We start from the raw sequence: 226934 nt of genomic DNA on the forward strand, positions 1-226934 counted from the left end.
TTACCTCTATTAAAAAATCTGAAGCCTTCCAGTACTTATCAGCTGCTGTATAATACAGAGACATTTGTGAAGTTTTTTCCAGCCTGACAACAGTGCTCTCTGCTGACACCTCTGTCCATGTCAGGCACTGTCCAGATTAGAAGCAAATCCCCATTGAATACCTCTCCAGCTCTGGAGTTCCTGACACGGACAGAGGGGTCAGCAGAGAGCACTTCCTGTGAACACAACAGTTTAGTGTGAGCAGCGTGCGGGTGTGTCCCTTGTTGAGCTCCACAAACTTCCAGCAGATCAGACCAGAGCAGGTGATCCATCCGCCTTCCCAGGAGTGTGTCAGGCTCCTGGGGAGAGCCTCCCTGCATGGAGCCCAGGGCCTCCACCTCCCATTCTTCAAGGCTGGCGGGGGGGGGGGGGGGGGGAAAGCAAACAGCAACAGCCATTCCGGTCCGGGGGAGAAGATCTGGCAGAGTCTGCAGTAATGCAGGCTCTGCTCCCCCGGCAACGGGTGCAAGCCAGAAATCTGGTGGAAGGAAGGCACGGAGGAAAAGCTTGGAAATGTGGGCTGAGAGAGGGCCCAAGGAATCGAGCGCAATATACTGCTCCCGCATGGCCGCACGGTTTGCGGAATATGACCAGTGTGGCAAGGAGATGAGGATGGCCAGAGAGGAACTTCGTGTTGCTCAGAACCTGGCGAACACAGCATCCAAAAAGAATAGGCCAGAGCTGAAAAAAAGGATTACGGCTCTGAAGAGTGAGATTGCAAAGCTGGACGAGAGGAGAGCAGAGATACTTGAGGGGAGCGGTCTCTTAAAGGAGAAGCTGGTGAATGGAGACCGGTTTGCCGCCATGAAATCCCCAGGTAAGGAGGAGGTGGATGATGGGGAGAGTAGTGGCGGTGAAGAAAGTGAGGATGGTGGTGAAGGTGTAAAGGAGGTGGAAGAAAATTCACAAGTGGTGGAGATGGATGCTGTTCCTGTAGCTACTCCCTGTGACACCCAAGACAGCTACATCGAGCCAGCACAGGTGGCACTACCATCAAGTGATAGTGAGGAGGATGATGTGGAGAGTGAGGCTGGGGGTGTATTAAGGGCGATTGTTATGCAGGAGTCCCCAGCCCACCTCCAGAACTTTACCTTTGGAGACGACCAGTGTGAGGATGTGGTGGTGAAACGTAAGGCAAAGAAACAAAAGACCCAGGAAACAGTGCAGTACGTGTTTGTTCCTTTCCAGCAGTCTAGGCCAGCTGCAAAGCTGGTTCAGGCTGCTGGGTCCCCCAGACTGCCAGACTCTGTTTCTGTGGTGGAACGGAGCCAGCATAGGGGATACAGCATGGCGTCAGAAAAGGCTGCGGACGCAATAGATATGAAGCCCACCCATCTTGCCGTAGGGAGGGGCATGATGGGCTCATGGTGGGCAGTGGCGGGGTAAGCTATGCTGCCGTGTGCTCGGGGGGCGGTTCCCCGAGTGCTGTGGGCATTACCGGCACTGCGGGGCACTTCACTGTGAGGGGGGGGGAGTGTCCGGGTGCCGGTGGAGGAGAGTGGTAGGTCTGTGTGCTTGGGGGGCGGTCCTCCAAGTACTGTGTATTCTGTGGGCGCTGTGGGGCACTCCTCTGTGAGGGGGGGGGAGTGTCCGTGCGCCGGCAACATCCACAGAGCCCGTGCAGTCGGGCAAAGCAGGTGCTGGCACTGTGGGAGGAGCTGGGGTGTGCCCGGAGATGCAGCCCCAGACTCCGGAAGTGACTTCAGCCAAGGAGAAGGAACTATCAGCATCGACCCCGGCAGCTAAGCAAGAAAAGAAAAGTGTAATAAAACCTGCAACACTACAAGTCCCAGCCAGCCCAGAATCTGTTAGTCAGCATAAGAGTGCAGGATGTGAGAATGAGCGTGGAAGTGTTGTGGATAAGAGTAGTGTCAGTGGAGTGAAGGATGGTGGGAGTAGTTGTGGTATGAATGGGAGGTCTGGTATGGATGGAAATAAAGATGGGAGTAGTGGTGTGAGTGGTTATGCTGATGGTTCTGGTTCTGGTCCGGCTGCCCCCCCGGTAGTGACTGCTCCTAGGAGCTATGCTAATGTCACTGCCGGGGGTTCAGGGGGGTCCTCATCTCCGTCCGGCCCTGGGGGCCATTTGCAACAGCGCCTCCTGGAGGCTCTACGCAGGGGTGACAGGTCGATCCAGGTAGAGGGAAGGGGTGAGGTCGACCTGTCTTTCTGGATAGAGAGGCATGGTTTGGGGGCTTTCCGAGAGAGGAATGGGGAGGTGGTCTGGTCCCTCCCGACATCCGGGCAGGACAATAACCGTAGGAATGTGGTCCGTCTGATTTGGAGGGGCGAGGATGCGTGCCCACCTCGCGCAAAAGTGGTTGAGCTCCTCCTGCAGATGGAATTCAGGGCGAATAACATCTTTGCTCTGATTCACCCCTATGGTTCGTCTGAGTTTGACGTCAGTTTCGTTCGGCCGGAGGGTCTTGAACTCTTCTGGTCGAACTACGAAGTGGCGAAGAACGAGCCCGGCTGGCGGGATTTCGCCGTAAAGGCGATTTCCCATCAGAACTCTGTCAAGAAAGTGACCGTTTTGACCCGTAACGAGTCGCTTTCTTGTTATGACATCATGACCTGGCTCGGACGGTATGGGGATGTGACGGACATGCCCAAGAAAAACTTTGATGAGCACGGGATCTGGTCCGGGGCCTGGACGTTTTCCGTCAAACTCAAGCGTTCAGGGAGTACAGCTGCCCACATTCCGTCAGCCGCCTTCCTTGGACGTGACAGGATCCAGGTCTTCTACCAGGGGCAGCCTAAGGTCTGTCACAGGTGTGGCAGCCCCACCCACTTTAGCGCAGCCTGTACTGTGCAGGTCTGCGCTTTGTGTGGTGGGGTGGGTCATCTGGCCGCATCCTGTCGGCAGATCCGGTGCCACCTGTGTGGTGTCCTCGGACACCCTTTCAGCCGTTGTCCTAGCGCCTTCGCCCGTGCAGCGGCCGCTCCGGCTGAGGAGAGCTGTGAAGTTGCCTCGGCTGGGGAGGGCACGGGCAGGGATGGGGGCGCAACAGGGCTAGTGAGGAGGAAAAAGGGCCCCGCCAAACTAAGGCGGGAGGAAAATCGGAGGAGGAGTAGGGAGCTGGAGAGTGCCCAGGTGGTGGGGGTAGCTCCAGCCCCTGCTCCAGAAGCTGGCCCTGTAACCACTGAAGCCCTGGAGGAGGACGTGCTGGATGAGGAGGTCAGGAGGCTGCGCAAAGAGGAGGGCAATATGGCCGACACTTCCGATACCTCCCACTTTGAAAGTGTGGATGAGGAGAGTGGAGAGAGGCCTAAAAAGAAAGACAAGGGCAAAAGGAAAGGGAGAAAGAAGAGGTCAGAGCCCTCTGTTCCCTGTACTACAGGCCAGATCCAAAACGGAAGCCTGATTGCCTCCCCTCTGATTGACCTGTCAAACCGGTACCTCGTCCTCGATACCATCTCCTCCCCCTCCTTGGAGGGTGAAGGTGAGGGCGGGGTGCCTAGGGAGAAGGAGCCTCTGGGGGGAACTGGGCCCTGTCCTATTGAGGCTCCTTCCTTGGAGGGCAGGGCTAGACCGGGGCCGGACGTAGACGGGGATCAAATGGACCAAACTGAATAAAAAAAAAGAACTAAGAGTGGTCCTGCCCTCTCATCTTCTTCGGGGGATGAGGGGGCTAAAAAGAAGGGAAAGAAAAAGTAAAGGGTGTGGCCGTCTAATTTAATCACCCTGTATGGCGGCACTCACCCCCTTGACGCTGGCATCTATTAACTGTGCCAGCATAAAGTCAGATACAGCTAGATTCGCAGCCTTTGATTTTCTCGGCCGCGTTGAAGCCGACATTTTCTTTTTACAGGAGACCAGGTTGTCAGATCTAGCCTCCCTGGTAAAAGCCAGGAGAGAGTTGAGGTGCGGTTCCTCCCACTGGTCTCTTGCGGCTGAGCCGTATAGTGGGGTGGCGGTCCTTTTTACCGCTCCTGTTGAATGCCGACGGGTTATTGAATTAGAAATGGGGAGGTGCCTGATCTTAGATGTCTTCATGAAGGGACAAGAGCTTCGGCTCATTAACATCTACGCCCCGCAAACTAAGCGGGCCGTAAAGATCTCTTTATGAGGATTAAGCCCTTTCTTTTTACGAGTCGGCAAGTGATCTTTGGAGGGGACTTCAATAATGTCACGAGGTCCCAAGATCGGAGAGGCTCCAATGGTCTGCTGAATTGTGATAGTGTGGCACTGATTAGCATAACAAGAGAAGCTCGCCTAGAGGACGCCCACATCCGGAGCCCCTCGGGCCACGCGGGTTTCACCTATCATCAAGGTAGTCGCAGGTCTAGGATAGATAGGTTTTATTTAAAGGAGGAAGCCGTCTCTTCTGCAGTGTCCGTGGTTGAGGTGGAGTTCTCCGATCACTGTATGATTTTGTTTTCCCTGAATGTTTCAGAGACCCCCCGGATGGGAAAAGGTTATTGGAAGCTGAATTCGTCCCTCCTGGAGGAAGCGGAGATAAGACAGTCCTTTGAGGATTTTCTTCAGAGTCAGGTACCTTTACTGGACCTATGTAGTAGTATGTCAGAGTGGTGGGAGATATTCAAGAAGCGGGTTGCGGGGTTCTTCCGCCAGCTCTCGAGCCTCAGGTCCCTGAACAGGTATCGCTTGTATCAGGGTCTGAGGAGGAAACTCGAGCTTCTCGTCTTGACTGGAGGTAGTCGAGAGGATATCTCCAGAGTGAAATCCTTGCTGATGAGGTGTCAGTACGATAGACACGCATCTTTGGTTTCTGAGAGGGATTACGGGAAGTACCGCTCGCCCGACCCTTACAGAAACTGTAAGATGTCAGTGAGTAGTAAAGTCATTTCAGGACTGATTGATAGTACAGGATCTCTGAATCGGTCCAGATCAGGGATCTTGGAGGTCGTCAGATCCTTCTACTCGCACCTCTTGGAGAGGAAGGATCTAGATCGAGACAGGATGTCGGTTTTCCTGACTGAAACCATTCCTGAGCCAGGGGTAGACCCCTCTCTTGATGTTTTGGCAGAAGAAATCAGGGAAGAGGAAGTGAGACTGGCGATCGAGGGGCTCGCCCCCAAGAAGTCGCCAGGTCCGGATGGCTTAACATCCGAGTGGTACAGGACCTTTAAGGAGTCTTTAGCTCCCCTCTTGACTGAGGTATTCAATGAGTGTCTCTCCTCGGGTACTCTGCCGAAGTCAATGAGGAGGTCAGCCCTGATTCTTCTGTCAAAGGGTAAAGATCCTAGCCAGATTGAGAATTGGAGGCCCATAGCTCTTCTCAATACGGACAGGAAGCTTCTGGCCAAGATACTGTTTAATCGGCTGGTGAAGTTTGCACCCCGGCTCCTTTCGGGGGCTCAGCACTGCTCTGTTCCAGGCCGAAGCACCTTAAGTGCTGTCCTTAGTGTCAGGGAGGCAGTGGAGCGGAGTAGTGCAGGTCTTTGGAAGGGGTACTTGCTGTCCTTGGATCAGGCCAAAGCATTTGATCGGGTAAACCACGAGTACCTATGGTCCGTCCTCCTGAGATATGGCTTACCAACTACTTTTGTTAATTGGCTTAAGATCTTGTATGCAGGGGCAGAGAGTTTCCCGCTGGTGAACGGGTGGTCTGGCCGCTCTTTTGAGGTGGGGTCCGGAGTCCGTCAGGGTTGTCCTGTGAGCCCGCTTTTATACGTGTTCGCAATCGATCCCTTCATCCGGAGGGTAGATTGTGGGCCGTTGGCAGGAGTCGGGATGAGTCTGGCGGAGCCGGCTGTCACCCAGAGAGTGGTGGCGTACGCTGACGATGTCACTATTTTCGTCTCCACGAGAGAGGAGGTCGATGTGGTGATGTCGGAGGTGGACCGCTACTCGGAGGCATCCGGGTCTAAGATCAACCGGGATAAGTGTGAAAGTCTCTGGCTGGGAGGGGGGGATCCCATGTTTGATCTCCCGGACACCCTTCCAGGGCCCCAAGAATCAGCAAAAGTCTTAGGCATCACATTCGGCCAGGATGATTATCCCACCAAAAACTGGGATGGTAAGCTCCAGGATGCCGCTCAGAAGGTGAACCAGTGGAAGGGTTAGTCTATGACCCTCAGGGAAAGGGTACACCTGATCAAATCGTACCTGCTCCCCTTGTTTATCTATCTGGGCAGTGTATGTATCTTGCCAGAGGCTTACTACACTAGGATCTACAGCCTGTTTTTCCAACTGTTATGGGGGAACAGGATGAACCTAGTCAAGAGGGAGGTTACGTACCGCACGAGGAGACTAGGGGGTTTATCTATGGTAAACCCTGTGGTGTTCTTTACGAACACCTTCTTGAAAGCCAACATCGCAAACCTCTGGTCAGAGAGGGCTTCTCCATGGGTACTCTCCTGCAGGGAATGGTTTCGGCCTTTCTTCCAGGAATGGGAGACAGGAGGGCAAGTGAAGGACCTCCGTACGCCCCATGGATATCTTCCGGCTTACGCTACCCCGACTCTGAAGGCGATACGTCGGTGGGGTCTGGGAGTGTGGGAGATCAGGACCCAGTCAAGGCAGTTCCTTGACAAACTGGTTCTGTTGACCCACTTCCAGAAGCCTCTGGCGCTCAGGGACTGCCCAGGTCGGGATCTGAGGGTGGGGTTGTATCTTTTGAACATGAAAAGGATCCCCCAGAAGTTTTGGGACTTGGCCTGGCGCTGCTTTCAGGGGAAGCTATATGTAAGGGACAACCTGAAGTGTAGGAACTCTGATGACCGGGGATGTCCCCGAGAAGAGTGTGGGGACACGCTGGAAAGCATGGACCACTTCCTGCTTCATTGTCCCTTTAATATAGGGGTTTACAACCGGGTGGGCGCTTCCATCGGTTGGAGTCAACTTGCCGGCCTTACCTATCCGGAGTGGGCTTATGGGGCATTCAGGTCCCTGGGTGGCCGAGACCGGGGCACTTTATTCTTAGTTAGTTTAGTGGTTAGGTACTACACGTGGAACGCACGGTGTTTAGTGTCGACCCAACAGAAAATCCTCTCTGAGGTGGAGGTCTGTAGGAATATCACCGGTGACCTTGGGAAGATCAGGTCTTTGGAGTATGGCAGTCTTGGTACCAGTAGGGCTTCTCTCCTATGGAGAGGGTTTTCTTTTGATGTGCCCTAGGTACTAGGCCCTTAAGGTGAAGTACCTTATTTTGGCCAGGGATAGTGTATAAATCTTAGGGTGAGTATAGGGTCAGTTTCATGAAGGGATAGTGATAGGGTTAGAGGTTGAAAGGTAGAGGAATTTAAATTTAATTTTATCAGGATTGCCATCCTTCTTCCTGGTGGGGGGCTATGCATGTCACCTTAGCCTTTTGTTTTGTTTTCTATGGATGGATTGTAAAGGGCTTGCAGGCAACCAAACTTGGGCCTTGTGGTTTTTGTGTATTGTATTGTTAATATTCCTTTGTTGTAGAATATGTATATATTGTTTTGTATATATTGTTCTGTTTACATTAGGTGGGTAGGGGTGTATTTTAGGTTGGGTGGGTTTTTTTTTGGGGGGTGGTGGTGGTGTGTACCGAGGACTGGACTGTTGCAGTATGTACTATTTTGGGGGTCTAGTATGGGTCAGTTGTGGACAAAAACTGTGACCTATGGACTCTGACCCATGTCCAGAGGGAGTGGTGGGTGATGGGATAGTTTAGTATAGGTTGTTTTTCTGTGTTATTAAGTTGTTTGTTATGTATATTCTGTATGATTTTATGTATAAATATATATATATATATATATATATATTTTTTTTTTTGTCATAATTATTTTGTGAGAAAGGCAGTCGGACCAGTTTTCAGTTATTATAGCATAGTGTTAAGAGTACACTATATTTATGTCTGTGTTTATGTTTATGTTTGTGTCCCAGTGTGGATTAGTTTTTGTTTGTGGGTATATGTATGTGTGTTTGGTGGGGGGAAGTTAAATAACAAAAACGAGATATGTGTGTGTGTATATGTATATATGTGTGTATGTGTGTGTATATATATATATATATATATATATATATATATATGTATATATGTGTGTATATATATGTATGTGTGTGTGTGTATGTGTATGTATATATATATATATATATATATATATATATAGTATATAAAAAAGGAAAAAAAATATATAGATGTATAAAAAAAATATATATATTTTGTTATCTAAGTTGGATTATTTTTGTTACGGCAGCTGGCCATATTTTTTGTTTTGTTATTAGGGGGGGGCAGTGTGGTTATGTTTCCTAGTTTGGATATTTTTAGTTTTTGATCCAAGCGAGGAAAGCTTTATTTATGTTCATTAGGTATGTGTGTGTGTGTGTGTGTGTGTTGGACTATAGTAGGTAATGATTTATTGATTTTTGGTTTATCTGGGCTGGCCGGTAAGGAAGGTTTAAGTTGTTATTTTGAGATGAATAGTTTGTTTTTATGTTCAGTTTTGTTAATTTTGTTACAGTGAAATGAACTTGTTTTGTGTTTTGTACTTTTATAATAAAAAAAGAGTGTCAGCAGAGAACACTTGTCAGACTGGAAAAAAATTCACAAATTTCTCTGTAGTATATCTGTAGTTTAGGCAGCTGATAAGTACTGGAAGGGTGATATTTTTAAATAGAAGTAATTTACAAATCTGTTTAATTTTCTGGAGCCAGTTGATTTGAAATTTTTTCCCCCCCACCGGAGTTCCCCTTTAATGACACAGGTCAGTATGTTTAGCTAGTATGCTAGCTTGGTCTTGAGTCAGTGCTAGCTTATTCTTCAGAGTAGGCCCAGTGGCCACAGCTATTCATTACCAGGTAACGCCTTCATTCATAACCAGTTTGTAGATTCTACTGTCATAGTTAGTAGATTCTACTGTCATAGGGTTGTGAGGGTCAGTGTAGTTAGGGTGTGGTATTGTTTATGAGGTTTATGCATTCTATTAACCTACCGGGTTATGTGTTTTGCCCTCTAAAGGCCTGCCCTTGGTTGCGGTTATGGGCACAGTTCAACCGCTGTTTTTAGGTTTAATGTTTTCTATGCAGATACGTAAAACATTTGTGACACAAACACGAGTGGAAGCCCTGTGCACAAATGAAGATAATACAGAGGGGATACACAGTAGGCAGATCATACAGAGACAGGGATATATGAAGGATACAGGGAGTCATATACAGTATGGAGGAGACACCGAGATGGGCAGGATGGATATGGGGAGGATACAGTAGGTAGGATATACAGAGAGAGACAAAGAGTATATGGATGGGTTATAGTAGGGAGGATCTACAGAAAGGGGAAGGGGGTATATGGAGGGGTTACAGTAGGAAGGATATACAGTGAGGGGCAGGGGGGAGGATATTCAGTGAGAGGCAGGGGGTATATGAGGAGGTTACAGTAGGGAGGATATTAAGGGGGAGGGGGTATATGGAGAGGTTATAGTAGGGAGGATATTGAGGGTCCGGGGGCATATGGAGAGGTTACAGTAGGGAGGATATACAGTGAAGGGTAGGGGGTATATAGAGAGGTTATAGTAGGCAGGATATTGAGTGGCAGGGGGTAAATAGAGAGGTTACAGTAGGGAGAATATTGTGGGGTAGGGGGTATATGGAGGGGTTATAGTAGGGAGGATATACAGTGAGGGGCAGGGGTATATATTGAGAGGTAACAGGAGGGTGGATATACAGTGAGGGGCAAGGGGTATATGGAGAGGTTATAGTAGGGAGGATATACAGTGAGGGGAGGGGGGTATATGGAGAGGTTACAGTAGGGAAGATATTGAGGGGCAGAGGGTATATGAAGGGGTTATAGTAGGGAGGATACACAGTGAGGGGCATATGGAGAGGTTATAGTAGGGAGGATATTGAGGGGCGGGGGTATATGGAGGGGTTACAGTAGGGGGATATACAGTGAGGGGCAGGGGATATACAGTAGAGAGGATATACAGTGAGGGGCAGGGGGTATATGGAGAGGTTACAGTAGAGAGGATATACGGTGAGCGGCAGGGGGTAAATGGAGAGGTTACAGCAGAGAGGATATTGAGGGGCAGGGAGGGGTTATAGTAGGGAGGATATACAGTGGGGGGAAGGGGGTATATGGAGGGGTTATAGTAGGGAGGATATACAGTGAGGGGCAGGGGATATATGGAGGGGTTATAGTAGGGAGGATATACAGTGGGGGGAAGGGGGTATATGGAGAGGTTACAGTAAAGAGGATATTGAGGGGCAGGGGGTATATGGGGGGGGGCTATAGTAGGGAGGATATACAGTGAGGGGCAGGGGGTATATGGAGGGGTTATAGTAGGGAGGATATACAGTGAGGGGCAGGGGGTATATGGAGGGGTTATAGTAGGCAGGGTATACAGTAGGGAGGATATACAGTGAGGGGCAGGGGGTATCGTAGGGAGGATATACAGCGAGGGGCAGGGGTATATGGAGGGGTTATAGTAGGGAGGATATACAGTGAGGGGCAGGGGGTATATGGAGGGGTTATAGTAGGGAGGATATACAGTCAGGTGCAGGGGGTATACAGTAGGGATGACATACAGTAAGGGGCAGGGGGTATACAGTAGGGAGGACCCATTTGGAGACGATGCGGTGAGGGGAGACAGGACGCAGCGGGAGGGGACACACGGAGAGCCGCAGCAGGCGCGGGCACTCAGGAGGCGGCGGGCACGTATGCGCGCTCCCACGTCCTATCCGGTGAACCCGCTTTCAGTGGACGCGCCTCCTCCCTGCCCATCTGCCGGGATCCCCCTCTCCTCCTCACACAGCAGGGCCAACACGGCAGCAGTATCCGGGAAGGGAGACGTGCACTCGGAGAGGACGCCGCTGCTCAACCTCCCCGGTCATGGAGACAGGCGGCCGGTGGCCAAACACCTGAGCAGGAGCGGCTGTCAGAAAAAAGACGCAGCTGAGGCCGGGAACAGAGCGGGGCCTCTGCGTTACATGGAGGGAGAGCACCGGAGCGGCGGAGCGCACGTCCATCACTGAAGTCTCAGCTCTCCATATAACGCCATGCATCTGCACCAGGTGCTCACCGGAGCCGTCAACCCAGGGGACAACTGCTACTCGGTGGGCAGTGTCAATGACGTCCCCTTCACGGTAAGGGATTCCCGGGGATGACAGCTTGTTGTTATTCCGAGTGCCAACTAGAGCTCATCCCCTCCCCCGCCTGGGATTCCCCCACTGCCGCCCTGCTCACCTTCTAGTCAGCGCTATAGGGAATGAATGGGGCGGCTGCAGGCCGGGTCTGGATGTGCTCCGTCATGGGGATTGCTGGGGAGGGGGTAGGGCGCTGATCGGATCTGCATTGAGCAGGCGGTGGGCTGTCGGAGCAGGTACAGCAGGACATCTCTCTGCCGATCATCTGCCCTGTAACATGTGTACTGGGATGGCGAGAGGTGTACCAAGGGTGTGCCCACATACAGAGTCATGTCTAATGTGTGCCAGCTATGATCTGCTCCATCATTTGTACACTGGGATGGCTAGAGGTGTACCAAGGCTGTGCCCACATACAGGGTTCTGTTTATAATGTGTGCCAGCTATGATCTGCCCCATCACTTGTAGATTGGGATGGTGGGAAGTGTACCAAGGCTGTGCCCACATACAGGGTTCTGTTTATAATGTGTGCCAGCTATGATCTGCCCCATCACTTGTAGATTGGGATGGTGGGAAGTGTACCAAGGCTGTGCCCACATACTGGGTTCTGTTTATAATGTGTACCAGCTTTGATCTGCCCCATCACTTGTAGATTGGGATGGTGGGAAGTGTACCAAGGCTGTGCCCACATACTGGGTTCTGTTTATAATGTGTGCCAGCTTTGATCTGCCCCATCACTTGTAGATTGGGATGGTGGGAAGTGTACCAAGGCTGTGCCCACATACTGGGTTCTGTTTATAATGTGTGCCAGCTTTGATCTGCCCCATCACTTGTAGATTGGGATGGTGGGAAGTGTACCAAGGCTGTGCCCACATACTGGGTTCTGTTTATAATGTGTGCCAGCTTTGATCTGCCCCATCACTTGTAGATTGGGATGGTGGGAAGTGTACCAAGGCTGTGCCCAGATACAGGGTCCTGTCTATAATGTGTTCCAACTCTGATCTGTTCCATTATTTGTACACTAGGATGGTGTGAAGCAGTAATCTCCAAACTGGACCTCCAGCTGTTTCAAAACTACAACCCGCAGCATGCTTGGAAAGTTGTAGTTTTGCAACACCTGGAGGTGTACAGTTTGGAGACCACTGGTTTGAGTTGTAGCAAGGCTGTGTCCAGATACAGAGTCCTGTCTGTAATGTTTTCTTCAAATATTTGTTTTCTTAAAAATAATAAAAAATCTAAGTGAAATATATATTTGGGTTATGGGGGTGATCTTTCAGATGACACCCAAATACTGAAAGTTCCAGACATGAAAAAGCATGCAATAACCGGTGGGCAGAAGTTTGGCAGATGAGTCTGTTTGAGGCTACCATATAGTGCTGCACAGATACTTTGGCCACTACACAGATCAAGCAGCCAAAGATCGCTGTGTCACCCTCCAGGGACTGGGCTGCATCGCAGATAATGTAAGCACATTGCAACCTGTAAGTGGTCACAACAGCCCTAATCTGGCAGTCATCAAAAAATCTGACGTGTGCTGCCCCCATTTGTATGTATCGCGGTGCCCGCATTCAGTGTCCCCCCCCGCTGTCACGTGATCTCAGCACAGTCTGCAGATAGCAGTGACGCATTTAATGCTGGCATGGCGGGGGGTACAAATGGGCCACACACGTCAGGGAAACCGATAAGAAGCCAAGCTCCCTGTGATCAGCTGTGGTCTCAAACCACACAGAAAAATGGGAAAGGCTTGAGATGAATTATCCATACGGCACAAGAATGCTCAACTTCCATAGGTATAACAATCCAAAAAAAGCATAATCCACTATACAGGTAATTCAAGCACCTCAAAGCCATACATAACTTGATATAATGGGTACATAGGTTCCAAAATCCTGAAATATCCCTTTTAAGGAGTACTCCAGCGCAAAATAACTTATCCCCTATCCAAAGGATAGGGTATAAGTTATAGATCGCGGGGGAGTCCGAGCGCTGGGGCCCCCCGGGATCTCCTGGACAGGGCCGCAGCAGTCTGCAGGAAGGGAAGTTTCATCCCCAGCAGAAAGCCGTGGCAGACACTTATCTCTATGGGGTACATGGAGGCCCCATACCGGAGATCGCGGGGGTCCCAGCGCTCGGACCCCTGCGATCTAGAAGTTATCCCCTATCCTTCGGATAGGGGATAAGTTATTATGCTCTATAGATGTCCTTTAAACATGTACAATTAAAAGTGTTATCCATTTGCTTTTTATTTAACGTAGTTTTAATAGTGCCCAAATGCATTAAAAAGACAAAATGACATTTACTCACCTTTCCAATTCCACGCTGATGTTGGTTTCTTGTTTTAATGTGTTTGGGGCCTAACTCTTTTAAAACATGAATCAACCCTTTAACTTTTTTGGCATGCTGTTGCTCCCTATGTGCTCATCCTTAGTGTTTAGTGGGTGAGGCTTTAGCAGCTTTATCCAAGTTGGTAAGACACTACAGTTCCCATCATGCATTGCTGACATCTGCTCCAGGCAGTTCTCCATCTCCAGCCCCTGTATTCCCCTGGCTGAAGAGTGGGTCTTGGTTAAACTGGCCAAACATTTGACATGTTTCAGCCTAACTTCACAGCAGGACCAGAAAAACCATCTAATGTGTATAGGAGAATTATCAAAACCTGTCCAGAGGAAAGTTGCTGAGTTGCCCATAGCGACCAATCAGATCGCTTCTTCCATTTTTCAGCGGCCTTTTCAAAAATAAATGGAGTGATCTGATTGGTTGCTATGGGCAACTCAGCAACTTTCCTCTGGACAGGTTTTGATAAATCTCCCCCAAAGTGTTTTGTTCAAAGTTGCAGCTTTATAAAAAAAAAAAAAAAAAAATGGCACCAAGTTTAGCATCACTAAGAATTTGGAGTGACAGAATGTCCATACATTAATGACAAACGGTCAGCCTGTTCACCCACACTAAATACACGGTTATAGTGTGGGTGGACAGGAGTCACTTACTGTAATATGTCCAGTAGGTCCTGAGATATGTCCCCCAGAATATCCTCTGCTGAATTCAGTGAATTACGCGCTGGAATAACATCTTTGTGAATCACATCTCTGGAATAACAGAGTAGGGGGTTGAGTGCACATGGATTTTTGTTTATACTCCAGCCGGCCACATTTATTGCAATAGGTATTCCCTGGAGAACCCTTGTACAACATGCATCATTGTTGCATTGGAGATAAGTCCATAAATAGCATCCCCGTAGATGCAGTCAATTACAGGTAAAGCCAATAACGTTGGTTATATTGTGACACTGGTGTTTGTGTAGGGGTGGGGGGGGGGGGTATATTAGGCAGTGACTGAAAGTCAGGTCTTAAATGTGATGTGTTTGAAGCAGGAAAAAGTGTAAGGTGGGTTTCACATGTCCGAAAATGTGCAGTATGCCCAGAAAACACGGGCGGACATTCCGCACATTTGGATGATCTGGCAGGTGCTAGGACCTCTTGGAAATGCGCCGTCTCATAGGAGTCAATGCATTTCTGAGCAGAATCTGCAGAAACAATGGACAAGTCTATTCTTTTTGAAGATGCCGGAATTGGGGTTTCCATGGCAGATGTTTCTGAAATTCTGCCGTGTGCACAGTGCAGCAGAATCCCTTTGAAATCAATGGGACTCTGCTGCAGTGGAATATTCCCTTTTGGAATTCAGCACAGACATAGAAACCAATCAGATCGCTTCTTTAATTTTTCAGAGGCCCTTTTCAAAATGGAAGAAGCAATCTGATTGGTTGCTATGGGCACCTGGGCAACTTTTCCTCTACACAGGTTTTGATAAATTCCCCCCCCATTTGGCCTTGTAAACATACCCTTAGGACCTGAGCGACATTGAATTGTAATGCCTAGATGACTGAGTCAGGACATCTCCAAAACAGTAGGGGAAGATTTATCAAAACCTGTCCAGAGGAAAAGTTTTTGAGTTGCCCATAGCAACCAATCAGATCGATTCTATTCTTTAATTTTTCAGAGGCTTTTACAGAAATGAAAGAAGCGATCTGAAATCTCCCCCAAAGTCTTGTAGGGTATTCCTGGGATGCAGTGGTTATTAATCGCCAAAATTATTCTAAGGACAATCAGGGCAATGGTGCCCCAGTCTCACTGATGCATGTTAGTAGAGGAGACTAGTAGATCTGATCCAGTCCTACAGAACGGCTAACTGTTGTGATAGAGAGGAGCCAGAACATACAGGACATTGCAGCCTGCTAAGTACAGGAATGCCCATGCTGGGCCCTGTTTAGTGCTGAAAGTGCCTTCTTATGACCATCAGAGCTGGACCATGAAGCATTGAGAGTGTCATTCTCTTGGCAATGTTCTGTGTGAAAACCTTGGGTCCTAGAATTCATGAGGATGTTACTGTGACACGCTACAGATCAAGTACACTGCTTTATGGCAGCGCTGTTCCCATAGCATTGGCCTCTAAGGGCAGTATGTTTGTGGAAATGTGAAGCAGACAACAGAGGTTGCACCTGTAAGATGTGTGCTCAACTTACTGGGTTGTGTGCCAGACACAACCACCATTAGGGCTGGGCAGTATGACCAAATGTGTGCGTCACAGTATTTTTTTTTACTTTTGGCGATTCCACGGTATATAACGGAATTTCCTTAAACACCCCACCCACCCCCAATTAATTATCAGCACAGCACTGCCCCCATCGGGATAAATACTCACATATCACCCACAAGTGCTGCCCTCCTCGTCCTGATTGTTGTGGCCGCCGGCGCTGACACTCTATATTGTGCGGTATCCCTATACCCAGGCTGCATAAGGTAAACAAAATAAACTTTAACGCACCTACGTCAGCCTTACGCTGGGGAAGGGAACTGTTATGTAAGAAGCCAGCTTCTTACATGACAGTGGGCTCAGCCTATCACTGGCCGAGGCGGAACATCGCTGCGGCCGGTGATAGGCTGACGGCTCCCGTCCCCAGGAAGCAAGTGAGGCCGGTACCGGACCAACCAAAGTTTATTTTGTTTTTTTGCAGCCCGGGCATAGGGGTGCCACACAGTATAGAGCAGTAGTCTTCAACCTGCGGACCTCCAGATGTTTCAAAACTACAACTCCCATTCCGATGGCTGTCCGGGCATGCAGGAAGTTGTAGTTTTGCAACATCTGGAGGTCCGCAGGTTGGAGACCACTGGTATAGAGTGTCAGTGCCGGCGGCCGCAACAAACAGGACAAGGAGGGCAGCGCTTGCGGGTGACATGTGAGTAGTACCCTGATGGCACAGTGCTGGGCTGATAATTAATTGGGGGGGGGGGGGGGGCAGAACAGATCTCGCAGGTCACATAGGATTAGTTCCCTGATGTGGGGACAGCGCAGCGCTGGGCTGATTCATTCATTCCCGAGGGGGAGGGGCCAAACCGGTATTGCGGTATGGGTTAAAATTCATATCGTACAAAAATTTCAGTATTCGGTATGAATCGGTATACTGCCCAGCCCTAACCACCATGAAGCGCTTGTATGTTATAGATTGCGAAGCTGCCTCCCGGGGATCAGACTTGGGTTCCCACATCTGGTCTTAGACATCAGGCAGAAGACAGGAAAAAAATCTGGGTATTCAGGTGCATGCCGCAGAATTGAATAGGCATCCAGTGGTAGGATATATGTTCTTTATTTAGCCAATTCAGACGCATTTCAAGGCTGCTGCCTCTTTTTCAATGAACAGTGGCTTATACATTACATGCACAGACAGGTACTATTTAAAACAGTAAAAGCCTGCGAACGGGTCAGGTGCAGGACCGCCCCATGTGAACTGCGCACACTGGTACAAATCGCACCTGTCAAGATGATGTCTGATAAAAGAAGAACGTTCCAACATATGTCTCTATGTATGGGCAATGCTTGTCGGCAACAATTCATTAAAAAGTATGTATAACTTCATATAAAATACATGTTTGCTGACATGTATTCTGAATTAAAAATTCAATTTTGTGATGTGAAGGTAAAACTGTAACAGGGGCATGAATTTGCTACATTGGTTGGGACCGGGACGTGGCTGTATCAGTGAATATTTCAGAGCATAGAATGTATACTGTAGATATGAGAACGGTGTTTAGTTGCGCTCAGGATATGCGCAGCAAGAGTGGTGGGTGAGAGAGTAACATTGCAGACGGGAAGCCAAGATTTCTGCGGTTAGATTGTGCGTGGCAGGGACTATAACAACTCCTATGGGCACATGTGCTGGATAAAGTAAGTGTGTATCCACATCAAATTGAAATTTTAAAGGGGTAGTGAATGTGGGGAGAGAATGATGATTTCGTGGAGCCGGTCTTCATGTTACAATGGTGTATAGCAGGGTATATTATGGTAGTGCACAGCAGAGTCTCTATATTTCGGTGGGGCATAGTAGGGGTTATGACAGATATTATAGGCTGTGCGAAGGAGAATATTACAGGGTATTTAGATTCCTGTATAAAGATTAGTGTATTGGATGATCGCTGCTGGAAATCGGGGATGATGAATGTGATATTATATATACAGTTTGGGAGTAGGTGATTTGATCGGGACTAATGTTGATAACTAGCCCGCTGCTCTGGACTGACTCAGAGCGAGCAGTTGTATGGGGATGCTTGTATTTTATATATAAAGGGTGATACCACAATATATATGGGGAAGTGTACGGATATAGGACCGGTGTTTATATGATGTTATATTGGGGGTAATCACTAGTATAGGGTGCTTGTTGTGCAGGCCTGATGTCTTTAGGCATGATGTCATTGCCTACACTTGGCTCATCATAGCAGGGCCTATGACAACTCCTAATGGCTAATACATACATTTGGAGTATACAGATAATATCGGTATATAAGTGGGTGTAGTGAGAGTGAGCACTACTGAAATGTTTTGCTGTGCAGGCGTGGTGTTAGTGCCTGCTCTTTGATGTATATAATGGGAGTTATGACAATTCCTAGGTCTATGAGTGTGGGTGTATTAATGGATATTATCAATAATAATACGGAAATTTGGAAAGTGGAGCGGAGTGACACAATATGCAATGGATGGATGGGGTTAATCTAGACATTTTCTAGACATTCATTGAGACCTGAGGGGTAAAGTGTATTCATCTTATAAATCCAGTAGGATTCATGTTTACACAGTTGTCCAAAACGGTCCTCCGCATCTTCTGGAATCTGCTCCAATGCTGTCACAGTGAATTCTTTGAAGCTGCTGTTATGGGCCTCCATTGTGTCTCGACACGCTATGTTTTTGGTATTGGTGAGTGACATTATATCTGTGCCCATTGAATCTGGTTCTAAGTTGCTGAGACGTGTGACCAATGTATTGTAGATGGCATGTGCACACTATTAAATAAATGACGTGGGTAGAGCTGCAGTCCATGCGAGTTTTTATTTGGAATGTTTCCCCTGTCTGATTGCTGTTAAATGTAGTCACTCGGTCTCTGATGCTGTCATATAACTTGCAGTTTTTTTTATGGCACTTCAAACACCCCCTAATGGATCCAAGTGTTTTGCTGCGTTTCCCCTGGTTTATTTTCTTCAAACTACTTGGTGCAATATTGTTTTTAACAGTTCTGGCCCTTCTGTATGTGAAACCAGGTTTGTCTGGTAGGATTTTTTTTCAAGATGGGATTGTGTTGTTGGATCTTCCAATGTGTCTTTATTACATTCCCGATGGTTTTGAAGCCTGTTGTATAGTCAGTAATGAAATTAAACTTAAAGGCTGTTTGGTCAGTTTTCCCAGTACTTGGAGGGTGATCCTTGTGCGGGATTTTACAGTTTTTTTATATGCGTTTTTAATTATGTTTTTGGGGTACCTTTTTTCCTTTAATCTTTTTTCTATGGTCTTGCTCTGTAGTTTAAAGTCAGATTCTTTGGTGCAGTTCCGGCTTACTCTATAGAACTGCCCATAGGGTACTACTCTTTTCTTCCATTTGTGGAAGTGGCAGCTTCTATGGTCAAGGAGACTGTTGCAATCCACCATTTTGAAGTATGTTTTATTGGTAATTTTTGTTTTCTTCTGATGTTAGTATAAGATCAAGGTATTCAATTTCTTCTTTTTTGCATTTACCCGTTAGTGATAAATTCCGTTTGTTGCTGTTTAAGTACTGAATTCATTGAATTATTTCTGTCCCATCCCAGATAAACAGCAGGTCGTCTATGTAACGTTTGTAAAATATAATATGTCTACTCCAAGGGTGTGGTTGGTAAATAACCTTATCTTCAAAGTCTCCCATGTAAAGATTGGCAAATGATGGCGCAAAATGCGTGCCCATCGCTGTCCCGGTAGTCTGCAGGAATATTCTTTGTTCGAACCCAAAGTAGTTGTGTGAGAGAATGAAGGCAATACTGTCCGTTATGAAGGTTTTTATTTCTGGTGGCATGGACTGATCGGTGAATAGTACAGATGTAATTACTTTGAGTGCGAGATGGTGGGGGGATATTTGAGTACAGGGCAGACACATCCAATGTGGCCCACATGATGCATGGTTTCCATGACAATGGTTCCAGTAGTCTTTGCTTCCCGTCTGCAATGTTACTCTCTCACCCACCACTCTTGCTGCGCATATCCTGAGCGCAACTAAATACTGTTCTCATATCTACAGCATACTTTCTATGCTCTACAATATTCACTGATACAGCCACGTCCAGGTCCCAACCAATGTGGTAAATATGTGCAGTCCAGTATTGCTGCGCACACCCCTGTTACAGTTTTACCTTCACATCACAAAATTTAATTTTTAACACACACAGAATACATGTCAGCAAACATTTATTTTATATGAAGTTATATGTACTTTTTAATGAGTTGTTGCCGACAAGTAGGGCTAGACGGTATGGCCAAATATGTGTATCACAGTATTTTTTTAACTTACGGCGGTTCCACGGTATATCACAGTATTTTCACCCCCCCCCTCAATCATGTGACCTGCACTATTTTGGTTGAAATTATTTCATCTACCAGGACAAGTGGATTTTCTTGAGGGACAAGTAGATTGTGTTCCGCTTTAGTCCCTTGGACAAGTAGCTTTTTTTCAAATTTCTGCACCCCTGCAACTGGCGTACAGTGGCGTACTGGCGTACAGTGCAACTGGCGTACAGTGAGTTCCAGCGCCCGGCGGCCCCCAACAAAGAGGAGGAGGGCAGTGCTTGAACGTGACATCTGTGAGTAGTGCCCCGCTGGGCTGATCATTAATTGGGGGGGGGGGGGGCAGAACTGCGCTGGCGGGTCACATAGGATTCCAAAAAAACTGCCAGAAAAAAAAACTAGTGGAAACTTAGCCTTTGACTGTCTATTGGAAGATACATGTGATACCAGCTTTGTGACCTGCACCTTTCAGACATTCATGGTATATACTAGGGATATGCCATAAATGTCCAAATGGGAATACCCCTTTAGGGTTGGGTCAAACGTGCTGTTTTTCGCTGTGTATTTGCTGCTGGTTATTTTTCTGCCCATTGAAGTCAATGGGTAGCAAAATCAGCTGCGTATTTTGCTACCCATTGACTTCAGTGGGTAGAAAAATATGCAGCAGCATGTGTGAATCTACCCTTAATTTAAGGATGGGTTCACTTCTGCTTCAGAGCTCCGTCATAGACTCCATTTGTGAATGAAAAAACTAAGCTGGACAGATCCCATTGACTTTAATGGGGTCCATTAGGATTCTGTCTGAGCGGAGACTGCCTGCAGTATTGTTTTTTTTTTTTTTCCTCCGCTCATGTCCTGCTATTTCAATGGATTCTGTGAATGGAGCTCTGACGGAGATGTCAACATAGCCTAACATCTATGCAAAACTCTGCTGCAACCTTCTTTTTTGTATACTTTGTATTTGCCACAGCAGCATGCACCCGTGTATTAGGTAGTTGTGCTGGCTATTTTTCTTTTTTGTGTTTTTGCAATGCAAGTTAGGGGGAGTGGCACCCTCTCTAGCCGTGCACCGCTCTTCTCTGTTCACAGAAGGTTTTTAAATTCATAGTGGATCCTGCATGTCACCCAGTCAGAGACCATATGCCCAGCAGAGGTGAGTGGATTAAGCATGTTAGGGTCCCATCCAACAAGAGGGTGCATGGGGGGACACCCTTTGATTAAAAAGTACTCTAAGAGCCTCCGTTTTTTGACCAAGAGTGCTGCTGCAACCTTCTTTTTTGTATAATTTGTACTTGCCCCAGCAGCGTGCACCCGTGTATTAGGTAGCTGTGCTGGCTATTTTTCTTTTTTGTGTTTTTGCTAGCCTAACATCTAGATGCACAGACATAAAAAGGCCATAAAAGTGCCACGAAAAATGTGACAATTCTTTGATAAGGCTGTGTATGGTGCCGGATTTATGGTTTGACATATCTATAGGATAGCTTTAAAAAATCAAGGTTTGGTGTCCAAATGTGGAGGAGAGTTTTACACAAGTGTATTCCAGGCATCTATGATGCTATGATTTCAGGTCCCTAAACCTGCAGTCCGATGGGGTTACTCAGCCATAATATGGGTGCAAAAATGTTCCCATAATGCATTTGTATAAAACTTGCCTAAATATCTGCCAGTTTTAGCCCTGTTTGCAGCGGTGGACAAGCCATGTATGGGAGGTCTTCTCTCCACTAACATAAATGGGAATTAAGGATACTGCCAAGTGGAAGCTTTTTCCCTAAATTTGCACGATTCTATTCATCTGTATGCTTGGAGCTGACAGTTCAGGTTTCCTGCCAGAATGATATTTTTAGCTTGGAAACCTCAAAGTGCTTAGCAGTCTTACACGGATTTGCTACCCCGCTTATATCCATCATTACAGCTTTAGTGAGAAATACCTCCTTAGAAAATAGGTTGGGGCTTTCTACAGACCTGATTCTGTTTGATGATGATTATAGTTGCAATATGGAATCATATACATTAAAATCTCCCAATAGCGAGCACTCGTGGGGAATAAAAAAGTGTCCACTATAGAGAGATGTCCCCTATTGGGAAAAAAGGCTTAAAAACATTCCTAAATGTCTGAATACTGTACTGTACTCACTACACAGTGTAATTACCTATAAAACATGATAAATAGCAATATTACAGTACAATCTCTCAATTTTGTTTAATCGCCCCATATCCCCCCCCCATCATTTTATCCACCCTTTATACCCTGTGCCACCTTATGCCTTGTGCCAAATTATACCCCCCCCCCCACCCCCGTGCCATTTCATTCCCCCTTCATTACATGCTGTGTAAATTCATCACCCTCCTCTTTGTGAAGTGGCAAAGGGGGATAAAAAGGGGCTGGGGGGATGATTTGACATGGGGAATAAAGTGGTACGGGGGATCAGGGAAGGAGGGGGTGAATGATGTGGCCGGCGGATGTACAGAAGCATGAGACTTCTGCTTCTGTGCTGGGGCTGCAGTGGGGGCCTTGGGCTCCCTGGGGTATGGCTGTACCCCCTGATGGTGACCCTGTGTACAAGGTAGGGTCGGCAAATAAGCCTTGTTGTCCCCTATTGGGAGTGTTTTGTCCCCTATTGGGAGTGTTTTGTCCCCTATTGGGAGTGTTTTGTCCCCTATTGGGAGTGTTTTGTCCCCTATTGGGAGTGTTTTGTCCCCTATTGGGAGTATTTTGTCCCCTATTGGGTGTGTCCGCATCCACTATTGGGAATGTCCCCTATTCGGAGTACTGCCATGGAAAACTTTTTTTTTAAATTTTTTTAAATCAACTGGTGCCAGAAAGTTAAACAGATTTGTAAATCACTTCTATAAAAAAATCTTAAAGGGGTACTCCGGTGCTTACACATCTTATCCCCTATCCAAAGGATAGGGGATAAGATGCCTGATCGCGGGAGTCCCGCAGCTGGAGGCACCCCGTTTGTAATCAGTCCCCGAAGCGAACACGCAGAGCCGGCGGAGTGTGACGTCACGCCCCCGTGTGACGTCATGCTCCGCCCCTCAATGCAAGCCTACGGGAGGGGGCGTGATACCTATACCTATGTGGTCGAGCGTAATCAGACCCGGAGCGAACACGCTCCGGGGACTGATTACAAACTGGGTGCCGCGTGCATGATCGCGGGCGTCCCCAGCTGCGGGACTCCCACGATCAGGCATCTTATCCCCTATCCTTTGGATAGGGGATAAGATGTGTAAGTACCAGAGTACCCCTTTAATCCTTCCAGTACTTTTTAGGGGCTTTATACTAAAGAGAAATCCAAAAAATAAATGCATTTCCTCTGGTGTCATGACCACAGTGCTCTCTGCTGACCTCTGCTGTCTATTTTAGGAACTGTCCAGAGCAGGAGAAAATCCCCATAGCAAACATATGCTTCTCTGGACAGTTCCTAAAATGGACAGAAGAGGTCAGCAGAGAGCACTGTGGTCATGACATCAGAGGAAATACATTTCATTTTTGGATTTCTCTTAAGCATACAGCCCCTAAAAAGTACTGGAAGGATTAAGATTTTTTAATTGAAGTGATTTACAAATCTGTTTAACTTTCTGGCACCAGTTGATTTAAAAATAAATAAATAAATAAATAAATAAAAAATAAAAAAGGTTTCCACAGGAGTACCCCTTTAACCCCCTCCTTATTAAAAGTATAAATAACCCCCTTTTCCAAAATTCCATCTAAAAAATATATAAGCATAATAAAAATAAACCTGTGGTATCACCGCATGCATAATTGTCCGTACTATAAAAATATTTTGGTAATTAAACTGCATGGTCAATGGCGTACGCCCAAGTTTTTGGTCACTTTTTATACCATAAAAAAAGAATAAAAAGCGATCAAAACAAAATGCAAAATATGAGCCTTCATACAACCCCGTACATGAAAAATAAATTATAGAGGTCATAAGAAGACAATTTTAAATGTATTAATATTCGTGCATGTAGTTATTTTTCCCTTAGACAAAATCAAACCTATATAAGTAGGGTATCATTTCTATCGTATGGACCTACAGAATAAAGATAAGGTGTAATTTTTACAGAAAAATGTACTGTGTAGAAACGGAAGCCCCCAAAATATACAAAATAGCATTTTTTCTTCACTTTTGTCGATAAGGGGTTAAGTCCTATGGGACTCTGCCGGGAAATTAAAAACTGTCCACTATTGGGAGGTGTCCCTTATTGGGTGCTGTCCGGTAAGGGAGATTTCACTGAATAGAGAATTAGAATGCATTTTAATGTTACCTATTGTATCATCTTTAGAATTTGCCATGCTATTGGATCCCTCTGACTTACCTATTCTGTTTATGATGTTTTTGCCCTCTAGGAAATATAACCAAACACTGTACAGTAGTCTGTTGAGTTAAGGCATTGTCTGTCTGCATGATGGATTCTCAGACAAGCTCTTAGGGATTTGTCTGTCGGCAGACTCGTTGACGGTTTCCCATAGCAGCCTGCAGAATAGTGCATCCATCTCTGAACTATAATAAATGCTGTCACTCATGATCAATACAAGATGTTTATTGTATTTGTGGTGTCCCGGTACCGTATTGTATACCGTACCTTGTGTGGTGGTCCCCAAACTCAGTTACTTCTTTCCAGTAGCATCCTCCTAGTAGGATATCCCCTAGTCGCCTCTTTCATATGCAATTCTATCATGTTTACATGTATAAATAGTTGTATATTTAATTAGCAACAGAAGAATGCAGCAGCACACTGCCAGCACAAGGATATAGGTGCAACATGAATATGCAGTTAAAACATGGAGAGCTATACAGCTATGGTGTAATAGATGCAAATGTGAAACTATGAAATAGTGAGGCACTTAGCTCGCAAATTTGTCTCCGCCGGCGGTATATTTAATTAGCTATATAGTGTTGCAGGACCTTAGGTCCCATGACTCATGTTAATTCTAGTAGAGGGTGTTGAAGGACCTTTGGAGGTCTCATGTGTGGTCACATGGTTAGACCATAATGCCTTGTAAAGTGAATGACAGATGGTATGGACCAGTGAGCTTAAGGCCAGCCCCTGCCTATATAAGGGAGCTGCAACCAATTATCGCTCTCTTGGGTTCCGGACTAGTGGAGAGAGAAGTGATCCGTGCATCTTACAAAGACAAGCTTAGGCCTGAAGCCTGCCAGCCTCAGCCTGAATCTAATCGAGAGTTATGATATCAATCCCCTCTAAAGCTAGTGTGACTGCTGGACCTAAACTCAATCCCCTAAATCCAGCGGAACAGCACTTATTCCTTTTCTAAGCTCTAGAAACTCACGAGGTCCCAACCAACTGTCAAACTCCAAATAGACTCTTGGACAAAGACTGTTTCCTGTCTAATGTTGCACAAAAGCTGCAGTAAAAGTTCCGACAGTTTTCTGAAAACCTCCGGTTGTGGACAATCATTTATTATACCTCCCTATCGTTCTTGGGACGGGTGGCGATAGGACAAGCATATACAGAGGAGCCCCCACCCTGGCCTCATGAGTGATAAGGGTTAAACAAGCACCCTTTAGTTATTGCACAGCTACACCCCATATACCCTGCAACCCCAGGCTACCACATAGCCACAAAGCTTCTCATACAAAATAACATGGGGGTTAATGCACTTTATTGTCTAGGACAGTGTTTTCCCAACCTTGGTGCCTCCAGCTGTTGCAAAACTACAACTCCCAGCATGCTGGGAGTTGTAGTTTTGCAATAGCTGTAGACACCCTGGTTGGGAAACACTGGTCTAGATAGAGCAAACTGACCTTTTGCCTAATATCAGGCTGTGATACTACATATCTGCTTGCTTTGATGAAGAATAAGCTGCTGCTGCTAATAGTTTTCTTGGTGAAAGGAAGCGTACCAGGAAGTGAGCAGCTGATAAATCTATTATGACAAACTTACCCATAATCCAAGTATTAATAATGAATATGTTGATGTAAGCGGGTTGTTTATCAGGTTTAAATCAGAAAAGAGTCAGAATTTAAAGGGGTATTCCGGGCCAAAACATTTTATCCCCTATCCAAAGGATAGGGGATAAGATGTTTGATAGCGGGGGGCCCGCTGCTGAGACCCCCCCCCCCCCCCCCCCGCGATCTCCCTGCAGCACCCGCATCTGGGTTTCCGGGACTGGGGACATCACGCCACGCCCCCTCAATTCATGTCTATGGGAGGGGGCGTGGCGTGACGTCCCCAGTCCCGGAAACCCGGAGGTTTCCGAAACTTGAGAGTCAGCACCTGCATATAATGCGGGTGCTGCAGGGAGATCGCAGGGGATCTCAGCAGCGGGCCCCCCGCTATCAGACATCTTATCCCCAATCCTTTGGATAGGGGATGAAATGTTTTGGCCCAGAATACCCCTTCAAAGGGTACTCCAGGGAAGTCAACTTATCCCCTATCTCGGAGATGAGTGAGAGTGACAGCCCCCGTCTCTGGTGGGGGCCAGAGCACTCTGAGGATGGTTACTGTGCTTCATACAGAAGGTCTCGTTCGGGGGGTGGTGTGGGGGCAGATTGTTGTATAGTTTAGAAAAGTTTCAGGATAACTTGTCATTTCTGGTCTAAGTAGTCAAGCGGGTGTTCCTACTCTATCCTGGAACTATATATCAATATGACAGCACGATGCCTGCAGGACTGCATTATCATTTTAACAGGTTCCATTTAAAGTTACTGCAGGATGAGATCCGTATGGCACAGAACTGCATAGGTTTATGCTTTTCCCTGGTCTCAGCAGTAATCGAGCGCATTGTGGTTTATAGGCATTTTCATGGTGACAGAAAGCTGGTGACTGGATGTGGGGGTGTAGCATAAGGGCTCATTCACACTGTGTATTTTCCGAGCGGAATTCCACTGCGAAAAACACAGTGCAGCAGCCTCCAATTTTCAGTTTTCCAAAAATGGCGGTGCCGTAAATTTTATGTTTTACATAATATTTTCAAAGGGTAAAAGTCCCGTTTACATCAAAATTTTAAGTGTTATTTACTTATTAGTCAAATGAGAAAAAAATATTTTTGGCAAATGATGATTAAAAAAAACTTTTTAAGCTCCGACTATATTATTTTTCTTGATTGAGTTGCAACAACACATCCCTTTGTCATTATGGTTGTTCCTATTAAAATTGCAGGCCAGGTTGTCTTACCTGACTACACAGTCGCTGCACTTACATTTAACCCCTAGAGGACACACAACATACATGTAAGTCACTGTCGTTTGTAATTAGCCCACAGCGATGTACATGACGGCAGGTTTACAGTCTATGAAGCGAGCGTTGGAGCTCTCGATTCATAAACTGTGTATCCCAGCTGCTATCAACAGCCGACAACCCACCACTAATGGTGGACATCAGCGACCACCATTAACCCTTTAGACACTGATATCTATCTATATCTATTTTCCTCATGCCTTTGGCTTCAGACATGTTTCATCCACATAGTTAACGCTTGTCTGGGCTTTAATAGTGTAGTCATGGAATAGTATTGGAGAGTTTACAATTTGGCTACTAAGGCTATGTTCCCATTGTGGAATGTTTGTCTGTGGATATTCCACAGACAGCGGAGGGCCAGCACAACATGTCAGCGCTAGGACTGCTCAGAAATGCGCCATCTCATAGACTGCAATGAATTACCAAGTGGAATCCACAAAAATATTGAAATGGTTTAATGTTTTTGCGGACACTGGAATCAGGATTTCCGCTGCAGATGTTGCTGCCGCAGAAATTCTGCCACGTGAACAGAGCAGTAGAATCCCATTGAAATGCTGCTTCAGAATGTCTGTGTGGAATATTCATGCAGAATTCCGCACAGGGATTCTTCCGTGTGAACATACCCTAACTCTGATAATTTTTGCATGAAAATAAACTCTAAAATATTTCTAAAGCAGCACAAGGGACCTTTGAAAATGTCAGGATAAAAAAAATGTGATTGATATTGCAGTAACAGAAATGACAGTAGTTTTTGAATGTGTTCCCCATAAAGTATAAAAACAGGGTTCTTTCTGAAGTATATATTACCTAGAGTCTTACAGGATTTGCTGTGAGGACACTGTTCTTCTAAATGGCCTTTTTTAATACATCGTAAATGTACTGCCAAAGCTTGTAAATGGATTACACAACTAAGCTTAGTGTAATCCACATAGTGAAAAATGGTGCTATTAACAGTCATATAAATGCACCCAACAACCATCTCAGATTTGTAATTGGACTATATCTGATCAGTGTGCGTCTGCCAATCAGCTGTTTGCTAGAGCCGTGGGGTCCGCATGCAGTCAATGACCACTGAAGCAGACTGCACCATGCATCGTGTAGCACAACCTGCTTATAACTTTTCCGAGATCTTAGATTTTTTTTTTAACAGCCAAATTGCATGTCTAATGAAGTTACACAACAAGTCACTGTTATGGTCCATTCACACGTACAGTATTCTGCGCAGATTTGATGCACAGGATTTTCTGCTGCAGATTTCAATGTAAACTGAATGATTGAACACAGCTTGAAATCCTGCGCATCAATTTTTTGCATCAAATCTGCGCAGAATACTGTACGTGTGAATAGGCCCTAAAGGTGTAAAAAAAAAGATACATATATATAGCCCTAGCCCTAGCCCTAGAGTTCACAACAGCAAGGCCGGGTAACATTGTGTTAACTGAAAATGTTGGTTATATTGACTATAATGCTGGCACTACTAGCAACATTAAGTGGTCGAAAGAGTTGCCATTGTGTTCATCACTTAAGCTTAAAGGGTTACTCCGCTGCTCAGCGTTTGGAACAAACTGTTCCGAACGCTGGCGCCGGCAGCTCGTGATGTCATAGTCCTGCCCCCTCATGCCGTCACGCCCCGCCCCGCCCCCCGGGCTATGACGTCATGAGCTCAATTTTTTGCATCAAATCTGCGCAGAATACTGTACGTGTGAATAGGCCCTAAAGGTGTAAAAAAAAAGATACATATATATAGCCCTAGCCAACCCCAGCTGGCCATTACACAATGTGCCATGTGTCAGACTTTACAGGTCGGATCTAAGAATAGACCCATACTGTTATCTTAAAAGTGGGCGCAGATCCATTTATATCCGACTAAGAATTTGCTGGCTATAATTATGTGATATAATGACTAATATCAAGTGATCTAATATGAAACATTGCAGTTTTATTTCATTGGCTTTGGAGTATTCCTCTTACTTTCATGTAGTCATGTAGATTATCCTTATTTGTGCTGAGAATCCTTTTTTCTTCTCTTTGCAGGCCTATGGATCCGGCTGTGATATTGTTATACTAGCACATGACTTTGAGTGCGTCCAGATCATTCCTGGTGCTAAACATGGAAATATCCAAGTCAGCTGTGTGGAGAGTTCACAACAGCAAGGCCGGGTAACATTGTGTTAACTGAAAATGTTGGTTATATTGACTATAATGCTGGCACTACTAGCAACATTAAGTGGTCGAAAGAGTTGCCATTGTGTTCATCACTTAAGCTTAAAGGGTTACTCCGCTGCTCAGCGTTTGGAACAAACTGTTCCGAACGCTGGCGCCGGCAGCTCGTGATGTCATAGTCCTGCCCCCTCATGCCGTCACGCCCCGCCCCGCCCCCCGGGCTATGACGTCATGAGCTGCCAGCTCTAGCGTTCGGAACAATTTGTTCCAAACGCTGAGCAGTGGAGTACCCTTTTAAAGTATATGAATGCTTCTATATGTTTCCTACTATGTCATGCAGATGCTTTACATGTCTTTGTGTTTAGTTTATTTATTTGGCTCACAAAGCCCTCTGTTCTGCTGCTCACTTATTCTGACATCCTCTGCTCAGGAAGGGGCATGTCCGAGGCAAGCACTGAGCCTGCCCTTATGTACATGCATTCACTGAGTCTGAGTCTGCTGTGCTGGGTCTTTTTATCCAATCAATACAGGCTGCAGACAGGGCAGGAGTGAGCACAGTGGTGCTAGTCACGCCCTCACTTACTGGACTTTGTCCCTGCCTGTGCTTTAGCTGGTTACCCTAGTGGTCTTTTAAAAAAAAAAAATTTTTATAAGACCATTTAGTTTTTTTTGTTTAACAAATATGTTTGTATTAAACAAAAATTCAATCTCTGATATACAGAGACAAACTAGTGTGTTTGTGCATATGCAATACAAGATACATGATTGTATAACCAGCAGTCCATTCAGGAGGTAAGCAGTACAATAAAAGGATTAGCCATGTAACTTCGATAGATAGAAGGGTTCAAGGAAGTCGCCATATCAAAAATAAAAAGTTTTTGAGGGTTACAGTGGCCATTAAATTAGAAGTACTCTTTTATATTCTCAGAAACAATGTTCAAAACCTTGGATCTACATTGGAGGGTTTTCCTTTTGTTTATAAGGGCATCTGTCACTAGTCTCATACTGCCCGAGCCACATATAACATCAAACACTGACATGAAATCACAATAATCTATGATTTGCTCTGAACGGCTGTTTAGTAATCATAAGTGTAACATCGGCCAGGAACAGGGCTCCGAATCATTGGGGCAGTCTCTTTTCTCTAAGGTTAATGCCAACAAAAGTTTAACTAAATTGAAATATGTGTGTGTGCAAAAATCATAACTTTGTTACATCTCTTTTTTTACTTTTCCAGATTGCTGCTTCTTATGGAAACACTGTTTGCATTTTTGAACCTATTGCTACAATGAACTCATACAAAAGAAACAGTGTAAGTAGTGAATATCTTGTGTTCATTTAACAGTTCCAACATAGTAAGCATTTACAACTTTACACCTTTTAAAAAGACAGCTAAACATAAAAAATAAGATATGTAAAAAATAGTGGACATGAATTCATACTCTATGCTTTGGATAACGGTTTACTGACCTGATAACCCCTATGATAAGGTTACAATACTTTAATGTATAATTTTTATTTTCCTTTTATATGTTGTGTGGCAGTACAGGGCTCTCTGCTGTCACCAATGATTGTGTCGGGAATTGCAGGGCTGCCCGCGCCAGGATTAATAATAAACAGTCCAAAATACATTGAGTTAGGTTCACTTAGTGTTAATATAGAGACACTGAATTAATCATTAAAGGGGTTCTCCGCTGCTCAGCGTTTGGAACAAACTGTTCCAAATGCTGGAGCCGGCGCCGGGAGCTTGTGACGTCATAGCCCCGCCCCTCATTACATCATGCCCCACCCCCTCAATGCAAGTCTATGGGAGGGGGCGTGGCGGCTGTCATGCCCCTCCCATAGACTTGCATTGAGGGGGCGGGCCGTGACATCTTGAGGGTGCAGGGCTATGACGTCACAAGCTGCTGGCACCGGCTCCAACTTCGGAACAGTTTGATCCAAACGCTGAGCAGCGGAGAACCCCTTTAATGATGAATTCATTGTTAATGTAGAGACATTAAGTGAACCTAACTCAATGTATTTTGGACTGTTTCTTATTAATCCTATGTTAGACCACTTGACTGGCTGACAAATATGCTCAAGAGACAGAGGATTATCATCATTTACATAAAACAATTAAACACACCTAAAGAATGTTTAAAGTAATTGTCCACGTGTTTACACTATTTCATGTTTAGTTTTAAAGTTCTTTGTTGATTTAGTTAATCATACAGCATATGATGAGCCTAGTCCCCTACAGCGGACAATACCTTTATATTGGTTCCACAATACATTTTATGGTAAAATAAAAGATGTCATTCAAAATTGCAACTATTCCAGCAGAAAACAAGCCCCTCATATGGCGCTGTTGACTAAAAAAAAAAAAAAAAAAAAATTCATGGACTAAAGACTTAAAAAATAATGACAGACTCCCTTTAAGCTTTTTGAGGAAATGTGTAGATTTATTAAAACCTGTGCAGAGGAACAGTGATGCAGTTGCCCATAGCAACCAATCAGATTGTGTCTCATTTTTTCAGAGGCCTTTTTAAGAATGAAAGGAACAATCTGACTGGTTTCTATGGGTAACTGCACCCCTCTTCCTCTACACAGTTTTTGATTTAATATATCCCCAATTGTCTGCAGAAAAATGCCTAATAAATATCTATTCTGCCCTTATATTATTTCCTATTGTGGCTATTTACTTACTGTGGATTTACCAACCACATCCCCTGAAGCCCGTTCCAAGCAAAATTAAACAAATTGTCATAGCTGTTATATTAGCCCATTTCCACTAGAAATAAATAAAAAATAAATAAAAAAAACAAAACCACTAAACTAGGAATTTTAACATGAAATATATTTTTTTTATCCTATAGCAACTTAAATATCAATGGATTAGGATGGGACAGTTTTTCCTCAGTTCAGTGACCTACAATTTGTCTTGGGATCCTCACGGTAAGTAAGTCACCATTAATTTTGGTTTAGTGGCTTATTGTCAGCATTGCTGTTTCTTTCAGTTTTCATTCGTGAAGAACTTAATTTAGAGAGGAAACATTGCACCTTTAGGAGTAAAGTCCATATTTGAAGTGTGTATACATAGTGCTGCTTCTCTCTTCTTTGGAATTTGCTGTGTAATGCTTATGTTGCATTGACCTGTAAACATGCACCAGAATCTACTGGAGGGTTTTGGGGAAGCTTCGGTTTTGGCTAAAGGGGTACTCCGGCCCGAATACATCTTATCCCCCATCCAAAGTATAGGGGATAAGATGTCTGATCGCGGGGGTCCTGCCACTTGGGACCCCCGCAATCTGTCATTCAGCACCCGCCTTTGCAAGCTCTCCGCAGCGCTGGAGGCTCCAAGTGTGCAGCGTGATGACTACGTGGCCAGAGTATCGTGATGATCGACTCCGCCCCTGTGTGACATCATGCCCCGCACCCTTAATGCAAGTCTATGGAAGGAAGAATCTATGGAGGGGGCTGAGTCATGACGTCACGATACTCTGGCCCCGTGGTCATCGCGCTGCACACTCGGAGCCTCCAGCGCTGCAGAGAGCTCACAAAGGTGGGTGCTGAATGACAGATTGCGGGGGTCCACAGCGTCGAGACAACCGCGATCAGACATCTTATACCCTATCCTTTGGATAGGGGATAAGATGTATTAGGGTCGGTGTACCCCTTTAACAAGTTTTCTGGCATTTGTCACCCCGCTGATTTTGGCAACACTTGACTGACTTTAGGGCAGTGTTTCCCAACCAGGGTGCCTCCAGCTGTTGTAAAACTACTTGCTGGGAGTTGTAGTTTTACAGCAGCCGGAGGCACCCTGGAAGGGAAACACTGCTCTGATTAGTCTACAGATGATGTCTGAGCAGGAGACAAGTCGCTGCCAGAGCTGTCTGGCAGTGGATTACCCTTCCTTTATTATTTATTTATTTTTTACACTTTGTACTAAATAGAACCCACTTTTTATGGAAGGTTATTGATTTATTTTACTGTGTACTTGTATTTTTTATGTATTACTTAATTTTACTTTATTTGTTTCAGTCTCTAGGAGACTATCATAATGCTTTAAAAACTACTCATTAGCATTATTGAATGTTAGTGTTATACAAGCATGAGACAGTGTACTGCCCTACACATACTGTTCTTCTTGGGTCACAGAGGACAACAATTCGGGAAATCATATCTAAAGAAAGACTGACATATCTGACAAGTCAGTCTTATTTTTACTCACCTGGTTCCTGGTGGTAAACAAACATCCCTATTTTTCAGGGGAAGGTAAGGGGCTGTGTTACAGGTGACGCATAGCTGATGGTTAAGCAGCTATGGCCAATGGCCTGAACCTAACCACTCATACAGATTAGCTCTGCTTGCCTAAACCTGTATGTGAGAGATTTATTTACCGGTATATCTTGTGCCACAGGACCAATTGCCCATAGCAACCAATCTGATTCCAACGTTTATTTTTTACAGAAGCCTTTTTAAAATAAAAAACATCCGCAGTTTCATCATGTTTTTACTTTAAACATATTTTTGAAAGAATTTTAAGGGATGTTTTTACTCGAGGGAATATATATATATATATATATAATTGTTTGATTTATTTGTTTATTTCATTTTTTTATGACCACAAAGTCTCAAGAAAAGATGTCTCTTCCTATTCTGTAGGAATTACTTTTTAGCAGTCTCCTCACTATCAGCATAGGCAGAACATAGATCGGATAACTGTGGATAAGATGGGATCAGGCCATTTACAATAGGTTCATAAGGGGGAGATTTATCAAAACCTGCCCAGAGGAAAAGTTTTGGAGTTGCCCATAGCAACCAATCAGATTGCTTCTTTCATTTTTGAAAAGGCCTGTGAAAAATGAAACAAACTTTTCCTCTGGACAGGCTTTGATAAATCTCCCCCATTGTCACTACTTCTCTTCTCCTCCTCATTGCACAATGACCTCTGCACAGGTCACAAAGATTAATTAAAAACGTTTTTCATAAGAGTCAGGGACATAACTAGGGGGTGCAAAGTGTGCAGTTGCATGTGGAGTCTGGAAGGGTCCATTAGGTATCTTTTTATTTTATGTGGAGACCAGTGCAATATATGAAGCATTATAGTTAAGTCTGTTAAAGGGGTTATCCTGGAAAACCTTTTTTTATATATATATCAACTGGCTCCAGAGAGTCAAACAGATTTGTAAATTAAGAAACATGAGAACAATCGGCACAGCTTACTTCTGATCCTTGGGACTACTGTAGCTCTGTAGCGGTTAAATTGTGGGAAGCTGGTGGTGCTCAGACTGACAAAGGGAAAGTCCATCAAGCATGCAGGTAGAGAAAAGAAATAGTCGGCGACTCACCACTCTCTGTTCAGCAAAGTTCTTTATTGCACATATTCACAACAGTGTTGCCCAGGGAGAAGACGGAGATGGACACACAGGGGGATACCACAGAGAGGCGACAACGCTGTTTCGCACTACATAGTGCTTCAACTCTTCTCCCTGGGCAACACTGTTGTGAATATGTGCAATAAAGAACTTTGCTGAACAGAAGAGTGGCGAGTCACCGACTATTTCTTTTCTCTACCTGCAGATTTGTAAATTACTTCTATAAAAAAATCGTAATCCTTTCAGTACTTATGAGCAGCTGAATTTGAGTTGTTCTTTTCTGTCTAAGTGCTCTCTGATGACACCTGTCTCAGGAACTGTCCAGAGAAGAAGCAAATCCCCATAGCAAACCTCTTCTTCTCTGTGCAGTTCCCGAGACAAGCAGAGATGTCAGCAGAGAGCACTGTTGCCAGACAGAAAAGAACAACTCAACTTCAGCAGTTGATAATTATTGGAAAGATTGAGATTTTTTAAATATTTTAAATTATTTTTTTTAATTTTTTTCCTGGAATACCCCATTAATGATTTTGCTTTGGGGCCCCACATCTAAAAGTTATCAAACAGTCAAAAAAGAAAGACTGTCTTTGTTTCCAATAGCAACAGTCATAGTTCCGCTTTCATTACATATTCTGCTATTGAAAATTGAAAACTGTGCTGTGATTGGTTGCTATGTGTAATAAAGACCAGTTTTTTTAAGGCAGTTTCATACATCTGCTGCAATGAGTGCGCTCTAGACTAGTTTTTCATATGGTCCATGTGGCTGCTGTAAAGCATCTCTTTAAATGCTGTTAACAAGCTAGATAAGATATATGGATATGGATGCCCCCCAACAATATACAAAAAAAATAAAAAATACAATGAGAAAACAGATTAGAAATTTAGAACATGGTTTATTATCTGGCAGTAATTGTTATAGAACAAATCTAAGTGACACAATAGTGACAGCTACATAATTGTGAATGAGATCATAAAAGAAACATTATAAATTCATTGTATATATTTTATGTAACCACAATGCAGTATTATCTTATTTAATTCTATAGCTTTTAAATTTTTTTTATAATAAGCATTTGTCATTTTACAAATCCAGGAGCTCTAAAGATTCATTTTGTCTATGATCATGAATAATCTGCAGGTAACAGACTGCTGACAGCCACTGATTACCTACAATTATGGGCACCACCTTCCAGTGATATTCTAGAAGAGGATGAGGATGATCTTGACAGCGACGTCATAGAGGATAAAGTTCAACCTGCCCTGAATGACTGGAACTGTATCTGGCAATGCAAGTAAGTTGAGAAGAGGCTTTGGTCATGCTGCTGCAGTTCTGAACATGTTCTAAAATTACAAATGTCATTTGTTATGTGACATAATGTGTTCATATTCTAATGTCCTTCAGGAATGAGGTGTTGATTAGTGTGTATAGTTATATAATAGAATCCTTATAGGTCTCCATTGTGCATGGGGTTGTGTGTGCATTGTGTGTGTTAGCTTCCACGCTATTACATCCTCAAATGAAAAAGGATCTAAGTGGAATTTTTAATTGGAAATCTAAGGTTTAGCTGCTGCTCCACAGATTTGTGTGCGTGCATATTTTTTCCAGCCCTCCCCGTTTCCCAATTATCGGTGGTATGTTGCAGGGCATAGCGTGTCAACAGGGTGGTCATTATTGTTCAGTTCTCAGGGAGGTTCACTTCCCATTGAAAGCTGAAAAGTGAGAAGAACCACCCTTAAGTCCACAAAAGGGTACATAGACTATCCATGGGGGTGACCCAGGGGATGAACAGTCTATCCCAACCACCTATTTTACGGTCTATACCCTCATTAACATATTGTGCACAGAAACTAAAAACATAGTTGGTGAATCGGGCTAGGGAATCAAAAGGCACAAATTAGTGGAGGAGCAGATAGACATGGAGAGTGAGAGCTGAAAGGGAATCTGTCAGCTACAGTTCATGTTCCAAACTGCTGACACTGTTAGGGCAAGGAGACATATATGGTACCTGTCAAATATCTATGCTTCCATAATGCTTCCCCCCCCCCAAAAAAAATGTTTTTCCTTTGATGCCAAGCGTCAGAGGTGTTCTTCCATTGCTTTCCCTGCTTAACTAACAGTCAGGGCAAATTTTTTTTAAATTCCAACTTTTGTTATGTTTTTAAATAGTTTATGGCTTGTATAAATGGTTCATGGGCCGTCGCGCCCTCTCCCATAGACTTACATTGAGGGGCATGGCCGTTACGTTACGAACTGGGCATGACCGTGACGTCACAAGCCTCCGCCCCGCATCGCCAATCATCAGGCACGGAGCGAAGTTTGCTCCATGCACCGGATGTCTGGGGTGCCGCAGCCGAGATAGCGGAAGTCCCCAGCGGCAGGACCCCCACGATGAGACATCTTATCCCCTATCCTTTGGATAGGGGATAAGATGTCTAGGGGCGGAGTACCCCTTTAAAAAAAAAAAGCCCCAAAACTATACTTGCCCCACTTGGTCCCAACATAATATCTAGTATCATTGCTCCCTGTCTCAGCCACATTCAACTACCTGGTGTGGGTCCCAGGACATGGCAGTGCTGCTCAGCCAGTAACACCTCTGTGGCCATTGATTGAGCAGCAATATCTTGTGGTTAAACCGATGTCCGGTGCCTTCACTTCCTGGTGCTTTCTTTATCTTGATAAACTGTCCACAAAATATGGTGCCAGTTATTCCAGTTATTAGACTGGGAATATATGGTTCCTAAAGTTTGTCTCTGTGGGCCTTGCATTGTTGCAGCTTCCTTGGCCAGTAGTGCAGTCACCCTAAAAAAGCTGGCGCTATAAATAAACCTGTTTCTAAAATTAGCTCTCTGTCCCCAGTCTCCCTGTGATTTTTTTTCCTAAAATGTTTGTAGAATTCTTCTGGTAAGAAAATAACCATTTGTTAGTGTAGAGGAAAGAGTACTACAATATACATACAGTAAGGGATACAGTCTGCATACCTCCAAATGTCTCAGGTATACAGTAGCAGCTAATGGTAGGTTATTTTTAAATAAGACTTTTGTTTATAATGTCTCCTTATTGTGTATTCAGAAAGCAAATTAATGATAATAAAAAGAAAAAAAAATGTAAACAATGTTGTCTATAGAATTAGGGCTGGACGGTATGACCAAATGTGTGTATCACGGTATTTTTTAAACTTTTGGCGGTTCCACGGTATATAACGGTATTTCCTAGACACCCCCCCCCCCATATTAATTATCAGCCCACATCCCCATCGGGGTAAATACTCGCATATCACCAGCAAGCGCTGCCCTCCTTATCCTGTTTGTTGCGGCCTCCGGCGCTGGCACTCTATACTGTGCGGTATCCCTATGCCCGTGCTGCACAAGGTAAACAAAATAAACTTTAACGCACCTACATCGGCCTTACGCTGGGGACGGGAACGTCGGAGAGCTGTAAGCCTATCTCAAGGTCGCAGCGATGTTCCGCCTCGGCCAGTGATAGGCTGAGCCCACTGTCATGTAAGAAGCCGACAGTGGGCTCAGCCTATCACCGGCCGAGGCAGAACATCGCTGCAGCCGGTGATAGGCTGACAGCTCTCCGACGTTCCCGTCCCCAGGAAACAAGGGAGGCCGGTACCGGACCAACGGGAGGTGAGTTAAAGTTTATTTTGTTTATTTTTTGCAGCCCGGGCATAGGGATACCGCACAGTATAGAGCAGTGGTCTCCAACCTGCGGACCTCCAGATCTGTCCGGGCATGCTGGGAGTTGCAGTTTTGCAACATCTGGAGGTCCGCAGGTTGGAGACCACTGGTATAGAGTGTCAGCGCCGGCAGCCGCAACAAACAAGACGAGGAGGTCACATAGGATTAGTTCCCCCATGTGGGGACAGCGCATCGCTGGGCTGATTCATTCATTCCCGAGGGGGAGGGGCCAAACCGGTATGGGTTAAAATTCATATCGTGCAGCACAAAAATTTCGGTATTTGGTATGAACCGGTATACCGCCCAGCCCTATATAGAATTTGGGAAGGAGGAGGAAATCGGAAGCTGAGATCGCGCTGTTGCAGAAAAGGTTCAAGGATACTGGTAGAAGTCTTAATTTCTTTTATTCTATTCACACAACGCGTTTCTGGATATTAATAATCCTTTCTTCACGCCTGAAGAAAGGATTATTAATATCCAGAAACGCGTTGTGTGAATAGAATAAAAGTAATTAAGACTTCTACCAGTATCCTTGAACCTTTTCTGCAACAGCGCGATCTCAGCTTCCGATTTCCTCCTCCTTCACTGTCTCTCACACGCCGGTTTATCCAGCGTGGGAAGCCGCAGCAGTTGTTACATTAAGCCCACATCAGCGTTGTGCCTGGAATATGCACAACCCTTACTCACCCACATAATCCTACCTGGTCTGGAAGATCGCACACAGAAGCGCTCTGTTGTCTTTTGTGCTATATGGAATTTGGCTTATTGATCCTTGACTATTTATCTCACAAGAAGATATTTATGTCATGAGTATAAGTGGAGTAACTGTAGCACATATATGTGTGTGTGGGAAACTGCTGCTTGCTTGATGTTATTCCCTATTTCTCTTTCCATTGCACTAGTGGAATTCAGGAAAACCTACCCAAACTGTAATGCTTTGGTTAAATATTGTGCATTTGTGAAAAATTGGGCCAATTTGTTAGAGCTGTTTTTACTGGGGTAAATAACTATAAGCCTTTTCTGTTTATAACCTGCTATATGTTTTACGTTACACTGCACCAGGCTAAAATCATTTGCCATCTATCATTTAGGTTGTAGCATAAATGATTAATAACCTACTATTACAGGCAGGTTCTCTTTATTTATTGATCTAATTTACATATGTTGCAAAACGGCAGACCATGGCAATGAATATTTAATGTCTCTTTGCTCACAGAACTGCAGTGCCTGTGCTTTTAATGAAATGGTCCCCAGATGGTGAATACTTTGCAACTGCAGGGAAGGTAAGAGATCTTTACTATGTTGTTTAGTAAAGGTCACTGTTCAAAAAGTTGGTGACTACAGGTCAAGTATATGTTTTTAATGATTATATAAGAGTTAAAATTAAGAACAAAAGAAAAACAAGACATTTTATAACAGAAACCCTACACTATTCATCTGTTTTTTCAGTGCTTTAACTACAGTGGTCCCTCAACATACAATGGTAATCCGTTCCAAATGAACCATCGTTTGTTGAAACCATCGTATGTTGAGGGATCCGTGCAATGTAAAGTATAGGACAGTGGTCTACAACCTGCGGACCTCCAGATGTTGCAAAACTACAACACCCAGCATGCCCGGACAGCCACCGGCTGTCCGGGCATGCTGGGAGTTGTAGTTTTGCAACATCTGGAGGTCCGGAGGTTGAAGACCACTGGTATTGGTGATTATACTCACGTGTCCCCACCGCTCTGGACCGTCACCGCTGCCCTGGATGTCGCCTTCCATCGCTGTCGCCGCGTCCCTGGGGTGTCCCCAACGCTCCAGCAAGGCCTCTGCTTCCCCGGCATCCTCGCTCTCACGTCGCCGCCATCACGTCGCTACGCACGCCGCTCCTATTGGATGACGGGACGGCGTGCGCAGCAACGTGATGACGATGATGGAGAGCGCGGCGATGCAGGGGATCCCGAAGAGGACGCGCCGGAGCCCCGAGGACAGGTAAGTGATCGTCAGTGGACCACACTGGGCACCATAAACGGCTATCCGGTGGCAGCTGAAGCAGTCTGTGCTGCCATATAGCCGTTTATGCGATGGCCCCGACATACAAAAGCATCGCATGTTGATGCTGCCTTCAACATGCGATGGCCTCTGAGAGACCATCGTATGTTGAAATGATCGTATGTCGGGGCCATCGTAGGTCGGGGGGGGGGGGGGGTGTCACTGTACTGATATATACTAATCTTCGCAGCTTTAGTAGGGAACCCTGTGCAAGTATAGTTGCTCAGCTCTACCTTTTTAAGCGCTATTGAACTGACCATATCATTGTTTTTTTTCTTTGTGGGGCTGGAAAAACTGAGAAAATGAAAATAAATAAAACAACATAATGATAAGGATTTAGATTTTCTATCATACTGTATGTATCGTAGCAGCTTAGTGATGCCAGATTTGGTTGTTTTCCCTCTATCCTCTAAAGTCATGTTGCAGTATCCATGATTATCCAGGCATATGATTCTGTGACAGATGGCAACGTTACACTTCCAGCTAGAAGGCGTTTACTGCCTCCGCTTCAGATGGCAGATTGTTCCCAGTTCCATCATGGGTGTGACTCATATTTGCTTGCCTTGCTCCCTTAAACATCCTGACCTAGGGGATCACCCTTGTGCTTTTATACTCCCGATGAATCTTGTGCAAAGGAAATTTAGCACTTTGGTTTATAGGATCTTTGGTTTTAGCAAAAACTTGTGATTTTTTTTCTTCTCAAGATGTGTTAAGTGAATATGAGAGAACATGCAGAAAGATGGCCTCTAAATACCGGTAAACATTTGCTACTTAGGTATAATTCCTACAAAATATTTAGTAATGGTGAGTTCACACATGGCAGATTTGTTGCCGAAATTTCTGCAGCTGTTCATTTTCATTTAACCCCTTAACGACAATGGACGTAAATGTACTTCATGGTACTGTGGTACTTAACGCACCATGACGTACATTTACGCGCCGTCATGACCGCGAGCACCGGACCTGTGCTTGTGTCATGCACGGCATGTCCCGTCTGCTATCAGCAGCCAGGGACCCGACGGTAATGGCGGACATCCGCGATCAAGACAGATCACGGCATCTGCAACAATGCGGTACTTTGAATGGATGATCGGATCGCCCGCAGCGCTGATCAGTGCTATGCTCCATGCTATAAATAGTCCCCTATGGGGTCTATTAAAGTGTGTAAAAAAAAAAAAATGTAAAAATGTTTTAAAAATAAAGAAGAAAGTAAAAAAATTTGAAAAATCCCCTCCCCCAATAAAGCATAAAAAAATTAATTAATACACATATTTGGTATCGCTGCGTGCGTAAAAGTCTGAACTATTAAAATGCATTGTTAATTATCCCGTACGGTGAAAAGCGTAAACCTAAAAAGTCCAAAATTGCTGCTTTTTTTTTTGTCACATTTTATTAAAAAAAAAAAACTTATGAAAAATTTATAAAAAGTAAAACCTAAGCAAAAGTGGTACTGATAAAAACAACAGATCATGGCGCAAAAAATGAGCCCTCATAACGCCCCATATACGGAAAAATGTAAAAGTTATAGGTGGCCAAAATAGGGCAATTTCAAACATACTAATTTTGTTAAAATGGTTTGTGATTTTTTTTAAGTGGTACAATTATAGAAAAGCATATAACATGGGTAGCATTTTAATCGTATTGACCCATAGAATAAAGAAAACATGTCATTTTTACCATAAAGTGTACAGCGTGAAAACAAAACCTTCCAAAATTTGCTAAATTGCGGTTTTCTTTTCAATTTTCCCACATAAATAATATTTGTTTGGTTGCATCGTACATTTTATGGTAAAATAAGTCCAAGCCCTCATGTCGGTCTGTGGATGGAAATATTAAGAGTTATGATTTTTAGAAGGCGAGGAGGAAAAAACGAAAATGCAAAAATAAAATTGGTCTGGTCCTCACGGCCAAAATAGGCCTGGTCCTTAAGGGGTTAAAATATCCCCATTCAGATGTTCCCCCACATTTTTTAGATAGTACTACTACTCCCAGCATGGATTACACTGTTCCATGATGGGATTAGTAGTACCTGTACTTCTGACACCTGTTACGATCCTCCTGTATAATGTATAGATGGGGCCCGCTTTTTTTCTATGGTCCCCTACACTGCCGTATATATACACCTATTCATATTTCCTGCGGAGAGCTGTGATTGGCCGGATGGTTCCAGCCAATCACAACTCTCTGTGGGAAATATGAATAGGTGTATATATAGGTCAGTGCAGGGGACCATAGAAGAGCGGCCGGCCGCATCTATACGTTACACAGGAGGATCGCAACGGGTGTCAGGAGTGACATCCGCTGTGATCTGTCCTTAACTGCAGGTACTACTACTCCCAACATGGAGCACACTCTGTAGTAAAGGACAGATCACAGCTTCGATGATCCTTCATCCCTGAGATGCAGAGCGGCTTTCTCGTTCGCTCACATCTCTGCTCTGGACTTCAGCCACCACTCACTCATTCATATTTCCCGTTGAGAGTGGAGCTTGGCTTCAACCATATTGCCAATCCCCCACTCTGGACAGAAAATATGAATGAGTGATGTGAATTTCTATTCACTTCACTGGCCGGCCCAAACTATAGCCGCTCCACATCTCCGCTATATTATGGATTATCGCATCGGGTGTCAGGAGTGACACCGGGGCGATTTGTCTATTAGTACAGGAACTACTACTCCCATCATGGAACAGTGTGTTCCATGCTGGGAGTAGTAGTACTACCTAAAACCAAAAAAATATTTAAAAAGAAGGAAAAGAAGTGAAACACACACACACACACTACATTTTTATTATTGTCTGCTACATTTTTAGGGCCCTGCCCACCCACATAAATTGATCCCTGTTTAAAAATTTATAAAAATGTCATTCTAAAAAAAAATAGGAATTTAGTTAAATACATTTTTTCACCACTACTGCACCCTTTTTTTTTTTTTTTTTTTTTTTTTTTTTTTTTTGGGTACCCAACAAATTTAGAAAAAACGCTAAAGGGGAAAAATGCAATTTCCACACAATTGAAAAACCACCAGACGCAGGAAGTTGCACTGGCGTTTCAGGACAAAAAAACAAGTAGAAACTTATCCTCAGACTGACAATAAAGCTGCAGGGAATGTAGATTTTCCTTCTTTATCAGTTATAAAATGTGTAACTGATAACTCTGTTAAGAAATGGATGACAGCTGAGATCTCTCTCTTGATGTTTTCTGTAACTGTACGGATGCATTGTACCAGTGCCAGTTAAGGCTCCTTTAACACTATACTATTGCTCCGTTACAAACTGATGTTAAAGGGGTACTACCGTGGAAAACTTTTTTTTTTTTTAATCAACTGGTGCCAGAAAGTTTAACAGATTTGTAAATTAATTCTATAAAAAAATCTTAATCCTTCCAGTACTTTTTAGGGGCTGTATACTACAGAGGAAATGTTTCTCTTTGGATTTCTCTGATGTCACGACCACAGTGCTCTCTGCTGACATTTGCTTTCCATTTTAGGAACTGTCCAGCGCAGAATATGTTTACTATGGGGATTTTTTCCTGCTCTGGACAGTCCCTAAAATGAACAGCAGAGGTCAGCAGAGAGCACTGTGGTCGTGACATCAGAGAAATCCAAAAAGATAAACATTTCCTCTGTAGTATACAGCCCCTAAAAAGTACTGGAAGGATTAAGATTTTTTAATAGAAGTAATTTACAAATCTGTAAAGTTTTCCATGGTAGTACCTTTTAACTCCTTAACCCCTTCATGACCCAGCCCATTTTCACCTTCATGACCTGGGCATTTTTTGAAAATCTGACCACTGTCACTTTAAACATTAATAACTCTGGAATGCTTTTACTTATCATTCTGGTTCCGAGATTGTTTTTTCGTGACATATTCTACTTTATGTTATTGGTAAAATGTCACTGATATTTGTATCCTTTCTTGGTAAAAAATCTAAAAATTTCATGAAAATTTTGAAAATTTAGCATTTTTCTAACTTTGAAAGTCTCTGCTTGAAAGGAAAATGGATATTCCAAATAAATTACATATTGATTCACATATACAATATGTCTACTTTGTGTTTGCATAAAAAAATTGACAAGTTTTTACTTTTGGAAGACACCAGAGGCTTCAAAGTTCCGCAGCAATTTTCCAATTTTTCTCAAGATTTTCAAAATCTTAATTTTTCAGTGCCCAGTTCAGGTTGGAAGTGGATTTTAAGGGTCTTCATATTAGAAATACCCCATAAATGACCCCATTATAAAAACTGCACCCCCCAAAGTATTCAAAATGACATTCAGTAAGTGTTTTAACCCTTTAGGTGTTTCACAGGAATAGCAGCAAAGTGAAGGAGAAAATTCTAAATCTTCATTTTTTACACTCGCATTTTCTTGTAGACCCAATTTTTGGATTTTTACAAGGGGTAAAAGGAGAGAAATCACCCTAAAATTTGTAACCCAATTTCTCTCGAGTAAGGAAATACCTCATATGTCTATGTAAAGTGTTCGGCGGGCGCAGTAGAGGGCTCAGAAGGGAAGGAGCGACAATGGGATTTTGGAGAGTGAGTTTTTCTGAAAGGGTTTTTGGGGGGCATGTCCCATTTAGGAAGCCCCTATGGTGCCAGAACAGTGGACCCCCCCCCCACATGTGACCCCATTTTGGAAACTATACCCCTCATGGAATTTAATAAGGGGTGCAGTGAGCATTTACACCCCACTGGCGTTTGACAGATATTTGAAACAGTGGACTGTGCAAATCAAAAATTTTATTTTTCATTTTCACAGACCACTGTTCCAAAAATCTGTCATACACCAGTGGGGTGTAAATGTTCACTGTACCCCTTATTACATTCCGTGAGGGTGTAGTTTCCAAAATGGGGTCACATATGGATATTTATTGTTTTGCGTTTGTCAGAACTGCTGTAACAATCAGCCACCCCTGTGCAAATCGCCTCAAATGTACATGGCGCACTCTCCCTTCTGGGCCTTGTTGTGCGCCCCCAGAGCACTTTGCGCCCACATATGGGGTATCTCCGTAGTCGGGAGAAATTGCGTTACAAATTTTGGGGGTCTTTTTTCCCTTTTACCTCTTGTGAAAATGAAAAGTATAGGGCAATTTATTTTTTTACACTAACATGCTGGTGTAGACCCCAACTTCACCTTTTCATAAGGGGTTAAAGAAGAAAAAGCCCCCCAAAATTTGTAAGGCAATTTCTCCCGAGTACGGCGATACCCCATATGTGTCCCAAAACTGTTGCCCTGAAATACGACAGGGCTCCAAAGTGAAAGAGCGCCATGCGCATTTGAGGCCTGAATTAGGGATTTGCATAGGGGTATTCTATGCCAATGATTCCCAAACAGGGTGCCTCCAGCTGTTGCAAAACTCCCAGCATGCCTGGACAGTCAATGGCTGTCTGGCAATACTGGGAGTTATTATTTTACAACAGCTGGAGGCTCCGTTTTGGAAACAGTAGCGTACCAGACGTTTTTCATTTTTTGGGGGAGGGGGGCTGTGTTTTTTACTTTTTATTTTAGGTTAGTGTCAGTGTAGTGTAGTGTTTTTAGGGTACAGTCACATGGGCAGAGGTTCACAGCAAGTTTGCCGCTGGAAGTTTGAGCTGCAGCGCAAAATTTGCGCCATCTCAAACTTGCAGCACTCACTGTAAACCTCCGCCCATGTGAGTGTACCCTGTACATTCACATTGGGGGGGGGGGGCAAACATCCAGCTGTTGCAAACTCCGAGCATGCCCTTTGGCTGTCCGTGCATGCTGGGAGTTGTAGTTTTGCAACAGCTGGAGGAACGCTGGTTTGGAAACACTAAGTTAAGTAATAAACTTTCAAGTGTTTTGCAACCAAACTTAGTGTTTCCAAACCAGTGTGCCTCCAGCTGTTGCAAAACTACAACTCCCAGCATGCATGGTCTGCCAGTGCATGCTGGGAGTTATAGTTTTGCAACAATTGCAACAGCTGGAGGCACTGAGGTAGGAAACAGACAATGTTTCCCAACTAGTTTGCCTCCAGTTGTTGCAAAACTACAACTCCCAGCATGCCCAGACTGCCCAGGCATGCTGGAAGTTGTAGTTCGGCAATATCTGAAGGATCAGATGTTGCCAAACTACAACTTCCAGCATGCTTGGGCAGTCTGGGCATGCTGGGAGTTGTAGTTTTGCAACATCTGGAGGTCCACAGTTTGGAGACCACTGTATAATGGTCTCCAATCTGTGCTCTTCCAGATGTTAGAGAACTACAACTCCCAGCATGCCTGGACAGACTGAGCATGCTGAGATTTGTAGTTTTGCAACATCTGGAAGAGCACAGATTGGAGACCATTATACAGTGGTCTCCAAACTGAGGACCTCCAGATGTTGCAAAACTACAACTCCCAGCATGCCCAGAAAGCCAAAGGCCCGGGGGACGGGTCAGGGACACTTAGCAGAGCGGTGTGTGTCCCGATCCCCGTGATCGGAACTCACACACCGCGCTGCTAAGTATTCTGATAGCGAAACGCTGCCATCAGCTAGTCAGATTTGACCAGCTGATAGCAGCGATCGCTGGGGGTGGGTGGGGGATGAAACCCCCCGTGGTTGCACGGTAAGATGGCTGGCTATCAGTGATAGCCACCATCTTTCCGGGCACTGCGGGGTGCCGTGAGTAGCGGCAGTAATGTTCATGACGTACCTGTATGTCATGGGTCGGGAACACCTTGCCACCCATGACGTACAGGTATGTCATAGGTCGGGAAGGGGTTAAGGACCTAGGGCGTATGGATAAACCCTGGCTTTCTGGTACTTAAGGACCCAGGACGTATCCATTCACCCGTGGCAATTTCGGTCCCCGCCGCACACCGGGCGGGGACCGGACCGGGGTGACTGCGGATATCTATCAGCAGGCACCCCGCGCAAATGCCCAGGGGGGTAATCAGACCCCCCCCCCATGTCTGCGATCAGCGCAAATCGCAAGTGAATTCACATTTGCAATTTGTGCCTATTCCGGGTCATACGGGTCTATGTTGACCTGTTGACCCGGAATATAAGGGGGATCGCGTTTGTCTAAGACACCTACGATCCCCCTGAAGGGATAGGAGTGAGGTGGCAGGGGTCAGCTTTATGATGCAAATATAAAGTAGACATATTGGGGGACATGTATCATTATTTGTGTATGGTAGAAGCAGTTTACCCCTTTTCCCGAATTCTAAATTATGTGCAGAAGCACTAAATTTATCAATCAAGTGCAATGAGCTTCAGAAATTGCGGGTAAATGTAGTAATCTCCTCAATCCACTCTTTGGAAAATAGAATCAATGATTTAGAGCATCTTGCTACGTTAAGTCCAAGACGGCTTATATTTGCGCAAAAAAAACAGCTCTTGCGGCAAAATTTTGGGTGTAAAAAAAAGTACGCAGTTAATAAATCCATGCGTACTATAGATGTCACTCCAAGGTACCCCGATTAGGCCACATCTGGAGGACATGCTCAACCAAAACGTGCGCAAAAAAATGCGCAAAAAAAGGGCTTGCGCAAAATTTTGTGCAAAAAATACACACAAAACAGGGGTAAAATCTTTGATACATGTCCCCCATTGTGTATGTGAATCAATGTATAATTTATTTGGAATATCCATTTTCCTTATAAGCAGAGAGCTTAAAAAGTTAAAAAAAATTAAAAATTTTAAATTTTTTCATCAAATTGTGGAATTTTTCACCAATAAGTGAAACCAGTATCGACAAAATTTTACCACTAACATTAAAGTAGAATATGTCACGAAAAAAATATCTCTGAATCAGAATGAAAGGTAAAAGCATCCCAGAGTTATTAATGCTTGAAGTGACAGTGGTAAGATGTTCAAAAAATGGCAGGGTCCTTAAGGGGTTAATGGTTCTTTTTTTTTTCCTGCCATTAAAGTCCATTATTGTAACGGAGCAAGATGGGAGTCGTAACGGGCAAAGAGGATCCCATTCACTTGAGTGGGATTCCTCTAACGTCCGTTATAAGTCCATTATGATAGTGGGAGAAAAAGATGTGACTGACGTGCAATGGCTGGTACACTGATGGCACAAACGTCAGTGTGAAAGGAGCCTTTCAGCTTACTTCAAGATCAGTAAATGTTCTGAAACGTATCACTTCCTTTTGAAGTACAGACAGGCAAAGGGGGAAGTAATGAATTTACTTATAACTGATCTAAATATTCTGCATGATTAACCCAATTCTCCCAACAGGACGACTGTCTTCTCAAGGTCTGGTACCCTTTGACTGGATGGAAGTCATCTTTTTTACCTCATGAAGTTCAAGAGAAAAAGGGAAGCTCTGTTGATGTCAACTTCTCATTTGTGTATCTAGCCCACCCTCGAGCAGTGAACGGTTTTTCATGGAGGAACACAAGCAGATTTATGCCAAGGTAAACTCTTGTGTACCATACTGTAGCTGAAGAGAGCATATGGTGGTAAAATGTGGTTGACTATTAGAGTTGAGCAAACTTAAACTAAATTTTCTTGTGGCAAACCTCGTGGCTCATCCTTTGATAACTTTAGTCTTCATAAATTAGTTCAGCTTTCCAAGTGCTCTGGTTGCCTGGGAAAGGTGGATACAGCCCTAGGAGACCTAAGACTGTCATCCAAGACTTTCCAGGCAAACAGAGCCCTTGGAAAGCTGAACTCATTTATGCAGACTAAAGTAATCAACCGCCGAGCCACGATGTTCACTACGAGCCAATTTACTGTAAGTTCGCTCAACGACTATATATATTACATTTTTCTGTCTGACAGGTAAAAGGTAAGTACCTCTAAGGTCTTTGTGTGTATTAGCTGAAAGTCTTAAAAGTATAATATTGTTATAGTAGCAACCAAGACAATGATGGTTGTAATGAAAGAATACTTGAATTACAAAAAATCATTACCTTGGTTGCTGCAGCTACTATATTACTCGATATAAAGGTAAAAATGAACTAAGAACAACAAATGACAGTATTCATAAGTGCACTAAAATACTACTAATAAATATTAGAGACACATGCTAGTTTTATTAAATAAACATTTAGGGTAGGGTCACACGTGCCATATTTTGCTGCATATTTTCTACAGCTGATTTTGCTAACCATTAAATTAAATAGGTAGGAAAATTTGCAGCAGCAAAATGCAGCACATTTGGCCCTAACTTAAAAGTAAACAAATTACCATGTAAAAAATAAAATGGAGTAAAATACAATCAGACCAATTGCAATCTCAGTTATGGTCAATGATTAAGATTGCAATTGGTCTGTTTGTATTTTACTTCATGTTATTTTATTGTTCACGCGCTAATCTGTTTACTTTTAATGATTATTTAATAAATGTGTTTTAACTTTTTTTGGTGCGCTTGGGGGTACGCTCATGACTTGTAGTACTTAGACATTATCCAGTTTGAGTGCACCATCCTTTTCTATTCTACATTGTAAGGCTGCGATCACATCACAATTTGAGCCTCCGATGCACGGATACGATTTCGGAAGCTCAAATCTGCTGAAATCATATCTGTGCATGGACAAGTACGACCCATTAACTTCAATAGGGCAGCGGACCCAATCGTAGTCAGCTAGTGACTACGATTGAGTAATTTTCTCAGCGCGTCCGATTTTTGACACAGACTAAAAACAGTGGTCATATAACCTCCAACACATTCACTAGAATTCCTTAATTTAGCATTTAATTCTCTTCCAGGGGATCTGTGTGCAATGTGCTACTTACATCCTGTCAGGATGGCATTTGTCGCCTCTGGGCTGAGACCCTTCTGCCAGAGGATAGTCTTCTTGGAGGGCAGATAGTTGATTATAGCAGCTCCAGCAGCAGTTTGTCAAGTGCAGGGAAGCAGAAGGACAAGATTGAACATGCTCTTGAGGTAAGTTTTTTTTATTAATGTGGACAAAGATGTATGACTTTTAAATAGTAAACTTGGATCGCATTCCATTGGCTGTAGAGTCAAAAAATTTAACATCTGTATTGTTGGATGTATGGTACAATACTATCATGTTTATTAGTTAAGTTTTATGTTGTCATTTAGAAAACATAAGCAAGCTACAGGTGACTGATGTGTTATTTACAGGATATATTTATAAGATTTTCATAGCATGATGACTGCACAGTCGTGAGGCCTCGATGATCTAAAATCATCCGCCCCAGTGAGTGCATGAAGGACCAACCAAAAAATGTCTCCTCCCAATAAATACTGCTGTCCTGTATTTATTGTGGCATTTAATAGGTGAAACCGGAGAAAGTGAATTAAATATTCTCAGCAGGTTACCCTTCAGCAATCAATAATAAGATGGACATGAAATCACGTGTGACAGATCCCTGGAGAGAATGACACAAATGTTATAATTTACAGGGTTCAGTATGAAGGAGCTATCCTATCCTTGCTGGAGTGAAAGCCCAGCAATTTATAGTCGGTTGCATTTTTTCTTCTATGCAGAGCTTGTAGTCTATGGCTCTTGATAGTTCACCATAGCAATTCTTGCTGTGCCATCTACAGTTGTTTTTACAAATCTTAGCACACCTTAAATGATTGACTATAAATTGTTCTTCTATATATTTTCTAATCCAGATAACTTTACCACTTATGAAATGTTAAAATGTTAAATTGTTTTCGCTCATATTCAGACAATTCATCACTTGAAACACTTGAGAAGGGGCAGAAGACGGTCTTCTGTTCTGGCTGCTCACATGGAATTGCTACCAAGTCAGCCAAGCCAGCAGGAAGCCCACAGGCACATCTCGCATCACGCTAATTCTTTGTGTCATTTTCACATAGCAGCAAGCATAAATCCAAACACTGGTAAAGTAGAAGCTTATCCATGTTATTTACCTTTTTTGTAATTTTATGTTGTATGTGCCTTTTTGTGCGTGTTCTATCCATTTCAAGTCTGGGCTATTTTCCCCTCTTTACAATCATCTACCTTTTTATTTTTATTTTTTTAAAGTTTTTTTTAACATTCAACATGTTTGTTTTTCCCATTTTTTTTTTTTTTTTTTTTTTTATGATAGGGAAAGTAAATGTCAGGAACACAATAGCACAAAGTTATACCAAGATACTAAAATTGTGTGACCCAAAGTAAACCCCAGATGGGGTGAAGTATCCCAGCACTCAAGACAACAGTTCCATTAAAACATCCAGCTTTATTTCTGACATTAAAATATCGCATAGATGTAACTTGTAGAGACGTTACTAATCTAAGGTAAGGGGAAATATGTTAGGGAAAAAAAGCTTAGAAATGAAGAACAACATATTTCATATGCAATATATTTATTAGAAAACAACACTATAATAGTGAAAAAAGTAGTTCAAACTAGGGATCGACCGATATCGTTTTTTTAGGGCCGATACCGATAATCGGTGCAGGTTAGGGCCGATAGCCGATAACTTATACCGATATTTCGGTATAAGTTATCGGCTATTTAACCCCCTGTGACACCGCTGCAGATCATTGATTTAAAGCGGGCGCCACCACCCGCTTCTCTCCCCTACCTGCCAGGGTGCTCCGGGCCATCCATCCATCGTTCCTGTAGTGTCCGGGGGCGTTCCGGGTGGAGGGTGGTCCAGTCCGGGCTGTCCTTCTTCTCCGGCGGGCCTCTTCTCCACTCCGGGCAGGCTCCGGCCTAGTACACTGCATAGACGTCGCTGCGCAGTGACGCCCGTGCGCAGCGACGCACCTGACGTCACGGCGTAGCGGCGTCTATGCAGCGTACTAGGCCGGAGCCTGCCCGGAGTGGAGAAGAAGACCGTGGGAGAAGGACAGCCCGGACCGGACCACCCTCCACCCAGAACGCCCCCGGACACTACATGAAGGAAGGATGGCCTGGACCACCCCCATTACGGGTAAGTTTAATTTTTTTTTATTCACTCGTAGGGTGGGGGAGGGGCCCGACTGGTATAGCGGTATGGGTAAAAATCCATACCGGTATACCGCCTAGCATCACGGTGGGGGGTGCGACGCGGTGCGGTGGGTCGAGGGGGTGGCGGTCGCGGTGCGGTGGGGGCGGTGCGGGGGGCGGGGCATTATCGGCTTATCGGCAAGATAATTGCCGATACCGATAATGCCCAAAATCGTGATTATCGGCCGATAATCGGTCGATCCCTAGTTCAAACCAGTAGTATGTACATAGTATGGACAAATCAGATCAATGCTTATAGAAACAGATCAGAAGGGGATAACTGGTCTAATCCCAGTTATCCCCTTCACAGACAACTGCTCATGTCTGATATCTGAATACTGTATTACACCCCTGGTTATTCTCCACGGGTTCTTTCTATATTATATCTACCACATGTTTGTTCATTTTGCAAATTATCAGTTCGATACATGATGGACCCCTTACCGTAAGGGACACTTTCCTGCTTATTTTAAGTGAAGCATGATCAAATGTAAGTCCCCTCTCTTGCCTAGGGTATACCAGGAGGTTCCGGTGTAGGCCCCAGGTCACTAGGACAGGGGACCTACAGTATCGATAGGGATTAGACCAGTTATCCCTTTCTGATCTGTTTTCTATAAGCATTGATCTGATTTGTCCATACTATGTAAATACTACTGGTTTGAACCACTTTTTTCATTTAACTTTTGTATTATAGTGTTGTTTTCTAATAAATATATTGCATATGAAATACGTTGTTCTTGATTTCTAAGACATTAAAATATACAACGGGGGGGATACTTAACCCCATCTGGGGTTTACTTCGTGTCATTCAATTCCTGCAAGCAGCTGCAATGCCCCATGCACCTGGCTGAACATTTCCTGTGAATCTACAGGCTTGGAGGGGTGAGCGGATTACTTTTCCTTGCTTTTTTGTATACTAAAATCTTGTGCCAGGTTGAACTAAAAGCTGTTGTTTGGGCTGTTGGTGGCTTTGTTTTGTTTTTATTATGTTCTGTTTATTTTTTTTATTTACTATTCTATTTAATTTTATTTTTTTACATATTTGCTGACAAAATGTCAGCCCCAGTGCTCATGAACAAACTAATTATTGTTTTTGCATGTGAACATATCTGTAGTCTCCTCAATGTAAATATATTACTGTATTCTCTGTTTGACCCTTGCAACTGGGTTCACACTGCCACTGTGCTTTGACTTAGAGCACAATTAAATAAACCAAAAAATTGTAACAGTCCTACTAGGTTGCAGGATAGTAAAGGAGAATGTGTCCAATAATAATTCTAAAAATATTTTTTAAACAATAAATGATGCTCACTATGGTGTCTTCTGCAGCGCCCTTGCATCAGACATACCACAGATTGAATAGAGAAGATAAAATATAATATTGATATACAAATACTTGTGTTTTACATATACTTGTGTTTTACCTATACCTTAATTTTCTTTTAGCAATTTGAAATTAAAAAACAGAGAGACCAATGCGCATCTAAGCACAATTATCCTTTTTAGGAAAAAAATGCAGTGAAAAATAAGTAAAGGTTTGCTCACCTTTTGGTGTTGTACTATGAGCACAACACCACAGATAGCTTGTTTGCACAGTAAGTGGTATGTTGAGGAGGGCAGCCTGCACTAGTCCCGTATCCAGCTGGTGGGGGACGACTGATAGAATCCAAAGTATGGAAGAGAAAATCTCCTGGAAATGTAGTTCAGTCAGCGGCACTCTCCTCTTACTATGGACAGGCTATTAGAAAATAACCGTAAGGGAACGGACTTGTTAAAAATAACAAACCATTTATTTTACAAAAGCATGTGGAGGAACCAATGCGTTCCGAGGGACGGGACCCCCTCTTCGTCGGGTCAGGGTCCCACCCCTCAAAACGTGTTGTTCCTCCGCATGCTTTTGTAAATTAAATGGTTTGTTAATTTTCTTTTTAGCCTTTTGATACTTTTCTTCTCTTTTGTCCAATAATTTTATATATTCCCAGTGTGAATTATACCCCTAGGTAATCCAGTACTGTGTTTACTTGATACCTATCTAATGCACTGATGCAGGGGTTATATAATTCCACAACTTTCCTGGGCATTTCACTTATACAACTGTTACTACCAGCTATTGAAAAAGGGGACCTGGCACCCCAAAACGCGTATAGCCAATACCCATAGCTTTGCTCATACCCCAACATTGGCAAACCTGAAGACCTACACTACTGTAAATCTTACCACAAGTACAGAAGTTGAGCGCGCACTCCCTGAATTCCACTTACTCTGCTGGCCAGCAAACATCTGATCCGTCTGAGGAACCGAGTTCCAGGTGAATTCCTCAGCAGCCTACGTTGGTACTACCGGTAAGAAGCACTTGGTGCCAACCTCCACCCCACTTGGGACTTTCATTCATTATCCCTGTGCCGTCAGGGTAAAGTGGGCAGCTAACAGGGGGACTCCAGCGCAGCAGAGCGCACCTGCCCGACATATACTAGACACTACGGACAATAGAGTGCCACTCAGGACTTCTAACATATCAGCCCTGTGCCGTCCGGGTAGAGTAGGTAACCAACCTACAGCGCTGCAGAGCGCACCTGTCTGGTTCATACCAGCCTTGCTTAGGGTCTACAATACGGCACGGCGCCGTCCAAGCCATTACTAAAAGAGACAGTCTGTCTCTACGGCACTGCTAATGAGACATCATTAGCTAGTCTTTTCAGTCCTAATGTTTTACTAAGTCTGCCAATTGGGGTACATTGTTTTACTTATTGTTTTACTATATTTTATGATCATTTGTATATTTATATTATATATTTTATCTTATCTATTCAATCTGATGTAAGAGCCCTGCAGAAGGCACCATAGTGAGCATCATTTATTGTTTAATACATTTTTTTTTAGAATTATTATTGGACACATTCTTCTTTACTATCCTGTAACCTAGTAGGACTGTTTAAAATTTTTTGGTTTATTTCATTGAGTATTTTGACACATTGGGTAATGTCTATCACAGTATCCTCGGTTTAGGATTCTTGATTTATGTAGAGCTCCCACAACTATTTTTCTTTGTATAAGTCAGAGCACATTTTACACCACTGGGTTTGAACAGATGGCATTGACTTGATACATAGGGCTTTATTTTTATGCAATTTTTTTGTGAAAGGGAAAGTGAATGTCAGAAAAAAAGATAGCACAAAGTTCAACTAAAATAGTAAAATGGGGTCCGTTGGGTGTCCAGTTTTATTTCAAGAGTTGAGTTTTTTTTCTCCTCTCAAATGTACTGTCTTTTCGACAGACTCAGCGACAGAGCTCCTTTTAGTGGAAATGGCAGCAATGTGAACGAGCCCATACATGGTTTTCTAGTGTACCGTATATACTCGAGTATAAGCCGACCCGAGTATAAGCCGAGACCCCTAATTTCAACCCAAAATCCCAGGAAAAGTTATTGACTCGAGTATAAGCCTAGGGTGGGAAATACCTCATCCCCCCCTGTCATCATCCAGACCCGTCATTAACATCCTCATCATCCCCTTGTCATCATCCCACACATCCCCCCTTCATCATCCCCTTGTCATCATCCCACACATCCCCTTATCATCCCACACATCCCCCCTTCATCATCCCCTTGTCATCATCCCACACATCCCCTTATCATCCCACACATCCCCCCTTCATCATTCCCTTGTCATCATCCCACACATCCCCCCTTCATCATCCCCTTGTCATCATCCCACACATCCCCTTATCCCACACATCCCCCCTTCATCATCCCCTTGTCATCATCCCACACATCCCCTTATCCCACACATCCCCCCTTCATCATCCCCTTGTCATCATCCCACACATCCCCCCTTCATCATCCCCTTGTCATCATCCCACACATCCCCTTATCATCCCACACATCCCCCCTTCATCATCCCCTTGTAATCATCCCACACCCCCCCCCCTTCATCATCCCCACCCCCCTTCATCATCCCCACACCCCCCCCCCTTCATCATCCTCTTCTCATCATTCGCCCTCAGTGGTCTTCAACCTGCGGACCTCCAGAGGTTTCAAAACTACAACTCCCAGCAAGCCCGGGCAGCCATCGGCTGTCCGGGCTTGCTGGGAGTTGTAGTTTTGAAACCTCCGGAGGTCCGCAGGTTGAAGACCACTGCGGCCTTCAACATGCGGACCTCCAGAGGTTTCAAAACTACAACTCCCAGCAAGCCCGGGCAGCCATCGGCTGTCCGGGCTTGCTGGGAGTTGTAGTTTTGAAACCTCCGGAGGTCCGCAGGTTGAAGACCACTGCGGCCTTCAACATGCGGACCTCCAGAGGTTTCAAAACTACAACTCCCAGCAAGCCCGGGCAGCCATCGGCTGTCCGGGCTTGCTGGGAGTTGTAGTTTTGAAACCTCCGGAGGTCCGCAGGTTGAAGACCACTGCGGCCTTCAACATGCGGACCTCCAGAGGTTTCAAAACTACAACTCCCAGCAAGCCCGGGCAGCCATCGGCTGTCCGGGCTTGCTGGGAGTTGTAGTTTTGAAACCTCCGGAGGTCCGCAGGTTGAAGACCACTGCGGCCTTCAACATGCGGACCTCCAGAGGTTTCAAAACTACAACTCCCAGCAAGCCCGGGCAGCCATCGGCTGTCCGGGCTTGCTGGGAGTTGTAGTTTTGAAACCTCCGGAGGTCCGCAGGTTGAAGACCACTGCGGCCTTCAACATCATCCAGCCCCCTCTCACCCCCTTTAGTTCTGAGTACTCACCTCCGCTCGGCGCTGGTCCGGTCCTGCAGGGCTGTCCGGTAAGGAGGTGGTCCGGTGAGGAGGTGGTCCGGGCTGCTATCTTCACCGGGGGCGCCTCTTCTCCGCGCTTCCGGCCCGGAATAGAGCCGTTGCCTTGACAACGACGCATCTGCGTCGTTGTCAAGGCAACGTGACTATTCTGAGGCCGGGCCCGAAGCGCTTAGAAGAGGCCTCCCCGGTGAAGATAGCAGCCCGGACCACCTCCTCACCGGACCACCTCCTTACCGGACAGCCCTGCAGGACCGGACCAGCGCCGAGCGGAGGTGAGTACTCAGAACTAAAGGGGGTGAGAGGGGGCTGGATGATGTTGAAGGCCGCAGTGGTCTTCAACCTGCGGACCTCCGGAGGTTTCAAAACTACAACTCCCAGCAAGCCCGGACAGCCGATGGCTGCCCTGGCTTGCTGGGAGTTGTAGTTTTGAAACCTCTGGAAGTCCGCAGGTTGAAGACCACTGCGGGTGGGGGAGTTCACTCGAGTATAAGCCGAGGGGGTGTTTTCAGCACGAAAAATCGTGCTGAAAAACTCGGCTTATACTCGAGTATATACGGTATGTCTTTTCTACATGATAGAGTGATATGTCTGCTGTATTGAACTATTTACCTCATATAGCTATGAAAACAATGTTTTGTACTGTGTAAAAATAAGAAATAGTACTTACTGGTAGAAATAATGATCTTTTCTTCCCTTGGGGCTTAAAGTCATTAATAATTGTAATGTTTACAGATATTCCTTCTGTCTTGGCTGGAGCGGCTTTTAATCTGGAGGAAGGTTATGGAGGTTTTGTTGTCCATTGGCTTAACAACAAAGAATTGCACTTTACATCTTCCATTGAAATATTTATACAGCATTTAAAAACCATTGTGGAACAGCAGTCAGAGACTGTTGAAGATGAAGAGGATGAAGATGGGTTATTAATGAAACTAGATAATGGTTAGTATAACTTGATCTTAGGATATAACATGGCACTGTTTTTTGTTCTCCCCATTTACGCTTTTCATCACCTTCCAGTCTTTCATAGCTTTTTTTTTCTTTAACTTTATTGCTAATATTCTTCATGCCATTTGCACACATTTTAGTGGATGTTTTTTAAAGGGTGACTATAATTTGAAAACCCCATGCAGTTCCTAGTGCTGTCTCTTTCAAAGGAGTATTTCAGGCAAAAAATTTTTTTTATATATCAACTGGCTCCGGAAAGTTAAACAGATTTGTAATTTGCTTCTATTAAAAAATCTTAATCCTTCCAATAGTTATTAGCTTCTGAAGTTGAGTTGTTGTTTTCTGTCTAACTGCTCAATGATGACTCATGTCCCGGGAGCTGTACAGTTCCTATGGGGAAATTTTCCCATCATGCACAGCTCCCGGGACGTGACATCATCATAGAGCAGTTAGACAGAAAACTTCAGAAGCTAATAACTATTGGAAGGATTAAGATTTTTTAATAGAAGTAATTTACAAATCTATTTAACTTTCGGGAGCCAGTTGATATATATATAAAAAAGTTTTTGCCTGGAATACCCCTTTAACTTCTGCTCCATTCAGCTAAAACTGCCAGGGTTCCCTAAACTTACATTGCAATGCATCAATTTCGTATCACACTTGCTTTAGCCGAGTGGAGCAGAAATAATAGGACATAGGAAGATTTATCCAAACCTGTGTAGAGAAAGAGTGGTGCAGTTGCTCAGATTGCTGCTTTTAAAAAGCCCTGGGAAAAATTAAAGAAGCAATCTGGTTGCTATGGGCAACTGGTCAGCTTTTACTCTGCACATGTTTTGATAATTCTCCCCCATGGTGCTTGAAGCTGCATGCCGTTTCCAAATTAGAGTAATAATTTATCGAATCATATATACAAATATTTTTTTTTTTTTCTTGGTCGCTCTTCATTGGGGGACACCTTACCGATGGATATATGCTCTTGCCACTAGGAGGCGCTGACACTAGGAAGAAAAAAAGTCTGCTTCTTCCTGCAGGATATACCCACCCACAGAAAGTGAGGTAATCAGTTTTAGCTAGTGTCAGTAGGAGGCAAGACACAAGTCTGGGAGCTCCCCAGACCAGGTCTTTTTATTATTATTTTCTAGTAAGGGCTGTTTGGTTAGGTTCTTTACTCTCTTTTGTTTCCCTTTTTTTTTTTTTTCAGGTGGGGGTTCCGGAGCATGGTGCTACCTGTTCCCCCATATGCGGCTAAAGGGCATGGGACATAAAAGTATGCACCGTTAACCCATTCCCGCCAATGGCCAGCGCCTGGGCTTGCACCTAGGGTCTGGGTCCCCCTATCTTCCCTGCTCGTCCTGTCTGTCTCAGCATGACGTGATGCAGATGATTTGAAAGCTGGCTGAAGACATCTTGAGGTGAGTATATGAAGACAGGTAAGTATATTCTCCCCCCCCCCCCCCCCTCTCCTCCCTTTCTCTTACAGAGGGACTCTGGCCTTTATTGGGAGATTATGTTGGGGCTCCCTCTGGTCCCCTGGGGGGGCTGTGTTTCTGCATACTAGGTCCTGCGGAGGACAGCCGCCGGCCTTTTTGCTACGGCTCCCTCCACAGAAGTTCATTTACGGCTCATCTCTGAACAGCCTTGCTTTTCCTACTTTCCGCCGGCTATGATTTTCCCCACTGGGGGGTCTGCAGTGCGCGGGGGCTCAGCTGGCGGGAGCCCAGGGCCCTGGCAGCTTATGGACGCCCTTCTTTTTGCCCGGTGCCAGTGCACCCCAGGAGGCCAGACTGCGCCTCATCTCCATTTTTCTGCGGGCTATGGCGGTACATGACTCTGCCCTTCTCCCCCTGAGAGCGCACGGACCGGGAGGCCAGACAGCACCGCGTTTCCTGGTTCGCGCGTCACAGACATGCCTGTAGCCGGCGGGTGCTTACCCGCAGATCTATGGTGGGTTCATCCACTGGCATTTAGCCCCGCCCCTCCTCCGGCATCTTGCCCCGCCCCTCCACTGGCATTTAGCTCCACCCTCATTCCTTGCATTGGTTGGCGGCGCTCCCTTGTCTGAGCAACTCAGTTACCCTGGGTCCGGCCCGCTCTTGTCCCCTGGCCTCGGAGCTGTGCGACTTCTTAGCAGGCGCTTCTAAGCACGCTGCTCCATACTTCGCCGCTCAAGGGTGTAGCATGAATATTTCTAGTGTCCCTGCAGGAGGGACATTGTGTGGGCTTTCTAGCCCGTTCTACCTTAGGGGAGCATCAGGTCAGTTTTAGCACAAGGCACCTTGTTCCCCCACTTACTTAGTGTGTGCATTTAATAAAAAAATGTATTATAATTTTACTCTCTGCTGCTGGTCTCTCAGGTCATTTAGTGGTGTTTGGGGCCCTCTAGTGGACTATACTTAAATTGTCTTATTTTTCATGCACCCTTTTGAACTCTAGGGACACAAAATTACAGCCTTCGTCTGTATTATGTATCACTTCTCGGCATTTTGGCTAAGATCAAGTGTACTATCTGTTCTTATGAGTTTTCTCCCTGATACGTCCCCTATCTAGGGACCATATCTAGGGACCCCATGCTTTGACCCTATATGGCTCTATTTTTCTGGGACTTTATAAGCATACCTGCTTTCACCAAGAGACAAATGTGACTCGCTGTGGCAGGTCGTGCCGGGGTTTCATGACCACTTGGAAGATACCAGGGTTACAGTCAGGACTGTTTCTCCCCTACCACCAGTTGTCATGACAAGGTTGTCATGTCCGCAGGTGTTTTTTGGACGTGCATACTTAATTTCCTCAACAGGCTGCCACATCCACAGCTGCTGTCCCGGATCCCCTGGTCCAGGGTGAGTTTTCTGTGGACGCGTTCCTGTCTGGCCATGGATTGCACCTGCTCTCATTAGACCAGACAGGAGTCTCACCTATCACTCAGGGTGACGGGGTTTCTATTCATGGTTCTATTCCTAGGCTTCACTGCCCTTCCTCATGCATCAAAGGGGCTCAGTCATTGCCTATTTGACTGTGTCCTCTTTTCAACAGCGCCTGAGGGGGCACTCATTGCGCCAGACCATTGTCTGCTCAGTTTCCGCCGCTGTCGGTCTTCCATCTCTTTGCTGCCGTGTGCATGGCTGTGGCTCCCCATACCTGACTTTTGGTGTACGGACTCTGTCAGAGGGTTCCTGCAGGCACAAAGGACTGCTACCAGTCAGCCAGTTATTAGTCTTCAGGGTCTCCTACTCCTTCAGGTCGCCCATAGGATTGGCCACACTCCTGTGACCCACTGTCTGTGGGAGGGTTCGAACGAGTGTCATGTGCGTTCAGGAATCCTCCAGCTGCCAGCCGCATGGCTGTTCCTGTGGTTTACTGCTATATCTGGTTAACTGCCATACACTTCCCACAGCATGGCGGAAGTTCAGGTAACCCTCTGCCAAGAAGTAGTTCTGAGGGGGTCTCCCCATGTTGTTCCTTGGGCCCCCTGTAATGCGCCACATGCTGGTTCGTGGGGTTCACTATTTTATCAGGTCCCTCTCCACATGCCTGCCGCTCTCGATGCTTGAGGCTGGTAGCCAAATTTTAGTGTGTGGTTCTGAATGCGAGACCGGGGTGGCCATGGTCCCTATGCTAGTTAGCCTGACTGTGTCTGCATGGCTTTCTAATACACCAGGTCTCCTTTCCCATTCCTGCTGCTACCGTGACGGCAGTCCGGTGACTCCCTTCTGTTCGGTGTGGTGTGCCTCTGGCTTTCCTGGAATCTGTTCTGAAGTCCTACGACGGTTGAGCACCTCTGTTCTGGCAGGGGGCGTGTTGGGGCGATGCAGTCAGTTCAGCCCCCCGTTGCCTCCAGGTATTTTCCTGGTTTCCTGTGCTGGGTGTCTCGGGCATCTGCTCTGTTGCCTTGAACACGTCTAGGATGGCTCAGTTGGCACACATATGGTCCAGGGTTTCACTCTGAATGGGTGTTCCTCTTACCACTATTGGTTGCTGTGTGCGTGTGTTTCTTACTCGCATTCGTAGCCATGTCTTGGTTTCTTTACCCAGCACCTGTGTCCGAGATTCCGATCCCTCCATATCTCTATATGTTGTTGTAGGGTTCCCGGGGGGCTCAGTCTGCCCAGTACTTTGTCCTGTTCCCGTACCTGGTGCACTGTCAATCCCCCTTCCAGGGGGTACGGGGATCAGGGTGCTGGTGTGGTTGGTGCCTGGGTTTTCTCTCGACCACCCCTTGTTTTTCCCTCTCCACTGGGGGACTATTTCGCTGAGCGATCTCTTCTGCCAAGATGGAGCCATCTCTTTCTTCCCACTATATAGGTGGGGTATCTGGCTGGGCCCTTTGTTTTTTGCTAAAAGCATTTAGTAGAGCTTTTTCCTTGTCTATGCTTGTGTGCTTACTGCTCACCATTGCAGCCTGGCTCTCTTCCTTTTTTAATCCTCTGCTGCTCATGCAGCCTTGGCGTTTTCCTCTGTTGGAGGAGTTTTTGCACTCATGTATGACTCAGTGACGGCCAGTCTAGCCTCTGTCTGTTGTTTGTGTCCTGCCATTGCTCTTTTCCTCACTTGGCACAATCTCTCTGGAAGGGTGTGTTTATCCTTCCCTTGACAGTGTCTGCTGTGCAGCACTGACACCACAGTCTTTTAGAGTGACCTTCCTGTGCCCTGTACCTGGGAATCTCTGCTGGGTTCCCTTTTTGTTTTTTCCCTCCATTCCCGTCCTGACGGGACATTACTTAGGAGTGCTGAGGTCTTCTCGGATTGCTGGGGTCCAACTCTGGTTTGGTTTGCGATCTTTCTGTACCGCTCTTCTTGGCCATTAATCCTTCCGTGTATGTCTTCCAGGTGACTCAGGAGCCTCCAGTTCCCATGTCTGTCACTCCAGAGTTCCGGGATGCCCCTTTGTCAGGGCGTTTCTTTCCATTTTTGACTGTTATTGCTGCGTTCGGGTCATCCGGTTACACCAGTCAAGCTAATTTAGCCTTCTGGGTGCCCGCAACTGACCCCTGCGACAGGGGTTTTTGGTCTCCAGATGTTCGGGTCATCGATCTTATGCACCAGACCACTCTGGAGCTGGTTTGTGTCTTTCTTTTTGCCAGTGGTTTTCTGGTCTCCACCCTTGGTGCTCGCCTTCTGCTCAGACGTACGCCGTTCTCTCTGGCGTCGCTCTACTCTGGTTGGGGTTCTCTTGTTGTGCCCTTTTCCATTTTTGTTCCCAGCCTAGCTCTCTGTCTGGTTCTGTGTTTCTTGTGGTTCACTTCCTACCACCATCTGGGATTGTTCCGGCCCATCTGGCTTCCTAGTCGACTTTTTCTTGTCTCCCTATATGGGACCGTAGGTTAGCGTATCGACGAAGGACGGTCTCTTCCTTGGCATCCTGGTCCGTCTCCATGGACGGGGGATCTTTCAGTTGCTCAGTTTCTGGGCCTCGGTTGTCTCTGGCCTGGGGTCTTGTCCGCAGGCCTTACGGACGAGTGGGTTTGGTAGGGGACTGCTTTGGTATGTCCTATCAGTAAGGTGTCCCAAAATGAAGAGCAACCAAGAAAAGGAGATTTTTTGGTACTCACCGTAAAATCTTTCTTGTAGCCTTCATTGGGGGATACCGCAATTTTTCCGGTTTTTGGGTTACTTAACCGGGATTTTTTCCAGGGTCCTTCGGACATATTTCTTTGACTTCTCCTACTGTTTTGTGACACAACTGATTACCTCACTTCCTGTGGGCGGGTATATCCTGCCAGGGTGGAGACGACTTTTTTCTTCCTAGTGTCAGCGCCTCCTAGTGGCAAGAGCCTATACCCATCAGTAAGGTGTCCCCCCAATGAAGGCTACGAGAGAGAGATTTTACGGTGAGCACAAAAAAAAATCTCATTATTTTTATTCATGAATCAAGTTATTTGATTTTTGTTATCAATTTATATATTTTCCCTGACATCATCAAGGGTAAAACAGTTAGCAGTATGTTGAGTGTAACACAATCAGGTGATGTTCCAGAAGTCTCAGACTTGTGTGGGACTTAGGACAAAAATAACCACCCTTGAGTTTTATATATATATATATATATATATATATATATATATATATATATGAATATATATATATATATATATATGAATATATAGATTGTCCATCACTTCATAGCTACAGACTTTTTCAATATCTGTATATCTTTTCTAGGTGAGCCGGAGGGTGAAAGGTCTTTGACCGGATCTCCTGAGCATGAAGAAGCAGAAAAAGATACGAGTACGAAAGCCTCTTCACCTGGTGCTACTCTTCCTCTACCAACAGTGTTATTAGACCGGAAAATTGAATCTCTCCTCACAGAGTGGAACAAAAATGCAGACATGCTCTTCACTATTCACCCTGTGGATGGTACTTTTTTATTGTGGCATGTTAACTATTTGGATGAATATAATCCTGGAATCTTCAGACAAGTTCAGGTATTATTCTCTGACATCCAGTGAATAACAATATATGTCGGCGCAGGATTCCACCTCTGGTGTATCCACCATTAAGAAAATAAATCATGGCAAGGTGGACGTGCGTGTGCTACCAGAGATTTTGAAACATATATATGCTATTTTCCCATCTATAATTTGTACGGTCGCTTGTATACCTCAGTATACAAGCAAAATAATTTTTAGTCTTAGAAATATATATTATATCTGCCCATAAAGGCAAATAGACCTTATGTACTTTACTGATGTCTACGTTTGTCCTGCTACTCCACTCTATGTACTGGTCACTGCTGATGGGGTTGTGGTCTAAACACCAGGGCAGAGGGATTTCTGCTTCTGCACTTCAGTCATGAACACTGTTGGCAGTGTTCATCAAGGTAAAGTAGATGATTAAAGACAATGGCACTAACCATTAGGGTATATTCACACGTACGCAGATTTGATGCACAGGATTTTCTGCTGCAGATTTCAATGTAAACTAAATGACTGAGCACCGCTTCTAATTGGCAGTTACAAATCCTGCGCATCAAATCTGCGCAGGATCCTGTATGGGTGAACCTACCCTTAAAGGGGTATTCCGTCCAAATACATCTTATCCCCTATCCAAAATATAGGGGATAAGATGTCTGATTGCTGGGGACCCCCGCGATCTCTCTGCAGCACAGTCTTAAGGACTCTGGGACTGGAGACGTTACGTCACGTCACACCCCCTCCCATAGACATGAATGGAGGGGGCGTGGCATGATGTCACAAGGGGGTGTGGCGTGATGTCACGTCTCCAGTCCCGGAAACAAAGAGGTTTCCGAGACTGAAGATGCAGTCCCGCACAGAATGCGGGTGCTGCAGGGAGATCGCGGGGGTTTCCCGTGATCAGACAATGCTTCCAAGCTTTATTTTCAATATACCGGGTGAAGACACCAGTGCATAGTAAAAGAGCATGACTCACTTTTCAAACAGCTATTGCTATGCTTCTTCCGGAGATGGAAGAAGCATAGCAGTAGCTGTGTAAAATGTGCATTGCTCTCTTTTACTATTCCCCAGTGTATACACCTAGAATATTGAAAGCAAAGCCTGGAAGCATTAATGGTGAGCGTTGTTGTCTTTACCTAGAATTGAGACTGTTTATCTACATAACTAAGAACCTCCACCATATCCAATAACATAGATACTGTTCCTATCAACCTAACTAATGGCAAGGAGTGGATAAGAGTAGGCAATAGTGCCAGCTTATGCCTTTAAATATAGACTATTGAAAGTGTTCATACCCCTCTCTTATGGATGTATGTAAGGAAGCCTAAACCTGACTTTATCACCTTCATTATTTCCATTATGAATTGCCAAGGAATATGGCTTATGGAAGATACTCTGTGGCTTACTGATCTGGACATTCTGATCCTCCCCACTTTCCCTTGGCTGAAAGGACTGTGTGAGAGAAAAAGTAGAGTGGTTTCCCCACAGCAACCAATCACAGCTCAGCTTTCACTTTACCAGAGCTCGCTAGCCGAGCTGTGATTGGTTGCTGTGGGGTAATCACTCTATTTTTTCTTTCCCACAGTTTGATAAATCTCCCCCAGTGAGTCTTTTGAGCTTGTTTCTCTCCCTGAGCCTTTAGCAACATGGCTTCAGGGATTGGGCTTGCATACTGTAGGCATCCGTTTCACCACATCCTGAGGCTGTATCACCTAGTTATATATTGTTAATCATCTGTCTGTGTATGTCTGTGCTTATGTTAATCTGCCTAAGGGTTAATATCAGACCAGTAGGCCTATTTATAGACTGTTATGGCTAGCACTCGATTGTCAATGACTTTAACATTGACTGGAGTACCTAAGGTACCCTTGCTCACCAAAATATGAGGACTTAGATATACAAGGTAATGAGCGCTAACTTGCATAACAATTTTCCCCAATGAATGTTCAGTGTTCCCTTATGAAACTGGCTCTACGTAAAATGTGAAACATGTTTAAACTGGAACTATAGCTTTATGTTTTGGATAATTCCAGTTCACTTTAGCAGTATACAGTGGGGCAACAAAATCATAAGTCATCCACCAATTGTGTAAGTTCTCCCACTTAAAAAGATGAGAGGCCTGTAATTTTCATCATAGGTATACCTCAACTATGACATAATGAGAAAACAAAAATCCATAAAATCACACTGTCTGATTTTTAAAGAATTTATTTGCAAATTATGGTGGAAAATAAGTATTTGGTTATCAACAAACAAGCAAGATTTCTGTCTCTCACAGACATGTAACTTCTTCTTTAAGAGTCTCCTCTGTCCTCCACTCATTACTTGTATTAATGGTACCTGTTTGAACTTATCAGTATAAAAGACACCTGTCCACAACCTCAAACAGTCACACTCCAAACTCCACTATGGCCAAGACCAAAGAGCTGTCGAAGGACACCAAAAACAAAATTGTAGACCTGCACCAGGCTGGGAAGACTGAATCTGCAATGGGCAAGCAGCTTGGTGTGAAGAAATCAACTGTGGGAGCAATTATTAGAAAATGGACATACAAGACCACTGATCATCTCCCTCGATCTGGGGCTCCATGCAAGATCTCATTCTGTGTTGTCAAAATGATCACAAGAACTTTGAGCAAAAATCCTAGAACCACACGGGGGGACCTAGTGAATGACCTGCAGAGAGCTGGGACCAAACTAACAAAGGCTACCATCAGTAACACACCACGCTGCCAGGGATTCAAATCATGCAGTGCCAGACGTGTCCCCTTGATTAAGCCATTACATTTCAGGGCCCATCTGAAGTTTGCTACAGAGCATTTGGATGACCCAGAAGAGTATTGGGAGAATGTCATATGGTCAGAGGAAACCAAACTAGAACTTTTTGGTAAAAACTCAACTTGTTGTGTTTGGAGGAGAAAGAATGCTGAGTTGCATGCAAAGAACACCATACCTACTGTGAAGCATGGGGGTGGAAACATCATGCTTTGGAGCTGTTTTTCAGCAAAGGGACCAGGACGACTGATCCGTGTAAAGGAAAGAATGAATGGGGCAATGTATTGTGAGATTTTGAGTGAAAACATCTTTCCATCAGCAAGGGCATTGAAGATGAAACATGGCGGGGTCTTTCAGCATGACAATGATCCCAAACACTGCCCAGGCAATGAAGAAGTGGATTCGTAAGAAGCATTTCAAGGTCCTGGAGTGGCCTAGCCAGTCTCCAGATCTCAACCCCATAGAAAACCTTTGGAGGGAGTTAAAAGTCCTTGTTGCCCAGCGACAGCTACAAAACATCACTGCTATATAGGACATCTGCAGGGAGGAATAGGCCAAAATACCAGCAACAGTGTGTGAAAACCTTGTGAAGACTTACAGAAAACGTTTGACCTCTGTCATTGCCAACAAAAGGTATTGAGATGAACTATTGTTTTTGACCAAATACTTATTTTCCACTATAATTTACAAATAAATTATTTAAAAATCAGACAATGTGATTTTATAGATTTTTTTTTTCTCATTCTGTCTCTCATAGTTGAGGTATACCTATGAAGAAAATTACAGGCCTCTCATCTTTTTAAGTGGGAGAACTTGCACAATTGGTGGCTGACAATTGCCCCCACTGTGTCATTGTTGGAGGAATCGCCTGCTTATCTATGTCTACATTTGTGATTGCACATGTGTTGGTGATTTAAGTTTCACAGTGCCAGTCTTACATTCATGCAGCAGAATTTCCGCAAAAAATATGTTCAGCAGAGCCGGAATTTCTGTATTCTTAGAAAATATAATTCCGCCTAAATTCAAGCCCCAATGACTTAAATGGGATACTGCCACAAAGTTCCGAAAAATATTATACTGATCTTATATTTTTGTGGAAAGCAGAATTTTGAGAATGGAACAAAGTAATCCTATTGAAATTAATGTACAGTGACCCCCCGACCTACGATGGCCCCGACATATGATGAAATCGACATACGATGGCCTCTCAGAGGCCATCGCATGTCAATGTCAGCATCGACATACGATGCTTTTTTATGTCGGGGCCATCGCATTAAGTGCTATCCGGCAGCGCCAAATGCTTAAGCTGCTGCCGGATAGCAGCTTAATGTTCCCCGTGTGGTGCGGTAAGTATTACTTACCCCTCCACGATGCTCCGGGGTGCCCTACGGGTCCAGCGCTGGTCTTCCGGCGTTTTCTCGGCCCTCTCCGATGACGTCAATACGCTGCTGTGCACGCCATCCAATAGGAATGGCGTACGCAGCGGCGTAATGACGTCGCTACGCAGGCCCAGTAAGGCCTTGCGGAAGACAGAAGAGGACCGGAGAAGACAGAAGAGGACCGGAGAAGACAGAAGAGGACCGGAGAAGACAGCGGAGGACCGGAGAAGACAGCGGAGAGCCCAGCGGAGGCCCGGGATCACCATCGGGAGCGGCGGGGACACCATCTCGAGCGGCGGGGACAGGTGAGTACAGCTTCCTATACTTTACATTGCACGAATCCCTCAACATATGATGGATTCGACAAACGATGGCTCGTTTGGAATGAATTACCATCGTATGTTGAGGGACCACTGTTCAGTAAATTACTTAAAAATTTCCGGCGGAATTCTTCCTCAACATTTTCCAAAGAAATTCCACCGTGTGAACAAACCCTTACATCGACATTGTTTTTGGCAGCTCTATAGACATTGTTTTGGCAGCTTCATAGACAATTAATGGAGCAGCAACTTGCTCCATTTAAAACAAATGAGGTGCCCCAGCAATTGAATCCCCTGCTATATAACACTTATCCCCAATCCTGAGGAATACCCCCTTTAAATTTGCTCTATTACCGTGTTTCTCCGAAAATAAGACCGGGTCTTATATTAATTTTAGTCACAAAAAACACACTAGGGCTTATTTTCAGGGTAGGGCTTATTTATTTACGGTATGGGGGGCTGCAGCAGTGTGGAGGATGGGGGGCTGCAGCAGTGTGGAGGATGGGGGGCTGCAGGAGTGTGGAGGATGGGGGGCTGCAGGAGTGTGGAGGATGGGGGGCTGCAGGAGTGTGGAGGATGGGGGGCTGCAGCAGTGTGGAGGATGGGGGGCTGCAGCAGTGTGGAGGATGGGGGGCTGCAGCAGTGTGGAGGATGGGGGGCTGCAGGAGTGTGGAGGATGGGGGGCTGCAGGAGTGTGGAGGATGGGGGGCTGCAGGAGGATGGGGGGCTGCAGGAGTGTGGAGGATGGGGGGCTGCAGGAGGATGGGGGGCTGCAGCAGTGTGGAGGATGGGGGGCTGCAGGAGTGTGGAGGATGGGGGGCTGCAGGAGTGTGGAGGATGGGGGGCTGCAGGAGTGTGGAGGATGGGGGGCTGCAGGAGTGTGGAGGATGGGGGGGCTGCAGGAGTGTGGAGGATGGGTGGGCTGCAGGAGTGTGGAGGATGGGGGGGCTGCAGGAGTGTGGAGGATGGGGGGGCTGCAGGAGTGTGAAGGATGGGGGGCTGCAGGAGTGTGGAGGATGGGGGGGCTGCAGGAGTGTGAAGGATGGGGGGCTGCAGTAGTGTGGAGGATAGGGGGCATCCTCCACACTCCTGCAGCCCCCCATACTCCTTCAGCCCCCCCATCCTCCCCTTCCCCTGTCGTCCTCCACACTCCTACCATACCCTACAGCAGTGTTTCCCAACCAATGTCCTCCAGCTGTTGCAAAACTACAACTCCCAGCAAGCCCGGACAGCCTTTGGCTGTCCGGGCATGCTGGGAGTTTTGCAACAGCTGGAGGCACACTGGTTGTGAAACACTGCCCCACAAAGCCCCCCCCCCCCCCCCTTTCTGCCATAATAAACTTGGGTACCAGTACTCATTTCACTTTCTTACCGTACCCTGCGGCGAGATCTTCTCCTGTAGCTTACCGTAGCAGCCGGGGGCAGGGACACGTCCGTGACGTCGGCCGTGCATACGCGCCGACGTTTTAGAACGTCAGCGCCCATGCCCCGGCCGAGAGGGGCTGTGGGGTCTGCGGGCATTACGCGGGTGGTCGGGGGGGATGTGGAATCTGCGGGCATTACCGCACTGTGGTGGCCGAGCGTGGTTTCGGGTCTGCGGGCATTACTGTGGCGGTCGGGGGGGCTATGGAGTTTGCGGGCATTACTGTGGGGTCTGCGGGCATTACTGGCGGCCGTGGTCCGGATCTGGACCGCGGTCCGCCAGCAGATTACCCCTGGACTAGGTCTTATTTTCGGGTTAGGGCTTATATTGCAGCCCTACCCCATAATCCTGCTACGGCTTACTTTCTGGGTAGGGTTTATTTTCGGGGAAACACGGTATGTGTATCATCAAGACACTGGGGTAGTGAAGCCGCTCACGTGGTGGCTGTACTTTTAGGTACTAATAAGTCTGTAATTACGTTTTAAAAAATGATATATAATATTTTATATATCTGGTTTCATTGAGAGACTCGCTTAAAGGATAGTTGCTAGAAAAGTTGCTGTGTTTGAACCTTTGAATGCACTGTTCTTTCTATTAACAGTGAACAGTGTAGACATTCTTCTATTGAACCATGAACATTAAAACCTGTATTACTAGCTTGTCTTTTGTTGAGGTTAAATGAAATATGTCCAACTGAGATTGTTGCGTAAAGCAGCTAAGGTATGCTTTCCTTAGAAAATATTACAATTGCTGCAAATGTTCTTTCCATTTTATTTAGAATCTCTTGAGTTTTCTACTGCTCATATACTGGAGGCTTCTGTGCAGCATTACATGCGTCACTAGATGCATGCATATTTCTTAGAACTGTTTACAAATGAGTGTACTGTATTGTTTTATTTATATATAATGATTATTTATTTTCATTACAAACCACTCTGGAGCATGCATACTGCTATATTGTGTCAACTTAAATTTTCACAAATTCCTGGGGTTTTAACAATTATCTGATAGCTATTGCTAAGTTTGCTTGTTTTGTGAACATCACTAAGAAAACAAAGTTTTATAAATAATAAAGCAGAAAACCATAAGAGCTGACATTGCTATATTAAAGAGTTCCTGTCACCAAACTAAACTTTTAATATATTGTTCCTTAGGTGGCTCTGTTCTGTTCCCTGCCACAAGTCAAACAGTTAGCCTGGCAGGAGACCAAACTCAGGAAGTGCGTTCAGGGTCAGTGACATGGCGCTTGCTGGGGAATGCCCACTTTCTCCTGCCGGGAGCTCACACAATGTGAGCAAGGAGAAAGGTATGATACAGAGCTTTTTAAAGCTCAGAAAAAAATGTAAGGGCAGAAAGGGTGTTAGGAGTAATTAGGAAATATAATCTGAGTTAGTTTAGAAAATATCATATGATGACAGGTACTCTTTAACCCCTTGGGGACAGAGGGTTGTCCAGTTTTTGCACTTTCGTTTTTTCCTCCTTACCTTTTAAAAATCATAACAATTTAAATTTTTCACCTAAAAATCCATATGATGGCTTATTTTTTCTGCCACCAATTCTACGTTGTCATGACCTCAGTAATTTTACCCAAAAATCGACGGCGAAACGAAAAAAAAAATCATTGTGCGACAAAGTTGAAGAAAAAATGTCATTTTGTTACTTTTGGGGGCTTCCGTTTCTACGCAGTACATTTTTCGGTCAAAAATGACACCTTATCTTTATTCTGTAGGTCCATACGATTAAAATGATACCCTACTTATATAGGTTTGATTTTGTTGTACTTCAGGAAAAAAAACATTACTACATGCAGGAAAATGTATACGTTTAAAATCTTCTGACCCCTATAACTTTATTTTTCTGCATACAGGGCGTTATGAGGGCTCATTTTTTTTCGCCGTGATCTGAAGTTTTCATGTATTGATCAGACTTTTTGATCACTTTTTATACATTTTTTTATGATCTAAAAAGTGACCAAAAATACGCTATTTTGGAATTTTGATTTTTTTTTTGCGCATACACCATTGACCGTGCGGTTTAATTTACGATATATTTTTATAATTCGGACATTTCGGCACATGGCGATACCACATATGTTTTATTTTTATTGACACAATTCGGACATTTCGGCATTTGGGAAAAGGGGGGGTGATTCAAACTTTTATTAGGGAAGGGGTTAAATTATCTTTATTCACTTATTTTTTACTTTTTTATTTCACTTTTTTTTTTGCAGTGTTATAGCTCCCATAGGGGGCTATAACACTGCACACACTGATCTTTTACATTGATGAATGGTTTCTCATAGGAAACCAGTGATCAATGATTCTGCCGCTTGACTGCTCATGCCTGGATCTCAGGCACTGAGCAGTCATTCGGCGATCGGACAGCATGGAGGAAGGTAGGGACCCTCCTGCTGTCTTTACAGCTGTTCAGGATGCCGCAATTTCAGCACCCTGAGCTAACCGGCACGGCTTTACTTTCAATTTAGACGCGACGTTCAACTTTGAACGCCGCATCTAAAAGGTTAATAGCGCGCGGCACCGCAATCAATACCGCACGCTATTAGCCACGGGTCCCGGCCGTTGTTAGAGGCCAGGCCCGACCCACTATGACCCCGAGTTATAGACAGGGAGCGGGCTGAGGGCGTATAGGTGCACCCTTCGTCCCAAATGAGTTAAACGGGTATTCCGGGCAAAAACATCTTATCTTATCCCCTATCGCTGCTGGGACCCCCGCGATCTCCCTGCAGCAGCCAGGCTCCCTGCACCGTCAGGCTTCCGAGATGGGGACGTGATGTCACGCCCCGCCCCCTCCATTCATTTCTATGGGAGGGGGCGTAACGGCCGCAACGCCCCCTCCCATAGACATGAATGGAGGGGGCGTGGCGTGATGTCACGTCCCAGTCTCTGAAGCCTACGCATAGAATGCGGGCTGCTGCAGGGAGATCGCGGGGGTCCCAGCGTTGGGCCCCCCGCGATCAGACATCTTATCCCCTATCCTTTCGATAGGGGATAAGATATTTTTGCCCAGAATACCCCTTTAAATCTTAGCTGTTTATATTAGAATCATAGCTATTACAACTGTTTTATTGTCAGATCAGTTTTTAGTGTCCTTTCATTTATGTTGGTTGCATTAGTTTTAGTTTTTTTAGTAGCAGATTCATAGAATCAAATACTCAGACTTTAGTCACTTTAGTTATTTTGGACTCTGGAGGTTTCATTATTCGTCCGTGCATGTGAATCTCCCTGTAATAACTGAACACATTGTTTGCCTGCAGTTCTTTTGTTCTTCTACCTTCAGGCTTTTCTGAGAGTATATAATGTGCCTATTTCTGTTTCCATTCCATCTCCAACTACAAAACAAAAAAAATGTTATCCCCAGGACCAAGCATTCATTTCTGAATGTTGGACGCTGTACTAATGTTATAATTTTGCCAGGGTATAGTAATGGCTTTTGAGATGTTCTTTATTTTGGGTAAAATAAAGCAGCACATGATTTCTAGGAGGCCTCCTTGCACTTTCATACTTGAAGGGTAACGTGCTAAAGGCAAATCATTTTTTTTGTAGGCATACTTATTTGTGGCTATTGAATCAGTCTTTTAAAGCTCTCCTTACAGGTCTATATTAATAAATATATTAATGTATAATTAATTGCTATAATATGTAGGGACACACCCCATTGACAAAAGGAATGGTAATACCCAGTTGTAACACGTTGGGTCCTTTCATATGGGCAAGCCCATGCACAATATGAGCACCAACCTAGCAGATCTGAGTTTGTGTAATAAGCCTTTGACATGGCTTAATGATTGTGTATGCAAACTATCATCAGATTGTCTGTGCGGCCCTTCACTTTGATCATTGTCGATCATACATCCTTTTTATGCACAGGGGATATGTAAAATGTGCGTCTGACATTTGATTTTTACGGCCTCCGTGCAATCAGCCATCAGACTAACAATTTGCCCAGTTACTGGTTGATCCTTGGATCTGTTACACAGGGAAATAATCAGTCTATTTGGCTGATAAACATCCCATATAAAAGCCACCCCCCTTTTTTTTTTTTTTTTTTTAAATAAAATGAACCAACACATCAAAACATCTACTTACTGCCTTCCGCTCCCCTCATGTCTCTGTTGTCCCGCTGCATTCCCCAGTGCCCTCCTCTACCTAGTTCCCTGTGGTCAATATGTCACACTACAGGTCAGCAAATCGCTGGCCGCATCAGTGTCCCACCTTGGCCAGTGATTGGCAGATCTTCTTCCTGGTCTCAGGTCTGTCTTCTGGTGCCGGGCTCAACATGTCACATTGCCAGGAGAGAAGTGCACTAGGGACTTCAGCAGGACAACAGAGGCACTGGGGGAGGTAAGTTTATTTTTTTTTTATTTTTTTTTTAATATATGACAGAATGGGAATGTTGGTTAAGGAAAAAAAAAATTATTTCATAGGGAATTGAATTATTGACATAAGCAGATAGGTCAGGAGTAGTTAGTTTTTTTTAGTATTATTATTATTTTTTTAAATAGGTGTGATATTTTCTAAAGCTAAAGCCTATGATTTTAGTTTATTGATAGCTTATCTGTCTTGTGTTTTGTTTTCAGGTTTCCTTCTCTACTCGAATCCCTGTTGCTTTTCCATCAGGAGATGCCAGCTCACTTAGTAAAAACATAATGATGTATGCTTGTACCACCTCTGCCAAGGAAAAGATGATGGCAAGTGATGTCCCTGCAAATACTCTGAATGCGCTTCCAAGTGGAGCCAGTATGGCGTCAGCTGTCATGATGGTTTCCAAGCATATTGATGGGTCCTTGAATCAATGGGCTGTGACCTTTGCAAACAAGTCTGCCTTTTCCTCAGTGCTTACAGTGTCACACAAATTTCGGTATTGTGGCCACAGATTCCACTTGAATGATTTGGCGTGTCATTCTGTACTTCCTTTGCTATTGACTTCTTCTCACCATAATGTGCTGGTGACTCCAGACTCTGATGGCAATCCATGGGAGATAGAACATGGTGGTAAAGTTGTGGATCCTGTTAAGAACTTAAAAGGATTTCCCAACCAACATTTTAGAAATGCAGCTACTCAAACCTTTCACGACCCAAATGCAATTTACAGTGAACTTATACTATGGCGAGTTGATCCAATTGGACCCTTATCATACAGCGGGGGAGTCTCTGAACTAGCTCGCATTAACTCTCTTCGTACTTCTGCCTTTTGTAATGTGGCTTGGCTTCCAACACTTATACCTAGTTACTGTTTAGGTGAGTGTTTGATAACATTTACTGTCATTTCTTCTGTGCTCCTTTCTATGAAATCTTTGATATTTTGTGGCTTTTATTAGCAAGTAACACATTGTGTGCTATCAAGTGGCCCACAGATTTACTTGGCTCTGTCTTCACTTTGACTTCACTCCTTAAAGCAGGGCTCCGTAAAGGGGGCCCGACTCACTCGCAAGCAGCGTCCCAGACGGGGTCGGTTGCCTAGCAACTCTACGGCTGGATGTTACTTACGGCCCTGGGTTGTCAGTGTGGCTGCCTGTGAGAGGCGCTTTGAACTCTGGCGTGGCGCGCTGCTACCTTCAGACGTGAGGTCTAAGCGCAGCAGCCCACCATGTCGGAGTTCACTGTGCCACCGAGCAGTGCGCCCGCCACCCTGCTCTCTCTCGTACAGGCCCTGCTTGTCCTCAGGTACAGATCCCTGCTTGTCCTCCATGTAAAGAACCCCGCTTGTTGTCAGTGTACAGAGCCCCGCTTGTTGTCAGTGTACAGAGCCCCGCTTGTTGTCAGTGTAAAGAGCCCCGCTTGTTGTCAGTGTACAGAGCCCCGCTTGTTGTTAGTGTACAGAGCCCCGCTTGTTGTCAGTGTACAGAGCCTCGCTTGTTATCAGTGTACAGAGCCCCGCTCGTTGTTAGTGTACAGAGCCCCGCTCGTTTTCAGTGTACAGAGCCCCGCTCGTTTTCAGTGTACAGAGCCCCGCTCGTTGTCAGTGTACAGAGCCCCGCTTGTTGTCAGTGTACAGAGCCCCGCTTGTTGTCAGTGTACAGAGCCCCGCTTGTTGTCAGTGTACAGAGCCCCGCTTGTTGTCAGTGTACAGAGCCCCGCTTGTTGTCAGTGTCCAGAGCCCCGCTTGTTGTCAGTGTCCAGAGCCCCGCTTGGTGTCAGTGTCCAGAGCCCCGCTTGGTGTCAGTGTCCAGAGCCCCGCTTGGTGTCAGTGTCCAGAGCCCTGCATACGTTAATAAGGATACAGTGTTATGCAGAGGTGTACTTAAATAACAATTTTATAGACAAATTATACTATTTACAGTCGTGCGGGGGGGGGGGGGGGGGTCTGTTTGCAGCATGGTATATAGCACATGGAGTTGAGCAGCTAGATATACATATGTGTGGGAAAATAATCAGTATAACTAGTAATGTATTCATTTAAACCTTTGCTTATTCTAAGTATAGGAGTCCTGTGGAAGGGCTTACTCATCCTTATATGTACACTCATACAGGGAAGGCCACTCACTGGGCTCCTAACTCTAGAACAAACAGATCTTTTAATGAATACTGTACTAGTTATATTAAATCTCTTTCAACCCGCTCAGCCCTTACTGTTCTGTAACATACTACCTGCAGATCTGACTGCATTTTCAACATGTTATGTCCCTCCTAAAGATGTTCTGTATAACACACAACAATATAAAACCATTTCAAGAGCAACTATATGGCCTGTCTATTAAGAAACAGGAAAATTTAACCAGCCAAATCATTACTTTTCACTGCGGTATGTTTTGTCATAAATCATAGTGAATTGTGAGATTATAGAAAACTTCCACAGTACTGTATTAGGCAGTAGTCCTTGGACATTCCACCATGAATCTGACAGCAGAAACAGGCACTGTTCATGGTCTCCTGTTGTTAAAAGGGGAAGTTACAAAGTAACAATGGGGAGATAATCAGCTATTATTTCACCAAGGAATACACTCGCTCTTCAGCTAATCAAATGTCTTATACTGTCCCAAAAATTATTCGTGTAAATAGGGGACATTGTGATCAGATGGCGAATGAGCAAACAGATCTTTCATGCACCCATTACAATATTGTTGTTGGCCACACATTGTGGTGTGTAAACTGGAAGAGCGGCTGACAATGATAAATTTACATACATTAGATTCACCAAGTCTTCTAAGGTTCTGTAAACACCAAGGGCCGATCACTGTGCCCTTTATTACTTCTACAGCTTTGTCAAAATTTTCGAAGAGTAGCTGTGAATATGTGATGTTCAGACACAGTATTTTGTGCTAAAAAACAGATGGTTTTATTGGTCAAAAAAACTAACAAAAAAAAACATTTTTGTACGGTTGAATTCAAATACATTTAAATTTTACAGTTGAAAAATTAAGTGCAACTCCCTCTTTTTTTTTTTTCCAAGTTTTTATTCCAAAAAATGGCTTATTTGGAAATTGCCTACTAGCATTTGCTGTAGCAATAAAAGGACCGAATGGCTGAAATTTTGGCCTTATTTTAGACATAAAACAGCCTTAATAAATCTTAAAATATGAACCTAGAAGCTGGGTGCACATAGCCTTCTGTTGTGACCTGCAGACACATAAAATGCTAGATGGGCCTAATACCAACACATTCTATGTTTTTATGACTATTACCTGAACATTATCACGGTCAATGTTTGTATAGAACACAGATGAAACACTAAGACTTCTGTTAGAGCTTTATCTATAAAGGCTAGTTTATTCAACAAGAAATAACCAGTTTTAAATTATATATTATATTGAATGTGAAATAATTCTGGTTATTTTTTTACCATATGGTAATCTGTAAATAGATATATCACAGTAAATGTATACATCTTTAGACTGTCTAATCTAAGTTGGCTCACTTAGTTGTCCAGTTTTACAGCAAATATTCCTTAAAGCCATACCCCTTCAACAGGGCCACTCCAACATTTCAACAAGCTGTTCCATATGTTGAGCAAGCTGAAAAATTGTATTAAACACATTGTGCAACTCATGGAAGCCAGTTGTTTTTGTCTGATAAGTTGCATCTGTATTTTGGCACAAGCCATTTTATCTAAATAGTTATGCTTACATACATTTTTCCCCAAAAAAATGTACACACGAAAACTTACACAGTTGTGTAAGTTTTTGTATGGTAGGTCAATGTATACGTTTTTCTATACGATTGCATATGATTTTCAAGTTGAAAATGTATACTGCAACCATATAGCAAAATCGTGAAGTGAATGCGCTCTTATCTCATAATCAATAAAAGTACTGTAGTAGAAGACAGATACAGTGATGATTTGGCTTACTTATTTTATAAACATTTATAGTACACATTAGGGATCGACCGATTATCGGTATGGCCGATATTATCATAATCACGATTTTGGGCATTATCGGTAACGGCAATTACCTTGCCAATAAGCCGATAATGCCCCGCCCCCCCCCGACCCACCGCACCGCGTCGCACCCCCCACCGTAGCGCTGGGCGGTATACCGGTATGAACCGGTATGGATTTTTGCCCATACCACTATACCGGTCGGGCCCCTCCCCCACCCTCCGAGTCAATAAAAAAAAATTAAACTTACCCGTAATGGGGGTGGTCCGGGCCATCCATCCTTCCTGTAGTGTCCGGCGGCATTCCGGCTGGAGGGTGAACCGGTCCGGGCTGTCCTTCTTCTCCGAGGGTGATCTTCTCCACTCCGGGCAGGCTCCGGCCTAGTACACTGCATAGACGCCGCTACGCCGTGACGTCAGGTGCGTCGCTGCGCACGGGCGTCACTGTGCAGCGGCGTCTATGCTGCGTTACTAGACCGGAGCCTGCCCGGAGTGGAGAAGAGCACCCCCGGAGAAGGACAGCCCGGACCGGTTCACCCTCCACCCGGAATGCCGCCGGACACTACAGGAAGGATGGATGGCCCGGACCCCCCTGACAGGTAGGGGGAGAGAAGCGGGTGGTGGCGGCGGCCTATGGCACCACAAAAGCCACTGCAGTGCATTGATTTAAAGCGCCCGCTTTAAATCAATGATCTGCAGCGGTGTCGCAGGGGGAAAAATAGCCGATAACTTATACCGGAATATCGGTATAAGTTATCGGCTATCGGCCCTAAAAAAAAACCATATCGGTCGATCCCTAATACACATAATAAATCATTTCTAGTCATTTAGGTGTTAAAAACAAAATAAAGCACCAGTAATGAAGTAGTTAAAAATGTGCCAAAATGCTAACCAGTTCTAAACAACAAATCCCAACATTGAGATAGCTGCAGTATGTGGCGGGAAAGCCTCTTTATTTTGCAGTGTTTTTAGGAGTAGAAATATTTGTGCCAAACCTATGTGGTTTATTAATAGCATCAATAGTCTTTCTGCAGCTCATTGTCCTTTTTATTTTTCAGGCACATATTGTAACTCAGCCAGCGCCTGCTTTGTAGCCTCTGATGGGAGTGACTTGAGGCTGTACCAAGCAGTGGTTGACGCAAGGAAGTTACTTGATGAACTATCAGACCCTGAATCCTCTGTAAGTTCTGTGTTTTCTGCTCTGACGCTTGTTTCTAACCGTACCTTTTATCAAAAGTTACTGTGCAATGAATCAGTAGTTGTGTTTTGTGGCATAGCTATTCTTTCCCATCATCCTATGCTGTAGAATAGTTTCTAGTAGCGATATTTCAGAATCAGCGCTGATACTAGACATTTGCACACGTACTTCTACTTGTGCATATGTCCCCAATACCTAATCTTATACCTGGACAGGTACTTATAACGGACCCTTTGTCATCTCCAGGGCAGCGGAAACTGTCTGGCAACTTTAACTGTCCGGCTGACATCAGAGCCTGTGTCCCAGAACAGTGAGCTAATGGGGGGCGATGAGAGAGCAGTGGCCACACTGAGCATGCCATAACTGCTAGGGGCTTCAGAGGTCTGGGAAAGCTGGCCGTACACATTTCTGGATGGATAACAGAGGAATGGCACAGTGCAAATTTCTGAAATGATCATAAAATGTTATTTAATGGGGAATGCATATATTTAGTAAAGCACACTAATCTGGCTTAGAATAGGAAGTTTTGCGGTGCAATAGAACAATTACTCCCCTAAAAAGTTAAGATCCAGAGAATCATAACAAGGAGGTTATTAAAGAAAAAAAACAATGAGTTAAAATTAATCTCAAAGCAGAAAATATATTTGCAGAGTAAAATAAAATTGCTTAATTTGACTGTTTTAGTGGGCACCATTTTAAAGGCTATGGACACTTTTTTTTTTTTTTTTTAATTCTTGCTTTGTACTTGTTACGGTGCAAGAAAACCGCAAAACATTTTCCCTATAGGTCTTTATTAACAATTGTGGTTATTTTTGCTCCTAGAGTTTATGCAGCTGGTTGTGTTGACTCTATAATCCCACCATAATTATACACAGTCCATATGATTCTTCCCGGAAGACTGCCTTTCATAATTTTCCCCCTTTTGCCAGCCTGTGTCAGCTGTCCTCCAAGGTTTCTCTTTCTTATGTCCATACTTTGAGATAACAGCAGGTAGGCAGAGTGGGTTACTCACCAGCTCAAACAGTGAGAGAACAGAAAGTCCATCTGACAGATTTATCTTCTATTTCTCTGAATAGGAGCTAAATGGTATGTTTTTTTTTTTTATGAAGACAACTTAAAAAATTAGTTTTGTTTTGGATTCAGGACACAAGTAAACAATGAAAGAAAAGTACAAAGGTTTAAAAATGCACTGCCATTTTTTCTCCTGTTATCAATTTACCCCCATCCCCACTAATAGACTGTCTTCCTCTCTGAAAAACCTTTTTTCCTGTCTGCTCACAGTTTATCTTTGGCGCTCAGTCAGGGATCACATTACATACATGTCTGCAGGGAGACAGAGACAACCAGTCTGTAAGTAAGAGATCTCACCCCAGGGCTTTATACCCGGTTTAAACTGCTCCTGCTGTGGCTGCTGCTCTTTAAGCGGTGCACAGTGTATGGGAGCAACCATATACTTTAGGCCCCACCCATCAGCTCTAGGTGAATGGAAAATTAGAGGGAGAACCTGCACAACAGAAATCTGCTAGAAAAGGCAATATACAAGTTATATAATGGCCAAAAATTGTTCTGCTCCTCATGTACATACACAGAGCAGCTTATCCTGGAAAGTCACCTGAAATGGCAGGTACATTTTGTGGTAGCCTTGGGGGGGTGTATGGTAGTTGGGATGTTGTAGTAGATAAGGGGTTAATGTTAACCCTATAGTTCGTGACGCCAGGCTGAGGGCTAGTATGCTGAGGTAATTCTCCGGCCTATCGCTGCCCTTCCCAGAAACGACAGGTGCATGTAATGAAATGACTGAAGGTCCACAATGTACTTGAACTTGGGTAACTTTACTTAAGTGCTTGCGGTACATCCAATGAACAATGACTTTAATAAATTAAAGTCTCTGAATTTAGGGTAATTATTGCAGATCCGTCCGGATTTAGGGGATAGATAAGGTCCGATGATCTTGCAGAGTGCGTGAGAATTTAGAAGTTATCGTCCATCGGCGCAAGGTTCAGGCCTAGACTCACAGATCTCAGCAGCGCAGATGCTTCTTGCTTGCTTGCACAGGAACAAGAGAGCGAGAACATGGCCGCCGCTCCTTTATATGGGCAGGGCAAATCTGATTGGTCCGAACATCCGTCATTCAATGTTACAAACACTGTTACAATGAGTGATGGGATTGACTACGTCACAAGGACCTCCAAAGGTCCTCAAGCAGAAATACCATAGAGTTCACCTAACCACGTGACCCGCAGGTCCTGCTACGCTATGGGACAGGTAATTAACTATTTATAGAGCTTTTATATAATATTTACATGCTTCTTAAGTAAGCTATTGGTGCAATAACTATCTGGATGAGAGGTGACTAGGGGTTGATAGGACAATAGGAACCCCGACGTCGTAGGGACTCTGGCTATGGGGACCCACAATAAAAAGGTGCCGGATAGGATACGGTACCGGGATACCACAATTTTATTTATCAAAACCTGTGTAGGGGAAAAGTGGCACAGTTGTCCATATTAACCAGACATCAGATTGCCTATTTAAAAAAGGAAAGTAGCAATCTGATTAGTTGCTATGAGCAACTGCACCACATTTCATCTACACAGGTTTTGATAAATCTCCACCTATAAAGTGTTACTTTAAAGGTGGAGTTGAGTTGTTGATTGCACAGGCTGTCCCTCCCTGGCTGTCCGTGAGATCCTTCCATTTCTTTGAAAAGACTACTCTCTCAGCCGGCCAGGGAGCGGAATGCAATGCCACCCACTACCCAGGCTAATAACTCAATGGCAACGGGTCTTAGGAGTGAGAGCCAGTAGGATGACCGTGACAGTAATGCTTTAAGTGATTTTTTTGCAACAGCGAGGGGAAATGCTGTTCTCCTCTAAGTATAAATAATATTTCAGTCTTTTAATTTTATATTTGTAATTTTAGAAACTAATTGGTGAAGTGTTTAACATTGTCAGCCAGCAGTCTACAGCCCGGCCTGGCTGCATCATTGAGCTTGATGCAATAACTAATAAGGTAAGTCATCCTGTACTTTTAAGCTTTTACTGTAAACTATATAATGTAGTAAGGATGGATGGAGGAGAGCACACTGAATAAATGTCTGTACAGCTATAAAAGGATATCTGGATGGAGGTAGATACAGGTCCAACGGGGTAGGTGACACCTGTGGGGTGCATGCAATATAGAGGCAGTAACTAATACAAGCACAATAAAACAGTTCCGTCCGGAGGCCCGGGATCACAGGGTAACAACTAGCGGGTACCGGAGCGCTCAGAGGCTACGCCGGGCGTTTCACGTGACTAAGCGCGCTTCTTCCGAAGGGCGCTTAGTCACGTAAAACACCTGACGTAGCCTCTGAGCGCTCCGGTACCCGCTAGTTGTTACCCTGTGATCCCGGACCTCCGGACGGAAAGACACATCTCTGCGGTGAGTGCATGCTACTGTTTTCTTGTTATTTTTTACTGTAAACTATTTGCACATGTTCCATGCTAATATAGAAAAAAATATCTGATTATTAATCAAAGGAGAGAAAGAGAACCTTTTAAGTGTTCATGTAATGGATTTTTTGGCTGTAATGGTTGCTAATATAAAATCTTCTAGTGGTGACTAAGCACATGTTTATTTTAATAAAATGTACAGTGTGGATCACGAACTCAGCTGCTTCATGTGTTCCAAGAAGACTTTATTTTGGGTTACAAGCCAAACAAAGAAGTAAAAGTAAAAGAAGAGGTTTTCTTTCAGCCATCCCAAGGTATGGGCTTTCTGAGTACTGTTTTCTTTTTTTTTTTTACATTCCATAATAATTATCTAGAAATAACAAGTCTTTTTGTTTATCCTCAACCTTTATCCTCCCTGGCGGTATGATTCTGTCTGGAAATTTGTACCAAAAGTGGTACAATTTTTTGCATTGAATTTCACATCTCCCCCCCCCCGCCCATTTCACATCTCCCCCGTCACATTCCCCCTCCCTTGTCACATTCCCCCTCCCTTGTCACATTCCCCCTCCCTTGTCACATTCCCCCTCCCTTGTCACATTTTCCCCCCCCCCGTATCACATTCTCCTCCCCCTTGTCACATCCCCCCCTCCCTTGTCACATCCCCCCCTCCCTTGTCACATTTCCCCCCCCCCCGTATCACATTCTCCTCCCCCTTGTCACATCCCCCCCTCCCTTGTCACATCCCCCCCTCCCTTGTCACATCCCCCCCTCCCTTGTCACATCCCTCCCTTGTCACATCCCCCCCTTGTCACATCCCCCCCTTGTCACATCCCCCCCTTGTCACTTCCCCCCTTGTCACTTCCCCCCTTGTCACTCCCCCCCTTGTCACATTCCCCCCCCTTGTCACATTCCCCCCCCTTGTCACATTCTCCCCCTTCATGTTACATTCCCCTCCCTGTCACATTCCCTCCTCTGTCACATTCATCCCCCCTTCTCACCCTGTCCTGCAGCAGCATACACTAGGTTTAAACAGTTTTTAAGCCTCTATTTCTGAAATGTGCATTATGAATGTTAGGTGTCTGTTTTTTTTTTATTTATTTTTTTGAGTTAAGACATCTCTTTTATCCACAAAATAAGTGCCTGTTTGGTTAGGTTTCAACTGCTATGACCCCCACTGATCACAGAATGAGGGACTTGTGCCCCCCGTTTTAATTAGGTGAGGGTCAAGCATGCACACTAGCATTCAAATTTTTTGGACTGCCGAATATAGAAAGGAGTGAAGTGGCAGCACTTGACTACTGCTCCATTTATATGGTGCCACAGCCCCCACATCCTGTGATTAGTGGATTCCTTAGCAATTAAACCTTCGAGTGAAATAAATAAGCTCAGTGAGCATTTCTACCTGTTCATTTTAGCAATTGTTGAAGGTCTTAGCACCCGAATTCCTCACCAATCAAAACTTATGTATGTTATGTGCCCACAATAGAACTTTGAAACATGCTCAGGAGTTGAGCTTAAGCAAGTAAGTAATGGCTGCTATCCTCATAATTGTATTAATCTACAAGATAAAGAGAACATGTTGTAACAGCCCCTTGTATGGCCCTGTAGGTGGAAAATTTGGGATTTTAAAAGGCAAGGAGTAAAATACTAAAATGAAATAATTGTAAACTTTGTGTTCTTGGTGGAGCACAATTCTTAACCTGTATATTCCTTAATATTTTGACTAAGCTAAATATCTAGTACTGTTTGAAGTCAGTTAAAAAAATGTATTATTGCTTTTCTACATTTACATTGTTTTCATGTTTTATTATCTGATTTAAAAAACAAGTGCTGTTTTGTGCATATTTTGGCATAAAATGCCCTGACACGATGATGTTTTCAGCTAGCAAAATAAAGTATTTGTTAATTTGAAGTCTTTTGTTTTATTATTTACAGGTTACCGACCACCTCCCTTTTCTGAAAAATTTTTCCTAGTTGTGATAGAAAAAGATGGCAAAAACCGTTCTGTTCTAAATATGTGGCATCTTCATTTGAAGTCTGTGCAAGCATGTGTTGGTAAGAGATTCTTAGTGGGAATTTACCATAACTGTCTAATTCTCAGAGTGAACTTTGACAGACAGTCTTTAAATGCACCAGATTTATCAATGTGTATTAGGCTAAATGATAAATCTGGCAATAGACAGGCTAAAATTTGCTTACTTTAAATCAGAAATGTTTGACAAAAGATTGGCACGTTTATAAATGTATAGAAAACTCAAAAGATGACCTGTTGCTTGGTACGTCAACCAGACCGAAGTGCAGGCATCAAATCAATTTATTTATTAATAGAAACAACGCGTTTCGACCCTGGACCAGTATATTCATCAGGTTTTGCCAGACAGTAAAAACCTGCTGAAGATAAATAAATTGATTTGACCCCTGCACTTCGGTCTAGTTGGCACACAAGTAATAGGTAATCTTTTGAGTTTTCTATACATTTACCTTACCCAATGTGGTGGTTCTTGTACAGGGTTGCTCCTGTGGCTACTCATCAAATGTCTTTTCCCACATGCTGCTTTAGGTGTTGTGCTCTCAGCGCAACACCATCTGGTAAGGTCAACAATTTGTATTTTATCCTGCTCTGCATATCCCTGACAGTCTTCACTAGGGGCACAACCGGGTCTTTTTGTTTTACTTTTCTCGGTCTGCTCCATTGGGGGACACACAGACTGTGGGTATATCTTGCTGACACTAGGCAACAAAAAGAAAGTCGGCACCTCCTGGCAGGATATACCCCTCCTATACCCCTCTGAGCTAATCCTTCGGAGGCAGACACAGGTCTGGAGTTCTCCAGACCTGGTCTTTTACTTTCTTATTTTTTAGTTAGGGATGTGTATGTAGATTTTTTTTCCTCCCTTTTATTTCTCTCTCTTTAGGTGGGGGTTCAGGAGCATGGCACTACCTGTCCTGCCACCCCCCCACCCATATGTGAAAAAGGGGGACAGGCATAGAGTTATGCACTGTCTGCTCTGCCCACTCCCAGCCGGCCAGGCATTTTGGCGTGGGTCCCAGCCCCTTTCTCACCGCTGTCCTATGGCCTGTCAGTGCATTCACTAACCTCCTACGCTGCTGGGGTCATATCTGGGTGCCTCCTTCCTCTCCTCCAATGAGGACCAGGCTGGATCTGGCTCCGCCCCTCTTAGGCTGGGCCATCCCCTCTCTCTCTCAGGTGAATCCACCTGACCTGCCTGCACCACGGCTCGCCCCTGCCCTCCTGGTACTTCCCAGGATGTCCTGCCGGTGCGTGTAGGTTCCCCCCCCCCCAGATGGGTTTCCTCCCTATCCCAGTCGTTTTCCGACCTGGCACGGGTTTCCCGTTCTGTGGTGACTGCCTTGGAGAGATCTTCCTTGCTCGCTCCCCTTCCCCTGATCCTTGTTTTGGGCGATCTCACAAAACAAGGTGTTATCTTCTGGCTTTTCTCCCGAATTCAGAGCTCGGGACAGGCGCTCCCCTCATGGGTTTCGCTCCTCCTCCCCGGCTCCCCAGCAGCGCCCCTGCTCTAGAGGTCGCTCATCTGCTTGCTGTCCTAGGTCTCCAGGTCTACGTGCCAGGTCTGCCTCGCCTTTATCTGAGGTTGCCTCCACCCGCTCCCATTCTCCTGGGGAGCTGGAAGATGAGGCATCAGGTTCTGCCTCTGATCCAGAGGACCAAACCAGTGTGTCAGACATGGTGGACAGTTTAGTTTCAGCCATCAGGGACACCTTTCACCTAGAGGACCCCAGAACTTCGGACCCAGCTCCAGAAGTTTCCTTCCATCGCTCCCCTCGCTTTCCTAAGGTATTCAGCTCTCATGCTGAATTTGACACCTTGATGGAAGCCGCATAGAAGCATCCAGACAAACGCTTCCAAGGGACTAAGAAGGTTCAGGCACAGTTTCCCTTTTCCCAGGACCTAACTGCAAAATGGACGACACCGCCTGCTGTGGATCCTCCGGTTTCCAGTCTGTCAATATCGACTACTCTACCATTGGCGGATGCAGCCTCCTTTAAGGATCCGGCGGACAAAGGCCAAGTTCCCCTTTGAAGTGGCAAGTTCATCCTTGCTTCTTGCTTTTGCTTCTTCTTGGGTGTCCAAAGACCTTTCTGTTTGGGCTTCCCAGCTCCACCAGGGCATTCTATCTGGGGCCCCTTGGAAGATTTGGCAGATCTTGCACTTCAACACTAAAATGCTGGAGACTACGTGTGCTCTGCTTCCTTACAGTCCGCCCGTTGTGCAGCTTTTGCCACAGGTAACCTGGTAGCGATTAGTCGCTCTATGTGGCTGAAGGCTTTGAATGCCAATGCCGCTTCTAAGAAGTCTCTCACGAAACTTCCTTTCTCTGGGACCCGGCTCTTCAGAAAACACCTGGACGAGGTCATCTCCAAGGCTTCTGGAGGTAAGAGCTCCTTACTACCGCAGAACAAGTCCTGCCAAACCGAGCCCTGCCGGAAGTCGACCTCCTTTCAGCCGTTTTGGTCTTTTGGCTTGGGTCGGACAGCCAGGCCAGCGTCCTCAAGGCATACCCCCCCTAGTAGTCTGATAACCATTCAGGCCAGTTTGCAGCCATATCAGGCACCCGTAAGCCTACCTCCACCTGAAGGGACGCCCCACATGAGAATTATTTTCAGGTGGAAGGTCGTTTGTCCCTGTTCCGGGACATTTGGCTGGCTCAGATGCAGGACTCTTGGGTCTGAGATGTCATTTCCGACGGCTATCAGATAGAGTTTTCTTCCTTTTCCAAGGGACCGCTTTTTTCTTTCTTGACCTCCTCATTCTCTTTCCTTGGTGGCGGCCTTTCGGGTCGCACTTCAGACTCTTCTCGCTCAGGGAGTGATCATCCCAGTTCCTCCCAGGGAGTGTTTTTCAAGGTTCTACTAAAATCTTTTCGTCATCCCCAAAAAAGAGAGCTCCTGGATCTGAAGCTCCTCAACCGCCACATACTACTGTGTCCCTTCTGTATGGAGTCTCTACATTCTGTGGTGGCATCCATGGATCAAGAACAATTTCTTTCATCAATGGATATACGGAACACATATGTTCACATCCCAATTTTTTCAGCTCATAAGCAGTATCTCCGCTTCGCAGTTCCGGAAGGTCATTTTCAGTTTGTGGACCTTCCCTTCCGCCTGGCCACAGCCCCAAGGGTCTTCACTAAGGTCCTGGCGGTGGTGATTGCCATCCTTTGAGCCCCAGGTGTGTCCGTGATCACTTACCTGGACGACCTCCTGATCAATTCACAAACCAGGGACCAGAATCAGGAGATTCTCCTCCTCACTCTACCGACCTTGTCTCGTTTCGGCTGGGTGATCAACCAGGGAAAGTCCAACCTTACACCCACCCAGTTCCTGATCTTCTTGGGACCCCAGTTCGACACGACGGCTGCCCGGGTCCGGCTCCCGCCGGACAAGCACCGCTCTGTCAGCAGGTGTTCGCCTTCACCATCGTCCTGTTCCAGTTTCCATTCGATCCTGAATGGAAGTCCTGGGTCATATGGTGGTGGCCATGGAAGCCGTTGCCTTCGCCCTTGTGGGACAAGTCTCTGGTTCCCCTCGATCACAGGATTCTTCTCCCCCCCCTCCCCCCCCCAGGATTCTCTAGTGTCCTCATCTTTGGCAGGGACGGTCCTTCCTGCCCCTTTACTGGCAGATCATCACAACGTATTACAGTCTGAGCGGTTGGGGGGGTCTTCCGGGATTGGATGGTCCAGGGTCCGTTGGTCCTCTCAGGAAGCTCTTCTTCCCATCAATATTCTGGAACTCTGGGCAATTTACCTTTGCCTCCTCCATTGAGTGCGTCTTCTCCAGAACCGTCCTGTTCGGGTCCAGTCGGACAACGCCACAGCTGTGGCGTATGTCAATCGCCAGGGCAGCACTTGCAGCTGGTTTTCAGTGCCTTACAAGGTGCTCCATTTGAACCCCTCCAGGACATTCCTCTTCCTGTCCTTTCCTGGAAGGTGGCCTTTCTCATTGCGGTCACTTCCATTCGGAGAGTTTCAGAGCTAGCGGCTTTCTCCTGCAGTACCCCCTACTTGGTCCTGCACCAGGACAAAGTTGTTTTCTGTCTGATCCCCACCTTTTTACTAAGGCGGTCTCCTCTTTTCACCTAAATGAGGATATCGTCCTCCCGTTCTTCTGCCCAGCTCTGTCCCATCCCAGGGAGCGTCCGCTTTACTGTCTTAACATGGTTCAGGCTGTATGGACTTACCTTTTGGTCACTTCATCTTTTCATCAGTGTGACTTTCTTTGTGCTTCCGGAGGGTCGTCGTAAATGACTTCGAAGGCGACCATTTCACGGTTGGTCCGTTCTTCCATCTCAGAATCCTACTACCTTTCCGGGTCTCGGCTCATTCCATTCGATCCGTCGGGGCCTCCTGGACTCTACGCAATAGTGCTTCGGCCTTGCAAGTCTGTAAGGCGGCCACTGGGTCATCCTTTCACACACTTACAAAATGTTGCCAGGTGCACACTTTTTGTGTCTGCTGATGCCGGCTTGGGTCGTAAGGTGTTGCAGGTGGCTGTGGCCCAGCCTTCCACCTGAGTTGCTTGGGCTTTCTCCCACCCCTTGGTACATCCCACGATCTCTGTGTCCCCCAATGGAGCCGACTGAGAAAAGTAGATTTTTTTGTATGCTTACTGTAAAATCTCTTTCTCGGAGGATCCATTGGGGGACACAGCACCCAACCATTTGTTTTGGTGTCTTTGCTTCACTTGTCTGTCCGGGCTTAGTTTGGTTGTTTTTGTCTGTGGTTCCCTCGGACAGCTGCTGTTTTTTTCTTTCCCTGTCGGTCCTCTCTTACTGCTTTGCGACTAAACTGATTAGCTCAGAGCATGTAGGAGGGGTATATCCTGCCAGGAGGGGCAGACTTTTTTTTTGTTGCCTAGTGGCAGCCTTCTAGTGGCAGCAAGGTATACCCATGGTCACTGTGTCCCCCAATGGATCCGAGAAAGAGATTTTACGGTAAGCCTAAAAAATCTACTTTTTACAATAAATAATAAATGTGGTGCAAGTCATGCAACACCATTTCTGTTGCATTTGCCATAGTAAATCTGGACCTGTGTGCTTACTGAAAACATTTATTTCGGTTTAAATCAGATATTAAAAAAAATTCTACGTAAATATAAGATACCGAAGCATATACAACAGAAAGAAGTTTGGGTGAGGTTCCCCTAAATTGGCTTATACTTTACCAGGCACTGCCTCTTGTACTGATGCACTGCTGTGACTAAATAAACATATATGGGCCTGCAGCACTTACTGGAGGATATGGCAGGCCGTCAATATGTTGTCTTGGTAAAGGAAAATAAAAAAAAATTAGCAGAAAGATTTTCTAGGAAAGAAATACTATTCATGTGCAGAGATTTATTAAACATTATACTGAATTTAAACGTGAATTACCATTCACTTTATACGATCGTAAAACTTTCTGTGCCCGGATGGCATTTTATTTACTAGCTGGGTACACTAGTATGCTTTTATATTTTCCTGCAAATGTCCACTCCATGGGGGGGGGGGGGGGGGGGGGGGGGCTGGGCATCTTTGGAGTTGAAAGAGATACCTGGAAAGCGTTATGTGTTTCGCCCACATATTTCATAAAATTCTCACGACCTATTAAGGCTTTTTTTTCTCCCTACAACCTGTCTGTGGCTTTCTTTGTAGCTTGTTCTTATTGTCCTGGTGAAAGATTTTAAAACTGTTGAGATTATCCCTGTGTTTAGTATGTTTTATTCTTGTCTTAAAGCAAAGCCTGCAGACCAAACTCCTTCAGAAAACTTTCTCACAATTCCTGGGCAAATCACTGTTGAGTCTTCTCCGGATACATTTCCGAGCACAAGCCCCTTGACTCGCTCTGCATCAATTGCTAATCTTCAGACAGCCAGTAAATTGATTCTGAGCTCTAAGCTAGTATATAGCCATCCACTGGATATCCCCGGTGGTGTAGAAGTAATAAGAGCAACACCTTCAGCAGGTAAGTTTATTTTTAGTAGGATATGCAAGAAAAATGTTTGCGATATATTCTTGTGATATATATTTTAAAGACACACACATTCCTCCATTTTACACTTCAGAGGGTAAACGTACAGAAAGAAATCAAACATTGTAGATTAACAAACTAATTAACGATTCCTACCAGTGGATTGAAGGCCTTGCTCACAAGAGCTTACAATCTTTATGGAAATAGGGATGACAAAAGAGGAAAGAAGTGATTGATCATTTCAATGGTTCAGCCATTTCCTATAAGATGGCTTGCTACACGTAAAAGAGGGTAAGCCAGCATGTATCTGTTTTGTACAGATATGTGTGAGTATTCTTTTGAATGAATAGTAAAATGAAGAATAGCCAATTAGGAAATGGGATGGATCTACCCAAAAAGATATTTTTTTTAGGTCACACTAGAGAATAATTTTTCTTGTTCAGGGTAGTGCATTCTAAAGCAAAAGCCTTTGATATTAGGAGTGGGAGCTTTAGATCATAGAGGATGTTATTCTTAATCTGAACCTAGCGCACAGGTAGTGTGTTAAACTATAAAATGGAGGAGATTTAGGGAGTTGCATCACTATGGAGAGCTTTGCGACTGAGAATGATGGGGGGGGGGGGGGATTTACGAAGATAGTCTGCAATAAAATCCTGCAGCCAATGGATCTGGGTGATTTATTAAGGGATGCATATCTCTTAATAAATCTGCAGATCCTGCACTGCACATAGAAATGTACGCTAGTCCCAAACTTGCATAGATTAATGCTATATTTTACACTGTTTACAAGAGTAAACTATATTTAATCTGCTGGGCTGTAGAGACCCCACCACCTTTTATCTGAAGCGATGATGTTTGACACAGCGGACAGACAACTCCTCATGCGGGGTTGATGTCAATTGACTCAGAGGCTATGTAAAGAGGAAAGCAGAGATGACTTGGACTGATCCTTTAAGAGCCCCAACAGCAGTATCTGAGCAGCAGTCATCTTATATGTTATGTATCATTCCATAATTCCTATGTCCAGTTTTTGTTTTAAGTCATCTGTTTTTCTCCCAACAGGCCATCTTAGTTCCTCATCAATTTACCCAGTGTGCCTTGCACCATACCTAGTGGTTACTACATGCTCAGACTCCAAAGTGCGATTCTGGAGATGCAGTGTGCAGCCACTTCAAGAGTTTGATGGAGGTGAAGAACAGTATAGCTATTGCTGGAAGGAATGGTCTTTAATGAATGAAGGACTTGATGAGAGTAGCAGTTCAGTGACTGTAACAGGAAAACCGGTTGCAGTAAGTTGTTCTTACACTGGAAGACTTGCTGTGGCGTATAAGCAGCCCATTCAACACAATGGATATGTCTCCAAAGAATTTTCTATGCACGTATGTCTCTTTGAATGTGAATCCACTGGCGGCTCAGAATGGGTTTTAGAACAAACTATACATCTTGATGACTTAATAAGAGTTGGCACCATGCTTGATGCACATGTGAGCGTAGATAGTAATTTATTTGTATATTCTAAATCTGATGTGTTTCTAAATAGAGAAAAGCATCTCATGCCGAACATTAAACATTTGGTACACTTGGACTGGGTATCAAAAGAAGATGGCTCGCATGTACTTACTGTTGGAGTTGGATCCAATATTTTCATGTATGGACGATTGTCAGGCATTGTTACTGATCAGACCAATAGCAAGGATGGGATTGCTGTCATCACTTTACCACTAGGTGGTAGTATAAAACAGGGCATAAAATCTAAATGGGTTCTTCTCAGATCCATTGATCTGGTCTCTTCAGTGGATGGTACACCTTCACTACCAGTATCTCTGTCTTGGGTGAGAGATGGCATATTAGTAGTTGGGATGGACTGTGAAATGCATGTTTACGCTCAGTGGAAACACAATGTGAAGTTAGGTGATGCTGACAACTCTGCCTTTGAAACTAATACAGGACAGTCAGAGCAAACTCATGTTATATCAAAGAAAACCAGTGTAATTGATGGAGCTGCTATTGTCGATGATGTCTTTGGCAGCCCAACTGTTATTCAGGATGGAGGTCTTTTTGAAGCTGCCCATGTACTTTCTCCAACTCTTCCTCAGTATCACCCAACTCAGCTGCTTGAACTTATGGACTTGGGAAAAATTAGACGTGCAAAAGCCATCCTTTCACATTTAGTTAAGTGCATTGCTGGGGAGGTTGCCATTGTAAAGGATTTAGACACTGGGGATGAAGCTGCTCCAAAACGTCACCTCTCACGGACTATCAGTGTAAGTGGCAGCACTGCCAAGGACATGATTATCACTGGAAAGGATGGGACTCGAGAATACACAGAGATTGACTCAATTCCTCCTCTACCACTGTATGCACTGCTATCTGCTGATCAAGATGTAGCTTATACTGCTCAAGAAGAGTCAACGAAAATATCCCAAACCCACAAACTTAGTTTTGATAGTAAAACAGATGACCAGTATTCTGATTTATTTCAGGTACAGAATGTGACAACCGATGATTTTATAGGCTTTGAAATTGAAAGAAGAGAAATCAGATCCAAAGTTATCAACCTGTCCCAGTATGGGCCTACTTACTTTGGCCGTGAGCACGCCAGTGTACTTTCAAGCCATCTTATGCATTCCAGTTTACCTGGCTTGACTCGGTTAGAGCAGATGTTTCTAGTGGCTCTAGCAGACACAGTGGCAACGACCAGCACAGAGCTTGGGGAAAGCAGAGATAACTACACAGGTAATTCCTCAACAGCATCATAAGTTAATGTAACCTTTTGGTAGAACTGAAGTAAAAAAAAAAAAAAGTAATTATCAATATCTTTTTAGACTTTTACCATAAGCAACACAGAAAATGGCTTAAACCAATTAGTTCTTTTTTTTTACCTGTGCAAATTCTTTGTATAACCACACTGTCGTTAAGCCATGTTCACACAACATTTGACAGAATTAATTGAAGGAGTGTAAAACAGGATCATACCTATGAAAGATATGCTAGAAAGAATTTTTTACCATTGTACTTCCTAGTATCAAGGCATCAAAAATTTGAGTGTTTTAAGTGTCAAGTGAACGTGTTGTCAATCTGGTGGGACCTTCACCTATTTTATGACTAAGGGCCTCCATCCCCCACTGGCCTGGTTGTGAGTGCATGAGGTCGTTCGAAATTAGAAAACAACCAAGGCCACATGGGGATGGAGATATCAAGATCCCAGAGGTGAGACTTGTATCTATCTGCAATTTGACAGATTGTGTGGAATATGCCAGATAAGTCCAGAATACCCCTTTAACCAAAACAATATATGGCGGGTATTATCACCTGTCTAAAATGGGCACTGTCAGATACAAAAACTTTTGATATGTTGTAAAGCATGCAAAACCAATAGTTTTTGCAATTGCTTTCATTAGAAAAGTTTCAGTATTTCATACTGAAAAAGCCAGACGAACAACTGCCCCCCTGCCTGCTTGGACACATACTAGTCCTGTTGTGTCCATGCATCATCACCTATGTCATGGACACACTTCCTTGATTGACAGGTGTGAGCGCAAGGCTCACAGCTGGAGGAAAAATCCTCCCACTGTCAGCTTGTGTCCCACTACTGTCAGTGAGGACAAGCTGGGAGTTTTAGTTTTGCTAATGCTAGGGGAGATGTGAGCAGACAGCATACTGAGGGAGGGGCGGAGACCTGCACAGTGAGGCCACGCCCCCTCCCTTTGAGAAAAATTCAGACTAGTGAGCTAAATTAAAAGTGTAATAAAAAAATAAAGGTGCTAGACACATAAAAATTAGATGCACATGGTCCGGATTAGGTACTGAGTGATATATTAAAATTTTTTATTTTTTTGTTGGATCTGACGGTTACGCTTTAAACTTTAAATATAAAGGAAGGTCTTGCTTTTGTCCTGTGTACCAAAACATACCAGGGATGATTTAGAAAGCCTCTACACCTGCTTTTTAGGTGTAGAAAGATTGTACATTTTTGCACAAGCCCTTGTATGCAAAAAAAATGTAGTGTAGCTGTTTGCACACTTACACAACTTGTTCCTGTTCCCAAAAAAGTGGGCGTGGCTTAACCCTGCAAGCTAGCATATATTGTGGCAGAAAGCAACTCCAGCTGGTGTAGATTTCAAAGCACGGGGGCAGCTCCCACAACATTTGATTCATTAAGAGGCTGTGGCTACTTAGTCAATCAACCGAAAGTAATAGCCACCGATACTTTACTACGACTGCTGCATGAAACGCACTTTTCCTCCATTCCTATATAAATTTCAGTTCTTCCTTTACTACATTGATGTCACTGCTTGTACTTACATTTTATATATGTGTTTCCAGGGGGAGACAACCTTGATGAATGTGGTTTGAGATACTTGTTGGCTATGAGGTTACACACGTGTCTCTTAACATCCCTTCCTCCATTGTATCGTCTTCAGCTGCTTCACCAAGGTAAAGCGCCTTTTCTTTTTACACACACACACACACATATATAGTGCAGGTGACAATTGATTAAAATGATGCTTACCATGCCTGGACCCGCTTCTCTGTTATCTTCATTTTCCTGAGTATGCAAATGAGAAACGAAACAAGTGGCATGGGCGAGGTTACGATCCTGGCCATGGGTACTGTGACATCAGCGTTGTTTGTTCAGTACTCCGCCTGACTAATATTCACTGCCTCCCCCCTTCTTCCCACTCTGTATTCATATCTACTGCGCATGTGCTCGCAAAATACTTTATATGTATATACATACTGTACATACATTGCCATATATATATTTTGCAGAACTACAACTCCCAGCATGCCCAGACAGCATTTCGCAAGGCACATCAATTAACAGAGGCAGATATATGTAGTATTGGCCTCAGAATTCACAATGTTATATTTAGCAGTTAACCCCTTCCCGACCCATGACATACATGTATGTCATGGGTTGGCTCCCATTCTATAACGTGGGGCCACGGCATGGCCCCTCATCAGAGCGGGTCGGGCCCGACACCTAGTAACGGCTGGGACCCGTGGCTAATAGCGCGCGGCAGTGATCCCGATGCCGCGCACTATTAACCCTTTAGACGCGGCATTCAAAGTTGAATGCCGCATCTAAAGTGAAAGTAAACTAATGCCGGGAGCTGCTCGGGATCGCCGCGGCAAAATCGCGGCATCCCGAATAGCTTACATGACAGCCAGAGGATCCCTACCTGCCTCCATGCTGTCCGATCGCCGAATAACTGCTCAATGCCTGAGATCCAGGCATGAGCAGTCAAGCGGCAGAATCATTGATCACTGGTTTCCTATGAGAAACCAGTGATCAATGTAAAAGATCAGTGTGTGCAGTGTTATAGGTCCCTATGGGAGCTATAACATTGCAAAAAAAAAGTGAATAAAGATCATTTAACCCCTTCCCTAATAAAAGTTTGAATCACCCCCCTTTTCCTATTTAAAAAAAAAAAAAAAAACTGTGTAAATAAAAATAAACATATGTGGTATCTTCGCATGCGGAAATGTCCGAATTATAAAAATATATCATTAATTAAACCGTACGATCAATGGCGTACGCGCAAAAAAATTCCAAAGTCCAAAAAAGCGTATTTTTGGTCACTTTTTATATCATGAAAAAATGAATAAAAAGCGATCAAAAAGTCCGATCATTACAAAAATGGTACTGCTAAAAACTTCAGACCACAACGCAAAAAATGAGCCCTCATACTGCCCCATACACAGAAAAATAAAAAAGTTATAGTGGTCAGAAGATGACAATTTTAAACGTATAAATTTTCCTGCATGTAGTTATGATTTTTTCCAGAAGTACAATAAAATCAAACCTATATAAGTAGGGTATCATTTTAACCGTATGGACCTACAGAATAAAGAGAAAGTGTCATTTTTACTGAAAAATGTACTGCGTAGAAACGGAAGCCCCCAAGGGAAGAAAAATTAATGCGCAAATCAGTGTAGTAGTGCACCCCAAGACCTGTATTTATAATTATATGAATGGTTTTATATGTAACATACCTTTTGATCTATATTTTACTGTTCTCACTCTTCTGGCAGTCCTTCTGGAGACTGGGGGCGTTTCTTCAGAAACATGATTAATTTATTCCTTTCTTCCCCCCTCCCTCTCTGTGGTCATGAGGCTTGCACAAACATTTTTACATTTGTAAAGCTTTGTGCCTAAAGTGCATGATATATATAACTCTAAAGCAGCCATCTGGAACCTATATGATGCAAACTGCCTAAGAAATAAGTTCATAAAGTGACCAAAGATAAATAACTTTCTCTATCGGCTCCATTGGGGGACACAGACCATTGGTTTATGCTGCTGTCTCTAGGAGGCTTGACACTATGGCAACAAGAAAAGTTGGCGCCTCCCAGCAGGGTATACCCGCCCACAGGCACCTGAAGTAATCAGTTTTAGCTTAGTGTCTTAAGGAGGTAGACACTGGTCTGGAGTTCTCTCCAGACCAGGTCTCATATTTTTTGTTTCTTTTTAAGTTTAGGGACGTGTTAGATTTTTTTATTCCCTTTTATTTACTGTTTTCAGGTGGGGACCCAGGAACTGTGGTTCACTGTTTCCCCATTGCGATTGAGGGGGCAGGCATCTTGGATGTACTGTTAACCCCCTCTTGCCAACGGTCATCGCCTGGGGTTGTACCTCATGGGTCCGATTCCCCCTACCTCCCTGCTCGCCTCGCTCGCACATAGTAGCCCCACATGATGCAGGTGACAAAAGCTGGCTGAATACTTCATAGGGAAGCCTTCATGAGGTAAGTTCTTCTGACTGAGGTGACTATTTTCCCCCCTTTATTTCTCACAGGAGTGGACTTTCAACCTCTGGAGACCCCTAGTTTTTTTGCCCACTCTTCTATATGTGGGCTGTTGGGGCTGGCCAGGAGGGATTTCCCTCCTTGCCTTTACGGGGGAATTTTTATTATATCTGGGGCTGAGCAGTGTGTCTGGTGTTTCACTGGACGTGTGTATGGTGTTTTGACTGTAACGCGACTGCTGAAGACAGCCGCGGCGCTTATCTTCATTGCGGGCGCTCGGCACCCATTCTTACTTTCACTTAGGCAGCGCGTCCTGGGCTGTTTTTTACTTGGACTCCGCCCACCCAGAGCCGCTGAAGCCTGCATAAGGGCGCGAACTAAGCCCCAATCAGCGCTGTGCGCGCGCATAGGGGTTTTTGTTGCAGGGCCAGTCACAGAGCCCTTGGGTTTAGCACGGCCCCCTCTGGCTATTGGTTCAGAGGTTTTCTCATCTCAGCCACAGTTCTTATGGGCATTGCAAAATGCTACTCACAGCTGCCTTAGGGAACAAAGGTTGTAACTTAAAAAATGTTCGGTTCTGCTGAACCACTTGTTCGGCCTACACCACTGCTCCCCCAGACCCCCCTGCTATTTCTACCCCGGTTGCTCTTCCAGATCCGGTGGGTTCGGCCGCCCCTCCAGCCTGGGTTCCCTCCCTCTCCCAGTCTATATCCGACTTGGCTCAGGTCTTCCAGTATGTGGTGACTGCCTTGGAGAGGCCCTTCCTTACACCGGCTCTCCGGAGGGTCCCACTTCCCCCTATACTGACGCTCTCGCAGCATCATAGGGGTGTTTCATCTGACTCGTCACCCGAGTCTTTGGGCAGACACCGGCGCTCCCCTTTCAGGCATCGCCCCGTTGCTCCCACTTGTAGCAAGGGCCGTCTCACACGTTCACATTCACCTGGAGAACTTGTGGATGAAGTTTCCCATCGGCCTCTGACTCAGAGGACCGCACGGATATGTCGTACATGGTGCACTCATTGTTTTCAGCCATAAGAGACACCTTCCATCTAGAGGACCCAGGAACTTCGGACGTGGCTCCAACAGTTCCCTTTCATCGGGCCTGACCCCTTCCTTCCAGACCTCATTCCCATTCTCCTGGAGAATTTGTGGATGAGGTTTCTGATTCGGCGGACGGCCTGATATGCCTGATGTGGTGTACTCATTGGTTTCGGCCATACGAGACACCTCCCATCTAAAGGACCCAGGAACTTCGGACGTTGCTCCAGAAGTCTCCTTTTTTTGTGCCTGTCCGGCACCCAAGACTTTCAACTCTGACGCTGAATTTGACACCCTGCTGGAATCCGCCTGGTGGCACCCTGACAAGAAAGTTCAAGCGTGGAATCCCTTCACCAAATACCTCATTGCTCGGTGGTCCTCCTCTCCAACTGTGGATCCACCGGTCTCCCGCCTCTCTAAGGCGACTACCCTGCCGTTGGCTGATGCGGCTGCCTTCAAGGATCCAGCGGACAAGACAGTGGAGACTTTGGCTAAATTTGCTTTTGGTACAGCAGGTTCCTCACTAGCTCTCCAATTCTCCTTAGCTGGAGATTTTCTGTATTCTGTTCTATGCGCGGCCACTGTGCTGCCTTCGCCACAGGTTACCTGGTAGCCCTCCATCGATCCATGTGGCTTAAAGCCTGGAACAGCGGTCACCGCCTTCAATAAGTGAGGCAATGGGCGGAAAGAGCTCCTTATTGCCTCTGGATAAGGCTCGCAGAACCACTTTCTATCAGAAGTCCTCCTCCTTCCGGTCTTTCATACCTTTGGTACCAACAAAGGGTCCAGCCAGGCGCCTTCACGGCAAGAGGGCTCCTTCTTTCCTCACCCGTCTCTCCCGGAGGTCTGCTAACCGTTCCGGCCATTTTGCGGCCCCATCAGGCATCTGTAGGCCTACTTCGGCCTGAAGGGTCACCCCCACCCGCTGACTTTTCTCGGATGGTAGGTCGCCTCTTACCCTTCCAGGATGCCTGGACCACGCACGTTCAGGATTCCTGGGTCAGGGATGTGCTAGTCAATGGATACAGGGTCGAATTTGCCTCCCTTCCATGGGATTGCTTTTTCCTTCCCGTTCCCCCGTCCCCCTCTCTAGCGAAGGCAGTTCGGGGCACGCTCCAGTTCCCTTTCATCCAGGGAGTTATTGTCCTTGTTCCTTCAGGGGAAAGTTTTTCAAGGTTTTTATTCCAACCTCTTTGGGGTCCCCAAGTAAGGCGTTTCTGTTTGCCCAATCTTGGTTCCCGATCATCTCACCCAGCATCTTCTGCTTCCCCATTCTGAATGGAGTCTCTCCGTTCGGCACTGGCGTCCATGGGTCAAGGGGAGTTTTTCTTCCCTGGTGGAAATCAAGGATGCCTGCCTTCACATCCCAATATTTCCCGGTCGTCAGCGGTACCTCCGCTTTGTAGTTCCGGATGGTCTTTTCTATCGTGGCTCTCCACTTCGTTCTGGCCACTTCCCAGCGGGCCTTACCAAGGTCCTGGTGCCTGTGATACCCCTTTTATGGACAAGAGTTGTTTCAGGGATTCCTTACTTGGATGACCTCCTGATCAGAGCTCCAACCAGGGCCCAGAATCTGGAGAGTCTTAGTCGACCTCTGGACCTTGTCTCACTTCGGTTGGATGGTCAATCAGAACAAGTCCAACCTCTCTCCTGGGGCTCCAGTTTGACGCGGCCTCTGCCCGCTTTCGACTCCGCCGATGACTTCGGCACCCTGCTCCAGTTTCCATTCGCTTTTGCATGGATGTCCTGGGTCGGTTGGTGGCAGCTGTGGAGGCCGTGCCATTCGCCCAGTTTCATTTACTACCTCTTCAATCGGTGATTCTCTTCCGGTGGGACAGGTCTCCATGGTCTCTCCACCGCAAGATCCTTCTATCTTGACAGTCTTGTCGGTCCCTTCTATGGTAGTTTCATTTTCCCCTGCTTCTTCAGGGGCGCTCCTTCCTGCCCCTTCCTGCCAGTCAGTCGGGCTGGGGAGGTGTTTTCAAGGACCGGCCGGTCTAGGGCTTTGGTCCCCCGAGAAGCCCTTCTCCCCATCAACATGTTGGGACTAAGGCATTTCTATCTTTGCTTGCTTCTTTGGGAAATTCCCTTTTGGGCGGAACTCAGGTTTCCGGCCATCTCAGCGATTTTCATTACGGGCACACTCAACTGGGAAGTGGTCTTTCTCAGCCGGTCCTCAGCAGTCCAAGGCAAGTGGTCCCTAGATTCGGAGGAGTTTACAGTGACCTGCAACCTCTGGGGCGCTCCAGGCATGAACCTCTGCGCGTCCCGCCACAACCGAAGCGTTGCTCTCTTGGTCGGGCTTTGCTACCTTATCTGTTTCTTGGTTGGGCTTTGCCCTACCTTATATGTTTCCTCCCCTTCCTCTCATTCCCAGGGTCCTGAGGAAACTCTCAGCAGAAGGTGTTCCCACCAGTCTCGTGGCCCAGACTGGCCCCGGCGAGCATGGTACGTTGTCGCGGTCAGGCCCCTGAACGACTTACCACTGCGCCTTCCCTCTCGTCCAGACCTCCTATCTCAGGTCCCCCTGCGCCACCCCAATTTACCATCTCTGCTTTTGACGGCGTGGCAGTTGAGACCGCGGCTTCTCTTCCCAAGTGGTTCGCACCATGCTGAGGGCTCTCAAGCCTTCCTTTGCAGAGATTTACCACCATACCTGGCGGTCTTATTTTCATCGGGTGAGCCTCAGCCTTTTTTTCTCAGGTCGTGGTTTTCCTTTCCCGACCCTTTTCCCTTTTGCAGTCGGGCTGGCCCAAGGGTTGGCTCTCTGCTCCCTTAAGGGTCAAAGTTTGTCCCTTTCCATTCTTTTTCAACATCCTCTGGCTTTCAATTCTCATGCCCAGACCTGCTTCAGGAAGTGGCACACATTGCCCCTCCTTATCGGTCCCCTTCTTCCCCTTGGTACTTACACTTAGTCTTAGGCGCTCCTTTTGAACCTCTCGGGTACATTCCTCTTCGCCTCCTTCCCTGGAAGGTGTCGTTCCTTATTGCTCTTCCTCTGTTAGGAGGAGGGGGTCAGAGCTGGCAGCTCTCTCCTGCCGTTCTCCCTTCCTGGTTGTTTACCAGGAAAAGTTGTTTTCTGTCCAGGTCCGTCCTTCTTACTTGAGATGGTTTCGACTTTTTCATCTCAATGAGGATATCGTCCTGCCGTCCTTTTGTCTGGCCCTTTCTCTTACCAGGGAGCGTTTGCCCCACAAACTTGTTGTGGTGAGGGCTGTTCGGACTTATCTCTCAGTCACCTTTTCCTTTCGGCAGTGTGACTCCTTTTTTCTGGAAGGTTGTCGTACAGGACAACCTGCTTCTACGGCCACCATTTTTCGGTGGATCCGGTCTGCTATTTCAGAAGCTTACCGCTGCAAGGGGAAGATCCCACCCTTCAGTGTTTTGGCTCATTCCACCCGTTTTTCGGGGCATCCTGGGCACTCCGCTACGTGGCTTCTGCCTCACAGTTCTGTAAAGCGTCCACGTGGTCGTCTTTGCACACTTTCACAAGGTCCTGCCAGATTCTTACCTTTGCATCAGCTGATGCTCCTCTGGGCCATAAGGCGTTGCAGGCGGCGGTGGTCCAGCTGTCCACCTGACTGATTTCCTTACCCACCCAAGGGACGGCTTTGGTACGTCCCATGGTCTGTGTCCCCCAATGGAGCCGATAGAGAAAAGGAGATTTTTATACTTACTGTAAAGTCTCTTTCTCGAAGGATCCATTGGGGGACACAGCTCCCACCCTTTTGGGATTTTCCTTGGTTCTCTGTCCGAGGGTGTGTTCAGTTATGTTTTTTCTTCTGGTTCTCGGACAGTTTGGGGTTTTTCTTGACCTGTCTGTCTTCTCCTATTGCTCTAGGACTTAAACTGATTACCTCAGGTGCCTGTGGGCGGGTATACCCTGCTGGGAGTAGCTGACTTTTTTCTTGTTGCCATAGTGTCAAGCCTCCTAGAGACAGCAGCATAAACCCATGGTCTGTGTCCCCCAATGGATCCTTCGAGAAAGAGATTTTATGGTAAGCATAAAAATCTCCTTTTTCATATAAATTAAAAATTTAGCACCTTGAATTGCTCGTCAGTGTGCATGGAAATGCTCCCTCTTTTGAAACGGCTGCAAGCTGTCTGGATCTCACAAGGGTTCAGCTCACACTGGTGAAAGGTGGATTATACACTGAGGCACAGGAGGGAGCAGAGCAAGGAGATAAAATCCCCCCCCCCCCCCTCAGCAAACAGGCCTAAATTTCTAGTTGCTAGGACCAAACAGAATAGGTAACCTGGGTTTATTTACAAAAGAGACAGAGACCCCTAGTGGTCATTGTTGGGTTTTTTGTGTTTAAAACTATTTATTTATTTTTTTTCAAATCTTTAACAATCAAATATTTTATGAATTATATTAAGAAAATGCTTAGTTTTTAAGGGAGTATTATATAAAAAAAAGTTGTTTTTAATGACAGTAACTCTTTAAAGACAATTCAGAATTCTGTCAAGGAGACTATTAATTTTTTACCTGTTTTATGAGCCCATGTTTATGTCTCATAAGAAATCAAGTATATAAAGGTGTTGCCATATACCAGCAAGTATTGAAGAATAGGTCCCCTCAGCAATTTGCAGAATTTTGAGAAATGTTGTTCCAAAGGGAACAGGGGGGCTGTATAAAACTTAGCTTCTAATTATATGCTAGATAAAATATAAATATCAAATGTTCTACCACAAAAAAAAAGAGGAGCCGCCATGCAAAGGTAACACACACATTGGTCACTAAAGAGGACCACACAATTCGATATTGTCAATGATCAAGATATGTATTAAACTGCATCCAGCAGCAATAGATGTTTATATTATCACAGGCAAAAAGTGTCATATGAAAAAGTATAGAGCCATCTTAGTTAGCTAGGGCTGCCTAGAGCAGTACCAGTAATGCCAATATTAAACCAAAAGTTGTCCCGGTCCCAACGCGTTTCTGTATGGGGGATGGGTCAGACATAGAATCCCCCACTCTTCATCAGGGGACATACAGTAACAAAGTGTGCCAATCCTCACACCATTAGGAAAATGGCTAATTGCATATAAGGACTTATGGTATAGCCTATTGCATATGACTTAAGATTAGCAACTAATACTAGACAGGAGAAGACAGACAGAAAATACACTGACATTAGATCAGGTAAACCAACACTTACCCCTCCTGCAGGGTCTCACAGCAATTAGATAGAAAGACTGGCAAATACTCAGTCCTGGCTACTGACTAAGACCAATGAAGGGGATCTGTATAAATAGGATAAAACGTAGTCCACTCAATAACCTTATAGTGAAGAAAACAAGTCTATATTAAGTACGCCCGCTGCCCACCATGTGTGAAACGAACAGCTATATGTACTTACAGACATCCGAAATGATCAAACGTAATTCTGCTGTGGCAGTGTATGCCGGCACGGTGTCCGGATAGACGTGCTGTGTGTGCACGCCGGCGTCTTGCTGCTCAGTGTGGCGCAGCCCACTGCTGTCATAAAGGTCCCGTCCCGCTGATGCAAGAAAGGGGCCTCTCATCCCTTCCATAAGTCGGGTAATTAGAGTAACTGACAGCGGCGTCGCTAGTGCTTACAGATACAGAAAGGGTAAACTGATTATGGCTAATAGGGATCTATGGATAGAAGTAAAGGAAAAAAGCTGATCTGAAATAAAAGGCTCTAGTCCACTGCATTATGTAATATTAGGTCTGTTTATATCTAGTCACCAACAAGGCAACCAGATAGCGACCAGTGCGGAGTCATCACCCCTAACAAGCAGGTAGAAAACTAGATTAGCCAACATCAAAGTAAACAGGTAGCTGCCAACTTATATAGAACTCATAGATGGCCAGGGAGAGGATAGTTAGTGGTATTATATAGGGGACCTCACGAAGATCAGTAGCTGTCCCTAGCAACCAATAAACTGAGATTACATCTATTAACGTACAAAATTATATAGCTAATTCAGAGATCAGGATGAGTAGGTCAATTCTTAATAACAAACAACTTACATTTGCCCACTTTCTGTGATATCTACATGTTTGGCGTTAGCACCAATGGTGGTTACTGGGGCTGAAGATTGTTCATTGGGTGGTGTGGTAGGTAGAGAGTGGAGACATTAGTTGGTCTTGTTTCCTAGGACCAACCCTAAGCAGGGCTTTATAGGATACAATAGGAGGTTCCAGTTATACGGTACAGTTCTTTTAAGGATGTCCATGCCTTCTAGGATCAGGGCCCTCTAGCTTAGGTCCTTGATAGGGCGAATCAGCTTTCCTTAGGTCCCTGTAAGCCATATTCTCTCCCTGATCAGGCTTCCGTCCCCAATCTGCTGCCCAGTATCCGCTATCTATATGCAACGCATAATTCTGCAGTGGTTAAGAATTGACCTCATCCTGATCTCTGAATTAGCTATATAATTTTGTACATTAATAGATGTAATCTCAGTTTATTGGTTGCTAGGGACAACTACTGATCTTCGTGAGGTCCCCTATATAATATAATACCACTAACTATCCTCTCCCTGGCCATCTATGAGTTCTATATAAGTTGGCAGCTACCTGTTTACTTTGATGTTGGCTAATCTAGTTTTCTACCTGGTTGCTAGGGGTGATGACTCCGCACTGGTCGCTATCTGGTTGCCTTTTCTAAATATAAACTAGGCATTTACCTGATTTTTATGTGTCTTGACTTCTTTGCACTGGTTGCTAGGGGCGACAGCAATGGCCCTCTATTCTGTAGTGCAACCTACCAACTATTGACTCTTCCATTACACTATAGGAAGTGTCAGAAAGTTACCCTAACTAACTAGGGGGTTACTGTATTACAGTCCTTTTGATTGCTAAGGACGATGACCATAGTCCCTGGCCCCTTAAGAATACCTTTAGTCATTACCACTACCCGGGGTCTAGGATGACAAACTAAACCCCTCTACCTAACAATGTTGGTGACTAGATATAACAGACCTAATATTACATAGTCCGGTGGACTAGAGCCTTTTATTTCAGATCAGCTTTTTTCCTTTACTTCTATCCATAGATCCCTATTAGCCATAATCAGTTTACCCTTTCTGTATCTGTAAGCACTAGCGACGCCGCTGTCAGTTACTCTAATTACCCGATTTATGGAGGGGATGAGAGGCCCCGCCCCTTGCTTGCATCAGAGGGACGGGACCTTTATGACAGCAGTGGGCTGCGCCACACTGTGCAGCAAGACGCCGGCGTGCACACACAGCACGTCTATCCGGACACTGTGCTGGCATACACTGCCACAGCAGAGTTACGTTTGATAATTTCGGATGTCTGTAAGTACATTTAGCTGTTAGTTTCACACATGGTGGGCAGCGGGCGTACTTAATATAGACACGTTTTCTTTACTATAAGGTTATTGAGTGGACTACGTTTTATCCTATTTATACAGATCCCCTTCATTGGTCTTAGGCAGTAGCCAGGACTGAGTATTTGCCAGTCTTTCTATCTAATTGCTGTGAGACCCTGCAGAAGAGGTAAGTGTTGGTTTACCTGACTCTAATGTCGGTGTATTTTCTGTCTGTCTTCTCTTGCAGGTATCAGCATTTGACTACACAGTGCTATGACATGCTTACTTGGGCATGACAGTTTTCTTGTCTTGATCTTATTGACATGATTTTATTGAGAATGTCTAGTATTAGTTGCTAATCTTAAGTCATATGCAATAGGCTATACCATAAGTCCTTATATGCAATTAGCCATTTTCCTAATGGTGTGAGGATTGGCACACCTTGTTACTGTATGTCTCCTGACGAAGTGTGGGGGATTCTATGTCTGACCCATCCCCCATACAGAAACGCGTTGGGACAGGGACAACCTTTGGTTTAATATTGGCATTACTGGTACTGCTTAATTCGGCCCTAGCTAACTAAGATGGCTCTATACTTTTTCATATGACACTTTTTGCCTGTGATAATATAAACATTTTTTGCTGCTGGATGCAGTTTAATACATATCTTGATCATTGACAATATCGAATTGTGTGGTCCTCTTTAGTGACCAATGTGTGTTACCTTTGCATGGTGTCTCCTCGTTTTGTTTTTTTGTGGTAGAACATTTTATGTTTATGTCTCCCATACATAATTATGTCTATTGCCTTCTTTGTCTGTGGGTTTTATGATGCACTTTCAATGATGTATTTATTTATTGGATATTTTGACATACTTTCACTTGTTTTGTAGGGTTATCCACATGTCATTTTGCATGGGCCTTTCACTCCGAGGCTGAGGAAGAATTATTAAACATGATCCCAGCAATTCAGAGGGGTGATCCACAGTGGTCTGAACTCAGAGCAATGGGAATTGGTTGGTGGGTGAGGAATATAAACACTCTCCGCAGATGCATAGAAAAGGTAGTTACCGAGTATCTAAATGAAATGTGCTTTATTTAAAATTGTGTAAGTGTGTGTGTGTGTGTGTATGTGTGTGTATATTATTTATTTATATAGTGGTCCCTCAAGTTACAATATTAATTGGTTCCTGGACGACCATTGTATGTTGAGACCATAACTCTATGAAAACCTGGTAATTGGTTCTGAAGCCACCAAAATGTCATCCAAAAAAAGGAAAAAGTGAGGATTAGAGAAAAATAAGTAGATAACTAATACAGATAAAACAATTCCTTACTTATAAAAGTAAGAAAGAGCTGCTGGAAGTAAGAAAGAGCTGCTGTAATCACTGTCTATGTAGAGGACAGGAGCTTCTTCATGGTAATGTACAGTTCACGCAATGTCCTAAAAAAGTTAAATGGAGTTGCCCTTGGTGTCTAAAAGAGCAGCTAACTGTGGCACAGGTTAAGAGAAATACAGAACATGTAATACCTCCCTGTACTGTAGGGGGCGCTACCAAACAGCCAGTCAGTGCATATGCTTCAGTAATACAGGGTTTTTACCAGTGAATGCCCATTCTGATTGGTCAGGTCTTCCAGCCATTGATACATTTCGCAGATCTGGACAGTCCGTAGCATTGTTGAGTCTTGTTTCAAGTTACCATGGTCCAGTAAAGACCATTGTATGCTGAAAATATTGTATGTTGAGGCCATTGTAAGTTGAGGGATCACTTTATATTAATATTTTTAAATCAGCCATTGCATTAAACCACAGATAGGTAATGTAAGTAACATTCTCATTTAAGAGGTGGGTGCTTTTGTACCTGAAGGTTCTGCACCTCTATATAAAGTCCAAAAGAGCTTTACCCATGATAACAGTCTTAAAGTAAACCGCTGACAAAAGCTGTCATGATACCTGTGATCAGGCCGGGACTTGCGTTTCTAATATGCATGCATAAATGTGCATGTAACACATTCATGAAGTATCCAAAAAATCATTTCTCGGTCGACTCCATTGGGGGACACAGACCGTGGGTATATCTTGCTGACACTAGGCATACAAAAAGAAAGTCTGCCTACTGACCCTGAGTCAATCAGTTTTAGCCTAGTGTCAGTGGGAGGCAGACACAGGTCTGGAGTTATCCAGACCTGGTCTTCTTTTTCTTATTTTCTAGCTAGGGCCTGTATTTAGGTTCTTTCTCCTTTTCTTTTTTGGTTTTTAGGTGGAGGTTCAGGAGTTTTTAAGTGGGGGATGAGGGGGGCTTAGAAATTATTTTAATACAGTGATCACTCCAACCCAGTTTGCAGGTGCATACAGGAATTATAGACAACAGCATTGAGTGGCCAGACAGGCACCATATTTATATGTGGACTCACAGTTATCCACAATGGAGTGAATAGCACTTGATTTTTAACCCCTTAATGACCTAGGGCGTATGGATACGCCCTGGCTTTCTGGTACTTAAGGACCCAGGAAGTATCCATACACCCATGGGAATTTCTGTCCCTGCCGCGTGCCGGGCGGGGACCGGAACGGGGTGCCTGCTGATATCGATCAGCAGGCACCCTGCGCAAATGCCCAGGGGGTCATCAGACCCCCCCATGTCGGCGATCGGCGCAAATCGCAAGTGAATTTACACTTGCGATTTGCGCCGATTCGGGTCTATGGTGACCCGATGACCCGGAATAGAAGGGGGATCGCGGGTGTCCAAGACACCCACGATCCCCCTGAAGCGATAGGAGTGAGGTGGCAGGGGTGCCACCCCTCCTATCCCTGCTATTGGTCATCAAGATGCGATGACCAATAGCAGATCGGGGCGGGGGGCTTTACTTTCGCTTTCCCCGTCCTTCCCACCCACAAAAGGCGGGGCATAACGGGGAAACGACACAGGACCGGCGCCGAACTCCGGCGCCGAAGATCCTACGGAAGCCGGTGAGTTGCTTAGCAACATCTGGAGGGCTACAGTCTGAGACCATTATAGAGTGGTCTCTAAACTGTAGCCCTCCAGATTTTGCAAAACTACAACTCCCAGCATGCCCAGAGAGCTATTTAGACATGCTGGGATTTGTAGTTTTGCAACAGCTGGAGAGCTACAGTTTGAGACCACTGCACAATGATCTCTATACTGTCGCTCTCCAGATCTTGCAAAACTACAACTCCCAGCATGCCCACATAGCAGTTTGCTGTCTGAGCATGCTGGGATTTGTAGTTTTGCAACATCTGGAGGTCCACAGTTTGGAGATCACTGTGCAGTGGTCTCTAAACTATAGCTCTACAGATGTTGCAAAACTGCAAATTCCAGCATGGCGAAACAGCAAACAGCTGTCTCGGCATGCTGGGAGTTGTAGTTGTGTACCTCCAGCTGTTGCATAACTAAATCTCCCAGAATGCCCTTCGGCGATCAGTACATGCTGGGAGTTGTAGTTTTGCAAAAGCTGGAGGCACACTGGTTGGAAAATACTGAGTTAGGTAACTGAAGGTTTTCCAACCAGTGTGCCTCCAGCTGTTGCAAAAGTACACCTCACAGCATGCACGGTCTGTCAGTACATGCTGGGAGTTGTAGTTTTGAAACAGCTGGAGGTTTGTCCCACTATGTGAATGTACAGGGTACATTCACACAGGCAGGTTTACAGTTAGTTTTCTGCTTCAAGTTTGGGCTGTGGCAAATTTGTCGCCGCAGCACAAAGCCTAGCGGTAAACTCACTGTAAACGCCCGCCAGTGTAAACGTACCCTAAAAACTGTACACTACACTAACACATAATAAAGGGTAAAACCCTACATATACACCCCCTTACACTGCCCCCCCCCCCAGTAAAAATGAAAAACGTATTGTACAGCAGTGTTTCCAAAACGGAGCCTCCAGCTGTTGCAAATCACCAACTCCCAGCATTTCTGGACAGCCACTGACTGTCCAGGCATGCTGGGAGTGTAGCAACAGCTGGAGGCACCCTGTTTGGGAATCACTGGTGTAGAATACCCCTATGTCCACCCCTATGCAATCCCTATGAAGTCCTCAAATGAGCATGGCGCTCTCACTTCAGAGCCCTGTCGTATTTCAAGGAAACAGTTTAGGGTCACATATGGGGTATTTCCGTACTCGGGAGAAATTGCACTACAAATTTGGGGGGCTTTTTTTTCCTTTTACACCTTATGAAAAGGAAAAGTTGGGGTCTACACCAGCCTGTTAGTGTAAATTTTTTTTTATTTTTTATTTTTTAAACTAACATGCTGGTGTTGCCCCATACTTTTTATTTTCACAAGAGGTAAAAGCAAAAAAAAAAAAAAAAAAATTTGTAACACAATTTCTCCTGAGTATGGAAATACCCCAATCTGGACCTCAAACTGCTCAACCGCCACCTGCTCCTGCGCCATTTTCATATGGAGTCCCTCTGCTCGGTGGTCACGTCCATTCATCAGAGGGAGGTTTCTTTCTTCAGTGGATATCCGGGATGCTTATCTGCACATGCCCATTTTCCCCGCCCATCAGCGATTTCTCCACTTGGCTGTCCTTGCAGATCATTTCCAGGTCGTGGCTCTTCCTTTTTGGCCTAGCCATGGCTCCCAGGGTTTTCATCATGGTCATGACAGCGGTGATTGCCATCCTTCAGGCTCGGGAGATCTCGGTTCTTGCTAAACTGAACAACCTTTTGATCAAAGTTCTTTTCCGTTCCCAAAACTTGAAGATCCTTCATGTCACGGTGCAGACTCTGTCCGCCTTCGACTGGGTAATCAACAGGGAGAAGTCCAACCTTTCCCCCTTGACTTCCTGGGTCTCTGTTTTGACACAGCGGGCACCCGAGTTCTTCTTCCGTTGGAAAAGCGGCGCTCTCTATGGGAGGGTGTTCGTCATCTACGGCACCCCTCTCCTGTTCCAATTCGCTTCTGCATGGAGGTGCTGGGCTGGATGGTGGTGGCCATGGAAGCAGGTCCTTTCGGTCAGTTCCGGTGTCGCCCTCTCCAGCTGGCCAACCTGGCCCGATGGGACAAGTTCCTTTCCACTCCGGATTCTTCTGTCCCCCTCTGTTCGTCGATCTCTTCTGTGGTGGCTCCACTCTTCCATCCTTCTCCCAGGGGCAGTCGTTTCTTCCCCTCCACTGGCAGGTCGTAACAACTGATGCGAGTCTCCTGGGTTGGGGAGGTGTGTTTCGGGACCTAACTGCTCAGGGTTGCTGGTCCTCTCAGGAGGCTCACTACCCCATCAATCTTCTGGAGCTCTGTGCCATTTTTCTTTGCCTCTTCCATTGGGAGAGGCTCCTTCAGTGTCGTCCTGTTAAAGTCCAGTCGGACAACGTCACAGCATTGGCGTATATCAATCTCCAGGGCGGCAGTCGCTCATTGATGGTGGAGGTCTCCAGGATTCTGCTCTGGGCCGAGACTCTGAAGCCTTCTTCCGCTAGGATTAACCATCACCCCTGGCAGGCCTATTTCCGGTGGTGCGAGGCTCAGTCTGCTTCTCCGGTTATCTTTTGCTTTCCCTTGAGCGTTACCGGAGCGCTTGGCTTTCCCTTGAGCGTTACCTGAGCGCTTGGCACTCAGCTCTCTCTCTGTTCTTTCTATTCTTCTTCAACGGCCGTTAGCTTACAACTCTCATGTCCGCATCTTCGTGCAGGGCATGGCCTATGCAGTGCCGCCATACAGGTCTCCTACCCCTCCTTGGGGTCTCAACCTGGGGTTTGGCGCCTTGAGAAAGGCTCTGTTCGAACCTCTCCGGGACACTTCTCTTCGCGTCCTTTCGTGGAAAGTCGTCTTCCTCATTGCGATTACCTCCATTAGGAGGGTCTCCGATCTGGCGGCTCTCTCTTGTCGCTCTCCCTTCTTGGTCCTTCATCAGGACAAGGTTGTTTTTTGGCTGCCTCTCTCCTTCTTGCCCAAGGCAGTTTCCTACTTTCATGTGAACAAGGGGATCGTTCTTCCTTCATTTTGTCTGGCTCCATCTAACTCAAAGGAGAGTTCCCTACATTGTCTGGATGTTGTTCGAGCTGTCCGGATCTATCTTTCCGTCATCTCCTCCTTCCGGCAGGGTGACTCCTTCTTTGTGATTCCGTAGGGACGTCACAAGGGGCTTCCGAGGCCACCGTCTCGCGGTGGATCCTTTCTGCCATCTCGGAATCCTATCGTCGTAAGAGGAAGGTCCCACCTTTTCGGGTTACTACGCATTCCATGCTTTCCGTTGGGGCTTTTTGGGCGATCCGCAATAGGGCTTCGGCCTTAAGTCTGTAAGCAGCCAACTGGTCGTCCTTGCACACCTTCAAAAAATTCTACCAGGTGCACACTTTTACGTCAGCTGACGACTGTTTATGTTGCAAGTTGTTGCAGGCAGCAGTGGCTCAGTCATTTGCCTTTGGTATTTTTCCCACCCTCTTTGTCCCCCCAATGGAGCTGACCAAGAAAATTCGATTTTTTTAATGCTTACCATTAAATATCTTTCGTGGAAGATCAATTGGAGGACACAGCACCCACCCATTGTATTTGTTGCTATGGTTCGGTTTTCTGTCCAAGGGGTTGTTTTCGGTTCTTTTTCTTGTTCCTTCGGACACCTGCTGTTTGTTTTTTTTCTCTGTCAGTCCTCTCCTATTGCTTTGGGACTAAACTGATTAGCTCACAGTCAGTGGGCCGTGGTTTTACGGTAAGCATAAAAAATCTACTTTTTACCTTACTTTTAACATACATAAAGTGTTGGGGAGCTGTAAATGCGGATGCCGTTTTTGTTCTGTCGTCAGCCAAAGCAAACTAGGGAGAGGCTGACTTTAGCACGCTTCAATAAGAGAACGGGAGGTTCAGAAAAATCTGTCTGCTTGATGACTATTTTATCTCGGACACCTTCCCTTCATAAACAGAGAAATACAAATCAAGTCACTCAGCCTTCATCTGGGTGTCAAAGACTAAGGCTGCTTCAGAACGCGTGTTGGGGTGGCTCATCTCCTTACTCCATATCTTTTCATTACTGTGTTACTAGTTTGTATGTGACTTTTTATTTCGGTCCAGGTTTTTAAAGGGGAACACCACTGGAAAACATTTTTTTTTTTTTTTAAATCAACTGGTGGCAGAAAGTTACAGATTTGTAAATTACTTCTATTTCACAATCTTAACCCTTCCAGTACTTATCAGCTGCTGTATACTACAGAGGAAGTTCTTTTCTTTTTGAATTTCCTTTCTGTCTAACCACAGTGCTCTCTGCTGACACCTGTCCATTTTAGGAACTGTCCACAGTAGGAGCAAATCCCCATAGCAAACCAGTCCTGCTATGGACAGAAAAGAGCTTCCTTTGTAGTATACAGCAGCTGATAAGTACTGGAAGGGTTAAGATCTTTAAATAGAAGTAATTTACAAATCTGTTTAACTTTCTGGCACCACTTGATTTATAAAAAAATTTTTTTTCCAGGGGAGTACCCCTTTAATGCCAATCACATTACACATACATGACCCTAAGTGCTCTTTTTTATTAACATCTATGTAACAGTGGTATTGTGTTGAGGAAAGGATGTGGTCATTTTGTTTTCCTCTGTAGTAGAGTCTCCTAGGTCTCTGATGTTGAGATTTATATGTAAACATTTTAAATTGCATAATAAAAGTTACAACTTGTACTTTCACTTTCTAAGTGACTCCATTCTTTGTTGGTCTTTTCTGGTATGTATTGATGCCTTGTACAAGATAGGATGCCTTCTTATTTTCTATTCATTTTTGTTTTAATGGCGGGTTAGTCTTACTATTTACTGATCATTATTTTAGTCTTCTACTTGGGTGATAAGTTTATTAATACAAAACTATTATCTTCTATGGGAATTAAGGATTATTTTATGCTTGGCTTCATTTCACATATATTGTATCTAAATGTAACTGTTTTAACAGGTTGCTAAAGCGTCATTTCAGAGAAACAATGATCCATTAGATGCTGCAGTTTTCTACCTAGCAATGAAGAAGAAGGCTGTTCTCTGGGGTTTATTCAGGCAAGTAGTCTGTAATTAAATTAAAATACTAATATATATTATTATTATTTTTTTTTTTTTGGGGGGGTGGTGGTTTTGGTTTGTTTTGTCCAAAATATTGCCATTCTCTTTGATATTAATAGTATTTCTGAGAGAAATATAATGTTTAAACCCTAAAGGACGCAGGGCGTTCATGTTCACCATGTGCCCACTCCACTTCTATGATGCGGGCTCAGGAGTTGAGCACGTGGCATGTTGGGGTGGTCCTTGCAGCTATCAGCTGCCAGGACCTGTGTCTAACCAATTAGACCCTGTGATCAAAGTTGATTGTGGTGTCTAAAATAAAAATAAAAAAACACTGAGAGGATGGCAGCTGAGAGGGATGGCAGGAATGCCCTTACCTGCCTCCTTGCCGTCCGATGGGTTCTCCAAGGGTCCAGTCACCCATAGCAGGCTGGAGAAATGGAGCACCGATGGCATGGCATTGTTCAGTGTATGCAATCTAATGATTGCATGTAACAGTCCCCTATGGAGACTATAAAATAGTGTAAAAAAAAAATTTTTTTTTATAAATGTAATTTAACCCCTTCACTAATAAAAATTGAAATCACCCCCCTTTTCCCATTTAAAAAAAATATATATTTAAACAAAAATAAACATATGTGCATAAATGTCCGAACTGTAAAAATATAACGTTAATTAACCACTTCCCGTAAATGGACGTATATTTACTTCCACTGCGGGCTCCTGCCGTATGACATGCGCTCACCTAAAAAAAAATGTATAAAAAGCGAGCAAAAAGTCTCATCAAAACAAAAATGGTACTGATAAAAACTTCAGATCACGATGCAAAAAAATTAGCCCTCGTACCACCCCGTATACGAGAAAAAAAAAAAAGTTATAGGGATCAGAAGATGACAATTTTAAACATAATAATTTTGGTGCATGTAGTTATAATTTTTTTTATTTATTTTTTTTGTAGTAAAATAAAACCTATATAATTACCGTATTTATCGGCGTATAACGCACATTTTTTAGGCTAAAATTTTAAGCCTAAAGTCTATCTGCGTGTTATACGCCGATAAGCCGCTGCAGTTCAATGATTTAAAGCGGGCGCTTTAAATCAATGAAGTGCAGCGGCTTCTGCAGGTCCAGAGGCCTGCCAGCTTCTCCGCCCCTGCCTATCCTGGGGTCCAGAGACTGCCGGCGCCGCTGCCCCATTACCTCCCCCATCCCCCCGGTTTTTCTGACCCCGCAGAAGCCCCCAGGAAAGGCAGGGGGAGAGAGGCCGTCGCTGCCCGCTTCTTTCCCCCTACCTTTCCTGGGGTCTAGAGCCCTGCTGCCGCCGCTTCTCTCCCCCTGGCTATCGGCGCCGCTGCCCCATTGCCGACTCCGCTGCCCCATTGCCGACTCCGCTGCCCCATTGCCGACTCCGCTGCCCCATTGCCGGCTCCGCTGCCCCATTGCCGGCTCCGCTGCCCCATTGCCGGCTCCGCTGCCCCATTGCCGGCTCCGCTGCCCCATTGCCGGCTCCGCTGCCCCATTGCCGGCTCCGCTGCCCCATTGCCGGCTCCGCTGCCCCATTGCCTCCCCCATCCCCGGTTTTATGATTATCTGTTGCCGGGGTCGGGTCCGCTGTGCTTCTGGCTCCGGTGTGGCGTCTATGCGTCGTTGCTATGCGCTGCAAGGCCCAATGACGAGTAACGCGACGTCACTCGTCATTACGTAATGTAACGCAAGCGGGCAGCGACCGCCTCTCTCCCCCTGCCTTTCCTGGGGGCTTCTGCGGGGTCAGAAACAGCGTATCGGGGTATACACATGCACACACACACACCCTAATTTTACCAAGGATATTTGGGTAAAAAACTTTTTTTACCCAAATATCCTTGGTAAAATGAGGGTGCGTGTTATAGGCCGGTGCGTGGTATACCCCGATAAATACGGTAGGTATCCTTGTAACCGTATGGACCTACAGAATAAAGATAAGATGTCATTTGTACTAAAATGTGCACTGCGCAGAATCGGAAGCCCCCAAAATTTACAAAATGGCATTTTTTTTATTTATTTTTTTATTCAACTTTGCCCCACAAATATATTTTTTTCTGGTTTCACCGTAGATTTTGTGGTGAAATTATTAATGGTATTACAAAGTAAAATTAGTGGCGCAAGTCCTCATATGAGTCTGTAGGTGGAAAATTAAGTGTTTAGTTTTTTCCTCCTCACCTTCTAAAAATCATAAGTGCAGAAATGAAAAATTACCCAAAAGGGAAGGGGTTAAACCGCATGGACAATGGCGTATACGTAAAAAAAAATTACAGTCCAGATTTGCGTATGTTTGGTCACTTTGTATTAGTGCTGGGGGGTATACCGGTTCATACCGAATACCAATTTTTTTTCCTGCACGATATGAATTTCCCCCATACCGCAATACTGGTTGGGGCAACACCCCCCCCCCTCCCCCCCCCCCCGTTGAATGAGTGAATTATCCGCCGCAGCGCGCTGTCCCCACATCGGGGAACTAATCATATGTGACCCGCGAGCGCTGTTCTGCTTTTATTCCGCCCCCCAATGAATTATCAGCTGCACTGTCCCCACAACTGTCCCCACATCATGTCACCCACAAGCGCTCCTCTGCTCATCCTCCTATGAGTTGCGGGCCGCCGGCACTAGAAATCTGTACTGTGCTACAAATAACGTTGACCGGGCTGCAAAAATAAACAAAATAGACTTTAACTCCCCTTCCGACATTCCCCGTTACCGGCCTCACGGTCCCTCTGCTGCGGTCCTGGAGATGGGAACGTCACAGAGCCGTAAGCCCATCACCGGCCGGAGCGAAGTTCCGCCTTGGCCGCTGATAGGCTGAGCCCACTGTCATGTAAGGAGCAGGCCGGCTTCATACATGACAGTGCGCTCAGCATATCACTGGCCGCAGCGATGTCCCGCCCTGGCCGATGATAGGCTGGCAGCTCTGTGACTTTCCCGTCCATAGGAAACAGCAAGACCGCAGCGCAGGACAGTGAAGACGGTACCAGAACCCGGGAAACGTTATTTGTAGTACAGTACAGATTTCTAGCACCAGCGGTCCGCAACTCATAGGAGGATGAGCAGAGGAGCCCTTGCGGTGACATGATGTGGGGACAGGGGATGGAAGAGAAGCGGCGCCCAGGACACATTGGGGGGGCGGATATCAATAAATACCGTAGAACCGCCTTCACTCACAAAAATACACTGATACACGTTTGTGCTCATACCGCCCAGCTCTACTATATATACCCTAAAAAAAATTATAAAAAGCAATCGAAAAGTCCCTTCAAAACTAAAATGATTCCAATAATAACAACAGATCGCAAAAACATAGCCCTTACACATCCCTGTGTATGGAAAAATAAAGTTATTAAGTTAATAAGTTATAGGGGTCAGAAGAGGACCATTTTAAACATACAAAATTTTCTTACAAAAAGTAATTATTTTTTAAAAGAAGTAAAACAAATTCAAACCCATATAAGTTTACTGAAAAGTGCACAGCGTAGAAGCGAAAGCCCCCAAAAGTTATATAACTGAGTTTTGGCTTGTTTTTTCAATTTAGCCCCACAAATATTTTTTTTTTCTGTGTTTCGCAGTAGATTTTGTGGTGAAATGATTGATTTCATTGCAAAGTAAAATTGCTGGCGCAAAAGCCCCATATAGGTCTGTAGGTGGAAAACTGAAAGAGTTATGATTTTTAGAAGATGCGTAAAAAAGGAAAGTGCAAAAATGTAAGAAAAAAAAAAAACAACCTTAAGGGATTAATAGATTTGACTTGTCACCTCCTGTGCTGACTGAAATGACTTTCTCTAGGGCTATTAATCAAGTCAAAGAGGTGGTGAAGGGCTGAGATAACGAAGGTAGATTTTGTTCCATTTGGTAATCGCATCTGCCCGAAGGGAACTTGCAACTCATAAACATATTAGATAAACGTAGATTATACTTCTACAGACAGTAATTCATGTCTATAAATTATTCATGTAATTAAAACTTCTACCTGCTGCTTTAGTTACTTTCATGTATTTAACAGCTCTGACAATGTCCTTTGAAAGACTGTAGGGACCTTTATGTCTATATGCACACACAGTTTTTTAAGATTTCTTTTGTACCAAAAATGCAACATTTGTTGACAATTTTATGGTTTATCAGTGCAACTTAATCGAAAAACAGCTGGTAAAGCACCCAATACAGTGGGGATCAAAAGTTTGGACACCCCTGGTAAAAATTTGTATTAATGTGCCTAAAGAAGCCAAGGAAAGATGGAAAAATCTCCAAAAGGCATCAATTACAGATTAGACATTCTTATAATATGTCAACAAAAGTTAGATTTTATTTCCCTCATTTACACTTTTAAAATAACAGAAAACAAAAAAATGGTGTCTGCAAAAGTTTGGGCACCCTGCAGAGTTAATATCTTGTACTGCCCCCTTTGGCAAGTATCACAGCTTGTAAACACTTTTTGTAGCCACCCAAGAGTCTCTCAATTCTTGTTTGAGGTATCTTTGCCCATTCTTCCTTACAAAAGTCTTCCAGTTCTTTCAGATTTCTGGGCTGTATGTCCCGCACAGCTCTTTTTAAGGTCTATCCATAGATTTTCAATTATGTTGAGGTCAGGAGATTGTGAAGGCCATGGCAAAACCTTCAGTTTACTCCTCTTGATATAATCCCCCGTGGATTTCGAGGTGTGTAAAAGCCATCCTCTCTTTAACTTCAGCTTTTTCACAGATGGCATCAAGTTAGCATCCAAAATTTGCTGAAATTTTATTGATTCCATTTTTCTTTGGATAGGGGATAAGATGTCTAAGCACCGGAGTACCCCTTTAACACCCCACAGGTGTTTGATACATTTTTATTAAAGTTGTATGGGAAAATGAAAAAATATTTTTTCTTTAACTAAAATGCTGGTGTTACCCTAAATTTTTTATTTTCACAGGGGAGAATAGGAAAAAAAAAAAGCCCCCCAAAATTTGTAACTCCATTTCTTCTGAGTAAGAACATACCCCATATGTGGATGTAAAGTGCTCTGCGGGCAAACTACAATGCTCAGAAGAGAAGGAGCGCCATTGGGCTTTTGGAAAGAAAATTTGTCCGGAATTGAAAGCCACGTGTGTTTACAAAGCCCCCATAGTGCCAGAACAATGGACCCCACTGGTGTCTGACATCTTTTTGGAACAGTGTAATTTTTCATTTGCACAGCCCACTGTTAAACGCCAGTGGGGTTTAAATGCTCATTGCACCTCTTGTTAAATTCTGTGAGGGGTGTATTTTCCAAAATGGGGTCACATATGGGGAGGGATCCACAGTTCTGGCACTACGGGGGGCTTTGTAAATGCCCCCCCGAGTTCTATTCCAAACAAATTCTCTTTCCAAAAGCTCAATGGCGCTCCTTCTCCTCTGAGTATTGTAGTGCGCCAGCAGAGCACTTGACATCCACCCATGGGGTATTTCCATACTCAGAGGAAATGGGGTTAAACATTTTTTGGGGCATTTTTGTCCTATTACCCCTTGTAAAAAAAATTGGGGAAAACCTGCATTTTAGTGGAAAAAAAAATTATAATTTACACATCCGACTTTAACGAAAAGTCGTCAAACACCTGGGGGGTGGTAAGGCTCCCTGGACCCCTTGTTATGTGCCTTCAGGGGTGTAGTTTTCAAAATAGTATGCCGTGTGTTTTTTTTTTTTGGTGTTCTGGCACCATAGGAGCTTCCTAAATGCGACATGCTCCCCAAAAAACCATTTCAGCAAAGTTCACTCTCCAAAAACCCATTGTTGCAGATTCTCATCTCCCCTGCTCTGCTTCCGAGGATACAGTTTTTTATTGTCGGAGGCGGCAGAGTATTGAGCGGGCAGGAGTCGGCAGCCCACTCCATACAGACTGCAGATCGCCACCGCACTTGTCAGGTCCGGTCCAACTAAGGGCCGGACAAATTCACCTGCCCGGCGCCCAAAACTGCTAGTCCCGGGCGTCAGGCGATAGGAATTCCACATGCCTGACATGGGTATGTGCAACGCAGTATCCTCGGTATAGGTTTTCTCTTTTTACGTTGAGCTCCCACATTTTTTTAATCCATTTATGTTTTTGTAGGAATTTTTGATCACTTATTATACATATTTTTATGTTATATAAGGGGAGCAAAAATACGCAATCTTAGACTTTGATATATTTTTTTACATAGACGCTATTGACCATGTGGTTAAATTAATGCTATATTTTTATAGTTTGGACATTTACAAACGCGGCGATACCACATGTTTGTTAATTTTTGTTTACAATATCTAGTTTTTTTTATTAGGGGAGGGGTTAAATCACATTTATTGCCATTTTATTTTTTTACTATTTTTTAGTTCCCTCAGGGGACTATTACATGCAATCTTCTGATTTAATATACTGTTCAATGCAGCTCTATAGCACAGCATTGATCAGTGTTATCGGCGCTCCATTCCTTTAGCCTGCCATGGCTGATTGGAAGGCGAGTAGGCAGGTAAGGGCCCTCCTGCCATTCTCTCAGCTGATTGGGACACCTCAATTTCACCATGGGGTCCCAATCAGCCTGACTGAGCAGCCGGTATTAGTATTTTTTACATGTTAGATGCCGCAATCAACTTTAAAAAGTTAAAGGGATACTCCAGTGGAAAACAGATGCCAGAAAGATAATCAGATTTGTACATTACTTCTAATAAAAAATCTTAATCCTTCCAGTACTTATTAGCGGCTGTATACTACACAGGAAATTCTTTTCTTTTTGGATTTCTTTTCTGTCACGACCATAGTGCTCTCTGCTGACACCTCTGCCCATGTCAGGAACTGTCCAGAGAAGGAGAACATCCCCATAGCAAACATATGCTGCTCTGGACAGTTCCTAAAATGGAAAGAGGTGTCAGCAGAGAGCACTGTGGTCAGGTGCTGTGACGTATGCATATGTCCTATAGCGGGAAGGGGTTAATGCTGTGACAATCCCACTGTAAAGCAATCTCAACTCCAAAATGCATGTCATAAGAAGGGAGCAGGCGCAGGGCATTCATTTCCAAGTTGTACTAGTGCCGGATTATCTCTGGGGCAGAGACTCTTCATTGTCTACAGGTATCTTGACCCACTTCTCATAAGCAGACTGCTCCAGATGTCTCAGGTTTGTAGGTTGCCTTCTCCAGACTCCATGTTTCAGCTTCTTCCACAGATGTTCAATAGGTTCAGATCAGGGATCATAGAAATCACTTCAAAATAGTCTGATGCTTTGCTCTTAGCCATTCTTGGGTAACTTTAGCTGTGTATTTTGGGTCATTATCCTGTTGGAGGACTCATGACCTACAACTGAGACCAAGATACACAGCCCCAGTGTATAACAAAGAAATAAATAGTGCAGGACACAAACAACCAGCAAGTAAATATTGAATCAATACAGACAACTCCATAGGGGTTCTGTGGAGTGTTCTGTATTGCGTTCAGTATTTTCTTGCTGGTTATTTCTACTTTTTGGACATATGTTTTTATCCCTTTTGTTTTTATGTGTGATTATTTTTTGTGGGATATATATATATATATATATATATATATATATATATATATATACACACATACATACAGATACATACAGAGTGGGCCATTTATATGTATACACCTTAATAAAATGGGAATGTGTTTGTGATATTAACTTCCTGTTTGTGGCACATTAGTATATGTGAGGGGGGAAACTTTTCAAGATGGGTGGTGACCATGGCGGCCATTTTGAAGTTGGCCATTTTGAATCCAACTTTTGTTTTTTCAATAGGAAGAGGGTCATGTGACACACCAAACTTATCGGGAATGCTAGCACAGGCTTCCAGTATCCGTAGTTTCAGGTGCTGCTCATCTTGTATCTTCACAGCATAGACAATTGCCTTCAGATGACCCCAAAGATAAAAGTCTAAGGGGGTCAGATCGGGAGACCTTGGGGGCCATTCAACTGGCTAACGACGACCAATCCACTTTCCAGGAAACTGTTCATCTAGGAATGCTCGGACCTGACACCCATAATGTGGTGGTGCACCATCTTGCTGGAAAAACTCAGGGAACGTGCCAGGTCCAAACATTCCTAGATGAACAGTTTCCTGGAAAGTGGGTTGGTCGTCGTGGGCCAGTTGAATGGCCCCCAAGGTCTCCCAATCTGACCCCGTTAGACTTTTATCTTTGGGGTCATCTGAAGGCAATTGTCTATGCTCTGAAGACACGAGATGTGCAGCACCTGAAACTACGGATACTGGAAGCCTGTGCTAGCATTTCTCCTGCGGTGTTGCTATCAGTGTGTGAAGAGTCGGAGAAGAGGGTTGCATTGACAATCCAACACAATGGGCAGCACATTGAACACATTTTATAAGTGGTCAGAAACTTGTAAATAACTCATGAAAGAATAAAGTTACGTTAAAACCAAGCACATTCCCAATAAGTTTGATGTGTCACATGACCCTCTTCCTATTGAAAAAACAAAAGTTGGATTCAAAATGGCCGCCTTCAAAATGGCCGCCATGGTCACACCCATCTTGAAAAGTTCCCCCCTCACATATACTAATGTGCCACAAACAGGAAGTTAATATCACCAACCACTCCCATTTTATTAAGGTTTATCCATATAAATGGCCCACCCTGTATGTGTGTGTGTGTATATGTATATATATATATATATATATATATATATATATATATATATATATATTGTGTTAATTTGTATTATTACTTTTGTCAGCTTTAAGTTATTTCAGGGAGCATTGTGGGTTTTCTGTCTTTATCAGAAGGGTTCAAATGATTTTATCCATGTCTGTTAGCCTTCAGGGAAAGCTGATCACACAAGCTATACTGTATCAGTGTAGATGGGAAGTAAGATCAAGGTGAATAAATTACACAGGCTATGCATCACTCTACAGAGAAAGAGGAACCAGGAAGGGAAGGGGAAATCACATTAGCATTAGTGTTTTTCAGCACAGGAGAGAGTAGCTCCCCCATAAGCTCAAGATAGGGAATTTAATACTGAAATTAAGCTGTATGTATTACTGCGAGGGCCAAGCGCAAAAGTGTAAAACTAGAATCAGGTTGCTCATTGATGGCTCTAATGCTAAATGAAGGAATGAAGATTGTAGGCTGAAATTTATTCTAACTGTTTAAATTCAAGGTAACCACTAACATGTAAAAAAAATATAGATATTCCTATTTTTAAATGTCATAATTGTCAAAGCAGAAACTACAAATTACATTCTGAAACTTTTTGCAGGTCACAGCATGATGAGAAAATGACACAATTCTTTAGCCATAATTTTAAGGAGGATCGATGGAGAAAAGCAGCCCTAAAAAATGCCTTTTCTTTGCTTGGCAAGCAGCGTTTTGAGCAGTCTGCAGCTTTCTTTTTACTAGCTGGTTCACTAAAGGATGCTATTGAGGTATACAGGGATACCATTGTTTTATCATTGTTATTGATGTTTTTTATTACTTTTTTGTTTTGTTTTTTAACTAGAAGTTACATTTTTGGATTTGTATTAAATGAAAGCTTCTTCTTTTGTTTTAAGGTCTGTCTGGAAAAAATGGAAGACATTCAGCTGGCTTTAATTATTGCTCGGTTGTATGAGTCAGAATTTGACACATTTTCCACATACGAGTCTCTCCTCAATGAAAGAATGCTGGGGTGTCAGAAAGATGGCACAGGGTTCTGCTGTTCAAAGCTGCATCCTGACCCTTTCCTTCGGAGTATCTCTTACTGGATAATGAAAGACTACACTAAGGCACTGGATACTTTATTAGAGCAAACCCCAAAGGAAGAAGATGAAATTCCTAGTAAGTATATATTTCCTTTTTAGCAAGTACAGTCGTTCCTCAACATACAACATTATTTAGTGCCCTGAGAACCATTGTATATTGAGTCCATAAGTGTATTAATAATTGGTTCTGAAACCCCTGAAATGTCAACCCAACATGAAAAACATGAAGAATAAAGAAAAATAAACACAAAAACACTACAAATAAACCATTTTCTTACTTTTTATAGTCATAAGGAGCAACAAGAAACAGGGTTATCAAAAGAGTAACAGTCACAGAGTGCCCTGTGTGAATACAGTGGTAATATACTTATAATCACATCTACAGGACCATACATACATACACTATCTATAGGACTGATAACCAAGTGCTGTAGTTGACCATCTCCTTCAGTGCCATTAAAGAAGCTTTAATCATGCAGATGTATACCACTGCATTTACACAGGACTCTTTGACGGCTATTCTCTTGTCCCATGTGATTGGAACAGTAGTACGCCTATATGACCACCGCTTCATTTGCCTTCAATGGCACTGAAGGGGATAGCTTAACAAAGCACTTGACTATAAGGATCAGTCCAATTGACAGTAAATGTAGTTGTGTTTATGCAGATCTACTTCCACTCTTACACTTTTGTACAAACTTATCACACCATACACTCTTCAACTGCAGTTCTTTTGATTTTTGGCGGTCTCTGGTCTTCTGATCCCTGCATTGATGTCTTATTTCCCCTCGCTCTTCTCTCACCCTGCAATAAACTGCTCTTCCCTTCCTACCCAGTACTGTCTCCCTGTCTCCTCTCCCTGTTCCCCACACTAACTATTATCTGCACCTGCCTGCTGGACAGTTAAATCATACTTTACCATGACAATGGTACAGTAGCAGGATGCTTAAAACTCACAGGCAAACTCCGCAGCCCCAGTAGCATTATCAGGAAATATTACAAAAGTCCCATAGACTTGCATGGGCTCTTTTGTTTCACTCTTATTGTGGACATTGTCGATATCGGGACATCCCTTAACTCTACTATAATTTTATTTGGCATAAAAGAAAAGGTATCCCAAGCTTAATCAACTGGCTCCAGAAAGTTAAACAGATTTGTAAAGTACTTCTATTAAAAAATCTTAATCCTTTCAGTACTTATGAGCTTCTGAAGTTAAGTTTGTTCTTTTCTGTCTAAGTGCTCTCTGATGACACGTGTCTCGGGAACCGCCCAGTTTAGAAGAGGTTTGCTATGGGGATTTGCTCCTAAACTGGGCGGTTCCCGAGACACGTGTCATCAGAGAGCACTTAGACAGAAAAGAACAACCTTAACTTCAGAAGCTCATAAGTACTGAAATAATTAAGATTTTTTAATAGAAGTAATTTACAAATCTGTTTAACTTTCTGGAGCCAGTTGATATATAAAAAAATAAGTTTTTTCCTGGATAACCCCTTTAACATCTCCAGGTATTCAGAAGTTATGCTGGAGCATACATATACACATAGATACACACATACATTGGGATATATATAGATCTATATCTTACATGTTTTTTTATTTTGTGGATTATAACTGAACCAGGAAATCATAAAGTAAAAAAAATATCTGAAAACAAAAGGTCTTCTTTTTATGTAAATAATTTCACTTACTGTAAGGCAACACAAGACAGAATAAAACTTTGTTTATTGGGTGTTTCTTTATACATGTGTGTGTATATAAAGTAATGTATTTTAGCTTGGTTTAACTGCTCTATTTTTCCTTTTTTTCTTATAGTTTTAGTGAAGTCATGTAATCCTGTGGTATTTAGTTTTTACAACTATCTTCGTACCCACCCTCTTCTAATCCGCCATCGTTTCACTACTCCAGAAGCTACTCTTGCTACTGTTGGCTATAAAACAGACAAAAACTATGTGGATGAAATAAATCTTATAGAAAGGAAATTATTTTTTACTACAGCAAATGCTCACTTCAAAGTGGGATGTCCAGTTCTTGCTTTAGAAGTTTTATCTAAGATTCCAAAGCTAAGTAAGTCAATGGCTAATAATGAAGATCTTCTAAGTGTTGGATCTGTTGGGCCAGACAGTATGTCATTTATAGGAAAAAGTCACTTGGAGGAAGGGAGTGAGTCAGGCTGGTTCACCCCAGCTGCATCATCTGCTAAACAGTCCAATTTTGAAGAGTCTGCCAATGATTTTGACTGGGGCTCCCCACTTATTAAAATTGAAGATGAGCCACTTCAGCTAGAATGGGGTGAGGATAAAGAGAGTGACAAAGAGGATGATGAGGGATTGGTGTTAAAAAGCTTAAATCTGGTTCAAAAAGATCAAAGCCTAAAAGATATCAGTTCTGAAACACCAACCATAGACAACTCTATACCAAGCGAGAGTGAAGTCGATGTCATTGCAGAACAGCTTAAATTTAGAGCTTGCTTAAAGATTCTTATGACAGAACTGAGGACGTTGGCTACAGGACATGAAGTAGATGGTGGAAAGCTGAGGTTCCAGTTGTATAACTGGCTGGAAAAAGAGATAGCTGCAATGCACAAAATATTCAACCATGAAACTGACAGCAAAGACTTTACAATCGAAACTCCTCCGCCTATGGATATGTTGGATAGTCAGGAATGTCCTGATAAATCAGATATAGGATCCTATGAACGACATCAGATTGAACGCCGTAGGTTACAAGCTAAGCGGGAGCACGCTGAAAAACGGAAATGGTGGCTGCAAAAGAACCAGGCACTACTTCGAGTCTTCCTGAGCTACTGCAGTTTACATGGTGCACAGGGTGGTGGCCTGGCCTCTGTAAGGATGGAGCTGAAGTTCTTATTACAAGAGTCTCAGCAGGTAATAGCATGGTACTTTGTCTTTTTCTATTCCGTAGGTCAACACTATTATAATTAGGGATCAACCGATATCGTTTTTTTAGGGCCGATACCGATAATCGGTGCAGGTTAGGGCCGATAGCCGATAACTTATACCGATATTCCGGTATAAGTTATCGGCTATTTAACCCCCTGCGACACCGCTGCAGATCATTGATTTAAAGCGGGCGCTTTAAATCAATGATCTGCAGTGGCTTTTGCGGGGCCATAGGCCGCCGCCGCCGCCACCACCCGCTTCTCTCCCCTACCTGCCAGGGTGCTCCGGGCCATCCATCCATCGTTCCTGTAGTGTCCGGGGGCGTTCCGGGTGGAGGGTGGTCCGGTCCGGGCTGTCCTTCTTCTCCGGCGGGCCTCTTCTCCACTCCGGGCAGGCTCCGGCCTAGTACGCTGCATAAACGTCGCTGCGCAGTGACGCCCGTGCGCAGCGACGCACCTGACGTCACGGGGTAGCGGCGTCTATGCAGCGTACTAGGCCGGAGCCTGCCCGGAGTGGAGAAGAAGACCGTGGGAGAAGAAGGACAGCCCGGACCGGACCACCCTCCACCCGGAACGCCCCCGGACACTACATGAAGGAAGGATGGCCTGGACCACCCCCATTACGGGTAAGTTTAATTTTTTTTATTCACTCGGAGGGTGGGGGAGGGGCCCGACCGGTATAGCGGTATGGGAAAAATCCATACCGGTATACCGCCTAGCATCACGGTGGGGGGTGCGACGCGGTGCGGTGGGTCGGAGGTGCGGTGCGGCGGGTCGAGGGGGTGCGGTGGGGGCGGTGCGGGGCATTATCGGCAAGATAATTGCCGATACCGATAATGCCCAAAATCGTGATTATCGGCCGATAATATCGGCCATACCGATAATCGGTCGATCCCTAATTATAATACCTGCTATGAAACAATCTTAGTATGAGCTTCTTAGTAACCAAGTGCACACATTCTGTAACTATATGCTGTTGTGACATTTTTGTTTTGTTGCTTTGATAAAAAAAAATGTTTGCATGTTCTTTTCTTTTTTCTTCATGTTTCCAATACCTTCTAGTATTAACTATTATATAGGGGGGGGTTCCAGAGCAGACAGGGGCTACAGAAAGAGGCTTTCTCTTTGAAGTACTGCTGGAAACCTGTCAGGGGTGTTTATGGGTTGATTCATTCTCCTGCAAAATCATAGAATGTTACAGAATCTTGATATTCAATCGTGTATAATACAGACTCTGCAACATTTTACATTTGCTTCACTGCATTAATGCGGCTACTTTAATATGTTGTAGAATTAGACTGAAAATTTCTATGAAAACAGTAAAGAAAAATGCTTGTGCAGTGTGTGTATATGGCTACAGATATCACATGGTCCTGATGGGCCCTTATATGTGTCTACTGTCACACCATAGATGGCTTTATTTATAAATGGAATCCATGACATAAAGGCGAACAGGAGCCTTAAATGGAACTTGACCTGTTTAAATGAACAATATGAAAATATTATGGCCATAAACAGATATATTTTCATGGGTAATACGGTGGTTTTATGCTTTAGGATACACCTTAAAGTGTACCTGTCATCAACAAAAACTTTTAATATGTTGTTCATAATCATTAATGAAGACATATTGTAATATATCTTCATTAAAAAATATTAATATTCATACCAGTTTTTTCATTTTATACTTTTGGCCACTAGGGGTCTCTCTTCTATGCCTGGTCTGCAGACAGCTTCCTATGCTTTTCATAGTAAGTGTACAGCTTTTAGGACTAATGCTGAAAGGGCACTGGTCCTTCCAAGTTCAGTACTCTCAGCTCAGGACTCGCTCCCAGCCTGGAGCAGCACTGTGAGCTACAAGCCTGCACATGCCTCTCATATAACAGAGGCCAGTCACCTCCCCCTCCCCCTGCTATGTGTTCTCCCTGCCCCTCACCACACATTATCTTATACATTGTATTATCTCACTGCACTCCCTGCTCTGTGCACCAACCCCCCCCCCCCCCCCCCTGACATTCATCTTAATTACTGCCTCTGTAATTGCTCTCACCGCCCCTGGTTCTCAGCATTGACTTTTTAGTGCAGAGAGACATAGGAGAGAGAGACAGAGGCTGCCATCCCTCCCCTGTACTTAGTCTGTATGCACACTGCAGCTGTTGGCTGTCTGGGCATGCTGGGAGTTGTAGTTTTGTAACAGCTGGAGGTACCCTGGTTGGGAAACACTGCTGCAGAGGGAGAGCAGCATACAGGAAGACTGGCAGAAGCAGAGTCCCGGCCAGGCTTCATGTGACATCATGCCTGCCGGGACCCGCCTCCTTCCACCCCTCAGAAAGACAGTCCTCCTGAGCTAATGAAGAGGGATAAAAAAGGTATTTCCACAGCGTTTTAAACCTCAATAAACACAGGGATAGGTATAGTTAGAGTAAGGGACAGATGGGGAGGGGGATCAGGGAAAGTTTAGTTGATGACAGGTACTCTATAAAAAAAAAATATCTCTTTCTTGTTTTCTTTTTTCTTTCTCTCTTCTCTCTTTCTCTCATATTTTGGATATTTATAAAGCTCCCATTTAGTGTCACGAGTTCTGATGTAAACTACCCTTTGTCACAAGATTAAGGGCAGTATAATGCAGGGTCACAATGGACACTTAGTTTGTTGAATATTAAACCTTTTCCTATGGTTATTCAGATCATATTTACATTATAAAATAACTTGTGCTGTCCTAGAACATTCTATTACCTCGCCTAGGCTGTGTACAACTCCATCTAATCCACATGTGACCTAGAAAATGACAGATCAGTTCTGTCTTTCACATTTACTTTTGTATAGTGGGAGAAAGGGAAAAAGAAAATGGGGTCATACTAATACGTGACTTATTTTGTTATGGGTATCAATTAGGGTACGTTCACACCTGCATATTTTCTGCTACAGATCTGCTGTAGCAGATTTTGCTACCCATTTGAAGTCAATGAGCAGCACATCTGCAGCAAAATATGCACATGTGAATGCACCCTTAGGCTGGAAAATAATATTTCTTTGGGTGTATTTTATCACATTCTATTTCAAAGTTGCTTACCCCCTTAGAGGGGGTCATAAGATTTTAGTTTTATTGATGGACACATCCATGTGAGGGCTTGTTTTTGTTATTTATGGAATATGGGTGGATGATGGAGGAGGGCATGTGGGCAACCATAGACAAGAATTCTATACTTCTACCTGCACATTAAAGGGGTACTCCGGTCAAAAACTTTTTTTTTTTTAAATCAACTGGTGCCAGAAAGTTAAACAGATTTGTTAATGACTTCTATTAAAAAATCTTAATCCTTCCTGTACTTATTAGCTGCTGAATACTACAGTGGAAATTCTTTTCCGTTTGAAACACAGAGCTGTCTGCTGACATCATGAGCACAGTGCTCTCTGCTGACATCGCTGTCCATTTTAGGAACTGTCCAGAGTAAAAGGAAATCCCCATAGCAAACATATGCTGTTCTGTACAGTTCCTAAAATGGACAGAGATGTCAGCAGAGAGCACTGTGCTCATGATGTCAGCAGATAGCTCTGTGTTTCAAAAAGAAAAGAATTTCCGCTGTAGTATTCAGCAGCTAATAAGTACAGGAAGGATTAAGATTTTTTAATAGAAGTAATTTACAAATTTGTTTAACTTTCTGGCTCCAGTTGATTTAAAAAAAATGTTTTTACCGGAGTACCCCTTTAATGTTATTTTGTAATGGAAATTTGTTTAACCCCTTAAGGACTGAGCATTTTTCCACTTTAGTTTTTTTTTTTCTTCTTACCTTTTAAAAATCATAACGCTTTTAATTTTCCACCTTCAGAGCCATATGAGGGCTGAGGGCTTGTTTTTTGCACCACCAATTTTACTTTGTAATGACATCAATCATTTAATCTCAAAACTTATGGCAAAACCAGAAAAAAAAAGTTGTGGGACAAAATAGGAAACGCTTTTGGGGGCTTCCGATTCTATGCAGTGAACTTTTTGGTAAAAATTACACCATATATTTATTCTGTAGGTTCATATGGTTACAATGATACCCAATATAGTTTTTTATTTTACTACTTTAACCCCTTAAGGACTCAGGGTTTTTCCGTTTTTGCACTTTCGTTTTTTTCTCCTTACCTTTTAAAAATCATAACCCTTTCAATTTTCCACCTAAAAATCCATATTATGGCTTACTTTTTTGCGTCGCCAATTCTACTTTGCAGTGACATTAGTCATTTTACCCAAAAATGCACGGCGAAACGGAAAAAAAAATCATTGTGCGACAAAATCGAAGAAAAAACGCCATTTTGTAAATTTTGGGGGCTTCCGTTTCTACGCAGTGCATATTTCGGTAAAAATTACACCTTATCATTATTCTGTAGGTCCATGCGGTTAAAATGATACCCTACTTATATAGGTTTGATTTTGTCGCACTTCTGGAAAAAATCATAACTACATGCAGGAAAATTTATACGTTTAAAAATGTCATCTTCTTACCCCTATAACTTTTTTATTTTTCCACGTACAGGGCGGTATGAGCACTCATTTTTTGCGCCGTGATCTGAAGTTTTTATCGGTATGATTTTTGTTTTGATCGGACTTTTTGATCACTTTTTATAAATTTTTTAATGGTATAAAAAGAGACCAAAATACGCTTTTTTGGACCGTGCGGTTTAATTAATGATATATTTTTATAGTTCGGACATTTACGCACGCGGCGATACCACATATGTTTATTTTATTTTATTTTTTACACTGTTTTATTTTTTTTATGGGAAAAGGGGGGTGATTCAAACTTTTATTAGGGAAGGGGTTAAATGACCTTTATTAACACTTTTTTTTTAACATTTTTTTTGCAGTGTTATAGGTCCTATAGGTTATAGGTCCATAGGTCCCTATAACACTGCACACACTGATCTTTTACACAGATCACAGGCGTGTATTAACACGCCTGTGATCAGTGTTATCGGCGCTTGACTGCTCCTGCCTGGATCTCAGGCACGGAGCAGTCATTCGCCGATCGGACACCGAGGAGGTAGGTAAGGGCCCTACCGGTGTCCGGTCAGCTGTTCGGAACGCCGCGATTTCACCGCAGCGGTCCCGAACAGCCCGACTGAGCAGCCGGGTCACTTTCGCTTTAGAAGCGGCGGTCAGCTTTGACCGCCGCTTCTAAAGGGTTAATACCGCACATCGCCGCGATCGGCGATGTGTGGTATTAGCCGCGGGTCCCGGCCGTTGATGAGCGCCGGGACCGACGCGATATGATGCGGGATCGCGGCGCGATCCCGCTTCATATCGCGGGAGCCGGCGCAGGACGTAAATATACGTCCTGCGTCGTTAAGGGGTTAAAAAAAATTATAACTGCGTGCACCAAAATTAGTATGTTTAAATTGTCCCATTCTCACCCCTATAACTTATGTATTTTTTCACATACGGGACGTTATGAGGCCTAATTTTTTTTGCCGTGATCTGAAGTTTTTATCAGTACCATAATTGTTTTGATCTGACTTTTTGATCACTTTTAATTCAAAGTGACCAAAAATACGCAATTTTGGACGTTGGAATTTTTTTTACGTGTACGCCATTGACCGTGCAGTTTAATTAGCATTATATTTTTATAGGTCGGTTATTTACACGCGGCAATACCACATGTTTATTTTTGTTTACATATGTGATTCAAGCTTTTATTTAGGAAGGGGTCAAATCACATTTATTAACTTTTTAATTTTTTTTTATTTTTTTACAATTTTTACAATTTGTTTTTTTTTTAGCCCCCCCATAGGAGACTATTACTTGGAAATCCTTTGATTACATATACTGATCAATGCTATGCCATAGCATAGCATTGATTAGTATTATCTGTGCTCGAATGCTCAAGCCTGGATCTCAGGCTTGGAGCAATCAAATGATGATCGGACAGCAGGAAGCAAGGTAAGGCGCCTCCCGCTGTCCTCTCAACTGTTCGGGATGCTGCAATTTCACTTCCCGAACATCTCCGCTGAGCTAACCGGCATTAATTTCTCCCATTTTAGACGCCGTGATCAACTTTGATCACGGCGTCTTAAGGGTTAATACTGGACATCAGCTTGATTGGCAATGTCCGGTATTAGCTGTGGGTCCTGGTTGCTGATAGCAACCGGGACCCAGCAGATACGAAGCGTTAAGGGGTTAATCCTATTTTGAAGGACCATTTATATACTTAAATAAGTGGATCTTATCCCCCCTTTAACATCTCTTCTCAAGATTAAATAAACTTACTTAAAACTGGTGTTAAAATGGTAATAAATGACAAAAGAAGGCATTCCAATTCAGAAGGGTTAGCTTTAAAGGGGTATTCCAGGAAAAAGCTTTTTTTCTTTTCTTTTTTTTTTTTTTTTTTAGATCAACTGGCTCCAGAAAGTTAAACATATTTGTAAATTATTACTTTCTCGATCGGGTCCATTGGGGGAAACAGAGACCGTGGGTATATGCTGCTGCCACTAGGAGGCTGACACTAGGCAACAAAAAGAAAGTCTGCCCCACCTGGCAGGATATACCCCGCCTACAGACTCTGAGCTAATCAGTTTTCGCCTGGTGTCTGTAGGAGGCAGACACAGGTCTCGCGTTCTCCAGACCTGGTCTTTTTATTTTCATATTTTTTAGTTTAGGGACGTGTATGTAGATTTTTTCCTCCCTTTTATTTCTCTTTTTAGGGGGGTGTTCAGGAGGATGGCGCAACCTGTTCCCCCATATGCTAAGAAGGGGTACAGACATAGTTATGTACGGTCATCCCCTTCTCGCCACTGGCCAGGCTCCTGGGGTTGAACCTTGGGTCCAGGTTAGGGATCGACCGATTATCGGTTTGGCTGATATTATCGGCCGATAATCACGATTTTGGGCATTATCGGTATCTGCAATTACCTTGCCGATAATCCGATAATGCACCGTGACCGCCGTCCCACCGCATCGTGTCGCACCCCCTACCGCCCCGGCCCCATTGCCTCCCCCATCCCCGGTTTTATAATTACCTGTTCCCGGGGTCAACGCTACTTCTGGCTCGTCCTGCGTTACGCAGTGACAGCTCAGGAGGACGCCACCGGAGCCAGATGTAGAGTGGGCCCCGGGAAGAGGTAATTATAAAATCGGGGATGGGGGAGGAAATGGGACCGGTGCGGTAGGGGGCGCGGTGCGGCGGTGGCGGTGATAGGACTCAGGACCCCCGGACAGGCAGGGGGAGAGAAGCGGGCGGCGGTCTATGGCACCGCAAAAGCCGCTGCAGTTCATTGATTTAAAGCGCCCGCTTTAAATCAATGATCTGCAGCGGTGTCGTGGGGGGATAAATAGCCGATAACTTATACCGGAATATCGGTATAAGTTATCGGCTATCGGCCCTAACCTCCACAGATTATCGGTATCAGCCCTAAAAAAACTATATCAGTCGATCCCTAGTCCAGGTCTCCCTGCTTACCCTGCTCGTCCCGCTGTCTCAGCTCAGCATGATACAGGTGTTTAATAGCTGGCTGAAGACTTCAGTAGGTAAGTTTTCCCAGGACAGGGTGAGTATTTTCAACCTCTGGAGTCCCCCTGTTTTTGGCCCACTCCTCTTTATTAATTTCTAGGGACAGTTCCTTCTCGGCCATCCTGAAGTCAGGGCCAGTCTCTGGAGCCAGTTTATTTCATATGGGGCATTTTGAGGACCTTATTGCGAAATTGACGTCACTGCCTGCTGTGGATACTCCGGTTTCCTGTCTGTTGAAATCGACTACTCTACCATTGGCAGATGCGGCATCCTTTAAGGACCCGGCGGACAAGAGGATTGAGAATCTGGCCAAGTTCGCCTTTGAAGCGGCCGGTTCATCCTTGCTTCCTGCTTTCGCTTCTGCTTGCGTGTCCAAAGCCCTTTCTGTCTGGGTTTCCTTGCTCCTTAACTCTCCAATTCTGGAGACTACTTGTGCTCTGCTTCCTGTCTGTAGGCGGGGTATATTCTGTCAGGAGGGGCCGACTTTCTTTTTGTTGTCTAGTGTCAGCCTCCTAGTGGCAGCAGCATATACCCACGGTCTGTGTCCTCCAATGGATCCTACGAGAAAGAGATTTTATGGTAAGCATAAAAATCTACTTAATTATCAGCTGCTAAAGTTGAGTTGTTCTTTTCTGTCTGGCAATAGTGCTCTCTGCTGACATCCCTACATGTCTCGGGAACTGCACAGAGTAGAAGTGGTTTGCTATGGTGATTTTTTTTTTTTCCCAGGATATTCCCTTTAACTTTTATAAATTAAAAAGTACTTAATGGGGTGGCGTGGCTTGCCACCGCTGAAGATGGCCGCCTAGAGGACTAGCTCCACAGCCTGTAATTTGCTTTGAATTAGTGGTGCCAGTTCACCTCTGATGAGGAAGAGTGCCTGACGCTGCAATCGGCCACCTGTCAGCCCGGCTCTCTCCAGCCCTACTTGGAGTATCTTGTGCCGCCTCCTCAGCCTCGTTGGGACCAGCATGGGTCCGTGGGGTCGGTGCGGCCCGGTTCTCCTCTCCTGTCTGCCGTCCTGGGGTACTCTTCGGAGGACCAGCGGACCGTTCGACTGCATCTGCCGCCTGCCACTCTCTCCTTGGAGCCTCTTAAAGGCTCTCTTCACCGGAAGCCTGGAAGTGCCGCCTTCTACCGCCGGAGCCTCAAACTCTCCACCTGCTGCTACCTGCTGACCCGGCTGTGCCCTCAGGCTTCCACCTCCCCTTGGTGTGGGCAGCCATCTTAGGCCGCATTGGTGAGGGGCCTCCATCACTCCCCCTGCTCCTCTCCTCCACTCTGCCTGGTGGAGGCCCTCAGCTCTACCTCTGCACCATCTGTGCTCTCTCCTGGGCCCACAGAGGACTGGACTGTGCCTCCCACCTCATCCTCAGGCCTACAGGATGAAGGTGTCCTAGGGTGGCCTGCTCCCCCTATAACCCGGCTCCTAAACCGCAAAGGGCCATGTCGGTCGCTAAAGACCAGGCGGGTCCCTCCCGGGGGGCCTCTCCTCAGGGTCCCTCCACAGACTCTAGGGCTCCTGCAACATGTCACTCGGGCTCGGCTGCCCCTCCTTGATACCCTTGCCTGGATACAGACCTTGACTGCTCCGAGGTGCCAGCCTCCTTCCCTCTATCACCGAATCTAAGCCAGCTCTTATCCCAGATTCCTACTAAGGAGGATTTTAAGGCCCTCATCTCTGAGGTGAAGGATACCTGCCATGCTGAAATCTCCACTCTTTGCCAGGATCTGCAGTGTTTCTGACCGGGTAGAGGGCTTGAAGGAGGCCCATGATTCTACTAGGTCCTATTTGGCCCAACTTCAGTCCACTATTGCGGCCCAGTCGGACTTTCTTAATGACCTGCACAGCCATGTGAAGGAACTGGACAATAGGGGCAGGTGTAACAACATTAGAGTCCATGGGCTCCTTGAGGCTATCCAGGCTGAGGATCTTCACCTCACATTGGAAGCCATCGTTAATATTATCCTGGGCGAACCATCTTCCTATAGCATAAAATTGGATCGTGCCCACTAGGCCCTGCGGCCTCAACCTACTAATGGTCCTCCTAGACACGTTATATACTGCGTGGCTGAGTTCCAATTCAAAGAACAGATTATGGCTAAAGTACGTTCACTTAAACACTTGGATTTTGATGGCGCCCCTATCCAGCTGTATCAAGATCTTTCCTAGATCACCTTACGCAAGAGACGGATGTTGCAGCCTTTACTATTTGTTCTACGCTCAGCTCAAATTCCTTACCGATGGTCCTTCCCATTTGCTCTCCAGGCCCGCCATGAGGGACACTCTGCAGTTCTACGCTGCTAAACTCGGCTTGTAGGTGCCCCAACTGGCAGACTGGGGTCTGACCCCCCCCCCCTTCTCCTCCCCTCCCCCCCCCCTGTGTGGCAGCCTGCGAAGGGAAAGCGTGCCCGCTCGAGACAGCAGTCCTCCCCGAGTCACCGGGTTGCTCAGTCTGACCCTCCTTGAGGGCTTATTTGGGACCGTAGTTGTATTCTTCACCAGTTTTTTGTGGGCCACTTTGGTTATTCACCTACCTCATTATAATTGGCTACTTCTTTTACTAAGTTAATGTGTTCACTTTTACTATTTTATGTTATTACTTGGTATAACTATGTATTAGGGCACCATTCTAGCCTTTGCTCTGAATTCTTGAATTTGTGTCGCTGAATGCTGACATTGTTCATCTTTAGGAGACTCACTTCGACAAGACGATCTCTTTTTAATTTCTTCACCATATGTATCCTTAGACTTTTCTGACTTCTTCAGATAGGAAGGTTTTGGGTTTGGCTATCTTGATCTCCAGGTCCTGTCCTCTCCAGGTTACTTCCTCCTATGCTGACCCCATGGGCCAGTTTCTTATAGTAGGTAGTTGGTAGACAGCTACTTCTTTGTAATGTATATGCCCGTAACTCCTCTCAGATACCTTACTACGTCGGGTAAGGTCTAAATATCCCCCCCCCCCTCTGCTTTCCTCTTTGGGGGGGATTTTAACCTTGTTTCTTACCCTCCATGGATCGCCACTCTGTAGTTGGTGCGTTGCCCTCACCCTCACAGTTGCGCCTGTCCTTGATTTTTCAATGCTTGCTGCGTTCCGCCTCATTGTATGACCCCTGGCACATCAATCACCCTACGGACCACTCTTTCAATTTTTATTCTCCCCCTCATAGACTCCACACTCGTATATTTTTTTTGTAACCTCCCCATGGTTCGAATGCTATCTGTCTTGCTGTCCTTTTCCACTTGTCCTCATCGCTGTCATTGGTGCCTCAATGAATTTTTGCTCAAATCTCCTTCTTCCTGGGAGTCAATTCAGGCGTGTATACTCAGTGTCCTCCCAGGCTATTCTCTGGAAAGCCCATAAATCTGTAGTCAGAGGCCATTGCATAGCCTTTGGTTCGTGTTTAGAATGTGATGCCCTGGCTCGCTCATGGGGACTGTGTTCTGCAATAGCTCGCTTAGAAGCCCTTTTACTGTCCTCTCCTTTTTTGGTGTTGAAGTGCTTGGTGGCTGCATGGTCTCAATTGGGGGGATCTAGCCCTACATAAGGTGGAATGCCAATTGCTGTATGCCAAGCAGCGCTTTTATGAAAGGGGTAATAAGGCCCACACTATGTTGGCGAGGTGCCTACAAGACTGTGTTGCTTCTCAGGCACCTACAGCTCTGAAGGACCCTTCTGGCACTCTCCATTACCACCCTGACACTATCTCTCGTTTGTTTTTTGACTACTACTCTAAACTATATTCCCTTCCTTCTCAACTCCCCTCAGACCCGGTGGAGCAGGATTAGACCCTTAACACTTTCCTTTCCCGCTTCAGCCTTCCGTCTCTCTCGGCATCTGACCGCGAGACTCTTAATGCTCCCATTACCCTTGAGGAGCTCTCGGAGGTCCTTAAGTCCCTCCCTACTGGACACTTCCCGGGTCCGGACCGTTTTACCTATCTGTACTATAAAACCTTTTCCTCTCTCCTTCTTCCTAGACTGGTCCCTCTCTTCAATTTCTTCATTGGGGGTGAGGGCATCCCGGAATCCTTTTTATACTCCTTAATTACTTTACTTCCCAAACCTGGGAAGGATCCCCACGATTGTTCCAGCTATAGTTCCATTGCCCTCCTCAACTCTGACCTGAAGCTGTTCTCCAAGGTCTTGGCGGAACCGCCTTTGCCTTTTTCTCCCCACTCTGGTTTATAAGGATCAGTGGAATTTATACCCCGCCGACAAGGTGGGGACAACGCGAGGAGGGTGGTGGGTCTTGTGGACTTGATCAATCGTCGCTCGGAGCAGGCCTTAATCCTTAGTCTGGATGCAGAAAAGGCCTTTGACAGGTTGGGTTGGCCGATCCTTTTCGCTACCCTTCAAAAATGGGGTATCTGGTAATTTACTGCATTTACTCCTCTCAAACTTCCTCATGCTTCTTCGCCCACTTTTCCTTTGTTTAATGGCTCTAGACAGGGATGTCCGCTTTCCCCCCTGATTTTTGCTTTATGCATTGAACCTCTGGCCGCGCTGATTTGGGGGGATCCAGACATCTCTCGGGTCTCTCTACATTATAGGGAATTTAAGATTTGTTTATTTGCTGATGATGTTCCACTCACTCTCACTAACCCTTTGCGCTCTCTACCTACCCTATATAGGATTCTTAATTCCTATGGTCTCGTGTCGGGCTATAAAGTGAATCTCTCTAAATCCGAGGCTTTACCTTTGAACCTTTTTTCCCCCTTTATCTTCTCTCCTGAGGGCTGACTATTCCTTTAAAAGGTCCACTTCTGCTATCAAATACTTGGGTGTGCTTCTTATATTATTCCTACCTTATATTCTCCCAACTTTCCTGTCCCCTTCTGTGACCTACGAGCCCTGATGGAGAAATGGAGGTCTCAATACATTCCCTTTTTCGGCCTTATTGCGGTTTTGGCGATGATTATCCTCCCTAAATTGCTCTATTTTTTTTTTAGACCCTGCCGGTTCGTGTCCTACTAGCTGCCCTTCGGTCATTCCAATCTGCTATTTTCCATTTTATATGGGATGCTAAATGCCACCGCCTTCCCATGTTGGTCATGCCGGCCAGCAGATACATGGAGGGTCTGGGAGTTCCTGATGTCACCAAATATTACTGGGCTGCTGATCTACTGCACCTAGTGGCCTGGTCCTCCTATCATGCATACAGTAAGTGGATGGAACTGGAGAAATGATGGTTGGCTCCGGTTCACCCCAGTATTCTTCTTTGGTCTTTGCCCCACCGCACCTCCCCACGTCCTCTCCTGGGCCCGATGTCATTTTCTCGCTTTGTGTGGGATTATTGTTCTAGATGGTTTAGGCTTTTTTCTTCCTTCTCTCCTCTACAGTCCTTTCTCTACCGTCCTGACTTTCTAGGGGGCTATTTTGCTGGGCAGATGTTGTAGACCCTCGTTCGCTTCTGTCCTTTCCTCAACTGACCTCCCGATGGGACCTCCCTTCCTCTGAGGAGACCCACTACAACCAGCTTTACCATGATTTCTCCTCTAAACAGAGGTCTCTGGTTGTTTCCTTCCCAAAAATGTTGAGCGGTTATGTAGGGGTGGGCCTCAGACAAATGGACTCCTCTCCAGTATTTATTCTGTTTTGCTTTCTCCCCCGGACGCCCCCCCCCCCCCCCCTCTGTTCTCACTGAGGAAGTGTTATAGTTACATTAAGGGCTTCCTCCCAATGGCTCATTGGGAGGAAGCTCTTAATGTAACTATAACACTTCCTCAGTGGCGGATAATTTGGGACCGGGCTTCCAAGCAATCTATATGCACAGCATACAGGGAGAACCCTATTCAAAATGGTGGAGTGGGTTTAGGCACTATCTTTCATATATTTTTATATCATTATATCATGCCCGGGTATCACTGCCTATTGGGGGATGGTACAGAGGCTCCTTCATTTTGGGTGTCCTGATTCCCCTAGATCCTTTGGTCTACCTTTTTGTTTCTGTCGAGCAGGGTCTTTCCAAAGAAGCCATTTAAGCTCTTTCTACATGTGGCCTTAGCCGCCAATACTCTTATTGCTAAACATTGGAAGCAGTCCCTTCCGCTGTTGGAAGATGCTCTGATGGCTAGGATCCGTCAGATTCGTTCAATGGAGTCTCTAATGGCCTCTCTCAATAATTATATTCCTGAGGTTGTATATGTTTGGGAACCTTGGGACAGATCTGTAGACAGTCAGCGCCCGTACTCCATTCCCGGTCGGTCATTCCTCTTACCTTCTCTCTGCTATTCTCTCTCTCTCTCTCCTTTTATTTTTCTCAGATTCCTTTTTTTTTTTTTTCAGATTTTCTATCTTTACCCTTCTTTTTCTCCCTCCTCCCCCTATCCCATATAAATCGGTTGCATTACTGTTCCTTTCCTTTATGGATTGGGTTTCCTAGACTTTTTGTCATTATTTCCCTGTGTGGGATTGCTTCCTTTTATTTGTATTTTTGCTGATTGTTTATGCCTTTGATTGTAGCTGCCCACAATATGTGTTGATTCATGTGATTCTTTTCCTTTATACTGTTATTGTATTCCCTGGTTTATCAAAAATTCCTTTTACAGTTGAAAAAAAAGAAAATACTTAATGAAATCTTCAAAAAGTTAATAAAAGATTGGTAAATCTAGGCCGGTGTGTCCAAGTCATCTTGTAACTTATGCACGTCCTCTATAGACTGTACCGTCCTACAAAGCTTGGTGTCATCTGCAAAGATAAAATGCAGTCTTCTGCACCTCCTCATAAAATAGCAAAAGGGTGTCACAAATTTATGTGCAGTCGCTTATTAACACAGAACATTGCAACTTTCAATGTGCTTTGCGCAAAAAATTTTAATCCAACGTGCAACTTTTTTACGCAAGTTGTCTGGTTTAAAGCATAGATAAATTACCTCATTATCTTTGACATTGAGGCCTCTAATTGTACAGTTAGATGATGTTATAGTTCCAGCTTGTTTATATTAAATAGATAGTATAGTTACTAAAATAAATAATCTTATATGGGTTGTGAAGTTAACTACAGACTAAGTCAATATTGGCGACCACTGTTGGCGGATTGTTTCCTATTGCCCCAAAATCAAAGCCAAAAGGACCCAGTAAGGTCATAATCTACCTTAAAATCAACTTCTATCCAGCTGTCTACAAAAGGGTCTTTCCAGGCATTTCCTTGCTGCTGGATAACACTAGGAAACCCCCCTTTAGTGCATTCTTAGAACATCTTCATAATCATCAGAATGGAGGGCATGACTTAGGGCTGGGCGGTATACCGGTTCATACCGAATACCGTTTTTTTTCCCCTCACGATATGAATTTTGCCCATACCGCAATACCGGTTGGGCCCCTCCCCCCCTCGAATGAGTGAATTATCCGCCGCAGTGCGCTGTCCCCACATCGGGGAACCAATCATATTTGACCCGCTAGCGCTATTCTGCTTCCCCCCATATGAATTATCAGCTGCGCTGTCCCAACATCATGTCGCCCGCGTGCGCTCCTCTGCTCATCCTCATACGATTTGCGGACCGCTAGTGCTAGAAATCTGTACTACAAATAACGCTGCAAAAATAAACAAAACAAACTTTAACTTCCCTTCCGAAGTGGTCCCTCCGCTGCGGTCCTGGGGATGGGAATGTCACAGAGCTGTCAGCCTATCACCGGCCGCAGCGATGTCCCGCCTCGGCTGCTGATAGGCTGAGCCCACTGTCATGTAATGAGCATACATGACAGCGTGCTCAGCCTATCACCGGCCGCAGCGATGTCCCGCCCTGGCCGATGATAGGCTGGCGGCTCTGTGACTTTCCCGTCCCAAGGAAACTGCAAGAGGACCACAGCGCAGGACAGTGAAGACGGTAGCAGAGCAACGGGGGAACGTAGGCAGGTTAGTTAAAGTTTATTTTGTTTATTTTTGCAGCTTGGGAAACGTTATTTGCAGTACAGATTTCTAGCGCTGCGGCCTGCAACTCATAGGAGGATGAGCACGCGGGTGACATGATGTGGGGACTGTGCAGCTGATAATTAATTGTGAGGGGGGGGTGTTGGGAGAGAAGCGGCGCCCAGGTCACATGGGGGGGGGGGAAATACTGTTAAATACTGTGAAACCGCCATCACTTAAAAAAAAATACTGCGATACACGTTTTTGCTCATACCGCCCAGCCCTAGCATGACTGTTTTGGTGTATCCTCATCAGAGACAAACATTGCTTTACTTGGACCCAATGACTACTTTCTTCGGACTCCCCAAAGATGCAGACTTGTTTTTTTTCTAAATAGTTTTGTTTTTTTTAATTTTTACTCTCTTCCCCCTCCTCTTGTCTGTCTCGCCTTTGTCATATCCTTAGACCACTTCAACCTATACTTATGTATGTTGTCTGTGTACATGGGCACAATGTGAAAGAACCCATCTTCTATGCCCTGGTTGAATGCTTGTAATATATTAAAGGAGTGCTCCGGGGAAGTTAAGAAAAATAAAAATACCCTAAAGCCTGTTCTGTGTCCCCTGTAGTTATCCATGTGATTTTTGCCAGCTCCTGTGGCCCCTGTGTCTCCTAAATATTATTTTTCCTTGCTTGCAGCCCAGACTACAACTCCCAGCAGTCAGTGCGGCTCTGTGTAATGGCTGCCAGTCAATTGCTTTTACTATCTGTGTGCATGCTGTGTTGTTGTAAACACATTGTACATGTCTTTTCTTTCAAGCTATCCTCCCCCCCCTCCCAAAGCAATAAATCATGCTATGCTCTGAATGGCAGCAGTCAGGGATAGGATCTACAGCAGGAGAAGAGAAGTGTTATGTGCGGAGTTGTGACTGAGAATCTTCACAGGAGACTCCGTCAAGATCCTCACACAGGGAAGGGAGGGGGAGGGAAGGTGTGCCTGTGAAGCAAGACAGAAATCACTTGGTGTTTGTCTTCCAGTAGGGTGGGGGCCAATCTCATTGAGGGGTTTGCAAAGAGACAAGCAGGATCAGATTATGACGTCTTTCTCACACTCCCTACATGTAAGTGACAGCTGAAAGAGGGAAAAACTGCTCTATATAGCTAATGAATGCTATTTAGCCAAAAAGGTTGGTGGGAGGGAAAGGATAAGCTACGGGTTTAGTTCCCTGGCCTACCCATTTAAGGATAAGATTATTTAACGCATATCTTTTCTCAATTTTGCCCATAGGAAACAACAGTAAAACAGCTTCAGTCTCCACTTCCTCTGCCTACAACACTTCCCTTACTGTCAGCAAGCATTGCCGTGACAAAGACTGTGATTGCCAACCCTGTGCTTTACCTTAATAACCACATTCATGACATCCTCTATACAATAAATCAGATGAAAAATCCTCCAATTCCGGAAAACCAAGATCCAAAGGTAAACAACCCCCCCAAAAAAAAAAATAATTATTGATATTTGTTATTTACAATAGGCTGCAGAGTCACAAGATCCTTTTGTAACAGACTAAAATCTGTTTCAATTTAAGTATAGTAAGCGACAATAATATTAACACTTGTAGCTTGCATGTTTGCTGGACAAGTGATGCTGTTAGTTGGTATGGGTTTCTGTTCTGCATTCTATCAGCAGGTACCACTGTAGAGGTAGTCGGAGGGCTTACCTCTGCTTCCCTAGGCCATCATACAGTCTGGTATAGGAAAAAATAAAAACATTACAGGGGTCAGAAAAGATTTTGTGCTGGCCCTCTCTTCACTAAACAGGCTGCTGGGGGCACGTAGGATGGACAAGCAGGGAATGTACTGCCCCTCCTATCTGGCCACAGGTAAGAAACCTGGGAGAGGGGTATAGCCCTTACAAGGAAAAAAAAAAAGAAAATGTATATTTAAAAGAATTATTGCACATATTTAAATAACATAAAAAAAAGCTACTGCTTTCAGTCTCCACAAAGCTCAGCATCTAGCCAACCCTAAAAACCTAAAACACACAGAAGACCTTCAGTCCAATCCCCTCCCCCATTAACTCCCTCCCTAATCTAACTCGCAAATTATCTTCTTTTCCTCTATAGTTATTTTTATCCGATTAGTTGATTAATCGGAACAATAATCAACCAACTTATAGATTATGAAAATAATCGTTAGTCACAGCCCTACACGTTCCTTTTAAGGATTTCCCTCTGATTTCTGCAAAATAGAGCTATTTTACTGTTATTGCGCAAATGACAGTAAAAATGCAAAATTTTTACCAATTTTTAGAAAATGCTATAAAAATGTGGTGAAAATGACTTCAAGTCTTCTTAAAATAAACTCACTTTTGATTGTAGCACAAATTACTTTATCCTCATGGAATGTTAAAAAATAAATAAAAATAAAATAAAGCATTAATACCGTTGGGACTGACCCTGTCCTATGAATATGTCTAATTAGTTCACCTGGGTGAACTTTAGCAGCCTAATTAGATGAACTGCAGTGATGAGACTCCTCCCCTCACTTTGCAAAGTGTGCTTTCATACTAAACAGTGTTCACTATAGTCTTCTTTTTATTTTTTCCCCTCTAGGTATACACGCTTCATTTGTTGGCAGCTTCGCTTTCTGCATCAATTTACCAAGCACTTTGTGACAGTCACAGCTACAGGTGACTCAAGTTCTATGTGTTTTATATTGTTTACATTACCCTGCAGACTGGTTTTATTGGATATTTATTCATTTTTAAAGGGACTATGTCAGCAAGTTTTCAGGGAGAGGAGTGGAATAATGCCTTAGACCTCAGTCATGCAGCTTATCTTACCAAGAATAATGCTGTTCTATTCCCTGGCCACTGCTGCAAGAGTCAGAGGCAGACCCGTCTTCCGTGCAGGCAGCCCTCGGCATTGATACCTTCCCAGCCCCTCCACTGTTACAACGGACAGTCATGCATTAGAGGAGGGGCTAGGGACGCCTTCAGTGCAGAAAGGCCCATGCAAAGAAGAAGAGGCTTCAAACAGATATTCTCAGCAGTACAAGTTTGTTCAGCTCCCTTCAAGCTCCTTTATTCCTTCTTCACCACAGACAGGGCTCAATCCCAGCCCAGACACAGCTTTGCAATGGAAATCTGTCAGCAGTTGTAAACTGCTGACAGCTGTATAAAGACCTCTAGAAAGCAGGTCTCAGTCAAGCAGATTGCATGAGCAAGTAGAAAATTGTTTGTGTCCCAGCCGCAAGTGTCTTCTGTTTTGCATAAGAGAAGGATGTCCATCCAGGTATGAAAATGAAAATCATGAAAGGTAGCTTTACTTCTTGTTCTTATACCCTACATGTCTCTGATGCAAACACAATGTCCTTACAGCATATATTACAGAGGATCTGACAGTGCATAAAAATGAAAAGAGGATTTCACAGACCTTATCAGTCGTAACTTATTTTCAAGTTGCATGTATTTCACCGACATTACAGCATGTTAGTTCATTCAAAGTGCGGAGCCATTGCACACACATCCATAGCTGGACCTGATGCTATGTTTCGGGAAGGTCCCCTTAATCATGCGAATGATTAAGATGACCTACCCGAAACGTATCGTCAGGTCCAGCTATGGACATGGGTGCAATGGCTCCGCACTTTGGCTGACTTATCTGTTGGGTTCTTTTCCATGTCTGACCCCAGATCTGAAACCCCACCCCCATCCCCAGACAGGCAGTTGCCGCTTTATTCACTTACTATTCTTGCACGGGCTGTAAAACTAAAATGCCAGGTGGTTCGGCTGAGTCCACCTGTTCTGCCTACGCCGCTTCACGTCCCAGCCCTCCTGTGCCTTCTGCCCAGGATGGCTCTCTGGAGCGTGTGGTCACTGACCCTCCCCTGTTTTGGGTGTCCTCAGACGATCTTTGATCTGGCACAAGTATCCAGGGAGGTGGCTACTGCTTTGAAGCAATCCTCCTTGAGCCCTCACTCCCGGGAGGCTCGTTCAGCCGGCTGCTGACGCTCTCACAAGCTCCCCAAGGTCCTTTACTCTGACTCCTCACCCGATGGGACGTCTCCTGCCACTCGCGCTCCCTATCCCCATCTAACAGGCAGCGTCCTCGCTCCTGTGGTCGTTCCCCTGGGGGCCTCTCCCAGTCCCTGGCCCACCATTCCAGATCTACGTCAACTAGATCTAGAGCCTCCACTGCCCGTTCCCGGTTTCCTGGGGAACTGGTGGACGCAGACTCTTATCCACACTCAGTCCGTAGAGCTGTCATCCATGTCTGACATGGTGGAGAGTTTGGTGTCAGCTGTCAGGGACACCTTTCACCTACAGGACCCTGGAACTCCGGACCCAGCTCCCAAAGTTTCCTTTCGCCACTCTCCCAAGGTCTTCAATACTCATGCAGAGTTTGATGACTTGCTGGAGACTGCCTGGAAGCACCCTGAAAAACACTTCCAAGGGTCTAAGCTGCTGAAGGCTATGTATTCATTTTCCCAGGACCTGGTCTCCAAATGGACCGCCCCACCTACAGTGGACCCTCCAGTCACTCGCTTATCCAAATCCACTACTCTTTCTCTGGCTGATTCGGCTTCTTTCAAGGACCCCGTGGACAAGATAGTTGAAAATTTAGCAAAATTCGAATTTGAAGCAGTCGGCTTGTCCTTGCTTCCAGCGTTCGCTGCAACTTGGGTATCCAAGGCCTTGTCAGTCTGGGCCTCACAACTTTGCCAAGGCGTTTTATCCAGGCCTCCTCCAGATGATCTGACTGACCTAGCCCTCCAGATCTCCATCATTTGTGATTATCTATGCTCAGTATCTTTGGAGTCCGCACTCTGTGCGGCCGCCTTTTTTTTTGCAAACGCCTGGATGACATCATCTTCTAGGCTACAGACGGTAAGAGCTCTCTGCTCCCTCATAATAAGGTGCGTCACACCGATTCTCAACGAAAGTCCTCTTCGTTTCGGTCCTTTGCCTTAGGCCGCCAGGACAAACCAGCGTCTTTGCAGTCTTTGAAGGCTTCTACCTTCAAAGCGCACCCCTCCTGGAAGCAGGACGGCCATTCTGGATGCTTCTCCACCAAGCCAGGTACTCGCAAGCCTACCTCCGCCTGAAAGGGCGCCCCCACCCGAGCCTTCCTCTTGGGTAGGTGGTCGCCTGTCCCTCTCTCGGGATTCGGGATGTCATTTCAGATGGCTACCAAATCGAGTTTGGTTCTTTTCCCAGAGATCGTTTTTTTTTTCCGGCCTCCCCGCTCTCCGGCCCTGGCTGCAGCCTTTCAGTCTTCACTCCACACCCTCCTTTTGCAAGGGGTCATTGTGCCCCAGGAAAAATTTTTGGGCTTCTATTCGGATCTGTTTGTCGTTCCCAAATAAGGGGGAACAGTCCGATTCTCAATCTGAAGCTCCTCAATCAGCACTTGCGCCTGCGTCACTTCCGAATGGAATCTCTCCGTTCTGTTGTTGCGTCCATGAACCAGGGCGAATTCCTGTCTTTGGTGCACATCCGGGATGCCTACCTCCACATCCCTATTTTCTGGCACACGAACGGTTTCTGTGGTTTGCCGTTCTGGCAGGTCATTTCCAGTTTGTGGCCCTGCCCTTTGGGCTGGCCATGGCCCCCAGGGTCTTTACCAAAGTTTTGGTGGTGATCGCCATCCTCCGCTCTCTGGGTGTGTCGATGCTCCCTTATCTGGACGACCTGTTGATCGAAGCTCCATCCTAAGCACAAAATCAGGAGAGTCTCCACATCACTCTTCAGACCCTGACCAGTTTCGGGTGGGTAATCAACCTGGGAGAAATCCAACCTCTCTCCCTCCCAGTCTCTGGTCTATCTGGGGCTTCGCTTCAACACCAAAAAGGCTCAGGTTCTGCTTCCACTGGACAGGCGGAGTGCTGTTCTGTCTGGGACCCGCCTATTGCACCGCCCAGAAATGGTGATCGTCCGTTCGTGCATGGAAGTGTTGGGCAGGATGGTGGCGGCCATGGAAGCTGTTCCTTTTGCTCAGTTCCGGTGCCGCCCTCTTCAGTGGGCCATCCTGTCTCTGTGGGAAAATCTCCTCAGTCCCTCCACCACTGGATCCATCTGCCCCCCACGGCTTGCCAGTCTCTCCTTTGGTGGCTCTGCTCTCCACTCCTCTGAGAGGGACGCTTGTTTCTCTTGCTGCGTTGACAGGTCTTAATGACCAATGCGAGTCTCCTTGGCTGGGGGGGTGTTTTTCAGGACTGGACGGTTCAGGGCCGTTGGTCCCCCCAGGCAGCTTGTCTCCCCATCAACATCCTGGAACTTTGGGCCATCTTTCTTTGTCTCCTCCACTGGGAGTTGCTACTCCGGGGTCGTCTGGTTCGGGTCCAAACGGACGACGCCAAGGCTGTGGCTTATATCAATCGCGCCAGGGGGGCACTCGCATCCTCGCGGCAATGACGGAGATGACAAGGATTCTTTTTGGGGCAGAATGCAAGGTTCCCTCCATATCGGCGATCCACATTCGGGGGGTGGACAATTGGGAGGTGGACTTTCTGAGTCACTTCTTGCCCAACCCCGGGGAGTGGTCTCCACCCAGAGTTGTTCGCAGCAATTTGCGAACGTTGGGGGGACCCCGGACGTGGACCTCTTTGCGTCTCGCCTTAACCGGCAGGTTCCCGCCTTCGTGGCAAAATCCTGCGATGCTCTGGCTGTGGACACGTTGGTTGTTCCCTGGTCACCCTCCCTCACCTCTTCCCTCCGCTTCCCCTCCGGCTCAGGATAGTGAGGAAGCTCAAGGCAGAAGGCGTCTCAGCAATTCTGTTGGCGCCGGATTGGGCCCGTGGTTTGCTGACGTGGTCCGCCTCGTGGCGGACGTTCCTATGCGGCACCCGGATCGGCCTGACCTTCTCTTTCAAGGTCCTTTCTGCCAGTTCACTGCCGCTGAGTTTGACGGCATGGCGGTTGAAACCGCGGTGCTGAGGGCTCACGGTTTTTCTCTCTCTGGGTCATTCGCACCATGCTTCGGGCACGTTAACCGTCCTCTGCCAGGATTTATCACAGGACCTGGCATGCCTATTTTCGGTGGTGTGAGGCCCGCTCCCTGTCTCCCATTGTTGTTTCCTTGCCAAACCTGCTTTCCTTTCTGCAGTCGGGGCTGGGAACACGCTTGGTACTGAGTTCTCTCAAGGAGCAGGTGTTGGCGCTTTCCATTCTTTTTCAGTGCCCCCTGGCATCTGATCCTCATGTTCCCACCTTCCTTCAGGGTGTGGCACACAGGGCTCCTCCTTACAGGTCTCCCACTCTGCCCTGTGATCTGAGTTTGGTTCTCATCACTTTGCAAGGTGCCCCACTTGAACCCCTTCGGGAGATATCTCTCCGCTTCCTTTCTTGGAAGGTGTCTTTTCTCATTGCTGTGACCTCCATCCGTTGGGTGACGGAATTGGCGGCTCTCTCCTGCCGTCCCCCCCTTTCTTGTCCTTCACCAGGACAAGGCTGTGCTTTGGCCGGTGCCATCTTTTCTACCGAAGGTGGTCTCCTCTTTTTTCATTTGAGCGAGGATATTGTCCTTCCCTCCTTCTGCTCGGTTCCATCTCACCCTAAGGAGCGTTCTCGACACAACTTGGACTTGGTCAGAGCTCTGCGTGTTTATCTCTCGGCCACCTCTTCTTTTCGGTGCTCTGAATCGCTGTTCTTCATTCCAGCCTGTGCAAGGGGCTTCCAGCTTCTAAGGCGTCCATATCCCGGTGGATCTGGTCTGCCATATCAGAGGCCTATCGTTCTAAGGTCATGGCACACTCCACCCACTCTGTTGGGGCCTCCTGAGCGGTCTTCAACAGGGCTTCGGCCCTGCAGTTGTGTAAGGTGGCCACTTGGTCATCCGTGCACACGTTCACCAAGTTCTACCCGGTGTACACTTCTGGGTCTGCTGATGCCGGTTTTGGGTCGTAAAGTGTTGCAGGTGCCGGTGGTGTTCCCATCCACCTGATTCTCTGGCTGGTTTCTGCTTTTCCACCCCGGGGACTGCTTTGGTACGTCCCACGGTTCCTGTGTCCCCCAATGGAGCCGAAGGAAAAAAGTACATTTTTTTTATACTTACTGTAAAATCTCTTTCTTGGAGGATCCATTGGGGGACACCCCACCCACCCGTTAGTTATTAGTTTGTTGACCTTAGAGTCGATTTCCTGTCTGTGGGTTTGTTCGGTTGATTTTTTTTGTCTGGGTCTTCTTCGGACTCTCTGTAGTGATTTGTCGGTTTCCTCCTACTGCTTTGGGACTAAACTGATTGATTAGCTCAGAATCAGTGGGCGGGGTATATCCTGCCAGGAGGGGCTGACTTCTTTTTTGTTAATGCCTAATGTCAGCCTCCTAGTGTCCCCCAACGCATCCTCCGAGAAAGAGATTTTACAGTAAGTATAAAAAATTAACTTATTATTATGGATGGCATTATTGGTAACTATAGCCTGTCCATTAATATATTAATGGCAAGAGCCTCATATTATTAGTTGATATCTATATGATAATAAGGTAATATCACAGTGTTGCTGCTCAGATCATTTAACAATTGGAGAGATGATACTAAACACGTTATACCTCTGTTGTAATCCTTACATGACCAAAAATAAAGATTAATTGCTCAATTAAACTGTCTCCTAGGACTAAATAATATATTTTAAGAATAATGTAAGTTACGGTATATCTATACTGCATAGTTGCTTGAGCAGCTGTCTACTTCAATGATAACTTATGACATTAGGATCAATTCCCTATGATCATATCATGATCATACGTATTAAATAAAATGAAGCTAATGATGGTAAGTATAAGTCTAATTAAATCCACAAGTCATATGGTGACTAACAAACTACGTGTATATTCCATATTAAACAAGGTTAGAGGAGACCAATAGATCTCATTATATAATATACCTATAGTTGATGAACCCCCTATCAAGGTTGACAATTGGGAGATATCTCCATCACAATCCCCCATGTAAAATTATGTCATCCGATACTCTAAACAGTCATTATCATAATGAAATGCCTAAATTGTCTAACACCCTGATTATTAGGGACTAAACTATTCCTTAATACAAAAAGACAGTCAAAGAAATGCAGCAAACAAAAAGCCCTCATTGAGGCCCTTTGGAGCCTGACTCTGTAGTCTGAAGATCCATTTGACCTTCTCTCAATAGAGAGGCATCCAGATCACCCTTTCTCGGTCCAAGCTTCAATTGGCAGAAGCCAACAAACCATAAATCCTTCATACGTCCACTATGTACTGCATGAATATGCCTTGCTACTGGTGTGTCAGCACATCTGTTTGTACTCAAATGCTGGGACATTCTCCGACGGAATTCCCCACGTATATTTTGGGGCATGAACAAATTATAATGTTAATGATATTCCGAATACCACAGTTGATAAACTGTCATATTTGATATTTCCGATTATCCACTGGGTTAGTAACCTCTTTAGTTTTCAATACAAATTGGCAAAAGCTGCAATGACCGCAGGGATGTGATCCTGTATTGCCGTTATTTAACCAGGTGGCTTCTCTCCCCTGTGTCTGGAAATGCGAATGAACTAATTGATCCCTCAGGCTGGGTCCTTTCCGGTATGTCACACTAGGTCTCGCTCCAACAACTGGCAATAAATCCTGATCTCTCGCAAGTAAATGCCAATGCCTATGCAAGATTGACATAACCTGATCACAGTGACTGTCATAGGTGCCAATGCACCTCACCTGTTTAGGGGCAGTAGGCTTATTGGTTCCCATTAGGAGTGTACTCCTGTCAGAATGACAGGCTCTGTGGAAGGCGTGTTTTAGATGTTGCCGGGGAGAACCCCTCTGATGATGGTCACTGTGATCAGGTTATGTCAATCCTGCATAGGCATTGGCATTTACTTGCGAGAGATCAGGATTTATTGCCAGTTGTTGGAGCGAGACCCAGCGTGACATACCGGAAAGGACACAGCCTGAGGGACCAATCAGTTCATTCGCATTTCCATACACAGGAGAGAGAAGCCACCTGGTTAAATAACCGCAATACAGGATCACATCCCTGCAGTCATTGCAACTTTTACCAATTTGTATTGAAAACTAAAGAGGTTACTAACCCAATGGATAATCAGAAATATCAAATACGACAGTTTATCAACTGTGGCACTTGGAATATCATTTACATTATAATTTGTTTATGCCCCAAAATATACGTGGAGAAAACTACTCAGGAATTCCAACGGAGAATGTCACAGCATTTGAGTACGATCAGGAGATGTGCTGACACACCAGTAGCAAGGCATATTCATGCAGTACATAGTGGATGTATGCAGTATTTATGGTTCGTTCGCTTTTGCCAATTGAAGCTTGTACGGAGAAAGGGTGATCTGGATGCCTCTCTATTGAGAGAAGAGGCCAAATGGATCTTCAGACTACAGAGTCAGGCTCCAAAGGGTCTCAATAAGGGCTTTTTGTTCGCTGTGTTTCTTTGACTGTCTTTTTGTATCAAGGAATAGTTTAGTCCCTAATATTCAGTGTGTTAGACAATTTAGGCGTTTCATTATGATAATGACTGTTTAGAGTACCGGCTGACATTATTTTACATGATGGATATATCTCCCAGTTGTCAACCTTGATAGGGGGTTCATCAGCTATAGGTATATTAAATAATGAGATCTATTGGTCTCCTCTAACCTAGTTTAATATGGACCATACATGTAGATTGTTAGTCACCATATGACTGGTGGAATTAGACTTATACTTACCATCATTAGCTTAATTTTATTTAATATGTAGGAACATGATATGATCATAGGGAATTGATCCTAATGTCAGGTTATCATTGAAGTAGACAGCTGCTGGAGGATCTAGGCAGTATATATATATATAACTTACATTATTCTTAAAAGGTATTAATTTACTTGAGAAATTAATCTTTATTTATGGTCATGTAAGGATTACAACAGAGGTATAACATGTTTAGTATCATCTCCCCAATTGTTAAATGATCTGTGGCAGCAACACTCTGACATCACCTTATTATCATATAGATATCTACTAATAATATGAGGCTATTGCCATTAATATTAATGGACAGGCTATAGTTACCAATAATGCCATCCATAATAATAAGTAGGTTTTAGATACAGACACATAAAGATAGATTCTGTCAGTGTCTGCCAATTCAGAGACTAAGTGCAATGACGTGTACTTTCATTTAGCATAGTAATTTGGTCTAAGTGTTAACGCATGCGCAGAGGAATAGACTGTATCGCAATACCCTAAGGGTCGCACGGGACTCAGAGCATGCACGTCGCAGGCATGTGAGGCAGTAAATCATAGCCGCGCATCCTGATGATCGGCGTATACATGCGCCGCTGCGATGACACGTCAGAATCCACAGTCCTTGTGATAGGTCCATGGAATAGGACATGTGATAGGTCCATGGAAGATCTGCACCTGGAAGTAATAGCCAGGTGAGTAATGTGTATGGCTAGGTGATTTTTGGACATGTGAGGAGTTTTTTTGATTGGTTGAACTATTGGGTCCATTACTGATGATGTCAGAGGGCATCATTATAAATACCCCCCTCAGCCATTTTGTGTCTGACCTTGCTACAGTATACCTCTTGAGAATGCTGTTGTAATGGCGAAACATGTAGAGGTTGGCATGTTGTGCAATTTTAAAGACATATAAACAGGTGTTAGTTGCGGTAGACTGCAGCACCGCAAATTATTTATCATCAAGAGAGGTGTTCTCTGAATTTACAGATTTTTTAATAGAAGTCATTTACTAATAAGTTTTACACCGGAGTACCCCTTTAAAGTGGTTTTGGCCCCTTACTAACCTTGGGTCAATTTTCTTTTTGGAGCCTAGTCTTGAACACCTGTGGTGACACTTATCAAATGCCACCCAAAAATTCCTGCAGTCAGCATATTTCCTTTATCTATGCAGCCGAGCTGGAATAAAGCAAACATCTGTGCAGTAGTGATCTGTTCCTGTTCTGTAAATATAAATGACATTTATCACATTCTCTGCTAATATAAGATGTGCCAACATCTCCCAGCTGGCAGCCTCTACTACCAGTGCAGGAACATCAAATATATTTCTTTATTTATTCTCAAGATAATTTGTTTTCCTGCATGTAGCAAATCTATAAGATTAAAAATCAAAGGGCAGAAGTCAAAATGAAAGGAATGTTTTTTTTAGGCCTATGAAAGGTTGACCTTGATAAAATGATTCACATGGGACACTCTGGCTTTCATCTTTTTCATGTGCATTTGTATTTCTGAAAATGTGATTGAAATTCTTTGTAAGCCGCTTATTTTGCTATATAAAACACTTTCTGTGTACATCTATATTTTGTAATACGGTGGTCATGGTAAGACAACAGAGAGCTGGCACTTCTGGAATACCTATCGCCTTGAGGCTCATTCTGCGCATGCATTGTGTACATAGCTGTGCATAGGGGATAAGAAGTTAAAGGGGTACTCCACTGGAAAACATATTTTTTTAAATCAACTGGTGCCAGAAAGTTAAACAGATTTGTAAATTACTTCTAGTACTTATCAGCTGCTGTATGATCCACAGGAAGTTCTTTTCTTTTTTAATTTCCTTTCTGTCTGACCACATTGCTCTGTCTGACCACACCTCTGTCCATGTCAGAAACTGTCCAGAGTCGGATAGGTTTTCTATGGGGATTTGCTCCTACTCTGGACAGTTCCTAAAATGGACAGAGGTGTCAGCAGAGAGCACTGTGGTCAGACAGAAAGGAAATTCTTGTGAATCATATAGCAGCTGATAATTACTGGAAGGATTAAGATTCTTTAATAGAAGTAATTTACAAATCGGTTTAACTTACTGGCACCAATAATAAAAAAAAATGTTTTATCTAGTCCTATCTTTGCCGGCTGTTGACACGCCCCTTTAGCGTGATTGACAGCCCAGGCATGGCCCATATTATTGCTCTGCTCAGTCCTTTTAGGGCTGCCAGTCACACTGAGAAGGCATGATTACAGCCGGAACAGCAGGACTAGGTTAGGAAAGCTGGCAGGTGGGGAAGACTTTCTAACTGCATATCCTCACTATCGCTGTGGGCAGGATTGTCTCCCGAGGATGGTGAGGATGAAGATTTTACCATATATAACATGTTGCTATGTGTTATATAACACATAGCAACATGTTATATATGGTAAAATCTCATGACAGGTTCCCTTTAAATACCAGAGTTCCCTTAAAATTTCCATAAACTGGTGCACACATCAGCTAAAAATTGTACTTTTACCGTATAACAAAGTCCCAAAGGAACACTTTTTCTTTCAGACTTTTTCAACTTAAAGATTACATTTGGAAATTAAGCAGATAGCTAACACAGGTGAAGCAAATTCATACTTATAAAAGACCGAAAAAGCTGCCGGAAGCTGTAAATCATTTTCTCTATAGAGGATGAGAATCTCTCCAGGGCCCTGTATAGTATACATTGTACAATAAAAATAAAATGAAGCTTCACTTGGTGCCCAAAGGAGCTCATCCTGGCACTTCAACTCAGAACTGTAGGACTGTACTATACTCATGCTCTACTAAACAGTCAGTCAGTGCATCACTTAATTCTTGTGTTTTACCAGTGAAGCATCCATGCTAATTGGTTGGATCTTCTAGCCATTCACATATGTTTTAACACTGTGTGGCATTGTATGTTTTTAAGTTACAGTGGCCCAAGAAAGACCAGTGTTAAAAATATTGTAACTTAAGGGGTTACTGTTACTACTATTGTTACTCTGTTTCTATCCACATGGCAACTTGCAGGGCATACTTTAAAATTTTCACCTATTTATTGATAGGTTATTTATTTTATCCATATAAACAGCTGCAACATATTTTTCAGCACTGTTCATAGATGGTCATACTTTGTATCTAGGACCACAGCACTCCAAGGCAAGAAAGCTTACCACTGAGCCACCATGGTGCCCCCTCATAATGAAATATGTTCCCATATTTGGCAAATTAGATATTAAACATTAGAAAATGAACCAGAGGGAACCTGGTTGTAGAACTATTCCCATTAATTTGAATAAAACAGTCCATATTTATCCAGCTTCTCAAGTTGGAAAACGGACTGTGAAACACGCCGCTGAACGCCGGACAGGGAACACATATACCTGCATTCCCCTGTCCGGTATGCACAAATAGCGTGTGTTCATTCTTAGGAATTCATGAGAAATAATTTTGGTCAGGACTTCTGTCATTTTATCCATCGTGCAGAATTTGCCCGGAATTTGCATGGAATTCATGCAGAATTCCCACAGAATTTCCATGCAGAAATGAAGAAGACTAAAGGAGGAGGCTATTCAATTCAATCTTGTGAATTCAGCACAAAATGGACTTAGTCAGGAAAAAAAAAATCCCATTGACATCAATGAGCTTTTACTTGAGGATTCTGCCTTAAGAATGAACATGTTCTATCTTCAGGTGCAACAGAATTCAGCATCAGAATTCCGCTAGCAAAATTCCTCAGTGTGAACAGGACAACAGAAAGTCCTTTAAAGTCAATTGAAAATGGCAATGAATAAATTGGTGCAGAAAAAGCAAGCGGAATTACTCGTGTAAATTCTTCTTGAATTCCTCAGTGTGAACATAATCTTAAGAACAACGGATCATAAACTGATGCCCACTGATGTTATCTTTGTGCCGGAGATATGTGAACCCAGCTTTAGAGGTTCAGATATCATTGCATAACTCTTAGGATAGAGTTACACGTGTCATATTTTGCTGTTGCATATTTTTCTACCCATTAAAATCATTCGGTGAGAAAAATCAGCAGTTTGTTTTGATACCCATTAACTTCAGTGGGTAGGAAAATACACAGAAGCAAAATATGGCATGTGTGACCCTACCCAGGGTGTAAAATCATATATACAGTAGATGATGGTAGTTGCTAGACTAAGTAGTAGAGGTCGATTTTATAAGAGCCAAGGAGGCAGGGCCAAGCTGCTCAAGTGCCACTGCTTGGCACATCTGTTTACCTGTCCTCACCTTCAGCATCTTCTTTATTTATGTGCCGAGCCCTTGGTTGCTAATAGTGTATTAATAGAACATTGTGAGGCAGATCTGAACCAAAGGCTGGAAATGTTTTTATGGGCAATATTTTCTTTGTTTGTGTTTTGTCTGCACTCTTCAAATGCCACTGTGGATTACTGCTTTCCTGTCAACATTTACATTAAAAAACTCTCTGTTGACTGACCGGGCAAAAAATTTAGTCCATAATGAAATGGCCCTTTCAGACCTAAAAACAGACTGCATAGCTCCAGACATACATGTTGAGGGGGAATTCTGCTTTGTTATCGGTCTTGTCCTTCTGTCAATTCTTTTATGCAGCAGTCAGACAGATGCAAATCAGTTCACAGGAATGGTTTACCAAGGCCTCCTCCTAAGTGACCGAAGGAGACTGCGGACAGAGAGTATTGAAGAACATGCTACCCCAAATTCACCACCTGCCTCATGGCCAGGTAAGAACTTTGTTGAGAAAATTTTGTGGACTAGAAAATGTTTTTATAAGGTAGCCTGTTCCTGCTTCATGCTGCTTGTGAATCTCAATATAGGTTTCCTTTAATGCTGTTTTTCGTATTGTTTAAAATATTTTTTTTTTTTTTTTCAGGTGTTAGTTCTCTAATAAATCTACTAAATACAGCGCAAGATGAGGACCAGCCTAAACTTAATGTGTTGCTATGTGAAGCTGTTGTAGCTGTCTACGTTAGCCTGCTGATTCACGCCCTTGCTACTGACTCTAGCACTGAAATGTTTCGTCTGGCTGCTCATCCTCTGAACAATCGGATGTGGGCGGCGGTTTTTGGAGGTGGAGTAAAGCTTGTAGTGAAACCAAGAAAACCACCAGAGAGTATTCCAGGTACAGTTAATGCTTGCATGCCTTGGATTCATTAGTTTACCATTTATGCCTAAAGCTCCTTCTGTGTGTGACTGAGTTTTACTAATGCTATGATGCATGGGAGACCCGCAACTGGACGGTTTGTTGATGTGTCCAAAACTGATATATCTCATCTAGGTAGAACCAACAGCTTTGATGGGCAAAAACCACAATGTGCTCTGCCATTGCCAAATGAGGAGCAACCTGAAACAGAAAGTGCACTTTTTAACACTAAAAACTATGCTTCTGTTATTGATAAAGGGTCCCAAGTGTGTGGTAAGAAACCGGTGTGACTGTTGCCGTGCTGTGAACACTTTCCTTACACCTTGTAATTACTGCATGTAACTAAATGAGACCAGTGACACATTGCTGTTAAATTGTCACCGCTATAATCTCTAGTGTATATCACTATTGCAGTGGTTGCCTAATTCTACATGCTCGGTAGTAAGTAGTACCTGGATGCTGTGTACCGCATCTTAGGAAAGATTTAATTTGATTTTCTCTTTCAGCAATCCCTGCCCTGTCTGAAGAAATAGACAAGCATCGCCGTCGCTTCAATATGAGAATGCTGGTGCCTGGAAGACCTGTGAAGGATGTTGCTACTCCACCACCAGTCCCTGCTGAGAGACCCACCTACAAAGAGAAATTTATTCCTCCAGAACTAAGCATGTGGGACTATTTTGTGGCCAAAGTATGTTGATTTGTAAATCTACTGTTTGCTGTGTTGTTGTTTTAAGTAGTTGTAATACAGTAACAACAATAGATAAGGGTAAAGGATACCTATCATGCATGTGGTGTGTGGATTTATATGAAGTTTCAGAGACTTTCTGTAAATCACTTGCAGTGCTGTGCAGAAATGATTGGGCACAGCGTTTAGTTTAGTGTCGCTATGTTTTTGTGGGCGGTGAAGTCTCAGCAGTCCAGATACCCACCAATCAAAAAAATATATATATGACCTTAGAAGTTTTATTTTATATTTTTTTAATTATAGGTTTCTCTTTAAAGGTGTACTCCACTGCTCAACATTTGGAACAAACTGTTCCGAATGCTGGGGCCGGTGCCGGGAGTGTGTGATGTCATAGCCCCGCCCCCTCATATCACGCCTCACCCCCTCAATGCAAGTCTATGGGATGGGGTTGTGACAGCTGTCATGCCCCCTCCCATAGACTTGCATTTAGGGGGTGGGGTGTGAGGCCATGAGGGGGCGGCGTAATGATGTCACAAGCTCCCGGCTTCAGTGTTCGAAACAGTGTGCTCCAAACGCTGAGCAGCGGAGTACCCCTTTAAGAGCTGTGGATCATAAAAAATAGCGTGAGTGAAATAAGACTAGATTTTCAGCAAGTTTTGGAAGCAAACCTTTGAGGACAGCTGACATATTCTTCTACGGTTCTGAGAGCTGAGAAGTTTTGTAACTTGTGCATCAGTATCCTTATTAGACCTTTTTTAGTATGTAGGTAATTGAACAGACATGCCAGCTCATTGTTCTCAATGACGGAGCCGCATTATGCATCATCTGCCTCTATTTAGAAGACACAATATTTGAAGGTTATGAATCTCCTTTGTTCCCTTTTTACCAGACACAATATTGATGTCTTAGAGTGTTCTTACATCAGAGCGGTTTTCCTTCTTGCTGAGTGCCTTTAACTGATTTCGGAAATATTTGAGTTTACTATAATGAAAAGTGCAATGCATATAGACATTTCAATTGTACTTAAATGGCTTCTTCAAGTTTCAAAAAAAAAAAAAAAATTGTGTAGCAAATTTAATTGGAAAAAAACTGTACCCTTCTCACAGTGATCCAGCATAAAAGATCCAGTGTGCCTATGGGGTTACTTATGTGTTTAATATTGCAACATGGGCCCTGATTTACTAAGAGTGAAATGTAGTTTTCTTGATGAGATGTGGTTCCTGACAGGTATTTTTTCATGATATTTACTAATGTTTCCCTATGTTTTGCTTTTTCCCTACATTTTTTTTCAACTGCTCTGAGCTGTGAGGTTTTCTAGAGCTCAAATCACATTTTCTGTGGAAGCATTAGTAAATATGTTGGTATTTTTTGTTTTTTAAATGTCGGGAACAGGCCCGCTTTTTGGTGGCCACTCCCCTTTTTCGAGTTGTCTAAGTAAAATGGAGAGTTAGTTGGTTTTTTTGTATTTTTGGTGCACACTCTGGCACAGACACAATTTGTGGCGCAATGCAACACACTTTGGCGCACAACCCGAAAAAACATGTCGGGCTTACAATAGTAAATCACGGCCACTGCCTAGTATCAGTATGTGGTAAATTATCATCAAGGACAGAGAATCTGTTACTGAGTTTACTAGTATTTTGGTGTGTTTTATATGCATTACCGCCCCAAGAACCCTTCCTTTGGTGAAATCCTGTGTAAGCCCCTGTCCACTTATACCTAGTTGTGAACCTTTTATGTGTGACCTCCATTTTTGCTATGGCCTCTTCATCCTGACTTTTTTATATGTTTTGTTCTTGATCTTTTCTCTGATCTCTCCTCTCCCCTGCTTTTCTCCTTGGTTTTCATAGACTCAAATGATTATTAAGGCTAGGTTTACATAGTTTCATACAAATATGCAAATCTGGTCGTAACACTTGTTTTCAAACTTAGCTTTCTTTTTAGGTTTTCTGTCCGTTACTGTCACATTTGTTTGTTTATCAATATCTACAAATTAGTTTCTGTGCTATCACAATATTGAATCTACAGTATGAAAGAAAAAAATTGGCACTCACCAATTCTTATTTTTAGAGATGAGCGAACTTACAGTAAATTCGATTCGTCACGAACTTCTCGGCTCGGCAGTTGATGACTTTTCCTGCATAAATTAGTTCAGATTTCCGGTGCTCCGGTGGGCTGGAAAAGGTGGATACAGTCCTAGGAGACTCTTTCCTAGGAATGTATCCACCTTTTCCAGCCCACCGGAGCACCTGAAGGCTGAACTAATTTACGCAGGAAAAGCCATCAACCACCAAGCCGAGAAGTTCGTGACGAATCGAATTTACTGTAAGTTTGCTCATCTCTACTTATTTTATTTGATCAAAGTGAAACATACAGCACTGTTCTGGGCATGGACATCAGTGTGTAATTATTTGAACAGCTGTTTTATGTTTCCATTGACTGTGATTGTGTGAAACAGCTGTCAATATTATTACAATATTAAAGAAATAATTACAATTGAAATAATTTTGAGTTATAAACCACTTTATGACCTTACAGAACATTAATTCATATCAGAGTTAAGTAATTCATATCAGAGTTACCTGTCTCCATTGTATTGCAGCCCTTTCTTCCTCTATCAGACAGTGGTGTAATTTATGACTCGGATGAAAGTATTCCAAGTGAAGATGATGAGGATGATGATGATGCATTCCTTTCTGATACACAAATTCAAGAGCATATAAATTCTAGCTCTTACAGGTATAAAAAAAAAAATTTGGATCCTTGGAACAGATTGTTACCTGACCTGATAAAGTGAATGGATAGATATGGATACATTCATAGAAATTAAGTGATCATATGTGTTTATTTTCACAAACTTTCTAATCCATACATAGAATAGATTGCCAGTATCCATAACATGTTGGGCGCTTTGGGTACCTTTTGAGCTTTTTCATGATCTATCTTTTAGATAGTTGCCTTTTATGTGTTCCTTACTGTGTTTTATTGTTTTCTTTTTTGCTGTATACAATAGGCTAGTAGCATGCACTATTGTTTCCAGCAAAGAAATTATATATTATCAGTTTTTTTTTTTTATGTGAGTTAGGGATAAACTGTATATACTTTTTTATCTCTTTCAATTTTCACATTAAATGGACACTGTCAGATTCAAACACTTCTTATATGTTGTACATCTTGGCAAAACATTAACCTTTCTAATATACTTCATAAAAAAAAATCCTTTTTATAGAAGTTATGGCTTATAAAATCATGGCTTTGTTCTATCTGAAGCACAGGCACAGATAAAGTCCACTTAGTGAGTTTGGGCTAGCACTCCTCTGTGCTGTCTCCTGTCTGATAGCGCTCCCCTGTGCTCTCCACTGTCTGATAGTACTCCTCTGTGCTCTCTCCTGTCTGATAGTACTCTTCTGTGCTCTCTCCTGTCTGATAGGACTCCTCTGTGCTCTCTCCTGATATCAGACAGGAGAGAGCCCAGAGGAGTCCTATCAGACAGGAGAGAGCACAGAGGAGTGCTATCAGACAGAAGAGAGCACAGAGGAGTGCTGTCTGATAGTACTCCTCTGTGCTCTCTCTTGTGTCCTATCAGACAGAGCAGTGCTAGCCCACCCTCCCTTACTGGACTTTGTCCCCATCTGTGCTTCAGCTTGGACAAAGCCATGATTTCTATAAAATAGGAAATACAATTTCCTTATGAAGTATATTAGAAAGGTTAATGTTTTGCCAAGATGTACAACATCTAAAAATGTTTTTGTTTCTGACAGTGCCCATTTAAATGTAAACGCAGTGTCGACTCACCATAGAGCTATAATCATTTTTTGTTGGTCTATTTTTCAGCTGGACACTTATCCGTTTGGCAATGGTAAAACATACAATCCATAATCTTAAGAATTTCTTCCCAATCGCTGGACTAGAACTTACAGGTTTGTTGCAGTCCAGATAAATAAAGAGTATTTAATTATGTCAATTAATAATATTAACAGTTCATCGACTGGGAATGTTCATTTCTTTTATGTTTACTAGATCTTCCTGTAACATCTCCGCTTGGTATTGGGGTAGTCAAAAACCTAGAAAACTGGGAACAAATTCTCCATGAAACATTGGACCAGTTTGAAGGCCCACCACCAAATTATATTAACACCATTCCTAGTGAACTGACCGTAGGGACAGGGCCTGCAATTCTACGTCACAAGGCAATGCTGGATCCTGAAAATACACCATTCAAGTATGACCGAAGTTCTTCTACTAGGTTTACCTTTTTAATGATGTGTTACTAATAATTTACTGTAACTGGATAATGTTCTAAAGCTCAACTTTCTTGGCTCAGAGTATTGGACCATAAAGAGAACATGTTCAACTCTCTAGGCAAATCTGTTTTTAATATATCATTGTATTCCCCTAATATAGCAATTCTGGAGTGCTTTTTTCCTTTATCTGCATGTTGGTCTGTTCCTCTGTTATTCCTATTGTAAATGTATTACTTATTCAACAACTGCAGTGTGTACAGACAGCCTAACATAAGTATCTACAGTGTCACTTAGCAGAGACACAGCCTTTTGACATTGCGAATGGTAATTGGTAATACTTAGTTCCTAGGGAAAATGACAGAGAGAGTTATAAAAGAAGATAACTTAGAATTATTTCCTGGAGGATGCAAGAGTTTACTGAACCTACTGTATTTTTTTAAATCGTTTTTGTTAAGAATATTAGTGATATTGCCTTCCCCCTCCCCCCCCCCCCATTTTTATTTTATTATGCTAGATGTATGTGCACTGTATTCTAATATTTCCACACAGATAGGCTTAAAAGCCATTTATGACACTTTCCGTAGTGATCCCTCATTAGATCCTATTCAGAGTTCTTTTTTAATTGAAGCCATTTTAATTTCTTTTAGAGCACAACGCATTTCAGTTTAATAACACTATTTACAGGCAGAAGAGGGGCTGCGCTATGGGGACTCGTTTCGCCCCTAGTTACACCAATTGGTGATGGGGCGATTCGAATCCCTGTGCTTTTCGCAGTCCTCTCAATTTAGTCTTTATATATCCATCTATAGGCGTTTTATGGACGATCTCATCTTTATTTGGTCAGGCACCCCCCTACAAGCTGAACAATTTGTTACCCATCTCAATTCTAATAATTGGGGTCTTTCTTTCACATTACACCATTCGGCGAGTGAGATTGAATTTTTGAACCTACTTATAAAAAAAGATAATTCTGGAAAGATTATTATTGAGACTTTTTTTTTTTAAAGGTCAGCATAAATAGTCTCAGGATTTCAAAAGTTCTCATTATCCCAAGTGGATAAAAAATGTTCCCTACGGGCAATATTTGCTTGTTCGCGAAATTTTTCACAAGCGACCATGATTTTGCCAGGCAATAGAGCATCCTCCATGACCGTTTCCTTAACAAAGGTTATCTCGAATCCATTTTGACACATGCTTACAATAGTTAAAAATATATATCGCAGGAAAAATTAGTAAAGAAAAAAAGCCACCACTGTATCTGTAACCCCAGTTTTTGATAACACTTATAAATATAATTTCATAACTAATTGAGCTGCAGGTGATGTCAGAAAAAGTCTGAATAAATATTGGCCATTTCTGGTAGACGACCCTATTATGAAAAATATAATACCTCAGCAACCTAGGATCACTTTTCAGATCCCCTAATCTGAGAAATATGATAGCTCTAAGCAGGTTCAAACCCGATGTCCCCAATATTATCTGTGGTGGATCGGAAGGTACGCCTGGTACGTTCACTTGTGGATGTGCCCGGTGTATGTGTTGTTCCATGATAGGAGATCCTATTTATTTATTTTTTTGGTCCATGTCACTAAAAAAATCCTTCATAATCAAAAACCATAGCTCCTTAGCTATATACCTTTTTGACCTGTGCTTGTGGATTCCAGTATGGGGCCGTACTATTCAGACAGTGCGGTCAGGTATGAACAAGCACAGGTCAAGTATAAAAAACGGGTTTATGCTTCATAACATTTCCTGTCATCTATCCATGAAGCATGATATCAATGACCTAAAACTTACAATTCTTGAAACCATTCTACATCATATTCATAGCCATATGCACAAATTAAACAATAGAGAGGCTTTTTGGATATTTTCCTTGGTTACGTTATTCCTGGACTGAGTAAATGAGACATTAGAAAATGCCCTCTATATTATTATAGCAGTTTTTATTAATTTAAAAAATATATTTTTTCTTTTTTACTGTTGTATACGCATTTATTTATTTTTTTTATATGTGAATATCCTTTAGTGTTGTATGTTTTTTCTTTTTGTGTAGTTGTTACTCTTTATATGATTGACCCGCAATCAGCTTTTATTATGTGTAAAATATATTGTGAAATTGTTGGTAAAGGGTTAATTTTTCATCCCACTTAGGGGTTAAAGATTCTCCCTGTATAACCCTTGTATCTAGTCCAATCCTACATGGCTGAGGAAGCGGATTTTCCGCAAAGCACATTGTGGGTAATAAAATTCCCTCATCCTACCTTGGTCTCAGCGCCTGAATTATCCAGCCGTTTATGGAGGAGTTATCATGGTTTTATGCTGTTTATTGGCGTGGAGTGGCTGCAGAGACCTACCACTATATACACCCTACCCCATTGTTGTACTTGGTCGGAGTACAACTAGCCTTGGTAAGCGCAGTCCACATTTAGCGTTACCATTTATCCTAAAGTATTATACTATGGAGTGCATCCTGTTGTTTTTTATTTCTCTACATCTATTTATTACATAATTTTTTTTTTATTTATTTTTTTTTCAAGAAAAACATATTCATAGATAAAGGTGGAAATAATTTAACTAGTTATCGAAACTTTCCAGTGTACACGTCACAATTTTTATTGTCCACAATCTCTAACTGCTTTATTTCAATTCAGATCCAAAGATTACGCTGCACTTCCTGTTAAACGTCTATGGCACTACCTAGTCAAGCAAGAACTTCTCCAGGAAACATTTATTAGATACATCTTTACCAAGAAAAGGAAACAGAGTGAGGTATTCTTATACTCCTTGTGCTCCATTATGTGTTGTACAGCTTCTGCCCTTGGTATTGTTGTGTAGTCCTGCATTGTCCTATGCATATATCACATTGCTAAATATTAACAGTTTGTATTAAATAGCTATTACACAGACCCTAAAATACTGATATCAGTAAAAAGCACCTTTTGACATCACTAAGTATGTCACAGAAGGAAACCGGTTATAGAGAAACACAGTTATAAAATATTGCAACCACAGGAGTGGAACAGAACTAAAGTGGAAGTGCATGTCCACTAAACAAATGTAAATGGTAAATATTGCTGGCGGAACATAGATTAGTGGGAATGTCTGTGTAAGTATAACATTTCCATCCTGTTGTTTCCCAGATTGTTTACCATTCCTGCCTCTTTAGTTTGCGGTTTGTTTTTTATTTTTTTATTTTATTATTTGTTCCATGTGTTGTAGGATCACTGTGTGGTTGCTATAGACATGCATTTACTGTGCATGACAAAGCATCACACAACTACTGTATTTGTCATTCTGTTGAAATTGTTCCTTAATAGTGATCTGGAATGTCTCATACATTTTCTTTTTTTTTTGTGTGTGTGTTTCTTTGTGCATGTGTTTTCGTGTTTGTGACTGTGTGATGTCATGTAGTCTGTAGAAGACAGTGCAGCGCATTTCAGAGTAGACGCCATAGCAGATCTTCAGAAAAACAAGGTAGTATGTCCTACCACGGCTCCTACTCTCGCACTTATCTACACTTTCACTGGTACCAGCATTTTATGCTCATTTTCTTCTGGCTTCTCCTAGCTTTTGTTCACTTTATTGCTTATGGTATGCAGAGCTGTAAGTGACATGTACCTGAAGATTTGCACAAATAACGTTGCATTATTCATACATTGATATATGTTTGCAGTTTGGGATTAAGTATGTGGTCATGGTAAAAAAAAAAAAAAAAAAAAAAACAGCAAAGTGCCTACCCTCAGCAAAATTCCACAGCACCTGACTGACAATAATCTTGTATGGTCCTCTTTTTAACTTTCTATGTTTCATACTAGTAATTATTTTGGTGACTTCTTTCAAAATGGTTTCGGGAGTATATCTATGTTGGGCTTGCAAGTAGACTTGACAAAAATTTTATATCCTTAAAATGCTGGAACAAGTGAACTTCAGCTGCACTAAACTAATCTTATGTATATACCTGTAACAAACTTTGTTCCAAGAGTCGCTGTGGTGATGCACAGGTTTTTCATTTTGTTTTTGTTTTTTTCTGCAGGTTGAAGCTGATCTTGGTTATCCAGGGGGAAAAGCAAAAATAATTCACAAGGAGTCTGATATAATAATGGCTTTTTCAATTAATAAGGCAAGGACATTAAATGATTGTGTATATTAATGACTATAAACTTGTTGATTGTTAAGAAAAAAAAAATTATTAAAAAACTGAGTGACTTAAAATAAAGTTGGCTTAGAGACATGTCCATATAATACATGTACATAATTGGTGTCTTCACATGAAATGGATATGCAGCTCATTATATGTGGGAAGTCTCCTGCAGAAAAATGGCAGATATCAAATAGTTCTATACATTTATTATGCTAGGGAAAAATAAACATCTACATTCTTTGTTTTGCAGGCTAACAACAATGAAATTGTGCTGGCTTCTACACATGATGTGCAAGAACTGGATGTATCAAGTCTTTTAGCTGCTCAACCCTATATATGGATTGGAGAGGAATACGATAAAGAATCTAAAAGGTAAGCATGTCTCTCTTTTTAGGGCTCATTCACACTACGAAATTTCCTCAAAGGGATTTTCAGAGCAGTGATTCCATTTGTACCAGGCACCGGCAAAAAAAAGTTGGCGCTAGGAGCACCTGGAAATGTGCCATTTCAGTAGATGGCTATGCATTTCAGAGCAGGATCGACCAAAAGAATAAACATATTCATTCTTTCGCTGCAGTCTGGGATCCAGAATTTCCATAGTGTAAACGGTGCAGCAGAATCACATTGAAAACAATGGAAAGCTGCTGCACCATGATTTATGAGCGTAATTGAAAAATTTGTAGTGTAATTGACTCTTACTGGTTTACAGTTAATATCCTAAGAATCCTAATCCTTAATGTTTACACTATGTTTTGTTCCTTAGTTCTGATGACCTCGATTTCAAAGGGTCCACTACAGCCATTCATCAATCGGGTGTGGCTCCCTTTCACCTTGCACAGATGCAGTCCTCTTCATCCATGCCCTGGCTTGGAAGTGGGCAGACAAGCACTGGAGCTGGCATTGTATGTACATTTTGCATTATAAAATATTGTATAATAGTGCATTCATTCACCAATATGTGCATTCACTTGTTACACTACTTTTATTTAACCCTTGATGTGATAGATTGCTTTTTCTAAAGGCTTCAAATTGTACATGTTCGCCTTATAGCCCTGAGATTGCATGAGCACAGAAGCTGTGCTTATGCAAGTAATAGCAGTAATGAAACAGTAATACAGAATTATTTGAAGCATTACACCCAAGTAAAACTACCAAAAAAGTTACATTAGGTTAAGTAATAATGGATAAAAGTGGATTTACTGTATACAACTTAAAAAAAAAAATAGTATACTTTGGGGGAAAAATAAAATAAAACATTTTTTTTTTTCTTTTTATTAATAGTTCTAAGTGACAATAAAATAATGTAGTGGGCTAGGAGCATAGTTTGAACCAATTTTTATTTATTTTTATTATGTTTTATTTTATTATATGTAACTTTAGTATATACATACATATTTACATATTATGTTTTTAATGTGTAAATGGATGAAGAGGTGGTGTAGCTCACTAAAGCATAAGAACGTTCCTAAGGTTAACTGGTGTAATCTAAACCCTAAATAGACATATCATTTAATAAAAAATAGTAAGCCAGTCCTCAGAGGATCGTGAAGAGTGAAAAATGGATAGATAAATGGAGAGAGAAGGATGTCACAGTAAAACATTGTAAATCAGTATTCTGGACCTGAGATATGGCTAATTAAGTGCACAATATTTATTATACATAAAATAAAATGGTAATCCGGTACTATCCAAGCAGGGCCCTTGCTGTGGAAGTAGTAAGATAATAAAAATGACAAATAAATAGGATGACAAGTGTTAAATGGAATAAAACAGAAATGGATTATATAATAAAACCAACTATAAGGAATCAAATGTCCATAATCAAATGCCTCAGTCTCTTATGAAATTCACTCAAGATAAGTGTGGAACAAGTCCCTTTAAAAGCAATTAGAAGGTTGATGCACAGCAACAATCCCCACCTTGTAAATCGCTCTGCACTTGCAGGTTGGCACGGAGCTGCGTCCGGCCTCCGGTTAGTGGATTTGATGCCGTGGGAGTGCTGGAAATCCCAGAATGTTCTGATACAGTTGGCCTATGAGCGTACGTCAGGATCGTCAGTCTCTGCGCTCGCTGTGCATAGATGGATGGGCTGGCTGCTGTTGGCACAGAGCGATGTCCCACCTGGATGTATACAGTTGTAGCAGGTACAGCAGGTAAAAGGCATGCTGGCAGATGGTATAAGCTGGCAGATGCTGTACAGGCTGGCACGGACCTGTGTCCGACCTATGGGAACAGGGATGATGGTAGTAGATAACAGAACGATAGTCTGTAGTAGCGTCCTCGTGCCGGCAGTATGGTGCGTGGTTGAGTGGTACCAAATTAAGAGGTTTACAGTGCTTCCAAATAATGGTGGAAGCAAGAGTCATAAGAGTTGGTGGTTATGGAAAGGTAAAACAGGCTAGACGTGTTTCAAGGCCGCAGGCCTTTCCTCAGTAGCTTAATAGAGATGACCAGATAGCTCCAAAGTCCAGTTTATATAACCACAAAATGGTGATGCCATGAGGATAAACGGGGAGGGGGAGGGAAAGGTAAAGGGTAGCATGTAAAACATATAAATGGCAGCAGTAGGAGGGAAGAGTAAAGGGTAGCATGTAAGACGTGGAAATGGCATCAATAGGGGAAAAAAAAAAAACTGTAGGAATTGTAAATATCAGACATAGGAAATGCTAACCCTTCTGGATACCAAAATGAAAATGGATAGATAATGATAAGAAAAAAAAAAGAAGAAATAGAAAAAATAGGAGAAAAGATGCATTAAGATTTAAAAAAAATAAACGAATGAATGAATTTGCATGTAAGGTAAAAAAAGAGAGTAAAAATATATTACTAATGACCTGAATAACTCAAAAAGGAAGACCGATGAAATACGAGAGCGGGATCAACCCCAGGGTCCGTCATTGCATCGGTAAAACGACCTGCCGATGAAGGGCCGTGAGAGAGAGCCTGACTCCAGTAGTTTACAGGAAACCGAAGATTTCCATTTCAGCGTTGAGTCCTCTTGGTATCAGTGTGTCAAACATTTTCTTGGCTTCGGCTCTTGACACTCGTGAAATATATCCAACATTTCTTCACACTAAGAATGGCTGTGAAAGTAAGATCAGACGGGTCTTGGCTATGGAATTCATTAAAGTGTAAAGATAAGGGATGTGTGTTTTGATGTCCTTCTTAATATTATATATATATGCTCTTCTATAGGAATTTTTTGTTGTCTCTTTGTGTGACTGATATATTGTTTGCCACACTTGCATTGGATTAGATAGATTACCATTTTATTGTGGCATGTAAGGCATTCCGAAATCTTATGTGTGAATTCATTAGATGTAGATGAAATGTCCACCATGTTTTTTAGGAAAATTTGTAGTTTTACAGCCAGAACAGGATCCACATCTGTGGAAACCTTTTGTTTGAAGCCAAGTGGAAGGTTCATTGACACCCAACACACTTTAATGAATTCCATAGCCAAGAGCCGTCTGATCTTACTTTCACAGCCATTCTTAGTGTAAAGAAATGTTGAAGAGGCAGTTACTATATTTCACGTGTGTCACGAGCCGAAGCCAAGAAAATATTCAAGTTTGACAGACTGATAACGAGAGGACTCAACGCTGAAATGGAAATCTTCGGTTTCCTGTAAACTACTGGAGTCGGGCTCTCTCTCAAGGCCCTTCATCGGCAGGCCGTTTTACTCACTCGATGACGGCCCCTGGGGTTGATCCCGCTCTCGTATTTCATCGGTCTTCCTTCAAGGTTTTACATTTGAGTTATTCAGGTCATTAGTAATATATTTTTACTCTTTCTTTACCTTACATGCAAATTCATTCATTCATTTTTTTTCTTTATGCATCCGTTCTCCTATTTTTTTCTATTTCTTATTTTTTTTCTTATCATTATCTATCACTTTTCATTTTGATATCCAGAAGTGTTACCATACCCTATGTCTGATATTTACAATTACTACTGTTTTGTCCTATTGATGCCATTTCTATGTCTTACATGCTACCCTTTACTCTTCCCTCCTTCTGATGCCATTTATATGTTTTACATGCTACCTTTCCCTCCCCCTCCCCTTTTACCCTCATGGCATCACCATTTTGTGGTTATATAAACTGGACTTTGGAGCTATCTGGTCATCTCTATTAAGCTACTGAGGAAAAGGCTGTGGCCTTGAATCACGTCTAGCCTGTTTTACCTTTCCATAACCACCACCTCTTATGACTCTTGCTTCAACCTTAATTTGGAAGCGCTGTAACCCCCCTAATTTGGTACCACTAAACCACGGACCTTACTGCCGACACGAGGACGCTACTACTTTCTGTTATCTACTACCATCATCCCGGTTCCCATAGGCCAGACGCAGGTCCGTGCCAGCCTGTACAGCATCTGCCAGCTTGCCTTTTACCTGCTGTACCTGCTACAACTGTGTACATCCAGGTCAGACATCGCTCTGTGCCAACAGCAGCCAGCCCGTCCATCTATGCACAGCGAGTGCAAAGACTGACCATCCTGACGTACGCAGAGTGGATCTACAAGGTAGCTAGTGGTGCTGTGCATCAATAATTGCTTTTAAGGCACTTGTTCCACACTTATCTTGAGTGAATTTCATAAGAAACGGAGGCATTTGATTATGGACATTTGATTCCTTATAGATGGTTTTATTATATTCCATTTCTGTTTTATTCCATTTAACACTTGTCATCATATTTATTTGTAATTTTTTTTTATCTTACTACTTCCATAGCAAGGTCCCTGCTTGGATAGTAGAGGATTACCATTTTATTTTATGTATAAAAAATATTGTACACTTAATTAGCCATATCTCAGGTCCAGAATACTGATTAAAAACATTTTACTGTGACATTCACACTGGATATCATCCTTTTCTCTCCATTTATCTTTTTATCTATCCATTTTTCACTCTTCACGATCCTTTGAGGACTGGTTTACTATTTTTTGTATTTAATGTGTACCTTTTCTTTTGTTACTCTTCTCAAAGCTGATAAAAAGGAATCTAAACAATGTTAAAAGAATGGCATCACACCCAGTCCACCAGTACTGTAAGTACCCATAGTGAAAATCTAGTGTGACAAATACACATTATTTATTTCACAAGTGTAAATTTTTTTTAAATGAATTTCCACTAGATCTTACTGGTGCCCAAGACGGTAGTGTCCGCATGTTTGAGTGGAGTCGACCCCAGCAGCTTATTTGCTTCCGCCAAGCTGGAAATGCTCGAGTTACAAGATTGTACTTTAATTCCCAAGGCAATAAGGTTTGTCATTGTTTTTGTTTAGTTATTGATGCTCTTGAATTAGTGGGACCACAATTAAGAAGATTAGATATGAATGTTTTATATAATGTCACTTTTTAACTTGCAGTGTGGTGTTGCTGACGGAGAAGGATTCTTGAGCATTTGGCAAGTTAATCAGACAGTTTCCAATCCAAAACCATACTTGGTAAGTCTCTAAGATAACAAATGTTAGTCTAACCCATTGGCGCACCAGGATGTAAATGTCCCATCCAAACAATAAAGCAAGTGCTGGACCCGCCACTAATGGTGGACATCTGCCACTACACTGATGTCTACCATTAACCCCTTTAGATGCTATAATCAACACTGATCATGCCATCTGAAGTAAAACAGAGTATTTGAGAGACTCATTGGACCACCCATGGCACAATCGCGGGGGTCCAGTGACTCAAGTTGGAAGCAGAGAGTGATTACAAAGTCACATATATGCAAAAGTGGTACCAATAAAAACTACAGATCACGGTGCAAAAATGAGCTCTATACAGCACGTATACGGATAAATGAAAGTTATGGGGTCAAAACAGGGCAATTTTAAACATACTCCTTTTGTTAAGAAAAAATGTTTGTCGTATTTTAACCCCTTAAATGGGCACTGTCAGATTAAAAAAACAGCGTTGTACATCTTGACAAAATATTAACCTTTCTAATATACTTTATAAGAAAATTTTATTTCCTATTTATAGAAATAATGGCTTATAAAATCATGGCTTTGTCCAAGCTGAAGTACAGGCATGGTCAAAGTCCAGTAAGTGAGGGTGGACTAGCACTCTTCTGTCTGATAGGACAGGAGAGAGAACAGAGGATTGCTATCAGACAGGAGAGAGAACAGAGGATTGCTATCAGACAGGAGAGAGCACAGAGGAGTGCTATCAGACAGGAGAGCGCACAGAGGAGTACTATCAGACAGGAGAGAGCACAGAGGAGTGCTATCAGACAGGAGAGAGCACAGAGGAGTACTATCAGACAGGAGAGAGTACAGAGGAGTGCTATCAGACAGGAGAGAGCACAGAGGAGTGCTATGAGACAGGAGAGAGCACAGAGGAGTGCTAGCCCACCCTCACTTACTGGACATTGCCCCACCTATGCTTTAGCTTTGACAAAGCCATGATTTCTATAAAAAGGAAATACATTTTCTTTTGAAATATATTAGAAAGGTTAATGTTTTGCCAAGATGCAAGGAAGCCGCCTGTTATGTCCTTAAAGGGGTACTCCGCCTATAGACATCTTATCCTCTATGCAAGGGGTAGGGGATAAGATGTCTGATTGCGCCACCGCAGTCATCCCGTGCACGGAGCAAACTTGCCAGATGACTAGCAATGCGGCGCCAGAGGCTCGTGATGTCACGGCCTTGCCCCCCTCGTGACGGCCACCACGTCCCCTCCCATATACTTTCATTGAATCAGTGTGCCAAGATGTCACAAGGGGGCATGGCCGTGACGTCACGAGTCTCCGGTGCCGCAGCTGGTATCCTTTGGATAGGGGATAAAATGTCTAGGAGCGGAGTACCCCTTTTAAGGAGTAATCAAGCTTATAGAAATGTATCCCCTATGCAAAGAATAGAGGTTAAGGGGCAGATCTTTGGGGGGGGGGGGGTGGCCTCTGGCACCCCCTGCAATATCGTGCCCGGCAACTCTGATCTCCTCCAGCGATGGTCGTCACGCCCCCTCCATGCATCTCTATGGGAGAGCCGGAGGTACAAGGCCTTGGCTCACCCATTGAGATGAATGTAGGGTGCATGCCAACCTCTACGACAACAGGAAATCACTGGGGTCCCAGAAGTAAGACCCCCACTATCTCACACTTATTACCTAGCCTTTGGATGGGGGTATATTTTTTGAAGCTCAAATCTGACATGTCTCTCTTTAACCTCTTAAGGACACAGGGCGTACCTGTACATCCTACACCCACACCCGAGATATAATGCTGGGTCACGGGTCGGTCCTGGCGGCTAACGGTAGCAGGGACCCGTGGCTAATACCGGACATCACTGCTCACAGGAATTAACCCTTCATACGCGGCAATCAAAGTTGATCGCCGTGTCAAAAGTTTACAAAAAAAGCATTCCCGGCAGCTCAGTCAGGCTGATCGGGACCATCGCGGTGAAAGCACGGTGTCCCGCTCAGCTGTTAGGACATGAGGAGGGTCCCTACCTGCTTCCTCTCTGATCGCTGATTCACTGCTTCATGCCGGAGATCCAGGCAGGAGCAGTGGAGCGCCGATAACACTGACCATTGCAATGCTATGGCAAAGTGTTAACAAAATAATTAACAAATGTGATTTAACCCCTTCCCTAATAAAAGTTTGAATTACCCCCCTTTTCCCATAAAAAAAAGCTATGTAAATAAAAATAAATATAAACATTTGTGATATCGCCGCGTGCGTTAATGTCCGAACTATAAAAATATATCATTAATTAAACCGCACCGTCAATGGTTTACACGTAAAAAAAATTCTAGAATCCAAAATAGCATATTTTTGGTCACTTTTTGTACCATAAAAAAATGAATAAAAAGCCGATCGAAACAAAAATGGTAACGATAAAAACTTTATATTGGTCAGAAGAGGACATTTTTAAACATATTAATTTTCGGGCATGTATTTATGATGACAAAAGTAACATAAAATCAATCGTAAATAAGTAGGGTATCATTTTAACTGTATGGTCCTACAGAATAAAGATAAAGTGTAATTTTTACCGAAAAATGCACTGCATAGAAACGGAAGCCCCCCTTAAGGGGTTAAGTTGTAAAAACTTTTAAATGCTTTTACTGAGCAAAGCGATCCTGAACGATCCTTGTAATTTATATTAGTATTACATTTTTGTTGATACATGCAACATTTTTTGTTAAAATCTCCAAAATAATGTGAAAAATTGGAAACTTTCAATTTTTTTTTTTTTTTTTGTTATGGCATTCTAAATGTTATCTATTTAATGGGAGCCCTAACAAAGCTTAAATGGGCACTGTCATGAAAAATAATTTTTGATATGTTGTAGTACTTAAGTACTACAACATATCTCTAATATACTTTTATTTAAAAAAAAATGCTTTTAAAACATTTTAAAAGAAATTTGAAATTCGGCCACTAGGGGGCGCCCTCCTAGTGGCCGAATGCAGTGCGGAGTGAAGTCACTGCAAAATTCCGACTGATTCCGGCAGGGCATCAGTCGAAATTTTGCGCAGGCGCAGTAACATCCAGGGCTGCGCATCGGCTTCCCGCACTCGCCGACGGCCCTGCTGCAAGGTGCGGGCGGTGCGGGGGGTTGGCTGCTCCAGCATGGTGCGTGGAGTGCTGCTCCAAGGTATGGGGGGGGATGGGGGGGAACTGCTGCAAGGTGCGGGGGGATGGGGGGCGCTGCTGCAAGGTACGGGGGGGATGGGGGGCACTGCTGCAAGGTACGGGGGGGGGGGGGATGTTGTTTGGGTTTACTTACCGAGCGGCAGGAAGAGTCTCCCCCGCACCCGTCCCTCCCGCATCGGCTCCTGGCTCACTCCTTCCCCCATGAAACTCCTGTCCTGGGTGCCTCCAGTTGTTTTACCACTACAACTCCCAGCATGCCCTGACAGCCAATAGATGTCAGGGCATGCTGGGAGTTGTAGTGGTGAAACAGCTGGAGGCACCCTGTTAGGAGAACTAAGGGCGGAAGTGCCGGCCCCAGCAGGCATCAGTGACGTGGTGCCTGCTGGGGAAGTCTGCCTGGTAGTGAGCACACTGCCAGGCAGACTAAATGCCATTTTAAAAATAGTAAAAAAAAATAAAATAAAGGCAGGGAGGGTGTTAGGGATAGAAGTGCAATAGGCAGGGACAGAAAAAAAAATCATGATGGTGGGAGCTACCCTTTAAAGCGTACCTGTCATAGTGGAAACAAAAAAGTGATATGTTACTCAGTACCTAATCCTGATCGTGTGCATATATTTTTATGTGTCTAGAACCTATATAGCCAGAGAAAAAAACATTTATCTGCTGCTGAGTTTCTTTTTCATCTTGCTGGCTGGAGGGGGTGTGTCTAGTCATCACTGTGAAAGTGACTGATAATCTGCTGGGAGTGAGCCTGGGCAGTCAGCTGATGACTCCTCTCTACCCTTTCCTTTCTGGGTGTATGTACATTCCGATATAGGTATGGGTATGTGCAGAGAATTGCACCCTTGTCAGTAGTACAGACTAGGGTGCAATGCTCTGCACATACCCCCACCTGTATAGGAATGTACATACACACACACTACTATACACATGGGGGGGGGTGTATGTGCAGACTGCAGAGCATTACACCCCAGTGTCTGTAGAAGACCCTAGGATGTACAATGCTCTGCAGTCTGCACAAATCCCCCCCCCCCCCCCCCCCCATGTGTGTGTATGTAAATTTTTATACAGGTGGGAGTATGAGCAGACTGCAAAACATTGCACCCTAGGGTCTGGGAGGATTGCTGAGATGCAGACACTTACAGACCCAGCCGGGCCGCAGTACTGGTACAGTCATGATCCTCCAGGGCAGGCTACCCAGGCTCCACAAAATGGCAAGTGGGGTGGCAATGGCAGGGTGATGAGACATAAGAGGGACACAATCCCAATGCAGCCCTCTAGTACAGAGCTCTATGCTGCTGCAGCACAAAGGACAGGTAGCACAGAGCTCAGCAGCAGACTCCTCCGTGCCTAATAGCATGAAAGCTAAGGCCTCGCTCACTGCTCTACATGGGCTGAATTACTATGAAACTAACCTTGGTGCGTGTCCCGGAGGCAGCGGGGGAGGGGGGGAGGTTTAGAAAAAAGCTCCAGTAGGGCCCGTGAGTGTTTTCCACACTGCCTATGTGTGCCCGTGCATGCACACTACATGCCTTTTGTATTCACTTCCAGGCAGTGGAAGAGAGAGGTGGTAACTATAAAAGCAAGTAGTGATTGTTTGAGCTAGTGATTGTGGGTCTGAATACAAGAGTGTGAAGTATACATGTGAGTGTAAGTATAAAAGTGAGAGGAATTTAAAATTAATGGACTTTAAATTCAGGGAGTTTAATTGAAATATTTGATTGTTTTTTATACTGTTAACTTTTTTCAATCCCCAAATCTAGTATGGTCTCCATGTTGAAAAGGCAGTCCAGTGTGCATCTTGCATAATGTATTCAATCCTTGAACAGCAGTTTGAGGGTGCATATTGTTGTGTGAGATGTGTGCGAGTTGTTCATTTGGAAGCCCAGATCCTGGATCTAGAGGAGCAACTGGCAACACTGAGACGCATTGACAACTTGGAGAGGAGTCTCCTGCTCACTGAGCAAGTACTCTCTGGGGTAGAGGTGGCGGAGGATAGTGGAACAGAAGTGCAGGACAGTCAGGCAGCTAGCTTGGTTACAGTTAGAAAACGGAGTAGAGGGAAAAGTTTGTAGAGTGAAGAGGCTAGTCCTGATCTGGCACATCCCAACAAGTTTGCCCGGTAGGCAGATGAGGGGGATGCCATTTCAGAGCTAGCAGTACTGCAGCAGTTCTCTGCCTCTGACCACCGGGGGGGGGGGATGGGAGGAGTGCAGGGCAAGCCAGACAGGTATTATTATTAGGGGGACAGACAGGGCGATCTGTCACAAAGACCGTGATCGCCGAACAGTGTGTTGTCTTCCTGGAGCTCAAGTTCAGCACATCGTGGATCGGGTTGACAAGTTGCTGGGTGGGGCTGGAGAGGACCCAGCAGTCATGGTACATATTGGCACCGATGACAAAGTATGAGGTAGGTGAAGTGTCCTTAAAAATTATTTCAGGGTCTTAAGCCGCAAGCTTAACCTCTTCAGGACGCTGGGCTTATGCACACGCCCTGCATCCCGAGTCCTTAAGCACGTTGGGCGTATGCATACGCCCGTGGGAATTCCAGTCCCCGCCGCTAGCCGGTTGGGGACCGGACCGGGATGCCTGCTGAAATCATTCAGCAGGCATCCCGGCACATCGCCGAGGGGGGTCCATGTCGGCGATCGCAGAAAATCGCATGGAGACCGGTACCTTACCTGAAGATGGCCTGGGGACCACAGAGCGAATGAAAATGAAAGTAAAGCAATCTTTACTGTGACAACCACTAGGAAGGCAGAACTGCAACTCCCAGCATGCCCAGACAGCCAAAGGCTGTCTAGGCATGCTGGGAGTTGTAGTTTTGCAACATCTGGAGGGTCACAGTTTAAAGACCACTGTTACAGTGGTGCCCAAACGGTAGCCCTTCAGGTGTTGCCAAACTACAACTCTCAGCATGCCTAGACTGCCCAGACTGTAACATCTGTCCCTTCAGATTTAGCAATTTTCATGAAATGTTTGAAAATTGCTGCTCTACTTTGAAGCCCTCTAATTTTTTCAAAAAGTAAAAATATGTCCATTTTATGATGCCAACATAAAGTGGACATATTGTATTTGTGAATAAAAATAAAATTTATTTGGAATATCTATTTTCCTTACAAGCAGAGAGATTCAAAGTTAGAAAAATACAACATTTTCAAAAATTTCATGAAATTTGGGGATTTTTCACCAAAAAAAGGATGCAAGTAACAACGAAAATTTACCACCAAAATAAAGTAGAATATGTCCCGGAAAAACAATCTCAGAATCAGAATATTCGGTAAAAGCATTTTAGAGTTACTAATGCGTAAAGCGACAGTGGTCAGAATTGCGAAAAAGGGCTCAGTCCTGAAGGTGATAAAGGGCTGCGTCCTTAAGGGGTTAAGGCGAGGACCTCCACGAGCCACACCAGAGAGGCAGCGGGAGATTAGGGAGGTAAACAAGTGGCTCAGAAGCTGCTGTAGGAAGGAGGGGTTTGGGTTCATGGAGAACTGGGCCGATTTCGCTGTCTGATACCGGCTCTATCGTAGGGACAGCCCTCAATGGGGAGGGGGCACTGTGCTTGGGGAGAAGATGGCTAGAAGGGTGGAGGAGTGTTTAAACTAGGGACTGGGGGGGAACCTACAACATAAAGGGGGAAGATAGGGTAGATAGAGAGGGGGGACTTATTAATATACCTTGGGGTGGAGTGGAGGGAGGGTTTAGAATAGTTAATAGGGATAGGCTTCATAGGAAGAAAAAACACAGACCTTTGAATTGCATGATGACTAATGCCAGAAGTCTGATCAATAAAACAGAGTAACTGGAGTGGTTGATGTCTGAGGAGGATTTTGACATAGTGGGTATAACAGAGACTTGGTTGGATGATAGCTGTGACTGGGCGGTCAACATACAGGGTTATTTTCTATTCAGGAAGGATCGGACAAAACGGAAAGGGGGAGGAGTTGGTCTTTATGTGAAATCAAGCCTGAAGGCCGCACTGCGGGAGGATATATGGGAGGGAAATGATAATGTGGAGTCATTATGGGTAGAAATATATGGAGATGAAAATAAAAAAATTCTGATAGGGGTTTGCTAGAAGCCACCAAACAAAATGGGAGAGCCAGAAGATCAATTACTGAGGCAAATAAACAAGGCTGCAAATCAGAATGAGGTGATATTAATGGGGGACTTCAACTACCCTGATATAAACTGGGAGACTGAGACCTGTGAATCTCATAAAGGAAACAGGTTTCTGACTATAGCTAAAGACAATTAACTGTCCCAAATGGTGCGGGGCGTGACCAGAGGGGGCGCCCTACTGGACTTAATATTAACCAAGAGATCTGACAGAATAACTAATGTGCAAGTAGAAGGACACCTAGGAAATAGTGATCATAATATAATACATTATAGCTTGTTTTCAATAAGGGAATCTCTCGAGGGGCCACAAAAACATTGAACTTTAGGAAGGCAAAGTTTGATCAACTCAGAGGCCCTTAACAATATAAATTTGGTATAATGTCCTCAAAAACAAGAATACTGACATTAAATGGGAGTTTTTTTAAGAATATTTAAACTTTTCACTGTAAGACGTATATACCTTATGGGAATAAAAGGATCAGGAATAAAAGAAAACCAATATGGATGAATAAAAATGTTAAAGGGGTACTCCGGTGAAAACCTTTTTTCTTTTAAATCAACTGGCTCTGGAAAGTTAAACAGATTTGTAAATGACTTCTATTAAAAAATTCTAATCCTTCCTGTACTTATTAGCTGCTGAATACTACAGAGGAAATTCTTTTCTTTTTGGAATGCTCTCTGATGACATCATGAGCACAGTGCTCTCTGCTGACGTTATTATAATAATAACAAGTCTTTATTTATTTATTGTTGTCCTTTATTTATTGTTGTCCTTAGTGGGAGCAGTGCTAACCACTAAGCCACCATGCTGCCCTTGGCATACATCTGCTATGCACGGTTGCTAAAATGGACAGAGATGTCAGCAGAGAGCACTGTGCTCGTGATGTCATCAGTGTTCCAAAAAGAAAGGAATTTCCTCTGTAGCATTCAGCAGCTAATAAGTATTGGAAGGATTAAGATTTTTTAATAGAAGTAATTTACAAATATGTTTAACTTTCTGGCACCAATTGATTTAAAAGAAAAAAGGTTTTCACCTGGGTACCCCTTTAAGGGAGAAATAAATGACAAAAATAAAGCATTTAAACTACTAAAAGAGGATGGCAGTGAAGAAGCATTAAAAAGCTATAGAGAAAAAATTTAAATATGTAAACAAAAAACAGATAAAAGCCGCAAAAATAGAGACAGAAAGACACTTTGACAAAGAGAGTAAAACTAACCCCAAAATGTTTAACTATATAAATAGCTAAAAGGTTAAAAATTAAAGTGTTGGCCCTTTATAAAATGATGAGGAGGAAATTATAGACGGCGAACAGGAAAAAGCAAATATATTAAACAGATTCTTCTCCACTGTATTCACCGAGGAAAATGAAATGCCAGGTGAAATACAGCGAGATAAGGTAAACTCCCCAGTACAGGTCACCTGTCTAACCCAGGAAGAAGTACAGTGCCACCTACAAATAATCAAAATAGAGGTCCAGGTCCACATGGCATTTACCCCCGTGTTCTAAAGGAATTAAAGGAGTATTCCAGAATAGGAAAATTGTACTCCATACTTCCAGCAGTAAAAAAGATAAAGAGGTACATACCTTCCTTCGCTCCCCCGGTGCCTCCAGTAACCCACTCCGGTCTCCGCCGCAATCCTCTTCCTGGTTGCCGGTGGTCATCAGGTGCCGGGGAGGAAAATGTCACACTGCCGCTCAGCCTATCACCGGCCGAGTCGGGACTTCGCTGCGGCCGGTGATTGGCTGAGTGCGTTATAACTCGCCGAGGATCGCGGCGGAGACCGGGGTGGGTTACTGGAGGCACCGGGGGAGCCAAGGAAGGTATGTACCTCTTTATTTTTTTTACTGCTGGCAGTATGGAGTACAATTTTCCTATTCTGGAGTACTCCTTTAAGTAATGTAACAGACAGACCCCTATTTTTAATATTCAGGGACTCTATAGTGACAGGGACTGTTCCCCAGGACTGGCGCATGGCAAATGTGGTGCCAATATTTTAAAAGGGGTCAAAAGGTGACCCCGAGAATTATAGGCCTATTAGTTTAACCTCCGTTGTATGTAAATTGTTTGAGGGTTTTCTAATAGATGTTATTTTGGAGTATCTTGATAAAAATAAATGTATGAACCCATATCAGCATGGCTGTATGAGGAATCGGTCCTGTCAAACTAACCTGATCAGCTTTTATGAGGAGGTGAGCTCCAGACTGGAGCGGGGGAATTGCTGGATGTCATATATCTGGATTTTTCCAAAGCATTTGATGCGGTGTCACATAAAAGGTTGGTGCATAAAATGAGAATGCTTGGACTGGGAAAATGTGTTCAAGTGGGTAGATAACTGGCTCAGTTATAGGAAACAGAGGGTGGTTATTAATGGTACTTATTCTGATTGGGTGACTTTTACTATTGGGGTACCACAGGGGTCCGTCTTAGGTCCTGTTCTATTTAATATATTTATTAATGACCTTGTAGAGGGGTTGAATAGTAAAGTAGCAATCTTTGCAGATAATACTAAACTTTGTAAAGCGGTAAACACTATAGAGGACAGGGCACTGTTACAAATGGATCTGGATAGGTTGGAGGTTTGGGCTGGGAAGTGGTAGAGGAGTTTCAACACTGATAAATGTATTGCACATGGAGAGGAAAAATCCGGGCTGGGATTATGTATTAAATGGGAGAACTTTTGTGACAACTGATGGGGAAAAGGACTTGGGAGTCTTAGTTAATAGTAAATTTAGCTGTAGTGACCAGTGTCGGGCAGCTGCTGCCAAGGCAGATAAAATCATGGGGTGCATCAATAGGGGCATAGATGCCCATGACAAGGAAATAATTCTACCGCTGTACAAATCACTAGTCCATGTGCAATTCAGAAAGGTAGAAGTAAGGGTTGCACTCATAGGATAGGTGCAAAAACTGTGTGAATTATTTTATTCCATCGGTGCAATTAAAACAAGCAGCATGACAGGATCCAGCCGGTGGATCGATTCATGACTGGGTGACAGCCGTTGCGCGTGCGCATGCACGCTTCATCAGACCCTCCCCTCTCTCAGGTAGGCCACCTTTTTATAGCATACCTGCTTGATGACGTAACCGAGGGAGGGATGAACGGGTTTACACGTTCATCAATGTATCATGTTCACACCGTAACAGTAATGTACAACAGCATACAAATAGACAAATTCGTCATTATTTAAAAATCCTTTAAAACTCATGCAGGCAACGTTTAAGGTTGTTTAATTCCTTCAAAGAATAAGACTCATTGCAGGTAACCTATAAGAACACACTGAAGTCTAACCTCTCATTAAGGCCCAAGTTACTTTGGGCATTTGTTCTGAGGATCCATTTTGCTTCAACCTGAAGTTTTTCTTCAGGTCACTACCTTCCCTGTTGTGGATGCATTGCAGCCCTTGAAATATCAGGTTCTTACAATCTCCTCCATGCACATCAACCATATGTGCAATAAACCGCGGTGACCCTTTACCTGAGCGCACAGAATAGACATGCTCCCGAAACCGGGTGTGAACAGGTCTCTTCGTGCTGCCCAGGAAAAATCTACCGCAACTGCAAGTGATCACCCAACCACCCAAGGGGTCCTACATGTGATCAAGCTATTCACAATTGCTTCTACGCCTCCAACTTTTACCAGTTTACCTGGTTTAAAAAATGGGCACCAGTTGCAAGACCCGCACCGGTGGTTCCCTTTCGGACAGGCATTACTGAGCCAGTTACTTTCACGCTGTGAACTTGCATTATGTAGATCTCATGTAAAATGTAGATCTCATGATCTGGTCTTTCAGATTTTTACATCTGCGGAAGGCCACCATCGGCCGATCGGGTACCAATTTACCAAGCTCTGGGTCGCTCTTTACCACATGCCAGTTGTTTAAGACTGCTTTTCTTATACAATCTGCCATTGGGCTATACTGAAATGAAAAGGAGAAGTGTCTGGCTGCATCACATGCCGCTCCCTTTGGGTTTCTTCTCCTACCATTTACTAACCCCTCTCTATCCTGAGCCAGGGCTCTCTTATATGCTCGGTCCAGAATCGAGAGGGGATAGCCCCTCGCATGCAACCTCTCCCTCAGTTGCACCAGCCTGCACCCTAAACTTCTCAACTGTACTGTTTATGCGGCGTAGGCGCAAAAACTGCCCATATGGCACCGCACGTTTTACATGGGGAGGGTAATAGCTAGTGAAATGAAGGAGGGAGTTGCATGCTGTAGGCTTTCTAAAGCCAGTGGTCGTAATCTCGCCATCCAGGAATTCTAGTTGTTTTTTGTCAGTTTTAAACATAAACCTCAAGTTCATATTATTGGTTTCATTTAAATGTTTCACGAAAGCCTCAAAGTCTGTCTCGGTGCCATCCCAGGCCATGAACACATCGTCCACGAACCTGAGATAGCACCGGACGGACCTGAGGTAAGGGTTGTTGTCAGTAAACACATATCTGTTTTCAAACATTGCCACGTAGAGATTGGCAAAGGTACACACGACCGGGGTGCCCATGGCCACACCTCCAGTCTGCGCGTACCACTGCCCATCGAACTGGAAGGAGTTATTGAGAACAAAACGTAAGGCATCACAAATAAACTGAATAGTATCCGATTGTCTATCGGTGCGTTCTAGCAGTTCTTTGATACATTCTACACCCAGCTCTTGAGGTATGCTAGTATATAGCGATTCAATATCTATGGATGCTAAGATGTAATTTTCTGACCAGGGAATGTTTTGTATATAGTGGAGAAATTGATTAGTATCCTTTACTAGTGCTGGCACTTCCTGCAGAAGGGGTCGCAGAACCCAATCCAGATATTTGGACAAGGGCTCTGTGACAGATCCCACCCCCGAGACGATCGGTCGCCCAGGGGGTGAGATCAAGGTCTTATGAACCTTCGGCAGGAAGTACCAGCGCGGAAAGGTAGGACATGGAGGGATCAATTTTTCGGCTCTATTCTTAGATAAAATACCTCTCTCCACGGTCTTTCTTTAGAACATTTGTAAATCTGCCTTGGTCTTTTCGACAGGATTCCCCCGCAATCTCCTATAGCTTCTTATACCTCTTTTCGATAATCATCTTTCGACATTATTACATTATTACAAGATTCCCGCACTTGTCGGACTTTTTACAAATCACTAGTCAAACCACACATGAAATACTGTGTACAGTACTGGGCACCAGTGTACAAGAAATATATAGTGGATCTGGAGAGGGTTCAAAGACGGGCAACCAGGGTAATACGGGGAATGGGAGGACTACAGTACCCAGAAAGATTATCAGAATTAGGGTTATTTAGTTAAGAAAAAAAGAAGGCTTAGGGGAGACCTAATAACTATGTATATTTATATCAGGGGACCGTACAGCGATCTATCCCTTGACCTATTTATACCCAGGACTGTATCTATAACAAGAGGGCATCCTCTAAGTCTTGAAGAAAGAAGGTTTCTACACCAGCACAGACAGGGGTTCTTTACTGTAAGAGCAGGGAGACTGTGGAATTCTCTGCCAGAGGAGGTGGTCATGGGGAACTCTGTAAAATAATTTAAAAGGGGTCTGGATGCATTTTTGGAGAATAACAACATTACAGGTTATGGATTCTAGATCTATAAGGACAGAAGGTTGATCCAGGGATCTATTCTGATTGCCATATTTGGAGTCGGGAAGGAATTTTTACCTCTAGTATGATTTTTTTTTTTTTTTGCATTCCTCTGTATCAACTCAGTAGGGACTCATTAGGGTTATAGGTTGAACTTGATGGACTCTCGTCTTTTTTCAACCTTACGAACTATGTTACTATATATGTTATATGATAATGCAGGGATTGCTTATACTGGATACCAGCACGCTTTATGGCCGGTATCTAGGATGTTGCAAAATCTAGACTAGTCTGTCTGACTAAAAGACAGGCGACCCCTAGTGGCGGCTATTTTGAACTTTTAATTTTGGGTGAAATTTTTATTTATTTTTAACAGTTGTATATTATGAAATGGCATATTATGAGTCAATCTATACAATCTATACAATCAGAAACTATTTGTGTTTTGAGGTCTATAATACATTTTAGGTAATTACATTTACAGCAAAGTTATATCTTGTCCGCTAGTTTATGGTTGTGAGTCTGTGTAGTCTACAAATGTATGACAAATGAGACAAACTTGTATTTTATAATATTCATTTTAATTTTATTAATCTGTCTGTCATAAAGACAACGTCAAGGTTACACTTGACGATAAAAACGCTGCTTGCCAAATCTGCTATAATAAATATCAGGAAGACATATCTTTTTTTATTCTCTTCATGGCTTTAATAACCGTTGTGAACTGAGTGGACTTTCATCCAGAATCTAATGCAGTTTACATCAGTGGCCTTGTATTTAAAAATGGCTTAGGTACAGTCAGAAAAGGAAGGTTTTTCCCTTGTAGGTAATTTTCGTGTTTACATCTGCAGGCGGGATGATAACTGGATTACATTTTTTCATTATAATCTGTTGGAATATGTATTCACATGGAAGATGTTGAATTCAGTCATAATCATGTGCTTTCAGCAAACCTTTAAATTGCAACTCCATCTCTATATTCTATGGAATTAGGTTTTCATAAAACTCTTAGTAATCAGACATTTCTGATGTTTTTTTCTAAAGCTTCTTGATTGCGGAAAATTATGTCTTGGTAGAGTGTGCCTGGAGACTTCTGGAAGGAAATGAATCGCATGTCTTTTTACATTGTGGATTAGGTTGCGTGTATAGACAATACTGTACATTTTATATGCAATATACTGTTTTTTGGTACCTTATTAACATATGCAATAATGATCTATTCTATCAATTAGAAAAAAATGAACCTGAACAGGGTAACTCAACTACTTTATTTTCAGCTATTTTTATTGAAGTTTTACAACTTTTTTTTAAAAAGAAAAAAAAAAACACATCTCCCCACCCACACCCCCTTAAAACCCTCCCAACAGACCTACCAATAGAAAAGTCCCATGTCCACCATAAGGCCGAGTCCATCCGAGTTGATCCTTCATGTGAGCTAATATAGAACAAACAATAACAGCATTCCAGGTAATACATAGAAAAGGAAAACAAAACCATCAAAGCAGCTCCATAGCTCCACATGCTGTACAGGCATGGCAGACATAACCCCACCACCACCAAATCCTGCACATACTGGAGATGGGCACCCCTCAAGAATCATCCGATTCAAGAATCATCCAAACTCAACTGCTTTTAGTTAAAGCGCAACTGTCATGGATATTGTACCCCCAGTCTAATAACATGATAGGATAGATGATGATACTTGTAATGCAGCTATACTTTTGGCTGCTCTTTATCACACTTCATCAGCAGGAAAATAGTTTTATCGTGCGGTCAGCAACAGTCGGATAGGTGTGGCTGGGGATCGTAATGCCCCACCTCCACCACGCCTATCCCCTGTAAGTGAGCGCTTGGATCACTGTGTGATTTACACACAGGTCCCCATCCTCGATGTTCATGATGCGCGGTCTGGAGTGACTCCACTGAGCCTATACATATTATGTGCACCTCTATGATTTACAGTGCCCGTACTCCTCTTCTTTCTTCTCCTGGTGCCGGAGACGCGCTGCTTCTGCTTCCATTAGAGGCAGCGAGCTCGCTCCCTGCCTCCAGCACTGCACAGGAGCACTGAGCTAGTGGCAGACAACGTGAGTGAGCGTTTTCTCTCTGCCTCTAGTGAAAGCAGAAGCAGCGCGTCTCCAGCACCAGAAGAAGAAAGAAGAGGAGTACGGGCACTGTATATCATATATCATAGAGGTGCACATAATATGTATAGGCTCAGTGGAGTCACGCCGGCCCGCACATCATGGATATCGGGGGTGGGGACCTGTATGTCAATCACACAGTGGTCCCAGCGCTCACTTTACAGGGGATAGCCATGCCGGAGGTGGGGCATTACGATATTACGATCCCCAGCCACACCTATCCGACTATTGCTAACCGCACGATAAAACTTTTTTCTTGCTGATAAAGTGTGATATAGCTGCATTGCAAATATCATAATCTATACTATCATGTTATTAGTCTGGGGGGCGGGACAATATCCATGACAGTTGCGCTTTAAGATCCGCTTATCCAGGTCTGAGGTCAGGTGAAGGTTTAAGCTGTGCTATTTCATCACACCTTTCATCACCTCCTGGACCATATAATTCCCCCTACCCCCTTAACCTGCTTGATCACCCCGTGCCATTTCATTCCCCCCTTGATCACCCACTGGGCCACTTCAATTAAGGGGGCGAGTCCAAATGAGCTTATTTATGTATTTTTTAAACTTTTTATTTATTACATTTTTTAAATTTATAGCAGTATTTTTATTGCTATTACTGTTACGTGGTATGCATTTGTATTGCACTGATCAGTACAATCGATGATCTACTTATATAGTCTGCTAGAAGCCTGGACATGCCGTGCATGAAGCGAGCACAGCTCCCCATGACATAAATGTACCTCATGGTCCCAGGGCACCATGACGTACTTTTAACCCCTTAAGGACTCAGCCCATTTTGGCCTTAAGGACTCAGACAATTTAATTTTTACGTTTTCATTTTTTCCTCCTCGCCTTCTAAAAATCATAACTCTTTTATATTTTCATCCACAGACTAGTATGAGGGCTTGTTTTTTGCGCGACCAGTTGTCCTTTGTAATGACATCACTCATTATATCATAAAATGTATGGCGCAACCAAAAAACACTATTTTTGTGGGGAAATTAAAACGAAAAACGCAATTTTGCTAATTTTGAAAGGTTTCGTTTTCACGCCGTACAATTTATGGTAAAAATGACGTGTGTTCTTTATTCTGAGGGTCAATACGATTAAAATGATACCCATTATTACATACTTTTGTATTATTGTTGCGCTTAAAAAAAATCACAAACTTTTTAACCAAATTAGTACGTTTATAATCCCTTTATTTTGATGACCTCTAACTTTTTTATTTTTCCGTATAAGCGGCGGTATGGGGGCTCATTTTTTGCGCCATGATCTGTACTTTTTTTTGATACCACATTTGCATATGAAAAACTTTTAATTAATTTTTTCTAATTTTTTTTTAATAAAATGTATTAAAAAAGTAGGAATTTTGGACTTTTTTTTTTTTTTTTTCGTTCACGCCGTTCACCGTATGGGATCATTAACATTTTATTTTAATAGTTCGGACATTTACGCAAGCGGCGATGCCAAATATGTCTATAAAAAAATGTTTTTTACGCTTTTTTGGGGTAAAATAGGAAAAAACTGACGTTTTACTTTTTTATTGGGGGAGGGGATTTTTCACTTTTTTTTTACTTTTACATTTTTTTACATTTTTTTTTACACTTGAATAGTCCCCATAGGGGACTATTCATAGCAATACCATGATTGCTAATACTGATCTGTTCTATGTATAGGACATAGAACAAATCAGTATTATCGGTCATCTTCTGCTCTGGTCTGCTCGATCACAGACCAGAGCAGGAGATGCCGGGAGCCGCACGGAGGAAGGAGAGGGGACCTCCGTGCGGCGTTATGAATGATCGGATCCCCGCAGCAGCGCTGCGGGCGATCCGATCATTCATTCAAATCGCGAACTGCCGCAGATGCCGGGATCTGTATTGATCCCGGCACCTGAGGGGTTAATGGCGGACGCCCGCGAGATCGCGGGCGTCGGCCATTGCCGGCGGGTCCCTGGCTGCGATCAGCCGCGCATGACACGGGCATCGCTCCGATGCCCGCGGTTATGCATAGGACGTAAATGTACGTCCTGGTGCGTTAAGTACCACCTCACCAGGACGTACATTTACGTCCTTAAGGGGTTAAAGGGGTTATCCAGGAAAAAACTTTTTTTTATATATATCAACTGGCTCCAGAAAGTTAAACAGATTTGTAAATTACTTCTATGAAAAAATCTTAATCCTTTCAGTACTTATGAGCTTCTGAAGTTAAGGTTGTTCTTTTCTGTCTAAGTGCTCTCTGATGACACGTGTCTCGGGAAACGCCCAGTTTAGAAGAGGATTGCTATGGGTATTTGCTTCTAAACTGGGTGTTTCCCGAGACAGGTGTCATCAGAGAGCACTTAGACAGAAAAGAACAACCTTAACTTCAGAAGCTCATAAGTACTGAAAGGATTAAGATTTTTTAATAGAAGTAATTTACAAATCTGTTTAACTTTCTGGAGCCAGTTGATATATAAAAAAAAGTTTTTTCCTGGAATACCCCTTTAAGTCATGGTCCTCTAGTTGTTAAAGACACTGATGAAGTAGAATGCAGAGAGCAAATGTTGCCTCTTTCAGTAGTTGGAGGTCATGAAGGCTGCAGATGCCCTCACTATAATTTGTCAATGCTTGCCATTCCGGACAATAGGCGGGCATGTTCCCGGTTTGGACAGTGCTCCGCTAGTCAAGGACGCCGGCCTAAAAAAATATTGTTTTTAGTAATTCTTTACATTAGAGTTATTATACAGTGTTATGAAAAGTTTTTGACAAATTGAAGAGGAAGGAATCTGTTTTATGTAAAATATTTGCAATCACTCAGGCTAATGTATGTTCAAAGCTTTACCAGGGTAACTAAACTGGGGTACTGTGGCAGAACTGAATGCCAGAACCGTGCTGGGCCAGGTGGGTATGCTGCAGCTTATTTTACAGCCCTAGCATGCTGTAATTTAGTTACTTGTAGACTTTCATGTTCATCATTTTACACATGGCTCTATTAGGTAATGAACTTTAAGGTAAGTGAAAATTGATGCGTTTGACACCATTTTTGAATCAGTTTTGTTAACTCGAAACAGATGGTCCTTTATTGGCAGTAATCTTCAGATGTACTGTAGTTTTGTCCTACCTTCAGTGTTAGTTATATATTAATGCATTAAATGCTTTCACAACGGGGCATCACTATCCTTACATCATTATTTGGCAAAGGTTTTTAGATAACATAACTTTTGATCCTTATTTTATTTATGAAAACATTAAAACTCTTAAAATTTTTTATTTATTTCACTTTATTTTCTCAGAGTTGGCAGTGTCATACTAAAACCACAAGTGACTTTGCATTTATTACCTCATCAAGCTTGGTTGCTACATCGGGACAATCCAATGATAATAGGTATGGTGTATGCATGTTACAAACATATAGAATGTGAAGGGAGATGAGAACCATTTGGCCCTTCTATCCTGAATCCTATCAATAGTCCCTGGCCCTATCTTATATGAAGGATAGCCTTATGCCTATCCCATGCATGCTTAAACTCCTTCACTGTTTTTGCAGCGACCACTTACTTACTCTCTCAGTAAAGTAATACTTCCTGATATTACCGCATAAACCTTTGCCCTTCTAATATAAAACTAAGTCCTTTTGTGAAATTTTGCTTTTATGTCCTTACCAATCACAGTTAAGGAGATGAGTGAACATTTTACTTTCACCCAGTATTTGAATAAGTTAGAAAAATTGACTGTAAACTACCCAATATAGGGTATTTACCCTATAGGGATATAAATACCCTATATTACTTTCAATCCAGTACATGGAAATGGTCTTTGTTGGTCTTTGTTGTACAACTATCAAATTCTAATGAATTTACACTATGTTATATGTTCTTAAGAAGATAACCTATTTCCCTTATGTATTGGGGGAATGTTCTTAACATTATTGAAAAAAGTAACATTTCATGTCAACCTTTAAATTGACTTACATGTAAATTCGAAGAACACAACATTTTCAAATTCTAATTTTTGTAGATATATATATATATATATATATATATATATATATATATATATATATATATATATATATATATATATATAATATATATTAGTTAGTTAGTTAGTTAGAGTATTTGGTGAGAATTTTGAATTTGTTCTACTTAAGAAAACCTTTAAACAATCCCCATATTACCAGGCTGTTATTCCTATCTTGTCTCTTTGCTATTTAAATCATGAATACTCAGATTTAACTCTTTATTTTTTTATTTTAGAAATGTTTGTATGTGGGACACATTAATATCACCAAGTAACAGTCTTGTTCATGGTAAGCAATAACTATACTGCTTGCCTTTGCAGTGTCTAAAAAAAAATTATGAATATATAACAGATTTGTCAGCTGTAAAACCTAAAAAGGAAGAAATGTAAAAATGTAATGTTTAATTAGCTTTGGGTTGTTAGCTAGTTGCTTATTCAAAGTAGACTACTATAATTACATAGATTAGAGGTGCTGTAATGTGGTCAGACTTGGCTTTCTTTAAAGGGGTACTCCAGTGGAAAAGGTTTTTGTTTTATTTTTATTTTTTTAAATCAACTGGTGCCAGAAAGTTAAACAGATTTGTAAATTACTTCTATTAGAAAATCTAAATCCTTCCAGTACTTATTAGTGGCTGTATACTACAGAGGAAATTATTTTCTTTTTGGATTTCTTTTCTGTCACGAACACAGTGCTCTCTGCTGACACCTGCTGCCCATGTCAGGAACTGTTCAGAGCAGGAGAAAATCCCCATAGCAAACATATGCTGCTCTGGACAGTTCCTAAAATGGCCAGAGGTGTCAGCAGAGAGCACTGTGTTTGTGACAGAAAAGAAATCTAAAAAGAAAAGAATTTCCTTTGTAGTATACGGACTCTAATAACTACTGTAAGGATTAAGATTTTTTAATAGAAGTAATTTACAAATCTGTTTAACTTTCTGGCACAAGTTGATTTAAAAAAAAAAAAGTTTTCCACTTTAGTACCCCTTTAAAGGGGAACTCCGATACATAAGTACTTATCCCCTGTCCACAAGATAGGTGGTAAATGTCTGATACCACTGGGAGCACCCTGGCTGTCTTCATGCTTTTGACCTCGGCACAAGGAGCTGGCCGACACGCCCCTTCATGTATTTCTATGGGAGAGCCGAAGATACAGCTCTCGTGTTTCTTTAGCCCTCCCATTTTTTTTTATTTTTTTTTTTAGCTTGGAATTTTAGAATGTCACTGGAAGAAAGAGAGACAGTGATATCATAGGTCAGGTGCCATGCTAGCAAAACTTGGAAGGGGTGCATTTTCTTTTAGTAATGTTCTGTTATGTTAGTAAACTACTTATTTCATGTGTCCTTCTAGGGAAGATTGATTATTAAAATAAGAATTTGGAAAACCCCTTTAACTTAAAACTCCCTGTTGGGTGGGTCCACACTGCGTTTTTGTCTCCATTTCACATTTATATTCCATTTAATTTTGCTGTATATAAAAATGTCTTAAACTATGTTATTGCGTACAGCAAAAAAAAAAAAGTATAGGTTGCAATCTACTTCTTTCTATAATGTATGTTAACGGGAAACTGATTCTGATCCATTTTTATCATCCATTTACCAACCAACCTACCAAACTGGACCTTAGCTATATATTCTGTACTGAGTCATATACTGTAGAAACAAAAATAAAAAAATAAATATCTAATATAAAGTTAACTTTGTCTTTACCATTATTTTTTACTTTTTTTTTTCAGCTTTCAACTGCCATGATAATGGTGCCACCGTTCTTCAGTATGCACCAAAACAGCAGCTCTTGATCTCGGGGGGCAGGAAAGGATACATCTGTATCTTTGACATTAGACAAAGGCAACTTCTCCATACCTTTCAGGCTCATGACTCGGCAGTGAAAGCTCTTGCCCTGGATACTTCTGAAGAATGCTTTGTCACTGGCTCAGCCGAGGGAAATATGAAGGTATAGTACAGAGCTGTCCTCATATGTGTCTGAATTATGTGATAATATTTCAGAAGTGAAAAATGTCTATTTTTGTCTTTTTTAATGCAGGTATGGAAGTTAACAGGCCATGGTCTACTTCATTCTTTTAAGAACGAGCATGCAAAGCAGTCCATATTTCGAAATATTGGTGCAGGTGTGATGCAGATCGAAGTAGGAGAGAAAAAGCGAATCTTCTCCTGTGGAGCAGATGGCACTCTGAAGATGAGGATGTTGCCTACTGCCTTGAGGACCCAGTCTTGCATTTTTGATATTCTCTAGACCCTTAAACTTTTAGGCCTGTCTCAACCTCCAGATGTTCCACTGATGCAAAACATGTAGGAAGATTTAGAATCTGAGGTGTTAGATGCTGCTTAAGGAGGAGATATACAAGGTTATTCATATTATAGCCTGGTTTTTTGCTGCTGAACAAAATGGATATGCATGTCTGCCATATAGATCTGTAAAACTGAGTACTTGAAGGTTTTCCTGGTGAGCCTAGGGCACGTGTGCAAGTATCACTGAACTTTTTAGCATCATTTACACTTCTCGTTGAGATGCTATCATTTAATTTTGAGAGAGAACACCATAAATTGCTGTAATATTTATGGTTTGCAGATAAGCTATATGAGGGATGGACAAAGGACCATAAAGGGATGCAGTGATCGTTAGAGTTTACATGGTTTTAGTCATAAATGCCTGCAAGCATAAAGCCACTCCACACCGCAGGAGACATACTGGAGCCGAGTACACATACACAACCAGTAGATGGAACAAAGTCCACCAAAAAAGAAGTCATTCACTTTGTCTATTCGGTCACAGTTTTTAAATTCTTTTCTTTTTTTAACTTTTTAAACTGTTTACACATATTCCAGAAATTTGCTTCCAGACACTTGTACATTTCAGAAAGCATGTCTGTTTTCCTCAGATTTCCATTTAAAATGAAGGTAATGTATGTGTTTACAGTCACTTTAAGATACAACAACCAAGACAACTAGTAATGACATTTACCTAAATTCATTTGTAGCTGTCTAGGGCCGGAAGATCTTTATTGTCCCTGCTTGGGTATCTTTTATTATTTTGTATTGTTTTATTTATTTTTTGTTATGAAACAATGTAATTTGCACATAACTTAACTGCTGTATTTACCATGTATGTTACTTTTATCATTACCACTTGTCTGTATGAAAAATTGGCTTTAAGTCATTCTCATTCATGGAAACCTATATGTAGGTCGTAGTGAACGTGACCATAGTTCTCTGCATTCATGCTTAGTCTTTATTTTTTTACGCACATAAATGATTCCACTCTGCTGGATGCCCATCTATCTGACAGCCAGCAGGACCCAACAGGATCTTGTGAGCGCTGCCCTGATAGATTTCACAGCACCACATTTTATAATGAATGTCAGGCTTCCTGTGGCCAGATGAATAGTGAATAGTGGAAAGCGATAGAAACTAAATTATTACACAGCATATGTATAACTATGCAGAGTTGAATATTGTTGGCTTGTAAAATACTCAGCAGTGTTGTCTTATTTTGATGTACTTTCTCTGTTGTAAACACATTGTTAATAAGCTACCCATGACTACTTACCTGTCACTCTCCAAGGTGTCCTATTATTTTAATGCAGAGTTTTGTGTGTGTTGTACTGTATAATATAATTGCATTTCATGCACCTTTCTCTTATAACTTTGCCTTCCTTGAAGAAAATGTAAAGGTATAAAAGTATGTATAGAAAGGAAAGTCATTGTTAGAGTTTACCTTTGTAACTTAAATAAACCCCTTTTATTTCATGGAAATGTAGTTGGTAATTTATTGCTTTCAATAAAGATAAAATAAATAATAATGCATTTGAACTGGGGATAATAAACATATGAACAGTTTTAAACAATCCATAATATAGATGATTTTTGCAGTCTTTTCAACATCCATCTGGCTAGGTCCCTAATAACATTTGCCTTTTACACTATTTCAGACCAAAACTTACAACCATAGAGGCAATTCTGCTTATGTATGCTTGTTGAACAGGGGCACATTTAACATATGTGTAATAACTTCTCCTCCTCCTAGAAAAACTAGCATATATGATAATAGTAACTGATTTAGGGTCGGTGTATTCTGTAGCAGTGAAGAATAGAAGTCTTCAGAGTGTCGGTTTAATGGTTAAAACTTGACAAATAAGCAGACGTGTGTCCCATGTTTTATGACCTTTAGGGCTTTCATATAAATTGTTTAGGCTTAGAAAATAAAACCTTTTTATAAAAAAATTACTTTTTTTTTTATTTTTTTTACTTCATAATGCAATTCTTAATTTTCATATAGAACAATTGATCTTCAGCCAAAAATGTTGGGCAAAGTTTTAAAGGGTGATGCAATGTATACTTCGATCTTATAAACTGATCGCATATCTGTAGGATACACTTTATGGTCTGTGGAAGCAGCAAAGAAGTGACCCGCCTTCAATTACACACTATTCATCTATGGCTACAGTACTGTGCACTGCCACATGCTATAAGCACCACTGTGCACAGTATTATAGATGGCAAGAAGAATGCAGTCGTGCTTAGTGTAATTAAAGCCTTTGGTAAGTTGCAGATAAAGCCATAGTACAATTGCAATACATTTACTCAGTATGATGTTCGCTTGTAGTACTATCAGACAGGAGAGAGCACAGAGGAGTACTATCTGACAGGAGAGCGCACAGAGGAGTACTATCAGACAGGAGAGAGCACAGAGGAGTGCTATCAGACAGGAGAGAGCACAGAGGAGTGCTATCAGACAGGAGAGAGCACAGAGGAGTCCTATCAGACAGGAGAGAGCACAGAGGAGTCCTATCATACAGGAGAGAGCAAAGAGGAGTGCTGTCAGGCAGGAGAGAGCACAGAGCAGTACTATCAGACAGGAGTACTATCAGGCAGGAGAGCACAGAGGAGTCCTGTCAGGCAGGAGAGAGCACAGAGGAGTACTGTCATATAGGAGAGCGCACAGAGTAGTACTATCAGATAGGAGAGCGCACAGAGGAGTACTATCAGACAGGAGAGAGCACAGATGATTACTATCGGACAGGAGAGAGCACAGAGAAGTACTATCTGATAGTATTCCTCTGTGCTCTCTCCTGTCTGATAGTACCCCTATGTGTGCTCTTCTGTCTGATAGCACTCCTCTGTCCTCTCTCTCCTGTCTGATAGTACTCCTCTGCGCTCTTCTATCTGATAGCACTCCTCTGTGCGCTCTCCCATATGATAGTACTCCTCTGTGCGCTCTCCCATATGATAGTACTCCTCTGTGCGCTCTCCTGTCTGATAGTACTCCTCTGTGCTCTCTCCTGCCTGACAGCACTCCTCTGTGCACTCTCCTGTCTGATAGGACTCCTCTGTGCTCTCTTCTGTCTGATAGCTCTCCTCTGTGTTCTCTTCTGTCTGATAGGACTCCTCTGTGCTCTCTCCTGTCTGATAGCATTCCTCTGTGCTCTCTCCTGTCTGATGGCACACCTCTGTGCTCTCTCCTGTCCTATCAGACAGAGGAGTGCTAGCCCACCCTCACTTACTGGACATTGTCCATGCTTGTGCTTCAGCATGACAAAGCCATGATTTTATATGCCGCGATTTCTATTAAACAGAAATAAAATTTTCTTATGAAGTATATTAGAAAGGTTAATGTTTTGCCAAGATGTATAACATATAAAAAGTTTTTGTATCAGACAGTGCCCATTTTAGCTAGTCGCTCTTAGAATAAATGGGTCAGGCAGCAAAAACCCGGCATGCCTGACCCTTCTCTCCACCAACATCATTGTCAGTAGAGAGTTGGGAGGCTACCATGTACCCTATACAGTCTTCCGAACCTGTCAGAGACTGGTTTGCCTGAGTTTAGTGTATGGGGCACATTTTAGCGTGGAAGGGTGATGAACTCTACAAGCAGACATCATAGTGAGTAAATGTATTGCAATTGTACTAAAGGACAACCAAAGTTGAAAGGAAGCAAGGTAGAGCCTCTTGCCATCAATATCACGAATAGAACGAGATTGCCAAATAAGATACTAATAAGTTCCCCGTCACACCTGGTTTAAAAATTAAATACCCAAAGCACCTTATAGAAAGACCAGGATAATCCTACCATCTATTTTATCCTTCAACTTTTTACAGCACTCCATAGTTCTATTTTAAAATGTACCCTTTCCTCAGGTAAAATAGGGCAGAAACTTCAAATGAAGGAAAAGCTGTAAGGCTGGGTTCACAAATGTCCGGCATAGTTTCCTTACGGCATGCACTGGAGGGAAACTGACTCTAGAACTGATCCCATTTATTTGAATGTGATAGTTCATAATCATCCAGCGTCTCAATTTTTGACACCGGATGGTTGGACACGCCGGACGGCATCTGACAGGGGAACGCAGCTTGTCCAGCATCCAGAAACAATGGAAGCCGGATGCTACACAACTGATGCACGTTGTCATCAATTGCGTTGAGATTTAGGCAGAGTTCACCTATGCCGGACATATGTTAACCCAGCCTTACTCTGTAATTTAAGCTCATATGTCAAGAGTAGGAAATAAGAAATCACCATTTATGTCATTGTAAAATGATAGTATGGCCAAATTTGAATGGTGAGAAATCATATTTTTCATGTTTTAATATCACATTCACTTTGATGTGTTGAGCTCAGTTGGCAACCTTTTTAATCTATAGAGGCAATGAGATATCCATTACTCTTAAAAAAAGTATGCATGTACGTCAGCCACAAATTATTTGATTTCTGGGGATAAAGAAGAACTTTGTTGAATTACTAAGCTGCTACTTGGGCGTTAAACATTTTTCAGATAACATTTTTCAAGTGACCAACAATGACAACTATTGTGGTTTTCTTATATAAAGTTCCAAAAAATTCTTTGCATAAAGAGACTGGAATACAACAGCTCAGGCGTCTTCTGACCGTATTCGATTTGCAGAGATTTCCCACACATCAAGCTTTTGGCTCAAGCCTAATGTTATTAAAGCAAGGGCGTTCTCAATAATGAACCCCTTACTTGCTGGCACCCAGGGCACAAATGAAAGGAGGTCTTGTCCAGCGCCTTGATGATTAGAATAATGTATTTCAGATGAGCAAGTAAATTCAGTAGACAATAACACCAACATTATTCTGTTCAGTCACAGACAATTTTATATTTGTGTTGAGGGCAATGCTAGCCTGGGAAAAGGTTGACATTTTGCACTTTGAATATTTAGAGGGAACAGTCGAGAAAACAGTTTTCATTCTTCACAAATTGAATGCTTCCATTTCTGATAAGATGGAGGTGGAATTTCATCTACTCCAGACTGACACACTCCCCTGTCACAAACACTTTACATTATGCATTCTTGGGTGCCAAACTCCTACTTATGTTGGCCCTTTTCATAAAAACAACTGTAGGGTAGAAACTTAATCCATTACACTTATAGATTATGCATTAAAACTGATATCCACCCTCTAATATGCAAATCTAGATATACTATGCTACTAAAAGTATGTGAACCAAATTGTGGATTTGGACATTTTAATAATGCCCATTGCTAATATGCATAAGGGGAATCATCCAATGAAAGAGAAGTGGCCAATTAAAGAGTGAGCACCACTGAAAAAATACATACGCATCAACAAAGGACAATTAAATAAAGTAGATTATCAGAAAAAGGAAATGTACAGTTCTGTAAAGTAATAGCTGTAAAGTAAGGCTTCTTTCACACTATAAACATACTTCCGTTATGAACGCCTTTAGGAAATCGGTAGTTATATGGCTGGTACAAAATCACTAACGTCCGTTATTAATAATGGGCGATAACGGGTTAAAACGGCTATTAGAAAAATCACATAGACTATAATGGGATTTTCTAACGGCAGGTTGGTAATTTTGTACCGGACATATAACTGCCGATTTCCTAACGGGTGTTCATAATGGAAGTATTTTTATAGTGTGAAAGAAGCCTAAGAATGCTTTCAGAAATAAAAGTATCAATTTCTTTCTTCCTTTCGGTTGACAATGCAAAGTGAGTAAACAGAAAATAAATCTTAATCAAGTCAGTATTTGGTGCAATCACCCTTCAAATTAGCATCAATGACTTGACTTGCACAAAGTCAGGGATTTTGTAGGATTATAGTCAGGATAATGATTGACTAGTTATACCGATCTATAATGATCTTTTTCATATGTAGGTTAAAAAACAGTCATTATTAGAAACAACTGTGTGGTTGGCTGGGGGAGGAACAGCCAAACTCTGCTGCAACGGTGTGGTTGTGGAAGATAGTGTCAAGTCAAAGGTGTGATACACTGTAACAAGACAAACAGTAGTTATGTAAGTGGTTATAAAGCATCAGTAAGATCTCTCCCAGGCAAATATTTCAAAGCATACGAGATTCAAGATGTGCTGTTCATGCTCTTTTAAATAAGCACAAAGTAATGGGCAACATTGAAGTCTGTGGATGCAGTGGTCAGCCAGGAAAACTTGCAGTGCAGCAGATGAAAGATTCATTCTACATTTGACCATTGGCAGCAGTGAGAGAAACCTGTGGGATCTTGGTACAGTCATCTACTGTTTAGTCTTCATAGAAGAACTGCCACCAGAAAAAAATGTCAGCAGGTACTCTGGACTGATGAGTGAAAATGTTAAAATTTTTGCTGTAACAAAAGGCAGATTGTTTGCTGGAGAGCTGACCAATAATAAGTGTCTGCAGTCAACAGCATGGTGGAAGATACTTATCCATCATATTAGTTCAATAGCTCCAGCAGTCGGTGCAACCAGAATGCTTCTTTTTGCATACGTTCACTTAATGGCTTCCAAGGATACTATCGGTAGGTTCCAACGGCACATGTGGGGTGCTCAATCTTTAGTAAGACATGTAAACTCATTGTAGGAAAAATATGAAAGCAGGAGACATTTTCTTTCTGCAGTAAAACGTAAAATGATTTTCTTTCTGCAGTAAAACGCAGTGGGACCGGTCCGCTAGTGGCATCCCTCACTGGTCCCACTGCATTTTACTGCACAAAGAAAATCATTCTACATTTGAGCACATGATGTGGTGAGTGCCTCCTGCTTTTATATTTTTTACTACAATAAATGTACTTATCCATCATGCAATGCCATCAGGGAGGTGCCTGATTGGCTCCAAATCTATTCCGCTGCAGGACAACAACCCCAAGCACAATCTCAATATGTATCTGGTATTACTATCTGGGATTACATGAAGAAACAGAAGAATTTGAGTGAGCCTACATCCGCAGAAAATCTTTGGTTAGTTCCCCAAGATGTTTCTTTTTTCAAATACTATGGGCAATTGTACCTAAAATAATTGATGATGGTTTGAAGGCCAATTCACTTTGCAATTTATTAACTGATAAAAAAAAAAATACACCATTAACACTTCTATTTTTGAAAACTCTTACTTTTTCAGCATTTTTTCACAACTGCATAACATTTTTGCACAGTGCTGTAGGTCATGTGCTTGTAATTTGGAAGCACATTATTCATGGCAGCTCCATAATATGGACACAACCACCACTTATACAATATGATGTAAAGAACCCAAAAGATTGGCACAAGTTATTTGCTATACGGTTTGGGATGCATTATGCCACAATCATTTTTCTGTTAAATCCAAAAGACCAAATCTTCATATGACTCTGTAAAATAAGGAAATATGGAGGTACAAGAGGGCTCAAGAAGTTGATGGATAAAAATATTACTGCATGAGGTCTTAAATGTACTATGAAAGTGATCATTACGTTCACCATAAGACACTATCAGTACTTGCGATGATCAGGATTTTCACTCCACTGTAAAAGTTTATACCTTATGCACTAAGAACCATGACATTTACTGTAAACTACTGTGCCAGGGATGGCCTTTTAAAACATTTAAATTTTTCATATTTAATGTACAATTTGTCAGATTTTATAAAAGCATATTTAATAAAAATAACCTCTAGGGAGGTCATTGTCCAACTCCGTAGAGTCTTTTATGTGACACCTACAAGGCCACAACATTCCTCAGAAATGGTATTCACAACAAAACTGCTTAGTACTCATATCAGATGTTATTATTATAAATGCTCAGTCACAGCTTCCCCGAATCCCATGATACATATCCAATTGTCGTCACAATGACAGAGACAAGTATACCTCTCTTTTAGAATGACAGTGCCAGTTATTGTTTCACAACTCAAGTATTTTGACATTTTTACTGTCTACCCCTACACCATCCTCTACAGCAGAAAGACGCCCTAAAGAGTGATCCAGAGAACAATCCACCATTATTTCATTTCTCGTAGAGACTAACAAAGCATCATCCCAGCTGCTGGTGAAATAACACACTGACATTACACATCTGTGTACACATCTGTCTGGTCATGTATAACTGCGATAATCTACCATCTGTAAGACTTATTATCCTTTGCACTACACATTGAATACACTGGTAAAAACCCATTTGAGAACTGAGAATTGCCCTCCATCCTTAAAATTTTGACGTGTGTGGTACCTTGACTGTTATCCTATATTTGTTTTATAACACGTCTTAGGTTTGTTTATTGTATGTGAATGTTGGGCTAGAAAAACTGAAAGTTCAAAAGCTTTAATATTATGCAAAATACCAATAGAACTAAATTTGGAGGAATGTACACCAGTCATAATATTGAAACCACCTACCTAATATTGTTTAGATCCTCCTCGTGCTACCCAAACAGCTCTGACCCATTTTGGCATGGACTTTATAAGACATCTAAAGGTGTCCTACGGTATCTAACCAAAAGATTTTAGCAGTACATCCTTTAAGTCCTATAAATTGCAAAGTGGGCTGCCATGGTTTAGACTTGTTTTTGTAGCACAAACCCAAAGATGCTCAGATTGAAATTTGAAAAATTGGAGACCAAGTTAACACCTTTACTTTTTATGTTCCTCAAAGGATTATCCTGCTCTATGAAAGAAGCTACTGGCCCTTATTTACTAAGAGTGGAGTGTAGGTTTCTTTGTGGGTTTTAATTCCCTACAATTTATTTTCCATGGTATTTACTAAGCTTTCCCTACATTTTCCACTTTCCCTACACTTTGCTTTTTTTACACATGCTCTGATCTGTCTGGTTTTCCTCAGCTAAAATCCACCACATTTTCTGTGGAAACTTTAGTAAATATGTTGGGATTTTGTGAAAATGTCGGGAACACGCCCCTTTTCTGTGACCATGCCCCCTTTCCAGATGACCACGCCCCTTTTTCGGGTTTTCTTAGCAAAAGGGAGAGTTAGTTGGTTTTTTTTCAATTCAGGCGCAATTTCAGGTGCAAATTCAGGCGCAGACAGAATTTCAGGCCGAAACTGGAGCACAACCCGACAAAACATGTCGGGTTTGCAATAGTAAATGAAGGCCACTGTCTTTAAGGAATAGCGCTGCCATGAGGGTGTGTACTTGGTTCGCAGCAATGTTAAAGAGCATAGTGCGTGTCAAAGTAGCATCAACATGAATTCCACGGAGCGGTGCACCTCCACAAACTCCCCACGCTTATAATGTGCGATCACAGCGGTCTCAGGACTGAGACTCAATGTGATCAAAGCTTTTGACATGTCAAGTCATTTTTTTAAATTGGCACTGTCAGATTCAAAAACGTTTTATATGTTGTACATCTTGGTAAAACATTTACCTTTTGTAATATACTTCATTAGAAAAATGTATTTACTTTTTATAGAAATTATGGCTTATTAAAAAATACACAATACCAGCCAGATCACAATCCTGTCTGGCTGCAGCATTATCTTTGTCCAAGCTGAAGCATGATTTCTGGACAAAGTCCAGTAAGTAAGGGAGGGACTAGTACTCCTCTGTGCTCACTCCTGTCCTATCAGACTGCAGCTTGAAAACAGAGAGGAGGGGGTTGCAGAGCAGCCTGCAGTATGAAGAGTTGGATGAAGAGACCCAGCACAACACAGCAGACAAAGGGAGGAAGAGGAGTCATGCAGAGTGAGAACACACCACCTCCAGAGCACAGGATGACAAACAAAATGAGCAAGAGGTAGGTATTTGTGAGAGAAATATATGTGCTAGACACATAAAAATTATATGTACAGGATAAGGTACTGAGTAACAAAACATTTGTATCTGGCATATGAGCGTGACATTTTAAAGTGGATGATATGTTAACAAGAGGATAGGTGATCAGGGGTGTGGAAATTTAAAAAGTAACTACTTGTTCAAGGGGCTAAAGCGGAGCACAATCTACTTGTCCCTCAAGAAAATTCACTTGTCCTGGTAGATCAAATCATTTCAACCAAAATAGTCTATAAATAAGGTCTTTATTAGTTTCTGCACTTTCGTTTTTTCCTCCTTGCCCTGTAACAGCCATAACTCTTATTTTTCCATCTACAGACCCATATGAGGCTTGTTTTTGCGGGGCCAAGAATACTTTTTAATGACAACTTTCATTTTTCCATAGCTTATGTTCTGAAACAAAAAAAAATTATTTGTGAGGTGAAATTGAAAAAAATGCAAATTTGGGGTTTTTCTTTTTTTCGCCATTCACCTTGTTTCTGCTATCACGCCCCCTCCCGTAGGCTTGCATTGAGGGGCGGAGCGTGACGTCACACGCCGGCGCAGGTGTGACATCACACGCCGCCCGCCCTGTAGTCGCTGGTAATCAGTCCCGGAGCGAACACGCTCCGGGGACTGATTACAAATGGGGTGCCGCGTACATGATCCTGGGTCCCCAGCGGCGGGACTCCCGCGATCAGGCATCTTATCCCCTATCCTTTGGATAGGGGATAAGATGTTTAAGCACCGGAGAACCCCTTTAAGTTTATATGTTCAAGTTGGTAGGTACAAATGTAATCTGAATTATAAGGTCTCTTTTAGAGTTACCTACAGTGTGTTGTGTTTTATTGATGTAACCTTCTAAGGCGTACTTTTCCAACCAATGTGTCTCATGAGTGACATGTGTTGACCCCTGCACAAAGCTGAGGCTGACACGCCCCCTCCATACATCTCTATGAGAGAGATGGAGATAGCCGAACGCTGTATTTCCGGCTCTCCCATTGAGTTACATGTAGGGGGCGTGTGGCCCATATCTTCGTGCCATGGTCGACACTCCTCCATTCATGAGGAAAGTCATAAAAAAATGTTACCGATAAAAACTTCAGATCACAGTGCAAAAAATGAGCCCTCATCCCTGTTTACGGAAAAATAAAAAAGTTATAGGGGTCAGAATAATACAATTTTAAACATACAAATTTTGGTGCATGTAATTAGAATTTTTTTTAAGTAGTAAAATAAAACAAAACCTATATGAATTGGGTATCCTTGTTACGGTATGGGCATATATGATGAAGATATGGTGTCATTTTTACTAAAACTTGCACTGTGTAGAATCAGAAGCCCCCAAAAGCTACAAAATGGCGGGGTTTTTTCAGATATATTTTTTTCTGGTTTCGTCATAGATCATGTGGTGAAATGATTGATGGTATTACAAAGCAAAATTGGTGGCACAAAAAACAAGCCCTCATATAGGTCTGTAGGGGGAAAATGTAAAGTGTTTTTAGAAAGTGAGGAGGAAAAAATGAAAGTGCAAAAAAAGAAAAGTCATCCTACATATGAACAGTTTCACCTTTTCATGTTGTTGTTGGTTTACTTCTATTTGACATTGTGGTAGCTTTCCCTGTGTTTGTTCTGACACTAAAGAAGCAGAATTCAATAGATCTTGTTGCTAGGTGAATGATGACCTGGATTTTAGTTGGCCTGGAATACAAGAATTAGAGAGAAAACGAGGAGACGGACATGTTTGCTGCTGTTTCTCATCAATAAAGATATTATGCTATTGAAGCTATCGGTGTACCAAGCTACCACAATTAACAGAAGCAGTCAGTCAATAGAACGTAGAGAGAAGTTATCCAAATGGTGCTGAAATATATTTATTTCTCAGCGGTCACATTCAAATTGTGAAAATTGTGACTATTTTCTTTAAATAACTGAAAATTCTAATTAAGAAATTATATAATTATGAAATTAGAAAGACTTGCTTAGTTCCAGAAACAGTCCTACTCATGACAGTGGGCTGTGTCTGGTTTTGCAGCTTAGATCTATTCACTGGGCAATAAAAGAAGGAAGCACATTTTTCTAATTTTATTCAACTTCTTTAGGCTAGGTTTTCACTTTTTTATGTTTTTGCAAAAACACCCAAATTTAGAAAAGCATGGTCAACAGATGTTAGTTGAAAGTCAATAGGGAATTGCAAAACGCAATACCCACTTGGCGTTTTTCTGTTTGGAGTTTTTTCACTCCTTTTTGGTGTTTTCGGCATTATTGGCCTCAGTGGCAGTTAAAAAAAAAACAGCTGTTTTTAAAAACTACAGCATTTTTTCACTGATGATTTCAATCTTGGCTCTTTTTCTCCCATAGAAGTCCATGGAAGAGAAAAAAACACCATAAAAAAAAAATATATATATATATATGGGTTCTGCATTTGTGTTTTTTCTGGCATTTTTCACTGGGTTTCTGAGATGGAGACATGAAGTCATGGCACACCCCTTTGTGACGTCACTTCTCTGTCTCAGAAACCAAGTGTTTCCAAGACTGGAGCAGCATCCAGCACAAAATGCCGAGTGTTGCATAGAGATCCCAGCGATGGGCCCTCCGCGATCAGACATCTTGTCACCTATCCTTTGAATAGGTGGGGAAAAAAAAATAGTGTTAAAAGAAAAAGTGAATTAACCCCTTACTAATAAGTTTGAACCCCCCATTTTCCCATTAAATAATGTAATCAAAAATAATCATATGTGGTAACGCCGCCTATGTAAATGTCTGAACTATTAAAATATAAGGTTAAATAAACAGCACGGTCGATGGGGTAAACATAAAAAAATACCAAAGTCCAAAATTGTGCTATTTTGGTCACTTCATATACCATAAAAATTAATAAAAAGCTATCAAAAAATTCCATCAAAACAAAAATGGTACCAATAAAAACTACAGACCATGGCACAAAAAAATGAGTCCTGATTTACCCCCATATGCGGAAAAATAAAATAAAAAGTTATAGGGGTTAGAAGATGAAATTTTTTAACATAATTTTGGTGCATGTTGTTATTAAATATAATCATAGTTAAATATAATAAAACCTACATCAATTGGGTATCCTTGTAACTATATGGACCTACAGAATAAAGTAAAAGTGTCATATTTACCGAAAAGATCACTGCGTAGAAGCCCCCAAAAGTTACAAATGGTGGTGTTTTTTTCTACCCCCACAAGTATTTTTTTTTCTAATTTCACTGTACATTTTGTGGGGAAATGATTGATGTCATTACAAAGTAAAATTTGTGGCGCAAAAAACAAGCCCTTATATGGGTCTGTAGGTACAAAATTGAAAGGGGAGGAGGAAAAAACGAAAGTGGAAAAACGAAAATTGAATGAGTCATCAAGGTCAAAATGAGTCCTTAAGGGGTTAAACAGGAAAGGGTGGACACAGGAATAAGAAAAACAGCCAAAAGAGGAAAAAAGAAAATCTTCCCCACACAGGTAGAGTAAGTGCCAGAAAAAAACACAAAAAAATGCAGGAAAATGCAATGGCAGGTTTTCAGTTTTTTTTTTTCCCTCTTTGGGTTTATTTTGTCCAAACAAATTGCAGGCAAAAAAAAAAAGTGGAAACCTAGCCTTAAGATACAAGTGTGTAATCGCCTATCTCATTCAGATAATATTCATTAGTTTTGTGGTTTTCTTCATAGACAACGATATCCAAGTGAAACCAAGTACACAACTGGTAAGTCCATTATAACAGTCAGATGTATAGAATGCAGATACATTCTTCTTTCATTAAACAGTGTTTTTGGTCACCTTACTGTAATTTTATATGGAATGCAACTCCAAAACATGTTCTTAATTATTGTATTCATTTTATCTAAAATAATTCACGTAACTTGGCACTTTGTAGGTGTTGGTCTGTGAAATTGTACTGCAGGCTAAGGTTATAATTTAACATTTGTATAATACACCCAACATTTTTGTTTATTTCCTATAAAAACGCTGGAAAATTGTTATTGCATTATTTTTTCATTAATCTACTTTCTGCTAAAATAAAGATAATTGAAATAATTATTTTGTCCTTATATAAAATCTTTTTGCAAAGCCTTAAAAATGTCCTATTATCTGCTGGTTCAAGTGTCTGCTGTGCGTCTGTTTTTTTGGTTTGTTTATTTCACTAGAGAACAGCATGTTCCCTTGGCTGACTGGATCACACGTGTCACAGACAAAGGAAGTCAGTAAGTTCATAATGAAAAGACACTGTATGAAACATCAGTCATCAGACAAGACTTTATTGACATAGATCAGGCTGAGCTGCCCCGGTACAGGAAACCTTACAAACTTCTATTAGTTTTAATATTCCAAAGAGCAGGCATAGTAGAAAGGCATATAATGAAAGGAAATGCTATTAAAAGAAATGTGCTTTTTTTATGATGCCCTAGGGCAAAAAAGTTAATAATAATGGATTGTTGCTTTCCATAACGCTGATATGATTTAACTTTCTGCCACCAGTTGATTTAAAAGAAAAAATGTTTTCACCGGAGTACCCCTTTAACCCATAGTGGCCATAGGAATTGTACTATGTAATGAAACATAGTACAATTTATTAAAGTATGCTGCAAAACTGAAGAAAAAGGGAGGGCTTGTGGTTATCAAACTGAGATGTTATCTTGATTCTTCAGGTTGGTATGATTACAAGGATACCCAATTTGTATCATTATGTAGTTTTTACTGGTACCATTTATTGGTATCATTGATTGTACTTACTGAGCACTTTATATTCTATTTTATACTGGGTTGTGATGCCATCTAAAAACACAATTCTAGCGTTTGTTTTTTTTTGTTTTGTTTTTGATGCTATCCACCATGCGGGATAAAGTTTGGAAAATTCCGTATGCAAAGCGACAATCTGCACCACTGATCCACCAATGATAATTTTAACAGTAGCATCTGAATATAGTATTCATTAGTGCTACATTCCAGTTATTATCCACAGCCCATAACTACTAAAACCAGATGGGGGCCACTGTATATGGCACAGGCTTGATTCAGGAGCCCATGCCTTATGTCCTTAATGGCCCCATGACATATTAAAAACTAATTTATAATTTTACCTAAAGATACAATAAGTTATTGAAAACACTGCTCAAAAAAATAAAGGGAACACTTAAACAACACAATGTGACTCCAAGTCAATCACACTTCTGTGAAATCACACTGTCCACTCAGGAAGCAACACTGATTGACAATCAATTTCACATGCTGTTGTGCAAAAGGGACAGACAACAGGTGTAAATTATAGGCAATTAGCAAGACACCCCCAATAAACGAGTGGTTCTGCAGCTGGTGACGACAGACCACTTCTCAGTTCCTATGCTTCCTGGCTGATTTTTTGGTCACTTTTTAATGCTGGCGGTGTTTTCACTCTAGTGGTAGCATGAGACGGAGTCTACAACCCACAAAAGTGGGTCAGATAGTGCAGCTCATCCAGTATGGCACATCAATGCGAGCTGTGGCAAGAAGGTTTGCTGTGTCTGTCAGTGTAGTGTCCAGAGCATGGAGGCGCTACCAGGAGACAGGCCAGTACATCAGGAGACATGGAGGAGGCTGTAGGAGGGCAACAACCCAGCAGCAGGACCGCTACCTCCACCTTTGTGCAAGGAGGAGCAGGAGGAACACTGCCAGAGCCCTGCCAAATGACCTTCAGCAGCCCACAAATGTGCATATATCCACTCAAATGAGTCAGAAACAGACTCCATGAGGGTGGTATGAGAGCCCAACATCCACAGGTGGGGGTTGTGCTTACAGCCCATCACCGTGCAGGACATTTGGCATTTGCCAGAGAACACTAATGTCAGGATCCGGACTGGTATGCAGCGAGGACACTGGTGGTGGATCCTCTGTGTCAGTGAGGGATTGGCGTGGACCGTATCGGTGGACCGGTTCTAAGTTGCTACTGGTTTTCACCAGAGCCCGCCGCAAAGCGGGATGGTCTTGCTGCGGCGGTAGCAACCAGGTCGTGTCCAGCGGTTACGGCTCAACCTCACTGACTGCTGAGACAGGCGTGGTACAGGAGGACTAGACAGAGGCGAGGTCAAACGTAGCAGAAGGTCAGGGCAGGGGGCAAGGTTCGTAGTCAAGGGCAACGGCAGAAGGTCTGGAAACACTGGTAATGGACACACACAATAACGCTTTCACTAGGCACAAGGCAACAAGATCCGGCCAGGACAGGAAGGGGAAGGGGGTTATTATACTCATGGATCAGGGAAGCTAATTGACACTGATTGGGCCAGGCACCAATTAGTGGTGCACTGGCCCTTAAAATCTTAGAGAGCGGAGCCGCGCGCCAGGATGTGACAGCCAGGGAACGGGACAGATGAGTAGATTGGGATGTGACCCGCGGGTGGGCGCGTCCCGCACCGCGTATCGCATCCCCGCCGGCAGTGACAGTGCAGCGCTCCCAGTCAGCGGGTCTGACCGGGGCGCTGCAGAGAGGAGAACGCCGCGAGCGCTCTGGGGAGGAGCAGGGACCCGCAGCGCTCGGCGTAACAACCAAGATTGGCATATTTGCCACTGGTGCCCTGTGCTCTTCAGAGATGAAAGCAGGTTCACACTGAGCACATGTGACAGATGTGATAGAGTCTGGAGACACCGTGGAGAATGTTCTGCTGCCTGCAACATCCTCCAGCGTGCCTGGTTTGGCGGTGGGTCAGTAATGATGTGGGGTTGCATTTCTTTGGGGGGCCGTACAGCCCTCCATGTGCTTGCCAGAGGTAGCCTGACTGCCATTAGGTGCTGAGACGAGATCCTCAGACCCATTGTGAAAGTTGGCGGATGCTTTAGTCCAGGTCTGGGAGGACATCTCTCAGGAGACCATCTGCCACTTCATCAGCATGCCAAGGTGTTGTAGGGTGGTCATATGGGCATGTGGAGGCCACACACACCACTGAGCCTCATTTTGACTTGTTTTAAGGACATTGGATCAGTCTGTAGTGTGGTTCTCCACTTTGATTTTGAGTGTGACTCCATATCCAGACCTCCATGGGTTGATAAATTTGATTTCCATTGATAATTTTTGTGAGATTTTGTTGTCAGCACATTCAACTATGTAAGGACAAAAGTATTTAATACGATTAGTTCATTCATTCAGATCTAGGATGTGTTATCTTAGTGTTCCCTTTATGTTTTTGAGCAGTGTATAAATTGCCTTGGGGTGCTGTAAAAATACAAAAAGACTGCATACTCACCTGCTTCATTTACCTGCCACTGCCATTCTGATGGTGCCAGGTACCTGCTGCTCTCTTCCTGCTTCCAATTACATTTCATTCTAGCAGAAAATTGACACCTAGTGCGGCCCGCACCTCCCTAGCAACTCCAATGTGACTGGGGCATACTTACGAGTGTCCTGGTGGGAAAAAAGGTGCTGTGGAGCTGTATCCAGTGCAGAGTGAGGCTACGAAGACACGGGCAGCACAGAGCTCACACGTGTTGCGCGCATGCACTAATTTTGTGACTTTTTTGTCTGAAAAATTCTATAAACCCCTTAAATGTATACATTAGAAACATTTCCAGATATGAATGCTGACAATATGGCTCAAAGATTGTGAGAAACTAACCTTATCGTGCTTAAAATCAAGTGATATTACATTTATTTTTATAACCAAAAGGCCATTCAATAATTCTTTGTTTCTATATTGACCAATAAAACATGTTAAGCGTTTTAATGAAATAACAACAAATTATAATAAACATCTTCGAAAATGGAATACAGACTGTTTAATCTCATTTTTATGACGTGGTCTATGTAAACATGTAATAATATACTATAGTCCACACAAAGTTACATAAGAAATATAAATATTTAGGCATATGGCCACTGCTGTTCCAAAACACTTCTTGGTTTCTGCTTTGCGGATGTCACGGTTAAATCATCTAGTATAAGAGTATTGTTCAGGCTTTCTGCTCCAGATTTATTTTGGGGTTTGTAAAACACATGGCCTGTTATTGTTAATTTACAATATAAAACTGGGTCAGTTGTATGGATAGTGAGATCCCTAAGGCAGAGAGGTCCTCCGCAGTAATCCAATAATTGCTCACTCCTCTTAGACATCTGTCAAATGGAATCATTTAAGATGTCTATTATTAAACCTTTATTGTCAGCGTCATAGAAATACAAGCTCCACATAGGGGCATGTAATAACAAATGAAATATATGGTAATTATTAACTTTATTGGCTTATAAAACCATAGCATTTTATTAGGCATACACACAAGGACAAGCAGGGCTAGACAATTAAACAAATAGAATAGGTTTAGGAAGAGGAGTATTTACAGCTCGTACTGCCCCAGGCACTTGCACTGCATACCCCCATTTGGGTGATTCCATAAGCGTTAGATGTTTGTCATGCAGAGATGTTCAAATAAGTGTCCAAAACTGTATGCGGTACATGTGGATTTTGTTGCAGATTCAGTCTGGACTGTTCTGACCAATGTGAATTCAACCAAGGGGGGAAATATTTTTTGGTACAATATTACATTAAAACTATTCATCTCCTACTTCTGAAGCACACTTGAAGAAAATAAGGTGGCCAAATTGGGGGCTCTTCTTGTGGAAAAGTTAAACCCCTCTTTAAGAACCTCATTCAAATAAGGAAGATGGGTAGATATTTGCTAACAATGTTACAAATTATGCTCCGCACTGAACATAGTGACAAAAGAAATGCTACCACTCTGATTCTGTTTGTTATTCTGGTCCATTCTCCCTGTGGTCCTAATGGTCCTGGCAGGGAACACGATTTTAAGGGCTGACTCATGTCACCCCCGACACACTATTGTAGGGGTGCCAGTTGGTGAGTTAGTGTGCGCCAAAAGAAATTTTCTCAGAGGAGCAGGGGTGGACTGACAACTCATGGGGCCCCCGGGCAATTGAGGATCATAGGGCCCCCATACGTGTCGGCATCAGGCAGCTCAGCATTATCAACCAATGAGAAGGCTGATACTGGGGGATGTCCAGCATTAACCCTTTAAATGCTGCAAGTAAGAGTTGATTGTGACATCTAAAATGGGAAAAACCAAATCTAAAATGGCTAGATAGGTGGGTTGATTGTGACCACCGCCACAAAATCACAGGGTCCCGATCAGCTGAGAGGAAGGCAGGAGTACCTTTACCTGCCTCCTCGCCGTCCAATCCATGCTTCAATAATGCAGGCAGCAAAAATGGCAAAAGTCCAGAATTGCTGATTTTTGGTCACTTCATATAGCAGAAATAAAAAAAAAAGTGATCAAAACAAAAATGGTACCAATAAAAATTACGGTTAGCGACGCATAAAATTAGCCCTCATACATGGAAAAATAAGTGCTATAGGGGGTCAGAAGAATATGATTTTAAGCATACTCATTTTCGTACAAAAAGTTTTTTTTTTTAAGTAGTAAAATAAAATAAAACCTATATTAATTGGGTATCAATGTAATTGTATGGACCTACAGAATAAAGATAATGTGTCATTTATATTGCAAAGTGCACTGCGTAGAAACAGAAGCCCCCAAAATTTGCAAAATGGCGTTATACACACACACACACACACACACACACACACACACACACTTAAACATAACCCCCCTCCAATGCAGAGTTAAAGGGGTTAGCCAACTGTTAATGTCTTTATTTAACCCTTTCCCCTATCCACTCCTAAGGTGCTCAACAGGGTACTAGAGCAGTGTTTTCCAAAAGGTGTGCCACCAGCTGTTTCAAAACTACAACTCCCAGCGTGCTGTCCAGACATGCTAGGAGGTGTAGTTTTGCAACAGTTGGAAGCACACTGTTTGGAAAACACTGTAAAAGAGCCTTCATGTATCCCTCACATGTGTTGTGTATAAATCGCCCCCTGATGAAGCCCATACACGAAACGTACGTTCGGGTGTAGGTGCACTGGTCTCCATCCATTTTGGGTACTTGCATTGTGAATTTCACATTTCCCTTCATTTCAAGTGCTCATTTAGCCTTATTTCTATATGCTGCTTGCTTTGGGAATGTGCAATATGATTTACTATAAAGTATATCTGTATAATTCCGCACTTTAATAGTACCTCATTTTGGATGCCTGCACCTTCCTCTCTGTATTGTGTCATCTCTGTATGCCTATATCCTCAGTTTTTAAGAGTCTACAGTGTACAGAGCCCTGCTTGTCCCCAGTGTACAGAGCCCTGCTTGTCCTCAGTGTACAGAGCCCTGCTTGTCCTCAGTGTACCGAGCCCTGCTTGTCCCTAGTGTACAGAGCCCTGCTTGTCCCTAGTGTACAGAGCCCCGCTTGTCCTCAGTGCACAGAGCCCTGCTTGTCCTCAGTGCACAGAGCCCTGCTTGTCCTCAGTGTACAGAGCCCTGCTTGTCCTCAGTGCTCAGAGCCCTGCTTGTCCTCAGTGTAAAGAGCCCTGCTTGTCCTCACTGCACAGAGCACTGCTTGTCCTCAGTGTACAGAGTCCTGCTTGTCCTCAGTGTACAGAGCCCTGCTTGTCCTCAGTGTACAGAGCCCTGCTTGTCCTCGGTGTACAGAGCCCTGCTTGTCCTCAGTGTACAGAACCCTGCTTGTCCTCACTGTACAGAGCCCTGCTTGTCCTCAGTGTACAGAGCCCTGCCCTCACTTTCTGTATTTGGCCTCCTCACACACAGGCAGCAGCTGAAGGGCAGGCATTTTTTCAATATACACATGTTATTAAGCAATGTATGTTACAAATATACATATAATGGTATTTTCTACATTATATAAAAAGTTTTTGCTAATGAAAGGTACACTTTAAATAAATTATTCCAGAGGTGTCCATTTACCTTGTCTCATCTGGTACATAAACAATGGACTCTCGTTAACAAACAGATTTTTGCAAGGCTCTGTTTGTTACAAGTACTTAGGCTGTATTTCCACTTGGCAGTTTTTAAGCCAATGCCAGAAGTGTATTCAGAAGGAATTGTAAATATAAAGCAAGGATTTATATTTATTCTTCCTCATGGATCAACTTCTTGCATTGGTTCCAAAACTGCAGTGACAGTATAAAAAAAAAAAAAAAAACTGCCAACTAGAAACACAGTGTCATGCACCTGAATGTGGGGGCGGTCTGGAACAGGATGTGGATCCTCTACCTGTGTGGCTGATGACTCGGACCGTATCAGGGAGCGAAGTCTAAGGTGCCGCTGGTCTTCACCAGAGCCCGCTGCAAGGGCGAATGGGCTTGCTGCGGCAAGCGACACCCAGGTCACTACCCCCGACACGGCTCGACCACACAGGTAACTGGGCAAGGCGAGGTACAGAAGGATGAGGCTGTAGCTGAAGGTCAAGACAGGCGGCAAAGGTTCGTAGTCAAAAAACGTAGCAGGAAGGTCTGGGTACACGGGTATGGCAACAGGCAATAGGGAATGCTTTCTCTCAGGCAAAAGGCACTGAAGATCCGGCAGGGGGATGTGGGAGGTGCAGGATCTTATAATGTGGTGACAGGTGCAAGACTAATGATGGGCACACTGGCCCTTTAAATTTCAGAGCTCCGCCGTGCACGCCCTTGGAGACAGGGACAAGCGCAGCGGAGCTGAGTTACAGAGGCAGCAGTGCGGGGTAAGTGACAGGCTGGGATTCACATGCGGGCGCGTCCCGCGATGCGAATCCCAGCCCCGCCGACAGACGGGAACCCCACGACACTGCACTCACGGCCGGAGAGCAGCGGCCGGAGCACAGCGTGTGACAGTACCCCCCCCCCCCCCTTTTGTCTCCCCCTCTTCTTACGGCTCAGAAACCTTTTAAGAAGATCTCGGTCCAGAATATTGTCCTGAGGCTCCTAAGACCTCTCTTCAGGACCGGGCCTGTCGAGGGTTAAGACGACGAGCAGTTTGTAGATATAGCAAGTTCTTGTGGTCAGTATAAATGGTAAGTGGATGTACAGAGCCCTCCAAGAGATGGCGCCATTCTTCCAAGGCCAACTTAATAGCCAAGAGTTCACAATCTCCAACTGTCTAGTTTCTCTCCGCAGGTGAGAAGGTTTTAGAGAAGAAACTGCAGGTTACAGTTTTTCCTTTGGATGATTTTTGTGTCAAAATAGCACCTGCACTGACAGAAGATGCATCCACTTCCAAAATAAATGGCTTGACTGGATCTGGTCTCGACAACACAGGAGCAGAAGCAAAGGCAGATTTTAACTGTTTAAAGGCTTCCTCGGCCTCTGGAGTCCTGATCTTTGGATTAGCAGTCTTTTTTGTAAGAGAGACGATGGGGGCAACCAAGGTGGAATAATGCGGAATAAATTGCCGATAGTAATTGGTAAAGCCGAGGAAGCACTGAATCGCTTTCGAGCCAGAAGGTCGCGGCCAATCCAGTACTGACAATATACCCCCGAAACAGAATGCTGGTCTTCTCAAAATTACACTTTTAAAGTTTTGCATAGCCATGATTGTCTCGGAGGCGCTGTAAGACTTGGCGGAGGTGAGAGCGATGAGTATGGAGGTCAGGCGAGTAGATGAGAATGTCATCTAGGTAGACAACTACACAGGAGTACAGGAGATCACGAAAAATGTCATTGACAAACTCCTGGAAGACCGCCAGGGTATTACAGAGTCCAAAAGGCATCACCAGATATTCAAAATGTCCGTCACGAGTATTAAATGCAGTCTTCCATTCGTCCCCTTCTCGTATATGGATCAAATTAAAGGCCCCGCGAAGATCTAACTTAGAAAAGATTTTGGCCCCTCACAGATGATCAAACAACTCAGTGATCAAAAGAAGTGGGTATCGGTTCTTTACAGGGATTTTATTCAGGCCATTGTAGTTGATGCAAGGTTGTAGAGACCTGTCTTTCTTTTCTACGAAGAAGAAATCAGCACCGGCAGGGGAGGAGGACTTAGTGGTGAATCCCTTCTGTAGGTTTTCCTGGATATATTTAGACATGGCCTGAGTTTCAGGAACAGATATATAGTAGATTCTGCCCCTCAGAGGTGTGGTGCTGGGTAGTAGGTCTATGGGACAATCGTAGGGGCGATGTGGAGGTAACACTTCGGCTTGCTTTTCACTGAAGACATCAGCATAATCCTGAAGAAAGGAAGGCAAACCGTGCAGTCGACGAGATGATGGTTCCAACTTTGTCACCCATACGTGAATGCAATGATTGTTGCAGTGCGGACCCCAGCGAAGGACTTCTCTGGTTTTCCAATCCAGCTGTGGGGCATGGAGCTGCAACCAAGGCAGACCTAGCAAGAAAGGAGAAGTACAGTGTGGAAGCAAGTAGAAGGACAAGTTCTCTCTATGTGAGACTCAGACCTGAATCAACAGGGGGTTCTGTGTGGTAAAGCACGGTACAGTCCAGTTTTTCTCCATTGACCTTGGAGAAAACGTAGAACTGGCAGAAGATACTTGTGCACTAGAGAGGCATCATTGAAGTTACCAGCGGAGCCAGAGTCCAGGAAGACCAAAATTGAGAGGTTCACTTTAGAAGGAAGAAGAAGCTGAACCGTCATATTTAAGGGTGGAGAAGAGGAATTCACACCTAGGGAGGCCTCTCCAACAAACCCTAGGTGCGAGCGTTTCCCTGTGGCTGTGAACATACAGGACAATCTTTGAGGAAATGATGAGCACTGGCGCAGTAGAGACACAGATTCTCAGCTTGTCGGCGAGTTCTTTCCTGCAGAGTCAGGCGAGACCGATCCCCCTGCATAGCCTCCACTGCGGGAGGCAAAGTAGAAGGTTGCAGTGGTTGCTGGAAGACTGGTGCCAAGCGAGGAAAGCGCCGAGGTCGTGTTGATTCTCTTTCTTGACGTTGCTCCTCATGTCTCTCAGAGAAACGGATATCAATCCGGGATGCCAATTATATCAGTTCATTCAGATTAGATGGCAATTGCCGGGAAGCGAGGACAACCTTTATTTGGCTTGATAATCCTCTCTGGAAAGTAGCACAGAGAGCTTCATTATTCCAAGACATGGTTACTCACCTACACCTTAGGTGTTGAGTAAAATTGTAGTAAAAGAAAAAAAAAAAACATAAACCTCTATTTTTTACATGGCCTATATTTGACTGTCTGTGCAAATCTTACCTTTTCCGCATGATAATCTGAATTAGGACCTAAGATATAGGAGTTTGGTCCAACAAATCTGTTCCTGGTATTGTCTCTAATGATGTGACCGTATGTTTCCACCTGTTCAACTGTGACCACACATGTATAAAATGAACCATTTTTCCATTGCTACACACTTCTACGGAGGAAAAGGTCATATATATCTAAAAGTACCCTGAAACGCGTCTAGTTTTTCATATTAACGCACCACTGCCGCATAAGATACTCACCTATGCGATCCAGCAGTCCGGAATTCACCGATAACAACAGCAGCACCAGCCTCCACCTATCCAGCCCACTGTCTCTGACGTCAGACGCCAAGAAACTCCACGAGGTCTGGACATCGGGGATCCGTAAGCTGTCTTTCTAAAACATCTTGCGGCATCCTTCGGATCTGTGGCAGACAGACCAGCCGTATCAGCGCACGCCATCGCTCACTTTACAGCTCACACAGACCTCGGCTTGGACAAGTGCTTCCCAGCACCTGCACTCCATTGGAGCAAGTAAATACTACAACTACAGTGTGGCTGGTAAATATAAATCCATTCTTCTAGGTGATTCATTAATGGACTCGGCACTAAATGCCCAGGCTGCTATATTGCGGACTATTAAACTGTAACTGCTATTCCGAAGTATTGAATGCCGGATTAATGAACTAAGCAGAATTCTTTGCAGTGATGTGGTTTTTAATATTGTATTATTTTGTTATATTTGTTACATATTCTTCACCTAGCCACAAGGACCCTATGAGAGGAGGTGCAACATAATCTTAATATATGTTACTATGTTACTATGACATGTCTGCACTGATCACGTCAAAGCTGAATTGGCAATGTGCTTTGCCAAAAATCACCAAAAAAACGAAAACAGCTTGGTAATAAAATCATATAACTGTCTGAAGGCTAGCATGCAGTACAGAGCCCTGTGTGTTTCCTTATGTGTAGCATGCAGTATAGAGTCCTGTGTGTTTCCTTATGTGTAGCATGCAGTACAGAGCCCTGTGTGTTTCCTTATGTGTAGCATGCAGTACAGAGCCCTGTGTGTTTCCTTATGTGTAGCATGCAGTACAGAGCCCTGTGTGTTTCCTTATGTGTAGCATGCAGTACAGAGCCCTGTGTGTTTCCTTATGTGTAGCATGCAGTACAGAGCCCTGTGTGTTTCCTTATGTGTAGCATGCAGTACAGAGCCCTGTGTGTTTCCTTATGTGTAGCATGCAGTACAGAGCCCTGTGTGTTTCCTTATGTGTAGCATGCAGTACAGAGCCCTGTGTGTTTCCTTATGTGCAGCATGCAGTACAGAGCCCTGTGTGTTTCCTTATGTGTAGCATGCAGTACAGAGTCCTGTGTGTTTCCTTATGTGTAGCATGCAGTACAGAGACCTGTGTGTTTCCTTATGTGTAGCATGCAGTACAGAGCCCTGTGTGTTTCCTTATGTGTAGCATGCAGTAAAGAGCCCTGTGTGTTTCCTTATGTGTAGCATGCAGTACAGAGCCCTGTGTGTTTCCTTATGTGTAGCATGCAGTACAGAGCCCTGTGTGCTTCCTTATGTGTAGCATGCAGTACAGAGCCCTGTGTGTTTCCTTATATGTAGCATGCAGTACAGAGCCCTGTGTGTGTTTCCTTATGTGTAGCATGCAGTACAGAGTCCTGTGTGTTTCCTTATGTGTAGCATGCAGTACAGAGCCCTGTGCGTTTCCTTATGTGTAGCATGCAGTACAGAGCCCTGTGTGTTTCCTTATGTGTAGCATGCAGTACAGAGCCCTGTGTGTTTCCTTATGTGTAGCACGCACTACAGAGTCCTGTGCGTTTCCTTATGTGTAGCATGCAGTACAGAGCCCTGTGCGTTTTCTTATGTGTAGCATGCAGTACAGAGCCCTGTGTGTTTCCTTATGTGTAGCATGCAGTACAGAGCCCTGTGTGTTTCCTTATGTGTAGCATGCAGTACAGAGCCCCGTGTGTTTCCTTATGTGTAGCATGCACTACTGAGTCGTGTGTTTCCCTATGTGTAGCATGCAGTACAGAGCCCTGTGCGTTTACTTATGTGTAGCATGCAGTACAGAGCCCTGTGTGTTTCCTTATGTGTAGCATGCACTACAAAGTGCTGTGTGTTTCCTTATGTGTAGCATGCAGTACAGAGCCCTGTGTGTTTCCTTATGTGTAGCATGCAGAACAGAGCCCTGTGTGTTTCCTTATGTGTAGCATGCAGTACAGAGCCCTGTGTGTTTCCTTATGTGTAACATGCAGTACAGAGCCCTGTGTGTTTCCTTATGTGCAGCATGCAGTACAGAGCCCTGTGTGTTTCCTTATGTGTAGCATGCAGTACAGAGCCCTGTGTGTTTCCTTATGTGTAGCATGCAGTACAGAGCCCTGTGTGTTTCCTTATGTGTAGCATGCAGTACAGAGCCCTGTGCGTTTCCTTATGTGTAGCATGCAGTACAGAGCCCTGTGTGTTTCCTTATATGTAGCATGCAGTACAGAGCCCCGTGTGTTTCCTTATGTGTAGCATGCAGTACAGAGTCCTGTGTGTTTCCTTATGTGTAGCATGCAGTACAGAGCCCTGTGTGTTTCCTTATGTGTAGCATGCAGTACAGAGACCTGTGTGTTTCCTTATGTGTAGCATGCAGTACAGAGCCCTGTGTGTTTCCTTATGTGTAGCATGCAGTACAGAGCCCTGTGTGTTTCCTTATGTGTAGCATGCAGTACAGAGCCCTGTGTGTTTCCTTATGTGTAGCATGCAGTACAGAGCCCTGTGTGTTTCCTCGTGTGTAGCATGCAGTACAGAGCCCTGTGTGTTTCTTTATGTATAGCATGCAGTACAGAGCCCTGTGTGTTTCCTTATGTGTAGCATGCAGTACAGAGCCCTGTGTGTTTCCTTATGTGTAGCATGCAGTACAGAGCCCTGTGTATTTCCTTATGTGTAGCATGCAGTAGAGTCCTGTGTGTTTCCTTATGTGTAGCATGCAGTACAGAGCCCTGTGTGTTTCCTTATGTGTAGCATGCAGTACAGAGCCCTGTGTGTTTCCTTATGTGTAGCATGCAGTACCGAGCCCTGTGTGTTTCCTTATGTGTAGCATGTAGTACAGAGCCCTGTGTGTTTCCTTATGTGTAGCATGCAGTACGGAGCCCTGTTTGTTTCCTTATGTGTAGCATGCAGTACAGAGCCATGTGTGCAGATGTCTAGCATACAGTGCATGTGACTAGCCATATGGTGGTGACATCTTCAAGGTCCTTCAGCAATAAAATCTGAATTGCCGAATGGAGAGTCAATGCATACGGTTTTCAATACAGTTCCATACAGTTTTTACATTGAAAACATATACGAGAACTGTATTGCAAAAACGTGGTGTGAAAGCACCCTGACACAGCTTTCCCTGATTTCTCCTCTCTCTGCCTCCTGTGTGCCATCGGGGCTTGAGAGCAATGGCCACACATGAAGAGAAGCATGGGGATAAGGAGTTAAGAGAGGCAGACTCCACTGTGTCAGACAGCAGTTGTCAACTTTAGTGTGGTATTGAGGGCACTGGTCACAACTGCAACCCCGGGGTTTTGAGTACAAGAGAGCTGGGACCCTTGAGAGCAAGGTCTGTGGTAGAAGGAATAGAGCTCTGAGTGTAAAGCCTGAGTTAAAAAGCACAAAGAATCTGAAGAATATGGCCTACGTTGAGATATTTCTCCAGTATTTGGGGGAAGGGTAATTAGCAGTTGAAGCCTGTGTGAAGTAATACAGTCCTAAGCAGTGGCTTCTGTGAACTAAGCAGAAGCCTAAGGGTTATAGAAGTGATAGGGTTTTTTTTTGTTTTTTTAATCAAGTGTTGCCATTAGGGATGAGCGAATCGAATCTGATGAATCTGAATTCGTTACGAATTTCAGGAAAAGTTTGATTTGCAATGAATGCGAATATGGCCACCATTCGATCAAGTGAATTTGCTTAATTAAATGCCATTAAGTGCGGTCCAAGCTCCAGGGCATCTAAAATGGAGGATTCACATGTGAGGACATGGGGCAAGGAATCCTGGGAAGACGGGAAGAAGGGTCGGAGGGATGACCCTGAATCACATGCAGCATGCAGCCTATCAGCAGCCAGCCACCCCTGTGATGCCACAGCCCTATATAATCGGCAGCCATCTTGCAGCCAGTCACTTCAGCCGATGGACAGCAGTGTGTGTTTCACAGAAAAGCATTTTACAGCAGCGATTCACCTCCCAGTCACATCAGCGTTCTATTGCAGAGAGAGAGGGAAATACAGCAGTGTGTGTTGCACAGAAAAGCATTTTTACAGCAGCGATTCACCTCCCAGTCACATCAGCATTCTATTGCAGAGAGGGAGAGAGCAGTGTGTTGCACAGAAAAGCTTTTTTACAGCAGTGATTCACCTCAAACCCAATCCAGCCTTGAAGCCCTGATAGTGAAGGGAGTGAGATTAACAGAGCGAATGCAATTTTCAGTGTAGTACACAGCGACTGTGTGTTGCAGCACTGGTGTGTACAACAACTGAAAAGCTAATAGTAACCAGTTAGGGTGAGCAGAGCAAATGTGTACATCTAAGTGGTGTACCATTTTGTTCCTGTTAAAGTCTTAAGGACCTAGATACTGTGAAAGGCCAGGCAAAAGTACACACCTGCTGGTGTTGTAGACAAATACTGTTTTGAAGGGATTCTCCGCTGCCCTGCCTTCTGGAGCTCTGATCACAGCGTCCAGAAGTTTATTGCTCCAAACGCTGTGTGCGGGCTTCCGTGTTCGAGGCCGCCCCCTCGTGACGTCACGCCCGCCCCCTCGTGACGTCACGCCCACCCCCTCAACGGAAGTCTACGGGAAGGGGACACGACTGCTGTCACGCCCCCTTCCCATAGACTTTCGTTGAGGGGGCGGGCGTGACATCACGGGGGGGCGGCCTCGAACACGGAAGGCCGCACACATCGTTCGGAGTAATAAACTTCTGGACGCTGCAAGCGGAGCTCCGGTAGGCAGGGCAGCAGAGAACCCCTTTAAGCGTATTGGAGCGCATACCACATACGTACATCTAAGTGGTGTACTATTTTGTTAAAGTCTTAAGGGCCTATATACTGTGAAAGGCAAGGCAAAAGTACATACCTGCTGGTGTTGTAGACAAATACTGTTTTAAGCGTACTGGAGCACATTGTCCTCCCCTCATAAGTGCATTTCACATATGTACATCTAAGTGGTTTACCATTTTGTTCCTGTTAAAATCTAAAGGGCCTAGATACTGTGAAAGGCCAGGCAAAAGTACACACCTGCTGGTGTTGTAGATAAATACTGTTCTAAGCATACTGGAGCGTATTTTACTCCCTTCATATACGCACTAAATGTGTCAGGCAGAGAGGTGCCAGAATGTGCACAGAGGAGTGACAGTGGCCAAACGTGCCTGGGGTAGACCACCTGCTTCACGGCAGCCTACCTTCCCGGGAGGTAGTGGAACAGGGGTTCCTGGAGTCGGCAGCAGTAGAAGTCAATCATTGCGGACTGTTGGTCGGAAAATCAGCTGCTCGGCGGTGTGGCAGTTTTTCATCAAGCATCTGGAGGATGTTAACCTGGCCACATGCAAGATGTGTCAGCAGAAGGTGAAGCGTGGCCAGGGTCCCGATGTTGGCACCACGGCCCTGAGTCAACATATGCAGCATCACCATAAAGCAGACTGGGAGTACCGTGGCTGCGATGTGGTGGTCCAGCCTGCTGCATCACCCAGTGGCACGCCTGTCACTCCAGATGCTCCTGCTCCTCCTTCTTCGAGTCAGTCATTCCGCCAGCAATCCATCAGCGAAGCCATGTCCAAGAGACAATGGTATGCGTGCTCTCATCCAACGACGCAGAAGCTGAATGTGCTTCTGTCCTGTGCTTCTGTCCAAGTTGCTGGTGCCTTTTCAAATGGTGAACTTTGCACCTTTCAGAGAACAGATGACTTGTGCCGAGCCAAGGTGGATAGTCCCAAGCTGTCATTTCTTTGCAAAGAAGGCAGTTACAGCACTGCACAATTTTGTGGAACAGAAGGTGGGCCAGTCCTTGATCCTGTCGGTATGTACCAAAGTGCACAACAGCGCCAACGTGTAGAGCTGTAACTATGGTCAAGGACAATAAATGTCCTTTACGGCCCACTGGGTAATTGTGGTTCCTATAGCCACAACAGCAACTTGGACAGGTCACGTAGCTTCCACCTCCACGCTCTCAGGCCGTTGGTCCTGTGAGAGTATGCAACTTCGCCTCCTCATCCTCCACCGTGTCCTCAACCTCCACTGCACGGACAAGTTTCAATGCCCCTTCAGTATACCATTTGTGCAGGGCAGGTGGTGTCACGCTGTTCTTCACATGGTTTGCCTTAGCAAACGGAGTCACAAAGGGGAAGAATTGCTAAAAGTCATTCATCAAGAAATCGAATCATGGCTTACTTCATGGAAACTAGAAATGGGAACCACGGTGACTGACAATGGGAAGAACATCTTGTCTGCGCTGCGACAAGGAAGGCTGAGCCATGCGCCCTGCATGGCACACGTGTTCGATCTGATTGTCAAGTGGTTCCTGAAGTGTTCCCCCCCATCTGCAAGACATCCTAACAATGGGAAGGAAATTTTGCATGCACTTCAGCCACTTGTACACCGCAAAGCACACCCTCCTTGAGCTGCAGCGCCGGAAAGGCATCCCCAACATAGTCTGATTTGCAACGTTTCTACACGTTGGAATTCCACCCTCCATATGTTGGACCGACTATTCGAACAGAGAAAAGCCATCACTGATTTTTTGATGATCCAAGTGAATAGGGAGACTCCCCTGTGTAACTTCAATGTCAACCAGTGGCAGCTCATACGTTTGCTCAGGCCCTTTGAGGAAGCCACATTATTAGTCAGTCGCCAGGATTACGGGATGAACAATCTACTACTGTTTGAAACAATGGCTGGTCAGGGCACTGGAGACGTGGCACCTACATCTAACGTCCACATGAGCCCTGTGGGGGCTGAACTGGAGGAGGAGGAGGGGAAGGGGCACAGTAGAGCACAGTTTAGGTTTCGTGAGATGTGTGGTTTTTCTAGTCATCTGACAGGAGAGGAGGAGCAGGAGCAGCTAGAGGATTATGAGGAAGGCGATACAGAGGACCCAGACACACAGTGGCAGAATGCAGTGGAGATGGAGGCAGGAAATCCCTCCGAGTCACTTGTACAAATGGAACGATGCATGCTCACTTGCTTGCGTAGTGACCGCAGAATTGTCACCATTCGGCAGCGGGATGACTTCTTGCTCTCCACCTTATTGGACCCTCACTACTGGCACAAAATGGGGGCCTTCTTTACACCTACTTAGAGGGAGGACAAACTGACCTACTCCAGAGACATCCTACGTAGTCAGTTGGCTGATGCCTATCTGCGCCATCGTCCATCCCCTTGCAGGTCTGACTCAGGGGGCCCACTGCGCTCACCTTCCACTGCCACTGCTGCTGGGGAGGGGAGGGATGGCAGGAGCAGGACCAGCTCCATCAGCAGCAGCCTGAGCCTACAGTTGCTAATGAGTAGCTTTCTTCACCCGCATAGTGAAGCAACTCATCAGAAGCAGGTAGACCTGGAGCAGTACCTGAACAGGTGGTGGCATACCTTGACATGACCATGCCAACACACCTTGAAGAACCGCTGGACTTCTGGGCAGCCAAACTTGATTTGTGGCCACAACTAGCAGAGTTTGTCCTGGAAAAGCTGTCCTGCCCGGCCAGTAGTGTGCCATCAGAGTGCCTGTTTAGTGCGGCGGGGGCCATAGTAACCCCAAGGAGTCTGTCCACGAAAAATGTGGAGAGACTGACCTTTGTGAAGATGAATCAGGCATGGATCATCCAGGATTTCCACCCACCAATGCCTGATGCATCAGAGTAGATTGACCATGGTGCCACACCAACACTTCACAAATATGGATAGTGCTAAACATATTTAAGGCGCTATTACAGACATTCCTCCACATCAGACCACAAGTAAGTTTTGACGATATGCATTAGCTAAACCGTTACTTTTCTTAGGATAAAATATATGTACCCAAATTTTTTTGAAATGAAACAAAAGGAAAGGTGTGCTAAAAACACCATGTGCCACCTACACCACCAAGTATAGATGTGATACAAAGACCTCTACAAGGTGGAAGGGAACAACGTATGGTCCATTGTAACCGGTGGGGGTAAACACTTCCCCTGTAAGGCCCTATTCTCGCATTATTAATTCCCTTCTTGGCAAGTGTTACTCACCCTAAAAAGGGAGGCCCCACACAGGAACCTCTCCCTATTTCCACCTACAAACACTGCCATTTCCCAGCCTTTTTAGGTGGAAATAGAGAGAGTTTCCTGTGCGGGGCCACCCTTTTTAGGGCAAGTTTTTACCCCCACTGGTTACAACAGACCATATGTTGTTCTCTTCCACCTTTTAGAGGTCTTTCCATCACATCAATACTTGGTGCTGTAGGTGGCACATGGTGTTTTTTGCACACCTTTCTTTTAGTTTGAATTAAGCATATTATTAAAAGGTAAGTTTTACTTTATGCATATCCTCAATACTTACTTGTTCACACTAACACTTTTACAAAAGAGACCGCTTTCTTCTGCCTACCTGCCTCAGCTACTATTCTAATCCTGCCACACATCTGATGCCAAGTTCTCCTTTTTCACCCACCTTCTTCACGGGTACTGGTATTGCCACCCACTGCACCACTCTGTCACCGGGTCACTGTTAGCACTCCTGATGCTGCTTCTGCCACCTCCAGACTGTCTCATTCTGCCACCATATGTTCTCCTCGTGCTGATGCCACCTCCAGGCTGTCTCCTTCTGCCACCATATGGGCTCCTCATGCTGATGCCAGCTCCAGGCTGTCTCATTCTGCCACCATATGTTCTCCTTATACTGATATCAGCTCCAAGCTGTCTCAAACTGCCACCATATGTTCTCCTCATGCTGCCGCCACCTCCAGGCTGTGTCATTCAGCCACTATATGGTCTCCTCATGCTTCCGCCACATCCAGGCTGTGTCATTCAGCCACTATATGTTCTCTTCATGCTGCCGCAAACTCCAGGCTGTCTCATTAAGCTACGATATGTTCTCCTCATGCTGCTGCCTACTCCAGGCTGTGTCATTCAGCCACTATATGGTCTCCTCATGCTTTCAACACCTCCAGGCTTTGTCATTCAGCCACTATATGCTCTCCTCATGCTGC

At 43.7% G+C, this 226934-nt stretch overlaps 1 protein-coding gene and 1 pseudogene across 3 annotated transcripts; both read left to right on the forward strand.

Moving 5' to 3' along the window:
• Positions 1–10626: 10626 nt before the first annotated feature.
• DMXL2 (Dmx like 2) lies at positions 10627–195442 on the forward strand. Of its 3 annotated transcripts, XM_056572295.1 has the most exons (45): positions 10627–11059; positions 29159–29284; positions 30525–30599; positions 32146–32224; positions 35783–35936; positions 39545–39611; positions 48554–48732; positions 50030–50207; positions 50966–51140; positions 57726–57932; positions 64092–64354; positions 74836–75496; positions 79633–79754; positions 82695–82784; positions 83409–83520; positions 85142–85261; positions 90964–91191; positions 92260–93933; positions 95524–95634; positions 107186–107355; positions 114182–114279; positions 123523–123688; positions 123815–124079; positions 125816–126888; positions 143536–143727; positions 144863–144939; positions 157582–157712; positions 157862–158110; positions 158267–158404; positions 158638–158819; positions 161419–161555; positions 162651–162736; positions 162837–163038; positions 165715–165832; positions 166475–166537; positions 167097–167183; positions 167455–167576; positions 167968–168106; positions 172195–172255; positions 172343–172470; positions 172577–172654; positions 190946–191037; positions 191909–191961; positions 193405–193622; positions 193713–195442. In XM_056572295.1, exons 1-45 carry the CDS (start codon positions 10973–10975, stop codon positions 193920–193922), a joined length of 9243 nt encoding a protein of 3080 aa, XP_056428270.1. In that variant the 5' UTR covers positions 10627–10972; the 3' UTR covers positions 193923–195442. The 3 variants fall into 3 exon arrangements, with proteins under 3 accessions (XP_056428270.1, XP_056428268.1, XP_056428269.1); XM_056572293.1 differs by lacking the exon at positions 158267–158404 and having other exon boundaries at positions 10628–11059; XM_056572294.1 differs by lacking the exons at positions 158267–158404; positions 166475–166537 and having other exon boundaries at positions 10629–11059.
• On the forward strand, positions 60406–60507 carry LOC130268151 (U2 spliceosomal RNA; annotated as a pseudogene).
• Positions 195443–226934: the final 31492 nt, after the last annotated feature.

The sequence above is a fragment of the Hyla sarda genome, chromosome 4 (assembly GCF_029499605.1).
Source record: "Hyla sarda isolate aHylSar1 chromosome 4, aHylSar1.hap1, whole genome shotgun sequence".
In the NCBI taxonomy this organism is placed as follows: Eukaryota; Metazoa; Chordata; class Amphibia; order Anura; family Hylidae; genus Hyla; species Hyla sarda.

Excerpts from the sequence above, each read along its gene's own strand:
- DMXL2 (XM_056572295.1), top strand. The coding sequence starts at position 10,973 with ATGCATCTGCACCAGGTGCTCACCGGAGCCGTCAACCCAGGGGACAAC. Across the intron at positions 114,280-123,522 it reads GTTCTCTGGGGTTTATTCAG|GTCACAGCATGATGAGAAAA; the intron begins GCAAGTAGTCTG and ends AACTTTTTGCAG. Across the intron at positions 172,655-190,945 it reads CCAATCCAAAACCATACTTG|AGTTGGCAGTGTCATACTAA; the intron begins GTAAGTCTCTAA and ends TTATTTTCTCAG.